Source organism: Pinus tabuliformis, chromosome 5_1 (genome assembly GCF_031772625.1).
Source record: "Pinus tabuliformis cultivar Carrire ecotype Pingquan chromosome 5_1, CPIR1, whole genome shotgun sequence".
In the NCBI taxonomy this organism is placed as follows: Eukaryota; Viridiplantae; Streptophyta; class Pinopsida; order Pinales; family Pinaceae; genus Pinus; species Pinus tabuliformis.
This window is the reverse complement of record NC_142305.1, coordinates 922,929,480-923,217,837: the sequence shown is the minus strand read 5'-3', so window position 1 is coordinate 923,217,837 and position 288,358 is coordinate 922,929,480. Positions and strand designations below refer to the sequence as shown.

General features: G+C 38.1%; 1 pseudogene; it reads left to right on the top strand.

Annotated features, from left to right (window-relative positions):
* The first annotated feature begins 5,558 nt into the window (after nt 1-5,558).
* LOC149167804 (cysteine synthase, chloroplastic/chromoplastic pseudogene) lies at nt 5,559-15,369 on the top strand (annotated as a pseudogene).
* The last annotated feature ends 272,989 nt before the right edge of the window (nt 15,370-288,358 follow it).

Here is a 288,358-nt window from a genome sequence, read left to right as displayed (position 1 = left end):
TTTGAGGCCTTAAATGAATACTTTTTGTGGTCCCTACCTTACCATGGACCTATATTTCATATTACCTACACATAGATGCCTTTCCAATGACACAAGAATAACCTCAATCAGAGCTCGTATGAGAAATTATGCCTCCCAAAAGTTGACTAGTTGAAATTAAGCACCATAATTCGAGAGGATGCCACGAAAACTCCCATTACTCATGGAAAAGGGGCTAGCCACATGATAATTATGAAATAGTCTCTAGAAGAGTCCATATTATAACTCTATTGAAGAGTTGAAGGAGTCGAACCTAACCACTACTAGGCCATTGGGTTGTGTTATAACCAGGCCACTAGGAGGAAAAGGGGTTCCATTCTTTTTGAGTGCATTTTTGTTCCACAGATGAGAAAAGTAATTGAGAGGGATAGGGAGAGGGCACAAGTAGATGATTTGTGCACTATAGTAGCCCACAAGCCATATACCTTACTTCTTTGTACTTGCAATGATTTTCTATTCAGAGAAAGAGAGAAGATCGACCTCACCTTCTAGTTGAGTTTTCTCCGAAAAGTGTTTCCCAGGTTATATCTTATGTTAATCATGGTTTGTGAGTTTTTATTTTATTTTTCTCTATTTTTTTCATAATTATAACGTCAATCATGGTTTTTGAGTTTTTATTTTGTTTTTCACTATTTTTGCATAATTATAACTTTCACGAATACGAATAAATAATAATTTACAGATCTAGAAATATGAATAGAAATAAACCCTCATAGTGTAGACTTCGTATTTAAGTATATTTTTATTAGATCTCTTGTGATGAACTGTCTAGTGGAATATCCACGACAATTTATGGGTCACTAAGTTAAATGGATATTTAATAATTTGGTTCCTATTGTAGATGGAATACCACATTATAGTAAGATGACCTAGATATAATTTGGAAAAAAAAATGTTATGTGGTAATGGTAACTAGAGGTCACATGTAATGTGTTAAGATGGGTAGAGGAAGGTTTAAAAAGTATGATAGGAAAATTTGTTATATGCCTAGAGATAAGGAAGGGTGAATAGTGAATCATGAGAATAGAAAAGGTGATAAGGTTAAGGAAAGAAGGTCAAAGACTCGAATACATTTCGGAAATGAAAATATTTTGAGTTACAGCATTTGATTCCAACTGGGGATAGTGTCTCCCTATTAGGAACCAATAAATGCAAACCATGTGCCTTTTGTTTTTGGGCATGGAATCGTTGTACCTCTGAACATCAAACCTTTTGCTCTCAATACTAAAAAAAAAGGTCTTATTGTAAATACCACTTTCTAAATCCTATTAATACCCCTTTATTGTCAATAGTGAACTACAACTTAAAGTCAATGGTACTTTTTCCATTCAAACTAGTGATAAAGATTTATTCCAAGTTTCATTATGTATGAATAACCACAAATAATAATGTAATACAACTATATGAGGACGGATATGTACATTGTTGAATCCACCTTAGTTCAACAAATATGTATACCTACAAAAAATTCATAATTTCATGCTAGAAAGATCCTTCCTGTAGACATCAAGGTTAGTTGAAAGTTTTAGGGCATCAAAAAGTTTACCTATGACCTCATTAATATAACAAAAAGTTTCTAAACATTTATATCTGCACTTATAGTAATCATTTGACATCCATCCATCTCTAGGATATGATTACTATAAGTGCATCACCTTCAACCTATTAATAAGAAAAGGTATTCTTTACTTAAGACTGATAAGATGGGTTATTAACAATATAAGACTTTGGTTTTCTTATTTTATTCTATATATTCATTATTTAAGGTAATCAATTATAATGGCTAGGTATTAAATGTAAAATTTTAACTATTCATTGTCTTAACTCGAATTACTCTATAATGGACTTTTATTTACCAGTAATATTTCTTACTTAAAGTGTAAGACGGAGTTCATTATGATATAACATCTAATTATCGAGAAATATAATATATATATATATATATATATATATATATATATATATATATATATATATATATATATACATATGCAAAGTCACTTTCACCTTCTTACTGTTGCTACAATACTGAAAATCATTCATAGCCTATGTGTAGTTACCCCAATATCATAAGCCTTGCTCTAATGCTAGTGGGCATCCATAGCCTCATAAACAATAAAAAAAAGATGAAATAATATTACTATTTTCTATAACATGATGTTAATGCACTAGGTTAGTCGGCCTAGTACCACAGACATTGTTTCACTACAAGTGAGTGTCTATAGCCTTAGCAGAGGTGTCTCTGTTTCCTAGTTACATAGGAAATATCTTCTTTACTTATAACATAATGGGAGGATGTCTGGTTGTGAATATAACTTAGATGTCCTTACATCATAATTATTTTTCACTATGTATGTCATCCCTCGCAATCTTAACTCTACCAAACATGTAAACTATCTATATTTTAATGTTAAGTATGAATATGGGACTTTGATTTAATAAGAAATAAGCAATTTAGAGTTTTCCATCCAAACATCTCTAAGAGATGATTACTATAAGTGAATCCCTTTTAACCTATTAATAAGAAAAGGTCTTCATTAGTGATACTTCCCAAGCTCATCATGACATCATACATTAGGTAGATATTAATTACTATATGATTCTCATGAAGACTTACTAGAGTTGTCAAGGATAAGGCTTGACTTTATTTAAGGTTGTAACTTATTCATTTAGATGCTCATAAATTTTGAAACCCTAATTGTAACTAATTAGAGGAAAATTCAGAAGTTCCTAAAGTGTGTATAATGAAATATCTATACTAATGCTTATGAATAATTTTATTTATGTACAAAGTTATGTTTCCTAGTTTCATCAACAAAACAAAACTAATTAACGAAATAAAAAATCTAATGAATCCAGATAAGTAACATACAAACTTCATGTTGTTTACCTCAAAGCTTCATAATCAAACTTAATGATGAGATGTTAAGTTTTTGTTGTGCTCAATTTGGTGTCATATATGATATGCCTATGAAATATGTATATACATTATGCCATTTTCTGAAACTTAATTTATCTATTGTTCAATTAAGTTATAATGCTTTGTATGTGTCTCAAATAGATGAATATATTTTGGTAATACAATAGTTACAACATATTCATGTCAAGAAAAATTGAATTATCCCCTATTTGATTACTATGTTAAACTCTAATAAAATTGATTAGAAGATGATGTATGAAACTCTCATTATATTTTTCAATGTGGTAGTTTGAAGATAAATCCTCGATATATACAAAATTAAAATATGAATATTCCATCCTTATACATCCCCAATGTGAAGCATTCTTTAATAAATAATCTCTTTCCAAATTTCAGACCATGCTTGCTTACTATCAAAAGAAATATAGTATATACATATGAGAATTCACTCCCACCTTCTTACTGTTGCTACACTACTGAAAATCGTTCATAGCCTATGTGTAGTCACCTCAATATCATAAGCCTTGCTATAATGCCAGTGGGCATCCATAGCCTCATAAACAATAAAAAAAAGATGAAATAATATAACGTTTTTCTATAACATGATGTTAATGCACTAGGTTAGTTGGCCTAGTACCACAGACATTGTTTCGCTACAAGTGAGTGTCTATAGTCTTAGCAGAGGTGTCTCCATTTCCTAGTTACATAGGAAATATCTTCTTTACTTATAGCATAATGGGAGGATGTCTGGTTGTGAATATAACTTAGATGTCCTTACATCATAATTATTTTTCACTATGTATGTCATCCCTCGCAATCTTAATTCTACCAAACATGTAAACTATCTATATTTTAATGTTAAGTATGAATATGGGACTTTGATTTAATAGAAAATAAGAAATTTAGAGTTTTCCATCCAAACATCTCTAAGAGAAGATTACTCTAAAAGAATTCCTTTTAACCTATTAATAAGAAAAGGTCTTCTTTAGTGATACTTCCCAAGCTCATCATGACATCATACATTAGGTAGATATCAATTACTATATGATTCTCAGGAAGACTTACTAGAGTTGTCAAGGATAAGGTTTGACTTTATTTAAGGTTGTAACTTATTCATTTAGATGCTCATAAATTTTGAAACCCTAATTGTACCTAATTAGAGGAAAATTCAAAAGTTCCTAAAGTGTGTATAACGAAATATCTATACTAATGCTTATGAATAAGTTTATTTATGTACAAAGTTATGTTTCCTAGTTTCGTCAACAAAACAAAAATAATTAACGAAATAAAAAATCTAATGAATCCAGATAAGTAACATACAAACTTCATGTTCTTTAACTCAAAGCTTCATAATCAAACCTAATGATGAGATGTTAAGTTTTTGTTGTGCTCAAGATGGTGTCATATCTGATATGCCTATGAAATATGTATATACATTATGCCATTTTCTGAAACTTAGTTTATCTATTGTTCAATTAAGTTATAATGCTTTGTATGTGTCTCAAATAGATGAATATATTTTGGTAATACAATAGTTACAACATATTCATGTCAAGAAAAATTGAATTGAATTATCCCCTATTTGATTACTATGTTAAACTCTAATAAAATTGATTAGAAAATGATGTATGAAACTCTCATTATATTTTTCAATGTGGTAGTTTGAAAATAGATCCTCGATAAATACAAAATTAAAATATGAATACTCCATCCTTATACATCCCCATTGTGAAACATTCTTTAATCAATAATCTCTTTCCAAATTTCACACCATGCTTGCTTACTATCAATAATAATTCTTATAAATAAAAGAATCTTTCACTAGGAAACCTTGAAATTTGAAATTATGCAGCAAAAATATTGATATGTCATTTGTTACAAACTTAGTGTCATATATCAAACTTCGTAAAATTATAACTGAGAGATTAACATTAACTTCGTAAAATTATTACTAGTTTACTTGAATAAACAACTCAAGGTTTATGAAAATTATTCTTCAACGTAAATATTCCAACCCTCCGTTCCTCTTTTGCTCTCATTTTTATGATCTGAAAAGTTAGTTTCCAAGTTTCGTTATGTAACCAATTTAAAAATATAAACAATTTGAACCCTTAATAATGCATCATCATATCAAATACTTCTGTCTCTTTCTAGATTACTTCATCTTTATTCATATTAATTCATCTATTTTAGATTACTTCATCTTTATTAGTCCCTGCCGATAGGCAGCTGGGACTATAGTAATCGAAAATGTCTTTTTAGCATTAATCTGGGCTAATCCGTATGGCAAATTTATGGCAAATAACCTAAGTGGGCTAATCCGTATCGCAAATGTATGGCAAATAACCTAAGTTTTTAGCTACGAAATTTGTTTTACAGTCTTATTTGGCCTCTTCCCGAGGCGCGGGGAGGCCGAAACATATGTTATATTGATGTGTTCCCATCACATTTTAGAGAAGGTAAACTAAAGGTAAATTAATGCTAGCATTAGTCGAAGAAATTAAATGCTATGCGCACTGATCTTGGAGGCAATATCACTTAGCTAGGCTGGTATGTGCATGTTGACCACTCGTCACTCGCTGTCTTTACCACCAAGCTTATGGAAGGCTACGCTACAGCTTATTGTTCTGGGTCTTTCAGTAGAAGGAGCATCCACACAGAGGATGATGAAGAGGCCCTCAAATGGGCTGCTCTTGAGAAGCTCCCAACTTATGATCGGCTAAGGAAGTCTGTTCTAAGCGAAGTTGCAGAGACCAGGAGTTTCAAATATCACGATGTGGATGTCACCACGCTTTCCAATGACACTCGCAAGAGGTTCATTGAGAGAGTGCTGCAGGTGGCCGAAGTGGACAACGAGCGCTTCTGGACGAAGCTCATACAGAGGATTGACAGGTAAAGCAGAATATCTGACGTCGAGTTTGAGCTTTCTGCAATGATGAAATTATACTAATGTCATGGAATTGCAATGATGAAGGCAATTTTTCAGTTGCACAGAGTTGGGATTGTGATGCCAATGATAGAAGTTCTGTTTGAGCACTTGAACATTGACGCAGATGCCCACGTCGGAGGCAGAGCCCTTCCTACTCTTTTGAATTTTACTGTCAAAATAATAGAGGTGAGGCACCAGACGATATATTTGCGAATTCATTGTTCTTGTCCTTGCTTTTGATGTAATTTTAGTTTGGAGTGCTGGTAAAGGTAATCCTGCTCGTCAAATCCACCTGGGGAATAGTACCTACTCCATTGCAATTTGTTTCCAAATTGCACTACCACTGAGCTACATGCCTCTTGCGCACCTCTCCTTAACAGTCAAACCCTACTGTTTTCTCTGGGACCCAGTGGAGTGGCGCGTTAGAAAATTTTTCGGACCCTAGATTAGGTTGGATGAGCTCTTTGCATCCTTATGTTCTATGAAGAGTGGGAAATCCCCTGGGAAAAAGAGAGAGGTCTGTCAAAGGCGTGTTTCAGCATGTGCAGGTATCTCACGTATCATTCTATTACTACTATTAGGCAGGGGCTCTTGATCCAATCCGCTCCCGGGCTCTCTATCTCTCCCGGATCAATTCTTTATATAGTGGATCTCGCCTTGGATCGGTGATCCAACCAGCTTCCCGTGTGGCTTATCGTATAAGAAAGCTATGCTCAGATCTGTTCCGGAAACAGACAGTAAGCGGAACCCAACAACTAATGTATGACAGTTATGCTATTTAGATTCTCGAAATAGTTTGTATGTCAAGTAGTAGATTGGTGTAAGGCTTGCCTGCAGAGTGTCGGGGGAAATGCGAAGTGGACAGGCTAGAAACTGTTGTTCTTGCCCAGCTGCCTTCCTTGGGTCGGTGTTTCAAGCTTCCTCACTTTGAAGTGCCCACCGGAAGAACAGCGAAGGAGATAGCTCCACCTCTACTTGTCATATTTTTGTTGTCCATTTTCTTTTTACTTGTCGGTGAGCATCCACTACTTTGACTGAGGTTCCGGATAATAGTAATAAGTGTTAGCCGAAGCCGAGAGTGGAGGGCGGGACTCAGGTTGTATGGTGGCCCAGCATCCCATCCTTTTTCTTATCAGTAAGGCCCTTTAGCTTTGATCAATCCCTCACCCATAAATTCCAAACTTCTTCAGACACTCGAACTAGGGCTAAGGTATAAGTGCGGATTAAACAGGAAAATGGACCTAGCGCCCCGAGGGTTAAATTCTTGGTTGTAGTCTGGTCACATAGCGAGAAAGGTTAAGCCCCTAGAGCTAAGGTAAAAACGTGGGAGTCTGGCGTCTAGTCCAAAGGAGATTTGGAACTCGGAGGACAGGTATATAGGAGGCATCGATCAATAAGTTCTTCCATGTAGGAGCAGCCTACATCATATGCTTCTTGTAATTGTACATAAACAAACCCTGAGCAATCCATGCATGCACTAAACCTTGGGACTGTATCTGAGTATTCTTAGCAAAAACAGAGCAGTAAAGAAAACAAGGCTTTAGATGATGTGGCAAAACCTGGTAACTTAACTTCAATGATGGCATAATGCAGTCTCTCATCACATATTATTCACTTAGACGGCCAAGGGTCCATTCCCAATGATTAGGAAGCCCCTCTACTGATGTTGCCAAATAAGCCCCTATTGTTTTGATGGCAAGCGGCAGTCCACCGCATCTATTAACAATTTCGTGGGCTATCTTGTCCAGCGCCTCTGGACAATGGTGTGCACCATCTGGGAAAGCATGGAGGTAGAATAATTGCTAACTGTATTCTTCTAACAAACTCTTTTTGTGGAGAATTTGAGGTCCAGCCCCAAAATCCTTTGCAACCTTTTCATCCCTGGTCGTCAGCACAACCTTATCTTGCTTTCTGAATGCAACCCAATCTTCTCTTTAGCAAATCTGTCCCACACGTCATCAACAACAAATAGACAACTTCTTTTATCTAAAAACCTGTCAATCTTCTCTCTCAACATTCTATCATCTAGCTCGTCGGCCCCTTTTTTATATTTCTGAGAAACTGCTAACCAAACCTGTTTACCAACTTGAAACAAAAAGAGACATGGCCTACTTCCTGGAAAACTTGGTACTTGAATTTTTTTTCTTATTTTGCTAGAGTTTCTTCTATGATTTCCACTTCTTCCAGCTGGTGGAACAACTTATTCTACAGGTGTCGAGCATGCAAATGACAACGAAAAATATGGGAGACACGGGAAAAAGAGCATGTCTGCCTGCACAAGTGGTCGCAGGGATGGTGTGCTTTTCCATGTGTCCTTTTTTGTTTTTTTACGGTGTCTTCTTATTTTCTAAGTGACTTCATAAGTTTCTAATTTCTTAACATCTTTTTTTTTTACGGTGTCTTCTTATGTTATAAGTGAATTCATAAGTTTCTAATTTCTTAACATTTGTTTATTAACATTTTTCAAGATTTGGAGAAATAATATTTTGCATTTTTCAAGATTTGCACGAATAATATTTTGCATTGTCGCTACAATCTAATCTTTATAAACTAAGTTAAAAATAATTCTAAGATCAATCCCGACCTACTAATTGAATGCATATATCTCTTTCTGCAATATGTCCATCTGTGTGCTTCATAAATTGAATTAAAAGATATGTAGTGTTGGCCAGGGGTTTTCCCCACCAAGTTAGGGAGTTTTTTGGGTCCCCCGTTCAAGAGCTTGTGAACTAAGGGGGCAGTGCGTAGTAAAACGGGTGTGTATCTAGCAATCAAGAGACAGAATCAACTAGAATCGATTCGAGATCTATCAATCAAAATAAAGCGCACATATACTGGGTGCAACATATATAAGCATTTAAGTATAAATAAAAGCATGACATCCCGCGGCGTCCACCCCGTCCGTATGGGTATGGGTTCATTCCGTGCACCGCGCCTCGCCCCCAGCCACTCGAAACATCGATCTATCCAGCAAATTAGAAAAAGCAATCCCTGGCTCTAGTTACCGAAATGATACTCACGGCCCCCAACTACTTTGAATTGGTCAGAATCAAGTGCCTTACAAAGGATGAGTTAGCGTGCCGGGGAAAGAAGTGCGCACAAGACAGATCTATTTGTCTATACTATTTTAGCCCAACTACTTCATGTCAGGCCCCTTAATTGAAAGCCAGGTCAATAGTTCGGAAAGGAAGGGTCATTTATAGTCAATTAGGAATGGAGGCGCTCAATAGGGACCGGAGGGGGGCGGAGCCACTCACTCGAGTTTTTCACAAACGGTGAGGAATCAATTCTCCGTTCATGAAAGAAACTATATTGCTAACTAATAAAGATGCCAACTGACCAATAAAGTAATAGTGTGTTTCAAAGGGATGCTTTCAAACCTCTTATCGAACTTATAACGAAGGATGAATCCCATCTCGCTTTACTTGATGGTGAGGAATTGCTTGACCTGATGGTAAGAGTGGAGGTCGGCCTAGCGTGGCTTAGTAGCTTAAGACCAGGCACCAGCCAGTGAAGGTTGAAAGGGAAATGCTATTCTCACACCTATGGACAACATACAAAAGCATACAAGCATGGGGCGTGTCTCGCTTCTTCAGGGGCAGGTCCATCTCTTCCGGCTAACCTAACTGACTAACCTGACACTCACTCACTGACTGGGCACGTGTTATCAATAAAAGGTAACAAATATATAACCGCCTCATTCCTGTGCACGTCGAACTTTTCACGGTGTCTCTAGAACGGGTAATGCACAAGGAGAACCGCGACCTCCTGGGCATGGGGGGGATGGAAACAGGTTTCACACTTCTAATTAATTCCTTCCTGTGCCCGTTTCACTGACTTCGTTCGGATGGAGAGGGTAGGCAGGCATGCTTTTCATGGCTCTTCCTTGACGAAGTATTACTTCTTTTATAATGTATTTACTCATATCATTTTGGTAACTATAGATAGAATAAAGCCAAGGTGCGAAGCCGCTTGTCCCTCCGGGGGGCAAGGAAAATAGTAAGTTACACAGCACCATGGAAACTTTGATTGAGGGGCTAAAAATAACAGTAGTGTTATGGAGTTATGTCTTTTGGGGTTGGCCATTGTACTGACAGCCAGCTATCGGGTTGGTCAGTGCCTCACTTGGTGTCGTACGTTGGCCATTGTACTGACGGCCAGAGGAAAGAGCTAGTCTCAGTCCCGTAAAGAAACCAATGCTGCTTCAATCAGCTACTATTGATTTTTCGGGTTGATCACTACATAATTTGACTTACCTCCTTAACTTTAGTCGGCTCGTCGAGCGGTAGCGAGTCAATCTCCTTTCGTCGAGCGGTAGCGAGTCAATCGATAGCAAGCTCATAAGCCAGCTTGTCGAGCTTCAGATGGAATTGAACTATTTAGCAACGTGTGGTTCAGAGTGAATGAAGAATGCCTAATGAGTGGGATGATGGCTACTGCTTTAACGAAAGAGCGTGGCGGTCTTCTGAAGTGCTCGTCCTTGTCCCTAATATCAATATTAGAAGGCTACGAAAGTTAGATATATTATATATGTCATTATGCTTGCCTTATGACTTGACACTTCGTATTTCACGTTCCTCCTCTCCCTCGAGCCGTTCCTCCTCACCTTCAACTTTCAGCTTTCCTCCCGCAGCGGATGATGCACTTTTCATAGGCTTTTTGACGCCCTTTTTCTCCTAAGCCATATATACACCCCGCAGCACCTTGAGACTGGGGATGGATGGGTGGGGTAGCCCGGTGGTCGAGCAACTAAAGTTTCAATTTACTTATTGGGAGGGGGGGGGGGGGGGGGGGGGGGGGGGCGTTGGTCGAGCCCTGTCGGACCTCTCCTTATCAGTCGAGCCCCATTGTCGGTCCTTAACAGTCGAGCGATGGTGGCCTTATTAGTCGAGCGTTCGTACCTCACCCTGCCGGACCTTATGGTCGAGCGAGAAATCGATGGCGGCGTGTTTCACTAACCAAGGCACTTTGACTTTCCCCTCGACCCGTATCCGTTAGTCATTCTTGAGATATTGAATGACGCTCATTATATATGTCATTACGTCATTACGCTTTCACGAAAAATGCTGCTATGGGCATATTTCATTATGCATGAATGAGATATGTGTCATACCAGATTCGATCGATAGAGAGTGAATGCATATATGTCATTATGCATTCGTTATATACGTAATTACGCTTGAGCACTTAGCATGATTAGATCTGACATGATGCAAATGAGAGAGATCGATTCATTTCGACCAACTCTGAGATCGATTCTCACTTCTCTTCGTATGAGATCGCTGGTAATGAATTATATATGTCATTACGGTTTAGCAGACTTTCTATGGGCATATGTCATTACGCATTTTCCCTGCCGAGCAGCCGATGCTGCTTGATATTATAGCGCGTCATTACGCTTTAGCAGATAATGCATATATTATATATGTCATTATGCCATGAATGATAGATCGATTTCGCTCACTTCTTTTCTTCCAGTCATGAATTCAATAGATCCCCAGTTGGCACCTATTTGTCTGTTTCATCTACCTATAATGGATGAAGAACTAACCGGTAGAGGTAGATTGGATTCCCCGGTAAGCCAGTTAAGATAGGCAGGTTCAAGCGGCGGGAGACAGCCTCAGCAGGTGGGGGGATACTGGAAACATATATTTGGTGTAAAGAGAGGGTAGGACTAATGCGTACCACTTATGTTGTAGGTTGTGTAGGTCCCCTTAATGAGCACCTATCTTTCTGGTGCACCTATCTGTTGTTTCTTTGTAAGTTAATGAAATTGTTGGGGGTTTCATTTTCGTCCACTCACTTGACCTAGGGGGGCTAGGGGAGGTGGGGGGAGGAACTGAGAGGATGCAGAACTTCCCAACCAACAGCCGGAAATAGGGAGCGGGAACGCAAAGGGGAAGTTCCAGTAGGGGAATAAGGGTGTATTAAGGTGACAATAGAATATATCATATTTCTATGGGTGTATCCCCTCTAGGGCAGTATCTATGAATGTATCCTCTCTAAAGAGTTGGGAGAAGAGATCCAGTTGGCTCTAATGTATCTTTCCTTGCCCTAATTCCTAATCCATGCGGGGAAGCAATCAAGACCTCAAGCCAAGTACCTAAAGCCCTCAATCCGAAACTCAAAACTATCAAGCCAAGTAGATTCATGCCTTGGACCTGGGTGCCTATTGAAATGAGTATCTTATCACAAAGACGAGCTGCTCTCGTGCCTGGTCTTTATATATGTTATTCCTCCATACAACCTTTTTGATTTATATGTTATATCAGGCAAACCTTCAGAACTACTTGAACTTAGCGATCTATTTTACTATAAAAAAAAGTGAGTTCGGGACCCCGGTGGAGGCCTCAAAGATTTATCGGAACCCATTAACACGAGAGTTTGCTTTATAAAATGCACCTTTGGCGAAGGCTTTTCAAATTGACTAGAACAACTCCAACAATTTCAAAATATCTTTTCGGGTGCCCGATAGAGGGCTTGACTATTAAGGAGAGGGAGAGGAATTCATTTCATTGACCTTCTTCAGTAAGTCTATAATACTGACCACGCTTACCGGGTGGCAGAGAGAGTAGTTAGTGTGCGAGTCATTACGGGCAAGACTGCTTGTTCGCACAGCCCACCAAAAAGTGGGGGGAAATGGGAGGCGCGGCTGACTTTACCCAGAGCAAACCTTTTTATTTACTATATTGCCCGAGCGTAGCCCTTTGCTAGATATGAAAAGGCCTTCTTTCTTCGGTCGAGGTGGTGCGTGCAAAATATGTGTGTGTCCTTAGTCATCTTACCCACCCTAGCGGAGAGTGGCTAAAGCCCCTAAGTGGTATGTATGCGAGATGGGATTGAGTTAGCGCAGCTAACCTTCCTTAGGTATAGATGACGATATCGGTCGCTCGAGTTTTCCACTTTGTTTTCCCTCCTTCCACTTTCATTTCCTTGCTTGATCTCTTACTTACTTACTTAACTTACTGACTTACGAGCGAGATGGTCGGAAGTGAATAAAGTGTCGAGTTGTGAATTCCCGCTGATGGGACTCACTACGGCCGGTAAGGGTATGGGTTGTACCCGCCACTTAGACCTCGTCATCAGGCTCTCAATAATGATAGGTCTTCTGCCAGATCCAAGTGGTAGTCTTCCCTAGCTAGCGTGCTTGAAAAGCCGCCTCATTCAAATAAAGAAAGGGCTGGGCAATCGCGGGCTAATGGGGGCATGGGCTATATGAGGCGTGCTCTTACTTGCTCTTGCTGGCGTAGAGGCATATTGATTCTGATGGTGGTCGAGTGCTTGCTGAATAGTTCGAGTGCTCGCTGAGATGCATATTTATTCCGAATTAACAGGAGAAAGATTCAGTCGATGAAACAACAGTTGATGCGGTTGAGTAAGCAGCAGTAGACATAGGAGCTCCCGCTCTCACCTTCCATATTCATTTGGCCCCCCCACCCAATAAGTAACTCAAGGTTGAAGGTTTCAAGCTACGCATCCTAGCTCCTTGACCTCTATTATATATGTTGCATCGGTCATTCACCAAAAAAAGAGAATATATCCTGGCCAAATCTCTTCCAGACCATATCTCTTTATCTCATTTCATTCTTCAATCAGGCTGTTTCAGTTGCATCAGTCATTCACCAACAGCAAGAGAAGACCTAATCCTAGACCACAATCTTCAAGACCTAACCTCATTCTGAAATGAAAATGATTCGGTAGTTTCTTAGCAAATTTGTAGCGAAACTACAAAAGAATATTACATAAGCATTACCTTATGATGCTTCAACCAGAATAGATAAGGCTTTGAGCCCCGTACTTAGGGACTTATCCATAAATTGTCCTAACTAGTTGTTTTTACTGGACAAGAAGGGTTGGTTGTTCCACTGCGGGACGGGATAAGAAAGGGTTGGTTGTTCTGTCCTTACTTCCAAAGACAGACAGAAGGTAAGACATACTCTTCTACCTGTCCTAGAGAGGTAGGGGAAGTAAGGATAAGCTTGACCCGTACTCATACTCATTAGGAAGTTAGGTCAGAATGCGATCAACGTAAGCATAGGTGTGAGTATATGCTATAAAGATTAGTGGATAGTTGGCTAGATGGAATTATTTTGGTTTTCTTGTAGTATTCATCCTTAATTCTTTCCATTGATTGACTTCCAGATTGGGATAACCTTATTTATAAATAATCTAATTTGACAGAATGATATACCTTCGCAAATTGGCGATTGCACTCGAGCCGGCTCAGATGCTTCCTTTGCTGCTAGTGACTGTCCAGGTTGACCGAGAGGAATTGGCCATGCTTCAATCAATCACTTTCTGGGCAAGCATAACCCACCTCCTGGCTATCAGCGTCTGGCTTATGGCTCTTGCCTCTCCAAGAAGACTGGCTTTTTGAAACGGTGGAGAATTGTTTGTGTATCTTCGCTTGGTGCCTGTTGAGAGCAGTGGGGTGAGGGAATGAAAAGGCTGGATAGGAAGGCGTAGCAGGTATTTACAAGAAGGGCTGGGAGCACTAGCCTGAGGTGGAGTAGAGGTGGGAGCTGTAGAAGGGAGTAAGTGTGGAAAACTGGGTGAGAGTCGACACCAATATTATGCTCATATTTTGATCATGGAGTTGCGTTTTTCTTTATTAATGCGTTGAAAGAACTGTAGATTTTCCCAATAGCAGATGGGCTTTATGTCACATTCCTGATCTACAGGACACTTTTGTCCTGTTATTGGGAACGCAGTCAAAACAATGAAGCAGGACACTTTTGTCCTGTTATTGCGAAGGCAGTCAAAACAATGAAGATAGGAGAAAGTGTGATTCTCACCGTAAAACCTACGTGTAAGCTGAAAGCTCCAAACTCGGTTTGTTCTATATTGCTTTGGGTTTGATATCTTGTTGCCATACCTGTAACACCCATTTCTGATCCTGCACTGCACTGCACATACTGCTTAATGTGACTTTCATGGCTGCGTTCATTCCAGATTAGTGAAGACCAGCATGAACGCAGCCATGAAAGTCACATTAAGCAGTATGTTTTGCAGAAACTATGTCACAAAAACTGATGCTGCTGCTTCTGCTTCTGCTGCTGCTGCTTCTTCTGCAACAGAACTCAACACCAACTTGAAGGGCAGGCTAACTGGCCTTAACTTGAAGAAGGATGTGTCTCAGTTGATAGCAAGAACCCCCATGGTACATCTGAGCAAAGTAACCGAGGGCTGTGTGGCTAACGTAGTGGCCAAACTGGAAATGATGCAACCTTGTTGCAGTGTCAAGGACAGGGTTGGATATGCCATGATTCTGGACGCTGAGGAGAAAGGACTCATTTCGCCAGAGAAGAGTGTATTGGTTGAGCCAACATCTGGAAATATGGGAATTGCGTTGTCTTATATTGCTGCGAGCAGGGGATACAAACTTGTGCTCACAATGCCCTCATACACAAGCTTGGAAAGACGAGTGACCATGCGTGCCTTCGGCTCTGATACCATGACAGAAAACATTGAGAAACACTGAAAACTCTTTCATAGAGTCTTCAGTGTTTCTCAATGTTTTCTGTCATCAAACACTTTCATGGCTTTTTTGAACATAGCGTTTTGGCAGGGACTTGCTGCTTAGCAGCCTCTCTTGTTCATATTCTATTAAGGGTGATGGATTCTAATATCATTAGTATAAAAGAAGATTTGACATTAATTATTGGGTCAATGATTATTATTAAAAATAATATATGCTTTTAATATATTTTATTTATAAAATTATCATAGCAATAATGTTGGTATTTATAGTTACTCTATATTAATTTGGATTCAAAATTAATGAATATTGTCTAATTATTATAAATATAAATGTTAGAATCTAATTAATATATATGTATTATTTATATGTAAAACAAATTTTAAGGAGTTGTTTTTAGTGTGATTTTTTGGACTTTCTGGTGTAGGAATCTAATGGAAAAAATTGACATCAAATCTTGATTTGTGTTATTTAAACTGTTTTTTTTTTTACTGTATATATGGATTCAGCACCCTAAAAAATCCCTTGGGCATTTTGATTGTGCAGGGTTCACCCATCAAACTTGTGATTTCAATAAATTCCTACCGGATTTTAGAGAAATTAGACCGGAAAAACCCACCGGAAAAGCTTCCAAAAAGTCGCACTAAAGACAATTCAAAATTGTAATATGTGTTTTGTATGTATGATAAATATAATGTAGCATATTATAGGTTATGTTAATGAATTGATAGGTGAACCTTGATGGGGTGTTTTTTTGACGGAAAATCACTGGAAAATTTAGGATCGCTATTTTCTGGCAAATGGGAAGAAAAATGATCATGCGTGACATGCAATGCGTTTGGGTGGCCAAGGTGGAGGCGACCCTAGAGGAGTGTTCCAATCCATCCACTTGGCACAAAGTCTTTGACACTTGGAGAGGGATAAAGGTGTCATGCGAGGAGGCCATATGGTGGGTTATTTGTGACATTTATTTCATGAGGGTGTGGTATAAGGAAGTCGATTTTGATTACACCATCAAACATTTTGGGGAGGTTTTCAAATCAGAAATGGAGGAGCATACTTGTGGGGGATTGGAGGTAGGGTGGATTTTCCCTGATAGGTGATCATCCTGCATTTATGATAGACAAATTATGCAAGTTTTCAGGTATGCAAAACAAAGTTTGAGGTTTAACACTTGGCATCTGGCGAATTTATGACATAGGCCTAGTTCTGATTCATGGAATAGCAAAGTCTCGTCGACATTGTTATATATAGACTCTCTTGACAAGGTAGGGTGGTGGAGAGCACCAACGTCTTTAGGGTCACACCATACTATTATAACTCTCTCAGAGCATGCTTTGGCTAATTGTGTTTTTTGTGGTCAATTATTTTCGCAAGTTGTTTCCATTTCCATATTCAGACCAGGGGTTCTGGTAAGCTATCAACCAAATTTCCTTGGACCTGCGACATTCAAGTCAAAATATTGTTATATTCTCTCTGCGACCAACATCTAACAAGTATTCATTGGTCTATTTGGACCTAGGGTGGTCATGCAGTCATTCTAGGTCATTTAAATGCATATGGTCTATCTTTTTTCCATGTTATTTGTGTTCCATCCCAATTCAGGTTATGGTGTTGGATATTGTCATGGGTGGTGGTTACTTTGGGCAGTTTTCTCTCTATAATTTTCACTCAAACCTTGTTATCAAAAGGGTTTTGGGGTCAAGGGAAGCCATCAAATGTTTTTTTGTGTGTTTTCAGCACACTTCCTCATCTAGGCCTTCTTTTGAGTTGGTCGTGGTACTCCTGTTAGCCAATTTACAATCTCTCGAACCTTCGGGCATATCCTTTAACTGCCCAATATTGGTTGCCAGTGTATGCTACAATTGTTCATTTTTTATTTGGTTTTAATCATGTTTTCCTTTGAATTGTCCAAGGGGTATTTATGACTTCACTGGAGGATAAATCGTCTTTAGTTCTTAACTCTATTTGGTGCAGTGTCTCGTTCGACTGAAACATTGACTGTTATAGGTACTTGGATAATGTCTATATTGGGTCCTTCTCACAACTATCTGCATTCTGGTTTGTGGTACTTTGGAGATTTATGTCGTGACCTTACCTGGTCGTTCATAAAAAGTTCTATTATGGATTGTCCCAAAAAAAATTGTGAATATTTATTTTAGGTTTTTGTGTCCGATGGCAGAATGACAATGACTCATCAATCGAAAGGGAGGCTCATCTCTGACATCCTCATCCAAAAAATGATGTCTCTTTGGTTGGGAGTCAGTGGAAAATTTCTTTGATGTTGTGCCTCTAGAGGTTCAAAGGGAAATTCAATCCTTGGAATCACAAGAGTTTGGTGAAAGACTATACCATTCAGATTTTGAAGTAGTGAAAGGAAAACAAAGTGGGTACCAAACCCAGGTAAATGGAGAAAACGCCGACTATATTTCTTGCACTCAATATTTTCATACAGACAGATGGACTCTCTGCTCCACATGGTGCTGAGAGACAAATAGGTTGATAATTATAAGCTATTTGTGGGTTAGGAGGAACTGAAAGGATAATTCAGGATATCAGATATGATATGGATGACACTGTGGTTCGTCTAAATAAAACTGAGTGCTACAACAATTTAGATTCAGATATTGATTCCATAGCACCCATAAATGGATAAGTGATCATCAATGCTACACCAATCAATATGGTCAGTGGAAATTCTTCTCCAAACCAATCAGTAATCATTCTTGATGAATGATTCCACCTATGATTTTCTGCTATCCAGAGTTCATCTCATGTGTTTTTAATGTTTTGTTGCTGCTTTATATTGTGTTTGTTCTATCACCTTAGCATGTCGGTTTTTGCCAATGGTCATTAGTTGTGTAGTCGATACTTCAAATTGCCAGAAACTGTGGCATTTTTTGCATGTCTAGACAATTGTTAGGGTTATACGTACACTAAATTCTTGATGTTTAATGAAAAAGTATGTCAGTAACTCTTGGGCTTGTGAGGTTAGTAGTTTTTGGAATGGTTGACAAGGTCAACATAATGTTACAAAGAACAACAATTGTATTTTTGTTTTTTGAATATCAATAGAAATCTTGGTCGGATATTACAAAAAAAAGAATATAGTGTAGCATATAATATAATACATATTGATATGATATGATATGATATCCAATTGTAGGGTCACAACCAAGCTAGACAGTAAATTGGTGTATGAGACCTCCTTGTTTGTGGGATAAGGGACCTACCTCTACGCAACAATTTGTCTGCTAAAGTCTACAAAGACATACATACTATACCTCTATGACTTTGCACCTATAATCTCTTATGAGAAAACACATGTTCTTAACAATTAGACCCACTCAAATTATATTCTCAAACATATAACAAAAACTTAATATATATATATATATATATATATATATATAATAATAAAAATTATATATAATAATAAAATCCATCTAATCTTTTCATCACTTTACATTTACTTTTTTGTTCCATAGATATTAATGTTTTTGTTAGAATTTTCTCTTTTATTTACTGCACAATTTGCTAAATCTCATAGATAATTTGATATTTGAGCTTGGTTTATTATATTATAGATAATAAATAATATAGTTAAAAAACATTTTTATTTACTTGACTGATCGTTTTTTCTTAAAATAAAATATTGGATAAAATTTAAAATGATAGTGTCGATCAACGGTTCATATTGGGATTGAAAATGATATTTGAGTTTAATATGAACATTTGATGGATTGGAGGGTTAGAATTATTATTTTTGGATAAATATTTTGCATATCAGATGCTAAATTGCAGTGTTTTTACTTTATGTTGGTTTCCCATATGGTTTTCACGACCCATATGGTGACAATCCTATAATTGTAATTTTGTTCTTTATTTTAGTTAATTCTGTTTTTTTTAAGTTTTCTTTGTTTTTAGATTTTTTAAGTTAGTTTCTTTACCTCTTTCCTTTTATAACTATTTTTTAAAAAGAAAAGTTAGAGTTGTGAGTATTAGATAGTGATATCATTCCATAATTATATTATTAATAAGTGAAATGTTTTAATTACCCTATATGTTATATATTTATAGAGTTAATATATTTTAAATATAATGATAATAAAAATTTATTGAAGGATGAAAATTATATTTTTTGTAATATTATTAATTTATTTAAGAGGAAATATAATTGAGGATTAAATTTTTGTTCATAAGATCTTGTATATTATATAATTTAATCATTTGAGATAATCTAGTCATTATAATTTTTTATTAAAATAATTTATTAAATAAATTATTAATAGATATTCAAAATTATCATTATAGTTTCTTTTTTTACTATGGTGAATCAGTAATTTATTGGAGCAATCTAGGTGATGCCCAAGATCAAACCTAGCAACCGCCACTATAACGCAAGAGTATATCTAATAGCTCGTAAGCCAGATATATCAAGAATTTATGACTTAGCAAGAGTTGAGACTTCACGAGGGTTGGGGAGCCTACTCCTTGATCCTTTTTAGAATGGGCCAAAGATGCCCCCTCATGGGATTTGAAACTAGGTGGAGGGGATAACATACCATTTCACCAACCACCTAGTCACCCCACGAGGAGACCAAAATTATCATTATAGTTATAACCAATATGTATAAATAGAATTGACCATTTATGTGTCATGTAATATACTTATTCCTTCCCGGATGCAGTGACGATATATGAAAAGGGGTGGGGGGGTTGGGTGGGCGGGGCGGGGGGGGGCAGGATGCCACTGCACCACCAAGCCAAGTGGTTGAGATATGTGGCAACACACCCCTATATTCGTGTCTTATTAATGCCTATTTCGAAGATACGTCATGTGATTGCATCACTAGACACCTGAACCACTATGAACTATGCCACCAACATTGATCACTGGCTACCTCACTACGCCTACCATGGCTTGGTTCATGTGAAATTGAACTACATTATCATGTCATTCACTCCCTGCCTCCTGACATTATTACTCCCTCTTAGGTGGTCTAGGTTTTTTCTTTCACTGTTTGTCATCCCCTCAGAGTACTTGTATAATTCACTTTGTGGGTGCTAGCCAACCCACTTTTATGAGCTAATTGTCTAGGACTGGTCCTTTTAATCTAGAATCTTAGTTATCATTCCACAATTGAAAATTGAACTTCCCTTAGATAGATACTTCGAGGTGTTGCGCATTTGGTTCCATGGTATACTGAGTTATTGTTGCAGTTTCCCTCTCCAAGTTGAATTACAATGCATGCAGTGGATTTTGAAGAAATTTTTCAAAGCAAGGCTATGGAAAGTTTCGCTAGGTAGTGGATATCCTTGTTGATCATTTGTATTATCTATGGTTTGCACTCCTTCCACAATATTGTTTCTTTTCAAGAGTGTGGTATTTTTTTAGACTTTCTTTTGGCTTCCATTTCGATTGAGTACTCCCCAAGAATCTATCACTCAATTGTTGTCCCAAATGTCTTCCCAAACTCACCTCCAATAGTCTTGCACATCGTCTAGTTTACTACTCTGTTCAACCTTGGCCTTTCCCCTCATTCTATATCTTCCCCTTTCCATGGTTTGTTGTCTACTCCTACCTCCCTAACCTTATGCCTTTATTAGACCTCCTACAATTTTCTTCATGCCCCTCCGCATGTGGCCTCTCCCTCTTAGCCACTTGCTTATTCCCCTTTCCCTTTGACCTTTTGGTCCTATCTTCTTTTTGTAGCTTTATCTATGCCCCATCAACGTGCACATCTACCGACGGGTGACTTATTATTAGGAGTAGGCTTCCCAGGGATGCACTCGTACCCACCACTACTTGGAAGAAATAACTATCAGGTTCAACGACCTTACTCCAATCCTTATTTAGGAGGAGATCATTCGCATGGAATGTGATGTAATCTCAGTGCATAAAAAACTGCCCCACCAAGTCAAGTGGTTGAGAGATGTCGCAACACACCCCTATAATCGTGTCTTATTAATTCCTCTTTCGAAGATACATCATGTGATTGCATCACTGGACACCTAAACCACTATGAACTATGCCACTAACATTGATTACTGGCTACCTCACTATGCCTACCATGGCTTGGTTCATGTGAAATCTAACTACATTATCATGTCATTCATTCCCTCCCTCTCGATGTTTTTACTCCCTCTCAGATGGTCTAGGTTTTTTCTTTCCCTGTCTATCATCCCCTCATAGTACTTGTATAATTCACTTTCTAGGTGCTAGTCAACCCACTTTTATGAGCTAATTATCTAGGACCAGTCCTTTTAATAAAGAATCTCAGTTATCATTCCACAATTGAAAATTTAACTTCCCTTGGATAGATACTTCGAGGTGTTGTGCATTTGGTTCCATGGTATACTAAGTTATTCTTGCAGTTTCCCTCTCCAACTTGAATTACAGTGCATACAGTGGATTTTGAAGAATGTTTTTAGAGCAAGGCCATAAAAGTTTTTCTAGGTAGTGGATATCCTTGTTGATCATTTGTATTATCTATGGTTTGCACTCCTTCCACAATATTGTTTCTTTTCAACGGTGTGGTATCTTTTCAGACATTCTTTTGGCTTCCCTTTCGACTGAGTGTTCCCCAAGCATCTCTCACTCAATTGTTGTCCCAAATGTCTTCCAAAACTCACCTCCAATAGTCTTGCACATCATCTAGTTTATTACTCTGTTGAACCTTGGCCTTTCCCCTCATTGTATATCTTCCCCTTTCCATGGTTTGTTGTCTACTCTTGCCTCCCTAACCTTATGTCTTTATTAGAACTCCTACAATTTTCTTCATGCCCCTCCGCATGTGGCCTCTCCCTCTTAGCCACTTGCTTATTCCCCTTTCCCTTTGACCTTTTGGTCCTATCTTCTTTTTGTAGCTTTATCTATGCCCCATCAGCGTGCACATTTACCGAGGGGTGACTTATTATTAGGAGCAGGCTTCCCAAGGATGCAATCGTACCCACCACTACTTGGAAGAAATAACTACTAGGTTCAACAACCTTACTCCAGTCCCTATTTAGGAGGAGATCATTCACATGGAATGTGATGGAGCCTCAGTGCATCAACAACTTTTGGATTCCTAGGTTCTCACTAAGCCAGTTGATTGGGTGTTGTACATAGGCCATACGCGAGGCTACTTCAACAATATGTGTATGCTATCAACTTATATTAGCACCTAAAGTTTCTACTTGTGTGCATTTTGATGGATTAATTTGAGCATAGAGATGATATCCTCCACTCTATGGAGCACCTCCACCATCAGTCAAGGGACTTGGACGACATTTGGATCACATTGAGAAGCATTTGGGCATCCCTCCTCCTACTGGTATCAATCTCAAAAATAATGAAGAACCAATTTGCCTTGTCGCCACTAATTGTGATCCATCTACTTAGTGTCTATGTCACGTCTTTGCATATTTTGAATTTTTCTCTCATAGTTTATTCTACTAGCCTATTTAACCTATTTTCAGTTTACATCTTAGTCTTTCAATCTTTTTGAACATGTTTACATCTCATGCCTCTTTTCGAACAATGCAATTTTTTCTATGATCTAGTCTTTATAGCAAAAGATTGACATAACATGCTTATCTCTTTTATGTACACTCTAGTTTAGAAAAAGATAAAATGTTTACCGTACAAAAAAATATTGATGACTAATTAATAATCTCTTTCACCCTCTCATCCAATTATTATTTTTTATATAATCTCTTATATATTAATGGGTTTATAAAAAAATGCCTTTACCGATTATTACATAAAAAAAAAAATATAATAATTAATTAAACAACAATTATAATGTTTATCTTTCATATAATGCTAGTCCCATATGCAAAAAAAATTATGTATTTGGTATTGAATAAATTATGAATAATAAATATATAATCTTATATTTATTAATTAAATATAACATTATTATTTCATTTATCTTGGTTTTCCATTTATGATACTATAGTTTCTTAAGATATATTATTGAAATATTAGTTAAAATAACATCATCATATTTATTTAATGTTTTCTAATTGAAATTGTTTAATAATTTTTTAACCACTTAATGTTATAATTGTTATTTCGTTCTCCCGTAATGTCATAACTATATATATATATATATATATATATATATATATATATATATATATATATATTCAAGGTTTAGTGATCCCATTATTTTATCAAATAATTCCAACTCATTCATAGGGCTTATTAACTTTGGTACTAGAAATCACATTAACTAGTTGATCACATATTTTTAGTTTAATCTTAATGTGAGGTTAGATGGATCAAATAGTTCAAATCCATACCAATCAATGTTGGTTATCAATATCATATCAAATGAGTAGGTCTTACCTCTAATATGTAAGTTTGATAGATCCTAGGGCTTAAGCATGGTTCGATCGATGACTATAGATTATATCATGTTTTTTTTTTCGGGTCAAGTAAGAGTGGATCCTTCAATTAATCGAACAAATATTACATATGGTACACGTCTTTACAAGTGTAAAGACCAGCAAAAGACAGACTAATATAAGATCAAACATACAATCGGGACATTTGAACCCATAACCTTACAATCATACCTACCAAAGCCCCCTGGGCAAAACCTAAAAGAACAAATTTCCGAACTCTTTGCAATTCTTCTCCTTCAAATCTTACTGCTCAAACTCCGCAAAACTTAACCCTCAAACCCCACCGTCGATCAAACTTTCCATTGGACGGTTGAAAATTTCTCCAATCTGTCGAGATCCACCATCTATCTTTCCTTCAATCGGACAGTAGATAATCACTCCGATCAACTGAGTTGCATGGTGATTCTACACCGTTGATAAAAACCCATTTGATCAAACGGTCCACAAGTCATCGCTGCAGAAACTTACACAATATTTACTCGCTTTTACGGACCCGATATAGAATAAAACCTTGGTCTAAAAAGATATCGGGTCCACTCAATCCCTTAACTTGCGATCAATTTGAAGCCCAATATCCATTCGATATCGAAAGCCAATAGATTCTATGGTCTGCGACCCATCAATAAGCACACTGTTTATCCCATCCTCCACTCCCACCAAGCATGTTGTTTATGCTATGGCGTAAGTATTGACTGTGGGATTGGACGGTTGAAAATTTCTCCAATTTGCCGAGATCCACCGTCTACCTTTCCTTCAATCTGATGGTATATAATCACTCCGATCAACTGAGTTGTACGGTGATTCTACACCATTGATCAAAACCCATTTGATCAGACGGTCCACAAGTCATCGCAGCAGAAACTTACACGGTATTTACCAGCTTTTACGGACCCAATATAGATTAAAACCTTGGTCTAAAAAGATATCGGGTCTACTCAACCCCTTAACTACCGATCAAATTAAAGCCTAATATCCATTCGATATCGAAGGCCAACAGAGTCTATGGTCTGCGGCCCATAAATAATCACATTGTTTATCCCATCCTCCACTCCCTCCAAGCACACTGTTTATGCTATCGTGTAAGCATTGACTGTGAGATCTACGGTTAGGATTCGCTCCGGCACTTCAACTAGGCTCAGGACTTCTGCTCTTTCCCACTTCCGCTAGTCTTACTCCTACTCATTATTCATGATCTAGAAGTATTATATATCTTTGGCCGCCTATCTATGACAATCTTCCCACAGTTTACCAGAGGGTTTAGACTCCCAGTTGTACCAGATATAACTCTCCTTGCATATCATGCCTTCATTCGCCAGACGATCAGATAACATATTGGCTTTTCTTTGCACATGAAAAAAATTGATTGTTCTCAAGGTTCGCAAGTGGGAGTGAATGTGCTGAAAGACCTGTGAGAGCCTCCAATGTTTCGACACTTTTCCAGGTGTCATTCCATTGCACATTTTCTTGGCTGCATTAATGACCAATTCTGAGTTAGCTTCTATGATGGCATTGTGTAAATTTAACTCAATCAGGATTTTTAGGCACTGTTCTAAGGCCATGAGCTCTGCCATGTTATTAGTGGCAGTCCCCAAATGACTGTGGAAGATATCCTTTATTCTCCCCTGCTCATCTCTTATGACACCTCTAAATCTAGCCATCCCTGGGTTGCCCTTAGAGGCCCCGTCTATAGTTATTTTCAAAAAACCATGAGGAGGACGCTGTCAAATATCTTTACCAGCAGTTGTTTTGCTCACACCCTTCACAGCGCCAAGGGGAACCAGAGAATGGAGACCCAACTACCTTAGAATGTGAGCCTCCTAGGCCGAAGGGGGGTCCTCAGGAATTTTACACATAAGGGCTCCCACTGTATCTTTGATCTGTCATAGAATTTAGCCAATGATATTCTAGGTCGAGTTGGTTTTGTTCTTGAAAATCTTGCCATTGCGTTCTTTCCAGACATCTCAGATAATAAAGCCTGGAAACAGAGTCCAAGCCTTGTTAATTATTTCGTTACTTGAGAAGTCTTTCCCCCAATTCTTCAATGTGTTGGTGATGCTGAGTATGTTTCTATCAGTTTGCCTGAAGACTGAGGCTGCCCAATCCCGTAAGGTAGAGGTGAAGGGATAGTGGTTTAGTAAATGCTCCATCATTTCTTCCTATAATCCACATAGATGGCATTTAGATGGGCCAACAAATCCCCTTTTCAGAAGATTCTCCCAAGTGATAATATTCTTTTGGTGAACTAACCACATAAATAAATTGACTTTCATCCATTGCGGGTTCCTCCAAAGGTTATTACAAACCCAGTCAGGGTTTGGATAATCAAAACCTAGGGCCATGCATTTAGCTTCTTTGAGGTTAAAGGTTCCTTCGGTGTTTCGGCCCCATCCTAGTTGGTCAGATGAGGAAGACACTAAAATCTTCCTCTTCTCCAAGTCTAGAGCCAGGGAATCCACCCAAAGGACTCTCTTCACTGTAACCAAGATTCTTCCACATTCGCCATTTGCCATTATCCCTTACCTGATCCCAAAAGTCACTTACCATGAGTAGACCTTTGTTATCAGTGTCATTTTTTAGAGTGGTTAGTTCTTCTCTAAACAAATTTGGTTCCTGCTGCTAGTTATCCTCCCAAAACCGTGCAAGGTTCCTAGCTCTGATCTCCCAGAAACTATGTTGTTGTGCAATGCCTCTATTCTCCCAAGCAAGGTTCCAAATGTGGGAGCCCTTGATGAGCCCTAACATTCTGATATGATCCCTCTCCTGCCAATTCTTTGCATATTTCTGCTTCTAAAGCTTTGCCCAGGGGGTTGCCGATTCCTTTAGCCACCTCCACCAAAGTTTTTCTCTCAAAACTCTACCGAGGATTTCAGGGTCATGAAGCCCCAAACCTCCATGGGCCTTAGGTTTGTAGAGCTTGTACCAAGCTACCAATGCCCACTTATTTTTCTCTTCCCCTTTGCCCCAAAGAAAATCTCGTTGAATACTCCTGATTTGTTGTATAATACCTTTGGGAGTAGGGAGAGCTGTAAACATGAAAATGGTTATAGCCTGTAGAATAGCCTTTGTAAGCACAAGACACCCCGCCAAGTTAAAAGACCTACAGATGCATTTCCTGACTTTATCCTGAAGTTTATTGGTGACCGATTCCCACCCTCCCTTACTCAGAGCTTTGTCAGTAAGAGGCATTCCAAGGTACTTGGAAGGTAACTGAGCCCTTTGAAACCCTACAATTCTGGTGAGATTCCTCTGAATAGCAATGTCAGTATTGAAAAAAAAAACCTTTGATTTGTCAAGGCTTACCTCTATACTAGCCACCAAAGCAAAGTCATTCAGGATTTGTTTGAATGCTCTGGCTTCTTTGACTATAGGAATGCCCTGCAGCATGGTAGCATCCACAAATTGTTGATGAGTAGAGGCATCCCCATCCGGGGTAAGTTTCAGACCCTGGATTCTTCCTTCACCATTTGCTATTTTGATTGCTCTGCCTATTCCTTCCATCATGAGAACAAAGAGGAAGGGGGAGAGTGGATCCCCTTGTCTGAGACCCTAGAAGGTATAAAGTTTCTAGAGGGAGATCCATTAAGCAGAATTGAGAAACTAACCAAGGATACAAGGGCCATAACCCATCTTATCCAGTTGTGGTTGAATCCATAAGCTCTTAGCACCTCCTTGATGTATGCCCAACTTAGCTTACCATAAGATTTCTCTAGGTTCAGCTGCATTATCATACTAGCTTGCTTCTTGCTCTTAAGAGAGTGTATCACCTCATGTGCTTGTATGATGTTGTTGAGAATCTATCTTCCTTCCACAAAACCAATTTTCTCCTTGAAATGAAAGCAGGAAAAAGAGGCTTTAGTTTGTTAGCAATCACTTTGGAGATAATTTTGTACACCACATTACATAAAGCTATGGGTCTGAATCTATCCGGTCTCATAGCTTTTTCCAACTTTGGAATCAAAGCTACGAAAGAGGCATTAAGAGCTTTCAAAATAGTTTTGGATCTTCTAGAGTCTTCCACAACCTCAAGGATATATTGTTTGACTATTTTCCAACAAGCTTTGAAGAAATCTACATTGAAACCATCAGGGCTAGTAGCTTTCCCATTTTGCATCTCATTGATAACCTCACTAACCTCCTCTTCAGACACTGGCCTGTTAAGATTGTGGTTGTCTTCCCTGGTTACAAGCTTAGGAATGAACTTTGTGAATTTGTTAATGAATCGAGATTTGTCAACAAGAGGCTCCTATGCTATGCTATGGAAGTGATGAACTAGGACAAATTCTATTTCTATGTATGATACAAGCTCTTTCCCTTGAGAATCTTTAAGTTTGGAAATTCTATTATGAGATTTGTGATCCAAAGTTGATCTATGAAAAAGCTTCGTGTTTCTTTCTCCTTCTTTAATCCACTGCACCCTCAATTTATGTCTCCATAAAATCTCCTCTTGAAAACACCGATCTTCCCATTCATTCTGAAGAGAACCAACCTGAATTTTCCTTTCCTCGGTAAAACCCTCTAAGATGTTGATCTGATTAATCTCTTGGATTTTCTTCTCAACTTCTTTTTTGGCTTTAAAAATATTGCCAAAATCTTGTTTATTCCAATCTTTAAGCCTAGATTTGATGTGCTTGAGTCTCTCCTGCAGTATGAACATTTTAGTGCCTTGAACTGGCCTATCTTCTATCCACCATTTGTCAATATTGCTGGTGAAGTCAGGGTGAGAAAGCCAGATATTTTCAAACCTAAAGGGTCTGTTCCTTGGTGTACCCATAAAAGTAGCTTCCATCTGGATAGGCCAGTGGTTTGAGCCTCCGAAGGGAAGGATTAAAGCTGACATATCAAGGCCTTTGATAAGGAGTTCCTTTGAGATTATGAATCTGTCTAATTTAGAGGCAACTTGAGAAGCTCCTCCTCTCTTATTATTCCAAGTAAAAATGCCATTTACTGATTTTGTGTCCACTAGCCCCATGTTATTCATGAAGTTTTGGAAGGCAATGGAGTCCCTGCCTAGTTTCCTTGTACCTCCTTTTTTCTGTAAGATATCTGATCATATTGAAATCCCCTTCCAGAATCCAGGGCATATCAGGATGTCTCTCCCTCAGTTCCTCAAGGGATGTGAGAAGATTTAGTTTGTCTTATAGTTTTTGAGGGCCATAGATATTAGTGATCATGTAGATCTCCTTATCCCCCATAGGTTGAATCAACATCGATAGATAATTCCTAGAAGCTTCAGCATCCAGGATTCCAAGTTTTTGAAGATCCCATAGAGTGAGAATCCCGTCGCCAAGTTATCTTCTTTACCTCTAGATACCCATACTTGATTAACAATTTGTTGTGTATCTCCCTGATCTTGTCCATCAAAAATTTTGTTTCCTGAATAAAAATCATATCTGATTTTTCTTCTTTTATTCGAAGGCTAAGTTTTCTTTGTTTCCTTTTACTTCCTAGACCCCTAATGTTCCATGTTGTAAGTTTCATTAAGAAATGTTTGTAAAGGAGTAACTGGTAAAATCTTTCATCTTACCTAAGCTAATCATAAGTTTCCCACATTCGGACAACAGCTCATTATATTTTTTCCTTCCTCTTTTCCTACCCGAGTTCTTTGAAGAAAGCATCGGTGTATCCTCCATCGTTTTCACTCCCCTATTCTCCTGGTTGTCATGGTTTCTTTTGACTCCAGAGCACTTTGTTTATGATCTCCAGAGGAAGAGCTGTTGAACCCTGCCAAACTTCACTTTTGGCAGAGAGTCAACCCCTTTGGTGATTCCCTTCTCCAGAAAATTTTCTAGACCTAAATTCTCCCTCTCTAGAATCTCCTACAGTTCATGGTCTTCCATTCCTGCCTCACTTGGAGTCATCTTGTGGTCCCTGTTGAGCTCCATCATATTTGGAAAATCATCTGTTTGTTTGTTGTTTTCTGGTATCTCCTCCATGTTAGCATCCCCTTCCTTCTCATTGTGAATATTCTTCGATTTTTGGTTTGTCCCATTGTTTTCAAATTCTTCTTCTAAGACCTTGAAACTATTGTGGTTTGGTTGTTCGTATTCAGTACTTTTCTTTTGGTACATCTTGCCTCCTTTCCCTTTACCCCCTACCTTAGTAAAGCCTTTGGGATCCTTGCCTGTAGTGGCTTTCGTGTTGCTCTCCAACTTGTTCAAAGGGAAGTCCTTGTATAGGTGCTCGTGTTCATGGCACTTACGATATCTGAATGGGACGTGTTCATAGTCTACCATTTACAACCATTCCTTGTCATACACATCCAAAATGATTACATTCGGATGTGCCCTAGATAAGTCCAATTCCACACATATCTAGGCAAAGGAAGTGTATTTGCCTCTTAGAATAGTATATGAGATTTTTATAAAATACCCTAGCTTGTTACCGATAGTCTTTAGAGATTCTGGTAGCCAATAATCTAAAGGAAGGGAGTAGAGTCTTATCCATACCGGTACCGAGGTGAAATTCTCTCGTTCTAGGACAAAGTTCATTACCCATGGTCTCATGTAAAGGCCTGCAGACGCGTAAAAATAGGGTCCTCCTTCAAACACTCTATCTTTGTCCTCTAGGCTTGTGAACATTGTAGTGAAGAAACCCTTAGACCCAAGGTGAAGGTCAATTTTCCCCTTTGGTTTACAGTGATTCCTTATCCATGCTTGCAAAGCCTTCTCCATCAGCTAGATCCCCATAAATTTACAGATAAGAGAATATTCTGCCATGTGTTCTCTGTGCACCTGCAGTGTTGGGTCACTTAAAACGACTCGCGGAATAGTGGTCGCCTTGGGTTTACATGCCCCTGATGTTTTCATGGGAGAAACTTTCTGACTGCTACCCTCTATCCTCTTCTCCTTACTATGTTTCTCATGGTTCTCTTCCTGTTATTGAGGTTCGATGGTTTCTTATTTTTCATTATTCATAATCTCTATTGCCACCTACGTTGGTTTCTTGAAGCGGTGGGAACCAGCTCCCTTGCTTCTGTTCCCAACTACTTGATTGTAGGAGGGAGAAGAACTCCCTCGTCCTTGCCCCACCATGGTAACCAACTACACCAACCCTAAAGCAAAACCCTAGATCAGGTGGTTGTTGGTCTTTGATCTAGAGCTCTTTTTTCCAATTCACCACCAACAATTCATAATTCTATAGATTATATCATGTTTGAAATAGGAAATATTTTAATTTAACCATGCATTCTAATGGAATATCTAGCATACATATGGCATTAATTTGGGTAGGGGAAACATTTTAAAATGTATAATCTAAATACTATCTTACTCCATTTCTTCACATCAAAATGACAATTTATGCAACTATTAAATTGTTTTCATCTACCTTGATATTATTTTGGCATGTTGAAATTATAGTTTCTTTATTTTTATTTTTTTTCATTACAGTTTGTCGCTAGGGAAACCAGACCCGTGTGTTACAGGGAAAAGTGTCTATGCAGAACTGCTAATCCCACTAAGGTGTGGTAGCTACCTTAGAAACAAACAAAGTAAAAGTACTTTCATTTTCCTTTACGAAAGATAGATGAGAGAAGAATAAAGGAGACCAACCTCTGTCTTGCGCTTGGTTCCTTGTTCGATTCCTCTCTCTTCTGATAGTCCTTTGCTACTTGTTTTCTCGTATACCCAGCTTCACAGAGTACCTATAGAATCAAAGCAGCATAACACTATACGAGAACATGGATCTATTATCTTAAACAATCTAGGATCAGATGTAAATTGACCATACAAATGCACAAAACATAGATTACACAAGAGTATGGAGGAAAACTTGAATAGCTTTATTGATAATCAAGAAAGAGCCAAGAGAGTTACAACCAGTTGTTCTGACCCAGCATCATCCTCTCAGCAAGTAAGCCCTTCTTCACCTCATGCAAAGCTTAGATCATCTAACATTATGATGTTGCCTCAAGAAACCAACAACAATTCCTTACAAGATGCAAAATTCCAGCCTCTGGATCTCTGGGATGAGGGATCCATATATAGATATCTATAATGGAGATGAGTCAGCTTGTGATTTGATTAGTGTCTTCCCTCTGATAGTTCTTGCTTCCACTTGGAGATTGATGATCTCTTACTCATCCTTGGTCGAATTTAGAGAGGCAAGTGTCATAGGAGAAGTTTCTAGAAGATTCCATGCTTCTCCACCTCGCGGATTGACATTGCCATTTGTCTCTTCTCGCCCATCACACCCCATAGAAGGGATTTTTGAAATGAAACGCACCCATTGAGTGTACTTAGGTGAGATGCAATGCACTTTGCCTATGGAGCAGGTGAAATGATCCTGTTTTGACCAGTTCTGAGTAGTTTTTCATGGAGAACTTCTGGGAGAAGCTGTAATCAGTTGACCTTGTTCCTTTAGGGGTTGGAACAACACTTTTAGGGACTTAGGAGCCCTTAGTTTATGGAAATTTTATGCTTGGGGTTGCAGTGCACAAAAATGTCTATAACAGTTTCCCCCTAAAGCATGAGGTCGTTAATCTTTTTTGATGTCGGGTGAAATGCTTTATCATGAGGATACGAAGTTCTTTCAAGTTGGGAGGATACCTGTAATAAGATACAATACAATACATTATCTTCATAATATTTTCATGATATAGCTGAGGCAGGCATTCCCATGCTCAGCTTTATAAATTCATTTTCATGTACATAGGACAGACAATCATTTGAGTGTAGACTGGTGATTCTAGAGGAGCCATCATCCCATAGATTGGATGACTATCTATGCAACAATGATGTACATTTGATGTATTTATTTTCTTGAATATATATCACAGCCCGGATGGATGAAACTAGATCCGGGGTCTTCAATCTCGTTCGATCTTCACTCAAAGTACAATTCGATCCATGTGAGAGATGTTCTGGAGTCGAACATGGAAAGACATCGCCTGATTACCAGCCAATGATGTAAGCTGTTAACAGGCGTGAGAGGAATCATCGATAATGATAATGATCTTCAAGGTACTACAGTACAATTCACATGGTGTGAAAAAGGGACTTGGCGTCGAACACCATGCAAAATCTTTCGGTCGAAGGCCATTGATGTAAACCTGTCGCCGGAAGTGAGAAACTTTCCATTGAGGCATGCAAGTTTCAAAGTACTGAAATGGTTGTTCCTAGATCGACTTCTTGGATAATGAGCTGATGTCGACAAGAAGCGATCCGTCATAGGAGGGCCTTAATGAATCCCACATCAATGACATGGAACGGAGAAAATGATTTTAATGGAGGTGAAAACGATCTGGTGATATAAAGTTCAGGGTGGCGGTCATTAAAGAATGGAGCATAAATGTATTGCAGCGGGTGAGACACAGGTGAATTCTTTGAGTGGCTTCTCTTAAACATATCAGCGACACTGACATGATGGATTGGTAGCATTAACCCCAATTGTGGATGGCGTGATGTGACTGGTGAATGAAACAACCCAACCCGACTTGGATGCGGAGTGAAAGTGTCATGTTCAAGAGCGACTTGCTACCAACAAATTTTCTTCAAGTTTTCTTCCCAATTTTTCCCCAGTCATTGCTGACCAATACCTCTTTATTTTTGTCAAGCTTGAGCAGGATAAAATATGCTTGTTCTATAATTTTCCCTTCGGGCAAACCCATCGCTATGTTTTAACGAGCCTAGCGATAGTGAAACTCGTTCTTGTCTGCTATGGACAAGTTCGTCGCTATTAGGTTTTAACGAGTTTAACGACAAAGATAACTCAGTCCTTTTCAATTTTAGAGAGTCTGAAAAGGGATGTAAAGGAAACTCCAAAAAATCATTTTTCGTCATCTAATCCCTTAAGTCTGAAAAAGTATAAAACAATACAGAAGGGATGAATTTTCGATACTTTTAACGAGCCGAACAAAACAAGTGCTTGATCTTTTTGTGTAATAATCCCTCAAGTCCAAAAAGATTAAAATCTAAAGGAGGGATAGCACTTCCGGTCCCTTTAACGAGCTGGAGAGGCCAATGGCTCGGCAATCTTTTCATATTTTATGAGTCAGTTGAAAAGAGCTTAAAGGAGACTCGTCTTTGAGGAACGAGTGATAAAATTGGGTAGCAGTTGATTCCAGGTAAGGTTTGGAATTTTCCAATCACGACAGTGTTACAAGGATGGCTAATAGGATCACTCTTCGCAGTTGTTCCTCAAAAGGGGTAAACAATCAAATGGAGGTGAATGATCGGCCAATACAGAGTGGAGGTGATGATGAGAACACGACCAAGGCTTTAAAGGCTGAAGTACTACATTCACGATGGTTATTTACCGGGAATTGGTTCATTTTTTATTGAGCTTAAACGCTGGGGGAAACATTTGCTCATTGCTTATGTTTATTTTTTAACGAGCATGAAGTCCGCGTTAAAACTGCTCGATTAATCCAGTCGTATAATAAGAATGTCTCATATATAAAACGACACTTATTTCAAAGCTTTTCCCCACATCCTTTCTTTATGCAAGTTAGGAAACGACCAATCCTACGAGTTTAAAGGGTTAGAGGACCTACAAATTTTAAAAAATAAATGGTCGCTCTTCACTTGCACGCCAAAAGATTTGCATGCCCCTAGGTATAAAATAGAGTTTCAAGGTCACCTCTCAATCTACCGGCAAAACATTTGTTTTATCGGGAAAGGTTTACCTCTTTCAGGTCACCAAAGATTGTTTTATCTGTAGCGCAAACAAAACACTTCTTCAGCGATGCCTACCAAAATAGACAAAGGCAAGTGGCGCAGACGCCTCCACCCACATAAATTTGACAAGGGAATCTTATTCCAGTCCAAACCCATTTTCCAATGACAGACGGGAGTGTAAGACTAGTCATATATCTCTCGCAGAAACCTATCCTATACCTGAAGTTTTCTTGCCGAAGCAGACCAGGGTGCATGCCCCCAGGGTTTCAGTCATGTCCCCCGAATTACTCACGCTCATCAGGTGGACGGACTGGAGATTGATGAGACATTCCTCGTGTGAAAAGACCATTCAGGGATGGTATATGACTATTTGCTATGTGTGAACCGGGGAATGAAAGCTGGTCTACGAGCTTGACCACTCTTCCTTCGTGCGGAAAACACATTACTCTAAAGAGTGATGAGACAATGGCTCCCATGCAATAAATATAGTCTCGTCCAAGGAGTAGATTATAATCCAGGAGTCCTTGGACTACTATTACATTCGTGTGAATGGTTTTCCCTCTCAATGTTATGGGCACATTGGGAAGGATCCCTAACGATCGACTGGTTCCTTTGTCAAAGCCTGTTAGATTTATCATCTCAGGCAAAAGCGATGGCGAACCAAGCTCTTTCCAAGCGGTCGAGGAAAGGATACTCACAGAAGCCCCTTCATCTATGATTTTACCAGCCATAACCATTCTATATACTTAAGCAATGATTCGGAATGGTACACTAGCCAGTAAACGGGTTCTGCCTAGCTGATTCCAGTCGAAGGAAACAACTAGGTTGCTTGGAGGTGGGACAGAATAGATGGCCGGGTACGAATCTGACAAATTTCCTTCCTGCGGTAAAGGAATGGGTAAATTGCCCCCATGTTCATCGGAGTCTGTGTTTACGAAAAGAATTTGGATTGTGTCATCCTTGTTCTCTTCGGTGACTGTATCATCTGAAGATGGAACCTCTGAAGGCAAGACTGGGTCAACTGCCACCTCGACCTTTTGACTTTCATCTGGTATGGGTTCAGATGGTTTATCTTCAATGATAGATGCTTCGGCTGACCACCTGGGTGGGTCAGCCGGATTTTCAACTAGTGACGGACTCGGCAAGATTTTCTTATATCTAGGAGGAAGTCGTAACGGTGAAACTGGACGATCGTCCAAAACTCTTTTAGCCTCGTCTAAGAAGGGACAATGGTGGACGGCGTGATCGCCTTCACACAGTTTACAAGGAAATTTGCACTTTCCTTTTTGTCCAGGGACTTCACTTTCACTAGTTGACGGTGTGCTTTCAACATGATCATCAGAGGTTGACGACACCTGGTTGTGAAAACAAGGAGATCAGTCCCTTAAGATCCAAGGGATGCAGGGACAATCTCTATGATAGTGGTCTCCTTTGCAAATGACACATGGCGATTTAGGCCTAGTCGGTGCAGTGTGCAGATTTTCACTAGACGACGCTTCGTTGCCCCTTCTCGCCTTTGGCTCCTTCTTCTTCTTCTCTTTCTTCTTCTTTTCCTTCTTCTTCTCAGGTAATTGATTTTTTGCTTTACCAGCCTCATCAAGCGAAGAGGAAGAAGGAGAGGAAGAATTGGACAAAGTAGAGGGTCAGGAGGTAACTCTGGAATTGTCTAGTTGTTGACTCGATTGTTCAGGAATTGCGGTTTTCTGAATGACGGAGGTTGAGAAAAGCCATACGGGTAAGCCAATTGTCAATCCTGGAAGCGACAATGTGGCCATATGGGGTGCACCAACATCTCCCCAAGAGGAGAAGGGACTAGGATTTCCTCCAAAGGGAACTCCTTGGTTGGTGGACTCCATTCTCTCCACCTAAGACCAACGTAGGAAAGGTGATGATTATTCTGTTTAAAATAAATTTTAGACGCTTTGACACAACTTGTTTTTTAAATTTTAAAGAGTCGAGAAAAAAAAAAAGATGACTCTAGTCGCCTTCGATTTTTAATGAGCCTGAAGTGACAAGTGCTCAGATGGACCTTTTCCGTTAAGGAGTCTGAAAAGGAATGAAAGGGACTGCTCTGGAAATATAGGCAGAGGGATTACCAAACCAATCGCAAAACTGCAGAATACTTTTTATGGTACGGCAGTCAATCTTCCCGAATGCTGTGTTCAGTGCATTGCTATCGATAGGGCGGCAGACACGGCTTCCTATGGATAAAGGATTAATCCTATTGTGGTCTCCCAAAATATACTCGACAGTACGTGGGAGCACAAGTCCGTACTGGCACTTATCGTCTCAAAGTGGAGGAATCACCCAACCAACAGTGAGAACAACAGTTACCAGGCTTTACGACGCTAGAATACGTCTCTAGCCTAGACTTCTAGATGTTGTGCGTTAGGTTCCAAAGCGTTGTTAGATTCATTTAATTTATTTTATGGTTGATCTTGTTTAAGAAATTTGCCTTTCAAGTTCACCGCGTGATGTAGATGTACAATTCCTAAAATGCAATCTAAGATGATAAACAGTCTTTTTATCTTCTTTGTGCAATGAAAATCCTAGCTACTAAGGAAAGAGAGACAATATTCTTTCAACAAAGAGCAAAGAGCACACACTATATGCACTGTCCTAAATCAAACCAATCAAACAGTCTAAATGCAAATGCACATGCATGCATTTGTTTTCAGCCTTCTTAATATGTGAATGATAAAAAGAAAGCTAATGCACAAATTTGAATTATTTTTCAAAGCGACAATTACTAAAAAGTTTCTTTTCAAAATCAAAATGGAGACAATGACAACACTTTGCAATTTGGAAATGAAAACTCGCTTTCGACACTGGAAAAACTACTAATTCAGATCAAATACAATAGTAACAGGGTAATCGACTATCAAGAGAAATCAGACTCTCTTCTATGACTGAAAACGACACTTGCGACACTTTCAAATCAAGAAACGACAGTACAATTATGTTACTTTTTTGCAAAGGAGAACTGAAAATGACTCAACAAATACACAAAAACATTTACAGTTCTTTGCACAATGGAGGTGGAATAACAGCAAGGAAAGGGGTTTCAAACAGAGGTGTATTGACTACAGGCAACAAAATTCTTGAATAGATCTAAAAAGAGTGAACAGAAACCAAAATTCAGGAATAATGCCTAGTCTGATCAGCGCACCTGTAACACAGTGAATTTGAAATGCAGCGCACCTACTACACTTGCACTTCGCAACACACCTACTACACTCGGGAAGTGTACTGAATTTGAGATTCACAGAACAGACAGTGCGCTGGACCAGAAACGAGACTTTGCTTGGGTTCCAGGTCACAGTTTGCAGTTCATTTCAGGGATTTTGGCCGGGCAAGTGGTAATCAGTAAATCAACAACAAGGGTAGATCTAAGGAGGTTACTAGAGCCACCACAAGGGAAATTAGAGACTTTGTAAATCAATTGTTTAATTCATAAACAAAACCTGGAGATTGACTGAAGCAGCATTTATCTACTTTGCATTTGCAGAGCAAATGCAGTTCGAAAGCTACCTGGCTCAACTTCAGGCTCTGTCTGTAAGTTTATAAAGTAAACAAATGTAGATAGACAAACAACCTAGTCGTTCCCTAGTGGAGTCGCCATTTTGTTACATGGGAAAGTGTCTATGCAGAACTACTAATCCCACTAAGGCGTGGTAGCTACCTTAGAAACAAACAAAGTAAAACTACTTTCGTTTTCCTTTATGAAAGATAGATGAGAGAAGAATAAAGGAGACCAACCTTTGTCTTGCGCTTGGTTCCTTGTTTGATTCCTCTCTCTTCGGATAGTTATTTGCTACTTGTTTTCTCGTATACCTAGCTTCACAGAGTACCTGTAGAATCAAAGCAGCATAACACTATACGAGAACATGGATCTATTATCATAAACAATCTAGGATCAGATGTAAATTGACCATACAAATGCACAAAACATAGATTACACAAGAGTATCGAGGAAAACTTGAATAGCTTTATTGATAATCAAGAAAGAGCCAAGAGAGTTACAACCAGTTGTTCTGACCCAGCATCATCCTCTCAGCAAGTAAGCCCTTCTTCACCTCATGCAAAGCTTAGATCATCCAACATTAAGATGTTTCCTCATGAAACCAACAACAATTCCTTACAGGATGCAAAATTCCAGCCTCTGGATCTCTGGGATGAGGGATCCATATATAGATATCTGTAAGGGAGATGAGTCAGCGTGTGATTTGATTAGTGTCTTCCCTCTGATAGTTCTTGCTTCCACTTGGAGATTGATGATCTCTTACTCATCCTTGGTCGAATTCAGAGAGGCAAGTGTCACAGGAGAAGTTTCTGGAAGATTCCATGCTTCTCCACCTCACGGATTGACACTGCCATTTGTCTCTTCTCACCCATCGCACCCCATAGAATGGATTTTTGAAATGAAACGCACCCACTGAGTGTACTTAGGTGAGATGCAACGTACTTTGCCTATGGAGCAGGTGAAATGATCCTGTTTTGACCAGTTCTTAGTAGCTTTTCATGGAGAACTTCTGGCAGAAGCTATAATCAGTTGACCTTGTTTCTTTAGGGGTTGGAACAACACTTTTAGGGACTTAGCAGCCCTTGGTTTATGGACATTTTATGCTCGGGGTTGCAGTGCCCAAAAATATCTATAACACTGTGGTAGAAAAACAATATTTTTGACCAAAAGGAACCATAAGGCTAACAATATCCATATCTTCGCCATGACAAAGCATTTATTTTCCAGTTCCTATTGTAATACTTAGTGTTAATCCTAGTAAAACTGTAGCTAAGATGCTCACAAAAAATATAGCCATAAAATATAAAAGGGTTAAATTATGAGCCATAAAAAAAAATAAGAATGTCATATCATGTCTCAAATGGAGGTTGAGAAATCTATAGGTGTTGCAAGGGAACCAGGAGAAGAAGGGTCTTTGGAAAGTAGCTCCAGCATTAATTAATCTAAAAGGCATTTTATGATAAGCATATGTCCCCCACTTGGTCCTGAATGTGGTCTTCATTATATCATTTGGATGTACAATTATTTGATTATATCTCGAAAAACCATCTAAGAAGGACATCAGTTCAGAACCAACAATAGACTGTAAAATTTGCTCCATTGGGGGTAAAGGAAAATTGTCCTTTTCACAAGATTTATTCAAATTCCTAAAATCAATACAAATGTGAATGTCTCCATTCTTCTTTCTGGCAGGTACAATATTTGAGACCCCCTTGGAATGTATGACTGGAAAAATGATTTTAGATTTTACAAGCTTGTTCAATTCAGTTTTAATTTGAGCTTCCAAGTTAGGGTGGATCTTCCTTAGATTCTGTTGAACATGCTTGACATTTGGAAGCATAGGAATAATGTGTTGGATGATGGTTGTATCATAGGTTTTCATATCATCACACTCCCAAGAAAAAACATCCTTGTACTTCTTCAACAAATGAATGAAAGCAGATCTTTCATCTGGAGAAATTGCAAGGCCCAAGTTAATGTTCTGAGGCTTATGATTGGAACATATGGTTACTAGTTCAAATATCATTGTAGAACTCTGAGTTTTACAATTGGTGGTTCTTTTGAATCTATCTTTTAAGTCATATAAGTCTTCCAATTTGAATACAAGTTTGGGTAAGTTATTTTCATTGGAAGACCTATTTTGCATCTTGTCATGCTCATCTTCATAAATGACTTGATCAGAGTAAGAAACTTCTAAATTTAAGAAACTCATAATATCATGATCATCGTTAAACACATGCCTACTGGTGATATTATTTGGAATGGAGGGGAAAAAATCTAATTCAATAGAAAATTTGTTGAGGCTAAAATACTCGGGTGGAATGAGCTTAGAAGCAACCTTTGCTAGGAGGTCTGCACTAGCATTTTGTATCCTTGGGATGGGAGCTATTTCAAATGTAAAATGAGAAATGAGGTCTTGAATCAAAGACTGATAATGTCTAAGGTGACTAGAAACACAGTGGATATTGTTTCTAACTTTTTTAATGACAATCTCTGAATCACCAAACACTTTAAGGTATTTGATGTCAAGACTGATAGCCTTTTGTAAACCCTGCACCAATGCTTCATATTCTATAGTATTATTGGTACAATCAAATTCTAATCTGCTTTAGGATTTACCAAGATGCAGCCAACTCCTGCACCTTCGCTGGATTTTGAACCATCAAAATAAGGAATCCAAAATAAACTATCATGCTTATTTACAATGTTGTCTACAATATTAACACACAGATGAATTTGTTTGTGAATAATTTTCGATTTGAGATGTAACATAATCAACTAAAAATGGATAAGTTTGTGCTAGAAAAGTTCCAAAGAAGGATTCAAAAGAATAGTTTCCAAGGATGTTATTTGTAAAAACAACTGATTCGTTTTCCTCATCAAAATCAGTCATTGGTTGTTTCATGTGTTTTTCCCTATCAACACGAACTTGATCGGGTTTTCCATTGTAGGGAAGCCACATGCATGACCAATCATTTTCAAAGTAACCATGTATTTTTTTAGACTAGTCTCTACTTAGAATTAGACCATAAAATTTAGGAATGTCCACAATTAATATATCTATTATTTGACAAACCTTTGAATTGGAAGCTAACCTTATTAAAACAATATTTATTTCTCCTAAAACTTTGAATTTTCTGCGATCTAATTGAACAATCTAGACAACAAATTTCTGTGGTGAGATATTTAATTTAAGACATACCTCATAAGGCATGACATTTGATGATCCACCAGAATCTACTTGACAATTATGAACATTTTTGTTAAAAATCTCAAAATTCAATAAGAAGGGAGGAGTATGAGAATTTTATCTATCTCTAATCAAAATGATATCTGATGAATCAATCTTATCTGAAGAGACATTAGGTGGTTTGATTTTTCCTTTTGAGGCTTTTGTAATGACAATAGTAGGTAATGAATATGTAGGAAATGAATTCAATTCTTTAAATAAAAACTTTTGCTGATATTTTAATTTACTATCCTCATAAAGAGAAATATTGGCTTTAAACTTTTTCATGTCCTCAACAATATCATATTCCATAGTATCAGAGATTATCAAAGTCTTGGATGAAGAACGAGATTTGGAAGTAGTTGGAAGAGAATCTGAAGGAGTAGAAGATTTGTTAATTACACTTTTGTCCTTATTAGGGAGAGCATGAGACTTCTATTTTTGATTTGTTGGAGATGAATCAACAAGTCCCTTACTTCTAGTACTTACTGGTAGGGCCTTTTATTCTTCTTCATTTTTTGAATTAGTTAGGATGAAATCCCATAAACCTTAAGCTTCTGCTAACTCTTCTTCTTGGGATTCTTTAACAGATAAAGTTGATTCTTCCTCTTCATCATATTGATCAAATTCGGCATTTGATATAATGGAAAGTGGTTTTGATTGTGATGGATGAGTCCTTTTGAAAGGCCGAAAGGGAATTTTTGAGGTTTCAGCTACTTTCTTTTTAATTTCTACCATTTCATTTGACATTGTCTTTAGAATGTTTTGTAATCCTTCTAAGTCAAAAGGATCATTGTGAGCTTTCTTCTTGGATTCATCCTTAAAAGTAAATTTTTTGATTTGCTTTCTTTCATCGATGGCAGTTTTCTTTTGAAGGGAAAGTATTCTTTATTCTATAGTTAGAGATTCTTTCATTTTATGAAGCAGAACTGTTTGTTAGCTCTATCTATGAACATAGTAATGTTTGAAGTAAGAGCAAAGATATACCATTCAATCAGTACATCGATCCCTAGTCTAGAAGTAGTTGGGATCTTATTTAGCAATTTGTTGAATTTGGAATTAAAATATTTGATTCTTTCGTTTGAATTGGTTTTAAGATTTGATAAATCATTAATCAAAGTGGAAATTGTTTGATCATCCCCAAATTTCAACAAAAATTGTTCTTTGAACATATCCCAATTCATTATTGATCCAGAAGGAAGAGAAAAATACCAGGATCCTGTAGATCCTTCAAATGTGTATGGAAAGAGTCTGACAACATAATCCTCTTCGGTGACTTCATTCATATTGATGGCTATCATGAAATTATGAAGATGTTCTTCTGCAGGGAGACCATCATCATGATTCAACTTAGGAAGCCACCACTCTGGGTGTTTGGGAAGAGGGTGTAATGGTGGAGCCATCTATACTGCCCAATGATTATTCCATGGTCTTTGGGCCATTCTAGGAGTACTAGGAGAAAAATAAGTAGTAGAAGATGAGGGAGATGATGGTGAGTGAGTCGTTGTGGAAGATGTTCCTTAGTGCTACTAATTATAGTTACACTAGATGATTGTATTTGAGGAATGTGAATGGATAGGATGAGAGGTTGATTATAAGAAGGAAAAGAGGTAGAGGAAGTGGAAGGACCAAGAAAAGGAGTAAGAGGGGAAAAGGTGTTGTGATCTCACTAGTATAAGAATGAGTTTCTATAGTAATTTTCTTTCTCCGATGAGTGGTTAATGGTAATTCAAAAGGTTTAAATCCAATTTTTTCACTCTGAGATCTAGTTAATACACTAGAAGATTGTAAGGATGATAAAGAACTTCCTTTGGATATATCATTTCGGACATGTTTTTTTTCCAGAAATAAAAATTCCTTCTAGTTTTTTAATCAAAGACTAAATTTCAAGAGATTCAGTTAGTATTTGAGAATAAGTTTGGTCAACTGAATTTGCATGTCTGCTAGGCATTTTGGTGGGTTTTTGAACAAATTTAGATCTTGGATTAGGATATTAGAATGTTATCTGGAAGTAGGTGGTGATTTTGAGGGAGGATGACTCTTAGAATGATATTTTTGTTTAAGAGTGTGTCTTCTTGCCATTCATAGTCTGAAGGCCCTCCTTTTAGTGCCAAAAATGTTGAAGGCTTGAAAATATCTACCTCAACATCGGGGAAAACCACCTGGTCAGGAACTTAGTGTAGCTCCTTCTTTGTTTGGAATGGTGGCTCCGACTGGGATTATGGGACGAGTTTCTCTTAATAAAAGATACAAAAATGTGGATGTGAAATGTATAAGTGTGGGATTGATTATGTAAGTGAAACTAAGAAACATAAATATATAAGCTTAAACTATTCTATCCTGGGAAAGCTTTTTGTGGATATGTGACTTATAAAGATCTCACATTAAATATGAAAATACAGATTATCAAATCTTTTGGGAGGTTAAAACATATAAAGATGACTAATCTGATTAAATAGTTAACTAGATTAGTTGTTGAAATACATCACACATATCAGATAGTCTTGTTCACTCATATACTTAAGAGTTTTTAATTAAACATATCAATAGTGATAAAGCTTAATCAATTTCAGAAATGTATATGGAAAACACAAATATAGTAACCATTCCAATGATAAATAGAGTTCTGACATTTAGATAATAGCACCTAACAATCGTTAACACAACTCATAAGTGAAATAGTAGTGGTTCCTCTTTCTATTAAGACTTCTTCAAGATACAATAGTGCAAACTAGAAGCTTTCTCGCAGAAATTCTGAACCCTTCCTTCATAAGAATGAAGGGGATTTATAGCTTGTAATATAAACATAAATCTAGAAAAGTGCCATAGAATGTTGAAGTGGTTTTAAAAAACCATACTAAAATTAAAGTAAAAGACAATAGTCACTTTCAATTGCAACAACTTCACTCTTCACTCATTTCCTCACTCTCTCAGATATCTGTCACTGGATTTAATTCAGGGGGATGATGGAGTCGTGCACGCCTCTATGCACTGGATAATGCATTGTTCAGTGCTGAAAGTAAATGAATGATTATGTTGGAGAGACGTCTCAGAATCAACAACTATCTATGCAGTTTGATTAGGAAATGCCAATGGCATTCCAAGTCATTCTTGCCATACTTATGTTACCAATTTTACATATGGCAACAATTTGAGGATTTCTTTAGCCGAATGATTAATTTGCTGCCCACGTGTTCGTATTTTTCAATCTCTGTTACAACAATCTCTTCCATTTAGAACTCTATTGTTGCACATGGTAGAAATCCTAGCTCAAACTATTACTTTCTCCTTACTGACCCTGGGTTCATCCATGTTACAGTAAAATGGAGCTTTTATTAAACACAGATGCAAATCAAATTGAAACTTAACACAATAAAATCCCTGTAAAACCAATGAAATTATATTTTCATTTATTATAACAGCGCCCCACTAAAGGTGACATGTGGCGAGAGTCGTATGGTATCAAAGAAATGGATATTGGCAGTTTTAACAATGGACACAAATGAAAAACGTCGATGGAGCAGATGCAATGTCGTAATGAATTCCTTTTAAACAGTGTATCAAATCCATAATCAAATCGGTAATTGGAGATTTAAAATAGTTGTGACATGAGATACCCTGCAAACTAGAAATATGACAGACGTAAAATCACAATTAACACAATTTAATATCAATATCGCATCCATTCATCGGCAATTTCAAATGGTTCCTCATTACAAAAGCTCTGATTAAACGAATGTGATATTGTGATGAGATCAAAGTTAATACAATATCAGGTCTAGATATCATAGGTGACACCTAATCAGTGACCAGAGGTTTTGCGTGGTAGCACATAACAATAGTTCCAATAAGTGGATGTGATTATGTATTAAATCAAATCTATGATTATATTGGGTCTAGTTATCGGAAATTGGATCTTATCAGAGATTGATAGTTAAGGGATGTTAGAGCTGTTTTAAAAGAGTTTTGAAATGAAACCTCTAATATGGCTAGCCTTTGTAATAGAGAGGGGGTAGGAAATTTAAAAGGAGGAGTGATATTCACAAATATTTTGAGTTCTGAATAAGCAATGAGGTGCGTCCTTCCTTTGGGCATCTATCCATTTGTTTACTTGGAAAGAAACTACAACCACTTAATATAGTTTGAGACTTTGGATATCGGGGATTCTAAAGAATTCCTCCGATATCAAAGCTCTAATATATGTAAAAAAGAATAACTACAATCGTTGATAATAATAATGAATATCGGGGTTTCGGGGGCTATGATTTATTCATTAATCTAAGGTGCTTAGAAAAACTTACTTAAACAAATTGTAAATAAAAGGCCTATTAGACTTGAAATGAAGTAAACAGACTTAAAGCCTACATGCAAATGCAAGAAAGGGTCCCCATAATTTTATTATATGGATACAATAAAAATTAAATCGGGGGTTGTTGAGTACTACAACAATATGCTATCAATGTAGTTGGCATTCAACTGGGACATCTAATGACCTATCATAGTGAAAAACCCCCTGATATTATTTTTGGATACCCCACCTATAACAAGGAGATGTACTCCATCATGTAGGCATGTCTATAGTGGAAGCATCATATTTTGGATAATGAGACAATCATCTAGAATGATCACAAGCCATTTCAATTCATGTAGACATATGGAAAGTTACATAATGATAGCCCTAAAAATGGTTCTCTATTACTTGCAAAAATTCCACTTGAACATCAAGTGCAAGAACAAAAGAACCAATTGAATTATAGACTACATATTTTTCCCCTTGGTTGTGGTGTTAACCACCTATGGCAACAATACTTTTGGGTGGCCAAAATTATACAACAATGACTTTGACTTCACTACTACATACCATATGATGATCATGTCAAAGCAAGTTCTATATTTTGACCTCTAAGATGTTCTCTTGTGATACCTAGGCCACCTTTCTTTTCCTTCAAGTGAGAGTTCCAAGATGATTTCAAAGGCATATTACATTCGAGTAAAAGGGCACTTTGGTGTGGTGAAGACAATAGTAGTACTTTGAAAGTATTTCTACTAGCCAAGGATTCAATAAGATGTCATTGGGTATATCATATTGTGCACTACCCATGCCATTGTCAAACCATCCATCAAGAAGTAAGGTTTTTGCACTCTTTTACCCACCAATTGGGGTTAGTCTCCATCGAGGACATGTTAGGTTTTCCCTCCACCAATCATGGTCACAATTGTGTGTTTGTGGTTTTTTATTGATTCTCTAAGATGGAAATTTTGGCACCATGCAAGAAGAGTATCATAGTTGAAGCCACTACTAAAATCTTATTTAACCATGTTTGGGTTCATTTTAGGCTACCTTGTACCATTATTTAAAATAGGGATAACATGTTCTTGAGTACATCTTGATCCAAACTAAGGTCTCTAATGGATACCAAGTTGACGAAATCGACTTCCTTTCACACCTAAATAGATGGAAAAACATAAAAGGTCAACAATATGATTGTGCATATCTTTCACATGAAAAAATCCAAGCATCCATATGCATGGGATGAAGTCCTTCCATATGTTCTACATAGCTATATAAGTTACCTCCTTAACTCTATTGGCCACAATCCCTTCTAGGTGTGCTTGGGGTTCTTGCCATTGACCCTGATTGATGTATTTCTTCCCATTGCATTTGTATCGACAAGGTATTAACATGCTTAGGCTAAGGAAGATAATGTAAATTCAAAATTTCTTGAAAATATATAGCACCTCCAATATTATGTTCATGATATCCTATAGAAATCCAATGCAAAGTACAAATAGTGATATGACTAGCATTAGGTTCCACATAAGTTTCAGGTGGGTGATAAGTTTGGTTGCATTTAAAAAAAGAGCACCTTGTAGATCCCCATACTAAGATCAAACCAATACAATATGGGTCTTACACAATCACAAAGTCTATAGGTGAAAATGATTTTGAATTATGTACTGCCACTCTCCTTGGATCACACTCAAGATTTAATGTGGAGTTGCTACGATCATATTTTCCACCTCTATTAGAAACCATCAGAGGAAAATGAGGAGATGATCCATGTAGAACTCAATATTGAATACATTAAACATGATATAGTGTATCATTTCATGGACACCAAGACAAATGATACCCACTAGCAAACCATATAACTCTACTGGATTTTCAAATCACGGTAGATTTTTCACTAAGTTAAGTGGCTCACCAAGAGCAAGATTCAATAGAATTTTTCCCCTATGATGAGAGAACCTGATGAAATGGATATTATTTCTTCCCAAGGGGAGGACCATTGTTTTTCCATGGCACTAGAGAATCTAAGTTAGGGTCTTAAAATATTTGACACAACCAACTCAAAATCCAGAACAAAATACTTTGCACAACTGAATAAATCCAACAATAAATCAACTAGTGCACAAATAGACAACTTTTTACAATTTTTCAACAACCTAACTTCATTATATTATCAATATATAATACAACTATCTTGGGCTCCCGCATTAGGGATCATGGCCCTCATACAATCACTGATACAAGAATACAAACTCGGGTTTGGTGTCAAAAACTATGACAACCAATCTACCCTGAACAAGATACCAACTGACGTACTAGTTGATGTAGTGCACTTCATAGCTCCACTTGGTCCATGTACCTTGAACACATATGCTGGTCCTTCTCCTCCCAATATACCTATATCAATGAATCCTTCTCCTTTAGGTCACTGAACATGGCTAACTAATCTACCCTCTAGATGATCATTAGTCCATCAATGAATCAATACATAGGGTCTTTTTGTCAGTTGGTCACAACTTTGTTTGTGAACAACTCCTTAGCTTCCCACCTACTGCTCCTTTGTACTTCAAGAACACAAAACTTTGGAAATTATTCCCACTATTTCCTTCCTCTGCTACTCCAATGAATACAAACTTATGGCATGGAGGCTTCCCTCTATCACTATCAGAAGTCCTTCTCCAACAATCAACTTAGGGATGATTTAGAAGCCCTCTTGGCTTCCCTTGTTCCTTCAAGAAATAAAACCTTAGGCTTCACTTCCTCTTCCCTTCTTACATTTGTCAAAGCACTTCTTAACATATTGAACTATGGGATGAATGAAAACTTGTCACTTCCCTCTAAATAGACCTTTATATGCCCAAAAAAACTTTCCTAACTAGGACCTCATCCACTAGTAACAAAATTGATCTATGGAGAATTCATACCTCTGAATTTAAGGACTCCTTCTTCTGCCTCCAAGTTTGGCCTTGTGCATCTATATACCTAAATTTGTGGTCTCGTTAGAGCACTAGATGATCCCACAAACAAACATCAAACTACCTCAAATATCTTCACTACAAGACTGATCCCACCTGTGCTATCACTCTAGGTTCATTCAACCACCCTTCCAACTATTCTAAGCAAAATTTCAGAACCCAAACAAAGCTTGACCCTACCTGCAATAGTTTTTTGTATCTTCATCCCTATTCAAAGAACAAAATGCATGCATGGATCAATCTATAATTTCCCTCAAACAACTCGGAAACCTTCTACTCCTACTTATCCCTTCAACCTATCATAAGAAATAACAAACCAATCCTCTTTCCCATCTTTGGGTATGTCTCCTTGGATGTGGCTACCTCAGAATTCATATGTATCTCTAATGATTCATTTCTCTTAGGATTTGGAATGAGGCTCCGCCTCATATTATATTTATATGTTTCTTTAGGGTTAATGACTAGCCCATCCAAAGGGTCGCCTCAAGTCAAGGCTGACTTCAATCTCCAACAATTTAGCCCACATGAAACACATAAAAAATATTTTCTCCACAATGAGAAGGTCTCCCTTGGTGCTTGAAGTAGCCCATTTCTCCTCTAAGGGTGCTCTATCATTTCCAAATTCCAAGTCATCAATATTCATCTTGGTTTCACACCAAAAAGCTTGGGTGCAAAGCCCACATCTTGGGTACTTAGCCCACAAAGCCCTTTTGTGGTGCCAATTCCTCCACAACCCTATTCCCTTGAGTTTGGAGTACCCCTCAAGCTACCAATATCAACACTCCCTCTTAGTGAGGGAGGTAATTCCAAGACTTGGAAGTAACTCTTCATCATTGTCACTGTTAGTGAGACTACCCCAAATCTTGACACTCACAACTCCAACATACCTTGTAGCATGAATTACGCCCTTCTTGGAGGTGTCACTACCACAAGAAGACTATTGCTTCTTATTTTCATAAAATGATTTTAGGCCTTCCTACAATTCCTTCTTTCCAGTTGTAGAAGCACCCTTGCTCCCCACTCATCACACGCTTTTCTTTGGTTGCACTTTCTCCCTTTGAACTTGCAAAATCCCACTAGAAGTCGACCCCCTCTGAACCTCTAGAACCTGAATTTTCCCTTACTTTTATTTCTCATGATCTATAGGCTTTTTTGTCAGCCTATGTAGACTATTATCTCTAACTCCAATGACCACTCCACTAGATCTAGAGCCTTTCGACTTGAGCTTCACTTTCATGTCTTAGAAAATCACGTCAAACCCCTTTTGCTTAATCATTGAGATAGATAAAACATTATATATGAGCTTTGGTACATACATTACATATTGAACTCACATCAAATGACCTGAATCCATTCTAAATGGCACAACACCCGATCTTCTTATCTCCTTCTAACTCTTGTCACCCGCCATCATGTGCAACTTCAAGTCCCACTCAGCTAGGGTCTTGAACACGTCATAGAAACCTTTCATATGCTTCGACGCACCACTGTCCACGTACCATGCAATTTATTCAATGGCACCCTCAGAGAAATAAGAAATCAAATAAAAATCCTAACTCTCCAATATCTTGGAGAGATCATATATCTCAGTAGAAGTGGTGACACCTGCAACCTCCTTCACCTTCTTCTTCTCATTATCTCCTTGCTTCTTTGGACACTTCGTCAAATGACCATACTCACTATAGTTGAAGCAATTTAACTTACTTAGGTCCTTGTTTTGCTTTCCCTTCATCATTGCTATGAGAACCATGTCATCATCAAAAGCCTTCTTCTTCGAATGAAGCTCCTTATCTCACAATTCTTCCTGAAGAAAGTCATCCCTCAACCTATTCCAATCTGACAACTTTTCTCTAGAAACGATTCCTTTGATTAATGGATTCCAATCTAGAGTAAACCCCTTCAAATCAATCCTCACCATCTCATAATATGTAAGAATCTCACCGATGGTGGCAAGATCATCTTGAACCTAAGACAATCTCGTCAGATACGATGTCACTCCTTCACCATGTATCCTCTTGGTTACTTCAACTTACCTTGAAATATCAACAGTCAATTCTTGTTCTTATTATGGAATAAATCCTGAAGAGCTTTCCACATCCCATGGGTAGTGTTCTTCTCATACAGATGAGGTATTAGAGGATCCTTGACACCATCTAGGATGATTATGTAACCACCCCTCCCACATTCACCCAATTTTACTAGCTTTACAAGGTAAACATGAGACAAAGAGTTAGTATGACATGACCTGAACTCTAAGTTCCAGTTAAGGAAGTGTGGCCTATGCAATGACCACAAACTGACAACTCATAACAACCCTCAGGGCTAGAGGTTACTCAGGGGCCAAAGAACCACCCCAGGTGACCAAACCTTCAGCTAGGGCTCCTTTTCACTTACCTAGACCCCCAAACACATGTATTAAAAATCAAGGGTGTGGTTTAAGGCCTCCAACTACATGCACAAAATTTCCAGAGTGTGGTTGTGACACAAATTATCTAGCTCAGAGGGTGCGGTATCGAGATTTGAGCCAAAATTCCAGGTCATCCTCTAGACTGTTGAGTCCCAAACTTGCATCTTCCCTATACAACTTTTTAGCCTTTTTTCCATTTACCTGGACCTCCTAAGCTGTCAAATCATTTCATATTAGTTTAAAAAGAGCATATAAAATGGTTTCCTAACTATGTCTTGTGACTGCTGTTTGATCTATATTTTTGCTCATTCAGCTGCGGAATCTTGTCACTTTCCGCAGCCTTTTTGTTGAAGTCTATGTTACAAGTGTCTATAGGCGAATACGGCCACATGGGAAAGTTGCAAATGATGTGGACATGGACCGTGTCCTATTGGTTTAGTGGAATCCCTCACAGAAGGCCGTGTTCAAAGACAGTCAAGCGGTGGTCAACCTAAGAGTTTTACAGTGGGAAAACTCTGTTTTTCACCACGTGAAGACTTGCGTGGCCGTTCCTAAATCTCAGGAGATGTGTTAAGACCTGGGGACTGCTCTATGAACCGAATTTAACAACCACCCTCCTTGAATTTAATCTCCACAGCTACCATAATGCTAGATTTCTGGACATGGTTATTCACGTGTCTTTTTATCAATGCAGATTTTAGGAAAGTAGTTGTGTCATCCTCTGTTATAAATAAAGCGTTCTCATACGCATATTAGCTAGCTTTTTGAATGTAATTTTGATTGTTTACGAGCCCACTATGCCGTGACTTTATCCTTATGTTATGACTGCATTTTAATACATGAGAAAACTGTTATCGGGAAATCTAGTGTCTATGCAGAGCTGCTAGTCCCACTAAGGCTGGTAGCTACCTTAGAAAGAAACAAACTAAAACCACTTTCGTTTTCCTTTATGAGAAGTAGATAAGAGGGGAATAAAGGAGACCAACGTCTGTCTTGCGCTTGATTCCTCTCCCTTCTGATAGATCTTTGCCACTCGCTTCCTCGTCTACCTAGCTTCAAAGAGCACCTATAGAATCAAAGCAGCATAACACTATCCAAGAACATAGATCTACTATCGTAAACAATATAGGACCAGATATGTATTGACCACACAAATGCATATATCATCAATCATACAAGAATGTGGAGGAAAACTTGAATAACTTTATTAATAATCAAGAATAGCAAAGAGGATTACAACCAATTGTTTTGACCCAGCGTCATCCTCTCAGGAAGAAAGACCTTCTTCACCTCATGAAATGCTTAGATCACCTAACACTATGATGTTACACCAAGAAACCAGCAGCACTTCCTTACAAGATACAAAATTCCAGCCTCTGGATCTCTAGGATGAGGGATCCATATATAAATGTTTGCAAGGGGGGTGAGTCAGCTTTTGAGATTTGATTAGTGTCCTCTCTCTGATAGTTCTTGATTACATTTGGAGATTGATGATCTCTTACTCATCCTTGGGCGAATGCAGAGAGGCAAGTGTCACAGGAGAAGTTTTTGGAAGATTCCATGATCCTCCACCTTGCAGATTGACCCTGCCATTTGTCCACTCTCGCCCATCGCACCCCATAGAAGGGCTTTTCAGTATGCATCACACCTCCCATGTGCATTTAGGTGGGATGCAATGCACTTTGACCATGGAGCAGGTGAGATGGTCCAATTTTGACCAGTTCTGAGTAGTTTTTCATGGAGAACTTCTGGGAGATGATGTAATCAGCTGACCTTGTTCTTTTAGGGGTTGGAACAACACTTTTAGGGACTTAAGAGCCCTTGGTTTATGGACATTTATGATTGGGGTTGCAGTGCCCAAAAATGTCTATAACAGTTGCCCCCTAAAGCATGAGGTCGTTAATCTTTTTTGATGTCGGGTGAAATGCTTTATCATGAGGATCCGAAGTTTTTTCAAGCTGGAAGGCGACCTGTAATAAGATACAATACAACACATTATCTTCATAACATTTTCATGATCTAGCTGAGGCGGGCATTCCCATGCTCAGCTTTATAAATTCATTTTCATGTACATAAGACAGACAATCATCTGTGTGCAGACTGATGATTCTGGTAGAGCCATCATCCCTTGGATTGGATGATTATCTGTGCAGCAATGATGTACATTTGATGTCTTTATTTTCCTGAATATATATCGCAGCTCGGATGGATGAAACTAGATCTGGGGTCTTCAATCTCATTCGATCTTCACTCAAAGTATAAGTCGATCCTTGTGAGAGATGTTCTGGAGTTGAACATGGAAAGACATCGCCTGATTACCAGCCAATGGTGTAAGCTGTTAATAGGCGCGAGAGGAATCACCGATAATGATGATGACCCTCAAGGTACTACAGTACAATTCACATGGTGTGAATAAGGGACTTGGCGTTGAACACCACGCAAAATCTTTCAGTCGAAGGCCATTGATGTAAACCTGTTGCCGGAAGTGAGAAACTTGCCATTGAGGAATGCAAGCTTCAAAGTACTGAAAGGGTTGTTCCTAGATCGACTTCTTGGATAATGAGCTAATGTCAACAAGAAGTGATCCGTCATAGGAGGGCCTTAGTGAATCCCACATCAATGACATGGAACGGAGCAAATGATTTTAATGGAGGTGAAAACGATTTGGTGATATAAGGTTCAGGGTGGCGGTCATGAAAGAATGGAGCGTAAATGTATTGCAGTGGATGAGACATAGGTGAATTCTCTGAGCGACTTCTCTTGAACATACCGGTGACACTGACATGATGGATTGGTAGCGTTAACCCCAAATATGGATGGTGTGATGGACCCATGGTGATATGACCAGTGAGCGAAACAACCCAACCTGACTTGGATGCGGAGCACCTCTTTATTTTTTTCAAGCTTGAGGAGGATAACATATGCTTGTTCTATAATTTTCCCTTCAGGCAAACCCATCGCTATGTTTTAACGAGCCTAGCGATAGTGAAACTCATTCTTGTCTATATGGACAAGTTTGTCGCTATTCGGTTTTAACGAGTTTAACGACAAAGATAACTTAGTCCTTTTCAATTTTAGAGAGTCTAAAAAGGGACGTAAAGAAAACTCCAATAATCCTTTTTCGTCATATAATCCCTTAAGTCCGAAAAAGTATAAAACAATACAAAAAGGATGAATTTTCGGTACTTTTAATGAGCCAAACGAAACAAGCACTCGATATTTTTGTGTAATAATCCCTTAGGTCCAAAAAGATTAAAATCTAAAGGAGGGATAGCACTTCTGGTCACTTTAATGAGCTGGAGAGGCCAATCGCTCGGCAATCTTTTCATATTTTACAAGTCAGTTGAAAAGAGCTTAAAGGAGACTCGTTTTTTGAGGAACAAGTGATAAATTTGGGTAGCAGCTAATTCCAAGTAAGGTTTGGAATTTTCCAATCACGGCAGTGTCACAAGGATGGCTAACAGGATCACTCTTCGTAGCTGTTCCTCAAAAAGGGTAAACAATCAAATGGAGTTGAATGATCGGCCAAAATAGAGTGGAGGTGATGATGAGAACACAACCAAGGTTTCAAAGGCTGATGATAATGCATTCACAATGGTTATTTACCGGAAATTTGTTCATTTTTTAATGAGCTTAAACTTTGGGGGAACATTTGCTCATTGCTTATGTTTATTTTTTAACGAGCTTGAATTCCGCATTAAAACTGCTCGATCCAGTCGTATAATAAGGATGTCTCATCTAAGATGCCATTTTTTATGGAGCTTGCACCTTACAAAGCTTTGCCCTGCATCCTTTCTTTATGCAAGTTAGGAAACGACCAATCCTGCAAGTTTAAAGGGTTAGAGGACCTACAAATTTAAAAAATAAATGGTCGCTCTTCGCTTGCATGCCAAAAGGTTTGCATGCCCCTAGGTATAGTGAAGTAGAGTTTCCAGGTTACCCCTCAATTTGCAGAAAAAATATTTGTTTTATCTGGAAAGGCCTACCTTTTCCAGGTTACCCTTCAATTTGCAGACAAAACATTTGTTCTATCGGGAAAGGCCTACCTTCTAACAGAAGTATCTTATTCCGGTCTAACCCCATTTTCCTAAATGGACGGGGGTGTCAACCAGTCATATATCCTCGACGGAAACCTACTCTATGCCCAAGGTTTTCCTATCGAAACAGACCAGGGTGCCTGCCCCCTAGGTTTCAGTCATGTCCTCCGAATCACTCACGCTCATCAGGTGGACAGACTGGGGATTGATGAGACATTCCTTGCGTGAAAAGACCATTCAAGGATGGTATTTGACTATTTTCTATGTGTGAACCAGGGAATGAAAGCTGGTCTACGAGCTTGACCACTCTTCCTTCATGCAGAAAACACATTACTCTAAAGAGTGAGGAGAAAATGGCTCCCATGCAATAAATATATTCACGTCCAAGGAGTAGATTCTAATCCAGGGGTCCTTGGACTACCATTATGTTCATGTGAACAATTTTCCTTCTTAATGTTATCGGCACATTGGGAAGGATCCCTAACTGTCGACTGGTTCCTTTGTCAAAGCCTGTTAGATTTCTCATTTCAGGCAAAAGCGATGGCGAACCAAGCGCTTTCCAAGCAGTTGAGGAAAGGATACTCACATAAGCCCCTTCATCTATGATGGTACCGGCCATGACCATTCTATATATTTTAGCAATGATTCGAAATGGTACACTAGCCGGTAAGCGGGGTCTGCCTAGTAGATTCCAATTGAAGGAAACAATTAGGTTGCTTGGAGGTGGGACTGAATAGACGGCCGGATATGACTCTGACGAACTTCCTTCCTGCGGTAAAGGAATGGGTAGACTACCCCCATGTTCATTGGAGTTTGTGCTTACGAAGAGAATTTGGACAGTGTCATTCTTGTTCTCTCCGGTGACTGTATCATCTAAAGATGGATCCTCTGAAGGAAAGACCAGGTCAACTGCCACCTCGACCTTTTGACTTTCATCTGGTGTGGATTCAGATGGTTCATCTTCAATGATGGATGCTTCGGCTGACCACAATGGCGTGTCAGCTATATTTTCAACTAGTGACGGACTCGGCAAGAGTTTCTTATATCCAGGAGGAAGTCGTAACAGTGAAACCGAACGGTCGTCCAAAACTCTTTTAGCCTCATCTAAGAAAGGACAACGGTGGACGGTGTGATCGCCTTCACACAGTTTACAAGGAAATTTACATTTTCCTTTTTGTCCAGGGGCTTCACTTTCACTAGTTGACAGTGTATTTTCAACATGATCATCAGAGGTTGATGACACTGGATTGTGCAAACGAGGAGACCAGTCCCTTAAGATCTGAGGGATGCAAGGACAATCTCGATGATAGTGGTCTCCTTTGCAAATGACACATGGCGATTTAGGCCTGGACGGTGCAGTGTGTGGATTTTTGCTAGACGATGCCTGGTTGCCCCTTTTCGCCTTTGGCTCCTTCTTCTTCTTCTCTTTCTTCTTCTTCTCCTTCTTCTTCTCGGTTACTTGATTTTTGGCTTTACCAGCTTCATCAAGCGAAGAGGAAGGAGGAGAGGGAGAATTGGACGAAGTAGAAGGTTGGGGGGTAACTCTAGTATCGTTTAGTTGCTGATTTGATTGTTCAGGAATCACGGTGTTCTGAACAACAGAGGTCGAGAAGAGCCATACGGGTAAGCCGATTGTCAATCTTGGAAGCGACAATGTGGCCATATGGGGTGCACCAACATCTCCCCATGAGGAGAAAGGACTAGGATTTCCTCCAAGGGGAAATCCTTGGTTGGTGGACTCCATTTTTCTCAACCTAAGACCAACGTAGGAAAGGTGATGTTTATTCCGATTAAAATAAATTTTAGACGCTTTGACACAACTTGTTTTTTCAGTTTTTAAGAGTCGAGAAAAAAGAAAAGATGACTCTAGTCGCCTTCGATTTTTAATGAGCTTGAAGTGACAAGTGCTCAGATGGACCTTTTCCTTTAAGGAGTATGCAAAGGAACGAAAGAGACTGCTCTGGAAATCAAGACAGAGGGATTATCAAACCAATCGCAAAACTGTAGAATACTTTTTACGGTACGACAGTCAATCTTCCTGAATGCTGTGTTCAGTGCATTGCGATCGATAGGGTGGCAGACACGGCTTCCTATGGATAAAGGATAAAGCCTATTGTGTTCTCCCAATATATACTCGACGGTACATGGGAGCACAAGTCCGTACTGGCACTTGTCGTCTCAAAGTGGAGGAATCACCCAACCAGCAATGAAAACAACAGTTACCAGGCTTTACGACGCCAGAATACGTCTCTAGCCTAGACTTCTAAATGTTGTGCATTAGGTTCCAAAGCATTTTTAGATTCATTAAATTTATTTTACAATTTATCTTGCTTAAGAAATCTTCCTTTCAGGTTCACCGCGTGATGTAGATATACAATTCCTAAAATGCAATCTAAGATGATAAACAATCGTTTAATCTTCTTTTTGCAATGAAAATCCTAGCTACTAAGGAAAGAGAGATGATATTCTTTCAACATAGAGCAGAGAGCACACACTATATGCACTGTCCTAAATCAAACCAAAAAACAGTCTAAATGCAAATGCACATGCATGTATTTGTTTTCAGCCTTCTTAATGTGTGAATGATAAAAAGAAATCTAAGCATAAATCTGAATTATTTTTCAAAGCGACATTACTAGCAAGTTTCTTTTCAAGACAAAATGAAGACAATGACGACACTTCGTTATTTGGAATTGAAAACTTGCTTTTGACACTTGAAAAACTACTAATTCAAATCAAATACAAGAGTAACAGTGTAATAGACTATCAATAACAACCGGATTCTCTTCTATGACTGAAAACGACACTTGCGACACTTCCAAATCAAGAAATGACAGTTCAATTACGCTACTTCTTTGTAAAAGAGAACTAAAAATGGCTCAAAATACATAAAAAAATTTACAGTTCTTTGCACAATGGAGGTAGAATAATGGCAAGGAAGGGGGTTCCAATAGAGGTATACTGACTACAGACAACAAAACTCCTGAATAGAGCTAAAAAGAGTGAACACAAAAACCAAAATCTAAGAGCAGAAGAGGTCTTGTCTGATCAGCACACCTGTAACACAGGGAAAGTGAGATGCAACACACCTACTACACACGGGAAGTGCAATGCATCCAGATTCCAAAGAAGAGACAGTGCGATGGTCCAGGGACGAGACTTCAACTGGGTTTCGGGTCACAGTTTGCAGCTCAGTTCAAGGATTTAGGCCGAGCAAGTGGTAATCAGCAAATAAATCACAGGGGTAGATCTAAAGAGGGGGCAATTAGAGAGCTTGTAAATCAATTGTTCAGTTCATAAACTAAACCCGGAGATAGACTGAAGTAGCATTGATCTACTTTGCACTTGCATAGAAAATGTAGTTTGAAGGCTATCTGGCTTGACTTCAGGCTCCGTCTGTAAGTTTATAAAGCAAACAAATATAGACAAACAAACAATCTATTCACTCCCCAGTGGAGTCGCCATTTTGTTATCGGGAAATCTAGTGTCTATGCAGAGCTGCTAGTCCCACTAAGGCTGATAGCTACCTTAGAAACGAACAAACTAAAACCACTTTCGTTTTCTTTTATGAGAAGTAGATAAGAGGGGAATAAAGGAGACCAACCTCTGTCTTGTGCTTGGTTCCTTGCTTGATTCCTCTCCCTTCTTATAGATCTTTGCCACTCGCATCCTCGTCTACCCAGCTTCAAAGAGCACCTATAGAATCAAAGCAACATAACACTATCCAAGAACATAGATCTACTATCATAAAAAATATAGGACCAGATATATATTGACCACACAAATGCATATATCATCAATCACACAAGAATGTGGAGGAAAACTTGAATAGATTTACTAATAATCAAGAATAGCAAAGAGGATTACAACCAATTGTTCTGACCCAGTGTCATCCTCTCAGCAAGAAATCCCTTCTTCACCTCATGAAAAGCTTAGATCATCCAACACTATCATGTTACAGCAAGAAACCAGCAGCACTTCCTTACAAGATACAAAATTCCAACCTCTGGATCTCTAGGATGAGGGATCCATATATAAATGTTTGCAAGGGGGGTGAGTCAGCTTTTGAGATTTGATTAGTGTCCTCTCTCTGATAGTTCTTGATTCCATTTGGAGATTGATGATCTCTTACTCATCCTTGGGTAAATACAGAGAGGCAAGTGTCACAGGAGAAGTTTATGGAAGATTCCATGATCCTCCACCTTGCAGATTGACCCTGCCATTTGTCCACTCTCGCCCATTGCACCCCATAGAAGGGATTTTCGGTATGCATCGCACCTCCCGTGTGCATTTAGGTGGGATGCAGCACACTTTGACCATGGAGCAGAAGAGATGGTCCAATTTTGACCAGTTCTGAGTAGTTTTTCATGGAGAACTTCTGCGAGATGATGTAATCAGCTGACCTTGTTCTTTTAGGGGTTGGAACAACACTTTTAGGGACTTAAGAGCCCTTGGTTTATGGACATTTATGATTGGGGTTGCAGTGCCCAAAAATGTCTATAACAAAGACACTGTTTATAAGTTCAATTCGTGGTTGATTGCTGATTGGCCGAGGTTGGCAAAGGGCCCCTATACACACCAATGTTTGGTTAACTGCTGTATAGTTTCATGCTTTATTTCTTTACATTTTTTATGCCATAATTGTTTACTTGTATATATTGCACTGCTTATTGTATTCATGTTGATTTCTGTCCATAGTTTTTATGCTTTCTAATGTTGTTAACTGATTAGTGTCTTTATTTCAGGTTCTAATAAGCATCCCGGGCATTTGCACATAGCTTTATAATGACTACTGACATGGAATTATCTTGTCCTTATGCTGATTTATTTTCTTAGTTCTAATTCCAGCACTGTTTATTTCTTTCAGTTTTGTTCATTCACTTTTCTGCAAGATAGATATTAGATTACTCATGTCATTTTCAGTTACCTCCTATAGCCAGAGCGAGTCAAATGGTTAGGGATTGAAGTATGAATGCGTAGTTTGATATTAGTTTATTTTTCTGCAAGCTAGTTATTGAATTGCTCATGTCATTTTCAGTTACCTCCTAAAGCCAGAGTGAGTAAAATGGTGAGGGATTGGAGTATGAGTGTGTAGTTTAATATTAGTTTCATTTTATGCAAATTAGATATCAGATTGCTCAATTTGTTTATGATTACCTCCTAAAGCCAGAGCGAGTCGAATGGTGAGGGGTCAGACTATGAGTTGATGTAATATGATTTAGTTTACTTTTCTTACAGTTTCTGAATTTCTTTGAGTTCAGTTTCTTTTTATACAGCAGCAAGGATATTGGGTTTCATAGTCACTAGCTCAATGTTTGGTTTAATTAGAATATTGGTACATTTTTATTTTCTCTTAGGAATTGATTTCATCATTGCAAGTTTTAAAACCTTTTTGAAAACTTTGAAGTTTGGAAATATTTTTAAAGGTCACCATTGCCTTGAACATTTATATCCATACTTGACTTTTAGAATTGCCATCTCACAAGATAAACCCAAAAATAAACCAAAAATCAAAAACGACAAAAAGTAAGAAATCGATTATCTTGCATATATAGTGCACCTCACTTCAGCAATTTATGACTCCCAGATTGACAATTAATATATCAATTTAGGACACTCTAAATTGACCAAACATTTTGGCGCCATTGCTGGGGAAGTGAAACTAGGTAGCCAATTTCTCAAAAAAAAAAAACAAGAAAATTTCAAGGAAGGTAAAAATTGATAACTTCTCAAAGTTTGCTCTCCTCTTGCACCTAGTGTGACCCGGAGGATTAGAAAAGAGAGTTATTGGTTCAATAATTTCTTGAGTATGCTCTCTTCTTGCACCTAGAGTGATCTGGAAGATCAGAAAGAGAATTATTAGCCCGACTTGAAGAAAAATAAAAAATGACATGCATAGAGCAAGAGATTCTAGGGGAAGGTTTATAGCTAGGGCCAAGAGTTCGATTTTTACAACTCCATCTACTTCAAGGTATAGAAAAGATACACCTCCATCATCTCCAAGTCACACTCCTAGACTTATGATTCCTGGAATTCAAGGGCAACAACTGAATTCAGAGACTCTCCCACACTATCCATCGAACCTGAGTTAGGAAAAGACCCTTTCTTTACTTCTACATGAAAACAAATTGTAATCGAGGAAGTAGAATCACCTGAGGAAGAAGAGGGTGAAATTCCTCCTCGTTCGCCATTAGTAGAAGAACCAGAGGACTCTGAAATCTCTGAGGAAACTATCATGACAGAGGAAGTAGTAAATCGATTTGGAGGAGGTAGAGGTAGAGGTAGAGGAGGAAACAATGGAGGAGGTAGAGGTAACAACGGGGGAAATAGGGATGGAGATAACTCATTTGGATTTCCTATAGTTGATGAGGAATCTTGAACAACAATGAAAAACATCTCACCATCTATCCTCCCAAACTTTTATGGGTTGCGAAGTGAGGATCCTGAAACATTTCTATTTGAGTTTGAAGTCCTGTGCTGAACTTATGATTATATGGAAGACTCTCAAAAACTCAAATTGTTTCCTTCAACATTGAAGAGAGCTGCTCTAAAATGGCTCATGGGATTAGTCACTCAATCTATTAGGACTTGGAATGATATGAAACAAACATTTTTGGATAGATACCTGGACTATTGTATGCCCACCAATCATAAGGATGAGGTATTCAAAATGGTGCAAAAATAAGATGAAAACTTGGAGGATTTACTTGAAAGATTTCAATACAACTTGAAAAGAGCAAAAATGAATAACCTAGATGAGGAAACCTTGAAAGCCCTTCTATTGAAAGCCATTAGATATGAATGGATAGATATTTTGAACATGATGGGAAAAGGAGATATATCTCAACTTCCACTTCATGATATAGCAGAGCTATGTGTCCATCTCTCAAGGGGAAAATCTAAAACTGGAAAAGGGCCTTGAGATCCTTCTCTCATTAGAGCAAACAAATCTGCAACTGGATCAGTAAGTAGGGCTGAGATTGGCAACATGCTTGATGAGTTCAAAACTGATATTTTAGGGAGCCTTAGTGAGCAACTAGACACCATTAAGATACAAAACAAGCAGAAAGCAGAAGATGAAGCTTTGTCCATATTTTGTCCAAAATGTAGGAAGAAACATGCTCTAAGGGAATGCCCCTTGGATGCAAAAGTTGTAGAAACATGTATGATTTGTTCAGAAAACCATGAGACCAAGGATTGTCCTTAAATTCCTAGAAACAAAGTTGTCTTTCAAGAAGACCCAAATTCAATTGAGTCTCTCTGCTTTGTTTCAAGGAGACCTTGGCAGGGGCAACAAAATCAAGGGTTTAACAACCCCACAAACTTTCAACCCCCACCAAATTGGAATCCTTGGCAACAACCTTGGTCCCAACCTCAAAATCCATTTCAATCATGGGTAGAAGGTATGCAAAATCCTTATGGGAGATTTGCTCAATTCTATCAATATCCTCCATCTTTTCAAAATCAACAAGCTCCACAACTTCCAAATCAAAATCCACACTTTCCTTGCCATTTCCACAACAACAACAACCTTCTTAACAAAATCCAAATTCCCAACTCTTGCTTCCATTCCAACAAAAGACAAATCAACTACCTTCCCAGCCATTGTCAAACCCCAATAATAAAAACCCTCAAAATGCTTACATGGTAGAAGGACAACAATTTCCTACCTATATGATTGTTCCTCTCAATGATGTACAACTCAGATCTGATAGAGTTTTAGAAAAGCCTTCTATAGATGCTCAAAAGCAAAGCATTTCTGAGGAATATTCTCTTGAAGACAATAAAGGTTCTGAAGCATCTCTTCAAAACCCAAGCACTCAAAAAGAAAAAGAAAAAGAGTCAACCCCCACAACTCCTATAGTTGAGCAACCTGAATCTTCATCTACACCTCCTTTTCCTGAAAGATTACAAATTGACAAAGGAGTGGAAAAACAAATCTTGTTGCCTGACTATGATTTTCTAGATGAATTAAAGAATGTTTGTATCAAGATTCCCTTGCTACAAGCCATTGGAGAGATTCCTATTCTAGCAAAAACAATAAAGGAGTTGAGTCTCAAAAGACCAGGAAGGAAACCAAGAGATACAAGAAGAATCCACCTGGTAATTGAAGATATCATGATGGGAAAAATTACCATGCAGAAGTATGCAGATCCCGGTAGTCCAATTGTCAAAACACATATCAATGGGGTAGAAATTCCAAATACTTTGATTGATTTAGGGGCTGCTATCAACATTATGAGTAGACAGACTATGGAACAACTAAAACTTCCTAATCTTGTTTTTACACCTACTCTACTACAACTTGCAGATCGATCAATTATCAAACCAGATGGTGTATTAGAAGACATTTCGGTCTCCTTAGATTCTTGGGAATATCCAGTAGATTTCATGATTTTAACTCCCAAAAGTAATCTAGGAGGGCACCCACTCATCTTAGGAAGACCTTGGCTAGCCACATCTGATGCTTTTATTAGTTGTAGATCTGGGGATATGTATATTTTTGATGGTAATTCGACAAAGAAATTCAATTTTTATCCTCCAGCGAAAGCAATTACTGAAGTAGGAGATAATGAATGGGTCGATGATGAGGAAACTATACAACATGTCTTTACCATTCCTGAAATCAGTGAAGATAGTCAAATTTTGAACACATTAGAAAATTTTGAAACATCTTCAGAATATGACCACACACAATTTCAGTTAGATTCTGACATTAAGTATCTATCATCTAGACAAATGTCTCTTTACTCTATGGAAGAGTTTGGTAGTTCCGCCATTGAGATTTTTCCAGGTAAAACATTGAATATCAACAAAAACTTGGAAAAATCAAAACAGGGAGAGCTAACCAAAATCTTGCAAAAACATTCTACTGCATTTGCATGGGAGTATACTGATATGGAAGGTATTGACCCTAAGACTTGCATTCATCGCATCTACATCGAGGAAAATAGTAGACCAATCAGACAACCTCATAGAAGGATGAATCCAAACCTTAGGGAGATAGTGAAAGAATAGCTCCAAAAACTACTCAATGTAAACTTCATTTATCCAATTTTAGATAGCCGATGGGTTTCTCCTTTGGTTATAGTACCTAAAAAGAATTGTAAATGGAGAGTCTGCATTGATTACAGGGAATTGAATAAAGCAACTTTGAAGGATCACTTTCCTTTTCCATTTATCGATCAGGTATTAGATACTCTAGCAGGCAAAAATTACTTTTCATTTTTGGATGGTTTTAGTGGCTATAATCAAATTCAGGTAGCACCTGAAGATTAAGATAAGACCACATTTACCTGTCCATGGGGAACTTTTTCTTACCAAATGCTTCCTTTTGGATTATGTAATGCACCCGCAACATTTCAAAGGGCAGTACTAGGAATCTTTTCTAATCTAATCCATGATTGTGTAGAGGTTTATATGGATGATTTTACAGTTTATGGTAATTCATTTGAAGAGGCATTAGAGAATTTGGAAAAAGTCCTTATAATATGTAAAGAAACAAACCTTTCATTGAGTCATGAAAAATGCTTTATGATGTTTACTGAAGGTATTGTTTTGGGACATCACATTTCAGGGGATGGGATTAAAGTTGATAGATCAAAAGTTGAAGTCATCTCCAAGTTGCCTATTCCAAATTGTCAAAAAGATGTTAGAATTTTTCTGGGATTTACTGGGTACTATAGAAGATTTATAGAAAACTTCACCAAAATAGCATCTCCACTCTTCAAATTACTTACAAAAGACTGTGAATTCAAATGGGATCCGATTGTCAATCAGTATTTGAAACTTTGAAAACAAGAATATCTGAAGCACCCATCTTGAGAGGGCCAAATTGGAAACTTCCTTTCCATATTTCTACAGATGCTTCAGATACAGCTCTAGGAGCTGTGTTGGGTCAAAAGGATTTAGTTCCTTATGCCATTTACTATACCAGTAAAAATTTGACTCCCACTGAGTTGAACTATACTGTGACTGAAAAAGAGTTCTTAGCTGTTGTTCATGCAATCAATAAGTTTAGACATTATATAACAGACTATGAAACTTTTGTCCATACTGATCATTCTGCGATTAGATATCTAATGAACAAACCTATTACTAATGTCAGAGTTACAAGATGGCTCTTACTTTTACAGGAATTCAATATTACTGTGTTGGATAGACCAGGGAAACAAAATACAGTAGCTGATTTCTTTTCTAGGATCCAAAATACTAAAGAAGATTCTCTTGTAGAGGATAAGTTTCCAGATGAATATTTATTTGCAGTAACTACTAAGACTCCTTGGTATGTAGATATTACTAACTATTTGGTTAAAATGAAACTACCTCCACATCTATTTCCTAGTGAAAGAAGAAGAATTATTCAGGAGAGTTCAAAATATTCATAGATTTCTAACGAATTGTTTAAAACAGGGCCAGATTGTGTAATCAGAAGATGTGTTGGGGAAGATGAAATGCCTGACATCCTCAAGGCATGTCATGATGAACCATGCGGTGGACAATTTGCTGACAAAAGGACGGCCTATAAAATCCTTTCTTTAGGATATCACTGGCCTTCCCTCTTCAAAGATACAAAAGAATATGTCAAAAGGTGTGACAGCTGCCAAAGAGTAGGGAAACCGACTCTTTCAAATGAAATGACATTACAACCACAGGTACTCATCAAACCTTTTGAAAAATGGGCTTTAGATTTCATTAGACCCATTAATCCACCATCTAAACAAAAGAAGTATATATTAGTATGTATTGATTATGTCACTAAATGGGTAGAATCCAAAGCATTACTTTCTGCTACTGAAAATTCAGTTGTTAGTTTTGTTTATGAGGATATTTTTACTCGCTTTGGTGTCCCAAGAGAAATTGTGACAGATCAGGGAAGTCAATTTACATCCAACATGATGGAGAAGCTGATGGAAGAATACAAAATCAAGCCCAAAAAATCTACTCCTTACCATCCGCAAGCAAATGGACAAGTGGAGTCTACAAACAAAGTTATTGAAAGCATCATCACCAAAACTATTCATCTACACAGAAGAGATTGGGCAGAAAGGCTTCCTGAAGCCTTATGGGCCTACAGAACTACATGGAGGAATACAACAGGACATTCTCCCTATGAACTTGTTTATGGGAAAGAAGTCCTGCTCCCCATTGAGTTTCAAGTCAAAACTTTCAAGATGGAATTTCAGTTGGGGATGGATCTATCAGAAGCCCAAAAGCACAGAATGGAGAATTTGAATGAGCTGGATGAGATCAGACAAGAAGAAATCCTAAGAACTGATCTAGTTCAACATCAAAGAGCTAAGTGGCATGACAGATACATCAAAGAGAAAAAGTTTCAAGAGGGAGATTGGGCATTACCATTTGATTCCAATTTTAAAGACTTCAAAGGTAAATTTCAGACCCATTGGCTTGGGCCATATGAGATTGACAAAGTCTTTAGCAATGGAGCGGTAAGAATCAAGACCATTGATGAATTTCAAAATCCTCTTATTGTGAATGGCCACAGATTAAAGATTTATCATAAGCCACTCTCAAAAGAGGAATTTGTCAAAATGTTTCAAGAGAATTCTGCAATAAGGCTGGTGAAGAAGAATCCTTCTTCTCCAGCAGCCTAGCCTTTGTTCCTTTTTGTCAAAAAAAATAAAATTGTATAAGCCTGAAAACCAATCACTGATTGGCAGTCTTATACAAAAAATATAGAGTGAAAATCAGGAACAACTGACACCCTATATTTTCCAAAAAAAGAAAAATCTCTCTTTCTTTCCCATTTTCACTCCATTTCATTTTCATTCCACTCCACTCCATTTCATTCCATTTCATCAATAAAAGTCTCTTTCATGACCATTTCCATTCAGTTAGTTATTATCTAACTATCTTTATTCAGCCAAGTGGTTGATGTGTTAGTGTCCGCAGCTGGAATCAGTTTCCACAGCCAGAAGCAGTTTCCGCAGCCACCACTCTGTTTTTCAAATTAACAGTCAAGATGTTAGTTCAATAATCATGAAAATGCAGGTATGACTGAGCATATGTTATAAAGACATGGAGCATCTAAAGACATCAATAAGGAGCAGTTGATTAAGGGCTAATGGACAACAAATGGCAAAGATTCCAAGGTATGAGTAAAAATTTCTTTCAAATAGCAATCAAAGGCACAATTTTGCATAGTTATTAAACCTTAAAGCTCCACTATATGCAATGATTACCACAATAGCTCCATTACCATTTCACGACATTCCTCCATGAACCATGCATTTATTCCCTAAATAGTCTCATGATTAATTCTTGGGTTTAACTCGCAGTTGACTGCACTTTCACACCCCACTTGTAATCATGAGATGTGACCTATTTAATTACGACTCCTCTCCACCGCATAATTTCCACAGCCATTTCATAAACGTGTTAACATCTCTTATGCTGCCGTTCAGTTTAAAAATTCCGGGTTCACTTCACTCCCCTGCCATTCTATTGAATCCACTGCTACATTACCACCTCGTTCACATATGCCTCCACTCCATTTCGTGAACTCACCTCGACTGCCTATCCTCTATTTCCGCTTACAGTCCCTAAACACTCCCGTTACCTGTTCTCCAGCTTCCATTTTCATCCACTATTTTTTTTCTCCAATAAACCTCGTAACCTAGTCGTCCTACCTCTGTTAAACCCCTCACATGCAGTCGAATTTCAAACAAAAGGAAGGATGGGTCGGTTATTGAGGGCAGAACCGGCAGGGCCCAAGTTCTTAGAAGGATACCCTCAAGTAAAAGACTTGTTGAAGAAGGAAAAATGGCTATGTTTCATTCAAAAATTTAAGGGCCACAATAAGGAGATAACAAAAGCTTTTGCAAGGTCTTTCAATGGCCAGGTGGTGGAAATTGGAGACCTTAAGTTCACAGTCACCGCAACATCCATAGCAGCTGCTACAGACCTGCCCCAGGAAGGTGAACGTTGGTTTAAAAACAAAATTTTGGACGAGCAGGCATGGAGAGTCATATTACGTAACCCAAGTATGGATATAACTGTATTCACAAAAGGAATTCATGTTCATGCATTAAAAGAAGAGTGGGCCAACTTACTGTTAATCATTCAAAAGTTCATTACTTGTGAAGGCTGTTTTGGAGCAATGTACATGTATCATACTCGGTTATTGATGAACTTCTTAGAGAACCAAACCCTTAATCTGCCCTACTTCTTATTGCTGAGCTTGAAAAAGATGTGCACAACAGTCCAAAAGAACATAGAAGACATAGAACCTCATTTATATCATCATGGGCTTATGAGGATTCTAATTGAAGACCAATTGAAGAAAAACAAAGATACCTGGGAACGGTTTTTAGTAAGAAACTACTTTCAAGAGCCATCTGAGGCACCTAAAAGCAATACACCAAAAACACCAAGAAGGAGTAGGAAAAAAGAGAAAAGTGCAATAATTCAAGACTCTCCTATTAGCAAAACTAAAGAAGCTGGTCAAAAAGAGAAGGAGGAAGGAACTAAGGATAGAAAACAGAGAAAATTGAAAGGAAAAAGGAGCATAGAAGATGTATACCAATCACCAGAACCATCTGTAGATGAAGACTATCAAGTGTTGTCTGAGAGACTAGTGCATCTTCGAAAACAAGCTATTACAGACAAGAAGAAAGAAAAAGGAAAACAGAGTATGGAAGAAGAGAGTACTAGCCCACAGTATTTAAGAAGAAGCAACAAGCTTAGAGGAAAGTGGAGGAAAACACAAGTGAAAGGACCCTGCTTCATTGAATTAGGTGGGGAAACACCTGAGAAACCTCTAGCTAGCCGTAGCCCACCTCATCCTCAGCCAAATATTGAAACCAGTCCTCCAGATGTTGATATAAGTCCTTCTCGGCCAGAATTAGAAATCAATGCTCCTCCTCAACAAGACTTTGAGGTCAGCCAAGGAAAACACCTGAAATAGATCCAAATCAGCAAGAGGTGTATGATTATCTCGAATTCTTAGAGAAGACAGTTGCAGGCCTGAGCACATCATCCACTCTGCCTCACATAGCACAAGAAGCACAAGTCCAATAATTGAAACAAGAAGTGTTTGAATTGGAGGTTTTAAACAGGCACATTAAACAAGAAAATGAAGCATTAAAGGAGCAAAGAAAAGTGGACAAAATCATTCATGATAACACTATGTTACATCTGGGACTATGGCAGAAAAAGAAAAAGAAATTAAAGAAAAAGTGCAGGAAGTTGAGTAGGGAATTAATCAATCTCAAATTCAGATGTTTGATAAGGAAGCCCAAGATGGTAGTAGCACCAAGGAAGAAGAGAAGAGGACTGGATGTACTGGTAGAAGCTTCAGAACACATGGACTAAAGGGGGGATGATCAAAATTTTGGTTGCATGAGAACATGCAAGACCTTCACAGTGGGGGTATGTTGAGTCCTAAACTTGCATCTTCCCTATACATCTTTTTAGCCTTTTTTCCATTTACCTGGACCTCCTAAGCTGTCAAATCATTGCATATTAGTTTAAAAAGAGCATATAAAATGGTTTCCTAACTATGTATTGTGACTGCTGTTTGATCTAGATTTTTTCTCATTCAGCTGCGGAATCTTGTCACTTTCTGCAACCAGCTCAACTTTCCGCAGCCTTTTCGTTGAAGTCCATGTTACAAGTGTCTACAGGTGAATCCAGCCACATGATCAAGTTGCAAATGATGTGGACATGGACCGTGTCGTATTGGTTCAGCCGAATCCCTCACAGAAGGCCGTGGTCAAAGACAGTCAAGTGGTGGTCAACCTAAGAGTTTTACAGTGGCAGAACTCTGTTTTTCACCACGTGAAGACATGCGTGGCCGTTCCTAAATATCAGGAGATATGTTAACACCTGGGGACTGCTCCATGAACCGAATCTAACAACCACCCTCTTTGGATTTAATCTCCACGGCTACCATAATGCTAGATTTCTGGACGTGGTTATTCACGTGTCTTTTTATTAGTTCAGATTTTAGGAAAGTAGTTGTGTCATCCTGTGTTATAAATAAAGCATTCTCATACGCATATTAGCTAGCTTTTTGAATGTAATTTTGACTGTTTACGAGCCCACTGTGCCGTGACTTTATCCTTATGTTATGACTGCATTTTAATACATGAGAAGACATTGTTTATAAGTTCAGTTCGTGGTTGATTTTTGATTGGCCAAGGTTGTGCAGAGGGCCCCTGTACACACCAAGGTTTTGTTAACTGCTGTATAGTTTCATGCTTTATTTCTTTACGTTCTTGATGCCATAATTGTTTACTTGTATATACTGCACTGCTTATGGTCTTCATGTTGATTGTTGTCCATAGTTTTTATGCTTTCTAATGCTGTTAACTGATCAGTGTCTTTATTTCAGGTTCTAATAGGCATCTCGGGCATTTGCACATAGCTTTATAATGACTACTGACATGGCATTATCTTGTCCTTCTGCTGATTTATTTTCTTAGTTCTAATTCTAGCACTGTTTATTTCTTTCAGTTTTGTTCATTCACTTTTCTGCAAGATAGATATTAGATTACTCATGTCATTTTCAGTTACCTCCTATAGCCAGAGCGAGTCAAATGGTGAGGGATTGAAGTATGAATGCGTAGTTTGATATTAGTTTATTTTTCTGCAAGTTAGTTATTGAATTGCTCATGTCATTTTCAGTTACCTCCTAAAGCCAGAGCGAGTCAAATGGTGAGGGATTGGAGTAGGAGTGTGTAGTTTAATATTAGTTTCATTTTATGAAAATTAGATATCAGATTGCTCAATTTGTTTATGATTACCTCCTAAAGCCAGAGCGAGTCGAATGGTGAGGGGTCAGAATATGAGTTGATGTAATATGATTTAGTTTACTTTGCTTGCAGTTTCTGAATTTCTTTCAGTTCAGTTTCTTTTTATACAGCAGCAAGGATACTGGGTTTCATAGTCACTAGCTCATTGTTTGGTTTAATTAGAATATTGGTACATTTTTATTTTCTCTTAGGAATTGATTTCATCATTGCAAGTTTTAAAACCTTTTTGAAAACTTTGAAGTTTGGAAATCATTTTTAAAGGTCACCATTGCCTTGAAAATTTATATCCATACTTGACTTTTAGAATTGCCATCTCACAAGATAAACCCAAAAACAAACCAAAAATAAAAAACGACAAAAAGTAAGAAATCAGTTATCTTGCATATATAGTGCACCTCACTTTAGTAGTTTACGACTCCCAGATTAACAATTAATATAACAATTTAGGACACTATAAATTGACCAAACACAGACGACTGCCTAAAACTTCGTGAAAATTCTCAGGATCATATATGACATGACAACAAGGCTAAACATACAAAATTGAGTCATAAACTTGACCTACGAACTAGAACGAACTAGGAATTTCATCAAAAATATGGAAAATACGTAAGCTACAGGTCATGAATGCATGTTTGGTGACAGGAGTCTGAGACTTATCTGAGAATCACCAAGAAGGTCTAATTCCCTCTCATAATAGCTACAATAACATTTGTTATTCCATGCATTCATCAACCATTCATACATTCATGAAAACATGTCAAGAGACAAAAGTAATATACATCACATAACCAACATATAACTACCAAATAACGAGCATAGAAACCATGGAAACTCAGCCATAATATCACCAAAATAATCACTACAAATATACATGAATAAAAATAGAAGAATAACTCTTATTAACATATGAAAATACAAACAAAGTTAGGGACTTCTACGTACCACCTGACCAGAGATTGGGCTGAACCAAATCTCTCTTTCAACAAATCATCCCCATACCATATTCCACGCATGAATGTGGGATCTCATGGAATAAACCAACCAAAACCAAACTAGGGCTTCCATATGCCAAACCACCTCAAGCCTAAATCAATGATTCCACCTCACAGTCAGACATCACTAACACTAACCAGATCAGTCTTTACCTAATATTTCTAGGGCTCTAGGAACTAATAACTCAACCCACAATCTTCAGGGGTCTAGAGAATTTGTCCAACCCATCTCTAGGACCACCAAGGGTTCTAGAGAATTTGTCCTGACCTAGGCTCGAGGACTAGTACCTCAACCCAAATTGTTTCAAGGCTTCGAGAGTGCTTTTTCCAACCCACAACTATAAGGAATTATAAGCACCAATCATAAAATAATCAAGTGGAAAAAACCCACAACACCATGGCTATTTAGGAAATGGCAAGGAAAGGATCAAAACATTATCAATTTAGAAAATCGTACACGCCAATGACAACGCATAACCAAAAAACCACATGCATATACCATGCATCCATAAATTAGTAACGAATTCACACATGAAACTTATTAACTACAAAGAAATCATGTTGTAGTTGTTAATCCACCTATTCCCTTGTGCTTTCATGCTTTCCTTTTCCTTATTTATCCAAATCCAATTTATGCCAAAGTGCTCCAAGAATGATTCAAGAATACTCTAAGTGTGAAAGAGTATGAGAGAATAGAAGAGAGCTCCACCCCAAAATTATCAAAAGGCTCAAAACTGACAAAAGTTGTGAACTGATCCTCAAAATACTTTTTATCATTGAGGCCTCTATTTTCTTTATTTTCCTTCATTTTTCCTTCAATTTCCTCAGCATGCAAATTTGTGATCTTTCATCTCCCTTTTCTCTTATTTTCCTTTATTTTCGTAAATAAATGCCAATTAATGCCTCTTTTGCTTTTCCAATGCCTTTGCCAATTTCCATAGCCATAAATTAATCACTAGTGATACCCCATCACTATGTTTTTCCCAACATTCAACTTGGAATACGTGTCCCATGACCCTGGTCTTATTTTATTTACATAGAAAATCAATCAAGGGCTATTACAGATTAACTTGGCCCTCGTATCCATCTCTTCGTATACTTCCATCTCCTTAGGGTCATTCGACTTCTTGATCTCTTTCTCAAAAATGTAGAAGATCGTGTTCACCATCAGAACCAACTTGATCCTTTCCTTACATGGACTATAGTTGGAAAACCCTTCTAACTTGTCCTCATATCGCATACCAACTGACAACTTTCACATTGTTATTATTCCTTCAACAACAATGTAACCAACTCCCTCTTGATTGTACTCATTGTACACACTCTAATTCATTGGCCCTTCAAAGTAGCTATGATACCATTTTGTTTTTCCATGGAACTGGAGAATCTATGTTAGGGTCTTAAAATCTCTAACACAACCAACTCAAATACCACAACAAACTACTTTTCACAATGGAATAAATACAACAGTAAATCAACTAGTGCACAAATAGACAATTTTTTACAATTTTTTAATAACCCACCTTCATTATATTACCAATCTATAATACAAATTTCTATGGCTCTCATACCATGGATCATGGACCTCATACAATCACTGATACAATAATACAAACTAGGGTTTGGTGTCAACAACTATGACAACCAATCTACCCTGAACAAGACACCAGCTGACCACTAGCTGATGTAGTGCACTTCGCATATCCACTTGGTCCATGTACCCGAAACACATATGTTGGTCCTTCTCCTCCCAATCTCTAGCAACATCACCTTCCTCTATCAATGAATATTTCTCCTTTAGTTTATTGAACACAACTCACCAATCTTCTCTCTATTTGATCATTATTACATCAAAAAATCAACACATAGGGTCTTCTTGTGAGTTGTTCATGACTCCATTTGTGAACAACTCCTTAGCTACCCACTTGTTGCTCCTTAGTACTTTAAGCACAAAATTCTTTGGGACTTCTCCACACTATTTCCTTCTTGTGTTGCTCTAACGAAAACAAATGTAGGACATGGAGGCTTCCCTCTATCACTGTCAAAATTCCTTCTCCTATAGCCAACTTAGGATTGATTCATAAGCCCTCTTGTTTGCCCTTATTCCTTCAAGAAACAAACCCTTAGGCTTCACTTCCTCTACCCTTCTTACAACTATCAAATTCCTTTAGAGTTTGGAGATTTCTATGGTGAGAGTTTAGATTATTAGATCTGAGAGCAACCACAATATTCAGTTTTGTTTTCGACGTTTTGTGTCAATATCATGACCCATCATCAGGAAAAACTTGCTACGGAGAGAGGGAGAAGAAGGGAATAAATAGAGTTAATTTGGAAAGAGAAAGGAGGGAGCCAACCAGCTTTTCAATATGAGAAAACCATAAATTAATGATTATTAGGGTAAATATACTTTTCTACATTATTTTTATTTTTTATTTTTAATATCTTGGTAATAATTAACATGATTAATGAGAAATTATAGCCAATTTTGTATTATTCTAAAGTCAATAAAAAGGAAAACTAAATAATATAAGGCTTATTAATTTAGATAACGTTTAATAAAAAAATTATTTGAAATTAAATTTATATTTTAATTGATATATTAAGGTTTATTTTGGAAGCATTATTAAATTAACTATGAAGCAAAGGTAAAGGATGTATATAAATTATTTTATATTTTAATAAATTTCCAATTGTGTTCTTAAATAAAATTAAGTTAAATTGATTTTCATTATATTTTGAGGTTTATTTTTAAATTTTTTATGAAGATAATAATTAGGTAAAGGGTTGAAATTATATAAAATTATTTTCTATTTTAATTAATTTCAATTTATTTTATTATATATTTTACTTTAGTTTTAATTATAGTATTAATAGTAATAATGCACTTATTGCTATTAATAATATAATTAATACAAGTAATAATAAAATAATAAGATATTAATGATATTAAATAGGGTTTTTTAAAATAATGACTAATGAGTTGATAGGGGAGGCTATACTAGAAGGAATATAAGGGATGAAAAAAGGGGGGATGGGAAATAGTGAAAATGAGAAGCCTGACTAGGGGGTTAGATGGGAGATAAATTAAAGAGATGGGTATATGAGAAGGAAGGAAGGGAAGAAGGTTAGGAGAGGAGAGAGAGGAGATATTATTGTAGGTAGGTGGATGATGGGTTGGGATTTTGAGAGAGCAGGGGAACCCAATTTCTGCTTATTTCTAAGCCCCCATCCCTATAGAGATTAAGAGGATATTTAATGATTTCAAGAGCCTCCCACATTTTACATTTATATTTATGGTTTTCATTAGTGATGAACTTCGTGTCTTCAAGACAAATATGGTGAGAGGTCTTTGATGAATGCTCTGTCAGTGCTAAGGTACTCTACCATTTTTTATGTCTGCACCATGTTCTTTTAGTCTAATTTTGAATGCTTCCGGTTTCACCAATATAACAGCTACCACATGAACATAAGACCTTGTAGACAGCGTTCTGCTGGAGGTCATCAGGTTTGTCTTTATTCTATTTTATTCTTCGTATGATAGTTAACATGGGCTTGAAAGAAGTTTAAATATCCCTCTTTCTGAGAACCTTGGCGAGTTTGTCTGTGACTCCTTGAATATATGGTAGGTGTTAGAGTCGGTTTAGTAGCCCTCCATCAGCGATCAAAACTCTTTGCATTTGCATAAGTAGGTGTCTCATCAGTGTCAATTTTTGCATCCCATTAGGCACGCCATAACCCTGATGGAGGAGCTGGTGTCTTTGTCCCTCTCTTGGCATTACTAGATCAAAGTCATTTCAGTCCTTAATCTCTTTCAGGCTTGTCTTATCTTGTCTTGAGGTCAAATTCCTAGGTCTAGGGTTTTGGTCAAGTTTGTTTACAAGGTCATGTCTCTGAAGGTCAATAAGTGCTCAGCAAGCCAGAGGGATGATTTTCAAGATGTTTCTTCGCAAATTTTTATCTTGTACAATTAATTTTCACCTTGGATTTAAAAACCCTGTTTTTAAAGCCAAGGTCATTTTTCAAATTTTTGTAAAAAGTGATGAAATTTCAAAAAGCTTCCAAGGATAGCATGTAACCCTGGCTCCCTTGCCAAGATCCCTCAGATGATATCCCTGCAAAAAGTATCGAGCAAAAGCATTAAATGAGTCAATTTCAGGACAAAGGAAACCAAAATGGTCAATTTTATAAAGTGTCAAAGAAAAACATTATAAAGTGGGTTTGGGCATGAAATTATTTCAAATCAAAGTTATAAAAGCCCAATCTCCCTCCATTTACCCTCATTGTGCATCTAACTCACTTGCAAGAGAGATTGGGTGAGGGTTGGAGCGAAATTGTGAGCAGACCAGGCGCGCGACCCGTCAGACCAGGCGCGCGACCCGTCAGAGGCGCACGACCCGTCAAGCGCCTTCCAGCAGTGTTATTTTATAACGGGCGCGACCCATCATTGGCGTGCGACCCGTTGGGTGAGGCGCACCACCCGTCAGTGCCCTCCTTACCAAATCACCTGCAAATTCATCCAAGGAGCCAACAAAATTGCTAAATTGCCTAAGGTAGGCCCTCCAACTTACAAATTGCTGCTTGTTATGGTTAAAGACATCATGAATACATGTTTTAAAGATCTCATTGTGCAAGAGAAAAAGCTCTATATGGCTGTGGTTTAAAATTGTAAAATATGCCTAGGGTTTTATGCTGTTTTAAGGTTTTTCCCTTGTAAATCATTTTTCCCATTTCCCATGTCATTTTCCTTGTCTTTCTATATAAATTTCCCTTTTAAATTTGTAAAGAAAACCTAAACCCTGCCCCTTTTCCCTAAAAAATGAAGAATCAAGCCCTAACCCTACCTCTCATTATACCCATGTAAACAATGTATATAATGATGCATATGCAATGATTTTTGCAATGTTTTTTCCCTTAAATCCCTGTTTTATATATTTATTCCCATTTTCCCTTTAAAGGTGTCCCTCCCCTAACATTCCCCTCGTGCTCCTTGTCCCCTTGAAATAGCATATAAATCAGCATTTTACAAGGTAGAAACAACAGTACATTTTGGCCACTCTGCTCCTTAAACAATGTCAGAAACCGAAACCTATGAGCAGAGTGATGACCAGGCATCAGCTTCAGAGATTGAGGTACAGAGGAGGCCTCATAAGGGTGGAAAGGGCGGTCATCATAGGCGAGAGGGCGGTCATCATAGGCGAGAGGAGCCCACCTCTTTGACAGATTTACAAGCTTGTCCTATGGCAGTCTCATGTTTCCAGTACATGTCTTGCTATGAGTTTTGCGAGAGGATCACTCGGATTCAGCACCACAGAGAGTTGGCTCGCCTATTTGTTTTACACTTGCATGATGGACATGTCAACCTTGCCGGGGTGGACTTTACATTGACACCCGAGATGATTGCACAGGCCACAGGGATACCTAATGTCGGAGAGGTATGGAATAAGCGCAAGGTCTTGGACAGTGTTCATTTTGAGCCTTTCGTTAGACCAGCACTCATGAGACACTTGACAAGAGTGTTTCCCTTCAGATTTCTCAGGAGTGAGTATGCTCCCATGATGAGGCTCATCATGCTCTATTTTACCTGTGAGGGCAGATTTTCACAGGTATATTCGTACCATATTCGCCTATTGATGCATTTCACACGGGTACGGATGATGAACATCCCTGTTTTCTTCTATCAGAACATTGAGAGGATGGTGTCCATGATGCAGAGGAAGAGCCCGGCTCAGCAGTATAGGAGCCTTTACCATTATGGTTTGATTCAGCTTGTGGTGTTACATCAGTTGGCTCAGCAGGGCATCTCATGGGAGGAGTTCATCTCTCGTGAGCTTTTCACAGCACCACCACCACCACATCCTGAGGTTATTCACGAGGAGGGAGGACCATCACAGCAGCATGACATCCCCATCACTAGACATGTCATCTCCTCACCTTTGGTTACTTATCAGAGAGGCCAGAGGGCCTTATTTGCAGCAGCTCGGCGAGTACTTTCTCCACAGCATGTGGAAGGGGTCTCGCCTTCTTCATCAGCTCAGCGAGTGTTATCTCCACAGCAGGTGGAAGGGGCCTCGCTTTCTTCGGCAGCACAGAGGGGCAAGCAGCCCAAGATTGATGAGGGGCCATCAGGTGTTCCAGCTATCGAGCTTATTGATCTTGATGTCAGTTCTCTTAGCCTAGAGTCGAAGGAGATCATTCAGCACCTTAGAGCTGAAAATGATGCATTGCAGAGGAGATTAGAGGGGGCACAATGGACAATCTCATATTTAGAGCAGCGCAACAAACAGTTGGAGGATGAGCAAGCTCTTGATGAGTTGTGGAGGATCCGTAGTGACCGCAACTTGAATCGAAGAAGACCCGGTGATCCATTGCCCGCTGAGCGAGAGTCCATGCTTATCCAGCTCAATGCTCACTTGGAGAGGTTGTTGGCTAAGGCCAACCAAGATAAAAAATTGTTGTGAAACATGAAGAACCATTATTGGGTGAGAATGCACGTGTGCAAGGCAAAGATGAAGATGTTCCAAAGGCGGTTGGCCAAGGCACAAAAAAGGAGAAAGAGGCCCGATCCCCTCCATATCTTGGCCGAGGCCTCACTGAAGGACCAAGGCACTAAATAGCCTAGCCACAACACAAATCCCAAGAAATTTTGAGCATTTTTGGTAAATTTTGGTTTTTTCAAGCAATTTACAGGTTTTCTCCATTAACGGGTCTCACCCCCCGCGCGACCCTTCATCCTGGCAACTCCATTTTGAAAAAACTCAGCATTTCCAAATTTTTCATGAGAAGTTACATATGCTCATCCATGGTCAAGAGATTTTATGAAGTTTTGGGCCTCCAGAAAGTCAAAAAACGAGCAAAAAATGACTTTCTGCCACATTTTTGAGATACAGAAAGAAGTCTTGGGAGATTGCAATTTTGGAGGGGCAAATGACCACCAAATTCAGAAATTCCAGTTGGGTTGGAAAGTAGACTCATAGACCGTTCCAACAAGCCTACTCGTGCTCAATTTGGACACCTGGAAGTGCCCCAAAAGTGGTCCCAAAGGCGCGCGACCTGTCAGGCAGAGGTGCGCGACCCGTCAGGCAAATTTCTCCAAATTTCAGTGTACAGCTCAGAAAAACGCAGTTTGACCCTGTTTGACTTTTTGGGGTGGATTATTATCCTCTTTGATGTAGTTAATGTACTTTTATGACACTTTTACACTTATGTACCTCTTCTAGAAGATTCATTCATGAAATAGGTGAAAATTAAATGAATGAATTGGTTTCCTAGCTTATAGAGGCAAGTTGTTTTGACTGCCTAGTTTTCAGTGCTTAGTTTAGAAGTGGTTGAAACAGCTCCTAGGATAGTGAGCTCGACCCATGGAGGCAGGGAAAGAGGTTAGATGATCTATATTATGTACTTTCTTGCTCATTTTCATGGTTGGACTCTTGAGGGAAAAGCTATCATTGTATTATTCACTGTATCTCTGCAATTTTTGGCTAAGGAAGACCAGGGTTTTGCAGTCCTTTTTGGGATTCTTGTGGTTACATGTATTGATGGTGTGTTTCTCTATGTACTTGTAAGTGTGTTATGTGAATCATTTCCTTACTTTTCCTTCTGCACATTAAACAAATGAAGTGTTAAAGTAGAATTCATGACTGTCATGCTCTGCTTTTAAGTTTGTTTAATTTCAATGTTTTCTGCTGTTTAAGGAGAATTCAAAGTTATTGTTTGCTCTCCTTAGCTCCTCACCTGTCTTTCTCATCCATTCACCTCAATCAAAGGCATCAATAATGTATCCTATCTCACCCCAAAGAACCCCCTGCAGAAACTGTGTCCTATCGCCGCACCCAAAATTGCCACTCCTCAATTTGCCACCAAAAACCCTAAAAATTCCAAATCAACCCTTTTGATCAGTTTACTAGCCTAAAATCAGTGTTACCCTATTGGTTATCTCGCCCATTGAAGATCTTTATCGAGATAGACCGAAGAGAGCCCTCTCCTGCCCCATAGGGCTAGCTACGAGGCTAAGTGGTTTGATGTTGCCTTGAGGTTTACCTTTCTCAGCCTGAGGTGAAATTTCAAGCGCTAACATATTGGCGACCATACTGGGGAGAACAAACTAATCGTTTGCTCATTGACGTGTTATTTCATAAGCCTTAGACGGAGCCTGAAGATACGCCAGGTAGCCTTCGAAAACGCTTTTGTTTTACATCAGCGTTAGTAGATAAACACTGCTTCAGTCAATCTCCGTGAGCTTGTGAACGTAGTGCTTCATTGACACTTTATCCTAGTATAATTGTTAACTCTGAGCCGTGGATGATAGGTTGAGAGTTTTCACAGGCTAAATGGTTTTTCTTTCCTAGTATTTTTGAGAAAAACAAGCTGGCTACAGATCCTAGACCCATTTTCAAATCCCATTCATCTCCAGCTATAATCAAGTATTTCGAAGATCTAGACTTTGACGAAAGCTTTGAGTTGTCTCTATTTAAAGCCAAGTCTGAAAGTGCGCTCGAATCTCTAGTCCTTGACCCTGATTTTGCAGCTGCTATTGAGTTTGAGAGACATAACAAGTTGGTCGAAAATTTCATTTTGAGACATCTCCAGACACATATTCAAGCTACTACCCTTGCTGATTTTGTTGAGAATATCTCTGATCATATTGGATCCACTATCACGGCTCACGAAGAATCTTATCCTCCTTATGTTTCAGTTTCGCCTATAATCACCTATCCCGAATCCACAGTCGGTTCTCCTTCTACACCCCATACCCCTCCTACTTCTCCTACCCCTCTGACTCCCCCAACTCCACAAACTACAACTCCTCTTATTATAGTCCCTGCTATCACAGCTCCTCCTCCTCATACTCATCCTACTCCTCCTCCTAAAGCAATGGCTGCCCGGTTTGCCCCACTTGCTCTTCCCCAAAATATTCATGATATGCCAGCCGATTATCAAAGTAAAATCCCCATGTTTGATGGCAATCCACAAAGTATTTCTGCTCAGCAACATATTGAAAAAATGACAACTTTCTTCGATCTATATGAGATAGATGAAGAAGATGTTACCATGCCATTGTTCGTGCAAACATTTGGGGGAGAAGTTAGAAAGTGGTTCAGAGGGTTGACAGCTAGCAGCATTGCCACCTTGGAAGCACTTCAGAATCAGTTTTTAGATCGATGGGAAATCAGAAAGGATCCGCTTCAGATTAATGCCGAATACAACAACCTCAAGTGTAATCCGGGTGAGTCTGTTCAAGATTACATAATCAGATTTAATACAGTTTACAACGCTATTCCTGATGATTTGAGACCGTCAAGAAAATCAGCACTTCTTAAGTTCCCGGATGGCTTTGATCCGGAGATGGCCTACTCGTTGAGAGACAGAGATCCTCCTACCTTGGATGATATGCAGAAAATTGCTGTCAGTGTTGAGGCAAACTTAAATGATAAAAGGGCAAGAATGAAGGCAGAAAAGCGAGTCACAATCAAAGAAGAAGCATCCACATCAGATCAGCTTCTTCATGAAGTTGAAAAGCTTAAAAGAGCATTTGAAAATGTTCGTATTGATAATCCGAAGCCTCAGATTCGTAATCCTAATTTCCGAGGTGCACAGCAGCAACAATATAGAATTAAGCAGCGTGAAACAAAGGCACAAGAGACAGCAGTTCAACAGCAAATGAAACCTCCTTTTCAGCAGAATTTTGTTAGCCAAGAATCAAAGGATGAAGGTGATAATGTTGGAGAGGAAAATCACTTCTTCACTCCTGATGATATGCCCACTTATATTACAGAAGAGGAAGAGTTGGTGAGTTATTCCATCATTCCCCAAGATGAGCATTATATTTTGTCAAACGATGCAATACTTGAAGAAGAATCCGAAGAGTATCAAAGAGGGTATTTGCATGCTTTATGAGCTCAGCAAGGTCAGCAAAGGCAATTGAGAAACCAAGCTGTTCCCATAAATCCCATTCAGAAAAGGAAAGATACATTAGCAAAGAATGATTCGGCTCCCCCACACACAACAGGAAAAGACATCGTTGGTCCTTCAACAAGTCAATCACCATCAGCAGCCAAGATAGACCAGCCATCAAACGCACCAAGAGATAGAGGTGAAAAAAGAGATAATCCGGCCAAAGAAGGTGAGAAGATTTCAGCTTTCAGTTTGGAGAATGAGATTGCAAAGTTGAAGGTGTCTATTCCCTTGACGGAAATCATGAAGAACAGCAATTACCGAGGCCAGATTTCCAAGATGTTGAATTTCGATCCAATGATGGACACGGTGAATATAGAAGATGATCAGCCTGAGCTGATTTTTGGGCCCGCTTTAGATGGTGAGTCTCCCGAGAGTGATGTTCCTCCGTTCTATATCAGTTTGCGACTACATGAGTATGTGCTACACAATGCCATGTTTGATTCAGGAGCTTCACATAATTTGATGCCCAAAGAGATTATGGAGAAGCTGGGACTTGACATCACAAGGAAGTATCATGATTTGTATTTGTTTTATTCCAGCCGGGTGAAATGTATTGGTTTGATCAAGGACTTGGTGGTGAGTCTAGATCAAATCCCAGCAAAGAATGTTTTGATGGACGTGGTAGTGGCGGATATTCCTCCGCGATTTGGCATGTTGTTTTCGAGGTCATGGGGAGCCAAGCTCAAAGGTACACTTTAGCTCGATTTTTCCTATGCTACAATTCCAGTTTTTGGTCAGATGAGGAAGATATATCGGGAGCAAAAGATGAAATACATGATCACTAGTAAGGAAAAGCTCGTCAATCATCCTGTAAATTATGTATAAACAGATTTAGAATCTTTTGTTTTGTTTGCGGATAATTTCAATGAGATAGATAGTCAGTTAGTTCAAGCAGAAGATATACCAGATATTACAGATAATTTTAGAGAAGTTTTGAGAAAAGAAAGTGAAGAAAGGTCTGCTGTAATAAAGCCAATAGCTGAAATAAATGGGCAGCAAACAGAGAATGCATCAACATCACATTTTCAGCACTTAGAAGACGATGAGGATGGTCTTTGGACCATGGATTTTGATGGTGCGGTGGGCAGCAATGGTGCTGGTATAGGTGTGTGGATTCGAAGCCCATTTTTAGTTCAAAACCAAGTCCGTAGCAAGGTACGGGTATGTTCATATAAATTGGCATTTGATTGTTCAAATAATGAGGCGGAATACGAGGCTCTTATTGCTGGTCTGAAAATCCTTCGGAAGTTGAAGGAAAAGAAGATAGCGGTATATGGCGACTCCCAGTTGGTTATAAAGCAAGTGAAAGGTGAATTTCAGGCCAAACATCCTCGTATGCGAGCATATCGAAATGATGTCTTAGATATATTAAAACTGTTTTCAGAACATACTTTGACATGTGTGCCCCGGATTCAAAATGGTGTTGCGGATGCATTGGCTAAGGTAGCAAGTAATCTGAAAATACCCATGAATTCCAACAATAAGTTTGAGATATATGTGAAGCATCGTCCTACAGTTCTAGATAATCAAAGGTGTTGGCAAGTTTTCCAAGATGACGAAGAAATCAAAGATTTTCTGCAAATTGAGGGTAAATTCGAAGACATCTCAATAGACACGGAAGCTGAAAGAGTAAATCAGATGGATGTGTTGCAGCTCAAGGACAATTACATTCCTAAAGGATTAATTCCTTTAGAAGAATTGTTCGATCAAGATGATGTGGCCCGCAAACCAACTTTGAGGCCAACGGAAGAAGGTGTCGAAGATGTGAATCTCGGGACAGCCGAAAATCCAAAGATGGTGAAGCTCTCGAAAGCATTGTCGCCCAAGGTAAAGAAAGAGTATATCAGATTGTTGTCTTCGTTTTCTAATGTTTTTGCATGGGACTATTCAGATTTGAAAACTTATGACACAAGTATCATTCAGCATACCATTCCCATAAAGCCAAATCAAAATCCTTTCCGACAAAAGTTGAGAAGAATTAATCCTAAGTTGCTGCCATTGATCGAGAAGGAGGTCAACAGGTTATATAAGTCTGGAATCATAGTGCCAATCCGATTTTCTGATTGGATTTCCAACTTGGTGCCTGTGAGAAAGAAGACCGGTGAGATTCACTTGTGTATAGACTTCAGAAATCTCAACAAGGTGTTGCTGAAGGACAATTATCCGCTACCCAAAATGGATCATATATTGCAGCGGGTAGTTGGGGCATCAAGGATGTCGTTACTTGATGGTTATTCCGGGTATAATCAGATTTTGGTACATGAAGATGACCAAGACAAGACAGCGTTCACTACTCCGTGGGGGACATTTCATTATGCCAAGATGCCATTTGGATTAAAGAACGCAGGTGCCACATTTCAGCGGGCAATGGACATGGCCTTTGCTAATGAGAAAGATGTCTTTTTGGTCGTTTATCTTGATGATTTGACCGTGTTTTCTAAATCTGATGAAGAGCATTTGTTTCATTTGACTAAGGTGTTCCAAAAGTGCAGAAAGTATGGTATCTCGTTGAATCCGAAGAAGAGCCTTTTCGCTATGAGCAAAGGCAAGCTGCTAGGTCATATTATTTTTAAAGATGGCATTCGTATCGATCTTGCACGGTGGAAGCAATTCAGCAGTTAGAGCAGCCCCGAAGCAAGAAAGAGATTCAGTCCTTCAATGGTAAATTGAATTTTCTGCGTCGCTTTATTCCCAATCTTGCCGAACATCTTAGAGAGATAACCAACATGCTCAAAAAGGACAGCGAGCTCAAATGGACCGAAGAGGCGGTAAAGTCTTTCAACTTGGTAACATTAATTTTATCTTCAGCCCCAACTTTGATCAGTCCAGATTATACACAAGATTTTATTTTGTTTTCATTTGCTTCTGAGCATACGTTGGCAGCCGTGTTAATGCAAAAGAGAGATGGAATTGAGAAGCCCATAGCTTTTTTCAGCCGCATCATAAGGGACAGAGCGCTGAATTATAATATCATTGAAAAGCAAGCATTGGCATTGGTAAAAGCTTTGAAAGATTTCCGGGTGTACATACTGAATTCTCATATTTTGGCCTATGTTCCCAACGTAGCTGTTAAGGATGTCTTGGTACAAGTGGAACCGGAAGGAAGAAGGGGTAAGTGGATCACTGCACTATTAGAGTATGATGTGGAAATTAAGCCTACCAAGTTGATCAAGGGTCAAGGTCTTGCTAAGTTGATGGCTGAAACGAATCTTCATGTCCTTGACATCAATTTGATTGCTGCCTTATCCGATGAAGACGAAGAGAATTCAGCTCTACAGGTATCAGATATCTTTGTTTCCTCTCCTTGGTATGCTGATATAGTATATGTGCTTCAAAATTTGTCTTCACCCCCTGGGATGCCTAGAAACAAAGCTAGAACATTGAAGTTAAAGGCGGCCAAATTTTGCATTATCAAATCTGCACTTTTTTGGAAAGACCCTGGTGGCATATTGCTGAATTGTTTAGTTGAAGAAGAAGCTAAGACAGCTGTTGAGGATTTTCACAAAGGTGACTGTGGGGGTCACTTGTTTTGGAAGACCACGGCCAATAAGATCTTAAGAGCTAGTTTCTATTGGCCTTCTTTATTTTCTGATGTATATAAAGCAATTAAGAGTTGTCATGAATGTCAAAATTTTCAAGGAAAGCAGAAATTACAGCCGTTACCTCTCAAGCCCATTGAAATCAGTGCACCATTTCAACAATTGGGCTTGGATTTTATTGGCAAAATCCACCCAGCATATTCCGGGCAGCATCGATGGATCTTGATCGCCACAGATTACTTCACGAAGTGGATTGAAGCCATTCCCACCCGGCAGGCTACGGATTCGGTAATTATTTCTTTTCCTGAGAATAACATATTGTCACGTTTCGGCTGTCCACATAAGTTGATTACAGATAATGCAGCAGCCTTTAAGTCGAAGAAAATGGTTGATTTTTGCTACAAATATAACATCAGCTTGGGGCATTCAACCGCCTACCATCCGCAAGGAAATGGGCTGGCCAAATCTTCAAACAAATCTCTAGTGAACATCATAAAGAAATTGCTGGAAATAAATAAGAAGAGCTGGCACAAAAAGTTAGTAAATGCATTATGGGCTGAACGGGTAAGTCAAAAGAAGTCAATTGATATGTCACCCTTTGAACTGGTTTATGGGACAGATGCAATGTTTCTTACTTCTCTTAGTATTCCGGTAGCAAAGTTGCTTCAAGAAGCAGGTGGCGAGGAGGATCCTATGCAATGGCGGATTAGTCAAATGATTCATTTACAACAGACACGAGAGGAGGTTCTTCAAAATTCCCTTAAGTTGCAGAAGCGCATAAAGAAAATCTATGACAAAAAGGCCAAACCAGATGATTTTCAGATAGATGATGTTGTTTTGAGATGGGATGCCCGAAATGAAGACAAAGGGAAACATGGAAAATTCAACAACTTGTGGAAAGGTCCCTACAAAATTGCAGCATACCGTGGTCCAAATGCTTTTCTTCTCAAAGAAATGAACGGTGATGATTGTCTCGGTGGGTCGGTGAATGGCCGACTGCTCAAAAGGTATCATGCTTGAGCATTTTCTACTCTAATCACTCTCATTGTAATTACCATTTTACTTTCATTCTGCAGCAAGGTGTGAACTGATCTCCCATCTTTAGTCTGGGGCCTGCGGTGAAGGCTATAATTCTGAAGATGGTGATTAGTTGGTGTGAGTTTTTTAAGTTGTTTCAGTCAGTCTATTTTCTGCATAAAGTGAGTCGGTTTGTTTCAAAGTTAGTTTAAATTTCAGTCAATTGTCAAAGTCAATAAAGTTGTCCAACTTTGGGTCACATGTGTAAATATTGACTCCATTGCCCAATGATGATAAAGCACTGGTCTGCTCTCCCAGAGGTCTAAGGTTCTTGGTACCTCCAAGGAGCTACCATCCCCATTGGAGCCAATGTTAGAGTCGGTCTAGTAGCCCTCCATCAGCGATCAAAACTCTTTGCATTTGCATAAGTAGGTGTCTCATCAGTGTCAATTTTTGCATCCCATTAGGCATGCCATAACCCTGATGGAGGAGCTGGTGTCTTTGTCCCTCTCTTGGCATTGCTGGATCAAAGTCATTTCAGTCCTTAATCTCTTTCAGGCTTGTCTTGTCTTGTCTTGAGGTCAAATTCCTAGGTCTAGGGTTTTGGTCAAGTTTGTTTACAAGGTCATGTCTCTGAAGGTCAATAAGTGCTCAGCAAGCCGGAGGGATGATTTTCAAGATGTTTCTTCGCAAATTTCTATCTTGTACAGTTAATTTTCACCTTGGATTTAAAAACCCTGTTTTTAAAGCCAAGGTCATTTTTCAAATTTTTGTAAAAAGTGATGAAATTTCAAAAAGCTTCCAAGGATAGCATGTAACCCTGGCTCCCTTGCCAAGATCCCTCAGATGATATCCCTGCAAAAAGTATCGAGCAAAAGCATTAAATGAGTCAATTTCAGGACAAAGGAAACCAAAATGGTCAATTTTATAAAGTGTCAAAGAAAAACATTATAAAGTGGGTTTGGGCATGAAATTATTTCAAATCAAAGTTATAAAAGCCCAATCTCCCTCCATTTACCCTCATTGTGCATCTAACTCACTTGCAAGAGAGATTGGGCGAGGGTTGGAGCGAAATTGTGAGCAGACCAGGCGCGCGACCTGTCAAGCACCTTCTAGCAGTGTTATTTTCTAACGGGCGCGACCCGTCAGTGGCGCGCGACCCGTTGGGTGAGGCGTGCGACCCGTTAGCGCCCTCCTTACCAAATCACCTGCAAATTCATCCAAGGAGCCAACAAAATTGCTAAATTGCCTAAGGTAGGCCCTCCAACTTACAAATTGCTGCTTGTTATGGTTAAAGACATCATGAATACATGTTTTAAAGATCTCATTGTGCAAGAGAAAAAGCTCTATATGGCTGTGGTTTAAAATTGTAAAATATGCCTAGGGTTTTATGTTGTTTTAAGGTTTTTCCCTTGTAAATCATTTTTCCCATTTCCCATGTCATTTTCCTTGTCTTTCTATATAAATTTCCCTTTTAAATTTGTAAAGAAAACCTAAACCCTACCCCTTTTCCCTAAAAAATGAAGAATCAAGCCCTAACCCTACCTCTCATTATACCCATGTAAACAATGTATATAATGATGCATATGCAATGATTTTTGTAATGTTTTTTCCCTTAAATCCCTGTTTTATATATTTATTCCCATTTTCCCTTTAAAGGTGTCCCTCCCCTAACATTCCCCTCGTGCTCCTTGTCCCCTTGAAACAGCATATAAATCAGCATTTTACAAGGTAGAAACAGCAGTACATTTTGGCCACTCTGCTCCTTAAACAATGTCAGAAACCGAAACCTATGAGCAGAGTGATGACCAGGCATCAGCTTCAGAGATTGAGGTACAGAGGAGGCCTCATAAGGGTGGAAAGGGCGGTCATCATAGGCGAGAGGAGCCCACCTCTTTGACAGATTTACAAGCTTGTCCTATGGCAGTCTCATGTTTCCAGTACATGTCTTGCTATGAGTTTTGCGAGAGGATCGCTCGGATTCAGCACCACAGAGAGTTGGCTCGCCTATTTGTTTTACACTTGCATGATGGACATGTCAACCTTGCTGGGGTGGACTTTACATTGACACTCGAGATGATTGCACAGGCCACAGGGATACCTAATGTCGGAGAGGTATGGAATAAGCGCAAGGTGTTGGACAGTGTTCATTTTGAGCCTTTCGTTAGACTAGCACTCATGAGACACTTGACAGGAGTGTTTCCCTTCAGATTTCTCAGGAGTGAGTATGCTCCCATGATGAGGCTCATCATGCTCTATTTTACCTGTGAGGGCAGATTTTCACAGGTATATTCGTACCATATTCGCCTATTGATGCACTTCACACGAGTACGGATGATGAACATCCCTGTTTTCTTCTATCAGAACATTGAGAGGATGGTGTCCATGATGCAGAGGAAGAGCTCGGCTCAGCAGTATAGGAGCCTTTACCATTATGGTTTGATTCAGCTTGTGGTGTTACATCAGTTGGCTCATCAGGGCATCTCATGGGAGGAGTTCATCTCTCGTGAGCTTTTCACAGCACCACCACCACCACATCCTGAGGTTATTCACGAGGAGGGAGGACCATCACAACATCATGACATCCCCATCACTAGACATGTCAGCTCCTCACCTTTGGTTACTTATCAGAGAGGCCAGAGGGCCTTATTTGCAGCAGCTCGACGAGTACTTTCTCCACAGCATGTGGAAGGGGTCTCGCCTTCTTCATCATCTCAGCGAGTGTTATCTCCACAGCAGGTGGAAGGGGCCTCGCTTTCTTCGGCAGCACAGGCAGCACAGAGGGGCAAGCAACCCAAGATTGATGAGGGGCCATCAGGTGTTCCAGCTATCGAGCTTATTGATCTTGATGTCAGTTCTCCTAGCCTAGAGTCGAAGGAGATCATTCAGCACCTTAGAGCTGAAAATGATGCATTGCAGAGGAGATTAGAGGGGGCACAATGGACAATCTCATATCTAGAGCAGCGCAACAAACAGTTGGAGGATGAGCAAGCTCTTGATGAGTTGTGGAGGATTCGTAGTGACCGCAACTTGAATCGAAGAAGACCCGGTGATCCATTGCCCGCTGAGCGAGAGTCCATGCTTATCCAGCTCAATGCTCACTTGGAGAGGTTGTTGGCTAAGGCCAACCAAGATAAAAAATTGTTGAGAAACATGAAGAACCATTATTGGGCGAGAATGCACGTGTGCAAGGCAAAGATGAAGATGTTCCAAAGGCGGTTGGCCAAGGCACAAAAAAGGAGAAAGAGGCCCGATCCCCTCCATATCTTGGCCGAGGCCTCACTGAAGGACCAAGGCACTAAATAGCCTAGCCACAGCACAAATCCCAAGAAATTTTGAGCATTTTTGGTAAATTTTGGTTTTTTCAGGCAATTTACAGGTTTTCTCCATTAACGGGTCTCACCCCCCGCGTGACCCTTCATCCTGGCAACTCCATTTTGCAAAAACTCAGCATTTCCAGATTTTTCATGAGAAGTTACATATGCTCATCCATGGTCAGGATATTTTATGAAGTTTTGGGCCTCCATAAAGTCAAAAAACAAGCAAAAAATGACTTTCTGCCACATTTTTGAGATACAGAAAGCAGTCTTGGGAGATTGCAATTTTGGAGGGACAAATGACCACCAAATTCAGAAATTCTAGTTGGGTTGGAAAGTAGACTCACAGACCTTTCCAAAAAGCCTACTCGTGCTCAATTTGGACACCTGGAAGTGCCCCAAAAGTGGTCCCAAAGGCGCACGACCCGTCAGGCAGAGGCGCGCGACCCGTCAGGCAAATTTCTCCAAATTTCAGTGTACAGCTCAGAAAAACGCAGTTTGACCCTGTTTGACTTTTTGGGGTGGATTATTATCCTCTTTGATGTAATTAATGTACTTTTATGACACTTTTACACTTATGTACCTCTTCTAGAAGATTCATTCATGAAATAGGTGAAAATTAAATGAATGAATTGGTTTCCTAGCTTATAGAGGCAAGTTGTTTTGACTGCCTAGTTTTCAGTGCTTAGTTTAGAAGTGGTTGAAACAGCTCCTAGGATAGTGAGCTCGACCCATGGAGGCAGGGAAAGAGGTTAGATGATGTATATTATGTACTTTCTTGCTCATTTTCATGGTTGGACTCTTGAGGGAAAAGCTATCATTGTATTATTCACTGTATCTCTGCAATTTTTGGCTAAGGAAGACCAGGGTTTTGCAGTCCTTTTTGGGATTCTTGTGGTTACATGTATTGATGGTGTGTTTCTCTATGTACTTGTAAGTTTGTTATGTGAATCATTTCCTTAATTTTCCTTCTGCACATTAAACAAATGAAGTGTTAAAGTAGAATTCATGACTGTCATGCTTTGCTTTTAAGTTTGTTTAATTTCAATGTTTTCTGCTGTTTAAGGAGAATTCAAAGTTATTGTTTGCTCTCCTTAGCTCCTCACCTGTCTTTCTCATCCATTCACCTCAATCAAAGGCATCAATACTGTATCCTATCTCGCCCCAAAGAACCTCCTGCAGAAACTGTGTCCTATCCCCACACCCAAAATTGCCACTCCTCAATTTTCCACCAAAAACCCTAAAAATTCCAAATCAACCCTTTTGATCAGTTTACTAGCCTAAAATCAGTGTTACCCTATTGGTTATCTCGCCCATTGAAGATCTTTATCGAGATAGACCGGAGAGAGCCCTCTCCTGCCCCGTAGGGCTAGCTACGAAGCTAAGTGGTTTGATGTTGCCTTGAGGTTTACCTTTCTCAGCCTGAGGTGAAATTTCAAGTGCTAACAGTAGGTATGCTCTCTTGTTGGAAATCCTTCTCAACAGAATTATCTAGGGCATCAAGGAAACCTTGCTACTACCCTCCAAACATACCTTCATATGCCAAAGAAAATATCCTAACTAGGACCTCGTCCACTAGCAACAAAATCAATTTATGGAGAATACATACCTCTAATTTTAAGGACTCCTTCTTCTACCTCAAAGATCAACCCTGTGTAACTACAGACCTTAATTTTTTTGTCTTGTTAGGGCACTACACCATCCTACAACTAGACCTCAAACTACCTCAAAAATATTCACTCCTCCTTCTGTAAGACTTGTCCCATTTGCATTGTCACTCTAGGTTCATTCAACTGCACGAATAGCTACTCTAAGCCACAGCTCAAAACCCAAACACGGATCGACCCTACTTGCAATAGTTCTATCTTCATACCTGTTCAGAGAATAAAAACAACTTTATGCATGCACAAATCAATCCATAATTTCTCTCAAACAACTCAACAACCTTCCTCTCCTACTCGACCCTTCAACCTATCACAAGAAAAAGAAAGTTAATCCTCTTTCTCAACTTTGGCTAGGTCTCCTTGGATGCAGCTGCCTCAGACTTCAAATGTATCTCCAATGATTCATTTCCCTTAGGATGTGGAATAAGGTTCCTCCTCGACTTCTATTTATATGCTTCTCTAGGGTTAACGACTAGCACATCCAAAGGGTATCCTCAAGTCAAGGTTTGACTTCAATCTCCAACTATTTAGCCCACATGAAGCACAAAAAAATTGTTTTATCCACAACTAAAAGAGATCCCTTGGTGCTTGAAGTAGTCCCTTTCTCCTCTAAGGGTGCTCTATTATCTCCAAGTGCCAAGTCATTAATATTCATCTTGGTTTCACACTCAAAAGCTTGAGTGCAAAGCCCACATCTTGGGTACTTAGCCTACAAAGCCCTTTTGCGATGCCATTTCCTTCACAATGCTATACCCTAGGGTTTGGAGTACCTCCCAAGCTACCAAATGCAATAAGGACTAATCCAGGTGGATATTAATGACTACCCACAACTTCCACTAACTCAATGGTTTTCTATCTTCTTAGTCAATTTTGTATGATTTTTCAGCTCCCAAAGTTTTGGAGCTATTCAAAGGTAGTAAATGATTTTTTTTAGCCATTTGGGTAGCTAGAGGTTTCCATACCTTGGCCTTGACCGAAAATTGTAAGCCTCAGATATTTCTTTCCAATGAGCTACTATGCACCCCAAATGGAGATTTTGTTCAAAGGTTGCACCCCCAGGAGGTTGGTGTACCAACTAACCACCTTTGTGCTCATAAACCTTCTAGCAATTCATCTTCTAGGGTTAGTTCCTTGAAAGGTGGATATGGTTAGGATTATTTATTTATGTTAAAAATATAATCTTTTGACCTCTTATAATAACCTTAATGAATGAGTATAATTTCCATCTCTCCCTTTGTCTTTAGAGATAAGCTACCACCATTATAGATAGTTTGTATTCTACAATATTCTATTCTTTTTTTTTTTAACTAATAGAAGTTGAATTCTCACTATATTACTATCTCTCTACTATACCTATTTTTCTGTGTTCCATTTCCTTTGCAACCTTTCATTTTATTCTTTGTACAACCCATCTTATAAAGTCAAAACAGATGTTGTAGTTTATGTTGATTTGAGGAAATGATTTCTGATAACATTATGGTGGAGTGTTAAACCTTATATAAGTCCCATGTTAACCGTAAAACCCCTTATTAATAAATATATATTGATTTATTACATTTTTATTGTTATGTCAACTAAATATTTTCATTATTCTATTTAATTTTGATTGTACCCTATCTCTCTCTCTCTCTCTCTCTCTCACACACACACACACACACAGAGGAGACCTATCCTTACGATCATCAAATATTTTTTGATACATTGTATTCATTGTAAAATGAGGTATCCCCTTTAAACTAGACTGTAATTATTGGTTTCATATTATTTTTAAGGCACAATCATCAAATTTGGTATTAGAGTTATGGTCACAAGGTTTTATTACTTCAAATGTGTCACTATTGCATTTTTGCTATAAGTCTTTCCTAGAACGCTTCACACTAAGAACCTTTTAGAAATTTTAGGAGACATACCAAATTAACTTAGATAAAAATTTCAAAATCACATTTGAAGTATTGGGCATGTGGCATGTCATACAAGTTTTCTCTTGCGAAGAGGCCAAAAATCAACAAGTTTCGAGAAAGCTACAATAACGTTCAATTGGAACATCAAATAGACAAACCTGTGGAATTTTAGAGAAGACATATTAGTGTACTCAAAATGAGGAAGGCTCTAATTTCAAACATATATTAGGACAAAGTTCATCCATCTAGATAGTCTACAAATTAGGGTTTTTGAAGATACATAACTTACACTTGGAATAACTTTTGATTAGAATATCTATATATGGTGATTCAAAATGTGATAAAATGAAGAAAGAGGACCATTATTATTTACTTGCATGGATCATAAGGGTGTTCTAAAAGTTACTTCACCACTTACATCTCCAGAGATCTCATTCATGACTTGTGAAGAAATATAAGATGTTTCGTATTAAGTATCCAAGTTTGAAGGCCAGTTGTCACGCATGGAATAAAGGATGAATGAAAACAAGGAATAAATTCAAAATTCCATGACTAAAAATAAGGAAGACATAAGAAAATACAAACCATGTTATTATAAAGTCTTCCTAAAAGGGATGTGGAGGTCCACGGAAATTATGGACATAAGGAGAAGCATGGTGTTGAGATGGATAGTATTTTATCACAACTGGAAAACACATATATTGAATCAAAAAATCATAATCATGTTCTTTAAAACCAAGGTCCCCATCATCAAGGCTTCAAGTACTCATCAAGGAACTACTATATTAAAGATCAATATGAGGAAGTTTGATGGTAACAAAATGTTGTCCCTCAATTTCATCTCTTTTATGGATAATGCTAGTGAATTATGTGGAGGTTAGGAAAAAATCCCCATTTAAGATTTCATGTTGGCCCTTCTATTAGAGGGGGAAACCCTCAAACTATCACAAATGCTAATCGCTCTAAGTTATCTAAAAGCAATTTTGTTAATTCCTTAGATTGTCAAATTCAAAGTTGATGATTAAATAAAACATGGAGAACTAAGATATCTTAGATGTAATATTACACTTAATCTATTATCTTTGAACCAAGGTCCCTCCAATGGACACCTTTAGCCCACAATGTAGATACTTCAATACAAAATGATGATAGATTTAGAAGGAAATGTCAAAGGGAATAACATGAGTATTCCTTGGTGTAAAGAAGCTCAAATATATCTAATACTAAAGGGAATAGTTTGAATATTCCATTGGAAATTTGACTAGTAAAAATAAGAACACTAAGATGAAAAACTAGTGAGGGTGATGGTGAAAAAAAGGGATGGCTAAGGTGGATGAAGTGGAAGGTGGCTATGATTAGTTTCTAAAGAATATGGCGACCTAGGGTTTTACCATTCTCAGCGACGGAGCATTACTCAGAGCACGGTGCCCCTGATTCACTGACCCTGTAACTCCTAACAACAACGCTCGTTAGCACATAGTTCAGCCTCAATGGCTTCCCCGATGGGGGAGGACTCGAAGCCTCCCCCTCTGGTGATTCCGACACTACGAGCTTCGAACAATTCTGACAATTCCTCTGCAGACACAAAAAGATCAGCATAACACTGACTTGAATAATGAACCACAGGGTACAACATAAATACCTCCGGACAGGCAACAACATGCAGTGGGAGATGATGATAAACCCAAAGTAACCTCTGCAACCTGCAAACTTGTAGCTACAGAATGACCTAAGATTGAACTTCCCAGTCAGAGAATCAACACCCAGATCCAATACATGAAAGATCATGCCCTTATTGGAAAATTTATTGGGTTTTGGCCAACAGAGAAAGCCTTACAGGGATGGATAGAAACCAAATGGAAACCAAAAGGACACATCAATCTGAAGCTAGGACCAAAGGGCTTTTTCACAACTATCTTCAATTGCATAGAAGATCAAAACAGGGTCTTAGACAATGGACCTTACTTCTTCAATGTAGCAGGACTTTATTTACAGGACTGGATTGAGAGATTCAACCTGGATAAAGAAAATCTCAGCTCAACACCCGTCTGGATCTGGCTATATTCCCTACCGCTGGAATATTGGGATGAGGAATCTTTAAAAGACATTGGAAATGAACTAGGATAATTCATAAAAGTTGTAGAAGAAACAAAACATAGAAGATACACTTCCTATGCCCACATCTATGTTTACATGCACCTGAACAAAGCTCTCCCGGACTCGGTAAGTTTATTTCATGATGATTTTCAATGGATACAAACTTTAGATTACAAGTATGTTCCATTCAGATGTCAAAAATGTCATGCACATGGGCACCTATTCCATGACTGCCTGCTCAATACCAAGCCCTCTTCCAACTCCGTCTCTGGGCAAACAGACCAAGAGGGCTTTACCAAAGTGAACTCTTAGAAAAGGAATCACAAAAACTCTACTTCTCAACCTAAAAATACCCCTGCCAGCAATCCAAATCCCTCAACCAGTAATAGCTTTGATATTCTGGCTCACTCTGACTCCGTGGTCCCTGAACCCCCCATGCCCTCTCATGAGATTCCTTCTCAGCCCTCTGCTAACCCCCAACTAGATTCATCTCCTGCCCAGATCCCTGAGCAACCCCAAGCTTCCTCCTCCACTGCCTCCATCAATGAGCTGGCCTAGAAATCTAATGGTACGAACATTGATAAGCTTCTTCTTGTTCCCAATCTTGCAACGAACATCATAACCGAGAGCAGTGAACTCAAGCAAATGGATGAAGAGCCAGAAAGCATTGACCTAGGAGACTTGGATATTTTCAGCCTTGAGCAGGCATGCAAGAAAAAACAATATGATAAGATCCCAGTGAGATAGCTAGAAAGTCTAGAGGTCATCCTCTCCAGAGCACATCAACAAAGATCTCTAGGAATTCAACCAGGAAGTCAGTGGGATGGGAAGAACCTATTCAAGGATACTAATAAAAGAGGGGGAAAGATAGATCTACAACAAACTATCCTCATTGGGGAAATGCTGGTAGAATCTGGAAGATACTCTAAACTCACCAAGTACTACAGGCCACTCCCCAATCCTGAACCATGAAGCTCACATCATGGAATCTAAGAGGGTTGAACGGCCCAGGGAAATACAGAATGATAAAAAATTTGATACAGAAGGAGAAACCCCATATCTTCTTTATGAAAGAAACGAAATGTAATAGTACTCTTCTCAACACCACTCTTTCAAAAGCATGGCCTGGCTATCACACAATGGCGGTGGATGCTATAGGAGCCTCCGGTGGATTAGAAATAGCTTGGAATGCATAGGCTATTATGCTCATAGATTTTCATGCAAACCACCACTTCATTCAAGCCAATTTCCATATCAGAGGGACCAATGTGCATGGTCATCTTACCAATGTGTATTTCCCGCAAGCTGCTGAGGATAAAATCACTACCTTGGACACGCTTTCACTGCTTAACGCCAACTAATCCCATCCACTCTAGATCACGGGAGGTGATTTCAATATGATCACCAAATTAGAAGAAAAAACAGGAGGCCAAATCAAACTGGACAATGAAAGTGAGTACTTCAAGAAGTTCATACAAAGAAACTGGTTAATCGACCTGCCCAACAACAATGGAATATTCACCTAGAATAACAAAAGGTCCGGTCCACATTAGATTTCCTCTAGGCTAGATCAATTTCTACTATCAGATAACGATATTCACCTAGCAGGAGACCTCTCAACCTCTATTTTGCCATTTTCAGGGTCGGACCATTGGCCAATCTCGCTTTAATGCAAAAGACTGGGGAACTCCACTAGACGACCCTTCCGCTTTGAATCCTTCTGGTTGAACCATCCACATTTCAAAGATCTAGTACAATATACATGGGAAAGCTTTCCTCCCCCGCCGGTTCCAAAATGTTTCAATTTCAACAAAGGATGTGGTTCCTAAAAGCACAAATCAAACAATGGAACAGTGCTACCTTTGGAAACATTTTTCAAGCGCATCAAGCCCTAACTAAGGAAATGGAGAACCTCCAGTAAACTATCATCAACGAAGGTAGGACTGAAGCCCTCAATGAACAGGAAAAGAATCTTCAGACTTAGTTCCATGAAAGAGAGAAACAAGAGGAAATCCTATGGAAACAGAAATCACGAATAAGATGGTTAAAGGAAGGGGAGAGGAACACAAAATTCTTCCATCGCTCAATAATCCAAAGGAGAATGCATAACAACATCACCCACATTCACAACCAACAGGGAGACCATTTGGAAGAGCATGGGGATATTGAAAAATAACTCATCAAGCACTTCAAATCAGTCCATCAAGAGCCTAACACCAATAGAAAGCCAGCAACTGACAAGATTCTCCCTCATATCCCAAAGGTGATCACAGATGAACATAATCAATTGCTTCTTCATCTGGTAACCTTTCAGGAGGTGGAATCTTCTATGAAGCAGCTTCAGGAAGGAAAAGCCCCTAGTCCAGACAACTTTACCTCCACTTTCTTCCACAAATTTTGGGATATTATAAAAGAGGAAGTCTGGCAGGTAGTCGAAGAGTCTAGAACTCTCCATTGGATGCTACCCTCCATGAATGCAACTTTTATCACTCTCATCCCCAAGGAGGAACACTCTAATACGCCGGCCAAATTTAGGCCTATAGCCCTCTGGAATGTCATCTACAAAATCATTTCCAAAGTTATAGCCTCTCGTTTGAAGCCGTTGCTTTCCCTTCTCATCTCGCCAGAACAATCGGGCTATGTTGAAGGAAGGCAAATTATGGACGGAATCATCCTCACCCATGAGATCATTCACTCTCTAAAGCACCATAAAAAAGCAGGTATGTTACTAAAAATCGACCTCTCCAAAGCTTTTGATAAGTTGAGTTGGATGTACATTCAATCGTTGTTAATAGCCTTTGGTTTCTCACTTTTGTGGGTTCGCTGGATCATGAGCTTAATCTCCTCAGCTTTCTTCTCCATCCTAGTTAATGGTATACCCTCCACCCCCTTTCAACCCTCAAGAGGCATCTGCTAAGGGGATACCCTATCTCCTTTCCTCTTTGTTCTAATGGCTAAAGGGTTGGGTAGAACCATAAAGCACGCCCTCCAAGAGAATATGCTTAGAGGAATCTCCCTGCACAACTCCCCTGCCATCACCCACCAGCAATTTGTGGATGATAACATGTTATTTGGGCATCCCTCGGTCCAAGAAACCATAAAAGTCAAATCCCTCCTTGATGATTTCTCCACTGCTTTTTGTGCCAGTATCAACACAGTCAAATCCCAGATCTTCTTTTTCCATATTCCTGCCATAACTCAATCTTCCATAGCTCGCATATTGGGATTCTCTATTGCCTCTCTCCCCTCCAAGTACCTTGGTGCTCCCCTAACAGATTATGCCCTCAAGCACTCCTCTTGGTAACTTCTCCTCGACAAGCTTGAATCCTACCTCACCTCTTGGTCCTTTAGAGCCTTAAACATGGCTAGCCGGATAATCCTCATCAAAGCTATACTGCAATCTATGCCTCTTTATCTGTTCTCTGTTTTAGCAGTGCCCAAATGGGTTCTCAAAAAATCAAAAATATTCAAAGGAACTTTTTATGGGGTTCGATGGGACATAATCACAAATGGGCACTGGTCAAGTGGGACACCGTTTTCCTCCCAAAAAACCTTGGGGGAATCAGTCTTTGGGACCCTCAACATAGTAATGCAGTCATGGGCACTAGAATCTGGTGGAAGTGGCTTTCAGCCCCACACACACCTTGGGCGATCCTATGGAGAGCCAAGTATGCAAATCACAGATCGAATGATGAATTAATCAGGGTTACAGACACGGACAAGGGCTCCCTAATCTGGGACTCGTCTAGAATGCACAGACATATGATCCATCAGCACAGCTTTTGGGAAATAAGGAACGACAATAGTGCTCGTTTCTAGAAGGATTCATGGCAGCAAAGACCCAAACTCCACAGCTTAATCTCACCTCCACCAATAGCGGATGAGGAAGTACATCATTGGGAAACGTTCAACCAATAATGGATCCCCACTCTCGATCAGGGATACCAACAATGGCGCAAAGTAGAATTCATTATCAGGAATGGTACAGACATAATGTATAAGGAGCTGGACACAGAGCTAACCAATAGGCGAATTGGATTTTCTGAAGAAAAGGACATATTACATTGGGGATACAAACCACGTGGCAAGTTTACTACACATGAGGCATACAATCTTATAATCAATCCTCAGGCCAACAAGGACCTTCTTTGGGACAAAGTGTGGTCCCCTAAAATCTGGCCCAAAATCTCCACTTTTCTCTGGTTACTCTGCCACAAAAGAATTCTCACTTGGGACAACCTAAGGAAAAGAAATTTTCATGGCCCCTCAAGATGCCCCAACTGCGAGAAACAGGGGGAAACTATAGAGCATCTCATGGATTGCTGTATATTGGAAAACAAGCTTTGGGAGAAAATAATTTTCCGATGTCAAAAAGAAGGCAGAGATAGAGAAGACATCACCAAAACCATTCGTCACTAGGCCAAAAACCTGTATAAGAGTCCCTTGCTTAATGCACTATGGAAAATCACACCAGGCATCATCATGTGGACTATTTGGAAGGAGAGGAATCGGCGTAGCTTTAGGAATCAAGCCACCCCCATAGAAATAATATGTGCAGCACCCTTCAAGAAACTCTAGCACTCCAATCTTGGAGTAAGGAGGACTTCCCCATTGAACCGTAAGAATGAAATATGTGGATGAATTGGAATCTCAGGCTCATCCAGACTTAGGAGCCACCCTCCAAATCCATCCATGCCCACCAATCTTCTAGCAAGTGGTGCCCTCCGCCCACAGGATTCACCCAGCTCAACTTTGATGGCGCTTCTAAAGGCAACCCAGGTCAGGCCGGGCATGGAGGAATTTTCAGGGATCATTATGGCAATCCTTTACTACTTTACCTGGGAACCTTAGGATGGGACACGAACAATTCAGTAGAATTTGAGGGATTGTGGCAAGGTCTAAATCTTGCACAGTAGCATAGCTACTTTCCCTTAATAATAGAAGGAGACTCTCAAATCCTTATTAACATGGCCCAACAAATTATACAAGGAACTCCAATAAACAAGTTATCCTGTAGCTGGAGACTTGTAGCTCATCTACAACACATTGAGCATTTGATTGCAACTAATAAAGAAATCACTTTCAAACACATCAAGAGAAATCGCAACAAAGTGGCCGACCTCTTAGCTAATCTAGGGGTGATAAGAGACAAAACGCTATATACAGGTTTGCTCGAAATTATAAAAGATGCCACACACCAACAGGAATACACCACACTAGTGCAAATGGATGTAGCACCCTCGTATGCGAGTTTTAGATAAGTCTTTAATGCGCATGGGCTGCCGAACAAGCAGGTGGCTAATTAGCATGACAACCTATGCCTTCCCCTATGGGAAATTAAGGCAAGTCCTGGCTCCTTGGCCGACGCTATTAACCAATTTGGGAAATTGAGAAATTATCTACAAATTCTGAATTATGGAGCAAAGCCCCCCACATTCACCTATTCGACCTCTCAGTTGTTCTTGCCATCCCTCTGCAGCAGAGCCGAGCCTTTGCACTGCTACAGGAAGACGTTTCCGACTCCTCTGCTGCGTCGACCTGGGAAATGGTCACCATTTTTCTTAGTCCTCTCTTTGCCACCTACATTTTGTGATCTCAACCACTTCCTCAGGTCCGGATTTGAATTCCCCTGCTCCTTACAACATCCCCTATGCCGTTCTTGGCCCGCCTCCCAACCCTGCAATTCATCGCCCGCTGTAGCTTTCTAGACAAAGAATCATGCGCCAATGCCATAGAATGAGAAGAAGGGGAGGTGGTAGTCGGGGTGGCGCCACTCGCCCTTCGTCACTGCCCCCTTCTGTCGCCACATCCCCGACTGCCTCCCCTCCCCCAAGCCCCTCCAATTCTTGCTTCCTTGGCAGATACCCGGACACCTGCAACGGCTGAGGCAGATTGGGCACTAGCGAGGTTCGGCGTTCAGGGTGATTTTCCCAGCACACCGCTACCACTGCTTCCTCCCAGCAAGCACAATTCCAGTTTCGCTGCTCCATGGACAGGCCACTCATCATTGCCACCATCACGGTGGATTTCAGAGAGGTCACTGACTCCTGCCTCGAACCAAAGCTCAGCCTGGAAACAAACAAGGATCCTCCAAAGCTTGGCATCTTTCAAGGGGAGCCGAGCTCCAGCCACCCATCGAGAGACAGGGACAACCCATCCAGCAGTCGACAGTAGACTCTGGGAGGCGAAGCCACCCACAAGGACAAAGGAATTCAAATGGAGGACACTGTAGGTGGCGGGCATGCAGCGGATACTGGCTCAGAAGAATATGGCTGGTGTCCGATTGAGGAGGAAAAACCAACAGTAGCCACCTTGCTGCTGCATGCCAGGTCACGTGTCGAGCCCTGAGCTCGGTTTGCTTATTTTCTTTTTATTATGGCTAATTTTAAATTTTGCTTCCATCTTGGGTTATGAGCACTGGTTCTCATGAGCTGTTTCACTGTGGAGAATTTTGAGCTAAACAATGGGTTTCACTATGGATGTATTACTGAAATTTACAGTCTTTTGGTTAAAATTTTTGATTTTTGGAACTGTAGCCCCTGCGAGGGTAAAATGAACTTTCCTTACCTCATTCTTGGATTGGTTTCCCCAACTAGGGCAGTCGCGATATCAAGGCTTGATGTTTAAAATGGTCATATAACTGACCCAATACCGCAGAGGCTGATGCCTCTTTGTATATTATGTTTTTATTAATAAATCAGTTTTACTTAGAAAAAAAATAAGAACACTAAATTAATAGAATAAATTTATTGCATATCTTAAAATAATAAATTCATCACATTCTTAATAACATGCAACAACAACTATAAACCTTTAAAAATATAATTTCCAATAAAAATATTCATCATAATATAAAAAATAATTTCCAATAAAAATATTTATTATAATATAAAAAATAATTTCCAATAAAAATATTTATTATAATATAAAAAATAATAATATCATACTTATTACAAATCAAACCCCAAAATACATTTAATCAAAACCCAAATTATCAGTTAACACAACACAAAATATTGTATAATTTACTTTAGTGATGAACTTAAATCATCATGAAATCAAAGTTTGCAAATAATATAATTAATTACTAAAATATTACAAAGGTTTATAGTTGTATAGACAAAAACAATAAGGTTTTGAATTATATAAGAAGGTTTATGCAAATACATAAAACTATGGACTGAATCCACAATGCAAGAGGTGAAACCACTGGCTAGTTGATGATCTGCTGTAAAATTTGTCCCCTTGGGCTACACTAAGTGTAAATTATTCTTCAGTGTAGTAAAAGTCCAACCATTTTTTTCTTTTTTTTTCTCTCATTTTTATCATGGAAAGTTAGTTTCTAAGTTTCTCGTTATATAACCATTTTTTTATAAAAGTTACAATTAGTAATGTGTCATCATATCAAATACTTCATCTCTTTAATAATGTGTCATCATATCAAATACTTCATCTCTTTTAGATTATTTTATATTTATTCATATTACTTCATTACTTTCAGATTATTTCATCTTTATTTATATTTTATTAAGAATAAAAGATTCTAATATCATCCATATATAAAAGAAAATTTAACATATAATTATAAATATTTTATTTTTTTATTAATATTAATTATTTAAATAATGTATCACTATATCAAATACTTCATCTCTTTTAGATTACTTCATATTTATTCATATTATTTCATTACTCTCAGATTATTTAATCTCTATTCATATTCTATTTAGAATGACAGATTCTAATATCATTAATATAAAAAAATTATCATTTATTATTAGATGAATGATTAATGATTATTATTAAAAATAATAAATTATCTATATATTATCACAATAGTATTTTTTTGTATTTATAATAACTAGATATTAATTTAGATTTAAAATTAACTAACATAATCTAATTATCATAAATATAAATGTTAGAATCATATATATATATATGTTGAATATGTAAAACAAATTATAATATGCATTTTGTATGTATGATGAATATAATGTAACTAGATATTAATTTGGATTCAAAATTAATGAACATAATCTAATTATCATAAATATAAATGTTAGAATCATATATATATAATTAATGAATGTGTAAAACAAATTGTAATATGCATTTTGCATATATGATGAATATAATGTAGTATAGTATATAATATAATATAATATATATTATTATATTAAATTTATGTTAATGTTTATATAACAAACCTTTAATATTATATATATCTATATCTATATCTATATCTATATCTATATCTATATATCTATATATATATATATATATATATATATATATATATATATATATATATATATAATTTTTTTATTATATATTATTATTTTTTTGAAAATTTATGTCGTATTAAATGCATAATTTGCTAAACTTCAAAGATAATTTAATATTGGAGTATAAAGTTACAAAAACATATTTTCTTACTTAACGCATAGTCTTTTCTTAAAATAAAACATTGGATAAAATTTAAAATGATAGTGTCAATCAAGGGTTCATATATTGAGATTGAAAAATGATATTTAAGTTTAATATGTGCATTAGATGGATTGGAGGTTTGGAATTATTTTTTTATTGATGGATATTATGCATATCGAATGCTAAATTGTAGTGTTTTTATTTTTATGTTAGATTTCGATATAGTTTTCATGACAATCCTATACCAAGAATTTATGATTTAGCAAGAGCTAAAAGTCCATGAGGGTGGGGAGCCTACTCCATGAGCCTTATCACAATGGACCAAAGATTCCCCCTCATGGGATTTGAAACCAAGTGGAGGGGATAACATCCCATTACACCAACTACTCAATCATCCCACGAGGTGGCCAAAATTATTATTATAGTTATAACTACCGTGTATAAATAGAATTGACTATTTATGTGTCATATCATTTACTTATGGCTTTGTGGATGGGGTGATGATATCTCAAAAGGGAGGGGGGGTGCATGATGCCACTTCCCCACCAAGCCAGGAGGATGAGGGATGTGGTAGCACATCCCTATAACCATGTCTTATTATTGCCTCTTTCGAGGATGCCTCATGTGATCCCATTACTGGCCACCTGAACTACTACGAACTATGCTACTAGCATTGATTACTAGCTACCTCACTAAGCCTACCATGGCTTGGATCATGTGAAATTTAATTACATTCCCATGTCATTCACTCCCTCCCTCCTAGCGTTATTACCCCCTCTCGAATGGTCTAGGTTTTGGCTTTCTCTATTTATTGCCCCCTTTGAGTAAGTGTATAATTCACTTTGTGGGCACTATCTCACCTACTTCTATGAGCTTTAGCTAGGCCCAATCCTTTTACTCTAGAATCATAGTGTCATAATTCCTTAATTGGAAATTTAACTTTCCCTAGCTAGATACTTAAAGGTGTTGTGCATTTGGTTCCCTGATATATTGAGTTAGTGTTCTAGTTTCCCTCTTCAACTCGAATTGCAGTGCATGAAACAAAATTTGAAATGATTTTTCCAAGTAGGGTCGTGGAAAATTGTTCTAGGTATTGGATATCCTTGGTGAGCTTCTATGTTATTTGTGGTTTGCACTCCTTCTAGGGTCTTGTTTCTTTTTACGAGTGTGGTCATTTTCCAGAATCTCTTTTCGTTTACCATTTGACTGAGTGCTCCCCAATCATATCTCACTCAATTATTGTCCTAAATGTCTTCCCCAACTCACCTCTAATAGTCTCGCACATCCTCTGGTTTACCCTTCAGGGTGGCCTTGGCCTTTCCCCTCATTCCTTGTCTCTCCATTTCCATGGTCTGTTGTCTACTCCTTCCTCCCTGGCCATGTGCCTTTATCAAACCTCCTACCATTTCTCCTTTCCCCTACCCATGTGACCTATCTTTCTTAGCCACTCACTTATTCCCCTCTCCCTATGACCTTTTGGTCGTATCTTCTTGTTGATGCATTCCCCACGCCCCACTAGTGTGCACATGTCTACTGAGGGGTGTATTATTATTAGGAGCAGGCTTCTCAAGGATACACTCATACCCACCATTTCTTGGAAGAAATAGTTATGACGTTCAGGGATCTTACTCTAGGCCCCATTCAGGAGGAGATTGTTCACATGGAATTTGAGGGAGCCTTAACACATCAACAAATTTTAGATTCCAAGGTTCTTGCTGAGCTAGCTGATTAGATTTTAGACATGGGCCATGCACGAGGATGCTTCAAGCAATGCATGTATGCTACTGACTTATAATGACACCTAGAGTCTCTACTTGTCTGCATTGCGATGGATCAGTTTAAGCATAGAGCTTACATCCTCCATCCTTTCGAACATCTTCACCATCACTTGAGGGACTTGGACAAGAATTTGGATCACATTGAGTAGCATTTGGGTATCCTTCCTCCCACTGGTAGAAATCTTAGCAATACTGAAGAAACAAATTAGGTTGTCACCACTAATTTTGATCCTTGTATTTCGTAACCACCCCTCCCATATTTACCCGCTTTTGCAAGATCCCCAAGGTAAACATTATATGAGTGCTACATGACCTGACCTCCAAGTTCGAGTGATGGAAGTGGGACCTATAAATTGGAAACTTCCTGACATCCCTCAGGGACTACCGGCCACTCAGGAGCCAAGTAACCACGCCAGGTGATCAATCCCTGAGCTGAAACCCTTTTACATTGACCTAACTCCACAACCGCACCCATAACACCTCATGCATGCGCTTATGAGACTATAAAAGCATTCATAAGCATGCTTCCATGTGGTTATGACCTAAGAACTCTAGTTTTGTGGCAACGGTTCTGAGATCTGGGCCACTTTCCCATGCTAGCCTCTAGACCACTACCGAAAACTTCCCGTAACCTTCCAGAATCATGATTAATATGACAACAATGCCAAACATTCAAACTTGAACAAGATCTTGACTAGGACATGCTTAGTACACAACAAACATTTCGTCAAACATATTGTAAACATATAAGCTATAGGTCATGAATGCATATTTGGTCATAAACTTTTGAACTTCATCCGAGAATCACCAAGAAGGCTCAATGCCCTCTTAATCTAGTTGCAACAACACTTTTTAGCCCATGCATTCATTAACCATGCAACAAACTATCAAATCATGAAAAAAATCCATGGTATAGCACATCATAGTACCATGCTTATAACCAACATATAACTAGAATAAGAACCATGACAAATCAGCCATAAAATCTACATAATATGAAGTATGTGTGCTCATTCATTACATTAGAAGAATAACTCACATTACTTGTGCAAAAGACAAACAAGTCAAAGACTTCCACATACCACCCGACCATATATTGGGATGAACGAAATCTCTTTTTTAGTCAATCAATATTCTTAGCCTGAATGTGGGATCATAAGGGTTAAACCAAAATAGAACCAATCAAGGCTTCTAGGGGTCATACCACCTCAAACGTCAACCACAATGATCTCACATATATGGTCCAGAAATGACTAACATCAACCATATCAATCTATACCCAAGCTATCTAGGGATCTAGGATCTAGTATCTCAACCCACAACTAAATCAAGGCTCCATAGCGTTTGTTCCAACCTGCAGCTCTAGGGACTAATAACTCAACCCGCAAGGCTCCAGAGCATTTTTCCTAACCTAGAGGCTCCAAGAACTAGTAGCTAAACCCAAATTGTTCTAAGATTTCAAAGTGTTTATTCCAACCCACAACCATAGGGAACTTGAGCACCAATCAGAAAAACAAGTGGGAAAACCACAACACCATGGTTATCTAGGAATTGGCAAAGAAAGGTTGAAACCACTATAAATCCAAGCAAATCTCCCTGCCAATGAAAACACATAACTAGAGAATCACATGCATATTCCATGCATCAAAAAACCAACAAGCTAAATCTCACATGCACAATGTTATCTACAATCCATAACTAATTTTTGTCCTTACTTTCCATTGTCCAAGCTTCCCCTTGTGCACCCTTGCTTTCCTTGCTATCTTATCTAAGTGCTTGCTCCTCCTTTGTTGATCCTGATCAAAGATGAGTGAAAGATGTCAACTAATTCTTAGGTGCCTTTTTATCATTGATGTCTCATTTTTCATCATTTTCCTTCATTTTTCCTCTAATTTCCCTTGCATGAAAATTTGTGTCTCTTCACCCTCATTTTCTTCTATTTTCCTTATTTCTTATAATTAAATGTCAATTAGTGCCCCTTTGGCTTTGCTAATGTCTTTGCCAATTTCCATAGCCATTAATTAATATCAAGTAATGTCCACTATAGTGTTTTCCCAACATTCAGCTTGGAATATGTGTCCCATGACCTTCGTCTTATTTTATTTACGTGGAAAATCAACCGAGGGTTGTTACATACTTAGTCTATATCATGGCCCTACATATTTTGAATTTTTCTCTTATAGTCTGTTTTGGTAGCCTCTCTAGCCTAATTTTCAGTTTACACCTCATTCTTTCAATGGTTTTGAACTTTTTAATATCTCGTGGCTCTTTACGAAAAGTGCAATTTTAGCTATGATCTAGTCTTTCTAACAAAATATCAATCTAAAATACTTAACTCTTATATATATATATTCTAATTTAAACATAAATAAAACATTTACCCAAAAAAAATTAAAAATTTATTAGTATCTGATTAGTAATCTTTTTCACCTTACTTATAAAATTATTATTTATATATATAATACTCTTATAAAAGGTTTATGAAAAGAGAGATCTTTATCGATTATTGCATAGAGATTGTAATAATTGATTAAGCAACAATTATAATATTTACCTTTCATATATTACTAGTCTCATATGAAAAATAAATTATACTATTTATTGTATATGGGATAAATCACGAACTATAATTATGTAATTATATATTTATTAATTAAATATCACATTATTGTTTCATTGATCTTAGTTTTCCATTTATAATAATATAGTTTCTTGAGATATATTACTGAACGGTTAGTCAAAACAACATCATCATATTTATTTAATGTTTCTTAATAGAAATTATTTAATAATCTTTAAACCTCTCAATATAAAATTTAAAATATAGATTCACAATTTATAAAATGATTCCAACTCAGTCACTAATTAACCTTCACACTAGAAATCACATTAATTGGTTGCGATTAAAGGTATTTTAAGTTTAATATTAATGTGAGGTTAGATGGATCGAATAGTGCAAATCCCTATTAATCAATGTTTTTCATCAATATCAGGTCAAGAAATGAGCCATGCTTACTTCTAATATGTAAGTTTGATAGATCCTAGGGTCCAACCTTGACTTGATCGATGGCTATAGATTATATCATGTTTGAAATAGCAAGGAATTTAATTTAAACATGCATTCTGATGGGATATCTAGCATACATGTGGCATTGATTTAGGAATGTAAACATTTTAAAATGTATAACCTAAACACTACTTTACTCCATTTTCTTCACATCAAAATGATAACTTATGCAACTATTAAATTTTCAACAACTACCTGATATTATTTTGGCGTGTTGAAATTATATTGTTTTTTTTTTTTTTTTTAATTTCAAATTTTATTGATGAGTCAAAAGTTATTATATCATATGCAATTATATTAGAGTTTTTTTCACTGCAATTTGTCGCTAGGGAAACTAGACTGTGGTAGAAAAACAATAGTTTTGTACAAAGGGAACCATAAGACTGACAATATTCATAACGTTGTCAAGACATAGCATTAATTTTAGAGTTCCTATTGTAGTACTTAGTGTTAATCATAGCAAAATTGTAGCTAGGCTACTCACAAACGACATAGACATAAAATATAAAAGGGATGAAATATGTATCAAAAACAAATAAGTATGCCATATCATGTCTCAAGTAGAGGTTGAGGCATTTATAGGTGTTCCAAGGGCACTGAGAGAAGAAGGGAATTTTTCTCTACAGATAATGGCATCGAGTCTAGCAACTGAAGGGTCATGTCCTTGTGTTCTAGAGAAATTTCCCTATGCTCAATTTGTGTTTCATCCAACTGCATAGATAATTCCCACTTGGCATCATCTCTCTCCAATATAGTTCCGCTGAGAAGGGCGTTGATGTGCTAATATAACTCCATTGTCCATAGATATTGATTTTCCCTTCCTCAACTGTGACTCAGATCTGGGAGCCACTCAGTGGTTGAGGAAAGAATAATAGAATCTATGTACTCATCCTGATCATCCATGATCTATGAGGATGCGTAATCAATCTCTAGCGCTATGTAGTTTGGGGTATGGGCATGATATTGCTAAGTTGTAGAATGGGCTCGCCAATGGGCCTTGACATTTCCCTCTACCCTATATGAGGAGTTGTGATGGTTTCTTGACCTCTATCAAGGAATTTTGGGTTAATCGTGCATAGAATTCATGATGAGGGAAGAAGGGAGTGGCCACATAGGAGGGACTAGGGAGACAAAGACAACATGGTGGGGGTAGAGGCTAGCTAAAATAGGTAGCATGAGTATGGAAAGGGCACTAGTGAGAGTGAAATAATAGGGAGGTAGCAAGGTATAGGAAAGAAGGGATGAGTGGAAGAAAAGCATAGGTTTTAGCCACATAGAGCAAGGTTGCACCTCTATATCATTAGCAGGTGCACCAAGAGTACCAAAAGTTAAATAAGTATATAGATCATATGGAATGTAAAACACAAAGATCGAAAAAAATGGGAATCCAACTAAACCAATCTTATGTCAAGACATTTGAGTTTGAATAAATTATGCTCAGGGCCATTGAAAGTGACTATAGTGTGAACCCAGTCAATCAAATATGTAGCAAAAACATAGATTTCAAATCTCATCATCATGTTGGTGTTGTCAACCCCAAACAACCACCACCCTCCTCGATTGAATATACTAAAACACAAGTTATTTTCCACAACAAAAACTAATGTGTAGACGAAAAGAGATCTTAGAAAGGGGAGGATAGGGGAGGCTAGGTCAAGGGGAGTTATACGTACCCCCCACTAAGGATAGGAAACAACAATGTCGAGTAGAAGTAATACTTTTAGAGTGGCAAGTTTGTACCCTTTGTGAACCAAAACAAGAAGCTTTCTTCCATGTGCAAGCCTTTTACAAGTTGTAACCACCTCGGGAGACTTCAATTGCATCGTCATGTTGTGGAGTGGATTGAATGTGCAACGTTTAGTTGGAATCATGTTGAATTCATGTTGTAGCAAGGTGGTGTGGGGTGATAGTGGTAAGCTTGTCCCCCCTCCTTGTAATTATATTTTCATGCTCTACCATGTTACCACCATGATCGGGCTATATTTTTTTTGTACCTTCATAACTTTAATAATTTTCATAATGTCAAAGACCATATTATTATTTGAAAGGGAAAGTTTGTCAATGTTTTAGTAGTGTATGAAGAAGGACTTGGGATCAATTTATGAAGTATAAAATGTATTAGAAAAATAAATGGAATTTAATACTGGTGTAATAATTTTAATTTTAGTTAAGTGGAAGTTTTATGACAATAATTATTTATTCAAGTAAGTTGGAGAAGGTGGCTTAATATAACATAGGAATCACGATTAGATCACTTCAATAATCTTATAATGGTATTTTAATTAAATATGAATGTATAATATATTAGAGGAAAAAAGAGAGATTTAATACTAGTCTTAGTGAAAGTAATAATGAAAATACTAAGTGTTATAGCTCAAAATCTCACTCTTGATGTTTGTGATGCTGCACTCATGGCCTAGGGAAACCCCGCCTTCCAGACCTAGTCCAAATACTTAAAAAGCAGTGTTTTACTCCCTATACGCGACATTGCCCTGAGCTAAACGCGTGTGTACGTGGGTTTGTGTATACCCAACCCACGTATATGTCTCAAAACACTTAAAAAAAATAAATCTCCTTAATTTCGGGTGGAGATCATGGGTTTTACCTGTTGATTACCTATTAGTTCCCGTGGCCCAACTGTTCCCAAAGAATTCCCAACTAAAAAACTACTTTGGGAGAAGTATAAAAATGATTCAATGGGAAGGCCTAAAGGAGGGGAGAATAGAGACAAAAATCACTTTGTTGAGATTATCTCTGATTAGGTTTGAAGATCCTTGTGCTTTCAACATTTCCCCCCATTATAGGAAACCCTTGTTTCCTTGAGCTTTGATGTTATTTCACTAGTTGAGATACTTTGGTATGAGTTATGGAAGGAGTTTGTTGAAGGCTTGAGATTGGACGAATCGGGAGGACAGTTCCGCTTGGAGCCTGTGAAAGGAAGACTCAGGTGAAATCATTCCTTACTGTATTTTAGTTATCTACAATAAAAGAAACACTTGTCTTGTTCCTGATATTAATCTTCTTCATGCTTATGATATTAATGTTATGATTTACATATGTATGGTTGTTTCAATTGTATAACTAGCTACTGTTCAATATGCTATGAAGTTGATTTCCTTATGATGCTTGGTCCATATACTGCTATGTTTCCTTGAATTGATTATTTTGCAGGTTGAAGGATCGAAAGGAACTCCAAGAGGGTTTGGACCCTGGCTAGATATACCTAAATGAAGAACCCCAGGTGCACCTCTCTTCACCTAGTTTGCTTATATTAGTATCATGGTTGTATGGAATGCTTGTTTTTCATTGTAGATAACCCTCGCTCTGCTAGGGTATTGACCCAAGACCCTAGGGGACTTTGTCCCTCAACAGAATTGGTGACTTCGCTAGGGACAACAGTATTGTTGTTCCTAGTTTGGGTTAATTTAAGCCAATTAGGGCTCAGTCTTTGATTTTCTTGCTGTGACTGAGTTGTCTATTCCTATAGGAACTCAGACTTTAAGTCTGAACATTTTCTTTAGACCCCTTTTTTGCTTCTTCTTGTGAACTGTTATATACGCAGTTTTTCCAAGTTACAGAGGCGTATGTATGCAAGTTTCCTCAAGTGAACCCGCGTATACGCAGGTTTCCTTGGGCTGAATAGCGTATCCACACAGATGTGAATTGACACAGTCGCGTATACCATAATTTTCCAAGATTTTTGCAAATATTTCTTGTTCAGTTTATTTGTTTGCTAGTCTGAGTGCTTCCTGAGCAATCAAGTTTGGTTGTTAGTCTCTGTTTTTACAACAAGTTTCTTGTTTCGAATTCTCTCCGTTTGTGGAAAGTTTTGGTCTTGTTTTGTTTGGTTGCAAGTGTCATCATTTGTGTTTGAGCACATGAGATTTATCTCTGAGAATCTTGGCTGTTATGGTCTTCCAGAGCAGAAAGATTGTTTTCAATCTTTGTGGCAAACTTTATCTTTGTGATCTTCTTGCTTTCTGTCAAAACTGCACTTTGTGGCCATTTACTTTTCTTGCTTTTTGAAAGTTGTTGTGTGATAATTTTTAGAGTTGTCTTTCTTGATCTTTTGATCGTTGTCATCAAGCTATTTTTTGCTGCTTTTTGATTGTTGAGAGCATTTTGAAACACCTATTTTGTTGAGTTTTCGCCCATTTTGAGTTGATAACTTTCAAAGTGTTTTGGTTGCTTATTCTTCGGTCTCAAAGTTTTCAATAGTATTTGGAGCACTTTTGAAAAGTCATTTTTGTTTTTTCTTTTGAAGAAAACTTATTGAAAACTTGTTTTTTGCTTTCTTTGGCCTTGTTTTGATTTAGTTTATTTTTTGCAAGTGAAAGTGCATTTTTGTTTGTCTTGAAATTTTCTTTTAGTGTTTGGACGAAAATGAGCATTAGCAACTGATATTCTATCTAAACGTCTTAAGTGGCTAATTAGAATTGTTAAACAAATTACTTTAATTCTTTGATTTATAGTATTCTTAAGTTTTGTATCAGCATGTACTCATTGCATTAGGATAAATTTGTGCATCTTTTAGGGAATCCATAGTTTTGTTAATTTTTGTGAGTGTGAAGCTTGAGTAAAAGAAAAGAAAAGAAAAATTTATTGCTTTCTTAGAAGTTCCTCAGAACCTAGTAGAAATTTCTTTCATCAAAGAACAAAACGAGTGCATTTGCATATAGTTTGGTTTTTATTAATTTCTTTTGCGTCAAAACACCACAAGTTTCATTTCTGCTTATCCCTTGACTTAAGAACAACCCATTTAAAAACAAGCGCTAATTAAAATACACTAGAACTTTTTTATAATTGTCAATTTATACACACCAACAAGTTTTAGGATATTTTAGGGCCTTGGATTAGGCGTGTGGAGAGAAAACTATCCAAGGCCATTTAAATTTTCAAAAATGGGAGTCTGAATAGTGAGTGCAAATCCAATAGCGTTAGGAGGACTAGGAAAGCTCCGCATCTGGGAGTTAAGCACGATGGTTTTTGAAGATAAGGAAGAGAGATACCCCCTCTCCTACTTGTCGGATATTACCTCAAGACTGTTCCGCCTGACTTCTGACACGAATTGGTAACCTTAGTTGCTTCTCCTAGGGATCTACATAAGTGGCTGTGGAGGGGAATCCCGTGGCACCTGAGGTTGACGTTGTATCACTCTCAACGGTACTACTGGAGGGTACCCTTGCGAAGCTTAGGGGCTTGCACCGGCACAGGTTGTTGTTAGAAGGTCAGCGTAACTTCCTCTAATACCTTCGCTGGTAGGCCTGGGCTGTCATTATCCCAGACTATCTTCGGAAGGTCCCTTACTTCACTTTCTTGTATTTTGGTGTCCGATCTTCATCACCCGGAGCAGAAATACTTGGAAGTTGTTTAACTGACTGACTTCTTTTAGGGACTTTATAGTTGAGTGCTCTTTGCTCTTTGCATATAGTTGGCTTTAGGTATTTTTGTCTAGTCACTTGTTGGACTTTGTATCCTCAGTGACTGACTTGCCACTCCACTGATCTTGAAAGACTTTTGGTCGTTCTTTTGAAAGTTGTGGAGTTGCCTCCTCAAGGGAAAACGTTTTGATTATGTGTCTATCTTCCTTGAAAAGTCATTTGTACATTCTCGTAATGGAAGGGTCTGTGAATCAGTTAGATATGCCCAATATTCCTGTGGAAACCAACCAAGGTACCCTCCCAAAAGGGGATCCTTGTGCTTTTCCTTTCTTTGGAAACGTTGGTACTCGCTTGATGGCCACTTTGAATATTCCTAGATTGAATGTTGGACTACCCATTTAGCTATGGTCCACTCCGAATATTCCAAATGCTCTTGAAGCTCCTCAGTTGAATACTTTATTTTAGGGGCATCGCATGGATGTTAATCATTCATCTTCTTTCAAAGATAAATTTAGGATTCCTTTTTATACTCCTTTTTGTAATAAGAAATCTAAAAAGAGGAGAAAGAGGAAGTCGAAGAAGAAAAATAATGCTACCCATTCATCATCAACCTCTGCTAGTCATGTTGAAGATGAGCCTTCAGCTGCTGCGAGTCATGCTGGGGGCACGACTCTAGTCACTGCAAGTCATACTAGCACTTCATCATCGACCTCTGCTAGTCATGTTGAAGATGAGACTTCAGCCGCTACGAGTCATGCTGGGGGAACGAGTCTAGTCACTGCAAGTCATACTAGCACTTCATCATCAACCTCTGCTAGTCATGTTGAAGATGAGTCTTTAGCTGCTGCAAGTCATGCTGGGGGCATAAATCTAGTCATTGCAAGTCATACTAGTAAAGGGTTAGGATCATTTGCAAGTCATTTTCAGGACTCTCCACAAACCATTGCTAGTCATGTTGGCAGAATGGAGGTTGATGAGAAACCTGGACGTAGAAGTTTTAAACCTAAGTTCCCTTGTAAGATATGCAAGGGAGACCATCTTACTCATTTATGCCCTGCTATTCCAGAGGTACAAAGGATGTGGTCTGAGTCTAAAATTACTTCTACTCCTAGATCTGATATGGTTTCTCATCAATCCCATCAACCATTGGTTGATAATGTGGTTGAGCCAGTGCAATCGCTCACTGATTGCATTTTGACCATTTGCACCTTTTGGCCTTGAGCCGGCTTCACTTGGACTCGTGTTTAAGCCAACTTTTGGCCATGACATCTACAAAATCAAACTTGCATCCCTTTGACTTCTGCAACTTGACACACGTTGACCCGTGGAAGGCACACACCTTTGAGTGTCTTTGACCAGTTTTTACCTCCCTGCATTGAGCATAGGATTGTTCCAATCCCAGGAACTAGATCATCTGTTTCACCGACACTCATTCTTTCCACTATACTATAGCATTCTTTTATTCTTTTTCCAGCTTAAAGAAAAAGACAAAAAAATTATATATTCCAAAAAGAGCGGGAATGGGACAATATTTCCACTTATTATTGGCAGCTAGAGTCAGTCGTGTCACCCTTGAACAAAGCACTCAAAGCAAAGTCTCCTCCATTTGGGCGGGATTTAGTTTGACTTAGGTATGCCTTAACCTTGTTATTGAGTCAGTTCTCCCCCGATTGGTTATCTCTTCCAATCATATGGAGGGTTCGTTCATGCCTCCTGCATGACGAACTTATACAAAGTCATCATATGTTGCCACATAGTCACATTGAGTCATGCTTTTGTTTAAGGGAAGTTAGTCTGAGTTGGCCTCTCTGCGGTGTCTCTTGACTCATTTTTCAGTAGGCCATCCCTGGTTGTCAGTGTCTTGTCTATCATCACATCAATTATATTGGTCCCTTACTCATGCCGGTTTGAGAAGGTCTCCATTGACTTCTTGCTAGCAAGTCTTTTCCTTTTCGACGATGACATCTTGCTCTGAGGATAGGCCTAGAGCCACACCCTAGCCCTATTTTCATTATTGATAGGTCACCTTGTGCTCAACATCAATCAGTATCAAGGGTCTTTGTCTGAGTTGTTTCCCTTGTGTTCGAAATCAGCTTACACTATCACACATTGGGATTCGTGCAGTACCTTGGTTTCCATTTGGTGGATACCTCACCTCTGTGTTAGCTTTCATTATTGGTTGGTTTAGAGGGTTTCTGTCGTGCGCTAGCCAAATCTTGTGTACGCCAGAAACGTGCTTTGGTCGGGTTACTACGTCTTTTTTTGTCTAATTCCTTCCACATTATTGGCCTATGGGTTACACTCACACTAGATTGATGAAGGATGCCTTAATGCCTTCCTTCTAGCAGATCTTTCCCTATCGACTACTATTCATTTCTCTGGGGCAAAGATCTAGAGTCCATTTGGTAGTACCTTGGGGTTTGCAGTCATTAGTGGTAGATCCTTCGCTATCGATAGTGGGAAACCGTCATTGTCTCCTGATTGATAGATTCTTACAGGTGTTCGACCCTAGCTCATCTATTCACACTTGTTAGATCGTACTGGGTACCTTGACACTCATTATCATTATCGGTGAGTAGTCTCGCGTTTGTTAACGGTATACATCAATGACCGGTAATCAAACGATTTCTCACATGGTCTACTTTAGATCATTTATTCCCATGGTGTAGATATGTACCATGGCAGTTGGTGAAGACCTCAGGTTGCATCAGCATTCATTGGTTCACTTGATAGTTGCTCCTGTTGCTGCTAGTTGATACCACTCCACCTTATATGTTGCAGTCATTCATGGCGACATTCTATGTGGCACCTGAGTTTGCAGTGTAGTACCATCTTACTCCATCATGTTCATTTGGTACTTTTGGCATCAGTCTTTGATATCAGTGATCAGCTCCATCCTTTAGCATCATTGATATTCTTATATGTGATATTCAGACATGTACCTGTTCGATCATGATCAGATGATCCATTATGTATTTTCCAGTCTTTTATACTTGTATACGTAGTGGATCCGATTGTACTTGATATGCGGACATGATTTACTTTCTCTAAGCATGGGTATGCCCGCCTCAAACAGTGTTTCTTTCTGATCTTGTTTTGTGACTTGGCAGGCTGAACTCTGGTGAAGTCCTTCTCAGTTTTTGACAGGTTTTCTTTCCATGCACTTACTTAATACATTTTGGTCATCATGTACCCCTTCTGACCTCATATATTAGGGGGCATTTGTTATAGCTCCAAATCTCACTCTTGATGTTTGTGATGCTGCACTCATGGCCTAGGGCAACCCCTCCTTCTAGACCTCGTCCAAATACTTAAAAAACAATGTTTTACTCCCTATACGTGACATTGCCCTGAGCTAACGCGTGTGTACGTGGGTTTGTGTATACCCAACCCGCGTATATGTCTTAAAACACTTAAAAAAACGAAATCTCCTTAATTTCAGGTGGATATCACAGGTTTTACGTGTTGATTACCTATTAGTGCCCGTGGCCCAACTGTTCCCAATGAGTTCCCAACTAAAAAACTACTTTGGGAGAAGTATAAAAAGGCTTCAATGGGAAGGCCTAAAGGAGGGGAGAATAGAGAGAAAAATCACTCTGCTGAGATTATCCTTGATTAGGTCTGAAGATCCTTGTGCTTTCAACATTTCCCCCCATTATAGGAAACCCTTGTTTCCTTGAGCTTTGATGTTATTTCACTAGTTGAGATACTTTGGTGTGAGTCATGGAAGGAGTTTGTTGAAGGCTTGAGATTGGACGAATTCGGAGGACGATTGCGCTTGGAGCCTGCAAAAGGAAGACTCGGGTGAAATCATTCCTTACTGTATTTTAGTTATCTACAATAAAATAAACACTTGTCTTGTTCCTGATATTAATCTTCTTCATGCTTATGATATTAATGTTATGATTTACATATGAATGGTTGTTTTAATTGTATAACTAACTGCCTTTCAATGTGCTATGAAATTGATTTCCTTATGATGCTTGGTCCATATACTGCTATGCTTCCTTGAATTGATTGTTTTGCAGGTTGAAGGATCAAAAGGAACTCCAAGAGGGTTTGGACCCTGGCTGGATCTACCCAAACGAAGGACCCCCAGGTGCACCTCTCTTCACGTAGTTTGCTTATATTAGTATCATGGCTATATGGAATGCTTGTTTTTCATTGTAGATAACCCTAGCTCTGCTAGGGTATTGACCCAAGACCCTAGGGGACTTTGTCCCTCAACACTAAGTGATACAAATTGGATCACTGTATTGTTTTTCATCCATATTGATGCTTTCATAGTGGAAAAAATGGAGGAATCAACTCACATGACCATGTTTATCAATAATCCTAATTTGGAAAATTTAGAGTGAAAAAATTTAGGAGCCATTTTGAGGCCTTAAATGAATACAGTTTGTGGTCCCTACCTTACCATGGACCTATATTTCATATTATCTACACATAGATGCCTTTCCAATGACACAAGAATAACCTCAATCAGAGCTCGTATGATAAATTATGCCTCCCAAAAGTTGACTAGTTGAAATTGAGCACCATAATTTGAGAGGATGCCACGAAAACTCTCATTACTCATGGAAAAGGGGCTAGCCACATGATAATTATGAAATAATCTCTAGAAGAGTCCATATTATAACTCTATTGAAGAGTTGAAGGAGTCGAACCTAACCACTACTAGGCCATTGGGTTGTGTTATAACCAGGCCACTAGGAGGAAAAGGGGTTCCATTCTTTCCGAGTGCATTTTTGTTCCATAGATGAGAAAAGTAATTGAGAGGGATAGGGAGAGAGCACAAATAGATGATTTGTGCACTATAGTAGCCCATGATCCATATACCTTACTTCTTTGTACTTGCGATGATTTTCTATTCAGAGAAAGAGAGAAGACCGACCTCACCTTCTAGTTGAGTTTTCTCCGGAAAGTGTTTCCCAGGTTATATCTTATTTTAATCATGGTTTGTGAGTTTTTCTTTTATTTTTCTCTATTTTTTGCATAATTATAATGTCAATCATGGTTTTTGAGTTTTTATTTTGTTTTTCACTATTTTTGCATAATTATAATTTTCACGAGTACGAAATAAATAATAATTTACAGATCTAGAAATATGAATAGAAATAAACCCTCATAGTGTAGACTTTGTATTTAGGTATATTTTTATTAGATATCTTGTGATGAACTGTCTAGTGGAATATCCACGACAATTTATGGGTCACTAAGTTAAATGGATATTTAATAATTTGGTTCCTATTGTAGATGGAATACCACATTATAGTAAGATGACCTAGATATAATTTGATAAAAAAATGTTATGTGGTAATGGTAACTAGAGGTCACATGTAAAGTGTTAAGATGGGTAGAGGAAGGTTTAAAAAGTATGATAGGAAAATTTTTTATATGCCTAGAGATAAGGAAGGGTGAATAGTGAATCTTGAGAATAGAAAAGGTGATAAGGTTAAGGAAAGAAGGTCAAAGACTCGAATGCATTTCGGAAATGAAAATATTTTGAGTTATAGCATTTGATTCCAACTGGGGATAGTGTCTCCCTATTAGGAAACAATAAATGCAAACCATGTGCTTTTTGTTTTTGGGCATGGAATTGTTGTACCTCTGAACATCAAACCTTTTTCTCTCAATACTAAACTAAAAAGTCTTATTGTAAATACCACTTTCTAAATCCTATCAATACCCCTTTATTGTCAATAGTGAACTACAACTTAAAGTCAATGGTACTTTTTCCATTCAAACTATTGATAAAGATTTATTCCAAGTTTCATTATGTATAACCACAAATAATAATGTAATACAACTATATGAGGAGGGATATGTACATTGTTGAATCCACCTTAGTTCAACAAATATGTATACCTACAAAAAAGTCATAATTTCATGCTAGAAAGATCCTTCCTATAGACAACAAGGTTAGTTGAAAGTTTTAGGGCATGAAAAAGTTTACTTATGACCTCATTAATATAACAAAAAGTTTGTAAACATTTATATATGCACTTATAGTAATCATTTGACATCCATCCATCTCTAGGATATGATTACTATAAGTGCATCACCTTCAACCTATTAATAAGAAAAGGTATTCTTTACTTAAGACTGATAAGACGGTTTATTAACAATATAAGACTTTGGTTTTCTTATTTTAGTCTATATATTCATTATTTAAGGTAATCAATCATAATGGCTAGGTATTAAATGTAAAATTTTAACTATTCATTGTCTTAACTCGAATTACTCTATAATGGACTTTTCTTTACCAGTAATATTTCTTACTTAAAGTGTAAGACGGAGTTCATTATGATATAACATCTAATTATCGAGAAATATAATATATATATATATATATATATATATATATATATATATATATATATATATATATATATATATAGATATAGATATATATATATATATATATACATACATATGAGAATTCACTTTCACCTTCTTACTGTTGCTACACTACTGAAAATCATTGATAGCCTATGTGTAGTCACCCCAATATCATAAGCCTTGCTCTAATGCCAGTGGGCATCCATAGCCTCGTAAACAATAAAAAAAAAAAAGATGAAATAATATGACCTTTTTCTATAACATGATGTTAATACACTAGGTTAGTCGGCCTAATACCACAAACATTGTTTCACTACAAGTGAGTGTCTATAGCCTTAGTAGAGGTGTCTCCATTTCCTAGTTACATAGAAAATATCTTCTTTACTTATAACATAATGGGAGGATGTCTGGTTGTGAATATAACTTAGATGTCCTTACGTCATAATTATTTTTCACTATGTATGTCATCCCTCGCAATCTTAACTCTACCAAGCATGTAAACTATCTATATTTTAATGTTAAGTATGAATATGGGACTTTGATTTAATAAAAAATAAGCAATTTAGAGTTTTCCATCCAAACATCTCTAAGAGATGATTACTATAAGTGAATCCCTTTTAACCTATTAATAAGAAAAGGTCTTCATTGTGATACTTCCCAAGCTCATCATGACATCATACATTAGGTAGATATTAATTATTATATGATTCTCATGAAGACTTACTAGAGTTGTCAAGGATAAGGTTTGACTTTATTTAAGGTTGTAACTTATTAATTTAGATGCTCATAAATTTTGAAACCCTAATTGTACCTAATTAGAGGAAAATTCAAAAGTTCCTAAAGTGTGTATAATGAAATATCTATACTAATGCTTATGAATAAGTTTATTTATGTACAAAGTTATGTTTCCTAGTTTCATCAACAAAACAAAACTAATTAACGAAATAAAAAATCTAATGAATCCAGATAAGTAACATACAAACTTCATGTTGTTTACCTCAAAGCTTTATAATCAAACCTAATGATGAGATGTTAAGTTTTTGTTGTGCTCAAGATGGTGTCATATCTGATATGCCTATGAAATATGTATATACATTATGCCATTTTCTGAAACTTAGTTTATCTATTGTTCAATTAAGTTATAATGCTTTGTATGTGTCTCAAATAGATGAATATATTTTGGTAATACAATAGTTACAACATATTCATGTCAAGAAAAATTGAATTATCCCCTATTTGATTACTATGTTAAACTCTAATAAAATTGATTAGAAGATTATGTATGAAATTCTCATTATATTTTTCAATGTGGTAGTTTGAAAATAAATCCTCGATATATACAAAATTAAAAAATTAAAATATGAATACTCCATCCTTATACATCCCCAATGTGAAGCATTCTTTAATCAATAATCTCTTTCCAAATTTCAGACCATGCTTGCTTACTATCAATAATAATTCTTATAAATAAAAGAATCTTTCACTAGGAAATCTTGAAATTTGAAATTATGCAGCAAAAATATTGATATGTCATTTTTTACAAACTTAGTGTCATATATCAAACACTGAGAGATTAACATCAACTTCGTAAGATTATTACTAGTTTACTTGAATAAACAACTCGAGGTTTATGAAAATTATTCTTCAACGTAAATAATCCAACCCTCTGTTCCTCTTTTGCTCTCATTTTTAGATTACTTCATCTTTATTCATATTAGATTACTTCTATCTCTTTTTAGATTACTTCATCTTTATTCATATTAATTCATCTATTTTAGATTACTTCATCTTTATTCATATTCTATTAAGGGTGATGGATTCTAATATCATTAGTATAAAAGAAGATTGGACATTAATTATTGGGTCAATGATTAATGATTATTATTAAAAATAATATATGCTTTTAATATATTTTATTTATAAAATTATCATAGCAATAATGTTGGTATTTATAATTATTCTATATTAATTTGGAGTCAAAATTAATGAATATTTTCTAATTATTATAAATATAAATGTTAGAATCTAATTAATATATATGTATTATTTATATGTAAAACAAATTTTAAGGAGTTGTTTTTAGTTTGATTTTTTGGACTTTTTGGTGTAGGAATTTAATGGAAAAAATTGACATGAAATCTTGATTTGTGTTATTTAAACTGTTTTTTTACTGTATATATGGATTCATCACCCTAAAAAATCCTTTGGGCACTTGGATTGTGCAAGGTTTACCCATCAAACTTGTGATTTCAATAAATTCCTATCGGATTTTAGAGAAATTAGACCGGAAAAACCCACCGGAAAAGCTTCCAAAAAGTCGCACTAAAGACAATTCAAAATTGTAATATGTGTTTTGTATGTATGATAAACATAATGTAGCATATTATAGGTTATGTTAATGAATTGATAGGTGAACCTTGATGGGGTGTTTTTTTGACGGAAAATCACCAGAAAATTTAGGATGGCTATTTTCTGGCAAATGGGAAGAAAAATGATCATGTGTGGCCTCTCCCTCTTAGCCATTTGCTTATTCCCCTTTCCCTTTGACCTTTTGGTCCTATCTTCTTTTTGTAGCTTTATCTATGCCCCATCAATGTGCACGTCTACCGATGGGTGACTTATTATTAGGAGTAGGCTTCCCAGGGATGCACTCGTACCCACCACTACTTGGAAGAAATAATTATCAGGTTCAACGACCTTACTCCAATCCTTATTTAGGAGGAGATCATTCGCATGGAATGTGATGGAGTCTCAGTGCATAAAAATTTTCTCCACCAAGTCAAGTGGTTGAGAGATGTGGAAACACACCCCTATAATCGTGTCTTATTAATTCCTCTTTCGAAGATACATCATGTGATTGCATCACTGGACACCTGAACCACTATGAACTATGCCGCTAACATTGATTACTGGCTACCTCACTATGCCTACCATGGCTTGGTTCATGTGAAATCTAACTATATTATCATGTCATTCACTCCCTCCCTCTCGACATTTTTACTCCCTCTCAGATGGTCTAGGTTTTTTCTTTCCTTGTCTGTCATCCCCTCATAGTACTTGTATAATTCACTTTGTGGGTGCTAGTCAACCCACTTTTATGAGCTAATTATCTAGGACCAGTCCTTTTAATATAGAATCTCAGTTATCATTCCACAATTGAAAATTTAACTTCCCTTTGATAGATACTTCGAGGTGTTGCGCATTTGGTTCAATGGTATACTAATTTATTCTTGCAATTTCCCTCTCCAACTTGAATTACAGTGCATGCAGTGGATTTTGAAGAATGTTTTTAGAGCAGGGCCATAAAAGTTTTTCTAGGTAGTGGATATCCTTGTTGATCATTTGTATTATCTATGGTTTGCACTCCTTCCACAATATTTTTTCTTTTCAACGGTGTGGTATCTTTTCAGACATTCTTTTGGCTTCCCTTTCGACTGAGTGTTCCCCAAACATCTCTCACTCAATTGTTGTCCCAAATGTCTTCCCAAACTCACCTCCAATAGTCTTGCACATCATCTAGTTTATTACTCTGTTCAACCTTGGCCTTTCCCCTCATTCTATATCTTCCCCTTTCCATGGTTTGTTGTCTACTCTTGCCTCCCTAACCTTACGCCTTTATTAGACCTCCTACAATTTTCTTCATGCCCCTCCGCATGTGGCCTCTCCCTCTTAGCCACTTGCTTATTCCCCTTTCCCTTTGACCTTTTGGTCCTATCTTCTTTTTGTAGCTTTATCTATGCCCCATCAGTGTGCACGTTTACCGAGGGGTGACTTATTATTAGGAGTAGGCTTCCCAGGGATGCAATCGTACCCACCACTACTTGGAAGAAATAACTACCAGGTTCAATAACCTTACTCCAGTCCCTATTTAGGAGGAGATCATTCACATGGAATGTGATGGAACCTCAGTGCATCAACAACTTTTGGATTCCTAGGTTCTCACTAAGCCAGTTGATTGGGTGTTGTACATAGGCCGTATGCGAGGTTACTTCAACCAATATGTGTATGCTATCGAATTATATTAGCACCTAAAGTTTCTACTTGTGTGCATTTTGATGGATTAATTTGAGCATAGAGATGATGTCTTCCACTCTTTGGAGCACCTCCACCATCAGTCAAGGGAATTGGACGACATTTGGATCACATTGAGAAGCATTTGGGCATCCCTCCTCCTACTGGTATCAATCTCAAAAATAATGAAGAACCAATTTACCTTGTCGCCACTAATTGTGATCCATCTACTTAGCGTCTATGTCATGTCTTTGCATATTTTGAATTTTTCTCTCATAGTTTATTCTACTAACCTATTTAACCTATTTTTTAGTTTACATCTTAGTCTTTCAATCTTTTTGAACATGTTTACATCTCATGCCTCTTTTCGAACAATGCAATTTTTGCTATGATCTAGTCTTTATAGCAAAAGATTGACATAAAATGCTTATCTCTTTTATGTACACTCTAGTTTAGAAAAAGATAAAATATTTACAGTACAAAAAAAATATTGATGACTAATTAATAATCTCTTTCACCCTCTCATCCAATTATTATTTTTTATATAATCTCTTATATATTAATGGGTTTATAAAAAAATGTATTTACCGATTATTACATAAAAAATATAATAATTAATTAAACAACAATTATAATATTTATCTTTCATATAATGTTAGTCCCATATGCAAAACAAATTATGTATTCGGTATTGAATAAATTATGAATAATAAATATATAATCTTATATTTATTAATTAAATATAACATTATATTTCATTTATCTTGGTTTTCCATTTATGATACTATAGTTTCTTAAGATATATTATTGAAATATTAGTTAAAATAACATCATCATATTTATTTAATGTTTTCTAATTGAAATTGTTTAATAATCTTTTAACCACTTAATGTTATAATTGTTATTTCGTTCTCCTGTAATGTCATAACCAAATATATATATATGTATGTATATATATTCAAGGTTTTGTGATCCTATTATGTTATCAAATAATTCCAACTCATTCATAGGGTTTATTAACTTTGGTACTAGAAATCACATTAACTAGTTGATCACATATTTTTAGTTTAATATTAATGTGAGGTTAGATGGATCGAATAGTTCAAATCCATACCAATCAATGTTGGTTATCAATATCAGATCAAATGAGTAGTTCTTACCTCTAATATGTAAGTTTGATAGATCCTAGGGCTTAAGCATGGTTCGATCGATGGCTATAGATTATATCATGTTTTTTTTTTGGGTCAAGTAAGAGTGGATCCTTCAATTAATCGAACAAATATTACATATGGTACACGTCTTTACAAGTGTAAAGACCAGCAAAAGACAAACTAGTATAAGATCAAACATACAATCGGGACATTTGAACCCATAACCTTACAATCATACCCACCAAAGCCCCCTGGGAAAAACCTAAAAGAACAAATTTCCAAACTCTTTGCAATTCTTCTCCTTCAAATCTTACCGCTCAAACTCCCCAAAACTTAACCCTCAAACCCCACCGTCGATCAAACTTTCCATTGGACGGTTGAAAATTTCTCCAATCTGCCGAGATCCACCATCTATCTTTCCTTCAATCGGACGGTAGATAATCACTCCGATCAACTGAGTTGCATGGTGATTCTGCACCATTGATCAAAACCCATTTGATCAGACGGTCCACAAGTCATCGCTGCAGAAAATTACACAGTATTTACCCGCTTTTACGGACCCGATATAGAATAAAACCTTGGTCTAAAAAGATATCGGGTCTGCTCAATCCCTTAACTTTTGATCAATTTGAAGCCCGATATCCATTCGATATCGAAAGCCAATAGATTCTATGGTCTGCGACCCATCAATAAGCACACTGTTTATCCCATCCTCCACTCCCACCAAGCATGTTGTTTATGCTATGGCGTAAGTATTGACTGTGGGATTGGACGGTTGAAAATTTCTCCAATCTGCCGAGATCCACCATCTACCTTTCCTTCAATCTGATGGTATATAATCACTCCAATCAACTGAGTTGTATGGTGATTCTACACCATTGATCAAAACCCATTTGATCGAACGGTCCACAAGTCATCGCAGCAGAAACTTACACGGTATTTACCAGCTTTTACGGACCCAATATAGATTAAAACCTTGGTCTAAAAAGATATTAGGTCTGCTCAACCCCTTAACTACCGATCAAATTGAAGCCTGATATCCATTCGATATCGAAGGCCAACAGAGTCTATGGTCTACGGCCCATAAATAATCACATTGTTTATCCCATTATCCAGTCTCTCCAAGCACACTGTTTATGCTATGGCGTAAGCATTGACTGTGAGATATACGATTAGGATTCGCTCCAGCACTTCAACTAGGCTCTAGACTTCTGCTCTTTCCCTCTCCTGCTAGTCTTCCTCCTACTCATTATTCATGATCTAGAAGCACTCTATATCTTTGGCTGCCTGTCTATGACAATCTTCCCACGGTTTACCAGAGGGTATAAACTCCCAGTCGTACCAGATATAACTGTCCTTGCATATCACGCCTTCATTCGCCAGACGATCAGATAACATATTGGCTTTTCTTCACACATGAACAAAATTGACTGTTCTCAAGGTTCGCAAGTGGGAGTGAATGCGCTGAAAGACCTGTGAGAGTCTCCAATGTTTCGATACTTTTTCCAGGTGTCATTCCATTGCACATTTCTTGGCTGCATTAATGACCAATTCTGAGTCAGCTTCTATGATGGCGTTGTGTAAATTTAACTCAATCAGGATTTCTAGGCATTGTTCTAAGGCCATGAGCTCTGCCATGTTATTAGTGGTAGTCCCCAAATGACTGTGGAAGATATCCTTTATGCTCCCCTGCTCATCTCTTATGACACCTCCAAATCCAGCCATCCCTGGGTTGCCCTTAGAGGCCCCATCTATATTTATTTTCAAAAAACCATGAGGAGGAGGCTGCCAGATATCTTTACCAACAGTTGTTTTGCTCACACCCTTAACAGCGCCAAGGGGAACTAGAGAATGGAGACCCAACTACCTCAGAATGTGAGCCTCCTGGGCCAAAGGGGGGTCCTCAGGAATTTTCCACATAAGGGCTCCAACTGTATCTTTGATTTATCGTAGAATTTGGCCAATGATATTCTGGGTCGAGCCGGTTTTGTTCTTGAAAATCCTGCCATTGCGTTCTTTCCAGACATCCCAAATAATAAAGCCTGGAACCAGAGTCCAAGCCTTGTTAATGATTTCGTTACTTGAGAAGTCTTTCCCCCAATTCTTCAATGTGTTGGTGATGCTGAGTATGTATCTATTAGTTTGCCTGAAGACTGAGGCCGCCCAATCCCATAAGGTAGAGGTGAAGGGGTAGTGGTTTAGTAAATGCTCCATCGTTTCTTCCTATAATCCACATAGATGGCATTTGGATGGGCCAACAAATCCCCTTTTCAGAAGATTCTCCCAAGTGATAATATTCTTTTAGTGAACTAACCACATAGATAACTTGACTTTCATCCATTGCGGGTTCCTCCAAAGGTTATTACAAACCTGGTCAGGGTTTGGATAATCAAAACCTAGGGCCATGCATTTAGCTTCTTTGAGGTTAAAGGTGTCTTTGGTGTTTCGGCCCCATCCTAGTTGGTCAGATGAGGAAGACACTAAAATCTTCCTCTTCTCCAAGTCTAGAGCCAGGGAATCCGCCCAAAGGACTCTCTTCACTATAACCAAGATTCTTCCACATTCTCCATTTGCCATTATCCCTTACTTGATCCCAAAAGTCACTTACCATGAGTAGACCTTTGTTATCATTGTCATTTTTGAGAGTGGTTAGTTCTTCTCTAAACAAATTTGGTTCCTGCTGCTAGTTATCCTCCCAAAACTGTGCAAGGTTCCCAGCTCTGATCTCCCAGAAACTATGCTGCTGGACAATGCCTCTATTCTCCCAAGCAAGGTTCCAAATGTGGGAGCCCTTGATGAGCCCTAACATTCTGATATGATCCCTCTCCTGCCAATTCTTTGCATATTTCTGCTTCCAAAGCTTTGCCCAAGGGGTTGTTGATTCCTTTAGCCACCTCCACCAAAGTTTTGCTCCCAAAACTCTGCTGAGGATTTCAGGGTCATGAAGCCCCAAACCTCCATGGGCCTTAGGTTTGTAGAGCTTGTCCCAAGCTACCAATGCCCACTTCTTTTTCTCTTCCCCTTTGCCCCAAAGAAAATCTCGTTGAATACTCCTGATTTGTTGTATAACACCTTTGGGAGTAGGGAGAGCTGAAAACATGAAAATGGTTATAGCCTGTAGAAAAACCTTTGTAAGCACAAGACACCCTGCCAAGTTCAAAGACCTACAGATGCATTTCCTGACTTTATCCTGAATATTGTTGGTGACCGGTTCCCACACTCCCTTACTCAGAGCTTTGTCAGTAAGAGGCATTCCAAGGTACTTGGAAGGTAACTGAGCCCTTTGAAACCCTAGAATTCTGGTGAGATTCCTCTGAATAGCAATGTCAGTATTGAAAAAAAAAACCTTTGTTTGTAAAGGCTTACCTCTGTACTAGCCACCAAAGCAAAGTCATTCAGGATTTGTTTGAATGCTCTGGCTTCTTTGACTATAGGAATGCCCTGCAGCATGGTATCATCCACAAATTGTTGATGAGTAGAGGCATCCCCATTCGAGGTAAGTTTCAGACCCTGGATTCTTCCTTCACCATTTTCTATTTTGATTGCTCTGCCTATTCCTTCCATCATGAGAACAAAGAGGAAGGGGGAGAGTGGATCCCCTTGTCTGAGACCCTAGAAGGTATAAAGTTTCTAGAGGGAGATCCATTAAGCAGAATTGAGAAACTAACCAAGGATACAAGGGCCATAACCCATCTTATCCAGTTGTGGTCGAATCCATAAGCTCTTAGCACCTCCTTGATGTATGCCCAACTTAGCTTATCATAAGATTTCTCTAGGTCCAGTTGCATTATCATACCAGCTTGCTTTTTGCTCTTAAGAGAGTGTATCACCTCATGTGCTTGTATGATGTTGTTGAGAATCTATCTTCCTTCCACAAAACCAATTTTCTCCTTTGAAACGAGAGCAGGAAAAAGAGGCTTTAGTTTGTTAGCAATCACTTTGGAGATAATTTTGTACACCACATTACATAAAGCTATGGGTCTGAATCTATCCGGTCTCATAGCTTTTTCCTACTTTGGAATCAAAGCTACAAAAGAGGTATTAAGAGCTTTCAAAACAGTTTTGGATCTTCTAGAGTCTTCCACAACCTCAAGGATATCTTGTTTGACTATTTTCCAACAAGCTTTGAAGAAATCCACATTGAAACCATCAGGGCTAGTAGCTTTCCCGTTTTGCATCTCATTGATAACCTCACTAACCTCCTCTTCAGACACTGGCCTATTAAGATTGTGGTTGTATTCCCTGGTTACAAGCTTAGGAATGAACTTTGTGAATTTGTTAATGAATCGAGATTTGTCAACAAGAGGCTCCTATGCTATGCTATGGAAGTGATGAACTAGGACAAATTCTATTTCTATGTATGATACAAGCTCTTTCCCTTGAGAATATTTAAGTTTGGAAATTCTATTATGAGATTTGTAATCCAAAGTTGATCTATGAAAAAAGCTTCGTGTTTCTTTCTCCTTCTTTAATCCACTGCACCCTCAATTTCTGTCTCCATAAAATCTCCTCTTGCAAACACCAATCTTCCCATTCATTCTGAAGAGAACCAGCCTGAATTTTCCTTTCCTTGGTAAAACCATCTAAGATGTTGATCTGATTAATCTCTTGGATTTTCTTCTCAACTTCTTTTTTGGCCTTAAAAATATTGCCAAACTCTTGTTTATTCCAATATTTAAGCCTATATTTGATGTGCTTGAGTCTCTCCTGCAGTATGAAAATTTTAGTGCCTTGAACTGGCCTATCTTCTGTCCACCATTTGTCAATATTGCTGATGAAGTCAGGGTGAGAAAGCCAGATATTTTCAAACCTAAAGGGTCTGTTCCTTGGTGTACCCATAAAAGTAGCTTCCATCTGGATAGGCTAGTGGTTTGAGCCTTTGAAGGGAAGGATAAAGCTGACATATCAAGGCCTTTGATAAGGAGTTCCTTTGAGATTATGAATCTGTCTAATTTAGAGGCAACTTGAGAAGCTCCTCCTCTCTTATTATTCCAAGTAAAAATTCCATTTGTTGTTTTTGTGTCCACTAGCCCCATGTTATTCATGAAGTTTTGGAAGGCAATGGAGTCCCTGCCTATTTTCCTTGTACCTCCTTTTTTTTCTGTAAGATATCCAATCATATTGAAATCCCCTGCCAGAATCCAGGGCATATCAGGATGTCTCTCCCTCAGTTCCTCAAGGGATGTGAGAAGATTTATTTTGTCTTCTAGTTTTTGAGGGCCATAGACATTAGTGATCATGTAGATCTCCTTATCCCCCACAGGTTGAATCACCATCGATAGATAATTCCTAGAAGCTTCAACATCCAAGATTCCAAGTTTTTGAATATCCCATAGAGTGAGAATCCCCCCGCCGAGTTATCTTCTTTTACCTCTAGATACCCATACTTGATTAACCATTTGTTTTGTATCTCCCTAACCTTGTCCATAAAACATTTTGTTTTCTGAATAAAAATCATATCTGATTTTTCTTCTTTTATTCGAAGGCTAAGTTTTCTTTGTTTCCTTTTACTTCCTAGACCCCTAATGTTCCAGGTTGTAAGCTTCATCAAGAAATGTTTGTAAAGGAGTAACTGGTAAAATCCTTCATCTTACCTAAGTTAATCATAAGTTTCCCACATTCGGACAACAGCTCATTCTATTTTTTCCTTCCTCTTTTCCTAGCCGGGTTCTTTGAAGAAAGCATCGGTGTATCCTCCATCGTTTTCACTCCCCTATTCTCCTTGCTGTCATGGTTTCTTTTGACTCCAGAGCACTTTGTTTATGATCTCCAGAGGAAGAGATGTTGAACCCTGTCAAACTTCGCTTTTGGCAGAGAGTCAACCCCTTTGGTGATTCCCTTCTCCAGGAAATTTTCTAGATCTAAATTCTCCCTCTCTAGAATCTCCTACAGTTCATGGTCTTCTGTTCCTGCCTCACTTGGAGTCATCTCATGGTCCCTGCTGAGCTCCATCATATTTGGAAAATCATCTGTTTGTTTGTTGTTTTCTAGTATCTCCTCCATGTTAGCATCCCATTCCTTCTCATTGTGAATATTCATCGATTCTTGGTTTGTCCCATTGTTTTCGACTTCTTCTTCTAAGACCTTGAAACTATTGTGGTTTGGTTGTTCGTATTTAGTACTTTTCTTTTGGTACATCTTGCCTCCTTTCCCTTTACCCCCTACCTTAGTAAAGCCTTTGGGATCCTTTCCTGTAGTGGCTTTCGTGTTGCTCTCCAACTTGTTCAAAGGGAAGTCCTTGTATAGGTGCTCATGTTCATGGCACTTATACATCTGAATGGGACGTGTTCATAGTCTACCGTTTGCAACCATTCCTCATCATACACTTCCAAAATGATTGCATTCGGATGTGCCCTAGATAATTCCAATTCCACACATATCTAGGCAAAGGAAGTGTATTTGCCTCTTAGAATAGTATATGAGATTTTTATAGAATGCCCTAGCTTGTTACCGATAGCCTTTAGAGATTCCTGTAGCCAATAATCTAAAGGAAGGGAGTAGAGTCTTATCCATACTGGTATCGAAAATTCTCTCATTCTAGGACAAATTTCATTACCCATGGTCTCATGTAAAGGCCTGCAGACGTGTAAAAATAGGGTCCTCCTTCAAACACTTTGTCTTTGTCCTCTAGGCTGGTGAACACCATAGTGAAGAAACCCTTGGACCCAAGGTGAAGGTCAATTTTCCCCTTTGGTTTCCAATGATTCCTTATCCATGCTTGTAAAGCCTTCTCCATCGGCCAGATCCCCATAAATTTACAGATAAGAGCATATTCTGCCATGTGTTCTCTGTGCACCTGCAGTGCTAGGTCACTTAAAACGACTCAAGGAATAGTGGTCGCCTTGGGTTTACATGCCCCTGATGTTTTCATGGGAGAAACTTTCTGACTGCTACCCTCTATCCTCTTCTCCTTACTGTGTTTCTCATGGTTCTCTTCCTTTTCTTGAGGTTCGATGGTTTCTTATTTTTCATTATTCGTAATCTCTGTTGCCACCTACGTTGGTTTCTTGAAGCAGTGGGAACCAACTCCCTTGCTTCTGTTCCCAACTACTTGACTGTAGGAGGGAGAAGAACTCCCTCCTCCTTGCCCCGCCATGGTAACCAACTACACCAACCCTAAAGCAAAACCCTAGATCAGGTGGTTGTTCATCTTTTCTCTAGAGTTCTTTTTTCCACTTCACCACCAACAATTCATAATTCTATAGATTATATCATGTTTGAAATAGGAAAGATTTTAATTTAAACATGCATTATAATGGAATATCTAGCATACATATGGCATTGATTTAGGTAGGGGAAACATTTTAAAATGTATAATCTAAATACTATCTTACTCCATTTTCTTCACATCAAAATGACAATTTATGCAACTATTAAATTGTTTTCATCTACCTTGATATTATTTTGGCATGTTGAAATTATAGTTTCTTTATTTTTATTTTTTTTTCATTGCAGTTTGTCGCTAGGGAAACCAGATCCGTGGTAGAAAAACAATATTTTTGACCAAAAGGAACCATAAGGCTGACAATATCCATATCTTCGCCATGAAAAAGCACTTATTTTCCAGTTCCTATTGTAATACTTAGTGTTAATCCTAGTAAAACTGTAGCTAAGATGCTCACAAAAAATATAGTCATAAAATATAAAATGGTTAAATTATGAGCCATAAAATATAAAAGGGTTAAATTATGAGCCATAAAAAACAAATAAGAATGTCATATTGTGTCTCAAATGGAGGTTGAGAAATCTATAGGTGTTGCAAGGGAACCAAGAAAAGAAGGGCCTTTGGCTCTACAGAGAATGGCCTTGGTTCTAGGAAACTAAAGGGTCATGCCCTTGTGTTCCAGAGGCATTTCCCTATGCTTAGTTTGTGTTTCATCCAAGTGAATATATAATTCCCACTTGGCATCATCTCTCTATAGTAAAGTTCTGATGAGAAGGGATTTGATGTCCAATTCCAACTCCATTGTCCATATATACTAATTCTTTCTTCCTAAGGTGTGGCATGGATTTGGGAGACACTCAGTTGTTGAGGTAGGAATATTAGAATCTATGTACTCATCCCTATCATCCATTGCCTTTGAGGATGCACAATCAATATTTAGTGCTATACAGTCTTGGGTATGGGCATGGTATTGCTAAGTTGTATAATGTGCTTACCAATGGGCCTTGACACTTCCCTCTGCTCTATATGAGGATTTGAAATGGTTCCTTGACCTCTATTGAGGGTTGATGGGCTAAGCGTGGATAAAAGTAACATTGAGGGAATAAAGGAATAGCCACAGAGGAGGGACAAGGGAGAGGGAGACAACATGGTGGGGTTAGAGGCTAGCTAAAAGAGGCAGATGAGTGTGGAATGGGCACTTTCTAGAGTGAACCAATGGGGAGGAAATAACTTATAGGAAAGAAGGGATATGTGGAAGACAAGCATATATTAAAGTCCCATAAAGTGAGGTCAAACCTCTATATCACTAATGGGTGCACTCAAAGTACCAAAATTTAAATAATTAAACAAATATTATGGAATGTAAAACACAAAGATCCAAGAACGAATGAGAATCCAACTAAACCAATCGTATGTCAAGATGTTTGAGCATAATGCCTTATGCTTAGTGCTATTGAAAGTGACTGTAGTTTGAACCTGGTCTGCAAAACATGTGTCCAAAACATAGATTTCAAAACTCCTCATCTTGTTGGTGTATTCGACCCCAAAAAACCACCACCCAACTCAATTGAATAGAATAACTAAAACACAAGGTAATTTCCATAACTACAACCAATGTGAAAACCCAAAGGGACCTCGAAAAGGGGAAGTTGGGGGAGGTCAGGTCAATGGGACTTGTACCTACCCCCCACTAAGGATAGGAAACAACAATGTCAAGCAAAAGTAATACTTTTAGAGCAGAAAGTTGCCACCCTTTGTGGACCAAAATGAGATGCTTTCTTCCATTTGTAAACCTTTTACAATTTTTAGCGACCTCAAGAGACTTCAATTACATTGTCCTGTTTTGGATAGGATTGAATGTGTAGTGCCTAGTTAACTTCATGTTGAATTCATGTTGCATCTAGGATGAGTTGGGTGACAATGGTAAGCATGTCCCCCCCTCCTTCTAATTACTACTGCATGCCCACCATGATACCACCTGTTGACGGTGCTGGATTTTCCAACATCAAGGGATCACCCCGGTATGAAGTCCCAACTAGACCTCACACCATTTGGTGTTGGAGTCCCATCCAGTGTGATTGCCCAGTCACCATTGTGTTAAGGATTTGCCTCAACTCTTGCTTGTCAGCACAGGAGAGTGGTTTGCTTTGTCTTCAAGAAGTGAGGTTTGTGTGCCTAGTGAGTGTAAGTGTACTTGTGTCAATGGTTCTTTAATTATGAGGGGGAGAAGGTGAAGGTGAGTTCCAGGTTGAAAGGGATCAGTCCAAACTCAGCCAGGAACACACAACACAAAGGACATATACAACTTCTGGTGGAACAGTCTACTTAGATGCGACAGTCACAACATACAAGGTAAGATAACACATACAACACTCATGGAACAGTCCAAACGAGTGCAACGGTTGTTACAACAAGGTTCAGGTGAAAGGTCTGTCTGATGTCCTGTAGAGTAGTCGACATAGACAGGACAACATTAACAACATGTACAACACATTTCCATTAATATATTATGCATTACAACAAATGAGACAGTTCAGATGTAGAACACAGGTTAAAGCAACATGCATTACAAGCGTTAAAGATCAGTCTTACAACAGATACAATACATGTGTGAAAACGTGTTGGCCTGTTAATAGGATTCTGAATTAAACGAAAGTTCCAAGACAAATCGTTACACCATACATCACTTACCCCATTAGTGGGGCATTGGAGTCACTACTTACTCCTCAAGAAAAGATTACAGACTCTCTTGGCTATGTGGGAGGAGTTGAGGTGAAAAGTCCTTTACATGTACAAATGAGGGGGTATTTATAGCCAAGGGTGAAATTGACCCTTGTGGTTGTTCAACTACCCTCATGACCATTTGACTTCCATGACTTTCGACTTAGATGAATCTTTGTTCAACATGTGGGTCTCTTGGACTTCCACATTACATCACATTTATTGACAACAAGCCCATAGTGGATATGTGGGTGACATGACTCATGATGTGACTCAACATGACTTGACACGACAATGCTGGTAAATTCATGTTGCTGTTGGAGTGCATGTCGAACTATAATACTGTTGGGTGATGGATGTCTTCATGGTGTATCATAGCTTCACCTCTGCATGGCAAAGTGCGCGAAGTATTCGATAGTCCTTGGTGCGCTTGATGAAGCTTTATCATGTTGTTCCTTTCTTGCATGTTGGAAGGCTTGACAAGCTCATCTGTTCGCGAAGGTGCATGTTCGTTGTGTTCATCCACTTCGCATGCTTCATTTGTTTGTTCGTTGGTGAACCTGTACTTCTGCATGTGCTCCCTTTTTTCATCCCATTCATCGCCTTGCCATGCTCGTTGGTGTGCCTGTACCTATAGTCATTCATGAAAAGATGACATCAAATCCAAAACCTCCTAGTCTACCATGACACATGATCATTCAGATGCAGGTGACCGGGAGAAGCAACAAGGTTGTGATGCGGGATGATTGCTCAGGGAAACTGCTGATGAAAACTACGTAAGAGTCACTAAGAGATGGAGACAGGGAATCTAAGTCAACAATGATTGTTTGCAAGGTCTGGCTTGAATGGGAGAAAAAATTGATCAAATTTTGGGAGGAACAGTCAGGGTCGCTGGAAGGTAAGGCAAACATGCTCTACGTACTTTTCAGAATGAATGGGCAGTGGGGCTGGATGGTCAGATTTGCATAATTTTCCAGAGGAATGGGCCGGGCTAGATGAAGGGTCAGTGGGCAGGGATTACGTAGTTTTTCTGGGGAACTACTCAGGAGACTGGCAGCTAAAACTGCACAATTCCCAGAGGGAACTTCCAGTTGGATTCTAGGTCCACTCGTAGCCAAAACTACGCAATTCCCAGAGGGAACTGCCAGTTGAATGCTGGGTCCACTGGCAGCCAAAACTGTGCAATTCCTAGAGGGAACTACCAGTTGGCTACCCGGGAGACTGGCAGTAGAAACTGCGCAATTCAAGAGGGAACTAGGAGTCTGCTGCTAGGGGCTGCTAGCAAGGAAAATGCACTGAGGTCAGGAGGCTGGTCTACTGACCATCTCTGTGCAATTTATGAGCTGAGATAACTAATGGGTAGTGGAAGGCTTGCTCATGAACATTGTACAATTTATGAGATGAACAGTTGGTCGACTGTCGAGATGATTGACTGGGAAAACTGCGCAATTTTCTGAGGGAGATAGGGATGGGCACTTGGTGTGTGTCCAACCTGTCTACGCAATTTCATCAGTCATTTGAGTGGGTGAGGTCAATGGCCTCTACGAAATTTTTGAGGCGAGTCAGTCCCGGGGTGATTGTCAGGTCCCACTGTCCAAGTGGTTAGCATGAGAGTTGATTGAATTGCTTGTAGGCAACGCAACTTGAAAATACTAGCTTGGTGCTTCTGCATTTTTCTGGTTGACAGTCAATCGAGTTGATGGCAAGTTGATGGTTTGACTGTCAAAGGGGAGTCTGGTCATCATAACTTTCAGCAAAAATGGCTAAGTGTGTGAACAATCGAAAGATGCATAGGTGATCATACAAACACACACTCGCATGACTTGACGACGAGACGACCAAACCATCCAGGCACACATGTTCAACAAGACTGACTGACGGTGTAAGAAACAAGCGCAAAACTCATGATTGATCATTCAATGATCGAGATGAAACTTGCGCAATAGTAAATGTGACTCTGTGTGTGAGTGCGACAGATGCTTTCATATTGAATACAACAAACACATACGAAGCGAAGACTTTGAGCATAACAAGAACACGAATGCAAGCATGACTCAGACATCGACATGCAGAGAGTTGAATGCAATGAATCAAGCAAGGAAAATGTAAAGACTCACATGAGTTCACGGAGTGAACCCGAGTGTGTGCAGTTATCAAGTGAAACTCTTCAAGGGAGGCTCCGAAATTGGTGCAGGCCAAAATTTTGGAGGGTGATTGTAGTCGCTACAACACTTGGCGACACACTGGTAGAACTCCATCTTGTCTTTTTTAGTTCATTTCTAGCACAAGGCCTTGGTCTTTCGGGGAGTATTGAATCACTGTGTAGGTTACTTCAGTTTCCCACTTACCCCATGGACATATATGGTTCAACTTTTTCCAACTCAGTCAAACACAATAAAAATTTCATCTTAGATCTCAATGTTTCGAATCTGGGAAGGGTAGTTTAGCTCGCGAGTTGAAGGTTTTAAAAGTATAAGTTTTCATCTCTGGCATTGCTCTGCTACCAGTAGGCCTGGACATTACCTCGATGGAGTCACGCAAGAACATACACATTGCTCCACTGTAAGCGAGCCTGGTCGATACCCCGATGGAGTTGCATGCTTCACCTCTTTGCGCAGGAAGCCTTTTTCTTCTTTTGCCTTTATATTTTTTAAGAGCACTATGAATATGCACTTATTTATTTTTGGGGCAGAAGAGGGATCCCGACTTATTGAGAGCAAAAGAGGTTGTCTTCAGAGAAGCATGTAAGACCTCTGACATAGGTTTCCTCATTTAGATTTTCCCCTTCTCCATTTCTACTAGTTGGATGAACTTGAACACACAGAGCAGAAGGCTGAGTATAGGCATGGGGCTTCCTAGTGGGGACACAGGTTCATGGTTAGGTTGAAACTTCCCTTGCAGATGGTTCATATTTTCCATAAAGACCTCATCGGCCGAAGATTATAACCAAGCATAGAGAAGACAGACACAAGACTGGCCAAGTGTTGCAGTGTCATAAGTCTCTTCAAATTTCAGCCACATACTCTATTCAAAAGCCAGAATGTGGTAGTTGGAAACACTTATTTCTGTAAACAAAAATAGTAATATACCAAGAAAGAAAAACAAACGTAAACAAAAATAGTAAGAAAAGCAGACAAGGTGAAAACAATAACAAGTAAGCAAAGCAACTAGGTCAGCAAGCAAACAATCATGCAAACCAAAAAGCAAAGACAAGTGAAAAAGCAAACATTACTCCTACTCCTACGTTAAATGGTCATGGTTATGTGAAATGAAATTTCCAATGAAGCCACCATAGGCGTACCCAACCTACAATCACAAAGATACAAGCAATTAAAACAGATAAAAAATAGTGTGCAACAGAAAATGAAAAAGCTTGAAAAACTTGCACATGAGAGAAGGTCTCACCTGCGGGCAGAAAAATGTGTCACAACCACCCAACACACATGCTTACCTCTTCCGTGACTACCATTTTTCAACAAACCTCGGAGGCCTCTTGCGAGTGTGTGTTGTTCTGCACCAAGTTTCTCAGCGAGTGTGAGGAAGGACTGAAGCTTGTTACCTACAACATGACTCACCAAGTAAGATTGTTCCAGCCATTCAACGATTGGATCATAAAATTCGTGATGGTTGTTTTGAAAGATTCGTGATATTTGAGTAGATGGATTCTTGATTCAAGAGAGGGGATCACGATGGGAATCTGATATGGATAGATAGATCTGATCATTCTCATCAGCCATGTCAATACAGTGAGGTCCTGCCATATTCGTCAGTGGAGGCCGAAGTGCCTTACTTGCTTGACAGAAGTCTAAAAAGAAATATGCTACATGGTGAAGATCATAGTGCACGAAGCGACTGTCATTGGACATATTGTTGGGAAAATGATAAACTACATGATAGCCACCCAAGATAGAAGAGAAATCAGACCAGTCGGTCGAGATGCCAGATTCCCAGTTTGACATGAATAAAGAAACCTTTTGAGCGATTGTAAGAATGCTTTGAATGAGGGAACCAAGTCCGTTATGTGCGAGGCATGATAGGACACCCACCTGCAACTAGTGAAAAAGTGCGTAGGCATCATGGTCATCACAGAAATGTAGAAAGGATGCCAGCACTGTGAATGTGTGAAACCAGTTGGGGTGTGGTGAAATGAGAGTAACTTGATTCACACAATAGGTTGTGTGCTTGTCATCAAAGAGGGAGATTATTGGTGTGATAAGTGGGTAGATTTGACGTGCAAAATTTTCAAAAAGACCAAGGAGTTGATTACGAGAGAAGACATCTGATAAGTGTGATTACGAATAGAGATGATCAACTTTACTATCCCATGATTGGATGAGGGATGGACACTCCTAACCCGAAATGGATGTAAGAGAGGTGCATGAATACATACATGTTTTAATGGACTCGTGGATTTGATCATTAGCGAAAATCTGAAATTTTGAAATATCATACCCCGAATAGTAAATATTCTTTACATGGGGATCCATGTTGAGTGAAACCATGTAGATATATGGATTGTGCGTGAGAAACAAGACTTGATTTGGTTTGGCGAGCTTACCAGAGTTGCGAGGTCCTGACATAACCATCAACGGATGTTGAAGTGCCTCGACTCCTTGGCATGTCCCAAAACTTTTCATAATTCAAAAATTGCATTTTGTGATGTGAACCAGATCATGCATGGCTTGAGGATGGCTGTTGTTACTAATTTCAAAAATTCTCTTAGGATGATAGCCATCTCTATTATAGGCTTCATCAAAATTTTCAGAACACTGACTTGACGAGTTGTCTTCATGCAACACACAAGATGGTGAAGAGTGGGAAGAGTCCTGTGTGTTGAAACTATTTTCATCATGGACAACCTCATTGCCTTGTGTCAACCAAGGAGATAACTCAGAAGATGAAGAAGCAATAGAATGCAGAGTGTCTTCGACGCATGTTGATGCGCTGTGAATGATAGGACACACATGCAAATGAGTTGTAGAGGAAGATTCGATATGGATGTCTGCTTTGACCAGTGCGCATTCGAGATCTGAGTTAGAGTGTACGTGAGATGACAATAGATCATATGATGTGCTTGGGTGTTCATCACAACATACGGAAGCGTGGGAGTGATGAAAACCCAAGACTAGAGGTTGATAAAAAAGAATTGATTATGCATGATGTTTCACCATGATTCGTGGATTAAGGATCGATCAAGAATGGAAGCTCAATGTTTTGAGAGGAATTGATTGTGTCTTCACCATTCTTCTCCTTCACCTGTATGATGAGACCACCTTGCACATGACTGTAACTTGAGCCAGTAGCTCGAGAATCAAGAGAGTGCGCGCAGCTAGCTTGTGAAGTAGATCACTCAAGTGAGTCATGGTGCAAGGAGTCATGGCTTGTAGATGACGGAGGATGGCAGAAATGTAGATTAGACTCAAGACTTGGGTTAGGAACGATGAAGTCCTTTTACGGAATGGATGAATGAGTTTTCGCCATATGCTTTCCTAACCATTCTGGAATTTTCTCCATTGGGCCGGGAGACAGCTAAGCAAATGGATTGGGAACATGCTACACATATTTCTCAGCTTTGTAACTATTGAAAAGGGGCACCCTCTTCGATACATGAGGTGTCTCATGATATGCAAGAGTTGAGGAAGAAGGGAAATAAGGAAGTTCACTGTTTCGAGAGACATGAACCAAGCATTTCAACTCTTGGCTCATGAAGTCAAGGTCCACAAACTGCTCAAGAATTTCGTGACATAGGTGAAGGAAGCGAGTAGCAAATTCCTCAACTGATTCACCAGGATTCGTTCTTAAACGAGAGATTCTTTCATAGAAATCTTGGTGGCCACACTCATTAAAGGCTTGATGGAGCTCTGTGGCGAACGTGAGAGGGGAATGGATAGAAGTAGGTGGCAGGATCTAATACCACCGATTAGTATGAACTTCAAGGGTGAGGAAGAAGAGTACGCAAGAAAGCTCATCACCATTGATTTCATGAGATTCACAGAAATGAAGAAAATTAGAAATGTGCTCGGTTACAGACATTCCGTCCTCACCATCAAACTTTAACAAGGACAAGTGATCGAGAAGCTCATCGGGGATTGATAACTGATTAAGAGAGAAATGAGAGAAACACCCCGAGAGAATGAATCATGTATTATTCATTGGGTAAGAGATTCAACCCAGATGTATGGGCTCATCTTGGCCCTCCTTCTAGTGCCAAAATGTTGGCAGTGATGGATCCACCAACATCAGGGGATCACTCTAGTATGAAGTCCCAACTAGACCTCACATTGTTTGGTGTGGGAGTCCCATTCTGTATGATGGCTCAGTTGCCATTATCTTAATGATTTTCCTCAACTCTTTCTTGTTAGCACAAGAGAGTGGTTTGCTTTGTCTTCAAGAAGTGAGGTTCACTTTCCTGGTGAGTGAAAGTGTACTTGTGTCAATGGTTCTTTCATTGTGAGGGGGAGAAGGTGAAGGTGAGTTCCAGGTTGAAAGGAATCAGTCCCAGCTCGGCTAGGAACACACAACACAAAGGACATACATAACTTACGATGGAGCAATCCACTTGGATGCAACAGTCACAACATACATGGTAAGATAACACATACAACACTCATAGAATAGTCTGAATGAGTGCAACGGTTGTTACAACAAGGTTTAGGTGAAAGGTCTGTCTGATGTCTAGCATAATAGTCGACACCGACAGGACAACATTAACAACATATACAACACATTTCCATTAATAGAATATGCATTACAACAAATGAAACAGTTCAGATGTGGAACACAGGTTAAAGCAAAATGCATTACAAGAGTTAAATATTAATCTTACAATAGATACAATACATGTGTGAAAATGTGATGGCCTGTTAACAAGCTTCTGAATTAAGTGAATGTTCCAAGACACATCGTTACACCATACATCACTAACCCCGTCAGCGGGGCGTTGGAGCCACCACTTACTCCTCAAAGAAAATATTACAGACTCTCTTAGCTATGTGGGAGGAGCTGAGGTGAAAAATCATTTACATGTCTAAATGAGGGGATATTTATAGCTAAGGGTGAAACTGACCCTTGTGGTTGTTCAACTACCCTTATGACTATTTTACTTCCATGAATTTTCAACTTACATGACTCTTTGTTCAACAAGTGGGTCTCTTGGACTTCCACGTTACATCACATTGATTGACAACAAGCCCATAGTGGAGATGTGGGCGACATGACTCATGATGTGACTCGACATGACTTGACACGACAATGCTGGTACATTTGTGCTGTTGTTGGAGTGCATGTCAAGCTATAGTGTTGCTAGGTGATGGATGTCTTCATGGTGTATCATAGCTTCACCTTCGCATGGCGAAGTGCACGGAGTCTTCGATGGTCCTTGGTTTTCTTGATGAAGCTTTAGCATGTTGTTCCTTGCCTGGATGCTGGAAGGTTTGAAAAGCTCATCTGTTCACGAAGGTGCATGTTCCTCACATTTGTTCGCTTCACATGCTTTGTTCATTCATCTGTTGGTGAACCTGTCCTTCTGCATGTAATCCCTTCGTTCATCCCATTATCGTCTTTCCATGTTCGTTGGTGTACTTGTACCTGTAGTCACTCATGACGAGATGACATCAAATCCAAAAACTCCTAGTCTACCACGACACATGATCATTCGGATGAAGGTGACCAGGAGAAGCAGCAAGGCTATGATGTGGGATGATGGCTTCGGGAAACTACTAATGAAAACTGCATAAAAGTCACTGAGAGATGGAGATAGGAAATCTGAGTCGTCATTGACTGTCTGCAAGGTTTGGCTTGGCTAGGAGGCAAAATTGCCCAATCTTTTGGAGGAACAGTCCGGGCTGCTGGAAGGCAAGGCAGGCATGCTCTACGCATGTTTCAGGATGAACGGGCCGTGGGGTTGTACAACTAGATTTGCATAATTTTAGAGAGGAATGGGCTAGGCTACATGAAGGGTAAACATGCAGGGATTGCAGATTTTTTCTAGGGAACTTCCTAGGAGACTGGCAGCTAGAACTGTGAAATTCCCAGAGGGAACTACCGTTGACTATTGGGGTCACTGGCAGCCAAAACTACACAATTCTTAGAGGGAAGTGCCAGTTTGCTGTTGGGGTCACTGGAAGCCAAAACTGTGCAATTCCCAGAGGGAAATACCAGTTGGTTGCCTAGGAGACTAGCAGCAGAAACTGTGCAATTCCTAGAGGGAACTAGTAGTCTTCTGTTAGAGGCTGTTGGCAAGGAAAACTGCAATGAGGCCGAGAGACTGGTATGCTAACAATATTTGTGCAATTTCTGAGCTGAGCTAACTAATAGGCAACAGAATTCCTGCTCATGAACATTGCACAATTTCTGAGATGAACAATTGTTCAACTGTCGAGATGATTGACTAGGAAAAATGTACAATTTTCTGAGGTATACAGGGATGGGCACTTTGTGTCTATCCAGCCTATCTGTAGAATTTCCTCAGTCACTTGAGCGAGTGAGGTTAGTGGCCTCTACGCAATTTTTGATGGGAGTCAATCCCAGGGTGACTATCGGGTCCGACTGTCCAGGTGGCCAATATGAGAGTTCATTGAATTGCTTGCGGGTAGCGCAGCTTGAAAAGACTAGCTTGGTGTGTATGCACTATTCTAGTTAACAGTCGATTGAGTCGATGGCGGGGTGATGGTTCAGCTGTCATAGGGGAGTCCGGTTGTCAGAACTTTTAGCAAAAATGGCTAAGTGTGTGAACAATCAAAAGATGCATAAGTGATCATACGAACACACACTCGCATGACTTGATGATGAGATGACCAAACCATCCAGACACACATGTTCAACAAGACTGACCGACGGTGTAAGCGACAATTGCGACACTCATGATTGATTGTTCATTGATCGAGATGACGCTTGCGAAACAGTAAATGTGACTTCGTGTGTGAGTGCAAAAGATGCTTTCATATCAAATACAACAAGCACATAAAAAGCAAAGACTTTGAGCATAACTAGAACACGGTCGCAAGCATGACTTAGACATCAACGTGCAAAGACTTGAATGCAATGAATCAAGCAAGGCAGATGTAAAGACTTACACGAGTTCACAGAGTGAACCTGAGTGTGTACAGTCATCAAGTGAAAGTCTTCAAGGGAGGCTCCGAAATTGGTGCAGGCCAAAATTTTGGAGGGTGGTTGTATCCGCTACAACACCACCCTAATCAAGGGATATTTCTTTTTTACCTTCATAAATTTAATAATTTTCATAATGTTTGATACCATAATATTATTTTAAAATAAAATTCCTTCCATGTTTTAGTAATCTATGAAGGACTTGGACTAATTTATGAAGTATAAAATGTATTAGACAAATAAGTGGAACAATTTAATACTGGTGTAATAATTTTAATTTTAGTTAGGTGGATGTTTTATGCCAATACTGTTATATTCAAGTAAGATGGAGATGGTGACTTAATATAATATAGGATTAGATCATTTAAATACTTCAATAATCTTATAATGATATTTTAATTAAATATCAATGTATAATATAATAGAGGAAAAGAGAGATATTTAATACTAGTCTTAGGAAAAGTGATAATGCAAATAGTAAGTGTTAAAAATTAGATCATTATATTTTTTTCATCGATATTGATGCTTTCATATTGGAAAAAGTGGAGAAATAAGCTCACATGACTATGTTTATTGGCAATCCCAATTTGGAAAATTTCGGGTGAAAAAATTTAGGATCCATTTTGGAGACTTGAATGAATACATTTTGTGGTCCTGACCTTAATATAGACTCTATATTTTGTATTATTCACATGTCGATACCTTTCCAATGACATAAGAATCACCTAAATCAGAGCTCATATGAGAAATTTATGCCTGCCAGAAGTTTACTTATCGAAATTGACCACAATAATTCGAGAGATGGCATGGTAACCCCCATTACTCATGGGAATTGGGTTAGCCATGTGAACATGATGAAAAATTATCTATAAGAGTCCATATTATAATTCAAGTGAATATTTGAAGGATTCAAACCTAACTACTAGTAGGCTATTGGGTTGTGTTATAACTGGGCCACTAAGAGGAAAAGGGATTCCATTCTTTCTGAGTGCATTTATGTTCCATAGATGAAAAAAATAGTTGTGAGAGATAGGGAGAGAGCAAAAAGAGAGGATTTGTGCACTATAATATTCCATGGGCCATAAGCCTTACTTCTTTGTATTCACAATGATTTTCTGCTCAGAGAAAGAAAGAAGAGTGCCCTTACCTTCTAGTTGGGTTTTCTCCCAAAATGGTTTCCCAGGTTATATCTTGTGTCAATCATGGTTCGTGAATATTTATTTTGTTGTTCTCTATTTTTTGAATAATTATAATTTTCATGCATATGAAATAAAAAATAATTTACATATCTAGAAATATGAAGAGAAATAAACCCTCATAGTGTATACTTCATATTTTTAAGTATAATTTATTATATCTCTTGTGATGAACTCTCTAGTGGAATATCCACTATAGTTTATGGATCACTAAGATAAATGGAGATTTTGTAATTTGGTTTCTATTATAGATGGAAAATCACATTATAGTAATACTACCTAGACATAATTTAAATAGAAAAGTTTTATGGTAATGGTAACTAGAGGTCACATGTAATGTGTTAAGAAGGGTAGAGGAAGCTTTAAAAAGCATGATAGGAAAAGTCATTATATGACTAGAGACAAGGAAGGGTGAATAGTGAGGGTTGCAAATAGAAAAGGTGATAAGGTTAAGGAATAGAAGGTAAAAGACTCAAATACATTATGGAAATGATTTTTTTAAAGGGTCATTTTGAGTTGCAATATCTAACTCGAACGGGAATGGTGTCTCCTTGTGATGAACCAAGAACTGCATACCATGTGCCTTTTGTTTTTTGGCATGGGATCATTTTATGTCAGAAAACCAAACCTTTTTCTATCAATCATAAACCAAAAGATATTATTGTAAATACCTCTTTCTAAATCATGTTCATACCCATTTACTTTTGATAGTGGATTGCACCTGAAAGCTAATGGTACTTTTTCCATTCGAACTAGTGATAAATATTTATTCCAATTGTCATTATATATGAATAATCACAAGTAATAATGTAATAATGTAATATAACTACATGAGCATGGATATGTACATTCTTCAATCCACCTTTGTTAAAAAAATATGTATACCTACAAAAACTTCATAATTTCGTGTTGGAAAGATCCTTCTTTTAGAAAACAAGGTTAGTTGAAAGTGTTAGGGAATGAAATTTTTACATATGATCTCATTAATATAATAGAAAGTTTCAAAATATTATATCCACATCATAGTAATTGAAATTAATCCTTATGTATTTCAAATTCTTTAAACTATTTAAAAGGAAATAAAATGCGCAACCATAATGTATCAAAAAAACCCTTTATCTTTTAATGACGTAACAAATTAATAAAAATATTGATATGTTAAGACTGATGAGACTGGTTATTAACAAGGTAAGACTTTCATTTTCATATTTCAATTTATCAATTCATTATTTAAGGTAATCAATTGTTATGGCTAAGTATTAAATGTAGAGTTCTAATTGTTCATTGTCATAACTCAACGTACTATATGATGGAATTTTATTTACCAGTAACATATTTTAAAGTGTAGTATAGAGTTTTTTTTGCAAGCAAAGGTATTCACAGTATATTAACATTGTAAAATAGATAGCATATAGTCTGGAGATCATGGGGGATCTAGGCTCCATCACCCATTAGAATGCTCTGCCCTCAAGAGGGGAAACCATAGATAGTGACACAAAAATTCCTCTGCCCCTGAGAGGGGAAACCATAGATAGTAGCATGAGAAAATGATTTGGGATTTTTACATATCATGGAAAGAGACCAAAATTTTGCAGTTGTAGATTGTGTGATTCTAGGCCACTAGTCAACCATTCATGGAAAAAGTGTTGAAGTGCAAAAATAAATTAGATTGAATAAAAGCATGAGAGATAAGAGTACTTAACGAGAACATGTGGAAGATTTAACCTTCTAAAGATGAACTTTATCCACACTAGAGGACTTAGATGTAATGCCTACTTCATTTGACTTCTCCTCTATAATATAACACCCATAGGGTCTAGGCAAAGGAGTGGAGGTTTTGACAGATAGATGATTGATGCTATGTGATTGATGCTATGTGATGGCCTGGGAAGTCCTGGTTACCGGGTGCAAGCCCCGGAAGAGATGATTGATGCTATGTGATTCGTTCTCCACATTTCACTAGTTTCAATCCCACTTCTTCACCCCTGTGAGCATCACCCGATGCAATGAGTGCTAAGTGAACTATTCAAAAATCATGAGAAATTAGTCAGTTACGACTACCTCTCATGGAAATGGTCATACGTTTGAATGACTTACTTAACGCAGTTGAATCCCAAAAATGATATCTAATATAATGCACTGCGTAAATCCCCCATACTTAAAATTCAAAAAGAGTCAAGGGATCTCTACTTGAATGGTTCATGAGGCACAATACTTGTTAAGGTTTTGCAAATGGGGTAGCAAGCTAAGTGGGCTTGATTGTGGGGAAAAACTCCACAGTTAAGCGCGCTTGAGCCAGAGGAGTTCTGGGATGGGTGACCTCCTGGGAAGTCCTGGTTACCGGGTGCAAGCCCCGGAAGAGATGATTGATGCTATGTGATTCGTTCTCCACATTTCACTAGTTTCAATCCCACTTCTTCACCCCTGTGAGCATCACCCGATGCAATGAGTGCTAAGTGAAATATTCAAAAATCATGAGAAATTAGTCAGTTACGACTACCTCTCATGGAAATGGTCATACGTTTGAATGACTTACTTAATGCAGTTGAATCCCAAAAATGATATCTAACATTAAGACTCCTAGGAACCATCCCAACCTTTCTGCTAACCAACCCCTGGCTCCCACTGATGTTTTAAGCTATTAAACCTTTTATCGCTCCCATGCTATGGGCATGCTAGCATCCAGGGATCTCTGGACACTTCCAAAAGCCTGTATGCTTGCGTCCATGGACTATTTCCAATAGACCTGTGCCAGAGTCTGGGGAATTTAAGGAACTTTTCAAGCCTAGAATTTTGGCCACTACTCATAACTTGTTGTAGTTTGCAGAATCCATTAAACACATGATGAAAAGACTAATAAACAAAAAACTAACTCTAGGACTAGGCTTGAACATCCTAAATTGGGACTGACATTCTTTCAAACAGTTGGCATCGATGAAATCTACATGTATACATGACAGATCTAAGAATAGGGCTCTACTATGTATATGAGAATCACTAAGAAACATTTATGCCTCAACACTTTAGCTTCCATTTCATCCATTAGGTCATAGATACATTGTTCATCCATTTACAAGTAAAAACATGATGAGAGCCATACATAGCCACTGTCATAATACATATTCATAACCATCATAATAACAAAAAAAATACCAAAGAAGCAACAACCATATAATCCACATATAAACCAATATAATACTCATGTGATAACAAGGAGAAATAACCTCATATTAATGATGCAAAACCCAACCCTGTGTGGAACTAGCACATTCCACCCGACCCTAGAATGGTTGAGCCAATACTCTTTTCATCCATTCACCTCTGTGCCATATTCCAAACATGAATATGGGACCTCATAAAACACATCAATCCAAAACCATCTAGGGCTTCCCAAGGTCATCCACCTCAACCCATCAAACAGTGATTCCACCTCACAGTCAAACATCACAAAACCATCATTAGATTGGTCTCCACCCAAGCCTACCAGGGCTCCAGAGAGTTTGTTCCAACCAAGGCTTCGAGGACTAGTAACTCAACCCACCAAGGGCTTCCAGAGCATTTTTCTAATTAAGGTATCTAGGACTAGTGACTCAACTCAAGATGTTACAGGGCTTCCAAAGAGTTTTTCCAACTAGGGCTTCTAGGAACTAATAACTCAACCCAAGCTACATGAAATATGGGAACCAACCAAAATAAAGCAAGGAAATAAACTCACAATCTCCATGACTATCTAGGAAATGGAAAGGCTAGGCAATCCACTATCAATCCAGGCAATCCTCCATGCTAGTGGTAGATCATGAGCAATAATCCACATGCATATGCCATGCATGTGAAAACTAGTGAGGAAACATACATGAAACTTCGTACCTAGAAGATAAATCCATTGTAGCTATTGATCCTGATGTCCTCTTGCACTTTCATACTCTTCCTTTTCCTTCTTGCTCCAAAATTCCAAGTATGCCACACTCCTCCAAGAGTGATCCAAGAAAACTCTAAGTATCTAAGAGTATGAGAGAGCTCCAACATTGAACTGACCAAGCTTACACTAACCAACCCTGCCCATTGATCCTTAGAAGCATTTTTATCAATGAGGCCACCATTTTCTTCATTTTCCATTATTTTCCTTCAATTTCCTCCTCACATGAAACCTGTGACCTTTCACCTTCTTTTTCTCCTAATTTCCATTATTTTCATAAATAAAATGCAAATAAATGCGTCATGCCTTTCCAAAGCCTTTTTCATTTCCTTTTCCAAATTCCTTTACCCATAATAATTGAATGAACACCCACTAGGATATTCAACTCGGAATACATGTCTTATCACGTGGTCTTATATATTTTTACGTGGATTTTTAACCAGGGTTGTTACCGAACCCTCCCCCTTGGGGGAACACCGTCCTCGGTGTTCAATGACACCTATAACCAATAAGACTGTTTAAAACAAAACATACTTCCCATGGAGCTTTATAACATAGCTTGTTGCAGTATTTACAATGAACATCTGCTAAAACATGACAAACATACCATTTAATGGATCTTTATAGCACAACTCATTACATTATTTACAATAATAACCACATATACCCACATACATATTTTCTTCACCCTAAAAATAATCATACTGTATATGGAGCTTTATAAATCCAACTCGATACAATATTTACAATAATACACACATATACACATATGCACATTTTCTGAAATAGAAAATAAAAGGATATGATGCCTGCATCCACAACAAGGGAATCCATAGGCTCACACCTCCACCCTCGAAGTAATACTAGGATTCAACTCCTTCCAAGGAAGTCCAAAATCCAATGTAAGGCCAAATTTTCATCCAATATCCAACACCATAATCCTGCACGACTTGTCCTCTCAGTGAACAGTTACCGACTCATTGTTCCAAGGGACTCTCCCAATGTACATTTGATTCGATATGGAAATTCTAATGACTAAAAAAAATATATCCCTGACCTTCCCTTCTATGCTACATAGTCCCTCGGGCAATCTGGTCACCCCCTTCCATGCAGTCACACACCTGTAAGTTTTAACACTATACAGAAATTACCTGCATACGAATTCTAGAACACAGAAAATAAACAATCCGAGAGCATAACACATAAAACACATATACACAGAGATTTTCACCTAGATCCCAAAATTGGGACTACTAGCTTGATTTTTCATTATGTTCCTTTCAATGTTATAATACATATTTATACATGCCGAAGCATCCAATACCATGGACCAAAAACCATCACATCCAAAAAAACATGTGCAAGAATCATGCACAAAACCATAGGTGGGTCCGCCCAACCTGACATAGGGACCCCATAAAGCGGGGTTACAGGTGCCCCTCAAACCCCATGTTAACTACGTGGAAAGAATATAACACAACCCAACATTCTCCCACTTGTTGTTTTCTTTCCACACGGGGCCACAAGAGAGCTTAGTCATTTTTTCAGCCCTAAAATGCCCATTGTATCTCTACACCAAGAGAACTTCTCAGAGCTCACATATTTTGTCAATGCATCTGCAATATTCTTCAAAGTGTCCACCTTTACCGGCAACACCTTTTTGTCTTCTATCATATCCCTCACAAAGTGATATTGAACATCAATGTGTTTTGTGTTTGAATGATATGTGGGGTTCTTTGCCAAGAAAATTGCACTTTGCCTGTCACAGTCTATCCTTATAGCTTCCTGTGCTAACCCCATACTTGAATACAATCTCTGCAACTAAATTGCTTTCTTGCTTGCATGAGTGGCTGCCATATATTCTACCTCTGTAGTTGAGAGTGCCACTACAGATTGTTTCTTACTCATCTAACTGACTGCACCTCCAAATAGGTTAAACACATACCCACTTGTAGATCTTCTCTAATCCAGATCTCCAGACTAGTCTGCATCAACAAAGCCATGAATATCCAGCATTTTGTCCAATCCTGATCTTCCTTGGTAGCACAAACCATAATCACTAGTGCCACGCAAATACCTAAGAACTAGCTTCACTACTGTCCAATGCTCCTTTCCTGGTTTTGACATAAACCTGCTCAATACTCCCACTGCATGTGCAATGTATGGTCTAGTATAGACCATTGCATACATCAGGCTACCAACTGCACTTGCATATGGAACACGGGACATGTCCTCTTCCTCTTCTTGTGTCTTGGGACATTGTTCAATAGATAACCTCACACCTACAAGAATAGGAACCTTCACTAGTTTACTATCCTGCATATTAAACCTCCGCAGTATTGTCTCGACATACTTCCTCTGGTTTAACTAGAGCTTCCTCTTTGCCCGATCTCTTTTAATTTCCATGCCCAAAATATAGTTTGCAACACCAAGATCTTTCATGTCGAATTTGGAGGACAATTGGGTCTTCAAATCCTGGATAATTTCTTTGTCATTTCCAACCAGCAGCATATCATCCACATACAAGACCAGATAAACAACACGATCACCAATTAATTTAAAATGCACACAGTGATCTGCTTTGCTTCCAGTGAAGCCAAGTCCCCGTATAAATGTATCAAATTTTTGATACCACATCCTTGGTGACTCTTTTAACCCATACAGAGACTTCTTTAAATTGCATACCAGTTCTTTCTTACCCTTCACCGCAAAGCCTTCAGGTTGCTTCATGTAGATCTCCTCTTCCAGATCCCCGTGAAGAAATGTTGTCTTCACATCCATCTGTTCTACCTCAAAATCAAGAGCAACAACAACAGATAAAAGTAATCTAATAGAAGTTACCTTGGCAATAGGAGAAAAAATATCACCAAAATCAATTCCTGACACCTGGGAATAACCTTTTGCTACCAACTAAGATTTGTATTTCTCCACTTTTCCTTCTGCATTTGTCTTCTTTTTGAACACCCATTTGCTGCCAATGGGTTTCCTTCCAACCGGCAACTCCACCAGATCCCAAGCCTCATTTTTGTGCAAAGATGCCATTTCATCAACGATGGCCTCTTTCCAGAGTTTTCCATCCTCTGAATCTACTACTTCCTTCACAGTTCTGGGACCATCGTCAGTAATAGATAAAACAAAATTTGAATAGAAAGAAGATGGACTATACCTTTCAGGCTGTCTTCTTTCTCGAATTGATATTCTCACAACCGGAGTTTGTGGCTCTGCATCTTCTGATTCATCCTCTGCTGTAGAGTCTGATTCTTCCTCCTTTAGCTCAAACTCTATCTTCTCAGGTTCCTTTCATTGGACTTCATGTTTAATAACATCTTTCACCTCTTTGAACACCACATCTCAGATGTACACAACCTTTCATGTGACTGGGTTCCAAAGCTTATAACCCTTTAAACCATCCTTATACCCAATAAAGATGCACTTTTCAGATTTACTATCCAACTTGGTTTGTTTCTCCTTTGGAACATGTACATATGCATCACATCCAAATGCCCTCAGATGTGAAAGAGAGGGTTTCTTACTAGTCCATACCTCTTGTGGAGTCTTATCCTCCAACACTGATGAAGGTGACCTGTTGACCAAGTAACATGTAGTATCCACCACCTCTGCCCAGAATTTCTATCCTAACCTGGCACCACTGAGCATGCTTCTTGCCCTTTCCATCAACATCTTGTTCATTCTTTCTATAACTCCATTTTGCTGAGGTGTATATGGAGTAGTTTTTTGCCGTGATATACTACACTTCTTACAGAATTCTTCAAATTCCTTGTTACAAAACTCTCCACCATTATTTGTCCTCAGCACCTTTATCTTCTTCTCTGTCTGATTTTCCACGAGAGCCTTAAATTCTTTAAACCTATCAAGGACTTCAGATTTCTTCTTAAGGAAATATATCCATGTATTCCTCGAGAAGTAATGTATAAATATACATAGTACACAGACTTACCCAGTGATGGAACCTTCACAGGTCCAAACACATCACTGTGCACAGGTTATAATATCTATTTCGCCCTCTTACTACCAGAGGGGAAACTCACCCAATTCTGCTTCCCATATACACAATTTTCACAAAAAACAAAATCCAGAGAGCTACTACTCATACCTTCTACCATACCTTTACCATGAAGTATTCAAAGGCCCTTCTCTCCAATATGTGCAAGACTTTGATGCCACAACATGGTCTTCTCTCCAGAGACCACTAGATTTTCTACTCCACTTTCAGGAACCAGAGAACTATTTCACCCATCAATAATAGTGCTACCTTTCAGCTTGTATAGAGTTCCAATCTGAACTCCCTGCATCAATACCAGTGCTCCCCGAACCATCTTGTAGGTATCCTTCTCGAACACTATTTTTACACTTGCATCATCCAACTTGCTTACAGAAATCAGATTTCTGGCCAATGCAGGAAAATGTAGAACACCCGGAAGTGTTCTAACCCTTCCACCTTGCAACTTCAACTTTACTTTTCTGTGACCAATTATTCTAGCCTGCGATCGGAGGTAGATGACTATGTTGCATTGAGATTCAAAACAGAATTGGTGCAAAGCCAAGATATTGGTGAGTTATGGCATAGAAGGTTGGGCCACTTGCATCATGGGGCCTTGAAGATAATGTAGCAGATCTCTACCGGACTTCCCAAAGGTAAACTTGAGCAAGTGGACACATGCAAAGGTTGTACCTTGGGTAAGTATGAAAAATATTCCTTTCATGATCAAGACAGTTGAGCTGAAGCAATCTTGGAGTGATTTCATATAGATGTGTGTGGACCATTCTCAACAGCCTCCACCTCTAAACAAAGGTATTATGTGATTTTCATTGATGATTTTTCTTGTAAATGCTAGATCTAGTTCATGCAGAAGAAGGATCAAACCTTCTCAAAGTTTTGTGAGTTCAAATCTTTGGTTGAGAAATAATGAGGGAAGAAGATCAGGGCCTTGAGAAGTGACAATGATGGAGAGTATGTCTCTCAAGAGTTTAAGGACATCTGTGCAACAGAATGAATTAAACGGGAATTGACGGCACTTCATAACCCGCAGCAGAATGGGGTGGCCGAGAGGAAGAACAAAACGATTATGGGGATATCTCAGGTGATGCTGCATGACCAAGGCCTACCACTTCATTTGTGGGCTGAGACATGCAACACATCGGTCTATTTGTAGAATAGAAGCCCACATCGCATTCTTGGGATGAAGACACCAGAGGTAGCTTTCTCCGGGAAGAGACCAGATGTGGGTCACTTCATGATCTTTGGCTCATCGATTTATTGCCATGTGACCAAGGATGCCTGGAAGAAACTTGAGTCGATAATAGAGTTGGGGATACTTGTGGCGTACATTGATACACCCCACAACTATCAGGTGTATTTTCCTACCAGTCGGAGGACAATGATTCGCAGATATTTCAAGTTTGATGACTAGAAGGCCATGCGAGTTTCCCTTGAGAGGGAGCTCCAACTACAGGCTGTGGAGGAACTTTTGGTTCCTAAGGAGGAGGAGCCTCAGACTGATGTGGAGCAGCCGCATGCAGAGGTTCTAGGAGTGGAGACATCCACTCAAGTAGAGTCTTCCAGAGATGGGTGAAAGCACATGAGAGAAGCTAATAGATTGTTGTCAGATGCGAGAGAGAATGTGGGAGAACCATCTTCTCAGCACAGACAGAGGAGGTCACCTGATAGGTACACTAGATACATGGCCCTTGTTGGGGAATGTGTTGAGACTGAGCCATCTTCCTTTGAGGAAGTAGTGCAACAGCCAATTTGGGTTGATGCTATGGTGGAGGAGTATGACTCCATAGTTCAGAAAAATGTTTGGGATGTGGTTCCAAGATCACAGAACAAGTCAGTTGTGAGTTCCCGTTGGCTTTACAAGGTGAAGCAAGCTACTGATGGTAGTGTGGAGGAACATAAGGCAACGTTTGTTGCCCGTGGTTTCTCACAAGTTGAGGGGATCGACTATGATGAGACTTTTTCTCTTGTAGAAAGGTACCCATATATCCGATTGATGTTGGCACTATCAGCATAGATGGGTTGGAAGATCCATTAGATGGATGTGAAGACTGCATTCCTCAATGGCAAGGTTGAGGAAAAGGTGTACATAGAGCAGCTGGAAGGTTTTGAGACCTTTGATCGTGAGTCACATGTGTGCCGACTCAAGAGAGATTTGTACAGGCTGAAGCAAGCACCTCGTGCTTGGTACACCAGGATTGGCAACTACTTCACCGAGTTTGGCTACACAAAGAGTGAAGCGAATGCGAACTTGTACCACACCATGGTGGAAGGTAAGCAGTTGATCATTGTTCTTTATGTTGATGATCTGATATTGACAGGTGGTGATCATTTGATCATGTCTTGCAAGGAGGACCTTGCAAGAGAGTTTGAGATGAAACACATGGGTCTCATGCACTACTTTGTAGACATGGAAGTGTGGTAGAAAGATGGGGAAGTGTTTATGTCTCAAGGCAAGTATGCGAATGAGATATTCAGGAGATTCCACATCGAGAAGTGTAAGCCCATGCAAACTCCTCTACCAGGTAACTGGAGGAAGGAGGATGCTACTTCAGGAGAAGTAGCAGAAGCTACTATGTATCAACAGCTTGTGGGTTCAATGATGTACTTAGTGAACACATGACTAGATTTGTGCTATGCAGTGAACCAGTTGAGTTAAGCTATGGTTCAGCCTACCAAGCTGTTTTGGAAGGTAGCGAAGCATGTTTTGAGATACCTCAGAGGCACATCTCAACATGGATTATGGTACAGACGGTTAGAGGGAGTGAAGCTACAGGGCTTCACAGATGCAGATTGGGCGAGGAGTCCATCAGATTGGAAGAGCACATCAGGAGGAATTTTCAACCTTGGTTTTCAGCTACAGTTTATTGGTACAGTAGGAAACAAAGGTCAGTTGCACTCAGCTTAGCAGAGGCTGAATACATGGCTGAAAGTTAGGCAACATGTGAGGCCATTTGGATGTGGAAAATTCTAGTTGGTTTGTTTGATCAGAGGATGGATCCAACTATGATCTATTGTGATAATCAAAGTTGTATCAAACTCTATGAGAAGCCAGTATTTCATGACAAGTCCAAGCATATTGACATTTGGTATCATCTCAAAGACTGTGTGGTGAGGAGGATCATGTTGTTGCATTATATTTCGATCGAGAAGCAAGATGCTGACATTTTTACTAAGGCATTGTCAAAGTGTAAATTCAAATTCCATAGAGATAGGATTGGGGTGGCAGATAATCCCTTTCTTGTTGAGAGGGAGTGTTGAAAATAGCAACAAGAAATGCTAAAAATAACGTTGCTATAGATAGAATTTCAGGATATATTCCAATTTTAATTTGTCCTTGAATTAAAATTGAGAATTAAAATTCGAATTTAGTCTCACCAGCTGTTTGAAAAATAATTAATTAATTCATCTTGAGTTAATTAGTTGGAGAAATTCAAACATGAAGTCTTTGTGAAGTCATGCAATAATTATCCCTTTGATTGAGGAAGTTATACCTTAATTAAGGAGATAAGGATGAGTTGTATTTGAGTTGTAATTAGTTAGCTTAGTTAACTGAGTTAAGTCCAGTTAGATTAGTTCCAAACAGTTTGAGGAACTAATTGTGAGTTTAGTCAGTTAATGCATGCATGCATGAAACTAGTGTACTCCAGATAACTGAATATTCTCTTATAAATAACTCATGCATGTTAGTTCATACAAAGACCCAGTTGAGATTAAAGTCAGGGAAAATATACTATCAGTTGCAAGAATATTGCCATGAGGAAATCTCTTGCATGCAGAAGGAATTCATTCCTTGGGGATTGCGCAATTTCTACAGAGATAAAAGTAGTGTGTGAGGTGAGAATCACACAGGTTATAGCTAGATCACCTAGGAGAAACAACACAAGGAAATAAGAGGCTTGGAGGGTAGAGGAGAAGGCATATGTGTTGTCTATTCTATCTATGAGTAGTAGTGAGGGATTGTACTGAGAGCTGGATAGCTGTGAGAGCTAAAGCTTTGTGTAATCCTGAGATATCTCCACTTGTATGATAATACAAATAGTGAGGTTTTTAGCTGAGGCTTTCCCCAGAGTATTCTTCTGTGTTTCATGTGCATTGATTCTTCTTTTGGTTATATGTATTCCACTTGATCTTGCTCAAATCTATTAAGCTTCCACAAGTTTGATTGTAGAAGTAGATTAAGTATTTCACTTTAGTACATTGCATAATCAATTTAATCTATACTGATAATTTCTACAGTTATACCAGACAACCTCAAATATTAGTAGATTTTCTCCCAGGACTCTCAGATCTACGATTTTAGGAACAATGAAGGTGAGTTTCAGAATTGTAAGATAGATACTGACTATACAATAGACAATGATATAGAAAGCAGCTTAGATGTAAATATTTTTGATGTACATAAACCAACTAAATTTACTGAACTAGAAATAGATAGGTTAGAAAAGGTAGAGATAGATGAAATGATGGATGATGATCCTGAGATTCTTAATTTGAAAAATAATTTTTTCTTAAACGATTAGTACCTTTAGAGGATTTGGTTGACTCTAATGATGTAGCTAGGAAACCCAAGATGGAACCTCTCAGGAGTGACATAGAAGAGTGTAATATAGGGACTGAAGATAATCCAAAACTCATTAAGATATCTAAAGCCTTACCCCCAGAGGAAAAGGTCAAATATATCAATCTGTTTAAAGAGTTCCGGGATGTATTTGCCTGGAGTTATGAAGATTTAAAATCTTATGACACCAGCATAATCCAACACAAAATACCTCTAAAAGAATATCATAAACCTTTCAAACAGAAACTTAGGAGGATAAACCCAGTTCTTATGCCATCCATAGAGAAATCGGTTAAGAGAATGTTTGATGCCCAAATAATAGTGCCCATTAGATACTTAGATTGGATTTCAAACTTAGTTCAACTTGGAAAAAGACAGGTAAAATTAGACTTTGTGTAGATTTTAGAAACTTAAACAAGGTCTCTTTAAAAGACAACTACCCCTTACCAAAAATGGACCATATATTGTAAAGGGTAGTGGGCTCATCTAGGATTTCACTATTAGATGGATTCTTTGGGTATAACCAAATCTTAGTCCAACTTGAGGACCAAGCCAAAACTACGTTTACTACTCCTTGGGGTACGTTCGTGTATTTGAATATGCCCTATGGATTAATGAATGCAGGTGCCACATTTTGAAGAGCTATGGATATAGCTTTTGCCAAGGAAATCCATGATTTCTTAGTAGTATACCAGGATGACATCACAGTTTTCTCTAAATCTGACAATGAACACTTAGACCACCTCAGAAGAGTATTTATCAAATGTAGGAAATTTGGGATTTCTTTAAATCCTAAAAGACACTTTTCGGTCTAGAAGAGGGAAAGTTGTTAGGACACATCATATCTAAAGATGGTATTAGGATAGACCCCGCTAGAATAGAAGCCATTTTGACCATTTCCCATCCCCGAAACATTAAAGAGCTACAATCATTTCTAAGTAAGATTATTTTTCTTAGGAGATTTATCTCAAATTTAGCATAATTAATTAGGGAATTAAATAACATGCTAAGAAAGGACTCAACAATTAAATGGACAGTGGAGGCCAAACAATCATTTGAAGCTATTAAGGAAGCTTTAACCAAGACTCCAGTCTTGATTAGTCCTGAGTTTAACAAAGATTTTATTATTTTTTCTTTTGCTTTAGAACACACCATTAAAATAGTCTTGCTACAAAAGAACAATCAAGGGTATGAACAACCAATAGAATTCTTCAGTAAATCCTTGAGACATGCCACACTCAAATACAATATCATGTAAAAATAGGCTTTAGCTTTGGTTAAGGCTATCAAAGACTTCAGAGTATACATTTTGTACTCTCACATTATTGCTTATGTTCCAAACTCTGTAGTTAAGGACATTTTGACTCAAAATGAGTTTGAAGGAAAAAGAGGCAAATGGATTGCCACAATATTGGAATATGATATAGAGATAAAGCCCACCAAGATCATCAAAGGCCAAGGTTTAGCCAAACTCATGGCTGAATCGAACTGTTAGGCCCTTGATATCAACTTCATTAGTGCCCTTGATGATAAGGAGGAGATGGTGACTCCATAGATCAGTGAACCTTTTATTGATTCACTATGGTATGCAGATATTACATTTGTATTACTAAACTTACAAGCTCCTCCTGGATTGAAAAGAACTAAAGCTAGATTCTTAAAAATGAAGTCATTAAAATATTGTGTTATAGATAATGCATTGTTTTGGAAGGACAATACTGGTATTCTTCTATCCTGTTTATTGAAAGATGAAGTTGATAAGATTTTACCAGAGTTTCATGTAGGGGATTGTGGAAGACACTTGTACTGGAAGAGTACTGTTGACAAGATTCTAAGGGTTGGTTTCTATTGGCCTACTTTGTTTGCAGATGTTAAAAAACATTGTACCTCCTATCATAAATGCCATATTTTTTAGGGAAAGAGAAAAATTTTACTCTTGCCTCTTAAACCAATTTCCACCAAGATGCCATTTCAACAATGGGGTTAAACTTCATTGGAGAGATACACCCAACCTCCTCAGCTCAGCACAAGTGGATTCTCATAACCACAAACTATTTTACCAAATGGATAGAGGCCATACCTTCTAGGCAAGCCACAAACACTGTCATAATCACCTTCCTAGAGAGTAATATCCTTGCAAGATTTGGATGTCCCTGGAAGCTCATTACTGATAATGTAGTAGCCTTTAAATCCAAAAGAATGATATATTTCTATAACAAATACCACATCACCCTTGGCCATTCCACATCTTATTACCCTCAAGGTAATGGACTAGTAAAATCATCCAACAAAAATCTAGTCAGTATTATCAAAAAGTTACTAGAAGAAAATAAAAAGACATGGAACAAGAAGTTAGTCAATTCCTTATGGGCAGATAGACTGACTGCTAAGAAGTCTATTGGAACATCACCCTATTAGCTGGTTTATGGGATGTATGTTGTTTTCCCATCATTCTTGGGAGTGCCAGTCATGAAGATCCTCTAGGAATTACAGGTGGAATCAAATGATATTCAGAGAAGAATAAATCAGACCATACACCTGCAACAGACCAGAGAAGAAGTATATGTAAGATCACAGGTAATCCAAGAAAGGATTAAGAAAATCTTTGATAAAAAGAGTAAAGCAGATAATTTTCACATAGGAGAGAAAGTCCTTAAGTGGGATTCAAGGAGAGAAGACAAACGCAAGCATGGAAAATTTGATTTTCTATGGCAGGGGCCTTATGTCATTTATGGCTACAGAGGCAATAATGACTTTTTCTTGACAAACATAGATGGATCGGATCTACCAGGAGGACCTGTTAATGGTAGGATGCTAAAGCATTATTTTTCCACTCATTCATAATAGTTTATTTTACTTTGCATCATTCTACATAACATTGCAGAGTGTAGATTGGATTGGATGGTGATCCTTTGAAGTTGAAGCCCGGAGAGAAGGCCCTGAGCTTTGGAGAATTTATTGTCACAAGTATCAAATAAAGAAGGAATCGTAGAAGCACATTTTACAAGGTAACTACAATCACAATTCAAAGGCTACTGATCTTCATAATTCTTGACATTTCACCCAAAAATTCCATCCCCATGTGGAGCCACTGTTAGAGTCCTATAGTGATAGGATTCATAATTTTGAATTGGCTGAGAGTAACTCTTGTAATATTGTACATACCTTTGCTTTCTGCAAATGTTTTCCATATTAAAATTAAAAAATGTAAAGAGGGTATGTCCTAAAAGAAATATCAAAGGAAAAGAAAAATAAGAAAAGGTCAAAAATAAACAAAAATTGAAAAATATATATGAACCCCAAAATAAAAATAGACCATGAAAGTGTGCAAGTCCAAGTGCCACTACTCTTTACTTTACTATCTTAAATAATGGTTGTGTGTAGCTTGTCATACATGCCACAACCCATGGTAGTCAAACTGCTTAATCTTGACTTTTTCATGCTTTGAATTTTATGTTTATAGTTAGAGAATAAAATTTGACCAAACAGCTTAACCTTGGCAGATCATTAGATAGGTAGAGAAAATAAAAGGAGCTCATTAGTTTAATCTGAGCCCTTGGAAGATATAAGGTTAGAAGTATATAGTTTGTTTTATAAAAGAAAAGGAAACAAAAGGGTTTACTAACTTAAGTGCACCCACCAAAGTGAAGAAAAAATGTTAGGTTAGGTAAAAGGGTAGGTAAAGAAAGGTTGCAGAAATACAAGTCATTTGGAGCATAAGCACTATCGTCATTCTTAACTATGTGTTTCAAGTGTGCAAGAACGTTTATCATTTGAAAAAGCATGCTCATAAGATGAGTTAAACTAACTCCCCATCCTTTCAAAAACTTCTCCCTCTCATGCTTATTAATTTCCCCATCATCCCTTAAAATACCCCTTTTCCCCCTCCATTTTTAATTTTATTTCATTATCCCATATTTCACCCTAGAAATTCCCTTTAAAATCCCTTCCACTTTTCCAAACCATAATTATGTTCCATGAATCCTTTTCTTAGGGTAAAAACCCTTTTTCCTTCTTTGTGAAAAGTTATTTTTCCTCTTTTCTAATCTAAAAACCTATAAATCAACTTATCCTAAGTTGAAAAACCCTTCCGCCTTGAAAAAACCTACTCGATGGATCATTTGAGTTAATCTTCCCATTAAGGTTAATTAAACATGCTTAAGTATGTTTGATTAGGTGGGCCCCTCCATAAAATCCCCCCCAATCCCCTCCGAGCATCTTTTCAGCGCAAACATTGTCTGATCAACACCCATCTAATCTAATGGTTATCACTCCATTTCACACGCATTCAACTTTCGAGCTTTAACAACCCAATAGCGCCTGAAATGGGTGGTTTTGTCCAGACCCAGTTTAGCGACATGTCACGATTGCAGCATTTCAAATCCCCTCCGAGTTTTACCACTCTTCCCCCAAAAGTGGTGCGATGAGTGGCAAAACCACCCTCTCGATACCAGTCACTATTTATAACCATTTTTTCCTTCTTTTCTCAGTTTTTGCCCAATAAAGCCCTATAAATGCCATTTTCATGATATTTTCGATCATCTTTGCATTCAAAGCCTGAGATTTCTTGCACGCCTAAAGTCTACAAACCGCCAAACAACTACCAGACGCCATCTTGCCTTCAGCACTCATCCAAAGCCACTATCTGTCGCTTGCAACCTAAGAACCTCAACTAAATTCACAACACCAACCTATGGTTTCAAGTATTCTGCAAATATACAACACATTTACCCTTCTTAATATAAAAAAGTTCAATTAATTTAACATTGAATGAACTTAACTTAGCTATCCTACCTGTGAATTAGGCAATTTGCACCCAGACCCTTAAAAAGTCTGCAAAACCTAGACCACTGGTCAAACCCCGCCAATTCAATTTCCGACTTTTACCCCTGTTTTCCACATAATTACTACCCACATTTCCATGAATGTTAAGCCTATTTCAACCCCCGACCTTTACCTAGATCACTTACCCTTGGATGATAGGGATTTCCAAATTAAAGATACATCTTCACCCTCTAAAAGAATGAAGCTCCACTTATGGAGCAAAGACAGATTTTTAAACCATGTTGATTACATTCACCTTTGGGAGTCAAATGTCCCATTCTACTCATTCCCAGAAGTACATACTCTCCCAGACATTATCCATTATTGTCAGACCTGCTACATCACCAACCAAAGAGCTGTAGTAGCCCCCAATCAACAATTGCCCTTCACTATCACTCCAGAGTCCATCAATCAGATGTTACAGGTCCAGCCTAGCCCAAATTTAGCTCCTTTGTCCATTGGAGGAATACTAGAACTCTATAATTCTATTGATGAGGGAAAATCCAAGCAAGTTTTCAAAGATTTCATAGTTGTAGAAAAGCACATACCAAAATTTACCCCTCCATACTCTGCTCTTATGTTTTCACAAACTGCCAGGCACATTATCACCATGATATCTTCCATCCTTGGTTACAAAATAGATGAACATGTAGATGAAGTCACTTTTGCTTTCCTGTCCCTTTTTACCCCTGGTAAACCTCCTACCATCAAGTTTGACTATGCTCAGTTCATTGCAGACAAAATGCATGAACAACTCATCAGATTGCCCACTGAAAGGGTGTTTAAGTTCTCTGCAATATTGTATTATTTGTTTTTGTACTATCAAACTAATAAATTCCCCATGAAGATCATAAAAGGTGACAGTAGAGGAAAAGAGAGGTTTGTACTCTATTGGACACCTATTGTCCAGAAATATTCCACTGTTTTTGATTATAAGGACTTCATAGATTCCTTTGTCCACCCAATGATGAATATGCTGACAGGAACTGTGCAACCTAGGATTAGTCCTCAGATCAAAAGGGTACTTCAACTGGCCAAAAATAGTAAGATAGGAGACTAGTACTTGTACCAGAATCACACAGAGATCAGAGTCTATGGCTGCCAACTGGCTCCATACAAATTGCCAAAGTATCTTCCCTTAAGAATTTTTGCATTGGAGTATTTTAGGAAAATCATCAACTCAGATGATGTCCACATTGTGGCTGCAAAGAAGAAGGCCCAATTCAGAATTAAAATTGAACTAGGCCCCTTTTTTGTAATAATAGACAAGCTGGACTAGAGGCAGACAGTATGTTACAGCAGTTGAAGTTTTCCAAGAGTTTTATGTGGCAGTATGACCCTCATGGATTAATAACAAAAATGGAAAGCGAGGTTAAACTAGCTCCTTATGCACATTATTTAGTGCTTGAAATTGAAATATTTTCCAACCAAATTGAATGGTTGGAAAACACTTTGGTAGATAAGGATAGCACAATAGTTGATGTTGAAAATTCTCTGTATGATATTGAGCAACAGATTGACCTGAGTGAGTTCCTGTAGGTCCTAGATCAAGGCCAAAGGATGGATACTCCCTCTGCATTGCAAACACCCCTGAATAAGGAGAAAAACCCAAAAAGTAGAGAAGAGACTTCTAGTTCCCAGATGGAAACAATGGATGAGCAAGAAAACTAAAGGAAAAGGAGAGAATTGGATCCTGTATGTGAACAGGAAGAACATCGTGAGGTGGAAAGAATAGAATTAGAACCATAATCAAAACCACAGTCAGAATCTTAGCTTGACACAACAAGTCAGAAAGGGAAAGAAGTAGAGGAAACAAATGAACCAACCACCTATAGCACATAATTGATAGAAAGGCAGGAGTCAGTAGAGGTTTCTTCCTTTGTCAGACCAGCTGATAAAGAAAAAACCATTAAGGATAGATATAAGGAGATTAAAATGAGAAATGAAAAATTGAAAGCTGAGACATATGCTCAGTATTTCAAACATTCAGCTCCTAACCAGAGCAGACTTATGTCTACATTTGATATTGAGGAGGGAAATATGCAAATGTCTTATATGCATCCAACAGTGCCACAACCCAAGTCTACAACAGATTATAAGAAGGACACATTTTTAGTATTGGAAAAGGACATCCATCCAGTGGACCAAATAGAATTTCACAAACAAGCTGGAGAGACGATATACTCCACCTTGACTGGCAAGGCCATGGATGCATATAGATTACAGGAGTCCTTGAATAATACCATTGCATAGTTTAAACTCGAGAGGGCCTCCTCCAGTGCTAAAGACACAAGGATTAAATCCTTGGAAGACCTGATCATTGAGCTAGGCCATGACCCAAAGGACATAAAGGCTACTGAGAAATTGATAAAAAAGAAGAATGAAGGCATTGCAACCCTAAGAAAATAGCTCAAACTGCCTTAGTCACCGAACCATCAAACAAAACAAGTCCTAGAGAGCCAAACTACCGAGGAGGAAATGCTTGACTTAGTGTTGTAGTTGAACACCCAACTGAAAGAAATGGAAAAAGAAATGGAAAAGTTTACCAAGAAGGCTAGCCTCCAAGAAAATGTAGCCACAGTCATCCCAACCGTCACCATAGCAATACCATCAACACTGGCTGAGAAATTGGCTCCTACAGTTCCATTGGTCACTGCATTGCCTGCAACAGCATCATCTACTTCAGCAACAGGGTCGACCGCAACAGATTCTATAGGTGAAGAAGTCAATAAGTTTGCTAAAGCCATGGAAGAGATGTCCCTCAAATTCGATGAAATCAGGAAACTGGAAGAGAAAGTGAACAGTCTCGAGACAGACTGCAAACTTTCTCAAATTATGAATAAGCAAGAATAACACAAGGTAGCAAGAATAACTGAGAGGATAAAGAATCTAGAGAACGAAATGACTCTAGGTGAGCCATTGGGATAGGCGAAATAAAAAATGTGGGCCAATATCATTGACTCTGTCAATGATATTTGGCCATCAATTCAGGTAATTTTTGAGCAGATGGATCTAGTTAAAGAGGCCACATAAGCAATTCAAAAAGTTAAAACAGAGATGGAAGGGATGCCAGAAGAGGCAACCAGGATCATCGACTTTTTGAATTCCAAGAACAAGTATGAACTGGAAGAATTGGATATTAGTGACAGGACAGGGACAATCCTTGAATTAAGAAGAGTTCTTACTAAAAGGAATTTGATGCACAACTTGGAAGACAAGTGTCAGACTATGCAACTTTCTATTGATAGATTTAAATTCAAATTTGACACTTTGATGCAGAAAGGTTTACCAAGTCCTTTGGTAATTAATGATAAATTGATGACACAAGAGGACTACAACAAAAAGCTCAGGGAAGTAGCCAGAACTCAAGTCAACAATGCAGCCATCCATAACACAACAAAACAAGGGATGCCCTCTGGTAAAGTTCTTTACCAAGCTTTGGAAAACTTGTTTTACCTCCAACATGAGGTAAAACACTTGTTTGTAAATAAGCCTACATTTTCTAAGTACACAGAGGCTGACGAGGTCTTTAGGAAGTTGAAGAAAATTCATTTACCAACAGAAGATAAATGGGAGCAACTAACTGAATTAATTTAATTCAAAGTAAGTTCAGCAATTAACACAGTTTGGTAAAGACAGAATGCAGAAAGTAAATAGGCAGCTGCCCCAGTCAAGGAGTATCAGAGTCAAAGAGTATTAGTAAGAGAAGATAAGTCAAAGAGAATCAGATGACAAAAAAAAGATCAATCAACTAAAAATAAAAGGAAATCAAATATAATAGTGCCAGAAAGAAATCAGTTAGAAAGGTGGAATTACATTTTTAGAATTAGATATTTTTTCCCTAAAATAAATCCCAAGTCAGTTTGGGATATTTTGTAAACAATTCTGTATAAATACTTCATAATTCGAAGTATGTAGCGTGGATTCTATTAGACTTTTTTATAGACTTTTTGATCAGAAGACCCAGAGGGTTATTGTATCATTTGCTGAGCCAGCAAGCTAGATTGATAAATAAAGATCAGATATTTCCAAGGATTCATGTGTTGAGTGAATCTCAGACAAGTATTTTCATGTGTTGTTGTTACTTTTCTCAAGTTATTCATAATATTTAATGTGTTTCTGAATCTAAATGTTATAACTAGAATAATACTTTTGAATTTGTTTAATTACACTCTGTCTTAACAGATATACATTTAAATGTTTTCTGCTAATATCTAAATTAAATAATTCTTAATTTCTCTTTGGTTTAGATTGATTTCTTGAATATCCAGATTAAAGGATTCTTAATTTCCCTTTGATCTTGATTACCCTTCATTCCTCATTCATTATCCGAGTCTGAGAACCCTTAACTTCTCTCTCACCCCGAGTGAAACCCTTTCACCCCTTTGTCTCAAAGATCTGAAAAACACTATGCTATCTTGCCCTTGGAACATTCCCTTTAGTAAGTTAATCCAGTTTTGCTTCCTTATTGTTTGACTCCATAGCCCAATGGTCTAAAAGACATAATTTTATCCATCTATCTAAGCTAATCCCACCACCCAATCTCAAACACAAATCAAAAACCCCTTGAACAATCATAACTAGCCTAAAAACATCTTAACTAAAACAACGTTAAATTTTAAAGAGAGAGCCCTCTCTGAGCATCAGGAAGGCTAGGTCCTGATCTCCAAAAGTGGTTTGTGGTTACCTTTGGTTTTTCTTTCTTTTTACTTCAAAAGAATTATCGGAGTGATAACGGAAATAAATGGAAACTATTGGGTACTAGTGTCACACAATGACCTTGCTCCTAAATGCTTTACCATCATACTGCTGCATGTTCTAATTTCTTTCGTTGTTGTTGCTAATTCTTGTTGTTAGTTTCAACCGCCCAACCAGAAATTTCATGCTTTCTTGTACAAATCACATAATTTCCATTAGATTCAAAATAAATCAAAATCATACCTCATTAGTGGCCTATCAATACGGTACAATTGCAATTTTGTTCGCTTCCTGCCACAATAAGTCAAACTAGCATCTTTGACCAAATCATCATGTATATACATATCACATCAGGTTAGCTCAAAACAAAACCATCATAGATCAAAATCATAAATCACATGTAATCATCATAAACCAAAATCATAGATCACATGTAATCATCATAGACCATAATCATAAATCTCATGCATAATAAAACTGAAATAAAATACTGATACTCATCCTTTAATCAATTCTTAGCTTCTACCTTTGTCCTTATTCCATACATTGTTGGGTCCCTATAATAATAGTGATTACCCCATTCCTATTGTAGGTGCATCCCTTATTAATATTGTTGTGCCCCTATTATCGCCATATTGTTATTACTGTGCCCCATAGAATCCCTCTATTCTTATTATTGTGGCCTTACATTTTTATTGTTATGTCGGCTCTGATTATGTTATGACCCCTTAGACTCCTATATACAGAAAGGAGGTATTTTCATTTGTATCATCCAAGAATTGTTTATTTATGTAATGTAAAGGACGTTGCCCCCTTGAAGAGGCTGAATTCTAAGGTGTTGATCTATCTTTTCTATCTTTTCTTGAGCTGGTTTCATAAAATTTGGTATCAAAGCTTTGGATTCTAGGGTTTCGCTACTCCAAATAGGTCATCGTGGCATTTTCACTATAACTTTGTTTCTGGAATGTTTCAGAAGTTAAAAAAAACCCATTTGAGAAGACATCGTGCTGAACCTTGGGTCTAAATTTTAGAGCTTTTTGCGCTATATTTACGGAGATATGATCTGAGGAAGTTGGTCTTTTTGCATACTCCTAAATTACATTCCAAACAGGTGACCTGGGGAAAATCAACATAACTTTCTCTTTGAGCATCAGATTGAAATTTCGCAAGAAGTTACAGAAAGAGGACAGACTGTAGTTTCTTGTAGTTATTTTTCAGAGCCAAAGGTTGAAACAGTGACTCGTGGCACGTCGTACAAGTTCGCTCTACTGAACTAGTCTATAATCAAGTCACTGTGGGAGATTTCGCATAACTCTTCCTTGGAGAATCAAATTTGGGTCAGACTGGTGGCATTGGAAAGAGGACATAGAGGGCTACTGCAGGTTGCAATTTCAGAACTGGATGATCAGAAAGTACAGAGATACATCAGAGGCAATATCGAGCTCCTACAAAGTGAAAAAAGGTGTGTAGATTTTTTTAAATTTTTGCTTAAGCTTGGTTTGAAAATTTATTTTGAAGGAATTCAAAGGGCATAGTAGAGCATTATTATTGGTAACTGATGCCCTGAGGAAAGAAAATGCAAACACCTAGTAAGCAACCTGAAAGCTCTAGCATGACTCATGAAGAAGAGGAATAAATTCTACATGATATATCAAAATTAAAAGAGCAAGTGCAACAAATGTCACTCTCACAAAAGCTAACAGAAACTAAGATAAATGGCATGGAATCTAAGATAAAGGGCATGGAAGCTAAGATGGATGATTTGAAGATAGATTTGAAGATAGATTTGAAGAGAGACATGGCAGATTTGAAGACAAATTTGAAGACAAACATGGCAGATTTGAAGACAGATTTGACAAATTTTCTACAAGAAATACTTACTAATGGTGAAAAGGTAGTAAAGGAAACTCATGATGAGAACAAAAGAAATGTTAATCATGATTTATTAGACTCTAATATGGGATTGAAGACCCATAATATTCCAAAAATCGATATGAGGAAGTTTGATGGCAAGGATCCCGCGAAATAGATATTACAGATGGAGTAATTTTTCGATCTCAATAATGTGCAAAACACACCAAAGGTACGTATTGCAACTTTGTATTTGGAACCAAATTAGTTTATATGGTATCAATGGCTTTGCTCTCATAAACAAATTATCACTTGGGCAATTTTTACGAAAGAATTGATAGCACATTATGAGGATACAAAAAGAAACACTTTTTTTAGCCAATTGATAAGTCTCAAATAAAAGGGTTCAATAATGGAGCACATTGAGGAGTTCCAAAAATTGAACATAAGGGTAAAAAATATTCCAGAGGAGCATAGGATTGATGTGTTCATAGGGACTTTAAAGGATAATATCTAACATGATGTTCGCCTTTGGGAACCTGATTCATTAGAGAAGGCATTCCGATTAGTAAGAAAAATGGAAAGCAAAATTATGACAACGAGGAAGCATACCACTCACAACTATAAAGATGGAAGTGTTGTTGCCCCTAGTCTTCCACAACCTATAAGGTTGACACCACAACAATTGGAAGAAAAAAGAGAAAAATGGCTTTGTTATAGTTGTGATAACAAATACACTAAAGGTCATAAGTGTGATGAGAAGAAATTATTCTACATAGATTGCGGAGAGGAAGAAGAAAAGGAGCAAGAAAGGTCAAAAGAAGAGGATATACTCCAGGAACAAAGCCTAGATAAAGAAGAAATGAATCCGACCATATCCAGTAATGCATTGGCAGGAATTACCACTCCTCAAACCATCAAGATAGAAGGACAAATCAAGAAGAAAAAGGTAATAGTGTTGATTGATTCAGGAAGTACCCACAATTTTATTCATTGTAAGGTAGCAAAAGAATTGAATTGCTTCTTATATCTAGCACCAGAGTGTCAAGTGATGGTTGGAAATGGAGGAACAATAAATTTCTCTGGAAAGTGCCATAATATCAAGCTATCGATGGGAGAATATGTATTGACTAGCCCAATGCTTTCCATTCCAATGGGAGGTGTTGATGTTGTACTAGGAGTCCAATGGCTACAATCCTTGGGTACAATAGCTTTTAATTTTCAAGAACTTTTCATGAGATATTTTGTGGAAGGAAAGGAAGTTGAATTAAGAGGTATTGCAGGGAAATCGAGAAAGATATTCAGCTCTAACAGTATGACAAGGCTTCTAAAAAAGGAACAAAGGGGTGTAATTGCACAATTATGTTCGCTAGATGTTTCCACATTGCAATCATCTATTTCTCCAGATCTCCAAAAAGTCTTGGAAAATCATTCCAAGGCATTTGAGACTCCCAAAGGTCTCCCACCTATTCGTGATCATGATCATGCTATTCATCTGATTCCAGGAAGTGTTCCTCCAAACATCAGGCCGTACAGATATCCCTATGCCCAAAAGAGTGAAATTGAATGTATGGTTGCAGAAATGTTAGAGGCTGGTATAATTCAACCGAGTCAAAGTTCTTTCTCTGCTCCAGTAGTATTAGTGCACAAGAAGGATGGATCATGGTGCATGTGTCCGGATTATAGGGAGCTCAACAAGCTCACTATTAAAGATAAGTTTCCCATTCCCATCTTTGATGAATTACTGGATGAATTGCATGGATAAATTTACTTCACCAAGTTGGATCTTCGTTCAGGTTATCATCAAATCAGAATGAAGACTGAAGACATTCCAAAAACAACATTTAGAACTCATGAGGGTCATTATGAATTTTTGGTCATGCCTTTTGGCCTTACCAATGCACCTTCAACATTTCAAGGTTTGATGAATTCCATTTTCAAACCATTCCTTAGAAAATTTGTGTTAGTATTTTTTGATGATATACTAATCTACAGCAAGTCTTGGAAGGATCATGTTGAACATTTTGACAGGGTGCTACAACTATTAGAGGAGAAACAAGTATATGCAAAAAGATCCAAATGTTTCTTTGGAGTACAAGAGGTGGAATATTTGGGTCATATTGTATCTCATGAAGGAGTTAAGGTAGACCCTAGCAAAATTAAAGTCATTAAGGAATGGAAAATCCCCACATCCATAAAGCATCTACGAGGATTTCTTGGGTTGACAGGGTATTATCGCAAGTTTGTTAAGAATTATGGGAGAATAGCAGCACCTCTAACAACCTTATTGAAGAAAGATGCATTTTCATGGACTCTGGAAGCAACAAAGGCCTTTGAACATCTTAAAGAGGCAATGTACAAAGCACCGGTCTTAGCTACACTGGACTTCATAGAAACCTTTATTGTGGAATGTGATGCTTCAGGAAATGGAATTGGTGCTGTTTTAATGCAAGATGAAAGACCCACTGCTTTTGAAAGTCGTCCGATCAAGGGAAAGTTTTTACACAAAGCTATTTATGAGAAGGAAATGTTGGCAATACTCCATGCACTTAAGAAATGCCAACCCTACCTAATGGGAAGACACTTCAAGGTAAAAACAGATCATGATATCCTTAAATACTTTTTAGAACAATGATTATCCTCTGAAGAGCAACAAAAGTGGGTCACAAAGATGTTGGGTTATGACTTTGAAATCATCTACAAGAAAGGGAAGCAAAATGTGGTGGCAGATGCACTCTCAAGAAAGGATGAGGATGTGGAAGCATTGTTGTGCGCCATTTCTATTATCCAACTAGATTGGATAAACGAAGCAAGGGAGGAATGGAAGAATGACGAAGAAGTGTGGGCAGTTATTCAAAACTTACAACAAGATTCTAGTACGTCTGATACATTTAGCTGGAAAAATGATTCTTTATGGTACAAAGATCGCTTATACCTCTGTAAGAATTCCCAACTAAAACAAAATATTCTTATGGAATTGCACACTTCTCCCTTAGGAGGGCACTCAAGATTTTTAAAAACTTGCCACAGGGTTAAGAAGGAGTTTTTTGGGATGGCCTTAAATCAGATATTCAAAAATTTGTGGCGGAATGTTTGGTTTGCCAACAAAATAAAGTTGAAACAATTAAGACACCGGGTCTATTACAACCTTTATCCATTCCAAGCCAACGTTGGGAGGAGGTTTCAATGGATTTCATCACAGGGTTACCCAAGTCTGAGGGAAAGAGTGTCATCATGGTGGTAGTTGACAGACTTACCAAGTATGCACACTTTTGTGCATTATCACATCCATTTAAAGCCAGTACAGTTTCTACTGCATTTATGGAAACAATTCAAAAGCTACATGGAAACCCAAAGATTATTGTAAGTGACAGAGATCCCATTTTCATTGGAAATTTTTGGACAAAATTATTTTCTTGTCTTGGTACTCAGTTAGCTCATAGCTCATCTTATCATCCTCAATCTGATGGGAAAACTGAGATAGTAAACAAATGTTTGGAAGGATATCTTCGTTGCTTTGTATCTGATAAACAGACATAATGGGTCAAATGGTTGCCTCTGGCTAAATGGTGGTATAACACTTCCTTCCATACAACAACAAAAATGACCCCATTTATGGCACTTTATGGATATCAACCACCATCCATCACATCATATTTAAGAGAAAATTCTAAGGTTCAAGTAGTGGAACATACATCGAACATCAACGACGAGTCCTCCAACTCTTAAAGGATAACCTCATGTTGTCACATAATAGAATGAAACAACAGGCAGATCAACATTGCAGCGAAAGAAGTTTTGATGTAGGTGATTGGGTATTCCTACGGCTACAACCATATAAGAAAATTTCCCTCAAGCAGGCTAAGAAGGATAATAATTATCACCAAAGTATTATGGTCCATACAAGGTGTTGCAAAAGATTGGTACTATGGCATACAAATTGGAGCTTCCTGCAGCTTCTCAATTGCACCCAGTTTTCCATGTTTCATGTTTAAAGAAGGTTATAGGTGACAAGCTCCCAGTTCAAACAATATTGCCAGAACTTGACAAGGAAGGAAAAATTATATTGGAACCGGAATCAGCCACAGAAACAAGAACTCGATAGCTACAAAATCGATCAATTTCGGAGTATCTTATCAAGTGGAAGAACTTATCCGCTGAAGATTCCACATGGGAGGATGAGAATTTTATACAAAAGCATCCAGAACTACTTAAGCATTGAGGACAACACTTTTTTGAAGGAGAGGGGCATGTTGGGTCCCTATAATACTAGTGATTACCCCATTACTATTGTAGTTGCATCCCTTATTAATATTGTTGTGCCCCTATTATCCCCATATTGTTATTACTATGCCCCATAGAATCCCTCTATTGTTATTATTGTGCCCTTACATTATTATTGTTATGTCGGCTCTGATTATGTTATGACCCCTTAGACTCCTATATATAGAAAGGAGGTCTTTTCATTTGTATCATCCAAGAATTATTCATTTATGTAATGTAAAGGAGGTTGCCCCCTCGAAGAGGCTGAATTCTAAGGTGTTGATCTATATTTTCTATCTATTCTTGAGATGGTTTCATAGCATACACACTCTAGACCAGTTGCCACACCTGACAAACACCCAATGCTTTCTCCTTAATAATGTGCACAGACACATAACTTGCATTACACACATACAACCACACACGACATACAACACCATGCAATACATGCACCTACACTTGACCTACAACTCATACACCTGCACCCAGCGTACACCGCAACATATACATACACCTACACCCAAGGTACAACACAACACATATGTACACCTCCACCGATGTACAACACAACACACACATACAGCTACACCCGATGTACAACATAATACATCCATCTATACTCGATGTACAATGCCACACAATACATGCATCTACACCTAGCGTACAACACAAAACAATACATCTATACTGATGTACAACACCACATAATATATGTACCTGTTATAGCCTAAATCTACCTCAGGCTGAGAAAGGCATGTCTAGGGTAACATCAAACCACACTTAACCTGGTAGCTAGCCCTACCAGGTCGGGAGAGGGCTCTCTCCTTGTCAATCTCAAAGAAAATATGGCAAGTAAGGCTTGAGATGACTAATATGAATAATAATTTTAGGCTAGGTATTTTTTCTCAGAGGATTTCGATTGATTTCAATGGTTGGTTGCTGGATTAGATGAGGAAGGCAGCTTTGGGTCTGGGAAATCAACACAGATTCACAGAGGTTTATGTGGGGCGAGGTAGGCAAGTGTTTTAGCACTTTGAAATGAGTGCAATGGTGAGTCTAAAGACTGGTGAGGAGTTGGATTGGGCATGCACATGTCATGAGTCCCCTTCAAACAGTATAAAACATCTAAAACTAAATAAACCCCAAGGAAAAGCACTGAAACACCAATGGATTCCACCTTTTAAACTTGATCATTTAGTTATGCAGAAATAGAAAGATGATGGCACACATAAACATAAGATAAACTGAATAATAGAGAAGAAAACAATGCTAATTCACATTACCACAAGAATCCCACAAAATGCTGCAAAACCCTGGATTATTTCCTTGCCAAACTGGAGAAGTGATGTACAATAGTGCTCAATGCATCCAAAAGAGTCCAACTTTTACAAATGACTAAGAAAGTACAAGATATAGGCATCAAACCACTTATGCTAGCCATCAAGGGTCGAATCCATTGTAGTGTCCTATCTAGGGTGCTAGATTAGGCTATATTTATTATCGACCAGGATCAGTAAACTTCGAGGCATGCGTCTACAATCTATAGACATAAAGGATTCCTAACTAAGTGTTCGTGATGGTAGGTTACAGAACTTCTTTACGGAAGGTTGAGGTATGTTCCCTATCACCTGGACACTCAGGTCATTCAACTCATCTACTTATCTAAAAACACTGTGTATTACTTAAACCAAGGTTTCAATCCCCTTACGAGGATGCTGTGCATAAAACCCCTGTTCAGTGAACACTCAACATTCAATGTTTATCATTCATGAAATATTGAAATATATTAAAATCATAAGCACACTTAAAATCCAAATATATAAGAAACAAGTTTCATGAAGATGCTCTTAAAAATAATGAAAGATCAGATCCCTTACAGGATACAATTCAACGATCTCAGCGATTAATCCTTCAAGCTACCATCATAAACATTACTCATACGAATTTCTAATTGAATCAACGAAAGCATAAACTGAACTCTAATCACTGTGCATGCTAGTGAATATTCAGAAGTTGCAAATGAAATAAAATAACAGTATACCCATTCCACGCAGGGCCCGTCCGCGTTTCAGAGGTATACTGGACTGTGCTCAAGCAACTATAGAATCAACGCAACAAGGAAATGGTGAATGCAACTGTGTTCTTGGTATTAAGTTCAAAACTCTGTTTTCAAAGCAATACAATGATAATCACTAACTAACCACACAGAACTGTGTTTACATATGTTTTTACAACCTTTACATTTCGAAACGAATGTACATTCATGATGCGGCTGTTGCCGCTTTTGCTATGGCATAGTTTTTAAGTTGTTTCCATTCTGAACCGATTTCAAAAAAGAATAAAACTACATCGGTTTAGAACCCTATGCTGTTGCTGCTTTTGTCGCCAACATGCTATACTTTGACCGTCATTGACCGTGCCTCCAGGAGCGTTGGTTCTGCTGTAGGATAGGTGTTCATCCATGCTTGTACATTCTACTTTTCATCTCTACCCTTTGCTTTAGCCTAGCTGTCATGCCATATGTCAAACAATAAACCAATTACAGGATGTTGCAACTTCCTGTAGTCTTTTTATCAAAAATCCCTAATTCTTTAACATAAAACTCATAAATCAATTCTAATGTTTTTAACAACTATAATACTGTTAACTAATCAATTTCAAGGGGTCTAAGAGATGTATGAAGGAAAAAGGTAGGCAAACGATGCGTTTGAAGAGGAAAAAGGAGGTCAAGGAATGGTACCAACATCTCTCCCCGACTTAATGAATTAGCATGACCTCATGCTAACCCTGATGTTCTTCCTCTGAACTCTGTCCCTGCCTATACCTCTGTTGCCTTCAACAATGTATCCACATTCTTCTTCACCTGAACATCTTTCTGACCATGGATCTCATGCTTTAAACTTTTGTACTTTTCCTTGAGGACCTTCTTTTGGTTGTACCATTTAGTGGCCCACTTATAAATATCTGTTTGTTCAGCTTCAAGTTCCTTAATTTGTTCCCTTAACTTTTCATTCTTCTGTTGAGTCTCTTTACTCTGTGCTCTGAGCATTTCATTTTCTTTCTTGATAACATTTTCCAGCATATTAGCCTCCATTAGTTCTTCCTTTAACTTCTCAATTTGCTTCTCCAGTTTCTTCTGTTTCTTTATGGCAAGAGGTGAATCTTTTTCTTGCCTGTTATTGCTTTCAACCTCCATCTCAGCTCCTGGTCCAAGTTGTGAATGGGAACTACTTTCAATATCCATCGACATAGGTGCATTTGATTCAGGCTAGTCTTCTTGTAGCTGGGCCTTTGATGTTCTCTTGGTTCTTCTTGAATAAGTGGTAAAAATTTTATCTTGCTCTGCTTTCCGAGCATCCTCTTTTCCCATTTTCCTCGTCCTTATACTGCTAACAGGTGGAGGTACCTTGCTTGCTTTGTGTATGGGAATCTCTTTATCGATATCATTCATGAATCCTAAGTTTTCCTTTGGTTCTTCCTTGTCCTCTTCGTCTTTAATTTGGTTAGCAGCCAAGAACTCCTTCCACGTTTTCCCTTTTCTATGCAATTCATACTCAATAAGAATTTTAATTAACCCAAAGTGATATAAGCTCTTGTCTTCGTTACCTTTCTGCTTTTGGATGGTCTTCGACATTTTGGTTAGGCTTTGCAAGAGGAAGTATGGCAGACTGATAACACACTGCCCTTTCAAATGTAACAGTAACTTGATATGGTACAAGTAAACAATACTGTAGTGGCCTTCACAAGTTATAAACTTTTGGATGATATAAACCATCTCGTCCCAGGGATGCACCAGCCAACTTCTTGGAACGCCTTTCTTCCAATTAACGGACGAAACCCTGGATCTGGACATAAATTGGGTCCATGATTTCTCTTTAAATTGCTTTTTCTTAAAGTACTTCTCCCCTTTTGGGCTGATCCTTAGGGCTTGAGCTATGGTGTCTTCCGAAACTTTGATTGAAAAATTACCTATCAGAGCTTTCTCTCCGTTGAATGTAAAAGCGAACTGTTTGGTCACCTCTTCATTACTTCCACGAAATTTCTCTAAAAAGGGCAGCCACTGTATTTCTTTAAGAATTGAAATGCAATCTTCGTGATACTGGGAACTGTCGAATATGCTTGGTTCGACCCTATTGGTCATTGTGGCCGAGAGTTGTGCTCTAACTCTTCTTTGTTTATGTTTTACCACTTCAACAAAGAAGTTTTGATTTGTTACCTTTTATCTTCCGCCCCCAATGCTGCTGACTTGGTGGCGTCCTCGGCTCTTTAACACTAGCTCCTTTAGTAACCCAACGATGCTCGATTGACTGTCTTGTAATAGAGGTCGAACCCAATTAACTACAGTTTCCTTTCGTAGCACTTGCTACTTTCAGTCTTTACTGTTGAAGTCATAGGAGTCGAATGCTGACATAGAACAACTGAAAACGATAGTGAAATAACCGACTTAACTCAATTCATAGCATATTCATCTTTTGAAACAGAGGAATGGCTGTACTGGTCGTATGGATGCCATCATAGAAATGCTAGAAGCATATATATGAAGCACTGGGATATGATTCCGGGTAGTCGTTTGCATCATTTGGCTTCGTCGGGTGTTTAAATCATGATTCGGCCGTTTCAAACATAATGAACAAGCCCGCATGACATTTGGTTTCCAAACAATTCACCACGTGTCCTGCTTCTGTTGGTACCCGGCCAAATAGAAATGTTGGGATGGTTGTAGGGTCTAATTGATTGGTAACAGAGATTGAAAAGGGGTAATATGAGAGGGGATTAACAAAATCGTATAAGTATGAGAGGGGTTGGAGTATTGGAAGATGATAGGGATTAACAATAGGATAACGAGTGATAGGTATGGAGGTGTCTCTGAAATTGATCATAGCAGTCACAGTTATTAAATTTAACATTAAATATTAATCTAAGAATTTAAATGTTAAGAATAAGGAATACATTACACTTTTGTTGGTTGTTCAAGCGTTGCATTGGCATGCTGGGTAGGACTAGTCTCTTTTGACTATTCTTTGCTGTTCATAACAGGTCCCCTGAGATAGATTCGAATGCAACAGGTCCCTCTGAGATCTTGAAGATGTTCATGCAGCTTCTTTGAAATCCGGAGAAAGAATTATATGTATACAGGTTCCTTGATCTTTGGTATTTGATGAAGTCTTGGTGCCCAGCAACCTGTGGATCCTTGCAAAAACTTGATGAAGCTTTGTTGAAGTAATCCTGAAGTAACAATCTCTTAACAGGTCCCTTTTATGTGTCTTAAACAGGTCCCATTACTGCTGGTGTTGGTAACATGGTCTTCTGGACAGAACAGGTCCCCCTGCATAATGTTTATAACCAGGTCCCTCCGCCAACGAATTGGTTTTCAAGTAAGAATTCGGGGTTAGAGTGTGCCAAATTCTGGTTTTCACATCTAACCCATTGTTATTACTTGTTTTTTTCTGTTGTCTTTGTTTTTTTTTTTTTAGATTTTTGTTTTGTTTTTTTTTTTATTATTATTTTTTTTTTGAATTTCTAAATTAAAATGAAATGAACTAAGGTAGGGATACTGCAGCTGAAGGCTGCAGTATCTCAACCTCTCTTTGTTGAGATACTGTTTGGAGAAAATTTTGCTTGCTAATGGGCTTAGTGTAAAGTTTCAGGCGATGACCGTTGACAGTAAAGGAATGACCTTCTCCATCAATATTTTTGAGCTTGACTGAACCATTGTCGTAAGCTTGAATAATTTGGTATGGACCCATCCAATTGGTGGTAAACTTGGCTTTATGATCTCTGAATTTAGAGTCAAAAAGTAAAGCCCAGTCACCTTCCTTGAACTGCTTCTTGATATGTGCATCATGCCACTGCTTCCTTTGTTTTTGCATGAGGATTGTGGTTTCCTCCGCTTGCTGCCTCATTTCATCCAGCTGGTTCAACTGCTGAATTCTTTCTTGTTGTGCTTGGTCCAGGTCAATTTGCAAATCTGCAGCCAGTTTAAAAGTATGTATTTGAAACTCAATAGGAAGCATTACCTCTTTGCCATACACCAACTGATATGGTGTAAATCCTGTAGTATTCTTCCATGTAATTCTGTAAGCCCAGAGTGCATCTTTGAGCTTCTCTTCCCAATTCTTTCTGTTCATTGCCACAGTTTTAGTGATGATCCCTTCCAAAGTTTCGTTTGTGGATTCCACCTGCCCATTGGCCTGTGGATGGTAAGGTGTACTTCTTCTGTGCTTGATTTGGTATTTGTTTGTGATGTCCTTCACTAATTTTGAAGTAAATTGAGTACCTTGATCAGTCACTATTTCCTTGGTACTCCATACCTTACAAAAATCTCTTCAAAAAGGAAATTTACCACTGTTTGTTCGGTGGCTCTAACTAGTGCTTTTGCTTCAGCCCACTTTGTGACGTAATCAATACATACTAAGATGTACTTCTTATCATTGGAGGTTGGGTTAATGGGTCCTATAAAGTCTAGAGCCCATTTTTCAAATGGCTCGAGGTGAACTTGGGGCTGAAGTGGCATCTTGTCTGTAGCTGTTGGCTTGCCCATTCTTTGGCAGTTGTCACAACTCTTCACATACTTCTTGGCATCCTTAAAAATGGATGGCCAGTAGTATCCAAGAGTAAGAACTTTGAATGTTGTTCACTTAGCTGCCAAATACCCACCACACAGTTCATCATGGCAAGATTTTAAAATATCAATTATCTCATCATTTCTTACACATCTTCTAATAATCATATCATAACCAGTGTAAAATAAATCGCCATTAATCCATGAGTATCGAGCACTTTGTTTGACTAGTCTCTTTTTTTCCTTTGGAGTGAAGTATGGAGGTGTCCTTCCTGTAGACAAATAATTGGCCAAGTCAGCATACCAAGGATTCACTATGGAAATTGCAAATAAATTTTCATCTGGGAAAGAATCTTCAACCAGAACAACCTCACCTGGATTTTGCAGTCTAGAAAGAAAATCTGCCACCTGATTCTCTTTACCTGGTCTATCTAACACTGTGATGTTAAATTCCTATAACAATAATAACCATCTGGTAACTATGCCACTAGTTATTGGTTTATTCATTAAATGTCTAATGGTAGAACGATCAGTATGTACAAAGACTTCATAACCAGTTATATAATGTCGGAATTTATTCACAGCATATATGATGGCAAGTGTTTCCTTTTCTGTGACGGTGTAGTTTGACTCTGCATGTGTCAGATTTTTGCTGAAATAAATGGCATAATTACAAGATTCCTCTTTTTGGCCTAATGAGGCACCCACTGCAGTGTCATATGCATCTGTAAAGATATGAAATGGTAGGCTCCAGTTAGGCCCTCTTAAGACTGGTGCGGTTGATAACTTCTTTTTGAGTGCTTCAAATGCTTGTTGGCAGTTCTCATTCCAGTTGAAAAGTACATCTTTTGTTAGAAGCTTAAACAAAGGTAAAGCTATTTTACTAAAATGTTCAATAAACCTTCTGTAATAGCTTGCATACCCAAGGAAACTTCTTACCTCTCTTTGATTCTTTGGAATTGGAAAATCAACAATGATCTGGATTTTTGCTGGGTCAACTTTGATGCCTTGGAAAGAAATATAGTGGCCTAATACTATCCCTTCGTTTAACATCATAAATCACTTTTCATTGCTCAGGGACAGATTAGCTTCAATACATCTTTTCAAAACTCTTTCAAGGTTCTCTAATGCATGTTCAAATGAATTTCCGTACACTGAAAAATCATCCATGTAAACTTCAACACAATCATGAACTAAATCAGCGAAAATAGCTAATACAACTCTCTGAAATGTTGTTGGAGCATTGCAAAGTCCAAATGGCAAAACATTATAAGCATAAGTGCCCCAAGGACAGGTGAATGTGGTTTTTCCCTGATCTTCTGAGGCTATCCTGATCTGGTTGTAGCCACTGAAACCATCAAGAAAAGAAAATGATGATTTCCCAGCTAAGGTGTCTAACACTTGGTCAATAAATGGTAGTGGGAAATAATCTTTGAGCGTTGCTTTGTTCAGTTGTCTGTAATCAACACAAATGCGCCACTTACCATTTTTCTTGGGCACTATAACCAGTGGGGATACCCACTGACTGTCAGAAATAGGATATATAAAATTAACTCTCAACAGTTTTTGCAATTCTTCTCTGACAATATCCTGGAGCATGGGGTTCATTCTTCTCTGCGGTTGCCTCACTGGTTTGATAGTACTATCTGTATAAATATGGTGAGTGCATGTGTCGGGGTGAATCCCATGCATATCAATGTAGTCCCAAGCAAATGCTTTCTGGTATTTTCTCAATAGTCGAATCAATTTCTCTTGCTGAGATGAGTCTAGGTGATTGCCTATGTTCAGAGTTTTCCCTGGACTAATCTCTATGATCTGACTCTGCGTGTTTGTGATGGATTGAATTGGAAAAATATCGTGAAATGTGGTTTGCAAAGATTGAATGGTGCATGTTTCTTGAAAATTTTGGGCTAAAAGTACATATGCAGCATGATATTGGTCGTTTCTCAAATTTTCGGAAATATCAGGTTGAGAAAGGAACAATTCTACCAAATCATTATTATTCTGTTCTTGGAAATCATAGATTTGGTCAATGCTAAAAATAGATTGTACTTCTTCTTTATCATTGTATTTATCATCAAGCCATAAATTGTGTGTTACTGCTGGTGATTGTGCCGATGGATAAAGAGTGAGTTGTTTTCTTTCGGTCCCTTTTGAAATGATCATGTTGCCCGATCGACATCCTATGAATGCATCAACAGTCGCTAACCATGGTCTACCAAGGATGATAAGGTGCCCTCCTAGATTGGATTTGGGTTGAAGAACTAAGAAGTCCACTGGGTACTCCCAAGAGTCTAGTGAAATAATTATGTCCTCCAAAATCCCTTCAGGAATCACTTTAGACCTATCATCTAGTTCTAGAACAATCGTTGTATGTTGCAAATTTATGAGCTGGAGTGTTCTCATGGTTTCAAGGGTCATGACATTTATTGTGGCCCCAAGATCTATTAAAGTGTTTGGAATCTGTATGTTGTTAATGATTGTAGTAACTCTGGGGATACCAGGATCAACATACTTTTCCATTGAGATGGTATTTGTCATAAGGCCAGCTAAATGTCCTATAACATGAATGGTTTGTGGATCAATCCTTTTCCTAGTGGGCTTCTTAAGACACATTTCTTTGATTGCTTTAGTGTATATGGGAATGTCTTTTATGGCTTGCAGTAGCGGAATTTTTATATAGACATTCTTGAGCTCATCTAAAACATCAAACTGTGGTATAGACATTGGAAGTTTCATTTGGACCAATCGGTCTGGAAAAGGTGGATGCAATGGTTGCATCTGCTTATCCTTGGTATCATCTTTTGGTTTTCTTTGATTTGTCATTTCATTTTCATTTTCTGTGTTTTCTTCTTGTTTATCTGTTATTGGAGAATCTTTGTGGAGTACCCTACCAGACCTCAAGTTGATATTTTGTAAGGGTAGTGTGGGATATGAGGTTCCCTCTTCTACATTGTAGGCTGGCCTCTCTGCTTTGTTATTTGGATTTGGGACAGTTTGAGCAGGAATTTGAGTAGGTCTAGGAGGTTGTGAGTTAGATGGAAATTGCAGTTGTGGTGGATTTATTGGTGGAGGAGTAGGCAGTGCTTGTTGAGTAGGTTGAGGTTGGTAAACAACTTGCTGCTGAGGATACTGCTAATATGGTTGAGAATGTGATGAATATGGCTGATGATATTGTTGATATGGTTGTGAATATGGTTGGTATGGTTGAGGATATGTATGATAGGATTGAGAGTATTGTTGAGATGGTCTCCATTGTTGCTGTGGGTGATTTTGGTGTTGCCATGGCATGGGTACATTCCATGAATTCTGAGCATACATTTGATCATTTACAGGAAATTGCAAATTTTGATTTGGAAACATACCTTGAGGTGCTGGCCTTGGCTGCCATGGTCTCTTTGTGCCCATGTAATACACGTTTTCCATCTCTGCATTAGCTGCCATATTACAGTTCTGCAAAACCTTAACTTTAGGACAATTAAATATATCATGATGTTCAGTACAGAAAGCACAAACTTGGATTTTTTCTAATGGGCAATCTTTTAAGGCATGTTTCTTCCGGCATTTTGGGCAGAAGATAGCCATTATCTGATCTTCATCTTCTTGTTTCTTCTTAGCTTTTAGAGTGTCAATTTGTTTCCCTAGGGTGCTTAACAGATCTATTTTAAACTCTTCTAACATATTCCCTATTTCAGCCCTTGTGACACTTGTTGAAGCAGATTTTGTGACTTTGGATGACAGGGTTCTTTTTCTAATTTTAGCTTTGCTCCTTGAATACTTTTCGCATAATTCAGCGATTTCTTCAAAAGGTAAGGTAGAAATGTCACCTTTGCCCATCAAATTAAGATCATCCATGTATTCCTCTCGGATGCCTTTCAAGAATATTGTGCGGATCAAATCAAGAGGCATAGTTCGGTGTTTAGATTTTTGTAGGTTGTAGACAAACCATTCTAAGTATTCCTCTAAGGTTTCATCCTCTTGTTGGCTCATTCTAAAGATATCATCTTTGGAATCTTTGGATCTACAATAAGGTTGATATTTCCTTAGAAATATTCTTCTCATGCCATCCCAATCAACTATCGCATGCTCACCAAGCCTCATGAACCATCTTAAGGCTGATGCCTTTAATGTCGCTGGGAAGAGTCTAAGCCTATGGGCATCATCTGTGTAACCATATGTTCCACATACAATGTCAAACTCGAACAAGAATGAGTCTAGATCTTCCGAAGCCATACCATAAAAGTTTGGTAGCACGGATGGAGGTATATTTTTCATTTTGATCTCATCATCTTCTTGTGGTTCATGTATAGGAAACTTAAAAGTTGACTCTTCTTCGTCTCTCTGTCCTTGATTTGGTACTGATCCATCTCCTTCCTCAGCCATTCTAATAGGTTTCTCTGTGTCAGTGTCACTTGTCTTAAAGAGGAGATTAAAGAAAGATTGTTCGGTCACTGTGCTACTTTCTCCTTGTGTGGAGGATCTAGGAAAGTGTTTCTTTTGCGATTTATGTGCTAATAAAGTTTGCCTTTCGATGAGAGTAAGTCTTTGTCCTGACTTTTGTTTATCCTCTAATGCTTGTATGGTGACTTCCTCAGCTGGTGTTGTATTCCCTAAAGAGTCTGCTCCTGATGATGGGTTAGTTTTTGGATGGTGGGGGGTTTTTATGAATCTACCTTGATTGTCTCTAAATCTAGGCATAAATGAACATGATTTCTAAATCTATGTTTTTGCTCGTTTTTTTTTATAGAATTTTTTTTTTAAATCCTTTAAGTACGCCTCCCCGGCAACGACACCAAAATGTAGTGTCCTATCTAGGGTGCTAGATTAGGCTATATTTATTATCGACCAGGATCAGTAAACTTCGAGGCATGCGTCTACAATCTATAGACATAAAGGATTCCTAACTAAGTGTTCGTGATGGTAGGTTACAGAACTTCTTTACAGAAGGTTGAGGTATGTTCCCTATCACATGGACACTCAGGTCATTCAATTCATCTACTTATCTAAAAACACTGTGTATTACTTAAACCAAGATTTCAATCCCCTTACGAGGATGCTGTGCATAAAACCCTTGTTCAGTGAACACTCAGCATTCAATGTTTATCATTCATGAAAGATTGAAATATATTAAAATCATAAGCACACTTAAAATCCAAATATATAAGAAACAGGGTTCATGAAGATGCTCTTAAAAATAATGAAAGATCAGATCCCTTACAGGATACAATTCAACGATCTCACCGATTAATCCTTCAAGCTACCATCATAAACATTACTCATACGAATTTCTAATTGAATCAACGAAAGAATAAACTGAACTCTAATCACTGTGCATGCTAGTGAATATTCAGAAGTTGCAAATGAAATAAAATAACAGTATACCCGTTCCAGGCAGGGCCTGTCCGCGTTTCAGAGGTATACTAGACTGTGCTCAAGCAACTATAGAATCAACGCAACAAGGAAATCGTGATTGCAACCGTGTTCTTGGTATTAAGTTCAAAACTCTGTTTTCAAAGCGATACAATGATAATCACTAACTGACCACGCAGAACTGTGTTTACATATGTTTTTACAACCTTTACATTTCGAAACAAATGTACATTCATGATGCGGCTATTGCCGCTTTTGCTATGGCATAGTTTTTAAGTTGTTTCCATTCTGAACCGATTTCAAAAAGGAATAAAACTACATCGGTTTAGAACCCTATGCTGTTGCTGCTTTTGTCGCCAACATGCTATACTTTGACCGTCATTGACCGTGCCTCCAGGAGCGTTGGTTCTGCTGTAGGATAGGTGTTCGTCCATGCTTGTACATTCTACTTTTCATCTCTACCCTTTGCTTTAGCCTAGCTGTCATGCCATATGTCAAACAATAAACCAATTACAGGATGTTGCAACTTACTGTAGTCTTTTTATAAAAAATCCCTAATTCTTTAACATAAAACTCATAAATCAATTCTAATGTTTTTAACAACTATAATATTGTTAACTAATCAATTTCAAGGGGTCTAAGAGATGTATGAAGGAAAAAGGTAGGCAAACGATGTGTTTGAAGAGGAAAAAGAAGGTCAAGGAATGGTACCAACATCCATAATTCAAGGAGTTGTTTAAACAAGATCTAAACTAGGCATTGAAAAATAGGCAGTGGAACATCTTGCCTCTAAAACTATGGAAACTGATTCATTCAGCTCAAAACCACCTATAACTGATGTATGTACCTCCTTAAGTCATTTTTCATCATTTTTACATCATATTACATAAATTTACAACGTATTACATCATGAATTTAACCATGAGAGAAGAAAAAGTCAAACTGGTAGAAAACTAGGCGAAATTCTGAGTTTTTGAGCAAAACTGGCAAAATTTTTCCTGATGCACAGTGCCACTTCAAGGCTGAGTTTGAAGGCCTTCCCCTTCACCAAATTAGCTCCAATATGGCTTGTTTGAAATCTTTGTCTGTATACTTTCTAGAACAACTGGCTTTTTTGGATTTGGAGTCCATTTGCCCCTTCAAAAATCACTTCTCCCAATATTGCTTCCTGTGGGTCCAAAAAGTGGTAGAGAGGGCATTTTTTAGGTGTTTTTTGCCCTTTAGGTGACCCAGATCTCCTCCAAATTTCATGAAACTTTCTGGGTTTCAGTATTTTTCCATGAGGAATCCAAAAATGTAAGCCATTTGTCAAAATTCCAAGCCAGCTCAATGTGCAGCGCTGATGGCGCTGCGCATCAGAGGAAAATTCCTGTGTTTTGCAATTAAAATTTGTGAAATGACAAAAATTTCTCCAAATTGCTTCAAAATTGGCAAGAGACAAGCTTATCAATTGCTTTGCTGAGCCAAGGAAGCTTCAGCCAATATTTTAAGTTTATCTTGCTCCTTTTTGGCTTTTAAGGCTCTCTTTAACTTAGCTTTTAGGCTTCTTATCCTTGTCTTGCAAATTTTATTCCGGGCCAAGTAGTGATAAGCCATGTGGCGCATCATGTTCTTCTCTTTGTTATCCTTATCAAGCAACTTCTCCAAATGCATATTCACTTTCTCCAACAAATATTCCCGGTCATTTTCTTATTCAATGGATGTTAACTTTCCTTTTTCCCTCTTGGACCTTTGCCAGTTTTCTTTGATGATGTGCAACTCCAGGAGTTCTTGTTTGTCGGTAAGATGATTATTTTCTTGCTCAAGTAAGTTAATGATCCACTTAGCCCTCTCAACGTCAAGTGATAAGGCTTGGATCTTAGCTTCTTTCTCTTTGATGACCATATCCTTGAGTCTTGAGCTTTGGGAGCCCAAATCAGTGTCCTCTTCCTCAATCAAAACAAAATCCTTGTCTTGCCCTTTAGAAGGGCCTTCATCATGCAATGGTTGCTTTCCTTTGTCCTGTACCTATTTTGCTGGAGAAGAAGGCAAAGCCCCTTTCACCCCAGGTGAAGATAGCATTTTCCTGTGATCCAGTGAAGATAACGAGACCCCTTCCACCCCTGGTGGAGATAATACTCGTTTGGCAGCTGCAAAAAGTCTTCTTGTACCTTTTTCATAAGTTATAAACACAGGAATGTGAGCCTCTTCAATTTTTCTTTCATGCTCAGTTTGTTGCCCGGAAGGTCCACCTTCCTCTTGAAGATCTGTAAAAATTTGAGGCCCCTTGAAGATTTCATGGGCAATGAAGGTTTCCCATGGCACTCCCAACTGATTGAGCTAATGCGCAAAAATAATCTTGATGACAGCAAAGTGATAAATGCTGTTGAGTTGTTGTGGGTGTGGTTTTCTCTTTGCAATCACAGTCATCCTCTCTATGTTTTAGCAAATGAAATATGGAATACTCATCATTCTAACCCTGGTGAAATGCATAAGCAATCTGATATGATAGGAATAGAGTCTAGAGAACCTTCCCTCACATGTGAAGTATTTAATGATGAGTTTCATAAGTGGAATATACCAGTCCTCCAAGAATTTGAAATGGAACACCCTGCCCAATTTACTATGATATTTGGCTTTAATGTATGGTTCATAGTGTTGTTTGCTGATATTTTGTCTTTTGTTCCACCTTTCCCCTACATCTGGCATTCTGGTTGCTTTTGCAATAATGGCTGGTGAATGAGTGAAATTGATGCCAACAAGGTTTACCATATTGTCCTCCATGTTGATGACAAATTGCCTTGCCAATTCATGATGATACTTTGACCCTCTCAACCATCTCACAAAACTAAAAGCAATATTGGTATCTGAAGAAAGTGGTAGCAAGGGGGGCAAGCAAGGAGTTTAGCAATGCTAATAGGTTCCTCTCTAATAATTTTCCCACCATTTTGAGGTCTCCTAGGCTGTACATTCCTTTCTCTTGAACTGTCACTTAGTGTCTCCTCTTCATAGCTTGACTCATTGTTTCTTGCCATGGTGTTGGTGCTTATCTTAGGAAAGTGATATGATGATGATGTGGTGAAAAATGGTAATGAGGGAGGACAAAAATGATGAGTATGAAGAGATTTTACTTTTGGGAAATGGAATTTGGGAATGAAGGGATTAGTTTTGAGAAAATAGGGTTTAGTGAGGGATTTAGGGTTTGGTGAAGGGAATTAATTATTTTAGGGGAGTGGGATTTGGAGAATGGTATAAATGGAGTGATTTAGGATAATGGAAGAGGGAAACAGGTTTAATATTTTTTTTTATGATGGTGGAGTAAAAATTGCACAATGAAATGGAAAACAGTGAAGACAAGCTAGGGTTTCACTTTCAACATGCAAGATTCATGAAGAACATAAGTATGACCTCAAATTCAGCTTTAGGATGATGATTACTTGTAGCATGGAAATGTAGCAATTTTGAGGGTTATTGGACGATTTGGAATGATTTAGGAAGTTCTGGACTGATGTGCAGCACACTGGGCCCAATGCGCAGTGCCCGTGCAAATTTACACTGCAAGACAGACATTGATGCGCAGCGCCAGGCAAGTTTCCTTGAAAAACAAGGTTTTTGATCTCCTTTGCTCCAAATCATGATTTTTTGCTCTCCAATGGTCTTTTGCACAATGAAATGATGAATGGATCCTCTTTTACTTTATATATGGATGACCTTTAATTTTTACTTATTTCAAAACCCATTTTTCTAATGTCAAAGTCACTTTTGGTCATAAGCTTTTTTTTTCATTTGAATTGAATTTTCTTAGTCACACTGTAAACTAATGCATTGATGCATGTGTTTTTGTCTGCAATGGCTGGAGTTGGCAAGGTGACCAAGGGCAACAGCTTTAAACATATTACATATAGAAAATATTGAAATTACATAAAATTTTTGTACATAGAAATGAAAACTCTGTTTTCACCTCAAAACAGAGTTTTGAGGTAAAAACCATTTATTGAGCAAATATTTAGTGAAATTTTGATCTGATGGACTTATTAGACCTCCTCATGTGCCTACTGACCGTTTATTGAGTTTTTACATGACCATGGTGGCAAACCCTAGACCTAATGAGACCTAAAACCCTAAAAATGATTTTGGTAAATGGAATAATATAAAATAACAGTAAATGACCTGAACATGTGAAAACAAGCTAGCAAGTAAATGCCATGATGGAAAATGACAATGAACCACTACCATCAGTTGATCCATGACCTAATGGAATGCAGCTAATCGGATGGGACACATAATATGCATGCAAAAAGAGAAATTTGATCACTGATGGAGGGATGAAGATACCGACACTAACAGTACCTACACCTGGCATACAAGAAAACACAATACATGTACTAGATGGAGTACAACAAAACGATTATACATGTCACGATTGTTGGGGGCCAAAACTGCTTTGTTTTATTTATCTTTTTATCTTTTTTTCTTGCTAATTATACTTCCATACCATCTATTTTGTGCCTAAAATCCATACAAGTATAACCCTTGTCATGTTTCACAAGTTCTTTTGTCATTTATGTTTAAGTCCATGGAATCATTACCAAATGGATGCTAATCTCATTAATTGCAGATTTGGAGGCACAAGGTCAAGATTCATTACCAAAGCTGGAGGTACTATTGTTGACCCACAACTATTACAGTTCAATTGCCATAGATCTCCTTTTCTCTATATTTTGATTCATTTTTATTGTTACAGCTATCATGTAATTTTAGGCGAGAAACCACCATGGTTTTAGGGATTTCAAAGATGTAATTGTATAAAAGGGGATTTGTAGCTAGGAGTTGAGGTTAGCTAGAGATCTCTAAGTTTTGTAACAGTTACTTTTGATATTAATGCAAATTCCAGCTTTCTGATCTCCTTCGCGAATCTGTGAGTTAAGCATAGCCCTGACTAGGGAGTTGGGCCTGCTCTCCTGATCTAGTGATGTGCCTGTGTGATTATGTGTGTATTGTTTTTAGTTATGAATTTTACTTCCTTTTTGCTGTGAGAGTTAGTGTGCTGCTATGAAATGTATTGCTGTTACAGTTGATGCTGTGAATTGTCATGCTGCTATAGTTTATTTATTATTTCAGATTTCATGTTTAATTAATTAATTGAACTCCCAATCAATTGATGGATTATGAATTTTCCCCTGGATATATAGTGCATGATACCCTTGCAATAATAAATGACCCTGGATTGACATATTAATGTGGTAAAAGGTTGAATCACAACATTCATGCTCAGACACCAACATTTTGGCACCGTTGTCGAGGAGGCTATCGAGGTGCAAGAACATAACCGTCATTGATCTTGGAATCAATCTCTCATCCTAGGGAGAGAAATGGTTTTCCACTCTGCTCCAGGTCCTAAGCATAGTTATTTTTTTTGTTTCCTTTTGTTTTTCTTCTTTTTCTCGCTCTTTCTAATTTTATAGGGGCCACTCTATTGTCTTGGGGAGGGAAAGAATTTTTCACTCTGCTCTAGGTCCTTAGCTTAGAATTTTCCTACAGTTTTGGTTGTTTTGATTTTGAAAAACCCACTCCCTCATCCTGGGGAGGGAAAGAGGTTTTTTCACCCTTCTCCAAGTCTTGAGCCGTGTAAGTTTTAATTTTTTCTTTCCAATAAATGTATGAACAAGGGTTCAAATAAAAGGGGAAAAGGAGGACCCCAAAGGCAAGGAAGGAAGGATTTGGGGAGGAATACCTATATCCAGGAGATTATTGCTAAAGCTACATCAAAAGCCTCATCGCGAGTTGCTGCTAGGGTGAAAGTTCACACAAAATCCAAGGGGAATTCTATGGAACAACCTATACTGCCCCCAAAAGTGGAAGTATCCCTTTCGACAACTAAAGAAGAAGCAGGAAGCAGGGCATCAGAGGGATCAGAAACACCTCCCTCAATATCAAACATGGAGGAAGTAGCCAGGAGAGGGTCAGAAGAAGAGATCCACCCAAGGATTGAAGAAGGAGACTTCGAAGGATTTTCTTCACCTCACAATTAGGGGAGTACTGTTAAACTTCCACAACCACCAGTTATTACACAACCAGAACCTGTTGAAATTCCAAAAGAGTATTGGAAAGTATTCATGGCACCCCCAACATCTTCAATCGAATTCCCAATTGGGGATATCAGGGGTGAGGCACCAATGAAGCCTATTCCACTAACCACACTCCAAAACTTTCATGGGATTTCCATGGAAGGTCTAGATAATTTCCTATTTTAGTTTGATATCATTTGCAGAGGATATGACTATATCAGTGATGCTCAAAAGCTGAAGATTTTTCCCACTACATTAAAAGGGATAGCATTGCAATGGTTTATGGGTCTAGGAGGAAAATACATTTCTACCTAGGATGACATGAAGAACTCCTTCCTGGAAAAATATCATGATTACTGTAAATCCCAGGAAATTAAGGAAGAGATTTTTAAATTCATGCAGAAGGAGGATGAAAATATGGTGGACTTTGTGGAGCGTTTTAAGTACACTCTTCAGAGGTCTAGCCACAGTGACTTGGATAAGGATATCCTGAAAATTATTTTTCTTCGGGCCCTGAGGGAAGAATACTTGGAGTTGTTAAACATAGTAGGTAAAGGGTACATATCTAAACAAGATTTTGACACCATCTGTGAGCTATACATTCAATGTTCAAGGGGAGCTGTAAGGAATAGGTAGGGAGTCTAGACCTTCAAAGCATCAAGTGAGGGAATCACAAAAGTAGAAATTGGAAACCTGCTAGATAATTTGAAAACTGATATCCTAAGTACATTATCTTCCCAGATGGATACATTGCAAGCAAAGCAAAAGTAGATGGAGCTGGGAAGAACCATGGCCATTTTCTACCCTTGATGTAGAAAGAAATGTCCATTGAAGGAGTGTCCACTAGAAACTGTAGAGACATGTGCTATTTGTGAATAGAGTCACTCCACCAGTGCGTGTCCATCTCCTCCAGCACTAAAGGCAGTATTTCAAGGGACAAATGAGGAACTAGATCAGCTGTGTTTTATGGGGTCTAAGAAACCATGGCAACCACGGTCATCAGGCTTAAATCTAGGTACGTCTCAAGATCCTTTTCAATATTATAATAATATGAATCCTCAGTCAATGCCTTTTTGGCCTTAATATTATCAATATCCACCTTGGAAACCATGGTACCCTCAACCTAGATCAAGTTATTCATGGTCTCAAAACTGGCACAGCCCTGCTCCCCCTACTACTCAATTTCATCAACCTACATAGCAGCAATAGTTACAACTACCTTTTAATGTTCCCTCCAATAATCCTCCTCTCTGACCTCAACTTCCCATTCAACCAAAACCAAATCCAAAAAATAAGGGCGCTCAACAAATAGACACCCTCAAAATCCCTTCATACAACATTTCCACCATAGGATTTAATAAGATGAATTTGCGATCTGGCAGGGTAGTAAATGCTCCAACATTGCCTGTTATTGTTGAACATCTTGACGATGAAAATATAGAATCTAAATTAGTCAGGGGTGAGACAATCCAGCATTCTGTGGAACATTCTCCCTCCCATTTGACTATTACTCAGGGCTGTCAAACTAATCCTCCTTATCTAGAACAATTAGACCTAAGTAACAAGGTCCCTCGACTAAAATTTGATCTTTTAGGAGAATCGCAGAATATGTTTGTCAAAATCCCCCTGCTTAAAGCCATGAAAGATGTGCTTGTTTATGCTAAAACTATTAGAGAATATTGTTCCAAGGGACCTGGGAAGAAAATGAAGGATCCACTTACAATTCATGTTATGGGGGGATTATCTAACATTATGTTGGGGAAAGCTATGCCTATAAAATATGGGGATTCTGGGAACCCGATTCTAACAGTCCAGATTAATGGGGTAGATATTCCAAATGTATTGGTATATTTGGACACAAGGATTAATGTAATTACCTCATAAATCATGCTTACGCTAGGATTGCGTGATATTAATCCTACCCCTACAATCTTAGAGTTATATGACAGATCTACAATTAGACTGATAGGGAAACTCGAGGACATAACAATCTCAGTGGATTCTTGGCGCTATCCCATTGATCTCCTAGTCCTGCATACACAGTCCCCAGTTGGTGGTCACCCCCTTATTTTAGGATGACCTTGGCTTGAAACTGCTGATGCCTATATTGGGTGTCATCAGGAAACATGATAATTGCTAACGAGAAAAATACGAAAAATCTTATTCTCTATCTCCCTGCAGAACCAAGTTCACAAATAAAGCTAAAACATAACTTGTATGGGATCAAAACTGAACATCAAGCACCCCAGCTAGTACTTACCATCGAGCAAGCCCTCTGCTTTAAGAACGAGACAGAGGATGACACTATCAATACTTTTATTACCAACCCTCATGTTGTTCTGGATCTAAATCAACAGTTTTTGGAATCTGTCATGTGCTGCAAAATGTAGGAAACTATCGGATCATAAATAAAAAATGAAGATATTCCTATAACAACATTCTCTGACAGCATACCGATGGATATTAATGCAAGGAAGACACTAAATATTAACTCGAATCTTTCACCATCCCAGACTGAACAACTCCTGAAGATCCTTCGAGAATAGAAAGAAACTTTCACCTGGGATTATAATGATATGAAAGATATCCCTGCCAATTTGTGTACTCATCATATTTATATTAAAGAATATTGTCAACCTGTGAGACAACCCCAAAGAAGAATGAACCCTGCCTTGAGAAACATTGTCAAAGATGAGCTTCAAAAGTTATTCGATGTGGGATTCATTTACCCAATCTCGAACAGTGAGTGGGTATACCCGTTAGTCATCTTTCCTAAAAATAATCGTAAATGGTGGATTTGTAGACTATAGGGAGCTGAATAAAGAAACCTTGAAAGATCATTTCCCTGTACCATTTATTGACCAAGTCCTTGATACCTTGGCTAAGAAGAGGTTTTCTCTTTCTTGGATGGGTTTAGCGGGTATAACCAAATCCAAATAACTCCTGAGGATTAGGACAAAACCATCTTTACATGCCCTTCGAAAACATTCACTTACTGAGTCCTTTCATTTGGTCTTTGTAATGCTCCTGATACCTTTCAAAGGGCAATACTAGGGTTTGTTTGTTTGTTTGTTTGTTTTATTTATTTATTTTATTTTATTTTTTTTTTTTTTTTTTTTCTGATTTAGTCGATGATTGTGTTGAAATCTATATGGATGATTTCATGCCATATAGAGGAACATTTGAATAAGGGTTGGAAAATTTGGAGAAAGTTCTTAAAAGGTGTAAACAAATGCATGTTTCTTTGACTACAACAGAATGTCACATGATGAGAGAAGAGGGAGTAGTGTTGCGACATTTGCTTTTGGCTGCTGGAATACAAGTTGATCCTGCCAAGGTAAAGGTAATTCTGCATTTTCTTGTACCCAAGACACCGACTCAGGTACGTAGTTTCATTGGTTGCGCTAGTTACTATAGGAATTTTATAGAACTTTTTTCTAAGATAGCGTTCCCACATTTTCAGTTGTTTACTAAGGATGCAGAATTTTTATGGAAAAATGATTATGGAGTAGCTTTTGAGAAAATCAAAGAAGTGATTTGCTGAGCTCCGATCTTGTGTGGTCCTAACTGGGAACTTCCATTTCATATCCATATAGATGCCTCTCAAACAATTGTAGGGGCGATGTTGGGACAAAAAGAAGATAAGAAGCCATACGTAGTCTATTATGTCAGCAAGAATTTAACATCTGTTGAGCTAAACTATATGGTAACAGAGAAGGAGTTCCTGGCTGTTATCTATGTTGTTAATAAATTTTGGCATTACATTATTGGGTATCCTACTTTTGTACACACTGATCACACAACAATCAGGTATTTGATGAATAAACCTGTAACTCTTGGGCGTATAACAAGGTGGTTGTTATTACTTCAAGAATTTGATATCACCATTATAGATAAACCAGGCAAGGATAATGTAGTTGCTGATTTTCTGTCTAGATTAAATGTTGATAATGAAGGAGAACCTGTAGAAGATAGATTTCTAGATGAACATCTGTTTGCAATTTCTACTAATACCCCTTGGTATGCAAACATTGCTAACTATTTGGCCATAGGAAAAGTACCGCATCATTTGTCATACAGGGAAAAGCAAAGGATCATTCATCATAGTGCCCGTTACTGATGGATAGTGGGATATCTCTTTTATACAAGGGGTGATCAGGAGATCCATCGTTGTGTAGCAGAAAGTGACATCTATGAGATCTTGAGGGCTGCTCATGATGACCCTTGTGGGGGGCATTTTTCAGACAAATGAACTGACCATAAGGTGTTACAAATGGGATATTATTGGCCCTCTATCTTCAGTGATGAACAAAAATGCGTTCAAAGATATGATAGATGCCAATGGATGGGTTAGCCTAGTCGCTCAAATGAAATGACGTTACAACCATAGGTAGTTCTTGAGCCTTTTGAGAGATGGGATATTGATTTTGTAGGTCCATTTAACCCACCTTCACATAAGAATGTCCATATTTTAGTCTGTATAGATTATGTAACGAAGTGGGTAGAAGCCAAGGTTGTAGTGAAAGCAATAGAGAAGGTTGTCTCATACTTTTTGTTTGAATAATGTTTTGTGAGATATGGTTCTCCTAGAGAGATAGTTACAGATGGAGGAGGGTATTTCACATCACACATGATAGAAAAGATTATGAAGAAACATGGGATCAAGCATAGGATAACATCCCCATATCATCCTCATGCGAATGGTCAAGTGGAAAGCACAAAAAAGGTATTGGAAAACATTTTCACCAAGACCGTGGCACATCATTGCCACAATTGGGCTAAAAAACTTCCTAAATCTCTTTCGGCATACAGAACAACATGGCGGAAAACAACAAGATTTTCACCATTTGAAATTGTTTATGGAAAATTCCCATTGTTCCCGATGGAATTTGAAATCAGTATGCTCATAACAGCTCTGGAAGTAGGATTGGCCTTCTCAGAAGCCCATAAACACCGGCTGGAACAGCTAAATGAGCTTGATGAAATTTGTTTAATGGTTGTCCAGAGGACTGCTACCATACAAAAGTAGAGAGAAAAATGGCATGAGAAATTTATTAAAAATAAGGTGTTTCATAAAGGGGATCATTGGGAATTATTGTGTGATTCCCATTTTAAGGATTTTAAAGGGAAGCTTCGCTCGTGATGGTTGGGACCATATGAGGTTGATGCGGTATTTTACAATGATACTGTTAGATTGGTCAGGATTGATGATTCAGTTGTTTCTTTTATTGTAAATGGACATCGACTTAGACTCTATCATTGCCCAAACTATAGAAAAGCCTTCATCAAACATCTCTCTGAAAGTTTTGGATTGAAGGTTGTTGGTCCAGAGAATACCTCCTTTTCATCCTCTGCTTGAAAAAAAAATGATGAATATTATATATATATATATATATATATATATATATATATATATATATATATATATATATATATATATATATATATATATATATATATATATATATATATATATATATATATATATATATATATATATATATATATATATATATATATATATATATATATATATATATATATATATATATTGTTACTACTCTCTATTTTTTCTGCAGGTACTTCCATAGGTACACAAAGATTTTTCAAACTTATGCTGTTGAGGAGAATTTTTTTCTAAGTGTTCAGTGATGTTACTCTGTTCGGTGTTGTTATTCCGTTGGTGGTGTTACCCCTGATGCTATTACTCCTTTGAAGCTATACCCCCGATGTTGTTACTCCTTCCATGTTGTTACTCTCGATGTTATTACTCCCCCGAAGCTGAAATTTTTTCTAAGTTTTCAGTGTTGTACTCCTTCGGTGTTGTTACTCTAGAAGTTGTTACTCCTCTGAAGCTGAAATTATTTCTAAGTGTTAAGTGTTGTTACTCCTTTGGTGATATTACTCCTGATGTTGTTACTCCTTTGAAGCTGGAAATTTTTCTAAGTGTTTGGTGCTGTTACTCCCGATGCTGTTACTCTTCCCATGCTATTACACTAGTAAGAAAAATCTTCTAAGTACTTGACGTTGTGAACCCTCCAACATCATTATACCATGCATGTTGCTGCTTTGCCACGTAAGCACTAGGTATAATTGTTATTAGACTTAGCATAATGATTAATAATTCTATGACATGACTTGGGAATGACCACAGACAGTCATTTCTTAATGAGGGAGAGTACAACCATGATGGCATATGGCGAATAATTAAATTTTCATAATAATCCATCACGCCACTTCTGAAAAACTGCATTGTTACATATAACCCATAATGATGCCATTACATTTTGCATGTTTAATCAATAACCATATGGATTTGAAACATAATGCGGATGATTTTCCAATTTAATTAAATCGTCATGAAAAGTTATTATCATAATATCCCATTATTATTATAACCCGGTCACATATTTTTCCCATTTTTCCCAAAAATCCACTTGCTCTTTGTGCCTTTTCTCTGATTGGCTGTGGATATTTCCCTTTATATACATGTGTATCACCATTTTCCACCCCTTTTCATGATATTATTTCATGACCTTTTCTGCAAGAAACTAGCCTTCCGACACTCCCTCTAACAATTTCGCTGCTAATATGAATGTTGTTACTGGAGCCTGAGCAGGAATGGGGGGGTTTGCTGTGTGACATGAACGAGAGAAGACAGTGCAGGTTCTCAGTAACCAGGATGTATGGCAAGTTTTCCTAGATGTAGGTTGGGACAGGTATTTTCAAAGACTACGGGGATTTGATGAAACAATCACAGTAGAATTCTCTTTAAATTTAGAAGGCAAATAATCCAAGGTATGGGGGCTGAGAGTTCGGTTATAGAGGAGGCCATTGTAGTTGCCAGTGAACTGCCATAGGGGGGCTAGAAATGGTTTTCTCGAAAGGCCCCATTGCTGAAATATCCAGAGGTATTTTTGTAAGCCAACGAGACAATAGCTCAAAGGGGTAAGGGATACGACCGAAAATTGCTACCCTATCCTTGGGGAGAAGTCGCCTATTTCGTATTGAGGTAAATTACTTGTGAAGGAAGTTTCTCTATTCTATTCAAACATCATTTTAAGATTCTGGCATCCCTGCGATATTGGCATGCCCCAATTTACTTGATAGATATGCCATTTTTCTTAATGAAAAGCTTACAGTTGATGGTGCATTCTGCTCGCCATTCTCAGCAAGTAATGGGAGTCCTTACCAACCACAGTTTAGTCCAGTTGTTGGTTATCTAGGCACTGGCCCAAACTCCAGTGTCATGGCCACAGTTTGTTGAATCAATAGAGGAAGAACTGGCAGGATTATTACCGGTGGAGATGGAAACCAATGAACAGGATGCAAAAGGGAGAAATGTCGTAGTCGATGTTGTACCACAAGAACCAGCATCGACTACAGAGGCCATGGAAATAGAAAGAATGGAAATAAATGATGCTGGTAATGTTGTTGATGATGCACAAGAAACACCTGCCACAGAAATTCCAAGGGCCGAACAAGGGGGTGAAGGTGGTGTTGCCCCACAAGAACCAACACCACCCACACAAATCATACCGGAACTAGTACAAGTGGAAGAAGCTATGGTTAGTAGTGCTTCTCAAGAACCAACATAAATTCAAAGAGAGTCACTCGGTTAGTGAAATGAAAAGGAAAACAGGTTGATTTTCCATGTATAGGTGAGGCCGAGGACAATTTATTTCAATCACCTTTCACCGTAAGCCTACCGAGGGGAGTTATAAAATTTTGAACACCCCGTCATTCAAAGGTTGAGAAGATGATGTCGCCTATTCTGAAGGTTAGTGAGAGGAAACTGGATACTGTGGTGGAGGCTGCAACTCAAGCAAAAACTATTATCGAAGAACATGAAAATATGGTCGAAGGTGTGGAGGCCAGCACTGCTCCACAAGAACTAGTGCTAGCCAACACATTAGTGGTAGAAGCCATGAATATGGGTTGTCCTATAGAATTAGTTGAAGAAGAGACTTGTGCTAATAATGAGTCACAAGAATATGAGGCAGCTCAAGGTCCGACAATAAATTATCAAGTATAGGAATAAAGTATTGAGGGTGACATCCTGCAGGATGACACAGGAAATCAAAAAAAGGATCCACCAATTGAAGTTGAATTTCAAGAATGTTATTAGGAAATCTAGTGTCCACTCAGAGCTGCTAGTCCCACTAAGACTGGTAGGTATCTTAGAAACAAACAAACTAAAACTACTTTCACTTTCCTTTATGAGAAGTTAATAAGAGGGGAACAAAGGACACCAACCTCAGTCTTGCGCTTAGTTCCTTGCTTGGTTCCTCTCCCTTCTGACATATCCTTGCCGCTTTGCCTTCATCTACCCAGCTTCAAAGAGCACCTATGGAATCAAAGCAGCATAATACTATCAAAGAACAGAGATCTACAATCATAAACAATATAGAACTAGATATATATTGACCACACAACTGCATATATCATCAAACATACAAGAATGTGGAGGAAAACTTGAATAGCTTTATTAATATCAAGAATAGAAAAGAGGATTACAACCAATTGTTCTGACCCAGCATCATCCTCCTAGCATGAAAGCCCTTCTTCACCTCATGAAAATCTTAGATCACCCAACACTATGATGTTCCACCGAGAAACCAATAGCACTTCCTTACAAGATACAAAATTCCAGCCTCTAGATCTCTGGGATGAGGGATCCATATATAGATGATTGCAGGGGGGTGAGTCAGCTTCTGGGATTTTGATTAGTGTCCTCTCTCTGATAGTTCTTGATTCCACTTGGAGGTTGATGATCTCCTACTCATCCTTGGGCGAATTCAGAGAGGCAAGTGTCATAGGAGAAGTTTCTGGAAGATTCTATGATCATCCACCTCGCAAACTGTCTCTGCCATTTGTCCACTCTCACCCATCACACCCTACAGAAGGGATTTTCAGTATGCATCGCACCCTTTTCACTGGGCAGGTGAGATGCATCACACCCTCTGCACTGGGCAGTTTGTATGGTCCAATTTTGACCAGTTCTGAGCAGATTCCTATGGAGAACTTCTGGGAGATGATGTAATCAGCTGACCTTGTTATTTTAGGGTATGGAACAACACTTTTAGGGACTTAGGAGCCCTTTGTTTATGGACATGTTTGATTGGGGTTGCAGTACCCAAAAATGTCTATAACAGTTGCCCCCTAAAGCATGAGGTTGTTAATCTTTTGATGTCGGGTGAAATGCTTTATCATGAGGATCCGAAGTTTTTTCGAGCTGGAAGGTGACCTATAATAAGATACAATACAATACATTATCTTCATAATATTTTTCATGATCTAGCTGAGGCGGGCATTCCCATGCTCAGCTTTATAAATTCATTTTCATGTACATAAGACAGACAACCGTCTATGTGGCAGACTGATGATTCTGATAGAGTCATTGTCCTTTGGTTTAGATGATCATCTGTGCAGCAACAATGTACATTTGATGTTTTTATTTTCCTGAATATATCACAACCCAGATGGATGAAACTAGATCCGGGGTCTTCAAACTCATTCAATATTCATTCGGAGTACAAGTCGATCCATGTGAAAGATGTTCTGGAGTCAAACATGGAAAGACATCGTCTGATTACTAGCCAATGATGTAAGTTGTTAACAGGCACGAGAGGAATCACTGATAATGACGATGACCCTCAGGTACTACAGTACAATTCGCATGGTGTGAAAAGGGACTTGGCGTCAAACACCACGCAAAATCTTCCGGTCGAATGCCATTGATGTAAACTTGTCGCTGGAAGTGAGAAACTTGCCATTGAGGAATGCAAGCTTCAAAGTACTGAAAGGGTTGTTCCTAAGTCGACTTCTTGGATAATGAGCTGATGTCGACAAGAAGCAACCCATCGTAGGAGGGCCTTAATGAATCCCACATCTACGACATGGAATGGAATAAATTATTTTGGAGGTGAAAACGATCTGATGATACAGGGTTCAGGGTGGCGGTCATGAAAGAATGGAGCGTGAATGTATTGCAGCGGATGAGACACTGGTGAATTCTCTGAGTGACTTCTCTTGAACATATCGGTGACGCTGACATGGATTGGTAGCGTTAACCCCAAATATGGATGGTGTGATGGACCAATGATGATATGACCGGTGAACGGAACAACCCAACCCGACTCAGATGTGGAGTGAAAGTGTCATGTTCAAGAGCGACTTGCTACCAATAAAGTTTCTTCAAGTTTTCTTCCCAATTTTTCCCCAGTCATTGCTGACCAGTACCTATTTATTTTTGTCAAGCTTGAGAAGGATAACATATGCTTGTTCTATAATTTTCCCTTCGGGAAAACCCGTCGCTATGTTTTAACGAGCCTAGCGACAGTGAAACTCATTCTTGTCTGTATGGACAAGTTTGTCGCTATTTTCGTTTTAACGAGTTTAACGACAAATATAACTCGGTCCTTTTCAATTTTAGAGATTCTGAAAGGTAAGTAAAGGAAACTCCAATAATCCTTTTTCGTCATATAATCCCTTGAGTCTGAAAAAGTATAAAATAATACGAAAGGGATGAATTTTCAGTAATTTTAACGAGCCGAACAAAACAAGCGCTCGATCTTTTTGTGTAATAATCCCTCAAGTCCAAAAATATTAAAATCTAGAGGAGGGATAGCACTTCCGGTAGCTTTAACGAGCTGGAGAGGCCAATTGCTCGGCAATATTTATATATTTAACGAGTCAGATGAAAAGAGCTTAAAGGAGAGTCATTTTTTGAGGAACGAGTGATAATTTCAGGTAGCAGCTGATTCTAGGTAAGGTTTGGAATTTTCCAATCACAACGGTGTCATAAGGATGGCTAACAAGATCACTCATTGTAGCTGTTCCTCAAAAGGGTAAATATTCAAATGGAGGTGTATGATCAGCTAAAATAGAGTGGAGGTGATAATAAGAACACGACCAAGGCTCAAAAGCTGATGATAATGCATTCACAATGGTTATTTACTGGAGGTTGGTTCATTTTTTAATGAGCTTAAACTCTGGTGGAACATTTTCTCATTGCCAGGTTTAATTTTTAACGAGCTTGAACTTTGCGTAAAACTGCTCGTGGCGGGTTTATTTTTTAATGAGCTTGAATCCTGTGGTAACACTACTCGTGATAAGTTTGCATGCCCCCAGTATAATAACGCAAATCGAGGTGCATGCCCCCCCAAGCTTCATGCATTCAACACGGTTGTTGGAATGAAGGTTTCCTTCGAGATCCTTGAAAGACTTGACTTGGATTTTACGAGATCATAATCAAAGACTTGATTTGGAAAGGGAGTCGTTTCATTTTTTAATGAGGTTGACACAGTAAAAGAACTATCCTCATAATCCACCGTATTTACAGTATTTGATAGAAAATCAAAAACTGAAGGATGATTAAGGTTGTTGGAATAATCTTCGTGGTAATCCGGAAGATGGGAATGATGGTGGTAATCTTCCCATGGTGCCTCTCCTACCATCATTGATGGATTGATTCCTTCGTATGTAGAATCTACATACGACCAAGGATCTGAAGAGGTGCCATATTCCTTAGACCTATCTATCCAAACGCTTGATGAGCATTGATTTGGGTTTGCCTCCCATGCCAAAAACATTGATTGCTACAATATTTCTATTGGGCTTAGAGGCAATTCCTGCAGATGATCCAGGTTAATATCATTTTCGGACATCTTTTGAATAGAAGATATCATATTGTAGGTTACCACTGTTTCCACTTCTGCCAGATTGATTGGAGGTGGTAGGGAAAAATTCCCCATTAATATAGGGTCTTTTAGTAGGCCTACTCCGATATTTTGAAGCGAATGAGGGCTTCCATGGATCATCGGAATGCTTCCCGTAACTTGTGAACTGTTGGGGAGAAATGTTTGCTGGTCGATGATTGTAATACCTCCTTGGAAGGGAAATGCAATCTTCCTGAAGTAGGTCGACACAACGGCAACCATAGCATATATCCAGGGCCTTCCCAGTAGGATGTTGTAATCGAGGTTTCCGTCGATTACTTCAACATCTATTTCTACTGTTTTTCCCCCCAGTTCGACTTGCAAGTTACTTAAAATCCTGTATGGGGTGTATGTTCGTCCATCAAATGCTTTTAATGTCATCGAAGATTGCGACAAGGGTGGAGATCCTAAAGTTTTCTAACAACTCATCAACATAATACATGTAGATGCCCCCTCATCAATAATCGTTCGATGAACAGTTTTGTTGAGGGCTTTCACTTGAATGAGGAAAGCTAGTTGAGCTGGTAACTGAGGGCCATATCCTTTGTGATTAAAGGATACAAGATTATAATCCATTGGGTCAATCCCACCTATCGCTGATAATAAAGCCTACTTTTAGGAGGGGAAATTTTGTAGTACCTCAAGTGTTGACATAGGGGATGGTGATTGGGCCAGATCTTCCACTATATTATAATGATGTGCTGCTCTGACACGAGGATTAAATGTCGATTTGTGTACTACTCCCTTTGGTGGCTTTATTGTTAGTTTAGGAATGATGGGTGGCACAACTTTGGTCGAAGTTGTTGTCAAACTACTGGGTTGATCATTGGCCTTGTTGTCCGATAGCTGTGGATTCCCGTAATCTTTATTCCTTGTCGATATCAAAGCATCATTTTGCTGCTTCGAAACCAACAACATTAGCACTTGGGACTGGGAATCATTGTCACTAGCAACCAGATTTGTTCCTGGATTTCGAAACGGATCAGTCAATACTGTCGAGGTTTTTGAATTCTTGAAGAATTTTCTAAGCTCAGCTTTATACGAACACTCTCTTGTCCAATGATCCTCATCACATATAAGGCATGGACGATTTGGTTTCCTATCTCCAGAAGGGTTTGCAGAAGGTTTTTCAGGGGATGACTCTTCCTATTTCTTCTTCTTCCCTTTCTTTTTCTTCTTGCCTCCTGGTTGCTTGGTTTCTTTGCCTTTGTCAGTCGATACGACATTTACTTCCAAGGCGAGAAGTTCTTCATTTGCATTTTGACCTGAAACCATACGAGCCTTCTTCGACTTAGCCTTTATGGTTTTCGTGCTGGTCGTTCCTATCACGCCGTCCCCGGCATGAGAGTCTTTGTTCGATTTAGGAGAGGGAGGAACGGAAAATTCTGGTCTAGGAGCATCAGGGATTTTATCATAGAGCGTGCCAGACTGAGTATAGATCAAGTCTAAATATTGCACACGAGCAATTACTTGCTCTTCAGTGATGACTCCTCCCTTTGCCACATCTTCCGTAATAGAAGGTAACAACGACTTAATAAACCATTCAGCCAACAACTAATCAGGAACATATGTTTTTACCATCCTACAATGAATTCGCCACTCATGAATATGATCGGATATGTGAGTGGTCATCGTTTGCTTGAAATTGGTAAGAAGCCATGTTCCCGTTTCGTACCTTATGGGTAACTAAAAATGGGTTAAAAAGGTTGTGGCTAGGGTACTGAAGTTATCAAAAGAAGCTCTAGGCAATTCGATATACCATTTTGCTGCCAGACCAGTTAACATTCACTGAAAAAGGGGAAGCTTGACTGAATCATCGTTTAGAGTGTTAGATGAACACCATAGATGAAAGGTCATCACATGATTTGACTGATCTTCACCCAGATTTCCATTAACTTTAGGAATATCTGATGGAAGTTTATGAGGAATCGCTGGCCACCAAGGGGTGTAAGCGATTGGATTGTTTGTTAGCTGGTTTAGATCTGGTAACTCTAAAGTTGCCATGAAGGGCAACTGTTGATTCAGGTTTGGCGAAGCATACCCAGGATAAGATGGGATTGCCTGAGCAGTGGGTCTTTGCATACCAGCATAGTGCATTTGATGCTGATAACTTTGATAAGGTTGATGGGCATAACCATTATGAAATGGTTGATTTTGTCCGTTTTGAATATATGGCTGCCCATTACTTGCAAAGACTTGGTGCTCAGTTCCTTGGTAAACTTGTTGGAATTGTGGTTGTTGATATTTCACCAGCCATGGTTGTGAGACCATGTGCTATTGTCCAATACTGGCTGTTTGACCGAGATGAGGGGTAATGGTACTCGTTTGAGCCTGGGTCACTCTAGTTAAGGAGCCACTAACTGATGATTGTGGTGGCATCGCAGGGACAAGGGGCTGTTGGATTGAGACCTGAGAGACTTGAGGTTGGCATACAATAGGTAGCGCTTGTACTTGCGACACAGTCACAATAGCTGGTGTAGTGGGGATATTTGACATAGGCATACTTTGTTGCATTGAGTATACAACTCTTGGTTGTTGAGGTAGTATTGGTATCCAACCAGTGGATGTAATTCCAACATAATCTGAATTTTGTTGCGAACCCTCATATGTTTGACCTCCCGGAGGAGATAATGAAAGGGCATATTTCCCCCCATACGACGGTAGTCCAGTGCTTAATGGAATGATTTGCCTTTGAAGACCGGACTGCCCAAATTGACATTGCGAAGGATCAATTTGCTGAGACTCAACATAAGAGATTATAGATATTATTCTGGATGAACAAACGGGAACAGACCATACTGTCGAAACAGCCTCTGGACAGATTCCATCCAGCAGTTGAGAGCTAGTTGTGACAGATGGTACACCGACGAACATTATCAGAGTGGCAGCAAGCAGTTCTGTCGCTGCTGTGTCAGATGACAGAATCCTAGATGTCAATGATTGTTCAGACATATCTAGTCTATCCAAAAGGTTTCCTAGCAATTCTATAGAACTTCCGATAACGGTAGACTAATTTCTGATGAAGAAGGATATAGAGTGATCCCAACTCCAAAATGCGATGGAGTACTGGATGGTGGATCCTCCACAATCTCTTCTATAGAAATCAAACCAAGTGGAAGAGGTAGACCGTTAGGTCCGTAAAATATTTCTGGTGCCGAAGAAGGTATAGATTCTGCAACTACAAATGTTTGGGGAATAACACCTTCCGATCAGCTGTAGATGGAGTCGTTTAGGTATAGAAGTGTTTACCTTCACACTAGGATCAATTCTACTATCCTCTAGTGGCTGCAGAACTTCTTCTATAAAGGCAGGGGTACCAGAAGTGTTTGGAGTAACCGGAGTCTCTAAGGGTGTCAGAACACTTGTCCCAACTAGACCAGGGGATTTTGAGCCAGTTAAACGAGTTCGCTTTGTCTAGAATACTTTTGATTCTGGGGACAAAGACGGCTGACTCGTAAGTCTCCGCGAACGACAAGGTTTCAATTGACTTTCTTCCATGATTGCGGATTACTCGATCAACTAAAAATAAAGGGGAAAATGTTTCCAAATTAAATGAATTTTAGATGCTTTGACACAACTTGTTTTTTCAATTTTTAAGAGTCAAGAAAAAACAAAAGATGACTCTAGTCACCTTCGATTTTTAATGAGCATGAAGTGACAAGTGCTTAGATGGACCTTTTCCTTTAAGGAGTCTAAAAAGGAATGAAAGAGACTACTCTGGAAATATAGATAGAGGGATTACCAAACCAATTGCAAAACTACAGAATACTTTTTACAGTATGACAGTCAATCTTCCGGGAATGCTGTGTTCAGTGCATTGTGATCGATAGGGCAGCAGACACGGCTTCCTATGGATAAAGGATGTAGCATATTGTGGTCTCCCAATATATACTCGACGGTACGTGGGAGAACAAGTCCATACTGGCACTTGTCATCTCAAAGAGGAGGAATCACCCAACCAATAGTGAAAGCGACAGTTACCAGGCTTTACGACGCTGAAATACGTCTCTAGCCTAGACTTCAAGATGTTGTGCGTTAGGTTCCAAAGTGTTTTTATGTTCATTGAATTTATTTTACAGTTGATCTTTCTTAAGAAATTTTCCTTTCAGGTTCATTGTGTGATGTAGATATACAATTCCTAAAATGCAATCTAAGATGATAAACAATCGTTTAATCTTCTTTTTGCAATGAAAATCCTAGCTACTAAAGAAAGAGAGACGATATTCTTTCAACATAGAGCAGAGAGCACACACTAGAAGCACTGTCCTAAATCAAACCAAAAAGCAGTCTAAATGCAAATGCACATGCATGTATTTGTTCTTAGCTTTCTTAATGTGTGAATGACAAGAAGAATGCTAAGTACAAATCTGAATTATCTTTTCAAAGCGATAGTACTAACAAATTTCTTTTCAAAAATGAAAGGAAGATAATGACGACCCTTTGCTAATTTGAATTGAAAACTACTTTCGACAACTGAAAAACTACTAATTCAATTCAAATACAAGAGTAACTATATAATCAACCCTCAAGAACAATAGAATTTTTTTCTTTGACTGAAAACGACACTTGCGACACTTTCAAATCAGAAGACGACAGTTTGATTATGTTACTTCTTTGTAAAAGAGAACTGAAAATGGCACACAATACATAAAAACATTCACAGTTCTTTGCACAATGGAGGTGGAATGATGGAAAGGAAGGGGGTTTCCACAGTGGTATATTGATCACAGATAGCAAAACTCCTGAATAAAGCTGAAGAGAGTGAACACAGAAACCAAAAGCTGAGGGCAGAAGAGGTCTTGTCTGATCAGTGCACCTGCAACACAGGGAAAGTGTGATGCAGCGCACCTACTGCACACGGGAAGTGAGATGCATCCAAATTCCCAAGAGGAGAAGGTGCGATGGTCTAGGGACGAGACTTCAACTGGGTTCCGAGTCACAGTTTGCAGCTCAGTTCAGGGATTTAGGCTGAGAAAGTGATGTACAGTAAATAGAAATCACAGGGGCTGATCTAATGAGGTTATTAGAGCCACCACTAGGGCAATTAGAAGGTTTGAAAAATGATTGTTTAGTTTATAAACAAAACCCAGAGATAGACTGAAGCAGCATTAATCTACTTTGCACTTGCATAGCAAATCCATTTCGAAGGCTAGCTGGCTTGACTTCAGGCTCCATCTGTAAGTTTATAAAGCAAACAAACATAGAAAAACAAATAATCTATTCACTCCCCAGCGGAGTCACCATTTTGTTATCAGGAAATCTAGTGTCCACTCAGAGCTGCTAGTCCCACTAAGACTGGTAGCTATCTTAGAAGCAAACAAACTAAAACTACTTTCGCTTTCCTTTATGAGAAGTAAATAAGAGGGGAACAAAGGAAACCAACCTTAGTCTTACGCTTAGTTCCTTGCTTGGTTCCTCTCCCTTCTGACAGATCCTTGCCGCTTTTCCTTCGTCTACTCAGCTTCAAAGAGCACCTGTGGAATCAAAGCAGCATAATACTATCGAAGAACAGAGATCTACAATCATAAACAATATAGGACTAGATATATATTGACCACACAACTGCATATATCATCAAACATACAAGAATGTGGAGGCAAACTTGAATAGCTTTATTAATATCAAGAATAGCAAAGAGGATTACAACCAATTGTTCTGACCTAGTGTCATCCTCCTAGCATGAAAGCCCTTCTTCACCTCATGAAAAGCTTAGATCACCCAACACTATGATCTTCGATTGAGAGATGAGGAAGAGGATTTTTCGATTAAAGAGGAAAGTACGAAGATATAGGAGAAATATTGCAGTCCTCAAATGTGGACTTTCAAATCAAGTAGAAGAACTCGTAGCATCCCAGGCCAAGGACCCTCCTACCACTTCTGCTATGACACAGAATGAGCCAATAGAATGTTTATTTGAAAGCAGGGAGTTCTTCTTGACTGCTGAAACTCAAAAATGGTAGGAAATTTCCACACGCTTACAACATTGATCTATTTTGGTAGAAGATCACCAAAAGGGAATCTAGATAGTTAGAGAACAATAAGCAAGGGTAGTCACTGGTTATATTGACAGGGAATATAGAGAGAGGAGGAAGCATGAGAAACAATAGAGAAGAATTGCGTAGCTGGAAGAAGAAGTGCGCACCTTGAAGATAGATAAGGAAGAAATGTTTGATCTTGCACATCAAGTACTCGCTTGCCGCCCTCTAGCTCATAGCTATGTAATTTTCTTGCATGAAAAATATCTTTTATTTTGTCTGAAGAGTATATTCCATTAAATTAGTCATAAGATTGAAGACTCAATGCAGTTCTTCTGGATCATGAGAGTGCATGATATTTTAGACCAAAATCTTCTTTGTGAACTTTATATGCATGACTATTATTTGAAGGATGATCAAACTTTTAATCATGTTCCTTATGTGGGAGACATCCAACTCAAAGCATTCACCTCTTATACTGTCAATCAAGTCAGGTGGAAAAAGGATTTTTATACTTTCGAGGCCAACCAAGCCACTCAGTCGTTATTTGTTCGGAGATAACACTACTAGTCTGATAGTATCCTTAATAAGCATAAGACTTTTCTAAAACTTGAAGGGAAGAAGGAACAAATGTTTGCAACACAGAAATGATGCATACAACTATGCACTAGTCAAAAAGTTTCTTGTTAGGAAGAGGCTAAGGATGCATGTCAAAGGAGGTGGATGCTATCTTCCTCTGCAGTAAGACTCAGAGAGCCTTTCGGAACCCACAATTATGCTAGGGAATTAGAAAGGATGCCACGCTATATGGATTGTCTACAAACCTCTGGGGTTCACTGGATAGGTTTCAGGTTTCAACTTCCTCTTCTTTGGCTGCCTGCTAACACATACACCCCAACATACAAGGTGAACAACGACTAGTGGAAGGATGTTTTAGCAACCTGAGGGTACAAACTAGCTGGTACTGAGATGGACGAGAAGTATGACCTTGCCCAGCTGCATGTCGAACATAGTTAGGCGAACCCTGACTTGCAATGGCGACGAACAACATGAGGACATGCAGAAAAGTTAGTTGGGGGCCAAAATTGCTTTCTTTTATTTATCTTTTTACCTTGTTTTCTTTCTAATTATACTTCCATACCAGCTATTTTGTGCCTAAAATCCCTACACGTATAACCCTTGTCATGTTTCACAAGTTATTTAGTCATTTATGTTTAAGTCTGAGGAATCATTACCAAATGGATGTTAATCTCGTTAATTGTGCATATTTGGAGCCACATGGTCAAGATTCATTACCAAAGCTGGGGGTACTATTGTTAGCCCGTAGCTGTTACAGTGAAACTACCACATATCTCCTTTCATCTATCTTTTGATTCAGTTTTTCTGTTACATCTATCACGTAATTTTAGGCAAACAAACACCATGGATTTAGGGCTTTCAAGGATGTAATTTTATAAAAGGGGATTTGTAGCTGGGAGTTGGGGTTAGCTAGAGATCTCTGAGTTTTGTAATGGTTACTTTTGATATTAATGCAAATTCCAGCTTTCTGATCTCCTTCGCGAATCTGTGAATTAAGCACAGCCCTAACCAGGGATTTCAGCCCGCTCTCCTGATCAGGGGAGAAATGTCTGTGTGCTTATGTGTGTATTGTTTTTAGTTATGCATTTTATTTCCTTTTTGCTGTGAGGGTTAGTGTGTTGTTGTGAAACGTATTGTTGTTACATTTGATGTTGTGAATCATCATTCTACTACAATTTATTTATTATTTCAGATTGCATGTTTAATTAATTAGTTGCACTCCTGATCAATTGTTGGATTATGAATTTTCCCCTGCATATATAGTGCATGATACCCTTACAATAATAAATGACCCCAGATTGACATATTAATGTGGTAAAGGGTTGAATCACAACTTTCATACACAAACACCAACAATGATACCACAAATACACAATGCACATACAGAGTATTGCATGTACACAACATATAATACCACATGTAAAACATGTACACAGTACCACCTATACACAACACCACCTGTACAATGTGTACACAACATCATATGTACATGACACCACCTGCACAACGTGTACACAATGCCAGATGTACATCATACCATGTGTACAACATATACACATTGCCAAACGTACACATCACCACATGAATGATATGTACATGACACCACATGTACACAACACCATATGCATGATGTTAGGGTCCTATAATTTATAGGATCTCAAGGTAATTGAGTATTCTAACTCAGGAATCTTATATTGTAAATACTTTTTAATTTGCCAATGATTTCCAATTAAAAGAAAAAACATAATAAAAAATGAAAAGAGGGTATAAATAAGAAAAAGAGAAAAAACAAGAATATTGAAAAAGAATGAAAAATAGAACCTCATCAAAAGAAAAACAAAAAAGAAATAATACTAAAAGTGTTGCAAGTCTAAATGCCACTACTGATAGTTAGTTTTCTTCATCATTTTTAAATAAAGGTCCTGTGCAGCTTGTTCAAAATGCCACAATATCTAGCTACTTGTTTGATCATACATTGTAATCATGTTTAATCTTGTTTAAATTTCTATAAATTAGGCTAGAGAATACAGATTTTCCCAACAGTTTAATCTAGGTAAATCAATACTTAGGTAGAAATTGACATTGATTCAACTATTTAATCTGAATCAATAGGATAAATAAGGGATAGAATTTAGATAGTTTTTTTATTCTATATAAAAGAAAATAAGGTGGTTTTTCCAGTCTAAGTGCACCCTTTAGAAAAAACAAAATGTTGTTTTAGTTATGTGTAGGTAGATTAGATAGTTTGATAAATATTTGCTTATGTCATTTTTTATCCAAAGTTTTAATCATATGCTAAAAGGAAAATATGCGCGATGGGATAAAATGTTTTCCATGTCTTATTCCTAAAATTTAACCCTAAGTCTAAAACGAAAAGAATAAAGTGCATATGGACAAATATTTTCTGTTGGTTGCGGTTAATCGACAAGATGGTCAGAACATCGAGCTCTGTTCCCGCTCAGCATCCACAACCTGTATCATTCTTCGCCCCCCATCTCCATCCTTCCTTTACCGTTGGGGGGGAGGGTGTCCAAAAAGGTTGTTTCCTCGCCAGGCCCCATCCCTTACGTGGCAGTGCCTCACAATGTCACAGCCCCCCATTGTGAAACAACTTACCATTCACTAAGCCCTCTGAAACTGCCTATCTTTTCTACCACTTTACCGTGTCCCCACCACTACTCCTCTACCTATCACCTCCCACCACATCACCTATTCTTTATCCAATATAATACACTCCCAGCAAAACGAATGTTCAACATTAAATTTCATACCTCTCGGGTAACCGTTCGAAATTAACAGTCTTGCGCCCTTTTCAACGGGATTTTCACAATGTTTAAAAAATTCTTGAGCCATCACTTTTCGTCTTTTTACTACTCATCCTCTAGCTCTCCTCCCTTTTCACTACTTATCCTTTGTAATTTGACAACTTTTATACAGTGACCATTCCCAGAGCATTTCACGCAACCAGACCAACACAGAAACTGACAGTTCCCTGTCTCCTTCCCTTGACAGTTCATTACCCAAATAGTTTTCTGGTAAGGTATTTTGTCAAATTATCTTGTCTTTCACTAATGCAGTCATGCCTCCCAAAATAAAAACCCAAGATAAGCCTATTAATCCATTAATCCCTCCCTCCATAGATTTGGATCATATACCTTTAGCCGATAGTGATTACAGGATTACTGAAACCCAATGTGACTGTGATTTTCTAGAATTATATTGTTGGTTAGAAGACAAAAATGCATATAAAATTGATGAAACTAGGCTATGTGAGTCCAATCTTCTGCATTACATCTTCCCTCTGACATTCCAAGCCCCTGAGTTTACCAGAAATTGTCAGGCATGTTATGTCCCTACTCAAAGAACTATCATGGCTCCATCGGGTGACATCCTCTTTATTATAGCTTCCCAGTCCATTGACCAAATAATGATGGATCCCTCTATGGAAAATAATACTCATTTATCCTTAGAAGCCCTCACCCAACTTTATTAGAAGCTATATTTTTCTACCAGAGCCAAAATCCTTGAGATATTCTTGCCCGAGAATGCCCAGTTACCCAAGAAGAATCCTCCATATCCTTCCTCCATCTTCCCTGATCAATCCAAAAAAATTATATCGATGGTTTCCTATATTTTGGGTTATTATTTTGATCAGTGGGTAGATGAGCCCATTTTAGGATTCCTCTCCATATTTTCCACAAATCCCAAGCCTTCCATTGTGTTTAATTTAAGTCAATTCTTGGCTGACAACATTCATGAACAATTTATAAAGTTTCCCATAGAATAGATGTTTAATTACACCTCCATTTTAATCTATATGTTCCTTTACTATCGGGAAGATAAATTCAATTTCGCAATGCAGAACCTTGATGATGAAGGAAATTAGCAGCCAATGATCTTTTGGACATCATTGGTCATGAAAGAACAACAAGAGTTTTCATACAAGCAGTTCATTGGATTTCGTTCACCCAACAATGAACATTATTAATAGTGCAATTCATCCCAAAATCAGTGAAGATATCAAGAGAATTTTTCATCTAACAGATCAGGCCAAGACTAGGGATTGGTATTTATACCAAAATTACACCGAGATCAGCATATATGATTGTGAATTGGCACCCTAAAAACTCCCTAAATACCTCCCCATGAGGATTTTGTCCCTGGAGTATATTAGACAGATGTTGAATTTGGATGACATTCATTTTGTAGTGGTGAAGAAGAAATTACAGTTCCAAATAAAGATATAGGTGGGCCCATTTATATGTAATATTAGGACAACAGGTGAAGAAGCAGACAAGATGCTTAAATAAATGAAGTTTAGTCTAAGTTTTACATGGTCTTATGACCCTTGTGGCATTATTTCAAAGCTCATAGTAGAGAATAAAACTAATCACATCCATACTTCAAGGCCTAAAATAGAAGTATGCTAATAAGTTGGAATGGATAGGAAACACCTTGCAGGAAGCTAAAGGACAACTCTTTTCTACTTCCAGTTTGTAGACTCCCACTCCTTAGGAGAAATCAAGAAAAATACAAAGGGAGGAAATATCATCATCGACAAAAGGAAGTGAAGCCAAAGAGTTCAGGATCATTTAAAGGAAGAGAACAAAATTTACTCCTAGGGCAGATGTGGACAAAGAGACAGAAGAGCAAGCTGCCATCATAATAACAAATTCACCACTTGCAACCAACAAATTTACAACATCTCCTACTGGACCTTCGTCATCACATGGTCAGAAGGAAATTGAGCTAGAGTCACAGAATTTCTAAACAAAAAAGGAGAAGACAATTTTTGATAGCTACAAGGAGATTAAGCTTAGAAATGAGATTCTCAAAAACAATACTTATAATAAGTTTTGGAAGAAGACCTCCAGCTCACATAGTATATTTTTATTAGTGTTTGACACAGAGCATGTAATGATGCAGATGGCCTTCCTTGAGGCCCAAATTCCATAGCCAAAAACATTAGCAAACTACAAGAGCACTACCTTTGACTTCAGCACCAAAGACATTCATCCCAATGATCAAATGGAGATGCACAAGAAAACTGGTGAAATGATATCTTCTACTTTAACTAACACTTCTATTTCATTGTCTAAGATATAGGTTTCATTATATAGGTTTCATTTGCCAATGTTTAGTCTCAACTGAAAATGGAGAAAGTATCCTCCATAACAAAAGATAATAGGATCAATTCTTTAGAAGACTTGGTGCTAAAGATAGGATATGATCCCAAAGATGTCAATGTTGCAGAGGAGATTATTAAAAAGAAGAACCTGGACATTACAACATTGAGAAAACAACTTAAGCTGCCAGCCACAAAGGATCCATTGACCAAGGACATTGAAGAAAACGAAGCACAGAAGGCTGACATGATGAAGCTGATGATAGAGCAAAAGATACAAATTAGGCAAATGGAGGCAGAGATGGAGAAAATGATAAAGTAGAAAGAAGAGAGTAAGGAGATGGTCATTGTCCCCCTAGATGCTATATCCATTTCTCAGCTTCCATCAATAGGAACAGACTCTGCATCTACTTCTTCCACTCATACTACAAGTGCTGAACAAATGACCAAGACACTCGAGAACATGTCACTCCAGTAAAAAGAGATCAATACTTTCCAGGATAAGCTCAAAGCTTTAGAAGTAAAAAAGGACAAAGATGAAGCCTTTCATGTTACCGAAATGCAGAAATCACAAAGAATTTTGGAGAAGTTGCAAAAGGTAGAAAGGGATACCTAAATTGGTTAGACCTTGGCCCAAGGCAAGGAAACCATTTGGATGAATATACTAGAATCTATGAATGAGATTTGGCTTTCTATTCAAATCTTCTTTGAGCAGAAGGAGTTGATAGAAAAGCTATAGAAACCATTGTGCATGGAAGAGAGAAGCTTGGAGAAATGCCCACAAAAGGCCCCAACATTATCCGATTTCTAAATTCTAAGTCAAAATATGATCTTGAAGAATTAGGAATCAGTGACAGAACTGCCACTATTTTAGAGGTCAAGAATTTTTTTACCAAAAGGAACCTTATTGATTAGTTGGAAGAAATATGTAAACCATTGGAGTTGCAAGTAAACAGGTTTACTAACAAAATTGAAGCATTGATCCAGAAAAGACTGCCCCAACATTTATGTAATAAATGACAAATTGATCACTCATGAAGACTATATCCTGAGGATGAAAGAAATGGCCAAGATCAGTATCAAGTTCAGTGGGATTAAGGGTAGTATGAAATCAAGCACATTTTTAGAAACTATGTCAAACGATTTCTATGTACAGAATGAGGTAAAACCCATTTTAAAATGAAACCAACTTTTGCCAAATACACAAGGTAGATGAAATTTACTGGAGGGTGATAAAATTGACTATACCAGATGAAAAGAGATGGGAAGAATTGATCGATTTACTAGATTAAAAGGTAATTTGGGAGAAGTAAGACAACGACCAACACATTAGCTAACACAACAGTCAGCACACCAATGCAACACAATTTCAGGTTGACTCAGCAACCAAATCCATCAAAAGAGAGCCACCTTTTCTTCCAGATGTCTACGTGGCCTATTTTGCCACCAAGAATAAATCATATTGTTTGTAATTGGGCTACTAATACACTATTGGTTTGACAACGATTTTGTAAATTATTTTTGTAATTATTAGTATAAATACTTCACTGTTTGAAGTATTAAGGGTTGATTTCTGAATGTAATTTCTTCTACATCTTGTAATTTTCAAAGAACTGGAGCATCTATAATATAGGGACCTTTCACAGGATTCATGTGGTGTACCAAATGGTGATGTGTTCCTTCTGTTTATTTGTTTAAACACTGTTTTTCTTTCTTTGTTATTCTGAATATCTGAATTACTTAACATAAACTATGATAAATAGGATTTGTTACTTAGAGCACCCTATTTTGGCTGTTGCTAATTTTCATGTTTTCCATTGAAGTCAAATTAAGGAATTCTTGATTGATCCTTAATTTCTACTGAACCTTACACTTTTGCTATTTCACAATTCATTTAATTTCTGAAAAGATGCAAATAGTGCAACCTAGGTTTCCCTGTGAAAACTCTAAAAATTGATACAAAATCTAGTTTAATATATAGACTCCTTGGCCCAATGGAAATATAACACTTAAATCAACTAAACCTTTCAAAAAAAATAAAAATCAATATAGTCATAACTAGCCTAACATTTACTTAAAAACAAAGCTAAATTTTACAAAGGGATCCCTCTCTTAAGCTGGTAGGGCTACATCCTTATTGGCACAAAAGTGTCATCTGGGGGAGACCTTGTGTTCAGGTGTGGAGGGTCAACAATGGCTCATTGTAGTCTAGGACAATGCCAACATTTTCACCTTACCCAAAGGGTAAGGAGTCTCACCCGAGGCGTGCCGCAACTAGAAATAAGAAGGGTTCACCATGGGGTCAAGGGTATATCAACCATCAATATGTAAACAACATCATACACACATTTAGGACAACAACATATCATTCAACACTATGAAGCTACCACATACATAGACTTACAATATATTTAAAATTTTAGTGGGTCCATATATCATGAGCGAACACATACATCATACTAAGAAACCAGTCTAGATCTTCATTCATATTAATATCAACAAAAGACCAATACATAATACATTGGCTTTAGCTGCAGGTAACTACAAGAAATACCCGCTTACAGGATCTAACTGCCTATGACAGACTCAGCTCGCTCCTCAGTTACTGGTTCAATCTTCAACCCAGAGGTTCTGCTCGTCTGCATCTAGATGCTACTGAACCATCAAACTACAACCAACCCCTTTATCCTGATGACTTTCTCCTTTTATATTCCTTCTACCGCTTACACTACCAGTTCTCGCTCGGCTGTTCCTTTCATTGGCTTCTTCTCCTCCGTCTTGTCTGCTCGACTGCCTCTGCCTTCTACTGATACTTTGTCGCAACCACCCCGCAACTACCTGTCCCTACCTTCTGCTCCAGCTATCTTCACCGCAACCTAATCATCGCTACCACCACCCTTTTCCTCTTCTATATATGGAAAGCCAAAATAATCAAAATTTTTTAAAATCAAAACGAAGGTGCTAACAGGCCCTGGCCACAATTCTTTGACTCGTCCTTGAGTCAATTCATTTCAAGCTCTGCAAGTCCTGTTGATGTCTCAACGGGTACTCCTATTGGTGGCTTTTGACCTCGCAGGTGGTCCCATTGTTGTCTGTTGTTGTTGCATATTTCTTTCAGAGCCAGGACCTGTAGATGGACCGGTGGGCGCAGGTCCCTTATCAAATTTTTGGTTCTCGCTAACTTTTCTTCAATCTGATCAACCTAAGCTTGAATGGTAGTGATATTCTCATTAATTTGTTGGAGTTGGTTGGAATCCATGCAGTCCCTGCTACATGCAAATAGTACCTGTAACTGATCTCTCATAGGGTATACTAACTGATTGTTCAATGCAAGGCTTCCTGCCCAGTTGTGAACTGTACTCATCGGGGCATATCCATATTCTAGTGCATCAGTGAGTGCTTACTACTTGGCTGCTACCTTGCTGATCTTGCCCTCTATTGTTATCGCATATATTTTGACCGGGCTTGGAAGCCTTGATCTTGCTGTTTCAAACTTCTTCCTCATATCATCATTGGTTGCTACTAGATTTGAACGTGCTTCCTGGATATGGTCGTAGTAGCTCGCCAACGTGTAGGCTTTAATATCCCTTGGAGCTTCTGTGTTGTCATCTGTGATTGTCGGCCATAATGATTGAAACTTCTCCGTTACCTGATCAACCTGCGCTTGCGAATCTGTATTTGATTATCGTAGTTGATCTCTCTCCTCTGTCACCTCTTGTAGTTATTGTCTTTGTTTCTTGTGCTCTCTCACCAAATCATCATGTATCTTCTTAGCTCTTTGTGCTGCTTGTTGAATGAATGCAAATAACTGTGCCAAAGACCAGTGCTATAGGGTGTCATCTTGCATTGTGCTTAGTTCTGGAAAATTTTGCTGAATTGGTAGGTTGCTGGTGATGGATTTCTTAGAATGGGAGGTGGGCGAGTGAATTAGCTATGATTGATGGGTGAAATGGGGAGTGGGAGGAATGATATTAGGGTTAAGGACCACTAGGAAACTTATAGGGAAAAGTGATTGGTATAGAAGAATTGTGGTTGGTCCTTTCTCCTGGAGTGGGTCCAACCCAAAAAGTAGAGAGACTAGCGAGGTTTGCTAGGTGCCACTGGCAGAGGTGGCCCCTCTAAACTGCTCTGTTGACTCAACCTCCATTTCTATAGTTGCTCGTCGTGTGCCGGAAGGGAGGGTTTCTGACAGGGTTGTGGAAGTGGAGGCCATGTGGGGGGAAGATTCCCGCGACTGAGGTAGGATAGTAGAGGTATTGGGGGGGATTTCTTCAACTACTAGGGATGCAGAGACTGATTATCTGACCTCATCAGTAAGGTTGACAATGTGAATTGCCGGGGTAGTTCTTGGCTTCTTAACAGCAAGGTTCTGAATTACTCTTTTCTTTTTGGGTCTTGGGACTATTGGTTGGGATGGGGTTCGAGTGCCCCCATTGGGGATTTCCATAGCCAACAAAGTTGTAATAATTGGAAAACACACATTATAACCTTGAAATTGAATGGGTTGGTTAGCCTCACCTGAGTGCTCATCGAAACTTGCGATCGTCTGCCTTATCGCAAACATTTTCTATTCCATTTGTAGCACCATCGGGTGAAGGTCATCTTTCATTGGCTTCTTTTTGCTACTTTCCCCTGTTTCTCCTGCTTGCAACTATGGCTTCAAGCCACCGAACAGATATCGGTACTTCCCCTCAATAATTTCACTGGCGACCCCCGACCATGATCCAATCTCACTATGGAGTGCCTCTTCAGTCAAAACAAATTTTTGTGGCCTCATCTTGAAAGTGTTAGGATGGACACACCGTGGTCGAAGGTAAGTGTACCCATGCAAGGCTCCAAACCAAATTTCCTAAGAGAACTTATCTAGCAGTGGTTTGGGTATCCTCTCCGTTGACCTGATTGTAATCAAAATCATCTCATACCATTCTTTGAAAGCTACCTCATTAATCTCTTTACTGCTCGGATCCCCCAAAGCTCTCCATGGCTCGTACTAGAGTGCTAACAGATGTCCTTCAATGACTTGCCTCATCTCCCTCCCCCTAGGTGGCCTCCATTTCCACATCTCCAGAGACATCAATATGTATCCAAATAGGAAATTGGTACTCTGCCTATAAATATCTTCACATGCTTCGAAGAGCTCATTCAATACAAAAGCAGACCAGTTGATCATTTCTCCATTGCAGTAGTGCTTCACAACCGAAATTGCATCTAGAGTGCTTTCGTTCCTTGTAAAGTGTCTCATGGTCTTACCTACTATGATGTAGCAGGTGAACCTTATCTCAATTTTGCTGATCATGTCAATTTTTGCTCCCCTTCCGCCTCACTCCATTCCATATTTTGCATAATAATTCTCTTCTCCCTGCTTCTTTTCTCTTTTGGCGCTTGCATAGAATGTTTTGTTTACCACATTTCCTCTGGCTAATAGCCCTATGAGATGATGAATATCATCTACGTAAATTGGGTACTCCTTGTCGAGCCACAGGGACCCCGCGTGTATTCTGTTGGCCAGTAATTTGGTACACTCCATTGTAGCCAGTTGAGTGTCAAAGACTGGTAAACTTCTCAAATTGATCATCGTCGACCTCTGTAATCTTCTAAAATCCTACCTGAATCTGGTTGTTTTGGTGTCATCTTCCTTCTGGATTTCTTCTGCATAGACCTCCCTTTTTAGCGTCAGAAACTGGAAGCCATCAGTAAGGTCATTGTCAACTAAGATCGACTTGTCATATTTTCCATATAGATTCTCCAACAGTTCAATTCGCTTATCTAGTTTATCCTATGGAACTAAGAGGATTCCTTTCACCATTTCTTTATGTCTTTGATAGACAATCATCACATGAGGCTTCACACTCCTGCATTTCTGCTGTTGTTCTTCAGAGCGGACTTGGATTTTCTCTGCTACCTGCACTTGAAATTCTGTAGCTTTCTTCATTATCTTTGCAAATTAAGTAGCCGGGCTTGACACGACATTTCCTAACTGGGCTTTGGCAACAAATTAATATGAAAAAATTCCCCATGTATCCGAACCATGCCTTGCCACCATCGGCTGACCTGGACATGACATTTTTGACGTGGACTAGGAAAGGACAGAAAGGACAAAGTGGGCACATGGCTTATTAAGTTTTCCATGATGGAGGGTATTTATTAACTAAATTTGTTCCTAACGGGAAAATATTTTATGGATTCCACTTGACAGTTGCATTATTAGTTACTTATTATGTAAATTACTACTCATACTGCAGAAAGGACAGATACAACATGTGACCATAAAGACTAAAAAATTTTCTGCCTACGTGTAACTTAAGAACTGTAAATGCATGCTCTACGAGTGTCTGTTAAATCTACCTATTCCCTCCCGACCACAAAGGGGCTGTGGTATTATGGCAATGTTGCCACAACCTTATTAACGCTTTTTCTTATTCTTTCTACAAGGATGATAAAAGACATAAACTTCAAGTTAATGCTGAAATCACATGGCTACCCTTTATTAACTACTACGTACTTGCAGGCTCACTTTCGAGGCCCCCTTAACTTGAGACTGTGTTTGTTAGCATGTGGAAGGGATTTAGGTGTGCGTCGTTTATCCAGTTGCGCCAACCTTACCGCTCAAAAAACTCTGATTTCCGCAACTATGAATGGGCCCAGCCAATGCATCTACAGTTTACCCAAGAACTTTTGGAATCTGCTGTCATATAATAATACGTGATCTCTAACTTTGAATGTCTTCTTCTTGATATTCATGTCATGCCAAGCTTTTTTCCTTCTCTGCTCTACTAACTGGTGAAATTCGACCAAGAACTTGGATTTGTCAAGTTCCATTAGTTGATTTAGTCTTTCTCTCCATGCTACATTATCCGTCATTTTTGTTGCCTCAGAAATAAACATTATGGGTGGTTGAGGGGAAAGTACCCCTAGGGTCCTTTGGGTTAAGACTCTACCAGACTAAAAATTGCTTATTCAAAGAAACACACACACAGCCATTATCTTTACTGTAAGCAAATTCTAATGTTGAGGGTACGTACCTAAGGTCCTACGTTCGAGAAGACCTTTAGGGTCCAAACCCTTCTTGGAGTTCCCTTCTTCTCCTTTGACCTGTAAAACAAACAAATCAAAGAACACAGTAGTACATGGACAAATACTTATACATAAACCATCTTCATGCTATAAAGTTAGTTATAAAAATCTTTGAGTAACTACTTGCATAAGAATTCAAAACAAGAATCTCATAAGCACAAAGAAAGATTGTTTTGGGAACCAAGACGTGTTTCTTTATATAAAGGCAAGTAAAGTACATATAACGGAAAGATTTCACCTGAAACACCTTCAGCAGGCTCCAAGCAAAGCTTCCTCCCGGATTCGTTCCAGCCTCAAGCCTCCAACAAGAGCTCCTTCCAAGTCTTACTCAATGGTGATATAAAAGATGAATGATCACCAATACACATGGAAACAAGGGTTTCCTATGCAAAATGGGGGAAGTGTAGAAAGCACCAAGGACTTCATACCTGGTCTAAGGGGAAAATCTCAGCATAATAATCTTGCTCTCCTTTTCTCTCTCCCTTAGGCCTTCCCTTTGATGTCTTTTTATACCATCTCCAAAGTAGTTTTTTAGTTAGGAGTTGGTTGGGAACAGTTGGGCCACGGGCACTAACAGGTGATCAGTAGGTAAAACCCGCGATCTCCGCCCGAAAATAAGGAATTATTTATTTTTTTAAGTGTTTTAATACATACACGCGGGTTGGGTATACACAGACCCACATGTACACGCGTTTAACTCAGGGCAATGTCGCGTATAAGGGATAAAACACTGTTTTTTAAATTTTAGGACCAGGTCTGGAAGGAGGGGTTTCCCTAGGCCATGAGTGCAGCATCACAAACCATAAGAGTGAGAATTGGAGCTATAACAGATGCCCCCTAATATATGAGGTCAGAAGGGGAACATGATGGCCGAAATATATTATGTAAGTACATGGAAAGGAAGTCTGTCGAGAAACCGAGGAGGACTTCACCAGAATTCAGCCTGCCAAGCCACCAAAAGGAGATCAGAAAGAAACACTGTCTGAGGCGGGCATACCCATGCTCAGAAAAAGTAAAGCATGTCCGCATATCAAGTACAAGCGGATCCACTAAGTATACAAGTATAAATGACTGGAAGATACATAATGGATCATCTGATCATAATGAGCAAGTACATGTCTGAATATCACATATAAGATTGTCAATGATGTTGAAAGATGCAACAGATCACTGATATCAAAGACTGATCCCAAAAGGTACCACCTGAACATGATGGAATAGGATGGTACTACACTGCAAACTCAGGTGCCAGCATATAGAATGTCGCCATGACTGACTGCAACATATAAGGTGGAGTGGTATCAACTAGCAACAACAGAAGCAACTGTCAAGTGAACCAATGAATGCTGATACAACCTGAGGTCTTCACTGACTGCCGTGGTACATTTCTACACCATGGGAATAAATGATCTGAAGTCGACCATGTGAGAAATCGTTTGATTACCGGTCATTGATGTATACCGTTAACAAACGCGAGACTACTCACCAATAATGATAATGAGCGTCAAGGTACCCAGTACAATCTAACAAGTGTGAATAGATGAGCTGAAGTCGAACACCTGTAAGAATCTATCGATCAGGACACAATGATGGTTTCCCACTGTTGATAGCGAAGGATCTGCCACTAATGACTGCAAACCCCAAGGTACTGCCAAATGGACTCTAGATCTTTGCCCCAGAGCAATGAGTCGGAGTCGATAGGGAAAGATCCACTAGAAGGAAGGCATTAAGGCATCCTCCATCAATCTAGCACGAGTGTAACCCGTAGGCCAATAATGTGGAAGGAATCAGACGAAAAAAGATGCAGGAACCCAACCGAAGTACGCTTTCGGCGTACACAAGATGTGGCTAGCGCACGGCAGAAACCCTCTGAACCAACCAATAATGAAAGCTGACACAGAGGCGAGGTATCCACCAATAGGGTCAAATGGAAACCAAGGTACTGCACGAATCCCAATGTGTGATAATGTATGCTGATGTCGAACAAAAGGGAAACCACTCAGTCAAAGACCCATGATACTGATCGATGCTGAGCACAAGGTGACCTATCAATAATGAAAATAGGGCCAGGGTGCGGCTCTAGGCCTGTCCTCAGAGCAAGGTGTCGTCGTCGATAAGGACAAGACCCGCCAGCAAGAAGTCAATGGGGACCTTCTCAAACTGGCATGAGTAAAGGACCAATATAACTGATGTGATGATAGACATGACACTGACAACCAGGGATGGCCGACTGAAAAATGAGTCAAGAGACACCGCAGAGAGGCCGACTCAGGCTAACTTCCCTTGAACAAAAGCACGAATCAATGTGACTATGTGGCAGCATATGATGACTCTGTATAAGTTCGCCATGCAGGAGGCACGAACGAACCCTCCATATGATTGGAAGAGATAACCAATCGGGGGAGAACTGACTCAATAACAAGGTTATGGCATACCTAAGTCAAACTAAATCCCACCCATGCGGAGGAGACTTTGTTTTGAGTGCTTTGTTCAAGGGCGACTCGACTGACTCTAGCTGCCAACAATAAATGGAAATAATGTCCCTGTTCCCGCTCTTTTTTGGAATATTTAATTTTTTTGTCTTTTTCTGTTAAGCCGGAAAAAGAATAAAAGAATGCTATGGTACAGTGGAAAGAACGAGTGTCGGTGAAACAGATGATCTAGTTCCTGGGAAAGGAATGTTCCTATGCTCAATGCAGGGAGGTGAAAATTGGTCAGTGACACTCAGAGGTATGTTCCTTCCACGGATCAGGGTATGTCAAGCTGCAGAAGTCAAAGGTATGCAAGGTTGATTTTGCAGACGTCATGGTCAAAAGTTGGCTTAAACACGAGTCCAAGTGAAGCCGGCTCTAGGCCAAAAGGTGCAAATGGTCAACATGCAATGCAGGAGTACAACTCGACACATATAGGAGCCTCTAGGGTATAAGGCCAGAACGAAGCGAAGAAGCAAAGAGGAATGAGTCTTCAACGCATAAGTCATGGCGGGACTACAGAGGACTCCCGAGCCTAGGGGTGAAAAATCAGCATGAGTGCCAAGCGACAAAAAGGTACTAACTAGGGCAGCCATGATAAGGTAGGCTCTACCACACAAGTCATGATACTTCTAAGCAATGAGAAGGTTCCGCACCATAACTTGGTGGGGTCGATCCTAAGGCAAAATGGGAAAGGAAACTGATAAATTCACAATGCAGGTGGAAAAACCTAACCTATATGCCAGTTTCGAGAACCAATACCTGTTAGAACGGACCAACCATAAACTTCCAAAGGAGAAATCTTCCAAGTTCTGTAAACATAAATAGGAACACTAGACACGAAGTTAATACATCCCACATATAAACTTCATATAAGATCTTGTGTTATAGAATACAAAACTTGAAAATGCGTACCTCATATATACAATATGGTACAGGGAACCACACAGCCTTGCAGCTTACGCATAATAGTTCTTCTGGACAAACCCCTTGCAGGGATCGGACCAAGGACTCCTTTGGTAGTCATAGCTCATGGCTTCAAAGAGTTCCTCCTATGAAGGCAAAACAAGTTCTAAGAAATCATGAGAACTACAAGGATCAAAAGAGGGAATTAAAGGGTCCCATGTCCCTATAGGATGAATCTCTCGGTCAACTGCCGGGACCAAGTCCCAAGAAGGAGAATAATAAGTCAAAGGATCCTTCTCAGAAGCAATTGAACATTGGGGACTCAATGCCACATAATTCACCCGTGGCGGGGTAGAGTCTACTTGAACACTTGGAACAAACCAAGGGGCATTCTGCAGTAAAGTCGAATTAGGGTGGTGATTATCAGATGCAAGCTGATCAATAGTGACAATATTCCCGTTATGAGGAAAGCACATTACTCGAAAGAGTGAAGACATGACAGCATTCATAGCATAGACATAATCACGCCCAAGTAGCATATTAAAGTCTAAAGGGCTATCAACCACCATCATATCGATTAAGACAGTCTTCCCACCTAAAGTGATAGGCACTTGAGGAAGAACACCCATAGATTCACCAGGCCTTCTATCATAGGCTAACAACTGACTCTGAGCTGTCAACAACTTTGGGGAACCCAAAGCTTTCCAATTCAAAGAGGATATAATACTTGCAGAGGATCCTTCATCCACCATACATCGATAGAAATTTGTGGAATTAACCCTGACCTTTATTTGAAAAGGTGCAGCGGAAGGAAGACGAGGCTCAACAAGGCTATCCCAATCAAAGGAAACACTCTTAGAACTTGGAGGGGGAACATTCGAAGAAACCGGAATGCCCCCTATACTAGAAGACTCTGTACTAGAGATCAAACAAACTCTTTTGTTAGGCACTTCACCCCCCAAAAGAGGAGTGTAATCGGCCAGCGATTGCACTGGCTTTACCACATTATCAACCAATGGTTGATGGGATTGATGAGAAACCATATCAGGTCTAGGAGTAGAAGTACTTTCGGACTCGGACCATACCTTTTGAACCTCTGGAATACCAGGGCATAAATGAGTAAGATGGTCTCCCTTGCATATCTTACAAGGGAACTTGGGTTTAAAACTTCTACGTCCAGGTTTCTTATCAACCTCCATTCCGCCAACATAAATAGCAGTGGTTTGCGGAGAGTCCTGAACATGACTTGCAGAGGTCGGTGACTCTTTGCTAGTATGACTCGCAGTGACTAGACTCATGCCCCCAGCATGACTTGCAGCGGCTGAAGACTCATCTCCAACATGACTGGCAGAGGTTGAGGATGAAGTGCTAGTGTGACTTGCAGTGACTAGACTTGTGCCCCCAGCATGACTAGCAGTGGCTGAAGGCTCATCTCCAACATGACTCGCAGAGGTTGATGATGAAGTGTTAGTGTGACTCGCAGTGACTAGACTTGTGCCCCCAGCATGACTTGCAGCGGCTGAAGACTCATCTCCAACATGACTGGCAGAGGTTGAAGATGAAGTGCTAGTGTGACTTGCAGTGACTAGACTCATGCCCCCAGCATGACTTGCAGCGGCTGAAGACTCATCTTCAACATGACTCGCAGAGTTTGATGATGAAGTGTTAGTGTGACTCGCAGTGACTAGACTTGTGCCCCCAACATGACTAGCAGTGGCTGAAGGCTCATCTCCAACATGACTCGCAGAGGTTGAAGATGAAATGCTAGAATTATTCTTCTTCTTTGACTTCCTCTTTCTCCTCTTTTTAGATTTCTTGTTACAAGAAGGAGGTGAAGAAGGAATCCCAGATTTCTCTTTGAAAGAAGATGAAAAATTAGCACCCATGTGATGCCCTTGAAATAAAGCAATCAACTGAGAGGCTTCAAGAGCATTTGGAATATTCGGAGTGGACCACAGCCAAACGGGTAGTCCAACATTCAACCCAGGAATATTCAAAGTGGCCATCAAGGGAGTACCAATGTTTCCACTAAAATGCTTAGATAGAAGATGATGTGTTACCAATCATTTCGTCCGAACAATAAAAACAAGTTCTAAGATAAACACAAAGCACTTTCACTTCGCAAAAAAGGAAATCAAATGAAAAGCAAGTTTAAGAAAGCGAAACTTAAAACTTTCAAAAGATTTTCTTTCAAACAACAAGCAAAGAAGTCTTTTTCAAAGAATGCTCTCAAAAATACTGACACTAATGATTGAAGAATAGGCAACCAAACACTTTTGCGAATTGACACCTTTCAAATGATGAAAACCCAATAAAAATAAATGTGTTTGAAATCGCTCTTGACAATCAAAAGCAGCAATGAAAGTCCAAAAGATCAAAAGACAAGTCTCAAGAAAGTGATAACAAACAACTTTCCCGAAACGAAGGAGCAAATGGTCACAAAAATGGTTTCGTTAAGCAAAAAAAAGGGTCACCAAATCAAAATGAACACAAAGATTGAATCCAATCTTCCTACTCTGCCAAAACAGAGCAGTCAAGATTCTTAACCAGAAATCTTGTGTGTCAAAAAAAAATGACGCTTGCAATCAACGAAAACAAGACTAATACTCCTTATAATTAGAGAGAGTTCAGAACAAGATGCCCCCTATTAAACAAAGGACTGTTACTGGAAAATGACTGCTTCAAACTAACCCAAACCACCAGACAAACATTCAGCAAAAAGAAAATTTATAAATCTTGAAAATTATATAATATACGCACCTCCAGTGATATGCAGAGTGCGTGTACACGCGACTGTAACTGAGGAAACCTGCGTATACGCGGGTTCACTTAGTTAAACTTGCGTATATACGCTTCTGTAATCTAGCAAAACAGCGTATCTGAATATTTTCAAGAAAAATAAAAAATACAGACTGAAAAAACTGGAAAAGCTTAGAGTTCAAGAACAGATCAGACAGTCAGAGCCAGCAAACATAGGGGCTGAGCCTTGATTGGCTTGAAGACTACCCAAACTAGGAACAACAAGAGTGTTGTCCCCAGTAGAGTCGCCAATTCTGGTTGAGGGGAAAGTACCCCTAGGGTCCTTTGGGTTAAGACTCTACCAGACTGAAAATTGCTTATTCAAAGAAACACACACACAGCCATTATCTTTACTGTAAGAAAATTCTAATGTTGAGGGTACGTACCTAAGGTCCTACGTTCGAGAAGACCTTTAGGGTCCAAACCCTTCTTGGAGTTCCCTTCTTCTCCTTTGACCTGTAAAACAAACAAATCAAAGAACACAACAGTACATGGACAAATACTTATACATAAACCATCTTCATGCTATAAAGTTAGTTATAAAAATCTTTGAGTAACTACTTGCATAAGAATTCAAAACAAGAATCTCATAAGCACAAAGAAAGATTGTTTCGGGAACCAAGACGTGTTTCTTTATATAAAGGCAAGTAAAGTACATATAACGGAAAGATTTCACCTGAAACACCTTTAGTAGGCTCCAAGCAAAGCTTCCTCCTGGATTCGTTCCAGCCTCAAGCCTCCAACAAGAGCTCCTTCCAAGTCTTACTCAATGGTGATATAAAAGATGAATGATCACCAATACACATGGAAACAAGGGTTTCCTATGCAAAATGGGGGAAGTGCACAAAGCACCAAGGACTTCAGACCTGGTCTAAGGGGAAAATCTCAGCATAATAATCTTGCTCTCCTTTTCTCTCTCCGTTAGGCCTTCCCTTTGATGTCTTTTTATAACATCTCCAAAGTAGTTTTTTAGTTAGGAGTTGGTTGGGAACAGTTGGGCCACGGGCACTAACAGGTGATCAGCAGGTAAAACCCGCGATCTTCGCCCGAAAATAAGGAATTATTTATTTTTTTAAGTGTTTTAATACATACACGCGGGTTGGGTATACACAGACCCGCGTGTACATGCGTTTAACTCAGGGCAATATCGCGTATAAGGGATAAAACATTGTTTTTTTAATTTTAGGACCAGGTCTGGAAGGAGGGGTTGCCCTAGGCCATGAGTGCAGCATCACAAACCATAAGAGTGAGATTTGGAGCTATAACAATGGGGACTATGAACTTTGCTGGCAATACTGCTTCCTTCCCATATATGAGTTGAAATAGTGTTTGTTTATGAAGTATTTTCACTATTGTTCTATATACCCATAGAGTTGTTGGTACATGCTCGTCCGTGTCATCCCTATTAGCTGCTATAATTTTCATGAGACCTCTTTCTAGTATTTTATTGAATGCCTTGATAGCCCCGTTGGCCTATGGATGGTATGGACTACTTTTATGATGTTGACTCATAAAATTCTTGAGGAGAGACTCAACAGTTTCATTTATAAAATGTGTTCCTTGATCGCTTGTCAAGCTTTTTGGGTATCCAAATCTCGAAACTATATTCTCGAAAATGAATATTGCGGTAGTGTTGCCATACAATATTTGACAAGTGTTGCTTCTACCCATCTGGTGAGATATTCAGTGGCGGTTATTATGTATCTTGCGTGTGAATGTCTTGTTGGTCCGATGAAATTTATTGCCCACTTCTTGAAGATCCGCACTGTATGAATGGGATTTAAGGGAAGTTTGTCCCATCGGGAAGGCTTCCCAACCCTCTGACAGACATCACAATTCTTAGCATATTGTTTAGAATCTTTGTGGAGGGTTGGCCACCATAATCCTGCATGTAGTATCTCTTGTAGTGGATTTTTCTCCTACATGGCCTTCCGCGACCCCAACGTGACATTCCCATAGCAGATCCTCTCTTTCATGCTGAAGTATGCATCATCTTAGGACTGGATCTAGGCCCATATTATAGAGATGTCCTACGATTAGTTGGTATTCTGTTGCCCTTACTATTAAGTGTCGCTTCTGTATTGGTGTATACCCCTCTAGGCAGTGCCTTGTTTCCAATACCCAATAATCTCTTCTAAGTAGTCTGGGACTGCTTCTATTCTGAATAAGTCAGCATCAGGTAGCTAATCATCTAATGCCCCTTCATTCTTTCCAGTCTCCAGTCGTGACAAATGATCTGGCCTGACATTTAGTCTTCTGGGTTTGATGACCACCTCGAAAGTGAATTCTTGGAAGAGTAATAACCATCAGCATATCCTTCCTTCTAACACTAGTTTGTTCACTAAATACTTTAGTGTTGAATGATATGTGAAAAACTTGAATGACGCTCCCAACAAGTAATGTCTAAATTTCTGCAGAGAGTAGACCATGGCCAATGCCTCCCTCTCTATTGTCGTATAATTCCTTTCTGCAGTTGACAACTCCATGTTGGCATAGTACACTGGGTGATCCATATTTTTCTCCCCTCGTTGTGCTAATATTGTTCCTAGCATGATTCCTAATGCATCAATATGTACATCAAATGTCTTGTTCCAATATGGATTGACAAGGATCAGAGTGCTTACCAGTTTCTCTTTCAATTTATCCAATGCTACTTGACAGTCCTCCGTCCAAGTGAAAACTTCCATCCTATTCAGTAAATTCTCCATTGGGGCTGTGATTGATGCATAATTCCTGATGCAGTGTTAGGAATACCCTGTATGGCCCATAGTGGACCTCAATTTCTTTACAGTGTGTGGTGGTTCGATGTTAACAATTACCGCAACCTTTACTGGATCTACGCACACTCCGTCTTTGCAGACAATGTGGTCCAACAATGTTCCAAATGGAACCGTAAAAATGTACTTCTTTAGGTTTAAGGAAATTTGCAACTGTCGGAACCTTTTGAACATGACCCTTAGTAAGCTTATGTGTTTCTTCAACAGGCTATATACGATCTAGTCATCCATGTACACTTCTAGGAACCTATGAATGTAATCTTGGAATGTAGCTATAACAATCCTCGAGAAGACCGCAGGTGCATTCTTCAACCCAAATGACATTACATGGTAAGCATATGACCCCATTCAGTGGTGAATGTTGTCTTCCTTTTGTCCTCTTCAACTATTTGAACCTGATGGTAGCCCGAGAATCCATCCGTGAATGAATATGCTTCATTGCCCGCTACATTGTCTAGGACTTCATCACTGAAGGGTGTCGGAAAGGGATCATGCACACATGCATTGTTCAGACTTCTATAATCAATGCAGACCTTGATTTCTATCGCGTCTTTCTTGTTCTGTATGACTATTGGACTTATCCACTCCGCTTCATCTATCGGAAATATAATCCCTACTTCTAACATTTTTTCGATCTCCCTCTTAACCTTTTCTTTCACCCTGGGGTTCAATCTATACGGCCTGTGCTTCACTGGATGGGCATCCGGCCTCAAAACAATCTTCATCTCCCCTATGTCTCCTTTTATTCCTTTTAGCTCCGCTACTGACGCTGGAAACAAGTCTTGGTATTCTTGCAACAGGTCAAAAATTTCTTTTGTCATATTTTCATCCCAATAATCCCTCACAAATTCCATCTTGGTTTTATCCTCCATTCCAACATTTTGCTTCCTTAATTTTATCTGTAGGAGGTGTGCAACTTCTTCTGTGGGACTTTCCCGAATATCTCTTTCCCCTTCTATTTCCTCAAAGGTCAGATGTCTTAATACTTCTAACCCATCCTTGTCTAGTTCTGCATCCACCTTGTCGCAGGTCAAATAATCTGGAGAACCTATGTCATAAAGATACTGTAAGAATTTTTCATCACTGCATCCTTCAACTATTTGTTCTGGGATGAACACGATTCTTTTAATTTCATGTAGGCTCTCAGTCATGTGTATATAATCATACCTGAATGAGAAGCTTCTAATGAACTGAGTCGCCATGGTATCCCAATCTGTTGTTTATTTATAGAGCTCCTATTGCATGTACCAAGCTTGGGGAATGGTACCTAGGGTATGTATGAATACATGTACCCAAAGTTCTTTCAGAATCCTTTCTCTTTCCCAACTTCTTATGTAGGCTTCTAAGTGCTTCTTAGGATTCGAATTACCTCTGTATTTCATATTATCTTGAGGGAAATATTCCTCCTGACTGAACCTCTCCCTCATGGCTTGCTTTATGGCTCCCCATTCTCGCAATGTGCTGCACTTTTTTCTCCACCACCTTGATGGTGTGGCAAGGAGTGTGATATCTAGAAATGGAAATTTATGATATTCCCTTACTTCTCTATCTACTTTGTGCAAGAATATGTCCACTGGTTCAATGTCGTGGAATTTGGGATAGTTGCTTACCTCTGCCCCTATCCAACTTATCTTACCTATCTTTGCGCAGTGCCTAGTATTGAGTTCATATCCACCTCACTGCCATGCATCCCACTTGGCTTCCAAACCAAATTTTGAGCTGTGAATACTCCCCCAGCTTACAGATCCTCATGCCGTAGGATTTATGTAATATTCTCTTTTACTTGCTATTAGAGTATATAGATGGTATAGCACTCCTAGCCTGTCCCTATCATCTACAGGTTCCGTGAACCTGGGTCCTTGATAGGGGTTCAAGGGTTGTATCACCCTCATGCCTTGTGATTCAAATATCATTAATTATTTCTTTAGGTTGATGATAACATAGTTCTCATAGGCCCAATTGATCCCAAGGAGTGCTGGATATGGGTCCTTATCGCCCATTATGTCAATTATTTAAAATTCAGTGTACGTTCTTACTCCTACCACATCCACTTCTAAATTTTCTAGCCTTCCAATGGGTAGGATACAATACTGATTCACCATTCTCAATTGTATCAGTGAATATTTCAGTTGCGACATCCCCAACACCTCCCATGTTTTCCTAGGAAAGGCATTTACATCAGATCCTAGGTCTATCGTCGTGTCCTTGATTTGGAATCCTACAACCTGAGCATTGATTCATAATTCCTTTCCTCTTCTCTTCTTGTTTCAATGCACTCTTCTGGTATGCTTCTCTGGTAAGTTGGTAGATGGTCGTTCTACTTCCCCTTCCTCCTCTGTTAGTGCTGCTTTTAAACTTTTGTGCAACTCTTTCAACATGTGTTCATCCTCAACGATCTGCAGGAACAATTTAAACCATTCTTCTATTAGATGAGCATTGTTGAGCGCATGGTTATTCTTTCTCTAGTTTTCCTTTATCTTAGTCATCCCTTTGAACAATTTAGCTACCTCGTGATAATACTTTTTTTGTTGCTCAGGCTTGTATGATTTCTTTGGGGATGTTGCCTTAACGATCAAGGGTGGGTCCATTTCCCCTCAATCTTCCCCCATCTTCTTACCCCCTCTTGTAACTATATTTATATTGGTTATGGGAAGACTATCGTCTGTACAAGGTTTAGTGTTAACTATTTTAGCCCCTCTCTGTCTGGTCCCTTCTTCCCACTTTGCGATGAGTTTTGGGCAATCCTCTATCGTGTGTGTGTTGATTTCACATTGTGAACACCACAATCTTCTAGGGAGTGGGCATTCCCTGGTGACATACCCCTCTTGGTCATAGTTGTAGCACCTTATGAGATCTATTCCTCTCACTCTTCCTCCTCTCCCATTTCCTCCTTGTCCTCCCCTGTTGGACTCATTGATTCAGAACGTCAATCTATCTAGCCGTTCTGCCAAAGAATCCAATGCCTTGCATTGGTTAGTGTGATGCGTTGTAGATGCACAAAATTCACAATAGTTGTTATTAGGGATATTGGAGTACTTATGAAGTATCAGGAACATATGCGGTAGATGTCCATACATTCTACAAATTTCACATTGTTCCTGATTATTTCATCCACAGAAAGCTCCTTACGGTCCTACTGCTGCAAATCCTACTGTTGGTGGGGTTCCTGACGATCTTGCAATCCCCCCTAAATGGTTAATCCCCTGCAACCTCAGACATTCTATAGTGACATGTCCCTCCACCATGCAGTGCATGCACCATACATTGGGCCTGATTGGCCGAACTGGCTGTAAATCCTTCAATTTCTCTGTTAAGGTGGCAATATGATTTTGAAGGCCCATAATGACAGATCCTAAAATCCTGGCCCTCCCCGATATTGATGTGGATAACCAGCCATAGCCTCTATGCGTGATGCTTGCTCTAAAGAATCTTGGAGAGTCTCGGTCTTCTGTTGCATCAGCGACGTCCTTGTAAGGGGCAACAACGCCTTGATGAACCAGTCTCTCTGGTGATTAGGATCTAGGGTGTAATTCAACTTAGCAATGGCATTCTTAAATTTTTGCATTAGTTCCCAAGAAATTTTACCTTACTCCTGCTTGATTTCCCATAGCTCTAATAGCCTTGCTGGTTAGTTCGAGGTACTTTTAGTTCCTGCACGAACCTCCTCTTGATCTCATCTATTGTGGGATTCTGGTTTTGTTTTGCCCATTTTATAAACCAACGCAAAGCTCTCTCCCTTAGCGTGGTCTGGAACTCAACTGATTTGACGTTATCTAGTGTCTGTCATGCTCTCCATATAGCTTCGCAGAGATACCAGTGTTGTTCTACGTCTTCATTTCCTTTACCCGCAAACTATGGGTATCTGGTAAAAGATCCCACCATGTTTATTTGAGTATGCACCAATAACAAAAATCCCTTGGTTCCAGGCTGCTGAGATCCTTGTAGTCCCAAATTACTAATACCACTAATTCCCCTGTTATTTACTGTATTGAAACTGGCCTTATATTTCTCGTGCACATTGTGTACTTATATTTCTTTAGCTAATTTAATAACAAATTTCTTTAGATTGTAGTAAGGCACTAGGGGAAGGTCGGGAGGAATACTACCTATACCTTGGGGATATTGCTATTGACTTCTTGTGGATGTTTCTCCTTCGGAAAATAACCTTCTCATGACGTTGCCCATTTCCTCTTCCCTTTCCTCTTCGTGACTGCTCGACATTTGTTCCTCTACTATCCTTCCTGCAACCTGTAAGGAAGAATCCTCTTTATCATTCTCTCTCCTATCTTTACAATCGCCATTCTTGTCTTGTCCTGAATCTTCTTTTACTCTCCCTTCCTCTTGTGGGTTCCCCGACACTGCTCCTACTTGGTGGGGTCCCATTTTTTTCTTCTTCAGAGTCTGAACCACTCTTGCTTGCCACTTGTTAACTAACGATGCTTTCCTCTGCGCCCTAATGTCTCTAGATTTCTGGAACCCTTCTACATCCATTCCTTCCGAAACATCCCTATCCCCAACCGGTAGCATTATCCTCTTAGGCCCTTCCCCCAGTACTGGGGTTTTACATTACCATCACTGCGGTAGGTGAGGGCAGTAGTCCTTCTTCTACCATGAACATTTTAATCCACAATGATACTTCCTTCACCAACCTTCCTCTTAACCCAGACCTAAACAAGCATCCTCCCTTGAGAAGGATTGATAACTTTCTGCGGAAAACTTGACTATGTACCCCTCCAATGTATTCTACCCAAAAGTCAACTGCCCTTGTCAGACCATTGTCTAATTTTTGGAGTGATATGAGGTCTAAGGAAGTCCATTTGCGACAAGCTCACCTCATTTCCCCTGATCAATTATGCACTTTTAGCCTTCTTAACCAATTGTACAATTCTTCTAGGAACTTGCACCAGAAGATCTCATAATGGTCGCTAGCACCCTCAGCAAACATGGTATCTCCGCTAACTCTGGAAATTGGTTGACCCCTTTGAGTATCTTGTTCTAGTTTAAACTAATTTACAATGTTATTCCGCCAATCTCTAATCCCTTTCTTGAATATCCTCGACACCATGTTCCGAACCAGTTCTTGTAACTTCTGGTCTCGACAACGAAACCATTTGTTGGCACAAAAGTTTCACCAGGGAGAGACCCTGGGTTTAGGCATGGAGGGACAACAATGGATTGTTGTAGGCTAGGACAATGCTGACATTTTCACCTTACCCAAAGGGTAAGGAGTCTCACCCGAGTCGTACCGCGACCAGAAATAGGAAGGGTTCACCATGGGGTCAAGGGTATGTCAACCATCAATATGTAAACAACATAATACACACATTTAGGAAAACAACATATCATTCAACACTATGAAGCTACCATATACATCGTACTAAGAAACCAGTCTAGATCTTCATTCATATTAATGTCAACAACGAAGAAATACATAATAAATCGACCTTAGTCGTAGGTAACTACAAGAAAAATCTGATTCCAAGATCTAACTGCCTATGACAAACTCAACCCACTCCTTGATTACTGGTTCAATCTTCAACCCAGAGGTTCTGCTCGTACGCATCTAGACGCTACTGATCCATCAAACCGCAACCAACCCCTTTCTCCTTAAGGTTTTCTCCTTTTATATTCCTTTTTCCACTTGCACTGCGAGTTCCCGCTCGACTATTCCTTTCCTTGGCTGACTCTCCTCCATCTTGTTCACTCGGCTGCCTCTACCTTTTGCTGACACTTTGCCACAACCACCCCGCAACTGCCTGTTCTTGTCTTCCGCCCCAGCTATCTTCACCGCAACGTGATCGTTGCTACCGCCACTCGTTTCCTCTTCTTTATATGGAAAGCCAAAATAATCAAAATCTTTTAAAATCAAAATGAAGGCCCCAACAATCCCATCTTTCAAATTGGTTTTGATGCTTTCCTATGTGTTTACTCCCTCAACCTAAAAAATATAGAACGACAACATAGTGGCGACCATACTAGGGAGGAAAACTCTTTAGATTGAAAAATCATTATTCCTTGGTATTCAATCAGTATTTCTATAAATTAAAACTTATATATCATTATGAAATACATGATCCGAGGTTTTTATTATGCATATATTTTGGTGTTTCATTGATTTTTTATTTTTATTTGTGTGATGATTTTTAATAGACCTGGCTCCCAAAAGAATTTTCACTGGATCTCATCCTGATCCCAACCCTACTGAATTTTTAGATAATCTAGAGAAATTGGTTAGAAAGAAAAGTCTTACAGAAAGTTAGGGTAGTAATAGTCCTTTTTCTAGAACCAATTATCTTCCTGCGAATAGTCCTTTGTCAAGGTCTAACTCTCTTCCTGAGAAATTTGAAACTATTCAGGATATAGATTTTGATTTCCATTTCCAGCATAGTTTGTTTAGATCAAAATCTAAGACTTTTGTAGATCATACTGTCATTGATAAAGCCCTACTACAACCATACATAACCCAAACCCAGCTTCTTGAAATATATCCTGGTCTAGAATCCCTACAGCAATTTGATAAATTAAAAGGTCTAGTTTCAGTTTTGGACCAAGCTATTGAAGAAGCTTATATTCAACAACCTATTGAATTTTCTGCTTAACAGTTGCAATAACCTCTTTGTCCATCAAATCTTCTGAGTTTGTTCATCTACAACCTCCCAGTCCTACTCATTCTATAGTCTCTACCTTTTCACCTGTGATATCTCAAACTGTTATTCCTACTATCATTGTAGTTATCACAACTACACCTACCTGAGGTCCATCTTCCAGTTAATCTTCCAGACCAGTTATGGCAGGTAGGTATGCACCTTTGGTGTTACCAGGCCACCTAAATTCTATGCCTAGAGATTATAAATCCAAAATAGCGACCTTTGATAACACTGTTCTCATACTTCTCAACATCATGTGGATAGAATGAATAATGTGTTTGACCTTCAAGAAGTAGATGAAGCCTATGTAAAAATGAGATTGTTTGCTCAAATTTTAGGAGGTGATGTCAAAAAATGGTTTAGGAGTTTACTTTCAGGAAGTATAGTTAACCTTGATGCATTCCATAAAGCTTTCTTAGCTAGATGGGAGATCAAGAAAAATCCACTTTAACTCCTAAACGAATATAAAAGACTGAAAAGAAAGCCAAATGAAAGTGTGGAAGAATACTGTGAACGATTTAACACTGTTTACAATGCCATTCCACAAGACATCAAACCCTCTTTTGGTCTAGCTTTGATTGATTTTCCTGATGGTTTCAATGTAGACATGGAATATCAACTTAGAGAGAGAGACCCGACAACTTTGGAAGAAATGCAAGCTAATTCTATCAAAGTTGAAGCTAACATCTTAGCCAAGAAGGCCAAACTAAAATCTAAACACAGGGTTACCATTAAAGAAGAGCCTTCCACTTCTGTCTCTGATCATAAAATTAACAACCTAGTGAGAGTAGTGAATCATATGATGCAAAGAGTATACATAAATGACCAAACTCAAGTGAGAGAGAACCAAAATGCTCCTCAAAATAGAAACCAAAACTTTATAAAGAATGTTCCCCAAATCAAACAAAGAGAACAAAAGGGTCTAGATCGGCAGTTTCAGCCTCCTTTTTAGGAAAACTACACTGATGATGAGGGTAATATTATTGAAGATTTGGATGATAGTCAAATAAATCTGATGGGAATCAATGATGATGAAACAATTTTTCTCACTTAAGAGGAGCAAGAACTTTTTCTCCTAGCTCAAACTAAACTAGACTTTGAAGAGTCAGATGAATATAAAAAAGGATTTTAAAATGCCATCATGGAGGTCCATAGGCAGTATAAACTTAGGATAAAAAAGAATTCAAACACTCTTAACACCGAAAAATCTGATAATCCTACTAAAAAAGCCGATGAAATTGATCCTTGGAAAACCATAGACAGTCTTCCTAAGAAAACTATGGATAATTCTGGTAAAAATAAAGTAGAAATTTATGTCAAGAAGATAGTTGATAGTGTTTCTAAAACTACTCAAACAGATATCCCAACCACAAGTCAACAAAAAGAGCCTATAACAAGACAAATCATAGATCAATCTGAACTTCCCTACTTGATTAAGCTTCAAATATCGTTCAACATTGAGAATGAATTAGAAAAGATGAAAATTCCTATTCCTCTAATAGAGTTAATGAACAAAAACATGTACAAACCCCAAGTAATGAAATCTCTAAACATAGGGGAAAACACAGACTCTGTAAATATGAATGATGACCAACCTAAACTCTTATTTGGACTGGAAGTTGAGGGAAAACAACAGGAAGGGAGTGCTCCTCCATTCTATGTTAGCCTAAATATTCTTGATAAGATCCTCCATAATGCTATGTTATATTCAGGAGATTCCCACAACTTAATGCCTAAAGTGGTTAAGGAGAAATTAGGACTTGACATTACCAGACCTTATAAAGACTTATACTCCTTTGATTCCAGTAAAGTAAGATGTCTAGGTCTCATCAAAGACCTGTGTGTTACTTTAGGTAAAATCCTTGCTAAAAGTTTGATAATGGATATAATGGTTGCAAATATTCCCCCTAAGCATGGCATGTCGTTGTCATGCTCATGGGGAGCAAAATTACAAGGAACCCTACAGATGGATATGACCTTTGCCACCATACCAGTTTTGGGCAGCAAAGAAGATTATACAGGGAAACCTTGATGAAATTCATGGTGAGTAGTTAAGAGAAACCTCACAACTTTTCTATTTATTCTATCCACTCAAATTTAGACTCTTTCATTCTTTACAATGATGGAGATATCAACACTCAGGTGATCAATGCTGAAACTAAAATTTCTTAAACATACCCAACCCAAACACAAAAAACTGAACCAAATACTCCTCTTGAACCTCTTTTGAACATGAGCTTTGATAGCTCTTGTAGTAAATATGGTTATAAAGTATGAATTTGGGTGGTAAACATAGGAAACAATCATGTTGAGGGTCACTCATACAAGCTCAATTTCCAATGTACCAATAACATAGCAAAGTATGAAGCCCTTATATTAGATTACATTTGTTGAAAAAATTAGGTGCCAAAAGAATCTCCATTCAAGGGGATGCTGAATTAATTATAAAACAAATTACAGGAGAGTATTTAGCTACACACCCTAGGATGAGAGCATACAGAAATAATGTGCTTGACTTTCTAAAGAGTTTTCTTGAATATGAACTTTTTGCATTTCCTACAAAACAAAATATCATTCGAAATAATATGGATTTTTCAGTCAACTCCTGTAAAATGCCTTACCCTAATCGAGAATATACAGTGGAAGTGAAACATCAACCAACTGTACCAGATAAAATGAGGTATTGGCAGGTGTTTGGCAGTGATAAACAAATTAAAATTTTTCTGTGATCTAAATATGAATTTCAAGATGATAGTGTTGATTTGGACTCTGAAGTAGAAAATCAAATAGTTGTGCATTCTAATGTAGAAAGGCAGTTAGAAAATTCAGATGCAAATACACCCATAGATAAAGTTGTAAATAAATTAGAATTGCTTTAGATAGATGCCAAAAAGAAGAGTTTGAAACACTTGAGCTAAAATATAACGTTTTACCTAAAGGTCTAGTTCTACTAGAAGAATTATTTGATTTCAATGACGTGGAAAAAAAGCCTAAGATTGAGCCCAAAGGAAAAACAATTGAAGAATGTAATTTAGGTACTGAAAAAGATCCCAAAATCATTAAACTGTCTAAATCACTCCCAATTGCTGAAAAACAAAAATGCATTGCTTTATTCAAATAATTTAGCGATGTTTTTTTCTAGAGCTATGAAGATATTAAAACATATGATACATAAATTATACAACACAAAATTCTGATAAAGAAGATAAGAAACCATTTAAACAAAAACTTCGAAGAATAAATCCAGTTTTGATGCCTTTAATTGAGAAGAAAATTAAAAGAATGTATGACTCTCAAATCACAGTTCCTCTTAGGTACTCTAAATGGGTTTCCAATATTGTGCCAACTAGGAAGAAAATAGGTGAAATCAGATTGTGCATATATTTTAGGAACCTTAATAAAGTCTCCCTAAAGGACAACTACCCTTTACTAAAAATGGATCATATTCTACTGAAGGTAGTTGGGCCTTCTAGGATTTCTTTATTAGATGGTTTCTTAGGTTATAATAAGGTTTTAGTCCACCCAGAGGATCAAGATAAAACAACCTTTACTACTCCATGGGGTACCTTCATGTATGTGAAGATGCATTTTGGGTTAACGAACGTTGGAGCCACATTTCAAAGAGCAATGGATATTGCTTTTGCTAATGAAATTGGCAGGTTTATTGTGATCTATCTAGATGACATCACTGTATATTCTAAAACTGATGAAGAACATTTGTTACATCTGAGAAGAGTATTTGAAAAATGTAGAAGGTTTGGGATTTCACTAAATCCTAAGAAAATAGTGTTTGGCCTTGAAGAGGGAAAACTTCTTGGTCATATCATATCTAAGGAAGGTATTAAAATTGATCCTAAAAGGATTGAAGCTATTCTAAAAATCAATCATCCAAGAAACATTAAGGAACTTCAATAATTTATTGGTAGAATAAACTTCCTAAGAAGATTTATCCCTAAGCTTGCAGAACTTCTCAGGAACATAACAAGCATGCTAAAACGAGATTCATAAATTAGATGGAACATTGAAGATAGGAAATCATTTGATCAAGTTAAACAAGCATTGATAAAAGCACCAATCCTTATCAATCCATATTTTACTAAGGATTTTATGATTTTTTCATTTTCTTCTGAACATACTGTTGTCGCTGTCCTTTTACAGAAAAACGACGATGGATTTGAACAACCCATTGCTTTGTTTATCAAGGCTTTAAGGGACGTTGCACTCAAATATACTATAATGGGAAAAAGGCTTTTGAATTGATAAAAGAAATTAAAGATTTCAGAGTATATATCCTTCATTCTCACATAATTTCTTATGTACCAAATGTTGTAGTTAAGGATATCTTAACACAAAATGGATGAGATGGAAAAAAAGGAAAATGGATTGCCATCATTCTTGAGTATGACATGGAAATCAAGCCAACCAAGCTTATCAAAAGACAAGGGTTAGCCAAATTGATGGCTGAATCTAACTTTAATTCTTTGGATATCAAGTTTGTAGTTGCATTGGATGATCAAGAGAAACATGCGACTCCACAATTAGATGAGGCTTTCATGACCTCACCCTAGTATGCAGAACTTATTTACGTTTTATTCAGTTTAAATGCTCCTCCTGGTCTAACTAAGACAAAGGCTAGATTTTTGAAGCTAAAATAAGTTAAATTTTTCATCATAGATAATGTTTATATTTGAAAGATGCTGGTGCTATTCTACTAAAGTGTCTATTGAGAGATGATGCAGAAAGAATAATGCGGGAATTCCATGAAGGTGACGGTGGTGGCCATCTATACTAGAAAACCACTGCTAATAAGATCCTTAGAGCTGGTTTTTACTGGCCTACAATTTTCCCAGATGTTCATAAGAAGGTAACCTCTTGCCATAAATTTGAACTCTTTGAGGGAAAAATAAAGCTTTTTCCTTTACCTTTGAAACCTATATATGTTGAAAGTCCTTTCCAACAATGGGGATTGGATTTCATTGGCAAAATCCATCCACCATCCTTTGCTCAACATAAATGGATCCTTACCGCTACTGACTACTTCACCAAATGGATTGAGGCCACACCTTCTAGACTAGCTGCATATGTTGTTATCATGAAATTCTTAGAAACCAATATCATGTCTAGATTCGGTTGTCCAAACAAGCTTATTATAGATAATGTCAGATCTTTTAGATCTAAGAAGATGATAGATTTCTGCAAAAAATACCATATTACTTTGGGACATTCAAATTCTTATTACCCACAGGGTAATGGGTTGGATGAATCTTCAAATAAAATTCTGGTGAATATTATTAAGAAGTTGTTCGCAGACAACAAAAAGTCATGGCACAACACACTGATAAATTCACTTTGGGTTGATAGGCTCACAACAAAGAAATATATTGGCATGTCACCATACCAATTGGTTTATGGAATGGATGTTGTTTTTCCATCCTCTTTGGGAGTTCCAGTCATGAAGATAATTCAGGAATTGCAGGTTGAGCCAAATGACATTCAAAGGAGAATTGATCAGACAATCTAGTTGCAACAATCCAGGGAAGAAGTCTATAATAAGACTCAGGTCATCTAGGAGAATATCAAGAAGGTTTTTGATAGAAGAACTAAAGTAGATGATTACACTTTGGATAATATAGTTTTAAAGTGGGATTCCAGAAGAGAGGACAAAGGGAATCATGGAAAATTTCACAATTTATGGATGGGGCCTTATGTCATTTACGCTTTCAGAGGGCATAATGCATTCTTTCTCAGAAATTTAGATGGGACATAAATGCATGGTGGACTTGTCAATGTCAGGATGCTCAAACACTATTTCTCTGAGCAATAGTGATTTTTCTAGCATTAATCATTATAAATATCATTTGTCTTTATTATTTTGATTGGGTGACCTATTAATAGAAGTTGAAGCTTGCAGATAAGGCCCTAAGATTCTATTTATATGTTACCATAAGTACTACAACAAAAGGAATCAGAGGTAGATATTGTTGAAATAGAACACTTAAGGATACTTGTTGTAGTGTTTTCTTCTCAAAGATATACGAAAAGAACCCACCTAAGATTGTGGATGACAAACAATCTCAACAATATAAATGGCCGCTAAACATTGTAGAACTATAGCAACTAATAGAAACAAAACCTGCCAAAGTCCGAATCTATGCTATAATCATAGATAAACAACAAAAAGAAAGAGTAATAACTCCAATCATCCAATGGAAACCAAATATGTAAAGAATAATTTTATTATCACACATGTGAAGAGAACAGATAAATGTTACCAGTCCCCCTCTATGGGATGGGTTCTTGGCTATCCTCAAATGTCTTCAGCTTGTGTAGAGTCTCTCCCCTCTATAATGTGAAAACCCAACAAAAATATAGTGCGTGACAATGAAAATAATCAGAGTTACAATAGTGAGTGCAACAATGAAAATAATCAAAAGTGGACGATGAATGGAAAACTCTTCTATTTATAACAAAATATTGAGTTATCCTTGAATAATGAGCAATAATAAAATATTATTGATCCCATTCTTGGAATAACTACTTGGAATAATTTATTATATTTGTTTAGGAGGGAAAAAGTATTTAAACTTTTATTTAGAAATAATAAATAAATAAATGATTTATTTATCATCTCAAGGAATTAGTTAAGGAATAATAAACAAATAAGGATTTATTTAATTATTCCTAAGTGATTTAGTTGTGATTAATTAATTTTTCTTACAGAAAAATAAGATAAAGAATGATTTATCTGTTTATTTTCCATGATTGGGTCAAATTTGACAAGGAATAATAATAAAACAATGGTTTAATTAATTATTCCTAGAAGAAAATCAAATAAATAGTGATTTATTTAATTATTCTTCATGGTTTTAACTATAAATTACTTAACAAAGGTGGTTTATTAGGTAATTTCTAATAGTGAAAGTAATTTTACTATGGTAATCTTGGCTTTACATGGTTTACTTCGATCCATCTAGTAAATTAGGCTAGATGATCAATTTTTTGGTGATAATAGATTTCCCCCCAACGTACGAGTGTTAGGACCAAAACATATAACTGAAGTACGTTGTAAAGACATAATCACTTGACAACACAGGGGAGTCAGAGAGAGAGAGAGAGACCGATGAAGCTGAATATGAAAGAGGATAGAGACAGAGGGGGAGAGACTAATGAAAGTATCCTTTTATGTTGTGGTACTAGACCTCAATGAGGTGGGGTAGGCATACCCATACCTGCCGAGATAACTTAGTACAAAAATAATGGTTCGCTCAGAAATATAAAACTGAGAAATGAAGTACATGCTAAATGGTACATGAAATGCTAGCATAATAGAGACAAAAAATAATACAATGTGTCCCATATACATAATGAACCTAGAAAAAAAACATGAGCGAGGACTGAATACAATAATATATGAGTACATGAGATACAAAGCCCCTTCCCTCAAAAAATGGGTGGGAGGGAGAGTAGAAAAACTAGAGAAGCCCTATTAAACAAGGAAGGGCTCTGTAAAACTGAATAGATCATCTGGAGGAAACGTGCATGCTATGAACACTACGATCAGTAGGAACTGAGGCCATCAACTCTGCAGAACTGCATCTGAGGCTATAGCATAGTAGGTATACATCCAGGCATGTGGGGGGGCTACCTGAAGGGTCACCCCCTCATGAGGTCTGAAACATCTCACACACACCCAGGAATCACTGGTACAATCTACTACATCATTGGACCATCAAGTGTATGGATCACGAACATGAAATGACCAAGTCAAAGGGAAATAAAGGGATCCTCTGCTTGATCCAAGGTGTCGAACAAGAATGGAAGCCGGAACCAAGGTACACTGCCCTCTAGGCTGTTCTTCTGGAATAAAGTAGCTGTTGTTGATAGAATAGGGCCCATGATAGATGAGGCAATGAGGATCCTCAACTGAAGCATGAGGGAAAATAGTAATGTGACTAATGTACTAACACCAAGGATAATGGGAAAAGTGGGACTGAGGGACAAACAAACGACTACCCTTGTTAGAGCATAAAGTGCATGGTTGACCTGGCAGCAAATGACTCAACTTTGAAGGGGATGGGGATAGTATGGCTGGAGGCCAAAATGGGAAACACAAAATGGACGTTATGCAAATATGGATGGAATACTATGACATGATATGATGGGGCATGAAATAGAATCTAAGCATGCAAGGGTGACTCATCAAGGGTGACTCGATGATGCTGCCACACAGACTAGGCCCAATGGGGACCATGAAAAGATGAGTAAGTGATGGTTACTCATGAAGAAATTCGGCATATGGTACAACTACTATTAAGAGGAGGTGGACCTTAAAGTAAAAGTGTCACTTTATGATGAAATTCAATTTTGAGAGGCGACGAAGTGACCTTTCTTGGAAAAATGAATTCCTGGTGAAGTGTCAAATCATCAAAAACAGAGGAAGACCCATTATAGAGCTCGGTGAGAGCTTTCCAACTGTGTTGAAGGTTCATCAAGCTGAGCTATGGTCTATTCACAATGGGCAATAGAAAAATTGGGGATTTTTCATAAATTGATTCTTTAGCCGAGTTGTCTCTGAGACAACAAAGAGAAAGGTAGGTGCACAATGGGGTCCTTACTTTATATGCTGTAGGCGGGCTGGCTGTAGGTAGGCTGGCTGTAGGTAGGCGAAAGGACATTTTCCCTCCAATTTGGATTGATTTGCTAAGTGAGTTGTGGTGAATTTGGAGAGGAGGAAAAGGTACTAAATATTGTCGAGATCATAGCGAAAAAATCAACCATCGGAATTGGGATCTATGACTTTCAGGAAAGCATCATTACTTGTTTAAAGATGGCCTTAATGCTTCTTGGAATGATGGTTCCTGGTGAAGAATTAAGGGAAGAGGAAAATGAGAATGAAATACTAGAGGAGGTCTAGAATCATCCTCAGCCACTAAGTCAAACTTGGGGACTATGTGGACATAGAGTAGAATATTTGAAGATATCGTGCCGATAGGACCAAATATCCAAGGAATGGGAGGATAATCGACCATAGCTATATCTGGTGGGATCTAGGCCGAGACTTAATTGAGAAGATGGCTAGGGGAAAACCATCATGCCCCCAAGCATATGTGATGGAGGGGACTGATCTGGTATGCAAAGGTGGGAATGATCCCCCTAGTAGGAGGAGTTTTTGGAGCGCCATTGTGTTCTGACTGCTTGAAAAATGGATTCAAGCATCTCGACCCAACTTGGCACGAGATCCTCCAAAAGAGATGTAGGGGCCTATGTGCCTCCTAGTATGCTATCAGCATACTCGGTGTATTTAGAGCTAAGGGCTCTAAACACTTGTATGATACATAATATGATTATGAATTTTTATATGATGATTATGGTTTGCCATTTGTTTGTTTATGGTTATCGTTTGTGGTATACATGTGATAAATGCCAATCTAGAATGTTGTTTGCGATGGTATCTACATAGTGATTCTGGGCTCTAGGCACATGACTGAATGTAATGGTTTCAAATTCATGTACCGACAACTTAACTCGTAGATATTTTCTAAATAGGACTTGGTTATGCACATGATATGCACCATTCAATTTCATGACAAGTAGCAAGGAATCTAAACAAACATGAATATCAAGTATGCAATGAGCAAGGGAATCAACTAAGAAACCTATCACTACATCATATTCGGCTTGATTATTGGTGGCAGAGCTAATGCACACACTGTTCAAAAGGACTAACCTATGCAAGGGGGTAAAAATGGCATAGGCTACCGAGGCTAGATTCCGAGTGAAGTGACTTGCACCATCGGCATGACCTATGTACAGTGTGGATGATGGATCCATCTGAAAGGTGCAAAAAGATAATAGATGCGATGATGCAATCTACCTAACTTCATGGCAGACATAAAGACAAACAAATCAATGGGATGTGCTATGAGAGAAATTTCTTGAGGTAGAGCGCATTGGGAGAATGAGGAAGGAAATGGCCTTCAAAATCCTCTGAATAAATGCCCTCTTCCTTAAGTGTAGGTGTAATCAGGGGTTGACATAGCTTCCACGGTGTCCTCATCAGGTTGGGAGATGGGCAGATGGGAGGAAGACTAACTATATGATGCGACGACATTACCTAGTGCATCAACCTGAGAAAGAAGGTTCACATATGCATCATATGGAATTTTAGATGATGAGCTGGTAGATGGAGGATCTACGAATGTTGAGCCCTGAGATACAGTCGAAAGAGGTTCAATAGAAGCGCGTGCAGAAACCTTTGAAAGGTTTGTCTACGAGGAACTCAAGGATGATGACAGGTGAAGGATATGGACTATGGTGTCGGTCATCTCGACTAGTGGTACTAGAATCCATGGGTAGAGGAGTAGATGATCCACTATGAGTGGACTCATATTCGCGAATCGCCCCAAGGAAATCATGAAATTCATCGAGATGAGGGAAACAATGAGAATAGTGACCATGATGATCACACAGGACACAAGGGTGCTTTGTGGGCAGCGTTTTGAGTTTCTTAGGTGGTCCTGGTAAGTTAACATGGACTTCAAGGATATTTGACTCAGGGAACATTTCATGAACCAAAGGTTTAAGTTGAGGAAGTTCAGGACAATTCTTGGTGGAGTGCCCAATCACTTTACACAAAGCGCATGGGGGTGTCGAATTTGGGGTCTTAGGGGATGGAGGAGCTTGGGGAGCTTATCCTTAAGTTCTTTCCTCTTAGATTTCCCCCCTTGTATGGATGCTTTCACAATTGGAGTGGGTTCCTATTGAGGTTGTAATGGAAATGAAGTAGCGGCAACGGTCATAGGGAACAATTGAACCAAGGTCAAAGCATGATATGGTCTGAGCTGACCAGGTGGAGTGTTCATTGGGGGATCAATGTACCAGAATGGGATCCCAAAATTCATGTCAGGAAGGACCAACGAAGCCTTGATAGGGACAAAAAATACTCCCGAAGGGGGAATAAGAAAGGTATCTATCCTGTAGGGAAATGTCCCAATGGAACAACTCCTGGATGGTTAGGAACTAGAGGAACGGTTCCTGGTGGGAACATAGGAGAGGCACCCACAAACGGAGAAGGTCCTAGGTGGGTGGATCTGGATGACTCAGCTGAGATGGTAACAACAGAGTGCTGAGGGGCTGGCTATTGATCAGAGGTATTGACCTTGTAAGAATCCATCATGAGGATCTAGTAGTCATCGGGACCAGAAGGTTGGGGGGGTGGGCTGCTTGACCTGGCTAAGGTTAAGCAACAACAAATCCTTGTTGAGGGAAAGGATTTGTAAGCATTGTTGGTTGAGATGGCATAGGGTTTTGAGGTGGTCGTTGACCTCTAGAAGCTACTTGAGCTTGCCACATTTGGTGCATCTAGTGTAAGAGAGGACACTCATGTGTATAATGGCCATGTACACTGTTAGCGCTCCAATATTTCTCTAGAGTGTTTGACAGAGAAATGATTAGAGGTAACCACAAACCAACTTTGGATATTAGGATCTAGCCTTCCTAATTCTTAGAGAGGGCTCTCTCTTTATGATTTAACTTTGTTTAGTTATTTGATTTTAGGCTAGTTATGATTGTACTTGGGTTTTGATTTGGATTTGGTGGTGGGATCACTTAGATGAAAAGAGGGGTGTCTTTTACCATTGGGCTATGGGGTCAAATGTCAGACAAACAGGACTGGATCAAGTTCTAAAAATAGTGTCTACAGGGCAAGATAGCAGAGTTACTTCAGATCTCAAGGCTGGATGGTGAAGTGGTTTTCAATCAGATCCAAAGAGAAATTAAGGGTTCCTTAGGCTGGATTATGAAGAAAGTGAAAGAGGTCAACCAGGATGGGAGAGAAATTAAGGATTCTCAGATCCAGATATCAAAAGAAAACATGTAAATAATCAACTGTTGAAAACAGAGTTTACTTAAACAAATTATGAGATAAACTTCCAGTTAATTCATTCAACTTTAGATAACATTTAAGTTTGTGAAAAACAAAATAAAATAACAATTTTGACAAAGAAAATACTTCACTGTAATAGCTCAACACATGAATCATGTAATGCAATCTCTTTATTACTTGGTCCAGTTTGCTGACTTGAAAAATTGGTAAAATAACCGTTAGGTTTATGATCAAAATAACTTTACAAATGTATAGAAATCCACACTCAATACTTCTAATTATGAAGTATTTATACAAAAATAATTTACAAAATATCCCATATTGTCTTGGGAACTAATCTAGGAGAAAGAAATATCTTCATACAAGAAGATAGAGACAACTATTGAACTGTTGTTTGTTGTCCTTGTTTATTAGGTTGTGTTGTCTTTAATCTTTGATATTTTTCCTTTTAATCTCTGATTTCCTATTTGATATTCACGATGGATGTTCTATTCACTCTGACCTTTCAATTGATACGCTTTCATATGATACATTTTGACCTAGCTGACCTGTCATTTATCCTTTTACAGTGCTTTTTAATCTTATTGTAGATTTTTACATTTTGACTGTGTATTTCTACAGTAAGTCATTTAATTTGTCCCATGTTTCAAAATCTAGTAATTGGATATTTATCATCTTCCTATAAATCTCATTTGCTTCTATGTACTTGGTAAAAGTAGGCTTATTCACAAAAAGGCGTTTTACATCATGGTGGAGGTAAAACAAATTCTCAAAAGTTTGGTATAAGACCTTGCCAGTAGGTATCCCCTTCATGGATGAAGTATTCACTTGATCTCTAGCCACTTCTCATATTTTTCTATTGTAGTCCTCCTGTGTCATCAACTTATTGTTTATTACCAAGGGGTTTGGTAAACCCTTTTGCCTAAAAATTTCAAACTTAACCATGAATCTGTCTATAGCCAGTTGCATGGTTTGGCACTTATCTTCAAGGTTTAACATTAAATTCCTCTTGGTGAGGACCCTTTTCATTTCCAGTATTGTACATGTTTTGTCAGGTATCTCTAATTCTTGCAATTCATACTTATTTTGGAGTTGAGGAAGTGAATGATCCTTGCAGCTTCCTCTAGCATGTCTCTTGGTTCTTCTTTTACTCTATGTATGGCTTTTGTAGCCTATTTTATCAAGTCAATTTGCTCAAAAATTACTTGGATGGATGGCCAAATATCATTAACAGAGTAAATGATATTGGCCCACAATTGTTCCTTAGCCTGACCTAGGGGTTCCTTCAATATCAGTTCCTTCTCGAAGTTTTTTATTCTTTCATTTATCCTAGTCGCTTTCTGCACTTCTTCCTTGTGCATAATTTGGGAAATCTTGTAGTCAGTCTCTAAATTGGTCACCTTTTCTTTGAGCTTGTTCATTTTAGTGGTCTAAATGGAAATGTCTTCCATTGCCTTGACCAATATGATTGCCTCATCACCTGTTGACTATGTTGTTGTTGACCCTGTTGCTGATGTAGACGATGTAGAAGCTAGCAGTGTTGTAGCCATTGGAGTTGTAGGAGCTAAGGATGCTGCCAAAGTGGAAGGTATTGCAATAGTAACTATTTGGATACCAGTAGCAGGGGAAATCTCCAAACTAGCTTGTTTTACTTGTATCAAGCTATCTAATTCTTTTTTCATTTCCTTCAGTTGATCATTCAATTGAAGCACCAGGTCCATCATCTCCTCATGATTTGTTTGGCTCTCCAGGACCTCTTTTGTTTGTGGGTGTTCTGAATGAGGCAGCTTTAGTTGTTTCTTGAGAGCTACTATTTCCTCATTCTTCCTCTTGATTAACTTTTCAATAGCTTTGATGTCATTGGGATCATATCCCAGCTCAATTACAAAGTCCTCCAATGACTTGATCCTATTGTGCTTGGCCTGTGAGGAGGTCTTTTCCAATTTTTATTGGGCTGTAACATTGTCCAGTGAACTTTGTAGCTTGTGTACAACCATGGTCTTTCCTATTAAGGTGGAGTAGATCATCTCTCCAACCTATTTATGAAATTCTATCTGGTCAATAGGATGAAATTCTATCTAGCCAACACTTCAAAATCAGTTTTTCTGTAGTCAACAGATGTTTTTGGTCGCTGAACAGTAGGCTGCGTAAAAGACACCTGCATTTTTTCCCTGCTTTGATGTCAAAATCTGACATCAACCTGCTCTTATTAGCTGGTGTGTGCTTGAAGTATTGGGCATATGTCTCAGCCTTTAACTTCTCATTTTTAATCTTGATCTCCTTGTACCTGTCCTTGATATCTTTTTTCTTGTCTGCTAGCTTGGTAAAAGAAGAAACCTCAACACTGAGCTATCTCCCAATCAAATGAGTGTTAGAGGTTGATGGTTGTTGTGTTTCTCCTGAAGCAACTGCGTCTTTGCTTCTTTCCACCATTGTATCAGTGTTAGTTATTTCCACTGATTCAATGGTTTCTCCCTGTTCAATCACAGGATTCAGCTTGGGCCTTTTATTGAGATCAAAATGCTCATCTATGGTCTCCATGGCAGAACTAGAACCCTCCTCCCTATTTCTCTTTGGATTTATCTCTTCATTTGCTGGGGTCTGTAAAACAGGAGGATTATTCATTGGTTCCCCTAGTTCTAGAACTTGCAGGAAAAAAATTTGATCAATTTTCTTCTCAACATCAAACAGTGTATTTTCTACATCCACTACTGTGCTATCCATGTCAATTAATGTATTCTCCAACCATTCTGATTGGTTGGAAAACTTCTCAATATCAGATCTAGGATGGTGGATGAAAGGTCCCAATTTGACCTTGATTCTCAACTTATTTATGACCCTATGAGGGTCATACTGCCACATAAATATGTTCCTGAATTTTATGTCCTAAAATATCTTGTTAGCCTCAGGTCCACCTTCTCTGTTATTACATATGAAGGGTCCCAATTGATTTTTCATTTTAAACTGGATTTTATTCCTAGATGCTAGGAAGTTAACTTCATCTGAGTTGATGATCTGCCTAAAATATTCTAGTGCAAATATCCTCATAGGGAGGTATTTGGGCAGTTTATAAGGGCAAGTTGGCATCCATAAACTCTAATTTCTGTATGGTTCTGGTACAGATACCAGTCTCCCACCTTGCTGTTCTTGGCCAACTGTAACACCCTTTTGATTTATTGGCTGATTCTGGGTTGAGGGGTACTAGTTAGCATGTTCATGACTGGATGGACAAATGAATCAATGAAGCCCTTATAGGTGAATGCAGTGGAGTATTTCTGGATCAAGGGTGTCTAATAAATAACTGACCTTGGATTCCCTTTGGTATCCAATTTCTGGATGTTGACAGGGATGTTATATGATTGATAATACAAAAACATATGAAATAATACTCAAGAGTACTTGAAAACTCTCTCAGTTGGGAGTCTTGTGGAATGTTCATGCATCCTGTCTGCAATGAAATGAACATAGTTGTACATGAGAGCAGGAGGCTTGCATAGGCTGAAAATGGAAAGAAAGGCCAGGATAACCTCATCCACATGCTCATATGAGGTATATCCTAGGATGCAAGAGAGCATGGTAATAATTTGTCTGCGCCTCTCTGAAAAATGGTGGCAGCATAAGGAGGACTATCTGTAGGAGTATGGCGGTCTTCTATGATGAAGGTCTAGAAAATTTGTGCTATTTTAGCCAAGTCTAGTTTGACATATTGATCCAGCAAGTCACCAATAGAGAGTGGGGTCTGATTAGGGCTGGGTTTGACTTGCAACATTTGGTTAATGGATTTTGCAGTGATGGTGAATAACAGTTGTTGGTTAGGGGCAAAAATATCTCTTTGTCTAGGAATATAATAGGCATGACAGAAATGTATGATATCAGGGAATGGGTGCACTTCCGAGAATAAATACTTGCGTAAATTGGATTCCCAAAGGTGGATGTCATTGTTTTGGTTTAGGAATTTATCCTTGCTCCAGCAGTGGAGCTTTAGGAGGTAAGCTGGTGAAGCAGTATCTTTTATTTGAAAATCCTTGTCTGCTAATGCCAGGTGGTCGACGTCCAAGTGAGGCGTTGATAGAGGTCTCATGTCCAAAGAGGTTTGGGAAGCCATATTTAGGAGTAGAGGCATCAATTAGGCCTGTAATTGCTGCAGAAGTAAGGTTTGGAAGCTCTGGTACAGTGAGAGGGCATTTAAAGTTTTCAAAAAAAGGTCTTTGGGTATTCAAGTGAATTAATCTTCAATTTAGACAAATATTAATTAATTTCAATTAATTAATCTTTCAATTGGATTGTATGTTTTCAAATTAAAGAGCCATTCTGGTTTTCCCAAGAATACTTGGAATTTGGTGGTATGGGCTGCAAACTGAGTTCAATGGTGAGTGTAGAGGGTATGATGGCTTCAACTGTGAACTGGATGTTCGAATTGGGTGCGAAAATTCTTCGGGTGGCAGACGATGGTCAATTTTGGTTGCAGAGGTTCAGGGTGTCGTAGAATGGCTTGAGCAGCATTCACGATGAAAACAATTGAAAATATTGAAGTGGGGCTTCTCCAGCCTTTTAACCGGCAATGGTTACATTTTGGCACGAAAATTACAAGTGAACAGTGAATGGTTTTTGGTCTAGGCGGGGAGGTAGTTTTTTGGGCCATTGCACCACTTTTGGAGGGCAGGCAGTATTTTTCATGAGCATGTAATCTAGCCTGGGACTGCCACGTAGCAGAACAGTGCCCAAGCAAAACTACGAATCTTGCGTGCTCTCGGGTTGCCATATGTTAGATGGTGAATGTGCGCTATATGGATGCACACCGTTAGATTTGGGGGTGGGAGATTTGACGGTAGTCACATGGTTAAGCTGCACGGAGGGAATCGGGACAAGGATTTACAGGGCCTAGGATTTAATTACAAATAATTGTAATTAATACATAAAGCCAGGGTTTAATATAAGCCACAAGTTTATTAAAGTGGGACCATGGGTTATTGTGGTGAGGTTTTTTAACTGCACTGAGGGTTGGTGGGTTAAAAAGGGTTTGTCGGGGAAATATGATGTGGGGAGTTAATTAACTAATGTGGGGGAATAAAAACTTAGGATAAGGGGGTTTTTATGGGCTTCGAAGGGAAATAGGGAAATTAATAGGGGGGAAGGTAATATTTGCAATGGGGAATGGTTTTCACACGAGGGAAAGGGGATTGTTGGTAGGGAAATGATTTTTGCATGGTAATTACTAGGGAATGTGTGAAACCAAGGGGTAAGGGTCAAAATGAGGGGAAAGGGGGATTTATAAATGATAAAGGGATAATGGGAAACTAGCAAATAAGCATGTGGGAGCATAATGAAATGAGGGTGAATTGGTTAAACCAGATTGTGAACATGCTTTTCTTTCTCATAAATGCCCCTGCACATGAAACATAGGATTAAGCATGATAAAATGTGCTTTTGATTCAGCAACTTTGTACATTTTCAACCTTTCTTCTACCTACCCTTTATTTATCCTAACATTTTTTCTTCACTTTATTGGGTGCATTTGAGCTTGCAGACCCTTTATTTCCTTTTCTTTTGACAGGTAAACTATCTAATTCTAACCTTATAACTTCCAATGGCTCAGATTAAGTTGATGAGCACATTTGTATTCTCTACCTAACTACTGATCTGCCAAGGTTAAACAGTTTGGCTAGATCTTTATTCTCTACCTATCAACATGAAATTTAAAACATGAATGATTCAAGATTAAGCTATTTGACATCATGGATTGTGGCATTTCTAGCACGCTGCACACAACCTTATTTTGCATAGTAAAGTAAAAAGTAGTGGCATTTGAATTTTCACACTTTCATGATCTGTTTTATTTCTTTTTGGGGTTCATATTTTTCACATTTTTGATCTTTTTATCTTTCTTTTTGTCCTTTGATTATTCTTTTAGGACATACCCTCTTTACATTTTTTATTTTTTAATATGGAAAACATTTTGCAGAAAGAAAAAATATGTACAATATTACAAGACTAACCATAGCCAATTCAAAATTATGAATCCTATTATTATATGACCCTAATAGTGGCTCCACATGGGGATGCCATTTCCTGGTGAAATGCCAAGAACTTTAAGATTAGTAGCCTTTGAAACTATGACTGAAGTTACCTTGTAAACTGTTCTTCTGTGATTATGCTTTATTCATACTTATGATGGTGAAACCTTCAAAGCTCAGGGCCTTCTCTCCGGGCTTCAACTTCAAAAGATTAGCATCCAATCCAATCTAAAATCTTCACTGTTCTATACAATGATTAAAGTAAAGTGAACTTATTATTAATCTATGGAAAAGTAATGTTTCAGTATTCTACCATTGACAGGTCCTCTTGGTAGATCTGTCCCATCTAACTCTCTCAAGAAAAATGCATTGTTACCTCTGTAACCATAAATGACATAAGGGCCTTGCCACAAAAAATAAAATTTTCCATGTTTTCCCTTGTATTCTTTTCTAGAATCCCATTTAAGTACTTTGTCACCTATGTAAAAATCATTAGCTTTAGTCTTTTTATCAAAAATATTTTTTATTTTATCCTGGATTACTTGTGATTTGACATAGACTTCTTCTCTGGTTTGTTGCAAGTGTATTGTTTGATTTATCCTCCTCTGGATATCATTTGGTTCTACCTGCAACTCCCGGATGATCTTCATCACTAGTACTCCTAAACAGGATGGAAAAATAGCATCCATACCATATACTAACTAATAAGGAGATGTACCAATGGACTTTTGGGTAGTTAGTTTGTCTTCCCATAAGGCATTAACCAACTTTTTGTTCCATGTCTTTTGGTTGTCTTCCAGAAATTTATTAATGATATTGACAAGGTTTTTGTTAGAGGATTCTGCAAGTCCATTACCTTGAGGGTAATAGGCAGTGGAATGACCAAGGGTGATATGATATTTGTTACAAAAGTCTACCATTTTCTTGGATTTAAAAGCAGTTGCATTATCAGTAATGAGCTTTTGGGGGCATCCAAATCTTGACAGGTTATTGTTTTCAAGGAATGAGAGAATGAAAGAGTTTGTGGCTTGTCTAGAAGGGATGGCTTCTATCCATTTGGTAAAGTAATCAGTGCCTGTCAAAATCCATTTATGTTGGGCTGAGGAGGCTGGGTGAATTTCTAAAAAATGAAATCTAAACCCCATTGTTGAAATGACACTTCTGTGGAGATGGGTTTGAGAGGTAAAGGTAAAATCTTTCTTTTTCCCTCAAATATCTAACATTTATGATAGGAGGTCACATGTTTCTTAACATCGGCAAAAAGAGTGGACCAGTAAAAACCAACCCTCAGAATTTTGTCAATAGTAGTTTTCCAATACAAGTGTCCTCCACAATCTCTTGCATAATTTTATCAGCTTTAGCTTTCAGTAAATAGTTTGATAGAATAGCACCATTATCTTTCCAAAATAAAGCTTTATCTATGATAAAATATCTCATTGATTTCATTTTCAAAAATCTAGCTTTAGTTCTAGATAAACCAAGAGGAGCTTGTAAGTTTAGTAAGACAAATATGATATCTGCATACCAAGGTGAATTTGTAAAAGGTTCACTGATATGTGGAATCACCATCTCTTCTTGATCATCTGGGGCACCAATGAAATTTATATCTAAGGCCCGACAGTTTGATTCAGCCACGAGTTTGGCTAAACCTTGGGCTTTGATAAGTTTTGTAGGCTTTATATCTATGTCATATTCCAAAATAATGGCAATCCATTTGCCTCTCTTTCCTTCAGGCCCATTTTGTGTCAAAATGTCCTTTAAAACTGAATTTGGAACATAAGCAATGATGTGGGAATACAAGATGTACACTCTAAAGTCTTTAATAGTCTTCACTAAAGCTAATGCCTATTTTTCCATTATGTTGTATTTTAGTGTTGCATCTCTTAAAGATTTACTAAAAAATGCAATGGGTTGTTCATATCCTTGATCATTCTTTTGCAACAAGACTGCTGCAATAGTATGTTTTGAAGCAAAAGAAAAAATTATAAAATCTTTTTGAAAGTCAAGACTTACAAGGACTAGAGCTTTGGTAAGGGCTTGTTTGATGGCCTCAAAAGACTGTTTAGCTTCCACTGTCCATTTAAGTGCTGAATATTTTCTTAACATGTTATTTAGTTCTCTAATTAATTCTGCTAAATTTGAAATGAATCTCCTAAGAAAAATTATTTTGCCTACAAATGACTATAATTCTTTGATGTTTGTAGGATGGGTGATGGTCAATATTACCTTTATTCTAGCAGGTTCTATTCTAATTCCATCTTTAGATATTATATGTCCTGAGAGTTTACCTTCTTCTAGATGAAAGAGTGTTTACATTTTGGCGCGGAAATTACAAATGAACAATGAATGGTTTTTGGTCTGGGCGGGGAGGTGGTTTTTTGGGCCATCGCACTGCTTTTGGAGGGCAACCGGTATTTTTCACGAGCATGCAATCTAGCCTAGGGCTGCCACATTGCAGACCAGTTCCTAGGAAAAACTGTGAATCTCGCGTGCTCTCGTGCTGCTATATGTCAGACGGTGAATGTGCGTGCTATGGATGTGCACCATCAGATCTGGGGGTGGGAGATCGGACGACACTCGCGTGGTTAAGCTACACAGAGGGAATCAAGACGAGGATTTGTGGTAGGGGTGATTTTAGGGGCGAATGTTCGCCCTTTGGCGAAATTAAGGGGTTTTAAATTTTTAGTGGGCAAATATTTTGAATCATAGTACATTTTTACAAATCACCTCAAATAGCCCACCTTATTTTAAGGGAGAGGGTAAAAAAGGTAAATTTAGCCCTTGAAATTAGGACTTACAACCTTCCATTCACCCATTTTCAAGAATAAGTTTTATTTAAGTGAATCCATTCGCCCATTTTCAAGAATAGGTTTTATTTAAGTGAATCCTATGGGCCAAAGGCCCAAATACCATATTTATAAAAGAGGTATGGTAAATTAATAAAAATATAAATAAATGAGAGGTATGGTAAATAAATAAAGCATTTTTCATATTTACTCCATAAGTCACTTTATATACATGCAAGGGTGTAAACAAATAAAAATATAAGTAAAGTGGAGGTATGGTAAATAAATAAAACGTCCTTTTATACTTACTCAAAAGGTATGGTAAATAAATAAAAATATAAATAAACTAGACGCATGGTAAATAAATAAAACCTCTTTTTATATTTAGTCCATAACCCTCGTTCTATTTATGAAGGCTCAAGAAAGAGGTTTTATTTAAGTGAATCCTATGGGCCAAGTACCATATTTGTAAAAGAGGTATGGTAAATTAATAAAAATATAAATAAGCGAGAGGTATGGTAAACAAATAAAACATTTTTTTATATTTACTCCATAAGTCACCTTGTATTTATGAATGGTATGTTAAATTAATAAAAATATAAATAAACGAGAGGTATGGTAAACAAATAAAACATTTTTTTATGTTTACTCCATAAGTCACCTTATATTTATACTATGGGACAAATACCATGGACTAGATTGTTATTAATACCATGCAAAAAAAAATTATTAACCCTAATATTAGTATTAATAAAAATAAAAATGGCACATGGTATTGACCCATGGTATTCACCAAAATGGCACATGGTATTGACCCATGGTATTCACTTGGAATGTAGCCTATTTAAATGGGGGAATTAAACCAGCATAGATCCATCTTTACTTGATCTACTAACCCCCGAGAGGTATCAAATATCGTGATATGCAAACTAGCTTAGAGTGAAAAAATATTTGATCTGATGAAGAGTTAAAATGGATGTTGTAATTTAATGTATGTTAAACATTTTAGCTTGGTTAAAATAAAAATCAACTATTAATTTTATTAATTTTTATAAATTACTAATAGTAATTTTTAAGCTCCAGGTTTATGATAACCCATGGTATTGACCCATGGTATTCATGTGAGCATAGACTATTTAAAGGGGAAATTCTATCTTAGATCCATCTTAATTCTGGGTCTACCAAGTGCTCAGAGGGATAAATAGATTTCATCCCCCTAAGAGTGGTAGATGTGGAGTTAAGATGGATATAGGTTGGTTTTTATGATAATGAAGATATTAAATAGGCTTAGGAAATTATATTGTAAAAACATCTTAAGGTGAATGGTTAAAGCTTAGACATTGGACAAGTATATTTGTATACTTCTGTTTTAAACTGAAACAAATCTAGGGCTAAAAGGAATGGATTGATTACACTAGTCATCCTTCTATAACTTTCCAACATATGTTGGAGTAAACAGATTGTAATTTGGGTAATTTTTCTAATTGAAAATAGCAACATACGTGTGTATTGGGTGGTTACGAGGTCCCTAGAAGTGGAGTAACAGATTGTAATTTGGGTAATTTTTCAAATTGCAAATAGGAACATACTTGTGTATTGGCAGGGTGGTTACGAGGTCCCTAGAAGTGATGAATTTGAATTTTTCTTGGTTTTATATATAGTATTAGGTTTTTTCTCATGCTTTCTGTGAATGGAACGGGTGAATTTTATCCCACACCCACTAGGTTATCGATATCTAATTTCGGTAATTTTGATTTCAATAGATATATTAAAGAAATGCAATGATTTCATTTGTGTATTCAATAAACACAAGATTTTATAATTGAGTAAAATATTCGCCATGCCTAGTGAGAGATTCGCCAAAAAATTATATATACATATCATATTATTGATAAAATCGCCTTCCATTTTTCCTATATACCATGGAGATTCGCCCATTTATTATACATGTAAATTTAGGGGGGGTTCTTAAAATTTTCCCTGATTTGCGGTGCCAGGGATTTAGGTACAAATATGTGTAATTAATACATAAAGCTAGGGTTTAATATAAGTCGCAGGTTTATTAAAGTGGGACCAGGGGTTACTATGGTAGGGTTTTTTAACTGCACCGAGGATTGGTGGGTTAAAAAAGGTTTGTCAGGGAAATATGATGCGGGGAGTTAATTAACTAATGTGGGAGAATAAAAACTTAGGATAAGGGTTTTTTATGGGTTTTGAAGGGAAATAGGGAAATTAATAAGGGGGGAAGGTAATATTTGCAATGGGGAATGGTTTTCACACTAGGGAAAGGGGATTGTGGGTAGGGAAATGATTTTTGCATGGTAATTACTAGGGAAATGTGTGAAACCAAGGGGTAGGGGTTAAAATGAGGGGAAAAGGGGATTTATAAATGATAAAGGGATAATGGGAAATTAGCAAATAAGCATGTGGGAGCATAGTGAAATGAGGGGGAATTAGTTAAACCAGATTTTGAACATGCTTTTCTTTCTCATAAATGCCCCTACACATGAAACATAGGATTAAGAATGATACATGTGCTTTTGATTAAGCAACTTTGTACATTTGCAACCTTTCTTCTACCTACCCTTTATTTATCCTAACATTTTTTCTTCACTTTATTGGGTGCATTTGAGCTTGCAGACCCTTTATTTCCTTTTCTTTTGACAAGTAAGCTATCTAATTCTAACCTTATAACTTTCAATGGCTCAGATTAAGCTGATGAGCACATTTTATTCTCTACCTAACTACTGATCTGCCAAGGTTAAACGCTTTGGCTAGATCTTTATTCTCTACCTATCAACATGAAATTTAAAACATGAGCGAGTCAAGATTAAGCTGTTTGACCATCATGGATAGTGGCATTTCTAACAAGCTGCACACAACCTTATTTTGAATAGTAAAGTAAAAAGTAGTGGCATTTGAATTTGCACACTTTCATGATCTATTTTATTTCTTTTTGGGGTTCATATTTTTCACTTTTTTGATCTTTTTCTCTTTCTTTTAGGACATACCCTCTTTACATTTTTTTATTTTTAATATGGAAAACATTTTCCAAAAAGAAAAAGTATGTATAATATTACAAGACTAACCATAGCCAATTCAAAATTATGAATCGTATTATTAGAGGACCCTAACATACACCACAACTTGCATAAGGCTTGTTCGTATGAATAACCTTGTTCTTCTTGGGCTAGCCGCCCGGTTGCTAGTTGTTGGTGTTAGGATAGTTCCCTCGGGGTTCACTAGGCTAATTACCGTGATTACCCTTGTTACCCTTGTTACCCTTGCCCTTATTCTTTTTCTTCGAATTTTTGGGACCGGTTGTACTCTGTTGCACAAACACCTGGCCCTAAGGGGGCAGTGGCTACTGGGGCTGAGGATGCATGGGAGGCTGCAGCACTAATTCTTGATGTGCTGGAGCACCAGGCGGTGCATAAGGAGGAGAAATAGTTTGGTAGAAGGGTTGGGGCCTTGGAAACATGTTTCTAGAAGGAGGGGCATAAATGTTGGAGGAACTAGTGCCCCCCCACGGGTATCCATAACTTTTCTGAGTATATGGCGAAGAGTGTGAAATGGATCTAATGATACCGTCGGTAGCGTGATATGACCCAAGTGCATTGGCACTTCCAGGACGAGGGAGGTCTGGAATGATGGTACAGACATAACCAGCTTGTGTATAAATCAGATCATATCTCAGAGTGGTTTGGAGAGCATCTTCCTTGGTCTGATGAAAATAGGACACGAAATATTTTCCATTGGGAGATAAAAGGCTCCTAAGAAACTAATCTAGATAGACACAATCTTTGTCAGGCGGGGCATGACATGTGCTCCTCCTTCGACACCACTCTTGAACATGGTCAGAAAGGCGAGTGGCGGAGGAATGACGGAATGTGGTTAATAGCTATGTACTAGTGTCGTACCAGAGAGGTAACTAGAAATATGAAAGGAACACTTTAGCAAGTGTCACAAATATGGAATGAGATGTAGAGGGTTGGTCTACATACCATTTTACAGCATCTCCAATGAGGTTTCATTGGAAGAGCTGAAGACGAATGGAGTCATTGGTTATGGAGTTGGACGAACACAACCTGTGGAAGGATCGAACATGGTTGGTAGGATCCTCTCCAGCATTACCCTCAAACTTTGGGATGCCTGAGGGAAGCTTAGTCGACAGAGAGGGCCAAAAAACATCATGGTGTATGGGGTCTTTTATTAACTGGTTAAAATTCAGTAGACTTAACCTAGCCATAAAAGGGAGCATGGGGGCTCCTGGAATGGTTCCTGAGATTGTTCCGCTTGATGTGACCACTAGGATAGAATCGAGCCAACACTAGGTTGGGTTCCTGTACTAGCTGTGGGTTTAGACATGGTGACAATATGCGGTGAAGGAGGCTCGAAATCATATGAGGAATCAGAAGGACCAGGAGAAGAGTTGGTATGGGGACTCGAAGGGCTATGGACTCGAATCCGACGGGGAGGAGTAATATTCCCAAGTGGAAACTGGGGGTGAAGGCCTAATAGTCTTTGTGACAAATGCCTTGGTGGCACAATGATGATAAGATACACATGACACAGAAATGGTGAAGGGAGATAAACAATATATCTTTGTCTCAATGTGGGGAGATAAATCTATTATGTTAAGTCTTGGATTGGTAGTGTAAAACAAGCGCCCTTCGCTTAAGGTGTTCTTGTGTGTGCAAGTGTATTAATTGATTAAGCCCAGATCGTGTTTGTAAAAAAGAAAAAAGATTGCTGAAAATAAACTGAAATAAATAATAGAAAATGAACAGCAAAACAATTAACTAAACCCCACCCAAACTGGGTTTTCAAACACTGTACTACTTGGTGGCTAAACTGATGGAAAATACACTAAAATAGTCAAGAGATCTAAATGTCAGTGTGACCAGGATCAAGTGACACTAAGCTGTTGGAAAGTGGTGTAGAAACAACAAAAAACCAGAGGGGAAGATCGCTGCAAAAAGATAGGGAGATGGGTGAAACACCTAGGGCAACTGATGGGACCCTAAGGCAAATGACCAAACAAGTTTAAATGTGAAACTATGGATGGTAGCAATCTATCTTAACCGATCTAAAACACAAGGGTACAGATCTCGAAAATGTGGCTGAAAGAGTTGCAGAAAATCAGACTACTCACTCAGCTAAACTCCTCCTAGAAAGGTGGAAGTGTACTAGAAACCTTAGGGGAGGCTAAATTCGACTTCGATGAGTAAATTAGAGTGGATCAAGGCCTAATCAGGATGATACAAAGGTTTGAAAACCCAGCACACATCTCTCTGCAAAACCTAGAAACAGATCTGAGCAAAACCCTAAAACCGAGAAATCGTAGGTACCGACCTGTTTCTCTATAGGGATTGCACTTTTTAGGCTGTTTAGTGTGTTCTGGCCTCCAGATCGCACTTTTTGGGCCAAAAAGTGTGATTTTTTCTCCATTGATCTTGGTCGGCAAATCTCAAAAAAAAGTGCTGCCTTTGTCATGGCTGGTTCCTGTGACCTGCGAAACGACCAAAAGCTTGCAGAAGTCAGAAATTTATCAAATCTAGTGTTAAAAAACTAGGAAACATGAATATAATTAAAAAAAGAAGAAACACTAAGCTAAAAACTGAAGGTCACCCAGATTTCTAGATCTCAAATATAAAACCCAACGGAGTTGCCAATTTTGTATTGGAGAACCAGGTTTCTAAATCAGAATTATTCCCCAGTGGAGTCACCAATTTTTTTGTAGTGTTTTCTTCTCAAAGATGTACGAAAAGAATCCACTTAAGATTTTGGATGACAAAAAATCTCAACAATATAAATGGCTGCTAAACATTGTAGATCTTTAGCAACTAATAGAAACAAAACCTGCCAAAGTCTGGATCTATGCTACAATCATAGTTAAACAACAAAATGAAAGAGTAATAACTCCAATCATCCAATGGAAACCAGATATGTAAAGAATAATTTTATTATAACACCTATGAAGAGAACAGATAAATGTTATCAGTGCCCCTTTATGGGATGGGTTCTTGGCTATCCTCAAATGTCTTCAGCTTGTGTAGAGTCTCTCCCCTCTATAATATGAAAACCCAACAAAACTATGGTGTGCGACAATGAAAATAATCAAAAGTGAACAATGAATGGAAACCCTTCTATTTATAACAAAATATTGAGTTATCCTTGAATAATGAGCAATAATAAAATATTATTGATTCCATTTTTGGAATAACCACCTGGAATATTTTATTATATTTGTTTAGGAGGGAAAAAATATTTAAACTTTTATATAGAAATAACAAATAAATAAACAATTTATTTATCATCTCAAGGAATTAGTTAAGGAATAATAAACAAATAAGGATTTATTTAATTATTCCTAAGGGATTTGGTCAAATTTAACAAAGAATAATAATTAATTAGTGATTAATTAATTATTCTTAGAGAAAAATAAGAAAAATAATGATTTATCTGTTTATTTTTCATGAGTGGGTCATATTTGACAAGGAATAATAATAAAGCAATGGTTTAATTAATTATTCCCAGAAGAAAATCAAATAAATTGTGATTTATTTTATTATTCTTCATGGGTTTAACTATAAATTACTTACAAAGGTGGTTTATTAGGTAATTTCTCGTAGTGAAAGTAATTTTACTATGATAAAATTGACTTTACATGGTGTACTTCAATCCATCTAGTAAATTGGGCTAGATGATCAATTTTTTGGTGATAACACTACTGATCAAATGTTCTTGGCACCTCACAGGGAGAGTGCCATCCCCAAATGGAGCCACTGTTAGGGTCCTATAATTTATAGGATCTCAAGGTAGTTAAGTATTGTATCTTAGGAATCTTATATTGTAAATACTTGTCAATCTGCCAATGATTTCCAAATAAAAGAAAAAACAGAATAAAACATGAAAAGAGGGTATAAATAAGAAAAAGAGAAAAAACAAGAATATTGAAAAAGAATGAAAAATAGAATCCTGACAAAAGAAAATAAAAAAAAAATAATAATGAAAGTGTTGCAAGTCTAAATGGCACTATTGATAGTTAGTTTTCTTCATCATTGTTAAATAAAGGTTGTGTGCAGCTTGTTCAAAATGCCACAATATCTAGCTACTTGTTTGATCATACATTGTAATCATGGTTAAAGTTGTTTAAATTTATGTAAATTAGGTTAGAGAATAAAGATTTTCCAACAGTTTAATCTCGGTAAATCAGTAGTTAGGTAGAAACTAACATTGATTCAACTGTTTAATCTGAATCAATAGGAGAAATGAGAGATAGAATTTAGATAGTTTTGTATAAAAGAAAATAAGGTGGGTTCGCCAGTCTAAGTGCACCCTTTAGAAAAAATAAAATGTTGTTTTAGTTATGGGTAGGTAGATTAGATGGTTTGATAAATATTTTCCTATGTCATTTTTTATCCAAAGTTTTAATCACATGCTAAAAGGAAAATATGCGCAATGGGATAAAATGTTTTCCATGTCTTATTCCTAAAATTTTATCCTAAGTATGAAACACAGAATAAAGCACATATGGACAAATATTTTATGTCAGTTGTGGTTAGTCGACAGCATGGTCAGAACATCGAGATTTGTTCCTGCTTAGCATCCACAGCCCATATCATTCTTCAACCCCCCTCTCCATCCTGCCTTTACCGTTGGGGGGGAAGGTTGTTTCCTCATCGGGCCCCATCCCTTACGTGGCAACTCCTCACGATTTCACACCCCCCTATTGTGAAACCACTTACCATTTGCTACTCACTCTAAAACCACCTATATTTTCCCCCGCTTTACTGTGTCCCCACCACTACTCCTCTGCCTCTCACCGCCCACCACATCGCCTAGCCGTTAGCCAATTGAATTCACTCCTAGAAAAATGATCGTTCAACATTAAATTTCATACGTCCAAGGTAACCATTTGAAATTAATGGTCTCGCGCCATTTTCAATAGGACTTTCACAACGTTTAAAAACTTCTGAAGCCATCAATTTTCCTCCTTTTACTACTCATCCTCTAGCTCTCCTCCCTTTTCACTACTTATCCTCTATAAGTTGACAAATTTTATACAACGACCATTCCCAGAGAATTTCGTGTGACCAGACCAACATAGAAACTGACAGTTCCCTGTCTCCTTCCCCTGACGATTCGTTACCCAAACATTTTTCTGGTAAGGTCTTTTGTCAAATTCTCTTGTCTTTCACTAATACTATTATTCTTCTCAATATAAAAACCCAAGATAATCATGTTAATCCATTAGTCCCTCCCTCTGTAGATTTGGATCACATACCTTTAGCCGATAGGGATTACAGGATTAGTGAAAGCCAATGTGACTGTGACTTTCTTGAATTATACTGTTGGTTAGAAGAAAAAAATACAGATAAAACTAATGAAATTAGGCTCTAGGAGTCCAATATTCCCCATTACATCTTCCCTCTGATATTCAAAGCCCCTAAGTTTACCAGAAAGAGTCAAGCATGTTATGTCCCTGCTCAAGGAGCTATCATGGCCCCATCAGGTGACATCCTCTTTACTATAATTTCCTAGTCCATTGACCAAATAATGTTGGCTCCCTCTATGGAAAATAATACTCCTTTCTCCTTGGAAGCCCTCACTCAGCTTTATCAGAAGCTAGATTTCGCTATCGGAGCGAAAATCTTTGAGATATTCTTGCTTGAGAATGCCTAGTTACCCAAGTAGAATCCTCCATATCCTTCCTACATCTTGCCTGATCAAGACAAACAAATTATATCCATGATTTCATATATTTTGGGTTATTATTCTAATCGGTGAGTAGATGAGCCTTTTTTAGGATTCCTCTCCATATTTTCCACAGACAACAAGCCTTCCATTGTGTTCAATTTCAGTCAATTCTTGGCTGACAGCATTCATGAACAATTTATAAATTTTTCCACAGAATAAGTGTTTAATTACACCTCCATTTTAATCTATATGTTCCTTTATTATTAGGAAGATTCAATTTGCAATGTAGAAGTTTGATGATGTAGGAAATTAGCAGCCAGTGATCTTTTGGACATCATTGGCCATGAAAGAACAACATGAGTTTTCTTACAAGCAGTTCATTGAGGATTTTGTTCACCCAACCATGAACATTCTTAACAGTGCAATTCAACCTAGAATCAGTGAAGAAATCAAGAGATTTTTTCATCTAACAGATCAGGCTAAGACCGGGGATTGGTATTTATACCAAAACCACGCTGAGATTAGGGTTTATGGTTGTGAATTGGCACCCTACAAAGTCCCTAGATACCTCTGCATGAGGTTTTTTCCATGGAGTATATTAGATAGATGTTGAATTCGGATGACATTCACTTTGTAGTGGCCAAGAAGAAATCACAGTTCCAAATAAAGACACAGGTGGGCCCATTTGTATGTAATACCAGGACAGTAGGTGAAGAAGCAGACAAGATGCTTAAAGAAATGAGTTTAGTCTGATTCTTACATGGTCTTCTGGCCCTTGTGGCATTATTTAAAAGCTTAGAGTAGAGAATAAACATACTCCTTACATCCATACTTCAAGGCCTAAAATAGAGAAGTATGCTAATCAGTTGGAATGGATAAAAATACCTTGTAGGAAGCTAAAGAAAAACTCTGTTCTACTTCCAGTTTGCAAACTCCCACTCCTTAGGATAAATCAAGAAAAAGACATAGGGAGGAAGGATCATCATCGAAAACAGGAAGTGAATCCAAAGAGTTTAGGATTATTTATAGGAAGAGAAAAAAATTGTCTACTAGGGAAAATGTGGACAAAGAGACAGAAGAGCAGGCTGCCATCATAATAACAGATTCACCACCTGCAACCAACAAATTTACAACATCTCCTATGGGACCTTCATCATCATAAGGTTAGAAGAAAACTAAGCTAGAGTCACATAATGTCCAAAAAGAAAAGGAGAAGACAATTTTTTATAGGTAAAGGGAGATTAAGCTCAGAAATGAGATTCTCAAAAATAGTACTTATAATCACTTTTAGAAGCATACCTCTAGCTCACAGAGTATATTGTTATCATTGTTTGACATAGAGCATGGAAATATGTTGATGGCCTTCCTTGAGGCCCAAATTCCACAGCCAAAAAGAATAATAGACTACAAGAGCACTACCTTTGAGTTCAGCACCAAAGACATTCATGCCATTGATCAAATGGTGATGCACAATCAAACTAGTGAAATGATATCTTGTACTTTAACTAACACTACTATGTCATTGTCTAAGTTGTAGGTTTCATTTGTGAATGTTCAGTTTGAGCCGAAAATGGAGAAAGTACCCTTCCTAGCAAAAGATAACAGGAACAAGTCTTTGGAAGACTTGGTGCTAAAGATAGGATATGATCCCAAAGATGTCAATGCTGCAGAGAAGACTATTAAAAATAAGAACCTAGACATTGCAGCATTGAGAAAACAACTTAAGCTATCAGCCGTAGAGGATCCATTGACCAAGGAAATTAAAGAAAATGAAGCACAGAAGGCTGACATGATGAAGCTGATCAAAGAAAAGAACATAGATTTGGAAGATGGAGGCAGAAATGGAGAAAATGAAAGGAGAGAGAAGAGAGTTAGAAGATGGCCATTGTCCCACTGGATGATATACTCATTTCTCAGCTTCCAACAATAGGAGCAGAAACTGCAACTACTTCTTCCACTCATACTATAAGTGTTGAACAAGTGACCAAGGCACTGGAGAACATGTCACTCCAGTTAGAAGAAATCAAGACTTTGCAGGATCAGATCAAATCTTTAGAAGTACAAAAGGACAAATCTAAAGCCTCTCGTGTTACTGAAATGCATAAATCACAGAGATTGTTGGATAAGTTGCAGAAGGTAGAAAGGGATACCTCAATTGGTCAGACCTTGGCCCAAGCCAAGGAAATCATTTGGATGGATATACTAGATTCTATCAATGAGATTTGGCCTTCTATTCAAATCATCTTTGAGCATAATGAGTTGATTGAAAAAACTACAAAAACCATTGTGTAGGGAAGAGAGAAGCTTGGAGAAATGCCCATAGAAGCCTCTGACATTATCCAATTCTTGAATTCTAAGTCAAAATATGAACTTGAAGAATTAGGAAATAGTGACATAACTGCCACTATTTTAGAGGTCAAGAAAGGTTTGACCAAAAGGAACCTTATTGATCAGTTGGAAGAAAGATGTGAAGCATTGGAGTTGCAAGTAAACAGGTTTATTAACATAATTGAAGCATTGATACAAAAGGGACTTCCCAACATTTATGTAATAAATGACAAATTGACCACTCAGGAAGACTATGTCTTGAAGATGAAAGAAATGGACAAGAGTAGTATCAAGTTTTGTGGGATTAAAGGTAGTATTAAATCAAGGGCATTTTTGGAAACTATGTCAAATGATTTCTATGTACAAAATGAGGTAAAACACATTTTTATAGTGAAACCGGCATTTTCCAAATACACTAAGTAGATGAAACTTACCAGACGGTGATCAAATTAACTGTACCAGATGAAAAGAGATGGGAAGAACTAATTGATTTACTATATTAAAATGTAATTCGGGAGCAGTAAGAAAATGACAAACACATCATCCAACACAATAGTCAACACACCAACGCAGCACAATTTCAGGTTGACTCAACAACCGAATCCATCAAAAGAGAGCCACCTTTCCTTCCAGATGTCTACGTGGCCTATTTTGTTGCCAGTAATAAATCATATTGTTTGTAATTATGCTAATAATACAATGTCGATTTGACAACTATTTTGTAAATGATTTTTGTAATTATTAGTATAAATACTTCACTATTTGAAGTATTAAGGGTTGATTTCTAAATGTAATTTCTTCTGCATATTGTAATTTTCGAAGCACTGGAGCATCAATAATACAGGGACCTTTCACAGGATTCATATGGTGTACCAAATGGTGATGTGTTTCTTCTATTTATTTGTTTAAACATTGTTTTTCTTTCTTTGTTATTCTGAATATCTGAATTACTTACCGGAAACTATGATAAATAGGATTTGTTACTTAAAGAACTTTATTTTGGTTGTTGGTAGTTTTCATGTTTTCCACTGAAGTCAAATCAAGGAATTCTTAATTGCTCCTTAATTTCTACTGAACCTTACACTTCTGCTATTTCACAATTCATTTAATTTCTCAAAAGATCCAAATAGTGCAAACTAGCTTGCACTGTGAGAACTACTCTAAAAATTGATGCAAAATCCAGTTTAATTTATAGAATCCATGGCCCAATGGAATTATAACACTTAAATCAACCAAAAATTTCAAACAAACAATCAATACAGTCATAACTAGCCTAAAATTTACTTAAAATCAAAGCTAAATTTTACAGAGAGATCCCTCTTTGAAGCTGGTAGGGCTAGATCCCAGCTTCCAATGTGGTTTTGATGCTATCCTATGTGTTTACTCCCTCAACCTCAAAAATATAGAATGCCAACACATGACATGCACACAGAACCACATGCACACAACACCACATGTACAATTATGCAAACAAAACTATATGTACATAGTACCAAATGTCATGCACACAACACCATATGTACATATAACTGCATATACAATAGGTACATAGCACCTGATGTACACAACATCGCATATCCAACATGTAAATAACACCATTTATACCTAGCACTGCATATGCAACATTTGCACAACACTACCTATAACACTCTATACATAAGATTTCATAAACAACATGTACACACACTATATATGCACAATAACACATGCACACAAAATCATAGATGCAACATGTACAACATATACGACATATGCACAATAATAGTACCACACATCCAAAACCACACTGTCTCTCTCAGGTAAGCTTGATTTCAATGTCTCTCTACCATCCATTCTTATCCTAGCATATCATGGGTCTCACTTCTTCCTTTTCGCTAATGTATCCCTCAGAGTTACCAGTATTAAAATAAATATAGCAATAATACAAGCATACAATATCAATTCATATCCGCATGATACTGACCTTTTACATTTTTCATGACTACATAGATGTATACATATATAGACATAAGCACAATCATGATCACAACATAATAACTAGATATCATAAGTTGGTTAAGAGGACTCCCTTTATCCATGCACAACATGTAGAACATTGAGAACAATTGTTCCCAACATAGCCAAGGCATCTGATGCCTTAGATCCATTTATTTCACCTTTCCTGTTACCTTCCTCATGATTGTCCTATCACCATCCATTTACCCCACTAGACCCAACCAGTCCAACTAGTTGTCATACTATTGCCTTCAACTGCCCTTATACATGCATTGGGCTTCATTCAGGCCTTACATTACTTGATGGATTTCATTAATCTCTTCTCGAGCTCCACTAACTTTCCTCTTTCCCAACCAGTTCCCAAGACTCAAAACTTTAAAGGCAAGACAAGAAACAAACAAGAAGAAAACCATGGAAAACCAACAATAATATGACACCATAACTAAAGTGGCATGGCCATGCACAAGATGTAAAAAAAACCACAATCAAGCACAACAAATCAAAAAAATACCAAAAGAACAAGACTAACAACAAACACCATGAATCAATCCCCATGGTTCCCAGTGCTTCCAAGGGAAATATCAACCTGACCCTTCTTTAAGATTCCATGGCAATTTCTTTTCCATGCAATCCCTTGCATCATACTACCATCAACTGTTAGAAAATTATATATTATGGAGCAATGGAACACATAAAATATTGCAGAAATATAAACATAGAAAATGCACAAAACAGGAGAGACACAGATATACGTGGTTCACCCAGTTTGGGCTACGTCCACCCCGAACAGCCAGTCCTTCCTTTCTATTATCCAGCAAAATGAAGAGACACAACCTACAGCAAATCTGCTGTAATATCCTCTGTTTTCTCTCACAATCTCACCTCTCTATTTCTCGCTCACTGAATACACATCTATATCATAGCCTCAAATACAATACCCTCATACAAAGAGAGGGGTTGCCTTCTAGGGCAAAAAACCCTAAACTAAACATAAGTTCTACCGTCAGATCATCCGCCTAATGAACGACCCAGATTGACTTGAAATTACTATACTTTTACAAGGAAATTTTACAGTTGTTTTTAGCTTCGGGGGCACTGCCCCTGAAACCCCCCACCAGGGGGGGCTCCCAAAGGTCGCAGCTGCCCCCCCCTGGACCCCCCCTATAGTGAATATTTTACGGGCGGCGTTGCCGCCCTCATTTCGAACTGGGGTCCTATGTGGCGATACCTTCGAATATAGAAGATAATCAGGCTCCACACCCAACATCAACACATAATTGTCAGTGCTTAAATAAACATAACAATACACTGGTTACCTTACCTTGTTGTGCCAAGAACATTGCCTTGTAACTAAACACGTCCATCCCATCTCTCAAGGGGCTCCAATTCCCTTGACAAATCCATCCATAACTGGAAACTAACCGATATACCTGTCAAATACATGTTCATGACTATAGCACATCCACATAATGTCAGACAAACTCAAGGTTAAGAAGACTTCCTGTACGTAAAGCACTCATTCATTTGGAATTATGGTTTCCAAACATAGCCAAGGGAATTCTACCCCAATTCCTTTATTCTACCTTTTCCTTACTACAGTTGAGTGTTAATATGTACTGTCACATCACACAATTGTTAGTTATATAAACAAATCAATTGTTACCTTTTCACGCTAATACCAAGCATGTTTCCTTGCAACTATTTACACATGTCAAAAAAATGTTCCAAATATCAAGACAATCATATCTATCAATTTGAAATCAACCTTTACTAAGAGTAGCAATCATGCCATAACCCATAGTCAACTCATAGTCATTAGACATAATGCTACAACCATCACCTATTACACTCATGTACACATTAGCTATATCAACACATATGTATTCATACAATGATCTTAAAACAATATCATTGGAACACATATTCATATTATTAAATTCATCAAACATTAAACCAACTTGCAAACATACCACGTTAAATAAATCAATTAGACGACATAATATACACCAAGCACTCAAACACAAAATAGACGTCATAATAAAATAGTCAAGCACAAAGTAGACGACATAAGAAAGTTCATACCTTAATGTATCTCAGGGGAGGTTATCTTGTCTTCACAATCAATCTAGTTAGCATGATATAACTTCACAACACATCAAATCAAGCACAAATGAGATTATGATATCCATAATAGTCACTAACTAACATGTTCACATCATAAACTCATAAACAAATAACATTCATACATAATGATCACATCTGCCTAGTTAGTCTAGATTAATATGACATAACATCACAACATATTAACTCATACCTGAATTTCATAACCCTAACCATTTTCATAGACCAATCCAACATAGTATGATACATATAACATCAATATCGTAATTCAACAACCCTAATCATCAAGTTACTAGCATATAAAAACAACAAGTCATATATCATGCTCATCAACATCATATAACCTAATCATCAAGCTAACTATCATATAACAACAACAAGTTCACCTATAACATACTCAACAACCACATATAACATAATAATCAAGTTATCTAACATAAAATGACAATAGCAATACATACAACCACAGGTTACTATCATTCATGACTATCCAACACATGTGCATATGACTATACTAATCAACTAGAATCTATCATGTTTGTAACATACTAACCATAACATCAATATAATGAAAGGAATACACATAACTGTAATTCATACAAAAATCCTTAACCTACATACCTGCATGCCCAACATACAAACCTGTATGATGACATGCTCTTGCCTCGAGGATCAATGATGTAACTTCAATTTGATGATTTGCATCTCCTCCTCTATCTTATCCAACAATTTATCATCATAACATACCAACTGCACCATGATGATCTAATTTGCATACAATGAACTAAAGCACAACAACCTTCACCATGGAAATTCATGCTTAACGACATATAGAAATATACATGCATAACAAATGCATATACAAACATACACTCATGATGATACATTCCACAACAACACAATCGACCTTCACATGGCGGCATCACTACAAACATGACAAACACCATGCAAATGCAACAAGCACATAGACTATAAGCATAAGGAACACATATGCAACCGACGCAAAAGCATGACCAACACACCGTCCATCTAATCCGGGTGGATAACCATACCACTCTGTAACACCCTCCTCCCACATCTACCCAAGTAACCAGCCAACCAAGGTAAACATGTGACAAGAAGTTACTATGATATGATTTGACCTCCTAAGTCACATTAAGGAAGTGGAACCGACAGAAACACACCATACAAACCTTCAACATCAACATTAGGACCCCTAGGAACCATCCCAACCTTTCTTCTAACCAGCCCCTAGGTCTTACTGATTTTTTAAGCTATTAAAAATCTAGAAGCTCCCATGCTATGGGCATGCCAATGTTTAGGGATCTATGGAAACTCCCACAACCTGCATGCCTGTGTCCAGGGACTATTTCTAGTAGACTTGTGCAAGAGTCTGAGGAATTTAAGGCACTTTTCAAGCCTAGAATTCTAGCCACCACCCAAAACTTGCTATAACTTTGAGAATCCATTAAACACATGATGAAAATACTAGTAAACCAAAAACTAACTCTAGGACTAGGCTTGACCATCCCCAACTAGGACTGACATTCTTTCAAACACTTGGCATCAATGCAATCTATAGGTATAAATGACAAATCTAAGCATAAGGCTCTCATATGTATTTGATAATCACTAAGAAACATTGATGCCTCAACACTTTAGCTTCCATTTCATCCATTAGTTCATAGATACATTGTTCATCCATTTATAAGTAAAAACATGATGAGAGCCATACATAGCCATTGTCATAACACATATTCATACCCAGCATAATAACAACGAAAATACCAAGGAAACAACAACCATATAATCCACATATAAACCAATATAATACTCATGAGATAAGAAGGATAAATAACCTCATATTAATGATAAAAAAGCCAACCCAGTATGGTACTACCACATTCCACCCGACCGTAGAATGGCTGAGCCAATACTCTCTTCATTCATTCACACTCATTCCATATTCCAAGAATGAATGTGGAATCTCATAAAACACATCAATCCAAAACCGTCCAAGGCTTCTAGAGGTCATCCACCTCAACACATCAAATAGTGATTCCATCTCACGACCAGACATCACAAAACTATCATCAGATTAGTCTCCACCCAAGCCTTCCAATTCTCTAGGGCGTTTATTCCAACCAAGGTTTCCATGAAAGGTAACTCAACCCACAACTGTCACCAGGATTTCAGAGCATTTGTCCAACCAGGGATTCCAGGACTAATAATTCAACCCACTAAGGGATTCTAGAGTGTTTGTCCAACTAAGGCTTCTAGGACTAGTAACTCAACCCAAGCTGTTACAGGGCTTCCATAGCGTTTGTCCAACTAGGGATTCCAAGAACTAATAACTCAACCCAAGCTAAAGGAAACATGAGAACCAACCAAAACCAAACAAGGAAATAAACCTACAATATCCATGTCTATCTAGGAAATGGCAAGGCTAGGTAATCCAATGTTAATCCAAACAATTCTCCATGCCAGTGACAAATCATGACCAATAATCCACATGCATATGCCATGCATGTCAATACTAGTGAGGAAAACATATATGCAACTCGGTACCTGCAATCCAAACCCATTGTAGCTGTTGATTATGATGTCCTCTTGTATCCAAGAGTATGAAAGAGAGAGAGAATAGTGAGAGAGCTCCAACATTGAACTGACCAAGCATGCCAACTGATCCTTAGAAGCCTTTTTATCAAGGAGGCCTCTATTTTCTTCATTTTCCATTATTTTCCTTTAATTTCCTCCTCACATGCAACCTATGACCTTTCACCTTCCTTTTCTCCTAATTTCCATTATTTTCATAAATAAAATGAAAATAAATGCCTCATGCCTCTCCAAATCCTTTAGAATTACCTTTTCCAATTTCCTTTAGCCATAATATTTGAATGAACACCCACTAGGATGTTTTTCCCACCATTCAGCTTGGAATACACATCCCGTCACTGTGGTCTTATATATTTTTACATTGATTTTTAACCAAGGCTGTTACATGATTACTATAAGTGCATTCCTTTCAACCTATTAATAAGAAAATATCTTCTTTAGTGATACTTCCCAAGCTCATCATTACAACATACATCAGGTAGATATATCAATTAGTATATCATTCTCATGAAGACTTACTAGGGTGGTCAAGAAAATGTTTGACTTTATTTGAGGTTGTAACTTATTCGTCCATATTCTTATAAATTTTGAAACCGCAACTATACTTAATTAGAGGAAAATTCAAAAGTTCCTAAAGTGTGCATAATCAAATAACTATACTAATGCTTATGAATAAGTTTTTTTGTGTACAAATTTATGTTTCCTAGTTTCATCAACAAAACAAATCTAACTAAAGAAATAAAAATTCCATTGAAACTGGGTAAGTAACTTAAAACATTCATTTTGTTTACCTCAATGATTCGTAATCAACCATAATAATGAGATGTTAAGTTTTGTTTGTCCTTAATTTGGTGTCATTTTTTATATTCCTTTGAAAAATGTATATACATTTTGCTAATATCACATTTTTGCATTTTCTAAAACTTTGTTTATCCATTATTCAATCAATTCATAATGCTTTGTATGTGTCTTATATAGATGAATATGTTTTGGAATTATGGTATTTGTAACATATTTATACCAAAAAATTGAATTGTCCCCTATTTGGTTACTATGTTAAACTTAACAATATTGATTTGGATATGATGTATGGAACTTTCATCATATTCTTCAATGTGGTAGTTTGAAACTGGATCCTAGATAAATAAAAACTCAAAATATGAATACTCTATATCATACATCCTTTCTTTTAAAAAAGGTGTCAAGCATTCTTTAATCAATGTTCTTTTTTCAAATTTCAAACCATGCTTGCTTACTATAATAATATTTCTTATAAATACACATTTTTTGACAAGGAGGCCTTGAAATTTGGAATTATGCACAAAATGTATTGATATATCATTGCTTACAAACTTAATGTCATATATCATACTTTGTAAAGTTATAATTTAGATATTAACATGAACTTCATTTTCTTACTAGTTTACTTGAATAAACAACTCTTTGCATTCATGAAGGTTTATCGCTTGTTTATGAAAATGGTGTTTCATATCTTCTAGAACAATAATTAGTTAATTATCTTCATGAGAATATATAAGTATTGAAAAAAAAAAATTCTTCAAGAATACCTTCACAATGTGCAACAATGTTGTGGTTACCATTCTTAAAATTTTGATTTAATTCCTTAGAAGCATAATTCATATTTTCCATTTGATTCCATAAGGGCTAAATCTTGACTTAAATACAAAACATGAATCCATTTTCAAAGGATTTGTTTTCTTTCTTTATTGTTTCTAGGCCCCCTAGGTTTTTAGGGTATATGACCAACCTCTTCAATGTTCCTCTTATTCTCATTCTTTGATTGTATTTATATGTTGCTTTCTCCCCTCCTCTTGAAAAGCCTTTCCTAATAATGGGTTTTGTTTTGGACTTGAAATGTCGATTTGAAAAATGGAAACCATGGACCAATTTATGGTATCAAATATTTAGAAATGTTAACTTCAATATTCCTTTGAACATTCTTGTATTTTTACTTATAATATGAGTTATTATTTGTTATTTTGCAAGATCAGATTTGAAAACCATACCATTGGACTTATGTAAATTGTATGTAGTCATAATAGGATTGATTTGTAGACTGTGAATTAAACTAGAGGAATTAATCATTTTTATATTTTTCATATGTATCTTTAGGAATCTCATTGATTAAAATATATTGATAAGAGCCATCATAATTATTCTTAAATTTTTGATTAAAATTGTTTGAAGTAAAATTAAAAGTTTCCATATGTTTGAAAGAGTATTGGGAATCATTTTGTGAACAATCATGAGGGGAATTTTGAGGTATAAAATGGGCCTCCTAAGGAAATTATAAAATAATAATGGAAATAATAAAATAATATTAGATTACATCATCAAATTTTAGAGGGAAAAAAGAAATAACTATTTTTCAACTCATATTTTCAACTTGTCTCCCTATGGGTTTACTCAAATTTCGAGCAGAAACAATCGTTGGATGAAAATTTTGATTCCTCATCCAATGAGTACCCTTGTTGCATAATTTGAATGGACCCTACTACATGAAAAATGAGAAATAGATGAAAAACATGATTGCAATCACATGCTTTCATGTATTTCTCATTTTTCGTGTAGCAAGATCCACCGAAAGTATTCAACATGGGTACTCCTTGGATGAGGAATTAAATTTTTCATCCAACGAGTACTCCCACTCAAAATTTGAGTAAAAACTAAGGGAGATAAGTTGAAAATACGAGTCAAAAAAGTAGTTTTATTATTTTATTATTGTTTAATCTTTTTACATTTTTACTCCAAAAAGGGTCAATCATCACCCATGGTTGACCTCATAATCTTGAATCGTATTGGTTCTTATAAAGTCTATTTTGGTTGTACATTTTTCTTAGGAGGCCCATTTTAGACTTCAAAATTCCCCTAATTCAGAAGTACAATATCATCTTCATGTGATTTTTTAATATCAATTTCATAAGCTCCTTTAAGAAGCTCATTACAAAATTCATTAACAAGTTTCTCTTTTTGTTTTACACGATTCTTGATCTAAAATGATTGAAGAGTAGTTAAAATTTTGACTTTCTTCAGAGCTATGACATCCGTTACAACTAATATAATTCTTAGAAAAGGAAATTTATAAATAAAAATGGAAAAATTAATTTGTTTTATCTTCATAGTCATCATATGTAAAGTTAACTATAGGAATTTTTAAGAGTGTTAAATCATCAATTTTCTCATTGTCGTCATGATGGTAAGTTTTACAAAGATTACAAATGCTTGTTGGTTGTGATATTGAGTCTAGAAACAAACCCTCACATGATTCAAGGTTAGATGTTGGAGTTGCATACTCCTCTCCATTTTTTTCCTAATATAGATTCACAAAATAATTATTATGGAGATCATGTGAGATAAAATATGAACTACTGAAGATAAAATCACATACCAGGTACTTTGTAGCATCAAAATATTGGTTAAACTATGGAACAATTATTTGAAGAGCATCTTCATCAAATAATTGTTGGTGTATTTCTAGCATTCTCTTCCTTTCATTAAATATTTCACTTATAACTTCCTCGTCACCTTTCCTTTATTTACATATGTCTTTAATTATGATTAGGAAACGGAATAAGAGAGATACCAAAATCATAGAACCTACTAAATTTTAGGAATCTACATGATATGGATGTATTTCTTAATCCATAATCTACAGTAGATGATACAATACCTTTTTTCATTCAAACATTGATGTGAAACACAAACATGTCTTCAAAAATTTGAAATAACAACCTTATTATTGAAATACTAATTTGGAGTAAAATGAGATACAATATAATTCCTGAAAATATTTAGGTTCATATTCTCTTTGAAAATTTTCATCATTGCTACTATATAATTTATCTTCTTGATACCCTAGATCAACATCCCCATGACACTCATCCAAGTCACATCAAATTTTGAGGAGAAATTCTAATGGATATATATTTTTTACAATATGTATGAAAGATAGAATGAAAGTCTTTCATAGAAGAAATGTTGGCACGAGGAAGACTCTTGTATCATTTCCCTACATCCCTTTCTAAATAAATAATAAACAATTTCATTCGAACATATTCATGATAAACCCCAAGTTGATAAATGAAATAATGAAAATCATCTAAATCTTGTGTTATGTTATCATTATCATTTCCTTTAAAACTAGATAGACATTTTCCCCATATATATATATATATATATATATCATGCATAGTATTTGGATAATTGGGTATAAAATAAAATTTTAAGGTGACTACCAATTTTCAACTGAGTTAGCCCTTAAAGAAAAATAAAATTCATGAAATGAATATGAAATCACCATGTGAAAATTTGTCTTTTCTTTCTTTGAAGTTTAAAATTTAATTAATCAAATGAAGAATTACAAAAGATAGTGCTCTGTTTTACTAGACTTCCTGATGGGAACCAAACCAATAGCAAAGATTTATAATCTTAGGGTTAGAGAGGCCCCACTTAACCATATCATCAGAAAAAAATAAGACATTGCCAAAATACATATGCAATATCGAGAGGCAGTAGATATAGATTTTTGGTCTAAACAAACAAACAAACTAAAGCAAAGAGAATCCATAGATCTAAATGAGAGAAGAAACCTTCACTAAACAACACTTAACCGAGAGAGTCGCCACCTTATAGCTTGGTGAGACATGCCCATTCTTTGAATTGCCCTCAACTGGCTATGAGTCTTCTGAAACCATGAAACTATAAAGTTTGATCTCCTCAACCATGGTATGAGATTTGAAACTATAAAGTCATAATTCATGAACCCTTGAGCCATAGACTCTAGAGCCATGAACACTTAGGTCATGAACTCTAGATCCCTGAACACTCAGGTCACGATATCTAGAGCCATGAACATTCAGGACATGAACCTTGAGATGCTTTCTCAAGGTTGATGTTGTGCACATTTTTTAAGGAACAATAGGGCGAGGACCAGGGAAAGCTTACAGTTAGAATTGTCCTTGTTCCCCATTTGGAGTATGCCATCTAGAGGTGGTGAAATGAAACTATGAATTCGACTCATAGAATTGGGCCAAATTATGTGATGAGGGCTAATGAATTATGCAAAATGAAAGTGGGAAAATAATTCTCAGAAAAAATAAAATCATGAAGGTGAGCCTAGCAGGCTAACTTAAACCTCAGAGTGACCAGGAAGACACTGAAGGATCATGAGTATAAAATGAGAGATGTAGTGACATACAAATGTGTTATGTCTAGGAGAATTAGTAAGCACCAAGAGACAAACCAGCCGAGGAGTGCATGGAAGCTACAAGAATGATTGACATGGTAGCTAAAGGGAAGAATATCCAATGACTTAGAGAGATAAAATAGACTGCTTAACTGGAATACAAACATACCTGAAAATGGGTGCCTCCACACTATAACATTTCCCTCTTCCATCATCGCAAGGAACCCTTCCAAATAATAATTTTATCTTATCATTAACCTACAAGCTAAAATCGAGAGAGCGTTTCACCACCAAAACTTGTAAATACCTCTGTGAGAGAATTTAACTGAATGTTGCAGCGCTCTGGAGAGAGAAATTGAAAGGCCAGGGGTATGTTGTGACCATACAGTCTCATGATGATGATGACATTTGGTTATATCTCACACCCACATTGGGGGAATAGTCTTGAAATGCAATGGAGATACATGAATTTCACAACGAATTGGGGAGAGCTTGGGACCTTCGCTCATATAAATAGGGACTATCATTTTCAAGTGCATGATTTTCAAGATAATCATCTAGTTTGTTTTCCGAGTGATGCACATGTGAAAGAATTAGGGCATGGATATGGTTGAGAAATGAGGCTACTTTGAAGATATGTGATTCAATGTGTTAACAACCAGATATTTTGGAGAGAGGTGAGCGACATTGTTTTTTAAGATGGAGATAATAAGTAAAGAGTCTCCCTTTATAAGGAGATGATGATAATTGAATTTCGAAGCAAAAATTAGGCTGTGTTCAATCCCCCATAACTTTTCTTCATTGTTGGTGGTGATGCCAACTTTTCTAGCATAGATATTAAGGATTTGTCCTACATTGTTTCTAAAGACTCCACCACAACTGGATGACTCGAAATTGCCTTAGCATGCCACATCAAAATTAAGATTTATGAAGTTGGAGGGAGGAGGGGACCAGGTCATAGGACTAATAGGGGAGAAAGGGAACGACTAGGAGAGGTGATGTTCGAAGGACTGATCCCAAGATAGTGCAATATGTTTTACTCAGCTAGAGGGAATTCCCAATCCTAGGAAGCCCAATCCTATAAGGCAATACTATCTTGTATATGGGAGAGGATAATATGCCATATGTCCTTCCATGATGATGAGGAGTTTTTGAAAATGCACATGTTCCTTTCCTTCTAAATATTCCAATTTATAAAGCTTGGAATTAGAATCCAAGCCCGATTAAGAATAGGACTACAGAAAGGGGTGTATTTCTAGTTTTCCATCGAGGAAATGATGGATTGGGGCATGAGAGTACATCTTATGAATGCAATTGATGATTTCTCCAAAAGTGAGGAGGAGAACAAGTAGTTGATAAATAAATGATTATGATTCTCCCATTAATTGTCACATAGAATGCATATCGAAGGACCCAAAAATCACGCTTTTGAAGCTTATCCCAAGTTAAAGTTTTATTTACAAGGAGAAACCAAAGGAAAAGGGTGATATTAGGTCAGTACTTGAGATTCCAAAGATGCCTCCAAATATGGTTTTTCTCAACCATGAACGCCTCCTCCCACATTTACCCAAATTCACCAGCTCACTAGGGTAAACAAGAGATGTGTGTCACTATGATATGACCTAACTTATTCCAGTTAAGGAAGTGGAGCCTACAAAATAAACACTCACTAACATCCTACAAGGACTACAAATCACTCAAGAGTTGAACAACCACCCCAGGTGATCAATCCCTGGGTTGGAAATGTTTTTCTTTGACCTATCACCCCAACTACACACACACCAAGGCGAGAGCGTGGTTATGAGGCCCCATCCACATGCAAAAGCCTACTTCCATGTGGTTATGACCTAAATCTTCTACTTCAGTGCCCGTAGTTCTGAGATATAAGCCACTTTTTGAGGCTAGCCTCCAGACCATTGCCCAAAACTACCTGTAACTTTCCAGAATCATAGAAAAGACAATAAAAATTCTAACCATTCAAACTCAAGAAAAAACTTGACCTATACGTGCCTAATCCATGATAGAAATTTCTTCAAACATATGGAAGACATGTAAACTACAGGTCATGAATGCATGTATTATCATAAACTGATAGTATTCATATGAGAATCACCAAGAAGGCTCTAAGCCCTCTCTATCTAGCTACAATAACAATTGTTAGTTTATGTATTCATCAGCCATTCGATAACTTATCAAAACATGTCAAGATCCATAGATAAATTACATCATATAAGAAACATATAACGAACAAATAACCAAAATAGAAACCATGGAAAACTAGCCATAATATCAATATCATAACTAGTATAAGTGCTCATAAATCACAATAGGAATATAACTCTTATTAGCATATGAAAATGCCAACCAAGTCAGCGACTTCCACATACCACCCGACCATAGATTGGACTGAACCAAATCCCTCTTTCATCCAATCACCCCTATGCCATATTCCAAGCATGAATGTGGGATCTCATGGAATAAACCAAGACAAAACCAAATAGGGATTCAAGAGGCCAAACCACCTTAATCCTAAACCACAGTGATTTCACCTCTATGGTTTGAGAATCACTAACATCAACTAGATCGGTCTCTACCAAAGTTTTCTAGGGCTTTAGGAACTAATAAACCACACACAACCTTCTAGGGCTCCAGAATGTTTGTTCCAACTATGAGTCCAGGGAATAGTATCTCAACCCTCCAAGGGCTCCAAAGTGTTTGTTCCAACCACAGCTCTAGGAACTAATAACTCAACCAGTGTTGTTCTAGCATGTCCAGAGAATTTGTTCCAACCAGAAACCATCAAGAACATGAGTATTAATCAGAAAAATAAGTGGAAAACCCACAACACCATGGCTATCCAAGAAATGGTAAGGCAAGGTTGAAACCACTGTTAATCTAGGAAAATATCCATACCAATGAAATCACATAAACAAGGAATCACACGCATATACCATGCATAAAAAAATCATCAAGGAAATCACACATGCAACCTATTACCTAAAAATAAATCCATCTATAGTTGTTGATCTAACTATCTCCTTATGCTTCCCTACTTTTATTTGCCTTCTTTCTTCAAATCCAAGTGAATAATAGAGTGCTTGAAGCATGGCCCAATATTTTTGTAAGTTTGCAAGAGTATGAGAGAGAGAATGAAAGGAGAGCTCAACTCCAAACTATCAAAAGTCTAGCAACTATTTCTCTAAAGCATTTTTATCATTGATGCCTCTATTTTCTTTATTTTCCTTCATTTTTCATCTAATTTCCCTTTGTTGGCATTATGACACAAGAATTGTCCTTGATGATAACTCACTCAAATGACAGATCATGGTACAGTAGGTTAACAACACATAGTTACATATCAGACTTCACAGAATGAAGAAAGAGAGGTATACGCAGGTTCACCATTAGCCAAGCTGTGTATACATGCGGGTTCAATGTATACAAGTTGCATATAGGTACACACGCACTTTCACAAAAGGAAAAGCACGTATACCTTGAAAATCTAAGTTTTTGTCTGAAGTATTTTGGTCCATGGTATTTTGATCCATGGTATTGGTCCAAGGTATCGGGTCCAAGGTATTGACCCTAGATATTTGGTCCACGGTATTGGTCCTAAGTGGTTTTTGTCCATGGTATTGAGAAAGGCCTAAAACTATATAAGGAGGAGAAAATCATCAAGCCAAGAGTGCAAGTATCGAATATCTGATGAAGAGTGAGATCTAGTATGTAGGTGATTGGGTTATGGTGCATAGGTGGATCTAAGCCAAGGATGAACTTTAGCTGATGTTGAGGAATCAGATCTAATGATGAATCGGGCTCTTAAGGTGTAAAATGAACCATTTTTTTTGTTGAAGCTCATGTATATTCTAGATCTAAATACTGACGCATATATTATTCTGTAAATGATATGATCTAGGTATAACAAAAGTCTGGAATAGCAGCAGAACTCTGAATTTATGTTTGTAGATGTATACGCTAGTTGGCTTTGAGAAAAGTGTGTGTACATGCCAGTTCGACACATGGAAGTAGCATATACCTTATAAAATATGTTTTAGTTGTTGTTGTTTGTTATTACAAAGTTTTGGGTTCTGGCTTGGGTTCTGGTTACTGTATTCTGGTGAAAGCATTCTGAAAGATCAGATTGATGGGTTGTCAAAGTGATTGATTGATTCGGTTGTGTTTGAAAGGAGATTGGTTGATGTAGATATATTTGATGATTTAATGATGTTTTTGATGGATCCAGTTGTTATAGACATTTTTGTGCCTTACAGCTTTGAGCATGAAATGTCCATAATCCAAGGGATCCAAAGTCCCTAAAAGTGTTGTTCCTGCCCCTAAAGGAACAAGGTCAACCAATGACAGCTTCTCCCAGAAGTTCTCCCCCAAAAACCACTCAGAACTAGTCAAATCAGGATCAATTCAGAAGCTCCACTAGTTGCCTGCATTGCAAAGCACCCAAATACACTGGCTAGGTGCATTGCAACGCACTTGAATGAACTACCCAGGTGCGTTGAGCGGGAAATGACAAGTGGCAGAGTCATTCAACGAGGTGGAAAGACCATGGAAGCTTCCAGAATCTTCTCCAATGACACTTGCCTCACTGAATTCGACCAAGTGATGAGTAAGAGGCTATCAGTCTCCAAGTGGAAGCAAGAACTGACAGAGAGAAGCCACAAGTCAAAACATAAGCTGACTCATCCTCTCTGCTTACATCTATATATGGATCCCTCATCCCAGAGATCCAGAGGCTGGAATTTTGTACTTTGCAGAGAATTGTTGTTGGTTTGAGATTGAGATTAGTACATTGGGTGATTTATGTTTTGTTCGAGGAGAGGAAGGGATTCCTTTGCTGGGAGGTAGATGCTGGATCAGAACTCACTTGGTTGTATCTCCTCTTGGACTTTCTTATCATATCAATAAAATTATTTGAGTTTCTCCTACATGCTGTGTATCAATGATGTTTTGTTATATTTGCATGTTTAGCTTAATCTGATCCTGAGCTTTTTATGAATGTATATCTATATCTTTGTGTAGTTTCTCTCTCTTGTGATCTTGCAGGAATTCGGTGAAGCTGGGCCGGTAAGGGAACAAGGAGCTGGGAGCCATTGAAGAGAGGAACGATTGGATCAACAAACTAGCGAAAGACACAGGTTAGTTACATCCTTTCTCCTCATTTACATTTCATAAAGAAGAATACTCAAGTAGTTTTCCTTGTTTGTTGCTAAGGCACTATCACACCTTAGAGTGGGATAGGGGCGTTCTGAATAGATACTTTTCCCAACAACAAATTGGCGACCATACTGGGGATCGTATCTAGTTAGTTTATTTGTGTTTCTATTGTTGTTCTTCTCATAAACTTAGGAGTGGAGAATCGAACTGCATTTGCCATTTACAAATGCAAAGTAGAGATCTGCCACTCTAGTCCACTCACTGGGCCTGTTTATGATCTGAACAAGCTGATCCACAAATGCTTTAACTGCCCTTTGTGATAGCTCTTAGTCCTCCTTTAAATCATCCTTCTAATTGTACCTTATTGATAGCTTTTATCCGGCCAAAATCCATAGATTAAACTGCAAGCCGTGACCCAGAACCCGGAGACAATTCTCGTTTCTGCTTCAGCGCAGGCTCTGTGAAGAGACTCTGCATTTAAACACAGGTCCCGAGAGGGCTACCTGCGCTGCAATTCAGTTTCTCTGTGCAACAGGTGCGCTGATCAGCCTTTGCCCTATGCAGCTGTGGTTCTTTACATCCTTGTGTTCAGTTTTATCTCTGTTTTTTGCAGCGTGTTATCAGTGTGTGTACCTATCTGAAAACCCCTTTTCTCTGCCTTAATTCCACCTCAGTTGTATAAAAGAAACTATATTTGTTTTTGTGTATTTGTTACATCATTTTCAGTTTCCCATTACAAAAGTAAACTAGTCATACTGTCGCCTTTAGATCTAGACCTGTCGTAAGTGTCGTTTTGATCTTAGGAGTAAATTTGTTTGCTGTTGACAGTTGATTGCGCTTTTACTTTTGTCTTTTGGTTTGAATTTATGAATTTCTAGTGTCGAAACAAGTGTTTACTTCAAAATCATAAAGTGTCGTAATCATCTTTTTGATTTCAAAAAGAAGCTTGTTTGTGTTTTTCACTTGAAATCGAATTCAAATTTGTACAACAGCTTTCTTTTTAGGCATCAATATTAAGAAAGTGAAAACAAATACATGCATTTGTGCATTTGCATATTGATAGTTTGTATGGTTTGATTTAGGAAAAGTGCATTTACAGTGTGCTCTTTGCTCTTTGAGAAAAGATTGTGTCTTTCTTTTCCCCTTGTAGCTAGGATTTTCATTGTTGAAAAGAGATAAAAGCTTGCTTATCATCTTGAGACTGCATTTAGGAATTGTATATACATCTCGTGGTGATCCAAAAAGGCAAACTTCTAAGAAAGATCAACCTAAAATAAATTGAATGAACTTAACAATGCATTGGAACTTAACGCACAACATAGAGGTCTAGGCTAGAGACGTGTTCCGGCGTCGTAAAACCTGCTTACTGTCGGCCTCACTGATGGTTGGGTGATTCCTCCTGAGAGACGATAAGTGCCATTACGGATTGTGCTCCCACGTACCGTCGAGTATATATTGGGAGACCCCTATAGGCATAAAACCTTTATCCATAGGAAACCGTGTCGACCGCCCTACTGATCGCAATGCACTGAACACAGCATTCGGGAAGATTGACTGCCCGTACCTTAAAAAGTATTCTGCGGTTTTGCGATTAGTTTGACACACCCTCTACCTAGAACTCCAGAGCAGTCCCTTTTGTTCCTTTTCAGACTCCTTAATGGAAAAGTTCCATCTGAGCACTTGTCACTTCAGGCTCATTAAAAATCGAAGGAGACTAGAGTCATCTTTTGCTTTTTCTCGACTCTTTAAAATTGAAAAAGCAAGTTGTGTCCAAAGCGTCTAAAATTCATTTAATTCAGAAACACATTTCCCCTTTTATATTTTAGTTGATCGAGTAATCCGCAATCGTGGAAGAAAGTCAGTTGAAACCCCGTCGTTCGCGGAGGCTTACGAATCAACCGT